Source organism: Cherax quadricarinatus, chromosome 4, assembly GCF_038502225.1.
Source record: "Cherax quadricarinatus isolate ZL_2023a chromosome 4, ASM3850222v1, whole genome shotgun sequence".
Lineage (NCBI taxonomy): Eukaryota > Metazoa > Arthropoda > Malacostraca > Decapoda > Parastacidae > Cherax > Cherax quadricarinatus.
The window spans coordinates 16,101,669-16,390,026 of NC_091295.1; the positions used below are offsets into that span (position 1 = coordinate 16,101,669).

The 288,358-nt window shown below is 41.2% G+C and overlaps 4 protein-coding genes across 11 annotated transcripts in view; 1 reads left to right on the forward strand and 3 right to left on the reverse strand.

Annotated features, from left to right (window-relative positions):
* The first annotated feature begins 38,080 nt into the window (after positions 1-38,080).
* Positions 38,081-60,189, forward strand: LOC128684250 (ficolin-1). 4 transcript variants are annotated; one of them, XM_070094814.1, is made up of 4 exons: positions 39,101-39,204; positions 54,532-54,678; positions 55,073-55,717; positions 59,569-60,189. In XM_070094814.1, exons 3-4 carry the CDS (start codon positions 55,077-55,079, stop codon positions 59,732-59,734), a joined length of 807 nt encoding a protein of 268 aa, XP_069950915.1. In that variant the 5' UTR covers positions 39,101-39,204; positions 54,532-54,678; positions 55,073-55,076; the 3' UTR covers positions 59,735-60,189. The 4 variants fall into 4 exon arrangements, with proteins under 4 accessions (XP_069950912.1, XP_069950918.1, XP_069950906.1 ...); XM_070094811.1 differs by lacking the exons at positions 39,101-39,204; positions 54,532-54,678 and adding an exon at positions 38,081-38,206; XM_070094817.1 differs by lacking the exons at positions 39,101-39,204; positions 54,532-54,678 and adding an exon at positions 38,445-38,542.
* Positions 60,190-63,313: 3,124 nt separating this feature from the next.
* Positions 63,314-186,600, reverse strand: LOC128684186 (WD repeat-containing protein 55 homolog). Of its 4 annotated transcripts, none has more exons than XM_070094788.1 (8): positions 186,428-186,600; positions 183,910-184,065; positions 174,081-174,248; positions 148,014-148,198; positions 146,231-146,648; positions 128,453-128,667; positions 85,236-85,416; positions 63,314-72,273 (listed from the first exon to the last, which is right to left on the reverse strand). In XM_070094788.1, exons 1-8 carry the CDS (start codon positions 186,449-186,451, stop codon positions 72,130-72,132), a joined length of 1,491 nt encoding a protein of 496 aa, XP_069950889.1. In that variant the 5' UTR covers positions 186,452-186,600; the 3' UTR covers positions 63,314-72,129. The 4 variants fall into 4 exon arrangements, with proteins under 4 accessions (XP_069950889.1, XP_069950890.1, XP_069950896.1 ...); XM_070094789.1 differs by having other exon boundaries at positions 183,910-184,070; positions 186,428-186,580; XM_070094795.1 differs by having other exon boundaries at positions 183,910-184,000; positions 186,428-186,572.
* A 20,587-nt stretch (positions 186,601-207,187) lies between these two features.
* LOC128684187 (ribosomal silencing factor RsfS-like protein, 312) lies at positions 207,188-251,921 on the reverse strand. 2 transcript variants are annotated; one of them, XM_053770339.2, is made up of 6 exons: positions 251,771-251,921; positions 237,481-237,977; positions 236,976-237,119; positions 234,231-234,313; positions 224,626-224,800; positions 207,188-209,132 (listed from the first exon to the last, which is right to left on the reverse strand). In XM_053770339.2, exons 2-6 carry the CDS (start codon positions 237,947-237,949, stop codon positions 208,948-208,950), a joined length of 1,056 nt encoding a protein of 351 aa, XP_053626314.2. In that variant the 5' UTR covers positions 237,950-237,977; positions 251,771-251,921; the 3' UTR covers positions 207,188-208,947. The 2 variants fall into 2 exon arrangements, with proteins under 2 accessions (XP_053626314.2, XP_053626313.2); XM_053770338.2 differs by lacking the exon at positions 251,771-251,921 and adding an exon at positions 251,220-251,361.
* Positions 251,922-285,778: 33,857 nt separating this feature from the next.
* The window catches only part of LOC128684398 (axoneme-associated protein mst101(2)), a 182,681-nt gene continuing 180,101 nt past the window's right edge, over positions 285,779-288,358 (reverse strand). Inside the window, exon 9 of the mRNA XM_070098198.1 lies at positions 285,779-287,746. Within this exon, the coding sequence (XP_069954299.1) occupies positions 287,690-287,746 (57 nt within the window). The 3' untranslated portion in view covers positions 285,779-287,689. The remainder of the gene's footprint in view (positions 287,747-288,358) is intronic.

Sequence of the window (288,358 nt, forward strand, 5' to 3'; positions counted from 1 at the left end):
TTCACTTGTTAGACGAAGAATGAGGGGAGACCTGATCGAAGTGTATAAGTGGAAGATAGGTATTAATAAAGGGGATATTAATAAGGTCTTGAGGATGTCTCTCCAAGAGAGAACGCGCAGTAATGGATTTAAATTAGATAAGTTTAGATTTAGAAAGGACATAGGAAAGTATTGGTTTGGAAATAGGGTAGTTGATGAGTGGAACAGTCTACCTAGTTGGGTTATTGAGGCTGGGACTTTGGGTAGTTTCAAATCTAGGTTGGATAAGTACATGAGTGGGATGGGTTGGATTTGATTATTATTATTATAATCAAAAAGAAGCGCTAAGCCACAAGGACTATACAGCGCTGCAGGGCAGGAAGGAAGTGAGGGCATCAGGTGGCAAAAGGGAGATGGATGAGCAACAGGTTACGGATAACAGCGGGGCAGTGGATGGTGAAAGGGTAAAGGGCAGCAAGAGACTGAACCAGAAAGGGCTGAGGGGAGTGCGAAAAGTATCATCAGAGTTTGTGGAGTAAATCGGACGTTGTCAAGAAGTCAATGAGAGAGTCAGGATTAAAGGAGGGTCCATCAGCAAGAAGGGAAGGTAAAGAGAGAGTAGTAGAACGAAGACGACGTTGGAGGTAAATTCTGCGTGCTCGTTGATAGAGAGGGCAGTCTAACAGAATGTGGCTAATCGATACTGGAACTTGACACTGCTCACAGAGAGGAACAGGGTGCCTCTCCATGAGATACCCATGAGTAAGACGAGTGTGGCCAATGCGAAGGCGGGAGAGAGTGGTCTCCCAACTTCGGCACTGATGACAAGAAGACGGCCAGTAACCTATGCTCGGTTTAATAGAATGAAGTTTGTTACCGAGCAGAGTTGACCAACGTTGTTGCCAACGGGTGCGAAGGTGGGTAGCTATTGCAGCAAAATAGTCCAGAAATGGAACACCTCGATAGGAAATTGGTAGGTCATATACTGCTGACCGCGCAGCAGTGTCTGCCTGTTCATTGCCCTGTACGTCGACATGACCAGGGACCCAACAAAAAACAATATCTTTATGTTTGGTAGAGATACGGCGTAGCCAAAGTTGGATACGGAGAACTAGGGGATGAGATGTATCAAATTTTCGTATAGCCTGTAGAGCACTAAGGGAGTCTGAGACTACTACAAATGATGACACAGGCATAGATGCAATACGAATAAGTGCTGCAAGAATGGCATACAGTTCAGCAGTAAAAATGCTAGCTGAAGATAGTAAATGCCCTCGTACGACGCTGTCCGGAAACACTGCTGCGAATCCGACGCCGTCTGAAGACTTAGAGCCATCTGTGTACACAGCGGTGGCATGAGAATGGGAGTGGAAGTGATCAAGAAAAAGAGAGCGGGAAGCCACCGTAGGCAGTTGAGCTTTCGAGCAAGGGAGTGAGAAAGAACAGACCCGAACAGCTGGAACTTCCCAGGGGGGCAGGGAAAAGTGAGATGCTACATGAACATATAAAGGTGGTAACTGAAGGGAAGACAAGAGTGAATGTAGGCGAAGAGAAAAGGGACGGAGCAAACAGGGGCGGCGAACGAATAAAGAATGTCTACTAATATCGGTGACCATTCTATAAATGGAAGGATTGTGTAGATCGTGAGAGCGTACATAGTAACGAAGGCAATGGGCATCACGGCGATCAGACAAGGATGGAACATTTGCTTCTGTATAGAGGCTCTCAACAGGGGAAGAGCGAAAAGCACCAAGGCACAAACGTAAGCCTTGGTGATGGATAGAGTTAAGGCTAGAGAGAGTAGCAGGAGAGGCCGCGGAATAAATCTGGTCACCATAATCGAGTTTCGATAAAACGAGGGCTGAATGTAGGCGAAGCAGAGTTCGACGATCAGCTCCCCAGGAAAGATGAGCAAGGGTTTTAAGAAGGTTTAGCCGGCTGTGACAAGTTGCCTTCAGAGAGGTAATGTGAGGTTTCCAGGTTAACCGACGGTCAAAGAGAAGGCCTAGAAACCTGACTGTATCACGTTCGGGGATACGGGAGCCATAGAGATACAAAGGATGATCGGAGATAACAGAGCGTCTAGTGAAAGTAATTTGGTGAGTTTTGGTACTTGAAAATTTAAACCCATGTGTGGTGGCCCAAGTGGAAACACGGTCGACCGCATGCTGGAGAGAAACTGCAATAAAGTGACAGTCAACGCCTGCACAAGCAATAGCGAAGTCATCAACATAGAGTGATGACCAAATATTGGGTGGAAGAACAGAGGCCAAATCATTTATAGCAAGGAGAAAAAGTGTTGTGCTTAGAACACATCCTTGAGGGACACCTTCAGCTTGGACGAAGTCCGGGGAAAGAACATTATTGACTCGAACACGGAAATGTCTGTCAGTTAAAAAGTTCTTAAGGAAGGATGGTAGATTGCCTCGGAGGCCTAAGGAATGGGCCTGGGCCAAAATATTATACCTCCAAGTTGTGTCATATGCCTTCTCAAGGTCAAAAAATATGGCAATAACTGAGTGATTATTCGCAAAGGCATTACGAACATACGTATCCAAGCGTAGTAAGGGGTCTATGGTAGAACGACCCTTACGAAAGCCATATTGACTAGCGGAGAGACTGTTGTGAGTCTCTAAATACCACATTAAACGTCGATTTACGAGGCGTTCCATCACTTTGCAAACTGCACTTGTAAGAGCGATGGGGCGATAGTGGGAGGCATCATGTCCTGTAGTACCCGGTTTGCGGAAAGGGAGAACAATGGCAGATTTCCACAGCTGGGGAAGAACTCCTTGTGCCCAAATAAGATTGAAGAGGTGTAAGAGGACTACAAGGGCTGACCGATGTAAATGTTGTAACATACGAATATGAATGTCATCAGGCCCAGCTGCCGATGATCGGCAGGCTGAGAGCGTTGCCTCCAGTTCTTGAAGTGTAAAAGGCACATTATACTGTTCTTCTCCGAGAGAAGAAAAGTCCAAGGGTACTAACTCTCTGGCAGACTTTGAGGAAAGAAACGAGGGGCATAGATGGAGCCCTCGGGAAATACGGACCAGATGTGTGCCAAGTTCAATGGCAACGTCGAGAGGGTTTGCTATATCAACACCAGTGACCCGTAGAACAGGAGCCGGGTCAGGAGAGTATTTACCACTCAATTTCCTCACTTTTTTCCAGACTGCACTCATAGAAGAAGCAGAGGTGATGGTGGAAACATAGTCTCGCCAACAAGTGCGTTTAGCTTCACGGATGACACGGCGAGCGATCGCACGCTTCTGCTTAAAATCAACAAGTCTCTCAGCGGTTCTATTGTACCGGTACCTGCCCCATGCAGCACGTTTCAAACGTACTGCACGAGCACAAGCAGGAGACCACCAAGGCACGCACTTCTGAGAATGCCTGCCTGAGGTTTGGGGTATAGAATGAGAAGCTGCGGTATAAACTGATGTCGAGAAGATGTGTAGGAGCTCATCAATGGAGGATGAAGAAGGAACCTCACTAAAAGCAGTGAGGTGTGAGTAAAGATCCCAATTTGCCCGATCAAATTGCCAGCGAGGGTTACGGGAAGGTGGTGAATAGGAAGGAGAAGTAAGAATGATCGGAAAATGATCGCTGTCATGTAAGTCTGGTAGAACAGACCAGGTGAAGTCTAGTGCAGTGGAGGAAGAGCAGACTGATAGATCGATGCAAGAGAGAGTATGAGTACGAGGATCAAAATGGGTGGGAGTACCCGTATTTAAAACATGGAGGGGGTGAGAGGCAAGAAAAGCCTCCAACTGAATGCCACGTGAGTCACAATGAGACCCCCCCCAGAGGAAATGGTGGGCATTAAAATCACCAAGTAACAGAAGTGGTGGTGGTAAGGATGAAACAAGAAAGGCAAAGTCTGGGATAGAAAATGCTCGAGAAGGAGAGAGATATAAAGAACATATTGTAAACCACTTATTCAAGTGGATACGGGCTGCAGTGTAATGCAGCGAGGTATGGACAAATAGTTGACAGTACGGAATATCATTGCGTAGAAGAAGGGCACTTTCATTAAAGGTCCCATCTGAGAAAGGATCCGAAGAATACAATAAATTATAGCCTGAGATAGGTTGGAAAACAGCCGAGTGTAATTTTGGTTCTTGTAAGCAAGCACCAACAGGGGAAAACCTGGAAAGCAACATCTGAAGCTCACCCCGATTACCCCTGAGGCCGCGGATATTCCACTGTAAATAGGCCATGATTGGCGATGAAGAAAATATCAGGAATCTGTAGGTAAAGGCACCTACGGACTAGAGGGGTTAGAAAAGTCAACGTGTGGTGGCATTGGAAGATGTTCAAGTAGCGAAGGAACGGAGCGTTGCGAAGAATGGGGTTGTGAAGATGGAGGAGAGGGAAGAGAAGGAACAGGAAGTGAATCAGTGTCCATTGAAGGTTTAGTCTCTGCAATATATTCTGAAATGGCTTCAAGTGTTTCTGAATTCAAAGATGTATGGGAAACCATATTGGAGATAGGAGGAGGAGGGTGAGTAAAGATTGGGACAGTAATGGACTGTACCAAAGTAGAGGGGGAGGGAAAAGTGTAAGGGACTGGAGATGAAGTGTGGGGGGGGACAGAAGAGGTAGAAACCTGGGAGGTGACAGAAGAGGGAGAAACTTGGGAGGGGACGGGGGTGGAAGGCATAGTACGAGGAGGAGGGTGAATCTCCACACTTGTAATAGAGCCAGAGAGAGGGGAAGAACTAGGTACAGAGACTGGAAAGGTAACGTGTGGAGGTGGAAGAAGGGAAGGAAGGGGCAAAGAAGATTTGAGCAATGTGGATTTTTTGGACTTCTGAGTAGAGGGGCGATTGGTATTAGGTGTCGTACGAGGTCTTGTCGATACTGGGGCTTGTGAGGAAGGACGCGAAGATGTGAGAACAGACTGAGTTGTAGTCGGGACGTCAGAGCCAAGGACAGCAAAAGGATTAGATGCCGTAGTGGCTATGGGAGGGGTAACAACAGAGGAGGCTGCAGAAGATGGGACCCCAGAAGTGGGGGGACGTTTGGAAACACGAGAATAAGAAACACGGGGTAGTCTCCCTTGGAGGCGGAGATGAGTAACTGCCATAGCATAAGGGAGACCTTCTGCCTCTTTGAGGCAACGGATTTCACGTTCATTTAAGTAGACCTGGCAACGGCGGGAGTACGAAGGGTGAGCTTCATTACAATTAAGGCAAGATGGAGGTTGACTGCAAGATGTATTAGAATGGTTGTCGGCACCACAGACTGGGCATTCGGCCATAGATCTGCAATATTTCGCTGGGTGACCAAAACGCCAGCAATTTCTACATTGTTGCGGTGTAGGTATCACCTTTCGAACTTGTAACCGATGTCCCGCGACATATACAGAGGACGGGAGTTCTCGGCTGTCAAAAGTTAAACGAGCCACATTGCAAGGGTAACGTCTCCGCCCCCGGGCAGGAAGGACATAAGTGTCTACTTTGAGGATTGGGAGATCCTGGAGTTCCAGCTGTTCAAAAATGTCATTGCCACATGACTGGAAATTCTGTTGGACTATGGTATGGGGCAGAATGACAGTACCACTACAAGAATTGAGAGAAAGATGTTTTTCAATAGTGATAGGAGTAGTATCGATATTCGAAAGGAGAGAAAGATCATGAGCTTGGGTAGCATTCTGGACAGTGACGATGCGTGTACCGCTCTTGAGAGCGTGAAATGAAATATCTCTGCCAACATGACGCAGGAGCGCTTTGGCAATACTATGGTCAGAAAGGTAGGCAGAAGAAGAAGTTGGTCTTAAAGTAAAGAATTTAGTCCATTGTGTGGTCCGAAACTGAGCGTGGAGAGGGAGTGCTTGACGTGTCGGTCGTTTCCGAGTAGAATGGGAAGGTAACGACGGAGCATCATCAGGAGATTGACGTTGGCGTTTAGGAGTAGGACCGGAGTTGGTCCGGCAGGAAATGGGTGGGCGATTCGAAAATTGCCGTACCGTAGAGGGAGAAGCCGGAAGCATAGTCAAAGGAGAGCGGAGTTCAGACAAATCGAAGGAGTCAGTCGAAGCCCCAGTACCTGAAGCGGGTGAGGAAACAGCACCAGCAAGAGGTACAGGGGCATCAGGAGTGTCCGAAGAGTGGTCTAAACACAAGGCAGGGTCAGAATGGGGTGCGGTATCAAGAAGGGGCCCGGGGGTAGTGGTTTCATGGACTAGGGCTGCCATGGTTAGGTTACTCCTTTGCTTTTTGTTTTTAAGAAAAAAAAAGAAAGAAGAAAAGAAAATAAAAATAAAAAAAAGAATAAAAAAAGGGGGGAGCGGGGAGGAATAGTTCCCAGGAGGAATGAAAGGGCCGGAAATCCCCCTCCGCGCCCAAGAGGACTCGACACCGCTAGTAGCGCAGATGCAGCATGGAACCCGTGCCATACCCTACCCTTCATGCCAGTAAACCAGCAATCTGGGATAGCAACCTCACATCTGCCGAGCTACCTCGGTGGACAAAAGAGAGGGCGGCCGGATATCCGCCACAAAGCATACCTCCTTCAGCCACCACCCCCGGAATCCGAAAGGTGGCTTCCAGAGATACACCCGTCGCCCAAAAGACACCCAAAGCTACTCCGGGATACCGGAGAGGGATCGGGACATCCCCAGGCAATCCAGATTCCACGGCAAACTACGCCACCGCCAAGAAACCTCAACGGAATGGGATGGACCCCGGTGTCCTTTCCCCTACCTAGGAACTAGTGCGCCTGTGGGAGAAATCACGAAGGCCAAGAAGAGGAAGGGCAAAAGGGAGGGGTGAGGAGGAGGAGGAGGAATGGAAAAAGGGGAGGATGGGGAGGATGGGATAGGGGAGGGGAGAATGGGGGGTAATTAGGTTCGGTCTGAGGAAGAAGACCGACAGGGCTAATTCCTCAGACCAAGAGCCTCTTCACCACGCCAAGGAGCCCCCCTTGAAGAGGGGGTTGGATTTGAGTGGGACTTTCACATCAGAGCTTATTTCTTGGGTGGCATTGAAAATTGGGTAGGGCAAATGTTTTGTTAGTGGGATGAATTGTAAAGGACCTGCCTAGTATGGGCCAGCAGGCCTCCTGCAGTGTTCCTCCTTTCTTATGTTCTTATGTAATCCTACCATCATGTAAAACAATTACAGGCTTTCGTTTTACACTCACTTGACAGGACAGCAGTACCTCCCTGGGCAGTTGCTGTCTACCAACCTACTACCTAGGATATATATATAAATATATATTCATGGGGAAGAACTTAGTTCATAAGGGTCATACAGTGTCTGGGAAATAGGAGGTACTCAGGAGAGGCTAGCATCAGTTCTTGTTATTGAGAATCTTTCAGCAGCATCAAGGTAGCCCTCATGAAGGGCTTCTACAGTATACATTACTACATTCATTTCTATCACCTTCAATGTTTCCTCTAGTTTTAACTTTAAGTTAAGTGCATATGCAACTGAGGCGTTGGGACCCCAGATTGTTAAATTCATAGGAGGGGGAGTGCTAAACCTGTAAGGGTCATACAGCATCAAGGAATGGAAGGCATTCGAGCCTGATTCAAGGAATTGGAACTCAAGTTAAGTTGTTTAGGTGAGTCCCTCACTGGCATTAAGAAACCTCCTCTGAGGTATTGACTCCACAGAACTTCCACTGTAGTGATAACCTCTGTACATTACACACTTATCCTCTTGATTTAAGGAACTGGACTTCTTCTCCCCTTCCTTGGACCAAACTTTATTACCTCCCCAAGCACTGTATAATCTTCATGGGTTTAGCACTTACCACAAATTAAAATAAAATGGACATTCTGCTGCATTCACTCTGAAACATCTTGTAAACATTACCTCTTAATTTTTATTATGAAATTAATCATTGGTGCAAGTTCTGTTTATGTGCAACTTGCATGGAAAGTGAAAGACATATATTGCTCTTTTGATAAAATGTTATATTCTAGTAAAAATTAGTTATCTAATGTGTTTTGCACACATATAAGTATATATATATATACGTATATTTTTTTCCAATAAGTCGGCCATCTCCCACCTAGGCAGGGTGACCCAAAAAGAAAGAAAATCCCCAAAAAGAAAATACTTTCATCATTCAACACGATCACTTCACTCACACATAATCACTGTCTTTGTAGAGGCACCCAGATACAACAGTTTAGAAGCATGTATAAACATATATAACATACCCTTCCAAATGTATATATAGTAATTACAGTGGACCCTCGGTTTTCGTGTTTAATCCGTTCCAGAGCCATCGGCCAAAACTGAAACCATTTTCCCCATAAGAAATAATGTAAATAGAATTAATCCGTTCCAGACACCCAGAAGTATCGACAAAAATTTTTTTTTTTACCTTAAAGATAGATTTGCATGCACAAAAGAATGAACATTACACATGACACATACCTTTATTGAAGGTTGTTGTTGCTGGAAGGAAGACAGGGAGGAGGGGAGAGGGAAGAGAGGTTAGTCTTTGGAAGGGGAATCCCTCTCCATAAGGACTCTAGGTACCAAGTCCTTATCCAGGGTCACTTCCCTCCTTTGTAGCCCTTGTGGCTTAGCACTTCTTTTTGATAATAATAATAATAATGATAATTCCCTCCTTTATTTTTTAATGCCACTAGGACCAGCTTGAGAGTCACTGGACCCCTGTTGCACAAAATATCTGTCCAGATAGGTCTGTTTCTGGCATCTCTAAGATTTCTATAAAATGGGACATGGCATTGTCATTGTAAAAGTCGCCAGTACAGATTTCAACAGCTTTCTCAGGGTGATGTTCCTCCACAAATGAATGCAATTTAGTCCACATTGCACAAATCTCCTTACTCTTTGAAGAAGGCACCTTTTTCCAACTCTCTTCCTTCTCCACTGAAACAAGTTCCTCAACTGTGGTCTGTTGCTGTTGCAGATGAAGCTCGTGCAGCTCATCAGTGGTTAGCTCTTCACTGTGGTCCTCCACCAACTCTTCCACATCGTTGCCACTCACATCTAACCCCATGGAATTCCCCAGTGCCACAGTTGATTGCACAGCAGGTGTAGGGTCGACAGGGTCAGCCTCAAACCCTTCAAAATCCTTCTTTTGGACACAATCTGGCCACAATTTTCCCTAAGCAGAGTTTGTTGTCCTGGAAGTCACTCCCTGCCAAGCCTTATCTATAAGGCTTATGCAGTGGAAGATATTGAAGTGATTATTCCAGAACTCTCTTAGGGTCAATTCAGAGTCTGAGGTTATGTCAAAGCACCTTTGAAACATTGCTTTGGTGTACAGTTTTTTGAAGTTTGCAATGATCTGCTGGTTCATGGGCTGGATGAGTGGAATGGTGTTAGGAGGCAAGAACTTCACTGTTACAAAACTGAATTCCTTAGACAATTGGTCTTCCAAGTCCGAAGGATGAGCAGGAGCATTGTCCATTAACAGGAGGCACTGGAGTGGCAATTTATTATCCAGGAGGTATTTCTTCATACTCGGGTCAAACACTTCATTGAACCATTCCAGGAAAATTTCCCACGTGACCCATGCCCTACTGTTAGCCTTCCACATCACACACAGTTTACTCTTGACAACACTGTTTTTCTTGAACACTGGGGTTTTCAGAGTGATACACCAGTAAAGGCTTCACTTTGAAATCCACACTTGCATTACCACACAACAAGAGAGTTAGCCTGTCTTTCATAGGCTTCTGTCCTGGGAGTGCCTTTTCCTTCTGCATAATGTAGGTCGTCTTTGGCATTTTCTTAAAAAACAGGCCTGTTTCGTCACAACTGAACAATTATTGGGGTTGGAATATTTCAGCCTCAACACAACATATGAATTCCCACATGAATCTTTCAGCCACTTGTTTGTCTGAACTGGCACCCTCACCGTGCCTCACAACACTGTGTACAGTGGACCCCCGCCTTACGAACGCATCGCGTTACGTTAAATCTGCCATATGAAGCATTTGAATGCAAAAATTTTGTCTCGCCTCACAATAAAAAACTCGCCTTACGTGATTCGTCCGGGACGCGTCCCACGTGTGGCCTCAGCTGTCTCGTGGGTGCCAGCGTTTACAAGCCAGCCAGTGTGGTCACATCTAAGCATACATTCGGTACATTTCATATTATCACAGTGTTTTTAGTGCTTATAACTGCAAAATAAGTCACCATGGGCCCCAAGAAAGCTTCTAGTGCCAACCCTGTGGTAAAAAGGGTGAAAATTACTATGGAAATGAAGAAAGAGATAATTGCTAAATACGAAAGTGGAGTGCATGTCTCAGAGCTGGGCAGGTTGTATACCAAACCCCAATCAACCATCGCTACTATCTTGGCCAACAAAATGACAATCAACTAAGCTGTTCTTGCAAAAGGTGCAAGTTTGTTTTCGAAACAGAGATCGCAAGTGATAGAAGATGTTGAGAGACTGTTATTGGTGTGGATAAATGAAAAACAGATAGCAGGAGATAGCATCTCTCAAGCGATCATTTGTGAAAAGGCTAGGAAGTTGCATGACGATTTAATTAGAAAAATGCCTGCAACTAGTGGTGATATGAGTGAATTTAAGGCCAGCAAAGGTTGGTTTGAGAGATTTAAGAATCATAGTGGCATACATAGTGTAATAAGGCATGGTGAGGCTGCCAGTTCGGACCAAAATGTGGCTGAAAAATATGTGAAGGAATTCAAGGAGTACATAGACAGTGAAGAATTGAAACCTGAACAAGTGTTTAATTGCGATGAAACAGGCCTGTTTTGGAAGAAAATGCCAAGCAGGACCTACATTACTCAGGAGGAAAAAGCACTCCCAGGACATAAGCCTATGAAAGACAGGCTTACTCTTTTGATGTGTGTTAATGCTAGTGGTGATTGCAAAGTGAAGCCTTTATTGGTGTATCACTCTGAAATTCCCAGAACGTTCAGGCGAAACAATGTCCGCAAGGCTAATTTGTGTGTGATGTGGAGGGCAAACAGTAAGGCATGGGTCACTAGGGACTTTTTCTATGACTGGTTACACCATGCATTTGCCCCCACTGTGAAAAATTACCTAATGGAAAAGAAATTGGATCTTAAGTGCCTCCTGGTATTAGACAATGCTCCTGGTCATCCTTCAGACTTACCAGAGCGACTTTCTGGGGACATGAGCTTCATTAAGGTCAAGTTTTTGGCTCCTAATACCACTCCTCTCCTCCAGCCCATGGACCAGCAGGTCATTTCAAACTTCAAAAAACTCTACACAAAAGCTGTTTCAAAAGTGCTTTGAAGTGACCTCAGACACTCGATTGACTCTAAGAGAGTTTTGGAAAGATCACTTTAGTATCCTCAGTTATGTAAACCTTATAGGTAAGGCTTGGGAGGGAGTGACTAAGAGGACCTTGAACTCTGCTTGGAAGAAACTGTGGCCACAATGTGTAGAAGAAAGGGATTTTGAAGGGTTTGGGGCTAACCCTGAGAAGTGTATGCCAGTTGTGGAATCCACTGTGGCATTGGCAAAGTCCTTGGGGTTGGAGGTTAGTGGGGAGGATGTGGAAGAGTTGGTGGAGGAGGACAATGAAGAGCTAACCACTGATGAGCTGCAAAATCATCTTCAACAGCAAGAGGCCAGACCTGAGGAAATGCTTCAGAGGAGGGGAGAGAGAAATTGAGTAAGTTGCCTACTACAAAGATTAAGGAAATGTGTGCAAAGTGGGTTGAGCTGCAAACCTTTACGGATGAAAATCACCCTGACACAGCTACTGCAAGCCGTGTTGGCAACCTGTACAATGACTGCTATGGCCCATTTTAGAAAAGTCTTAAAGGAACCAGAGGTACAGAGCTCTATGGAGAGATTTGTTGTGCAACAGAGGTCCAGTGACTCTCAAGCTGGTCCTAGTGGCATTAAAAGAAGAAGGGAATTAACCCTGGAAAAGGACTTGCTACCTCAAGTCCTAATGGAAGGGGATTCCCCTTCTAAACAATAACTTCCACACACTTCCCTTCTCTTATCCCATCAATCATCACCAGATCTTCAATAAAGGTAAGTGTCATGTATTCTATTCTTAGTAGAGTAGTAATTGTGCATGTCTTCTTCAGTTTATGTGTATTAAAATTAATATTTCATGTAAAAAAAATTTTTTTTCATACTTTGGGGTGTCAGGAACGGATTAATTTTATTTCCATTATTTCTTATGGGGAAAATTAATTCGGCTAACGATAATTTCAGCTTACGATGAGCTCTCAGGAACTGATTAATATCGTAAGGCGGGGGTCCACTGTATGCCACTTCACTTCTTGAATTTTTCGAACCAGTCTTTGCTGGCCTTAAATTCACCTACATCATTACTTGTTTCAGGCAATTTCTTTATGAAATCCTCATGTGACTGCCTTGCCTTTTCACAAATAATGGACTGCACAAAATTAGTATCTCCTGCTAACTCTTTCTCTCTGATCCACACCAACAACAATTTCTCCACTTCTTCAATTGTTTGGGATTTCTGTTTGGTTATCGCATTCACCCCTTTCGCAACACCAGCTTCCATGATTTCTTTTCTCTTTGCCACAATGGAGCTAATTGTTGATGGCGACTTCCCGTACATCCTGCCAAGTTCAGCAATGCGTATGCCACTATCATATTTACTTAGGATTTCTTTTTTCAGTTCTATGGTGTTCCTCACTTTCTTTATCAAAGCACTGGCACTAGGAGCTTTCTTTGGGGACATGGTCAATTATTTAGTAGTCACACACAATAAACAAGTGGCAAAAACAATGGATTATTACGAAAGTTTAGTATAACCTGGCAGGATATGTTCACTCACTGAGAAACAATGCTACACTGGCTAAGAATATGTGGGAGGTGGCTTTGTCTGCGCACTGGGCACTGGACAGGTTGCATACAATCAACAAAAACAGAACCCAAAAAAACAACGAAAAAAGTCGTCCAAAACTGAAATCATCGATAACGGAGATCGACGAAAATGGAGGGTCCACTGTGTTTGACTAAGCTGCAGTTTACTAATGTTAATATTTTTAAAGATCCTCTAAATACTGAAGGACTGGAAACCTAGACTCTTAAAAGTGCTGTGTGTGTTTAACTTCCATCATATAAATTATTAGCAAAAGACAAAATAATTTACATCTCTTTCTTTTGTGAATATAAGGTAATGTTTGCACTCAGCACGTGAGTGCGTACCATATATTGTAAGGTACTTTAATAGCACTATTCCTCATTTCTCTTATGTTAATGTTACATTTCAGAGCTCTAAAAAGTATTGCTTTTGTTGTATTGATAGTCATGCTATAGAAGAGTATTTTGGGCATCAATGCAAATTTCTAGCAAATTATTATATGCTTTCAGGGTATGGTGAGATGTGTGCCATTATTATGTTCTAGTCAGTCTAAACCACACGGATGTGGCAAAACTTGTGTTTTCACGTATAGTACATGTTATTAAGAGATATTCCAATATTTGCATTAATATTTTTTATTCTTTAACTCAGTTTACAGAGTCTAGTGAAACTTTGTTATTCCTTGGTGTCATGTTCCTAGAGCCACTTGATAGATGAAATACACAAAATACTTATTAACCCTTTCAGGGTCCAAGGCCCAAATCTGGAGTCACGCACCAGTGTCCAAGAATTTTCAAAAAAAAAAATTGTTATTTTTTCTTATGAAATCGTAGAGAATCTTTTTGTGAAGGTAATAAAACAAAAAGTACGAAATTTGGTGGAAAATTGACGAAATTATGCTCTCGCGAATTTTGATGTGTCAGCGATATTTACGAATCGGCGATTTTGCCGACTTTGACTCCCATTTTAGGCCAATTACATTATTCCAATCAACCAAATTCTTAGCTATTTCACTAGTATTACTTCTATTCTATCGATTGAGCACAAGAAATTGCCAAGTCAACTGTTTCAACTACAAAATAAAGTGATCGGAAATTGTTAATTTGGCCAATTTAACACAAAGTTCAAAATATTCCAATTTCAAAATAGGGTCCAGAATGAACAATGTAGGCATTCCTGGCACTAAACTAACATTTCCTCTGTTCATTAGTTATGTTTTGAGGCTTTACAAATAAATTCCATTTTGATTTTTTATTCACATAATGAATTTTTATTCACACCAAAAAATAGAAGATTTACTGTTATGCAATACTGTAATAATTGTATAAATATCATCACCATATTTGTGAATGTATATTAGACCCACCAGCTGGTGTGTATTAGACGTGTGAGGTCGTTTGTTTACTCTTGAATATCGGCAAAAATTTAACATTTCTGCTACTTTGAGCTCAGTTTCAAGTCATTTCCAGTGCTAAAACCAATCAAAATCATCTCTATTTCTGTAATATGTCTTCCATTCTATCAAATGAGACCAAGAAATCGCAAATACAACTATAAAAAACATACGAAAAAACACTGCAAAGTTGCTGTTTTAATCGAAAAATCATGATTTCATTTTTTTCTCTCATTATACACAGTGTGCTGCAGGATCTGTTTTATGTGGTGCACACATACCACATAGATGTATTCTCTCATATCTAGGCCCAAATGTACCACTCACAGTTTATCAGAGTGAGCTGAGCTCATGGCGTAGATCTACAGTTTGGACCCTGAACGTAAAGCCGTAGATCTACGGGACGGACCCTGAAAGGGTTAACTACCATTCCATAAATTTGAAAAAAAAAAAAAATTGGCTAAGAAATGTATTTTAAGCTATCCTGCTGCCCAGGGTCACACGTGGCCCTTCTAGGAAATGGATGCGGCCCTCGCATGAAATTATGAATTCACTTTTAGGTAGGGGGTCCACGCTGTATGATGTCAAAAATTACAAAATAGTATTGTCATTATTCATAAAATTTATAAAAATTCCAGAATGCAGCGGGTCTTCAGATTTGGCTATAAAAAATTGGCCCTTTCACACTAAAAGTTTGGGAACTATTGCCTTACACAGTAAATAACAGTAATCTGTTTAATACTCAGAGTATATTTGAGAATAATGTATGTGGTGACTTGAGAAGTAGGATGGAGGTGAACACTAGCTCTGTGTAATAATAATAATCTTTATTTCTACAAGTACATGTACAGTGGACCCCCGCATAACGATCACCTCCCAATGCGACCAATTATGTAAGTGTATTTATGTAAGTGCGTTTGTACGTGTATGTTTGGGGGTCTGAAATGGACTAATCTACTTCACAATATTCCTTATGGGAACAAATTCGGTCAGTAGTGGCACCTGAACATACTTCTGGAATGAAAAAATATCGTTAACCGGGGGTCCACTGTACAAGGTATATAGACCTAGCTGACAATGACATACTACAATACAGAAAGTCCCTTGTTATGCAGAGCATGTTGGGCAAATTAGGTCAGTTTTGTCCCCAGGATGCGACTCACACCAACTGACTACTATCCAGGTACCTATTTTACTGATAGGTTAACAGGAATAGCAGGTGTCTTAAGGAAACACATCCTAATGTTTCTTGCCGTACCGGGGATTGAATCCCGGATTCAGTGTGTGAGCTGAGTGCGCTAATGATTGATATATGGGACTGTAGGCACTGAATCCTGTAATTTAAACCATACCTTTGTTACAAATACATGGTCTATGAATAAAATATATGGGTGGCATAGAATTTTTCAAAAGGGATTACTTTTATCCTCCCCAAATATAAATATTTTGTAGAATGTTCTATAGAATATATCCATTTCATATACATACAGTGAACCTTGTGGTGTAATTATATCTACCATATGCAATGCTACATGTCTGCTTGGTCCATAATTATTATGTGAGGGTAGTGGTAAATAAAGCTACTGCTGACACTGTTCAGATATTGTATTTCTGCAATTAGGAAAACAGTCCAGTTTCATAACAAAATAAGTAAAATATATACTGATATATACAAAATAAATTTGTATATTGTGAAATAACATTGCTTTTCCTTCACACAGCCTTTTCACTCTGGATGGGATTCATGATCATTCAAGAATAGTCTTTATTGTCTACGGTACAATACAATTTTATTTCTTTTCTGCAGTATACAAAATGTAGTTTACATGTAATAAAATATTGTTAAGCACAAAAGAAAACCACTAGTATGCTGTGCATTTATGGGTTCATCCATAAGAACAGATAATAGAAAGTTGATAATAGTGTCAATTTGATAATGTTAGATATGATACATGTTTAGGCACTGAACAACCAAACAGTTAGTACACTCTGTGAATAAAACACACATCCATAGGAATGAATATACAGTGAATGCGAGAGCCATGAATAACAAAGTTACACCATTGAAAATTGCTACACTAATTATGAAGTTTAATTCATTAACCCTTTCACTTGTCTCTCCCATAAATAATAATAATATAGTATCTTTATTTCTACAAGTACATCTACAAGGTATACAGGTCTAGCTGACATTAATGACATACTACTATATAGAAAACCCCTTGTTGTGCAGAGCATTTCGGGCAAATTAGGTCAGTTTTGTCCCAGGATGCAACTCACACCAGTCAGCTAACACCCAGGTACCCATTTTATTGATGGGTGAACATAGACAACCCATGTAAAGAAACACGCCAATGTTTCTGCCCTAACCGGGAATCGAACCCAGACACTCGCCATGCGAAATGAGATCTTTAGCTCTTCCTAATAATAATAATGCCCTCCAATATGCTGTGATAAATAAATTCTGGTCTAGAAATGAATGAATGGATCTGTGTGGTGAGTGCAGTTTAAAATCCTGCCCCATGCAGTACATGGACTAAAATGGTAACCGAGGCATTTTTTGGGTATTTTGGTTTTATTGGCTCTTTCTTGGTGCAAATTAATAGATCAGAAGATGTAATATTGACGTGGAGATAATTTTAGTTGTTTTCAAACCGAGAGTAGCCTAAAAAGGCTTCATAGTGAAAATATTTGATTACTGGGATTTTTCCTGAGTGATAGGGACCCTAATCACACAGGTCTGTTTTATGGGTTTTTATTAGATCTGCTTCAATTATTGAGACAACCTAAATCATTCTTGGTTTCATTTTATTAGCCAAGATTATTATTTATTCTCACAACTAAGTGCTAAATCCACAAGGGTAATATGTCGGTTTACATGCGCCCAGCAGTAACAGCCTGGTTGATCATGCCCTGATCCACCACAAGGCCTGATAATGGACCAGGCCATGGGGCATTGACCCCCAGAACACCTTTCAAGAATAGTTATTAGCCAAGAAATTGGTAAAAAAGAATAATTTTTTGTGAGATGAAATCAAAATGGAGCACAAGTACAGTATTGTATATGAGAGGCCTGGAGATATGGTGTGTGAACAGAGTGGCTACAGTGCCTACAGTGTATGTATTTTGGACCTTGTTTTTAAATTGTAATTTGTTGAATTTTGTATAAAATTGGCCAAATTACTGATTTCTGGGTCGTTTATAGAATAGTTTTATAGTTGATTGAGCCATATCTGGTGCTCAATCAGTAGAACAGAAGACCTACAGTACTAGTGAAATAATGAGGAATTGAGCCCATTTTAGGCCACTGGAACTGGCCTCAAAGTGGGTGAAATTGTAGTTGCATAAAGTTCTCCCTGACCTCTAACTTTGCTCCTGCTTAATTCCCCAAGTTTACCAGCAACTTTTGCATTTTTGGTCATTACCTTCATAAAAAGTCTACTACTGTATTTCAAGAAAAAATTAATATTTTTTACATTTTTGGAAATCTAGACAGTCAGCACTTTTAATTTCAAGGATTGTAACAATGAAAGGGTTAAATACACATGGATTAAAATAATGTTCAGTTACACAGTTTTAAATGGTGAATGATTATAAAAAATATTATGGTTTGTTTGAAGTCTACAATTTACTTTGCTCATAACAATGTAATGTGATTTCAAGATATTGAACATATCATGATTTAATAAAATCTTACCACATGTGTATCAGTATTTCACTTACTAAACTAACATGGTAATACAGTATTTCAGTATTCTGTGGAACATTGTTTCTGCACAGCCTGGTGGTGACTTGTTTTCTGCAGTAATGTGTACAGCCAGTTATCCAAGATGGTTACTGGACAGTGTAAGTAACCCATGTGTATTCATTATTTATGCCTTCTGGATTTATGCTTCCAGCCTGGGAAGGGACGATACTTATGCTTCCCGTTGTTGCCTGGTTTAGTCTCCAGCCAGAAAACAAGGACAATTTCTGTGTTGGATATTGCCTGTGTAGAGCCTGCTGGTGGAGTTAGGCTGTACCTTTATTTTGAAGTTTGTAGATTTGCCCTTGTGTCACTTTGGATATTGCCAGTCTAATTGTTTGGGTTAATCTGTACTTGACCATAGAAGATTTCAGGCCAGAGTGGCAAGATTATTTTAAGTTATGATAATTAAATATACATTTCAAACATGTTGACTGAAACTAAGGAAAGGGGCCCTCTAAATCATCAATTCACCACATGTTAGCACCATACACAAATAATCCACACATAGAAGAGAGATTATGATGACATCCAAGTTGGACTGAAACATTATCGTAATCTCCTCTCTTCTATGTGCAGGCTATTTGTGTATTGTTCCAGTCATGGTATTGTATGTGTTTTTGTTATACTAACAGCATTTTGAAGTCGTAATCCTTCTCAACAGTCAAGTTGCCTGAATGTCTCCAAAGTACTAGCACAAGCCAACACTAAGAGTTGCCATTGCAGGCGATGCAAAATACGCCCAATTAAAAGTAGGGGCGCCATTGGTACACTAAGAGAAAACCCCATAAGTGTCTGGGGCCTAAGACTTCAACAGCCTCCCATCAAGCATTAGGGGAATTACCAATAAACCCCTGGCTGCCTGCAAGAGAGAGCTGGACAGATACCTAAAGTCAGTGCCGGATCAGCTGGGCTGTGGCTCGTACGTTGGACTGCGTGCGGCCAGCAGTAACAGCCTGGTTGATCAGGCCCTGATCCACCGGGAGGCCTGGTCATGGACCGGGCCGCGGGGGTGTTGATCCCCGGAATAACCTCCAGGTATAAGAGACCTGACCAAGGCTAAAGTGACTGAACCTTGAACTGGTCAAAGCAGGTGCTTACATAATCCATTGCAGAGGCTGTGACAAGGTATGCATGTACATCGGTGAAACAACACATACTCTACAAATACATTTTGGTGAACACATCAATGCATGCAGAAATGACAACTTGAGCAACATATGTGTACCACATAAGAACTCTTCCAACCATTTAATGAGATTCAGTGATGCCTGCAAAATTATTAAGAAGCAAATTTCCACAGGCATACAGTGGACCCCCGACATTTGATGGCATCGATATTCGATAAATCTGACATTCAATGCATTTTAACGCAAAAATTTTGCCTTGACATTCGATGGAAAACCCGACATTCGATACGATTCGTACGAGACGTGTCCACGTGTGGCCTGAACTGCCCCGTGTGTGCCAGTGTTTACAAGCCAGCCAGTGTGTGCGTATCTAAGGATACATTCGGTACATTCCATATTAACCATATTATCACTGTTTTTAGTGCTTGTTTCTGCAAAATAAGTAACCATGGGCCCCAAGAAAGCTTCTAGTGCCAACCCTTCGAGAAAAAAGGTGCTAATGACTATTGAAATGAAGGAAGAGATAATTGCAAAGTAAGAAGTGGAGTGCGTGTGTCGGAGTGCATGATGATTTGGTAAAGAAATTGCCTGCAACTAGTGGTGGTGTGAGTGAATTTAAGGCCAGCAAAGGTTGGTTTGAAAGATTTACGAATCGTAGTGGCATACACAGTGTGGTAAGGCATGGTGAGGCTGCCAGTTCAAGTTTTAATGGAAGGGGATTCCCCTTCTAAACACTAACACCATCCACACACTCCCCTCCTCCCATCCCATCAATCATCATCAGATCTTCATTAAAGGTAAGTGTCAATTATCTATTGTTATTGTAATTATTCTATTGCATTAAACTTAATATTTCATGTGGTAAAAGTTTTTTTTTTTCATACTTTTGGGTGTCTTGCACGGATTAATTTAATTTCCATTATTTCTTATGGGGAAAATTAATTCTACTTTTGATATTTTCGACATTCAATGAGCTCTCAGGAATGGATTAATATTGAATGTCGGGGGTCCACTGTAAATGCCTTAATTCATCTTTAACCATCATTTCAGCCTCTATAAAAAAAAATATAAGAACATAAAAACGAAGGAACACTGCAGAAGGCCTACTGGCCCATGCGAGGCAGGTCCAAGTCTCCTACCGGCTTAAGCCAATGCACCCAACCTAGTCAGGTCAGGTCAGGTCACATTGACTTAAGGGAGGAACACGGCAACCGACCTGGAAGCACAAGCTATCAGGTCCAACTCACACCCACCCACATCCACTCATGTATTTATCCAACCTATTTTTAAAGCTACACAACGTTCTGGCCTCTATAACTGTACTCAGGAGTTTGTTCCACTCATCCACAACTCTATTACCAAACCAGTACTTTCCTATATCCTTCCTGAATCTGAATTTTTCCAACTTAAAACCATTGCTGCGAGTCCTGTCTAGGCTAGATATTTTCAGCACACTATTTACATCCCCTTTATTTATTCCTGTCTTCCATTTATACACCTCAATCATAGGGAAGGTTTCTGATACATGGGATCAACTTTGTCATCCTCCTTTGTACATTTTCCAGAGAATTTATATCCATCCTGTAATACGGTGACCAAAACTGTGCAGCATAATCTAAATGAGGCCTAACCAAGGATGTATAGAGTTGAAGAACAACCTGAGGACTCCTATTATTTATGCTTCTTGATATGAAGCCAAGGATTCTATTAGCTTTATTGCGAACACTTATGCACTGTTGTCTTGGTTTCAGATTACTGCTAACCAGAACTCCTAAATCTTTTTCGCAATCCGTAATATTAAGATCTACATTATTTAGTTTATATGTGGCATGGTTATTGTCCTGTCCAACATTTAGAACTTTGCATTTGTCTATATTAAACTGCATCTGCCACTTCTCCGACCACTGTATCAGTCTATTCAAATCTTCCTGGAGTGCTCGAATGTCCTCGTCAGAATGAATTCGACGGCCTATTTTGGTGTCATCAGCAAACTTGCAGATGTCGCTCTTTATGCCCTCATCTATGTCGTTTATGTAGATTGTGAACAGCAGGGGGCCCAACACTGACCCCTGTGGAACACCGCTCGTAACGCTTCCCCACTCTGATTTCTCCCCATTTATGCAAACTCTCTGCTGCCTATTTGTCAACCATGCCTCTATCCAGGAAAAAATTTCTCCTCCTATTCCATGTGCTTTAATTTTCCTCAATAGTCTCTGATGTGGGACCCTGTCAAAAGCCTTACTGAAGTCCATATACACATCATATTCATTACCATGATCTACCTCCTCAAATACCTTAGTGAAAAATGTTAATAAATTCGTAAGGCAGGAATGCCCCTTTGTAAAATCATGCTGAGATTCGTTGATTAATTTATGCTTTTCAAGATGGCTACGAACTGCCTCGGCAATTATTGATAACATAAATTTTCCCACTATGGAGGTTAGGCTTATTGGTCTATAGTTCGAAGCTAAGGACCTGTCACCTATTTTGAAAATAGGTATCACATTTGCCATTTTCCACTTATCTGGCACCATGCCAGTTCGTAGTGATATGTTGAAAAGATTAGCCAAAGGTGTGCTAAGCTCCTCTTTACATTCCTTTAGAACCCTTGCATACAGTTCATCAGGGCCTGGGGATTTGTTAGGTTTTAATTTATCTATTTGCCTAAGGACCATGTCACTTGTGACCCTAATCGTGCACAGTTTATTATCGTCCTGTTCTACATAATTTATCATTACTGGAATATCGCTGGTATCCTCCTGTGTAAAAACTGAGAGGAAGTATGTGTTAAAAATTCTACACATTTCCTTATCACTGTCAGTGAGCTGACCCGAGGAACTTTTGAGTGGGCCTATCTTGTCCCTGATCTTACTTCTGTATACCTGAAAGAATCCTTTTGGGTTAGTCTTCGATTCTCTTGCAACTTTAACCTCATAATCTCTTTTTGCTTTTCTAATTCCCTTTTTTATTTCTCTCTTTAACTGAATATATCGATTTCTTAATTGCCCCTCTCCTCTTTTGATTTGCCTATATATGCCTCTCTTTTGACCAATCAGATATTTTAATCTATTGTTCATCCATTTAGAATCATTTTTGTTTGATCTGATTTCCCTATTTGGAACATAATTTGACTGAGCAGCTAGAACTATGCCCTGGAAAGCATCATATCGGCAACCATCACCACCTACCTGACCCTTAGTCAGGTCATTCCAGTTCAGCCCGCCTAAGTAATTTTTCAGTCCTATGAAATCAGCCAAGCGAAAGTCAGGGACGGAGACTTGATTGCCATTATCAGGGGAATTCCATGATATATTAAAACTGAGTGATTTGTGATCACTTTCCCCAAGCTCATTATTAGCCTCAAGATTATTAATTAGTGTTTCCCTACTGGCAAGAACCAAGTCAAGGAGGTTATTTCCCCTAGTAGGCTCTGTCACAAACTGTTTTAAAAAACAATCCTGGATCGTATCAAGAAAGTCACCTGACTCTAAATTTCCTGTCAAACTGCTCCAGTCAATCTGTCTATAGTTGAAATCTCCCATTAGCACAACATTTTCGTATGTAGATGCCTTACGAATTTCGTCCCATAGAAGTTTACTGCACTCCCTATCAAGATTTGGGGCCCCTGTAAATCACACCCAAAATTAGTTTTTCTCGGCCCTCAAGAAGCTGTAACCAAACAGATTCAGTGGCTGACGCTTCTAATTTAATATCTTGTCTAACACAACAATTTAAATTGTCTCTGACATACATCGCTACTCCACCACCTTTCCTGTTGACCCTGTTAGTGTGGAATAATTTATAGCCTTGTATGTGACATTCAGAGGGCATCTCTCTATCTTTCAGATTGAGCCAGGTCTCTGTTATAGCAATAATATCTATGTTTCCTGCACTTGCAATTAATCTTAGCTCATCTATCTTATTTCTTACACTCCTGCTATTAGTATAGTAAACCTTAAGGGAGCTAGTCCCTTGCTGCCCTTTGCTGTCCCCCTTTGTTTGCTGACCTGATTTATTGTCTTTATTTATAACTTCATGCTGAATGCCTTTTATACATTTACTGTTTCCAACCCTAGTGTTGCAACCTGCTTGTTTCCCACACACACCCATACCTCTATCTTCCATCAGTTTAAAATCATAGGCATTTCACCAATGGCCTTCTCAATCAAGTCTGCAAGTGCTACCACCCCTGCCCCAGAGAGATGTACCCCATCCCTTGCATACATATCATGTTTGCCATAAAAGTTGTTCCAGTTGTCAATGAATGGGATTGCAAGTTCCTTGCAGTATCTGTCTAGCCAGCAATTTACACCAATTGCCCTAGACAACCATTCATTTCCTACTCCCCTTCTAGGCAAGATGCTACATATGATTGGGATCCCTCCCTTAGACTTAATGAAATCTATAGCTGACCTGTACTTATCTAGCAGCTCTTCTCTCCTACCCTTCCCAATATCATTTCCACCAGCACTGAGACAGATAATGGGCTTGTTCCCATTACCTGACATGATATTATCCAGCCTGTTGACTATGTCCCCAACACCAGCTCCAGGGAAGCGCACACTATCTCTCATCTTCTTATTCCTATTACAAAAAGCACGGTCAATATATCTTACCTGAGAGTCACCAACCACAAGAATGCGCTTACCTCCATTAGCAGGGGCAGTAGTACCCTTACCTTCACTGGCCACTGAAGTACATTCATCCTGAAGAACAGAGAAGCGATTTCCTACCTTCAGATCTTCACTCTTAACTTTCCTTACTCTGATGCGCCTCCCATTACTGTGAACCACTCGCCACTTGTAGCAGGTGCTGGGCTGCACCTCACTGCTGGTAACCGTTGCTACCTCCCCAACTACAGCCTCCTCACAGCGAGAGACAGACTGCACCTCACTGCTAGAAGCCTCATTCCCCACAACTCCAGCCACCTCACACTCTCTCCCAGACCCATTGAGGTGGACCTTCAGCCTCCTAATCTCCTCCTGGAGAAGCAAGACCTCCTCCTTCAACTCCCCAACCTCAATTTTTAAAACACTGCAGAAGCAAGCCATGCTTTGTAACCGTCCATGCTAATCCCCAAAGCAGCTCAGGGTCTGTGACCTCACGTGACGACTGACCACTGACCACTGTGGTGAATGGTTTTGAAAACCGACAAGTTGAAGAATTGAGACACTTGTGCAACATATGGGAATCTTTACCGAAGAAACGTTTCGCCACACAGTGGCTTCATCAGTCCAATACAAAGTAGAAATGGGTAAGGAGAGGAGGAGTTCGAGGTAATCAGTCCCTCAACCTGGAATCGATGTGTTCAGTCCATCACTCTTGTAGGAAGTGCAGCGTAGGGCCAGAGAGGTGGCTTATATACGGCAGTCAGATGAGTTGAAGCAGGAGGAGGCGGGATCACAGTGGGACCTGCCACTTGTGTAAGTAGGTCGTCGTCCAAAGGTTGGGCAAGCGTTGAAGCCTTTGTACCAAGATCCCATGATGTTGCAGTGTCAGACAGATGTGGTGAATGGTTTTGAAAACCGACAAGTTGAAGAATTGAGACACTTGTGCAACATATGGGAATCTTTATTGAAGAAACGTTTCACCACACAGTGGCTTCATCAGTCCAATACAAAGTAGAAATGGGTAAGGAGAGGAGGAGTTCGAGGTAATCAGTCCCTCAACCTGGAATCGATGTGTTCAGTCCATCACTCTTGTAGGAAGTGCAGCATAGGGCCAGAGAGGTGGCTTATATACGGCAGTCAGATGAGTTGAAGCAGGAGGAGGCGGGATCAAAGTGGGACCTGCCACTTGTGTAAGTAGGTTGTCGTCCAAAGGTTGGGCAAGCGTTGAAGTCTTTGTACCAAGATCCCATGATGTTGCAGTGTCAGACAGATGTGGTGAATGGTTTTGAAAACCGACAAGTGTCTCAATTCTTCAACTTGTCAGTTTTCAAAACCATTCACCACATCTGTCTGACACTGCAACATCATGGGATCTTGGCACAAAGACTTCAACGCTTGCCCAACCTTTGGAAAACGACCTACTTACACAAGTGGCATGTCCCACTGTAATCCCGCCTCCTCCTGCTTCAACTCATCTGACTGCCGTATATAAGCCACCTCTCTGGCCCTATGCTGCACTTCCTACAAGAGTGATGGACTGAACACATCGATTCCAGGTTGAGGGACTGATTACCTCGAACTCCTCCTCTCCTTACCCATTTCTACTCTGTATTGGACTGATGAAGCCACTTTGTGGCGAAACGTTTATTCAATAAAGATTCCCATATGTTGCACAAGTGTCTCAATTCTTCAAAAAAAATAAAAGGTAGCTTTGTCATTTCTGAGATATCAAGAATATACTCAAAACAATAGACCTTGCCATTACATAGCACCATGAGCTACTACTACTACCTACAACATAGACCAGCTGTAGGTAGTAGATACCTATATATGCCCTCTGTGTCCTTGTACTGTTTGTAACGACTTACCAAAGCTCCTGGAGAGCAAAACATTACAACAATAAAATATTAGTTGCATCTGTGTTTTTTTACCTAACAGGTTCAGTTGTGCATACTGCAACTCAAGAGGCCTATAGAGCCAGCACTTGAAGGTAGTGGCATACCTAAGGTATGGCATGTGCCCTGGACACCATTTGAAGGTGGGCACCACTGAGCAGGTTCTATTATAGTCAGATAAGCCATCCTCAGATAGTGAAAAAAGAGTTTTCTTCAGGTGTATAGTGTCTGATTATCATGGGTGAGAAGCACTAAAAGATTAATAGGCTTCACTTGTATTTTTGGGCTGATTTTAAGGTAAAGTTATTGAAAAGATGGGTGTCAAATATTTGGACAGGGATACAATTTTAGTACTAACCATAGGCGCTATTTTCAGTTGATATGCCCCTGCTGGAAAGTACTAAAAGAATAATGTCTTATGCTCAGTCTAGAACAAAATAGAATGACTTCGAGAGTGTAGAAATCTGTAGTGGAGGGAAGGTGGGGTAGGGGTCAGCCTAGGAAAAGTTGGAGGGAGGGGGGTAAAGGAGGTTCTGTGTGCAAGGGGCTTGGACTTCCAGCAAGCATGTGTGAGCATATTTGATAGGAGTGAATGGAGACAAATGGTTTTTAGAACCTGACGTGCTGTTGGAGTGTGAGCAAGGTAACATTCATGAAGGGATTCAGGGAAACCTTCAGGCTAGACTTGAGTCCTGGAGATGGGAAGTACAGTGTCTGCACTCTGAAGGAGGGGTGTTAATGTTGCAGTTTTATAGCTGTAGTGTAAGTGCACCTCTGGCAAGACAGTGATGGACTGAATGATGAAAGTTTATCTATTTTGGGCCACCCTGCCTTGGTGGGAAACAGCCAATGTGTTAATAAAAAAAAATAATTCAGTCTACTACCCATTATAACACACCAGAGTTCAAACATGCCACCACTATTCACACAGCTGCCATTGTATTAGCCATGCACATACAGTGGACCCCTGGTTCACGTCATTAATCCGTTCCTGAGAGCTCATGGGAAAGCGAATCAATTTTCCCCATAAGAAATAACAGAAATCAAATTAATCCGTGCAAGACACCCAAAAGTAGTATGAAAAAAAAAATTTTACCACATGAAATATTAAGTTTAATGCAATAGAATAATTACAATAGCAATAATAAAAATAGAATAAACACAATAGAATAATTGACACTTACCTTTAATGAAGATCTGGTGATGATTGATGGGATGGGAGGAGGGGAGAGTGTCGAAGTTTTTAATGTTTAGAAGGGGAATCCCCCTCCATTAGGACTTGAGGTAGCAAGTCCTTTTCCGGGGTTACTTCCCTTCTTCTTTTAATGCCACTAGGACCAGCTTGAGAGTCAGTGGACTTCTGTCGCACAACATATCTGTCCATAGAGACCTGTACCTCTCGTTCCTTTATGACTTTCCTAAAGTGGTTCACAACATTGTCAGTGTACAGGTTGCCAACACGGCTTGCAGTAGCTGTGTCATGGTGATTTTCATCAAAAATGGTTTGCACTTCAAGCCACTTTGCACACATTTCCTTAATTTCAATAGTCATTAGCACCCTTGGTCTCGATGGGTTAGCACTAGAAGCTTTCTTGGGGCCCATGATGACTTATTTTGCAGAAACAAGCACCAAAAACAGTGATAATATGGATAATATAGAATGTATCCTTAGATGCACGCACACTGGCTGGCTTGTAAACATTGGACACGTCTCGTACGAATCATATCGCATAGCGGGTTTTGTAACGGGAACCGAGGCAAATTTTTTGCGATATAATGTTTCGGATACCGAATTTATCGGATACCGATGGCTTCGCGAACCAGGGGTCCACTGTATTTAGGGAAACAGGTACGATAAACCCAAGGAGCTGTACTGTTGAGACTATATATTTAATTATTATAATAAAAAAAAAGCACCAGCAGTAAAAACCTGGTTGATTAGACCCTGATCCACCGTGAGGCCTAGTCTCAGACTGGGCCGTGGGGGCGTTGATCCCCAAAACCCTCTCCAGGTAAACCCACTAGGGTCATACAGTGCTGCAAGACAGAGAGTAGCCAGGGGTGGAGAGGATAACAGAGGTAGAGCTAGAAAGGGCTGTGAAGAGTGCTAAAAGAAGTATTATCAAAGTTTGTGTTATAAATTGGTTGCTAACGAAAAAGCCAAAGAGGTAGTCAGAGTCAAAAGACGGGGCCATCAGCAAGGAGGGAAGATAAAATAAGGGAGTTAGAGCAGTGAGGATGTTGGAGGTAAATTCTGCATACTCACTGAAAGACAGGACAGTCCAATAAAATATGGCAAACTGAAATTGGAACCTGATAGTTCTCACAGAGTGGAACAGGGTGCCTTTCCATGAGATACCCATGAGTAAGATGGGTGTGCTCAATGCAAAGACGGGGCAGCATAGTCTTCCCAATCTCAGTATCGATGATGAGAAGGCCAGACACCTAACTTGGCTTCATGAAATATAATTTGTTACGAGTCATATTAGACCAATGGCGTTCCCAATGGTTGCAAAGGTGGTTTAAGATTACAGCAAAACAGTCTGAGTGTGGAATATATTTATATGAAACTGGGAGGTCACATCTCCTTGCTCGTTGCCCTGAATGTCAACATGACCAGGGACCCAGCAGAAAACGATTTCTTTGTTTTTGCTAGAAATGCGGAACACCCAAAGTTATGTACCAAGAACTAGCGGATGAGGCGAATCAAATCTTTTAATAGTTTGCAGAGCACTAAAGGAGTCTGAGACTACTACAAACACTGAGGAAGGCAGATATGAAAATCGAATAACTGCAATAAAAACTGCATGCAGTTCAGCTGTAAAAATGCAAGCCAGGTCTAATAAATGACCTCGCACACCGCTGTTTGGGTGCACTGCTGCAAGCCCGACACCATCAGAGGATTTAGAACCATAAGTGAACACTGCAATGGCATGAAAAAGTGATTGAGAAAAAGGGAGTAAGAAGCAGCTGTAGGCATTTGAGCTTTCTTGCACGGCAGTTGGAAAGAACAGTACTCACCTAATTGTAGTTGCAGGGGTTGAGACTCAGCTCCTGGCCCTGCCTCTTCACTGACTGCTACTGGGTCCTCCTTCTCCCTGCTCCATGAGCTTTATCATACCTTGTCTTAAAACTATGTATAGTTCCTGCCTTCACTACATTGCTCGCCAGACTATTCCACTTCCTAACAACTCTGTGGCTGAAGAAATACTTCCTAACATCCCTTTGACTCATCTGAGTCTTCAGCTTCCAACTGTGACCCCTTGTTTCTGTGTCCCATCTCTGGAACATCCTGTCTCTGTCCACCTTGTCTATTCCATGCAGTATTTTGTATGTCGTTATCATGTCTCCCCTGACCCTCCTGTCCTCCAGTGTTGTCAGACCGATTTCCCTTAACCTTTCTTCAGAGGACATTCCCCTTAGCTTTGGAACCAGCCTTGTTGCAAACCTTTGCACTTTCTCTAATTTCTTGACGTGTTTGACCAGGTGTGAGTTCCAAACTGGTGCTGCGTACTCCAGTATGGGCCTGACATACACAGTGTATAAAGTCTTGAACAATTCCTTACTGAGGTACCAGAATGCTATTCTCAGGTTTGCCAAGCGCCCATATGCCGCAGCAGTTATCTGGTTAATGTGTGCTTCTGGCATTGTACTCGGTATTATACTCCTAGCTCTTTCTCCTTGAGTGAGGTTTGCAGTCTTTGGCCTCCTAGCCTATACTCTGTCTGCGGCCTTCTTTGCCCTTCTCCGATCTTCATGACTTTGCATTTTGCGGGGTTAAATCCTAGGAGACAGTTGCTGGACCAGGCATCCAGCCTGTCCAGGTCTCTGTAGACCTGCCTGGTCTACATCTGATTTAATTCTCCTCATTAACTTCACATCATCTGCAAACAGGGACACTTCTGAGTCTATCCCTTCCGTCATGTCTTTCACATATACCAACAATAGCACTGGTTCCAGGACTGACCCCTGTGGGACCCTGCTTGTCACCGGCGCCCACTGTGATACCTCATCACTGACCATGACTCGCTGTTGCCTCCCTGTTAGGTATTCTCTGATCCACTGCAGTGCCATTCCTGTTATATGTGTCTGTTCCTCTAGCTTCTGTACTATTCTCTTGTGAGGAACTGTGTCGAAGGCCTTCTTGCAGTTCAAGAAGATGCAATCAACCCACCCCTCCCTCTCATTTCTTACTTCAGTTACCTTGTCATAAAACTTTAGTAAATTTGTGACAAAGGATTTGCCTTCCATGAATCCGTGCTGGCTGTTGTTTATAATCTTGTCCTTTTCCAGGTGCTCCACCACTCTCCTGATAATCTTCTCCATGACTTTGCATACTATACACATCAGTGACACTGGTCTATAATTTAGTGCTTCATATCTGTCTCCCTTCTTAAAGATGGGGACTACATTTGCCTTCTTCCATACCTCAGGTAGTTGCCCAGTTTCAAGGGAAGTGTTGAAGATTTTGGTTAGTGGCACACGTAGTGTCTCTGCACCCTCTAAGGACCCACGGAGAGATGTCCGGTCCCACCGCCTTGGAGGTATCAAGGTCACTTAGGAGCTTCTCCACCTCCTCAGTTGTGTGTAATTCATCCAACACTTGTTGGTATATCCCTTGTTGATGTATCCCACTGTTTTGTCTTCCCAGTGTCCCTTCAGCCTCCACTGTAAATACTTCCTGAAATCTCATGTTGAGCTCCTCAGGGGCCAGGAGCTTGGACTCGACCCCTGCAACCTCAACTAGGTGAGTATATACTTCTTGGTCGTTTCTTGTGAGCTCCCCACCTTCTTTCCTCAGCCTGATTACCTGATCCTTGGCTGTTGTTTTCCTCCTGATGTGGCTGTAAAACAGTTTCGGGTCAGACTTGACTTTCGATGCTATGTTGTTTTCATACTGCCACTGCACCTCCCTCCTTATTTGTGCATACTCGTTTCTGGCTTGTCAACTAATCTCTTTATTTTCCTGAGTCCTTTGCCTTCTGTACTTTTTCCACTCTCTAGAGTTAGTGTAATGCATTTATTATGCACCCGATACCCATCCTGTGGGCGGTAGTCAAAAGATTACAAAGGTACATAATGGGTCCAGGGACTGGACCCCAAAGTTATGATAGCTGAACTAGTTACAAAGATAATTCTCTAGAGCACTTAGTTTTTGCCTCCCTACACCTTCGGGTAAACCAAGGGCTCGTTCTGTCCTTCCCATTATTTCTGTTACCCTTGGGAACAAACCTTTCCTCTGCCTCCTTGCATTTTGTTGTTACGAAGTCCATCATTTCGTTTACTGATTTTCCTACCAACTCCTGTTCCCACTGAACCTCCTGCAGGAAGGTCCTCATTCCTGTGTAGTCCCCCCTTTCATAGTTTAACTTTTCCCTTTCTTCTCCTGTTACCCTCTCCACTTTTAGCTCCATGATGTATTCAAAGCTTATAATCACATGGTAACTAGCTCCAAGGGGCCTTTCATATGTGATGTGTTCAATGTCTGAGCTACTCAGGGTGAATACAAGGTCCAGTCTTACTGGTTCATCCTCCCCTCTCTCTCTGGTAGTGTCCCTAACATGTTGGTGCTTGAGGTTTGCCAGCACCACATCCATCCATCCATCATCTTGGCTCTCCATGTTTCGGGACCCCCATTTGGCTCCAGGTTTTCACAATTTCCCTGTGATTGAAGTCGCCCATGACCAGTACTTCGCTCTACTCGAGTGACCCCTTCTTGCCACCTCAGCTAGTGTGTCCACCATTGCTCTGTTGCACTCATCATATTCCTTTCTTGGCCTCCTGCAGTTCTGTGGTGTGTTATACATCACTGCAATGACTACCTTGTGTTCCCCTGACTGAACTGTACCTACTATGTAATCCCTTTATCCAATTTCGTCCATTCCTTCCATTTCTTGATAACCCTACCGGTTTTTAATTAGCAGTGCAACCCCTCCTTCCCCTCTGCTCCTTCTATCCTTCCTCAGGATCTGATATCCAGGTGGGAAGATTGCATCTGTTATTATCCCAGTGAGTTTTGTTTCTGTGTTCGTGTTCGTGTACCAAACTTTCAACTTCTTTTCTATAACAGTGGTCTGGGGAGAAAGGTGGGTTAGGGGGAGCAGGGGCCTATAGGGGGTTGCTGTGGGGGTGGGGTCTGTGGTGGGGGGTGGGGGCAGAGGGCCTATGGAGGGTTCCAGTGGGGGTGGGGGTTGTGGTGAGGGGGATGGGGAGAGGGCCTATGGGGGGTTACAGTGGGGGTAGGGGTTGTGGTGAGGGCGATGGGGGGAGAAGGTACATTGTGTGGGTTTCTGTGGGGGTGGGGTTTGAGCTGAGGGGAATGTGTGGGTTACTGTGGGGGTAGGGTTTGTGGTGAGGGTGATGTGGGGAGAGGGTACAGTGTGTGGGTTTCTGTGGGGAGGGGTTTGAGCTGAGGGGAATGTGTGGGTTACTGTGGGGGTAGGGTTTGTGCAGAGGGGGATGTGTGGGTTTTTGTGGGGGTGGGGTTTGTGCTTAGGGGGATGGGGGCAGAGGGTACACTGAATGGGTTTTGGGTTAGGTCGTTTGATTGCGTTGGGTTTGCCATGGTACTCACCTAGTTGTACTCACCTAGTTGAGGTTGCAGGGGTCGAGTCGTAGCTCCTGGCCCCACTTCTTCACTGGTCGCTACTAGGTCACTCTCCCTGAGTAGTTTATTTATTTATTTATTTATTTACAATTTGAGCACACATACAGAGGTACAAAAAAATACAGATAAGAGCAGCATGCCAAAGCCACTTACACTATGCATAGCATTACGGGCTGGCTTAAAATTAACTTAAGATTAACTAAGCAATGATGAAATCAGTGATAAAACATTAATGTAAACAGATTACTATAAAGCACAAGTGAGTATTACAAAGACAGGTCATATGGTTGCATGCATTGTTGTACATTCAGTCATATGGAGTATTCTGTTAGGTAGTGTATTTAAAAAATAATAAAGTTAGATTGGGTTTTAGGTTTAACATTTATGTGATATAATTGTGAGAAACATTTAAGATATACAATTTATAAGGTTCAGTTATTCAGTATTTATTTGGTTTTGGGTGAGTAAGTGATCTTTGAGAAGAGACTTGAATTTATAAACAGGTAGTGTTTCTTTTATATTTACAGGTAATGAATTCCAGATTTTAGGGCCTTTTATGTGCATTGAGTTTTTGCATAGTGTGAGATGGACACGAGGAACATCAAAGAGTGATCTGTGCCTTGTGTTATGGTCATGTGTTCTGTTGAGGTTGGCAAGGAGATGTTTGAGGGGAGGGTTAATATCAGAGTTAAGTGTTCTATGTATGTAATAGGTGCAGTAATAAGTATGGATGTTTTGTATGGTGAGTAGGTTTAGTGTATTGAATATTGGTGGAGTGTGCTGCCTGTAGTGAGAATTTGTTATCATTCTAACTGCAGCCTTTTGTTGGGTAATTAGTGGTCTGAGATGGTTAATTGTTGTTGAGCCCCATGCACAAATTCCATAGGTGAGATAGGGGTAAATAAGAGAGTGATATAGGGCCAGGAGGGCTGACTGTGGAGCATAGTACCGTATCTTCGATAGTATGCCTACAGTCTTGGAAATTTTCTTAGAAATTTGTTGTATATGTGTATGAAATTTGAGTCTATTATCAAGGTGGATTCCTAAGAATTTTCCCTCTGTTAGCTTTGTGATAGGTGATCCATTTATCATTATGTTAAGAGGGACATCTGTAGCTCTGTTACCAAACTGAATGAAGTAGGCTTTGTCAACGTTTAGTGTAAGTTTGTTAGTCCTCATCCAGGTAGATATTTTCTGTAATTCGGTATTTACAGTATTGGCTAGCGTGACTGGGCTCGGGTGGGAGAAGACGTATGTTGTGTCATCTGCAAATAGTGTGGGTTTGAGTAATTGCGAAGCATTTGGTAGGTCATTTATGTATAGGAGAAAGAGAAGAGGGCCAAGGACACTTCCCTGTGGGACACCAACTGTAATTGGTTGTGCAGAAGAGTTTGCCCCATTTGCGTACACATATTGGCTTCTGTTGCTGAGGTATGACTTGAGGTAGTTGAGGGAGTGCCCTCTTATACCATAGTGTGACAATTTTACGTGGAGCAAGTCATGGTCAACTGTATCAAAAGCTTTACGTAAGTCAATGAAGATCCCCAGTGGGACTTCTTTTTTCTCTATTGCAGTGTATATATGTTCTAGCATGTGTATAATAGCATCATTAGTATTTTTATTAGGCCTGAATCCAAATTGGCAGGGGTTGAGTATGTTTTGGGAGATAAGGTAGGAGTAGATTCATTTATGAATTAATTTTTCGAAGATTTTTGAGAGAGGGTGTAAGTTGGATATTGGCCTATAGTTATTCAACTCTGTTTGGTCACCTCCTTTGTGAATCGGGGTGACCCTTGCTATTTTGAGTACTGTAGGGAAGGTGGAGGATTCAATGGATTTGTTAAAGAGTGTTGCAATGATTGGTGATAGCACTTGTGACACTTTTTTGTATATAAAGGGTGGTAAGGTATTTAAATCTCCTGCCTTGTTTTTTAGTGCGTTGATAATAAGGGAGACTTCGTATGGGTTAGTCGGAGCTAGGAACAGTGTGTTCGGGTAGTTGCCGGTGAGGTAGTCATTTGGTGGGGTATCTGAGCTTGGGATTTTATTGGCAAGGTTTTGTCCTATAGTGGAGAAGAAATCATTGAGTCTGTTTGCTGTTTCTGTTGGTGGGAGTTGGGGTTCATCTGATTTTGCTAATTTTATTTCGCTATTTCGTGATATCTTTTTTGTTCCCAGAATTTCTGATAGGGTTTTCCAGGTCTTTTTTATATCACCTCGTAAGTTGGATAATCTGTTCTCATAATACAATTTTTTTGCCCTTCTTATCAGGCTGGTTAGGATTGACGAGTAACGTTTTGTTTGGTCTCTGGTTATGTGACCCATTCTGTACTGTTTTTCATATTGGTGTTTTGTATTTATGGATTTGAGAATGCTGGGTGTTAGCCAGGGACTGTTCAGTCTCTTAGCTGTCATCTGTTTAGTTTTTTTAGGGCAGTGCTTGTTATAGAGGTATTGGGTCTTTTTTATAAAATTATTAATACATTCGTCAATATCTGTATAGATTTCTAGCTCAGTGTGCCAGTCAATGTTTGCTACTGCTGTTGTGAAGTTATTAATGGCTGCCTCATTGTGAAGTCTGAAGGTGACTTTAGTAGTGTCTTGGGGTAGTTTACCAAGAGTTGTTATGAGGAAAGTAGGGTAGTGGTCTGTGGTATTATCTGTAATTATGCCTGATTTTAAAGGGGATATGGTGTTGGTCCAGATGTGGTCAAGTAGGGAAACACTAGTCTCTGTAACTCTTGTAGGTTTTGTTACTGTTGGTAGCAACATACAGTTACTCATTGTGTTTGTGAATTCAGTAACGTGTGGGTCCTGGTCTTGCAGGAGATTTATATTGAAGTCACCTGAGAGTAGTAAGTGATCTTTGTTCATGCGTGCATCAGTTATCATACTTCCTAGGTTTTGACTAAATTGGCTAATGTTTGACTGTGGAACTCTGTAGATGTTTATCAATGTGAGAGGTTTTTGTAGGTATTTGGATTTGAATTTGGCAATTATATATTCCCCATGTTCATCCCTTGTGCAAGTATTAGTGATACATTCTAGTTGGTCTGAGTAGTATATGGCTGTGCCACCCCCTTGTTGGTCTGGCCTACAGTTGTGTATGGCTGTGTAACCAGGAATGGCATAGACATCTGTACTATCAGGCTTTAGCCAGGTTTCAGTTAGTGTAATGATGGACATATTGGCATGTAAGGAATTTAGTAATGCTATGAGGTCATCGTAATGCTTGCTTAAAGATCTGATATTGTAGTTAAAGATAGTTATGTTGTTGTTGGCACTGAGAAGTGCCTTTGATTGTTCTGCAGTGTAGTAATTACAGTAACTGTTTGATTCATTTAAGTCATTAAATAAGAGGTTGGTATCAGGATCAATGCTTGTAATCATAAGATTTGTAGTGAATCTATAGTTAGAATTAAGTATAAAACAAGGTAAATAGTCTTAAGCTAAAAAATAGCACCTGAATTATTTAACAAATGTAAAATAATGAGCTAAGGTAGTTTTTTTTTTTTTTTTTTTTAAGCTAAAATAAAGGAGACAATATAAAAGGGACTAATACAAATAAAGTGATGATCAAATAATGGAGCTTGGGAATATGATAGTAGGTAGTACTATAAAGGTAATTCTTTAAAGTTAGAATTATAGTATAAAATTATAATATAAAAGGGACTAATATAAGTTGTGGTGAACAATAAAGTGGTAATCAAATAAATGAGCTTTGGAATATAATGGCAAAATTGTGAACTTATTCTACTTTAGCACCTGAGAATAGCACCTTGATTATTTTAACAATTGTGAATATATAAACTAGGGTAGTTATATAAAGCTAAAATAAAGGAGAAAATATATAAGGGACTAAAATTAAGTACGTAGTGGTAAACAAAGTTAAATGGACAGATGGTCACTATGAAATAATATTGGTTTAGGAGTAGGATTTGATTTGTAATATTAAATAAATTGAGCAGTTTATTGCACAATAAAAAGTAAAAAAAAATGAGGTAGTTGGTACTAGCTAGCAAAAGATAGTTTTGGTACTTGCAAAAAAGTAATTGGAATATATACTAATTGCATACACAATGAAAAGTGACTAAAAAACAAGTAGTGATAAACAAAATTAAATGGACAGGTAAGAATAATGAATATTATTAATTTGGAGTAAGATTTGACTTGTAATTTAAAATTATGAGCAATTAATAGCAGTAAGAAAGAAGTATAGAGTATTGGAGGTAGTTGGCATTAGCTAGTGATGAAAAATAATAAAAATAATAATGCACAATATAATAGTAACGTACACTATATGCACCACACGTATATATGTATTAAGGGCACTTATCTAATCTGTTACAGAAATGTCAGCTTTTCTAAGGAAGGTAGAGAAATCATGTTCGTTTGAGATGGTATATTGTTGTCCTGTTGATGTTTTCCTTACTAGTATTTTCCCATCTCGCGTGAAACACTGATGTATTTTGTTTTCCTGTTTAAGTTTTCTCAGCCTGAACAGAAGGTTTTGACGTTTTTTTGTTAGACACTCATTTATGTACACTCCATTTTTCATTGTAATTGCTGATTTAATTAGGTCCTTTCTTTTATCGTATGAATGAAGTCTGATCATTATACTGTGTTTACTTCCTGGTTTTCCTAGCAAACGTGTTTCTTTGATTTCATTGTTTTGCACGATGACTTGTACGTGGTTCTGTATTATCCTGATAGCAGTTTCTTTGCACTGTGCTTGTGTTATGTCACTAGGAATGTGTGGACTGTTTATTATAACTGCATCAGACAACTTATCTTGTTCAGTTTTGTCGTCTTGGAAATCAAGGTATTCATTTAGTCGAGTGTGCATGTTCTGATTCCAGTCCTTGATTGCTTCTTCAACCTTCATATTTATTGTTGTTATTTGCTCAGTGTGACTGGCTATAGCTGCTTTTAGAGTATTTTCTGTGTCAACACTTCCCGATGTAATCTTCTCTTCAAGGTTTTGGATCTTGTTCTCGAGGTTGGTTATCTTGGATTCTCGTCGCTCGAGTGTTGCTTTGATATCTTTGATTTCATTTTCTAGAGCAACGATGTAGTCCTTGATATTGTCAGGAATAATCATACCTGAGTTATCATGGGTGAATCTATACTCTATTCATTTCTGGATTTGTGGGAAATACTCAGCATAACAAGCGTGTGGGAACTTATTCAGTCTTAAGTTCCACAGGGTAAATAGGCCGTATGGAGGCCCTAAAATTCCACGGATAGACCGTCTGAGGCCCTCACATACACCCCAGAACGAACACATGGGTTTGAGGAGGTAGTTGGACTGTACATCTTAGTAGATAGATTTAGACTAAATGCTAAATACTCAGTGCACACATACTCACTTATGTTATTCCCACATCATAATTTCAACAATTACTTTGAACCTTTTATCTATTGTTGACAGGAATATAATTGAATCACTGTTTTCATAAAAGCATTTTTTAAACATACGAATATATCTTTTGTCTTATATAAATTAGATTCACTTATAATTAGTAATCTACTGTACAACTATGATATAATTAATATTCTACTGTACAGTTATGACATAATTCTTAGTGTTAAGTAGTTTGTAAGCCAATAATGTTAAGCCGGCCCATAATGCCTAAGCACAACAGAGGCTCTCTTTGCATTGCAACCCATTATTGTAAATGCAAAATCTCAGTGTACTATTTGCAAAGACATAAATAAGTAAAGGTGTAGGTAGGTTTATACTGTTAGTAACCAATATTAGGATTATTGAAGCAACTGCAGATATTAATAATGTAGACCTAAGATCTTAACATAGGTAGGAATAGGCCATAAATATAGGCAAACACTAGGTTATATTAGCAAGGGAGAACTGGCAGCCCAAGCTTGAACGACGAGGCGCGGGTCTTCGAGACGCTAGCTCTTCCTCCTATGACTAGACACCATCAGAATAAGTGCCGTGAACAGCAGGACAACGCCCCCACATGTCTACATTCTAGACCTGGGGAAATCTGATGGAGGCACCTCGAAGCACTGTAGATGCCCTCCTCCGTCAGGCCCATTACAGTAAGACAAGATCTCCCTTCTTTCTCAGTATTCTGTCCGGTTTCTGGGGAAAATTGCGAGTTGAACTGTGGGTCTTTGTGCAGTCGGGCGCCCATAGACCAGTACGTACTGGCGTCCCCTCTTTAAGTGCAAGCTTAGAAGCTAGTGTCTCTTACTGAATAATTATACTAGGGGATATACACCCCCTTGGAATCAGGAATTTCTGAGGTGCAGGCAGGTCACTAATAGCGACTGAATATTGCAGGAATTAAATCTGACTGCACGTGGTGACTAGAAGGGGAGAGGCCAGAGGGACTAAGGCTAAGGGAGGTTGGAAGACACATTCTTCTCCACTAAGTAAGTTAACCCTTTTGGTCGTGCATGCAGAAGGGAATTTCTTGCAAGTTCAGCTATATGGAAATGTGTCCTATAAGCCACTTGTGAGCTCTGAGAGGATTAGTCTCCGAGTGTCTGTGTCAACAGGACTGCCAGGGGAGCAGCTTAAAAGGAGGCAGCCCAGACAAATTTCCCAAAAGCGACTTTCTATATAGTAGATTGTCACTGATGTCAGCTAGGCCTGTATACTTTGTACATGTACTTCTGTAAATAAAGATATTATTATTATAATTACGTGCCGCAAAGTAAACTCTCATTTCAAAAGTATCTGATCTGATTTGAGTAATAAAAGAACAAAATCAGAAGAATTAAAAATAATTTTAGATTAAAGGAATGGAAGGAGGTACTCAGAAGGGGATGGGAGGGAATACCGGCAAGGTCAAAGTGAGAGATACTGGTGTACTGATACACACTTCCGGGGTGTACTGATACACACTTCCGGTGGAATTTCACGGCCATGAAAGCCTGGGGAAGGCTGGAGGGAGGCGAGGCTACGCTGGGGCATTAGGGACATGAGAACACCAGTGATGCCACTCCACATTATATCTGACCTCCGTACTTGAGCGCTCATTGGACCACCAGACTCATTCTCAGTTTGTTGAACCGCTTCTGACTCTCTCACAGTAAGTTGAACCACACCTGTCTCACTCACAGTAAGTTGAACCACACCAGTTTCACAGTAAGATGAACCACACCTGTCTCACTCACAGTAAGCTGAACCACACCTGTGTTACAGTAAGTTGAACCACACCTGTCTCACTCACAGTAAGTTGAACCAAACCTGTCTCACTCACAGTAAGTTGAACCACACCTGTCTCACTCACAGTAAGTTGAACCACACCTGTCTCACTCACAGTAAGTTGAACCACACCAGTTTCAGAGTAAGATGAACCACACCTGTCTCACTCACAGTAAGCTGAACCACACCTGTGTTACAGTAAGTTGAACCACACCTGTCTCACTCACAATAAGTTGAACCACACCTGTCTCACTCACAGTAAGTTGAACCACACCTGTCTCACTCACAATAAGTTGAACCTCACCTGTCTCACAGTAAGTTGAACCACACCTGTCTTACAGTAAGTTGGTCCACACCTGTCTCACATTAAGTTGAACCACACCTGTCTCACTCACAGTAAGCTGAACCACACCTGTTACAGTAAGTTGAACCACACCTGTCACAGTAAGTTGAACCACACCTGTCTCACAGTAAGTTGAACCACACCTGTCTCACAGTAAGTTGAACCAAACCTGTGTCACAGTAAGTTGAACCACACCTGTCACTTACAGTAAGTTGAAGCACACCTGTTTCACAGTAAGATAAACCACACCTGTCTCACTCACAGTAAGCTGAACCACACCTGTGTTACAGTAAGTTGAACCACACCTGTCTCACTCACGGTAAGTTGAACCACACCTGTCTCAGTTAAATAACACCTGTCTCACTCAGTAAGTTGAACCACACCTGTCACTCACAGTAAGTTGAACCACACCTGTCACTCACAGTAAGCTGAACCACACCTGTCTCACTCACAGTAAGTTGAACCACACCTGTCTCACTCACAGTAAGCTTAACCACACCTGTCTCACTAACAGAAAGTTGAACCACACATCTCACTCACAGTAAGTTGAACCACACCTGTCTCACTCACAGTAAGGTGAACCACACCTGTTTCAATCACAGTAAGTTGAACATATGTCTCACAGTAAGTTGAACCACACCTGTCTCACTCACAGTAAGGTGAACCACACCTGTCTCAATCACAGTAAGTTGAACCACACCTGTCTCACTCACAATAAGTTGAACCACACTTGTCTCACTCACAATAAGTTGAACCACACCTGTCTTACAGTAAGTTGAACCATACCTGTCTCACAGTAAGTTGAACCACATGTCTCACAGTACGTTGAACTACACCTGTCTCACAGTAAGTTGAACCACATCTGTCTCACAGTAAGTTGAACCACACCTGTCTCACATTAAGTTGAACCACACCTGTCTCACAGTAAGTTGAACCACACCTGTCTCACTCACAGTAAGGTGAACCACACCTGTCTCACTCAGTTGAACCACACGTCTCAATCACAGTAAGTTGAACCACATGTCTCACTCACAGTAAGTTGAACCTCCAGGTAAACACCTGTCTTACAGTAAGTTGAACCACATGTCTCACAGTACGTTGAACTACATACACCTGGAAAATCCTAGAGGGACTAGTACCGAACTTGCACACGAAAATCACTCACTATGAAAGCAAAAGACTTGGCAGACGATGCAACATCCCCCCAATGAAAAGCAGGGGTGTCACTAGCACGTTAAGAGACCATACAATAAGTGTCAGGGGCCCGAGACTGTTCAACTGCCTCCCAGCACACATAAGGGGGATTACCAACAGACCCCTGGCAGTCTTCAAGCTGGCACTGGACAAGCACCTAAAGTCAGTTCCTGATCAGCCGGGCTGTGGCTCGTACGTTGGCTTGCGTGCAGCCAGCAGCAACAGCTTGGTTGATCAGGCTCTGATCCATCAGGAGGCCTGGTCACAGACCGGGCCGCGGGGGCGTTGACCCCCGGAACTCTCTCCAGGTAAACTCCGGGTAAACACCTGTCTCACAGTAAGTTGAACCACATCTGTCTCACAGTAAGTTGAACCACACCTGTCTCACAGTGAGCTAAACACCTGTCTCACTCACAGTAAGTTGAACCACACCTGTCTCACTCACAGTAAGTTGATCTACCCTGTCTCACAGTGAGTTGAACCACACCTGTCTCACAGTGAGTTAAACAGCACCTGTCTCACTCACAGTAAGTTGAACCACACCTGTCTCAATCCCAGTAAGTTGAACCACACCTGTCTCACTCACAGTAAGTTAGTTTAATTTAATATGTTTATTATGCACCCCATACCCATCCTGTGGGCGGTAGTCAAAAGATTACAGAGGTACATAATTGGTCCAGGGACTGGACTCCAAAGTTTTGATAGCTGAACAAGTTACAGAGGTAATGAACTCACAATTTACAAAGGTAATGAAATCACAATTTACAAAGGTAATGAACTCCAGGTAGGTCTGGTCACAATCATGACAAGTTACAAAGGTATTTACAGATTACAGAGGTACGTAATGTGTGTGATGAATGGTTTGAAAAACCGACAAGTTGAAGATTGAGACACTTATGCAGCATATGGGAATCTTTATTCAGGAAACGTTTCGCCACACAGTGGCTTCATCAGTCCAATACAAAGAGGAAGGCGTAAGGAGAGGAGGAGTATGAGGTAATCAGTCCCTCAGCCTGGAGTCGATGTGTTCAGTCCATCAATCTTGTAGAATGTACAGCATAGGGCCGTAGACGTGGCTTATATACTGTAGTGAGGTGAGGTGAAGCAGGTGGAGGCGGGGTCATAGTGGTAACATCCACTAGTCGAAGTAGGTCTTCGTCCAAAGGTTGAACAAGTGTTGAAGAATTCTTTGTAACAAGATCCCATGATGCTGCAGTGTCTGACAGTTGTGATGAATGGTTTGAAAAACCGACAAGTTGAAGATTGAGACACTTATGCAGCATATTATTAATTATGCAGCATATGGGAATCTTTATTCAGGAAACGTTTCGCCACACAGTGGCTTCATCAGTCCAATACAAAGAGGAAGGCGTAAGGAGAGGAGGTACGTAATGGGTCCAAGTACTGGGCCTCCAAAGTTTTGATAGCTGAACTAGGTACAAAGGTAATGAGCTCACAAGTTACAAAGGTAATGAATTCTGTAAGAATGGTTACTTACGTTTATACATGGCTACAATCATGAACAAATTATAGTGTAATGAGCAATTCATACTTCCACACCCGGTCACAACTGTAGTGAGTTATTGGTGCAAATATTGATTGTTGAGTCACACACACACACACACACACACACACACACACACACACACACACACACACACACACACACACACACACACACACACACACACACACACACAGAGGCAGAGGAAAGTTTTGTTCCCAAGGGAAACAGAAATAATAGGAAGACCAAGACGAGTCCTTGGTTTACCCGAAGGTGTAGGGAGGCAAAAGCTAAGTGCAACAGAGAATGGAAAAGGTACAGGAGGCATAGGACCCAGGAAAACAAGGAGATTAGTAGAAGAGCCAGAAACGAGTATGCGCAGATAAGGAGGGAGGCCCAGAGACAGTATGAAAACGACATAGCATCGAAAGTCAAATCTGACCCGAAACTGCTGTATAGCCACATTAGGAAGAAGACAACAGTCAAGGACCAGGTGATAAGGCTGAGGAAAGAAGGTGGGGAACTCACAAGAAACGATCAAGAGGTATGTGAGGAGCTCAACACGAGATTTAAGGAAGTATTTACAGTAGAGACAGGAAGGACTCTGGGGGGACAGACCAGATGGGGACACCAACAAGGAATACACCAACAAGTGTTGGACGACATACATACAGATGAGGAGGAGGTGAAGAAACTGCTAAGGGACATCGATACCTCAAAGGCAATGGGACCGGACAACATCTCTCCATGGGTCCTTAGAGAGGGAGCAGATATGTTGTGCGTACCACTTACCACAATCTTCAACACATCCCTGGAAACTGGGCAACTACCTGAGGTATGGAAGACAGCAAATGTAGTTCCCATTTTCAAAAAAGGAGACAGAAAAGAGGCACTAAACTATAGACCTGTGTCATTGACGTGTATAGTATGCAAAATTATGGAGAAGATTATCAGGAGGAGAGTGGTGGAGCACCTGGAACGGAACAGGAGTATAAATGCCAACCAGCACGGATTCACGGAAGGCAAATCCTGTGTCACAAACCTTCTGGAGTTTTATGATAAAATAACAGAAGTAAGACAAGAGAGAGAGGGGTGGGTTGATTGCATCTTCTTGGACTGCAAGAAGGCCTTTGACACAGTTCCTCACAAGAGATTAGTGCAGAAGCTAGAGCATCAGGCGCATATAACAGGAAGGGCACTGCAATGGATCAGAGAATACCTGACAGGGAGGCAACAACGAGTCATGGTACGTAATGATGTATCACAGTGGGCACCTGTGACGAGCGGGGTCCCACAGGGGTCGGTCCTAGGACCAGTGCTATTTTTGGTATATGTGAACGACATGACGGAAGGGTTAGACTCAGAAGTGTCCCTGTTTGCAGATGATGTGAAGTTAATGAGGAGAATTAAATCTGATGAGGACCAGGCAGGACTTCAAAGAGACCTGGACAGACTGGACACCTGGTCCAGCAAATGGCTTCTCGAATTTAATCCTGCCAAATGCAAAGTCATGAAGATAGGGGAAGGGCACAGAAGACCACAGACAGAGTATAGGCTAGGTGGCCAAAGACTGCAAACCTCACTCAAGGAGAAAGATCTTGGGGTGAGTATAACACCGAGCATGTCTCCGGAAGCACACATCAATCAGATAACTGCTGCAGCATATGGGCGCCTGGCAAACCTGAGAACAGCATTCCGACACCTTAGTAAGGAATCATTCAAGACACTGTACACCGTGTATGTCAGGCCCATACTGGAGTATGCAGCACCTGTTTGGAACCCGCACTTGATAAAGCACGTCAAGAAACTAGAGAAAGTACAAAGGTTTGCAACAAGGTTAGTTCCAGAGCTAAGGGGAATGTCCTATGAAGAAAGATTAAGGGAAATCGGCCTGACGACACTGGAGGACAGGAGGGTCAGGGGAGACATGATAACGACATATAAAATACTGCGTGGAATAGACAAGGTGGACAAGGACAGGATGTTCCAGGGAGGGGACACAGAAACAAGAGGCCACAATTGGAAGTTGAAGACACAAATGAGTCAGAGAGATAGTAGGAAGTATTTCTTCAGTCATAGAGTTGTAAGGCAGTGGAATAGCCTAGAAAATGACGTAGTGGAGGCAGGAACCATACACAGTTTTAAGACGAGGTTTGATAAAGCTCATGGAGCGGGGAGAGAGAGGGTCTAGTAGCAACCGGTGAAGAGGCGGGGCCAGGAGCTAGGACTCGACCCCTGCAACCACAAATAGGTGAGTACACACACACACACACACACACACACACACACACACACTGACACTGAGTGTGAGTGTGTGAGTCACAGTAAGCTGAACCACACCTGTCTCACTCACAGTAAGCTGAACCACACCTGTCTCACTCACAGTAAGTTGAACCACACCTGTATCACTCACAGTAAGTTAAACCACACCTGTATCACTCACAGTAAGTTAAACCACACCTGTATCACTCACAGTAAGTTGAACCTCGCCTGTCTCAGTTCAGCCACACCTGTCTCACCCACAGTAAGCTGAACCACACCTGTGTTACAGTAAGTTGAACCACAACTGTCTCACTCAGTAAGTTGAACCTCGCCTGTCTCAGTTCAGCCACACCTGTCTCAATCACAGTAAGCTGAGCCACACCTGTGTTACAGTAAGTTGAACCACACCTGTCTCACTCACAGTAAGCTGAGCCACACCTGTGTTACAGTAAGTTGAACCACACGTGTCTCACAGTAAGGTGAACCACAACTGTCTCGCTAAGTTGAACCACACCTGTCTCACAGTAAGTTGAACCACACCTGTCTTACAGTAAGTTGAACCATACCTGTCTCACAGTAAGTTGAACCACATGTCTCACAGTACGTTGAACCACAGGTCTCACAGTAAGTTGAACCACATGTCTCACAGTAAGTTGAACCACACCTGTCTCACTCACAGTAAGCTGAACCACACCTGTGTTACAGTAAGTTGAACCACACCTGTCTCACTCAGTAAGTTGAACCACACCTGTCTCACAGTAAGTTGAACCACACCTGTCTCACAGTAAGGTGAACCACACCTGTTTCACTCAGTAAGTTGAACCACACCTGTTTCAATCACAGTAAGTTGAACCACACCTGTCTCACTCCCAGTAAGTTGAACCACACCTGTCTCACTCACAATAAGTTGAACCACACCTGTCTTACAGTAAGTTGAACCACACCTGTCTTACAGTAAGTTGAACCATACCTGTCTCACAATAAGTTGAACCACACGTCTCACTCACAGTAAGTTGAACCTCGCCTGTCTCAGTTCAACCACACCTGTCTCACTCACAGTAAGCTGAACCACACCTGTGTTACAGTAAGTTGAACCACACCTGTCTCACAGTGAGTTAAACAACACCTGTCTCACTCACAATAAGTTGAACCACACCTGTCTTACAGTAAGTTGAACCACACCTGTCTTACAGTAAGTTGAACCATACCTGTCTCACAGTAAGTTGAACCACACCTGTCTCACAGTGAGTTAAACAACACCTGTCTCACTCACAGTAAGTTGAACCACACGTCTCTCACAGTAAGTTGAACCACACCTGTCTCACAGTGAGTTAAACCTCACCTGTCTCACAGTAAGTTGAACCACACCTGTCTTACAGTAAGTTGAACCACACCTGTCTTACAGTAAGTTGAACCACACCTGTCTCACTCACAGTAAGCTGAACCACACCTGTGTTACAATAAGTTGAACGACACCTGTCTCACAGTAAGTTGAACCACACCTGTCTTACAGTAAGTTGAACCACACCTGTCTTACAGTAAGTTGAACCACACCTGTCTCACTCACAGTAAGCTGAACCACACCTGAGTTACAATAAGTTGAACGACACCTGTCTCACAGTAAGTTGAACCACACCTGTCTTACAGTAAGTTGAACGACACCTGTCTCACTCACAGTAAGCTGAACCACACCTGTGTTACACTAAGTTGAACCACACTTGTCTCACTCACAGTAAGTTGAACCACACCTGTCTCATTCACAGTAAGTTGAACCACACCTGTCTCATTCACAGTAAGTTGAACCACACCTGTCTCACAGTGAGTTAAACCTCACCTGTCTCACAGTAAGTTGAACCACACCTGTCTTACAGTAAGTTGAACCACACCTGTCTTACAGTAAGTTGAACCACACCTGTCTCACTCACAGTAAGCTGAACCACACCTGTGTTACAATAAGTTGAACGACACCTGTCTCACAGTAAGTTGAACCACACCTGTCTTACAGTAAGTTGAACCACACCTGTCTTACAGTAAGTTGAACCACACCTGTCTCACTCACAGTAAGCTGAACCACACCTGTGTTACAATAAGTTGAACGACACCTGTCTCACAGTAAGTTGAACCACACCTGTCTTACAGTAAGTTGAACCACACCTGTCTTACAGTAAGTTGAACGACACCTGTCTCACTCACAGTAAGCTGAACCACACCTGTGTTACACTAAGTTGAACCACACTTGTCTCACTCACAGTAAGTTGAACCACACCTGTCTCATTCACAGTAAGTTGAACCACACCTGTCTCATTCACAGTAAGTTGAACCACACCTGTCTCACAGTAAGTTGAACCACACCTGTCTCGCTCACAGTACGGTGAACCACACCTGTCTCAGTCAGTAAGTTGAACCACACCTGTCTCAATCACAGTAAGTTGAACTACACCTGTCTCACTAAGTTGAACCACATCTCACAGTAAGTTGAACCACACCTGTCCCACAGTCAGTTAAATAACACCTGTCTCACTCACAGTAAGTTGAACCACACCTGTCTCACAGTAAGTTGAACCACACCTGTCTCACAATAAGTTCAACCATGCCTGTCTCACTCACAGTAAATTCAACCACACCTGTCTCACTCACAGTAAGTTGAACCACACCTGTCTTACAGTAAGTTGAACCACACCTGTCTCACTCACAGTAAGCTGAACCACACCTGTGTTACAATAAGTTGAACGACACCTGTCTCACTCACAGTAAGTTGAACCTCACCTGTCTCACAGTAAGCTGAACCACACCTGTGTTACACTAAGTTGAACCACACTTGTCTCACTCACAGTAAGTTGAACCACACCTGTCTCATTCACAGTAAGTTGAACCACACCTGTCTCATTCACATTAAGTTGAACCACACCTGTCTCACAGTAAGTTGAACCACACCTGTCTCACTCACAGTAAGGTGAACTACACCTGTCTCAGTCAGTAAGTTGAACCACACCTGTCTCAATCACAGTAAGTTGAACTACACCTGTCTCACTAAGTTGAACCACATCTCACAGTAAGTTGAACCACACCTGTCCCACAGTCAGTTAAATAACACCTGTCTCACTCACAGTAAGTTGAACCACACCTGTCTCACAGTAAGTTGAACCACACCTGTCTCACAATAAGTTCAACCATGCCTGTCTCACTCACAGTAAATTCAACCACACCTGTCTCACTCACAGTAAGTTAAACCACACCTGTCTCGCTCACACTAAGTTGATCTACCCTGTCTGACTCACAGCGAGTTGAACCACACGTGTCTCACAGTGAGTTAAACAACACCTGTGTGGCATGCAAAGAGTACGTAACCTTTATTCGGCGCACGTACACACCCTCATTGAAAGGCTATCTCCCCCAACCAGTGAACCAGGTGCTAAGGGTTAACGATGGGGCCCCATCGTTGAACCAGTACCCAGGTTCCAGCCAATGAGAAGATGGTTTTGGCAATCGCAGAAGTGTTGTGGGTACCACTCACCTGTCTGCCCTTGTCATTCCCATTCTAGAGCTGGTTGAAGCACAGTCTGCTCTCTAGTGGCTTCTATTCTGCCTTGCTTACCGTGGAGTGCACTAATACCTATTGTTGTACATAGTGTATATAGTGTACATAATTCTGTTCTAAATTGGTGACAGATAATACAAGTCAAAAGTTTTTCTGCTGTGTTTATTTTGCTCCCTTTACACCCAGGATAACAGGCCTTTGGGACTCCTGGATTATAATAACCTGTCTCACTCACAGTAAGTTGAACCACACCTGTCTCAGTCACAGTAAGTTGAACCATACTTGTCTCACTCACAGTAAGCTGAACCACACCTGTCTCACTCACAGTAAGTTGAACCACACCTGTCTCACTCACAGTAAGTTGATCTACCCTGTCTCACTCACAGTAAGACAGTAAATTGAACAATTACTGTCTCACTGTGAGGAAGGCACAGTAAATTGAATAATTAGAAATCTAAACAACTATATTATGCCATCAGGTTTCAAGAAATGAAAAACGGTATAAAAAAAATTGGAAAAGATATACGTATATAAACGATATGAAGTTTTTTACTTAACATAATATTCTTAACCAGTTCTGGTTGAGGCCGGGAAAAAGTGCCAATGATGCTATTAAGGTGATACACTCTATTCAGTCTATTCAACTCTAGAAAACAAAGAATATCCAATGGACCTCTTTTTGTCGGATTAAGAAAAGCGCTTGCCACTGTAAACCACATCTTCCCTCTGAAACTAGAGCATTATGAAGATTGAGACACTTATGCAACAGAATGGACTGATGAAGCCACTGTGTGGTGAAACGTTTCTTCAATAAAGATTCCCATATGTTGCATAAGTGTCTCAATCTTCAACGTGTCAGTTTTAAACCATGTATCACACAGAGCATTATGGTATCAGAGGACATACTCCTACCTCACCAACAGGTGTCAATGTGTGACGGTGATACTAGTGCCTCATTAGCACAAACTATCAACATAGGATTGCCTCAGGGTAGCATCCTTGGCCTACTATTATTCCTCATCTATTTCTCTGACAAATCAGATGACTCCCACAAACCTAAACCAGTCCAGTTTGCAGGTAACACAACAAACGTCACATCAAATCTTGATGCTGTTGTCCTCAATAACACAGTGAACGAGGACATCGTAAAAATTTCTGCCTGGATGGCAACCAACAATATTGACTAGACCTTCCACACATTGTTTGGGAATAAAGATAAAAATACCCATTTCAACAAAAAAATAATTTGCACATAGTAAGGAAAATTATTATAAGCATGGGGACACGCTAAACCCGTAGGATTATACAGCGCATGTGGGGGGGGGGAAGGGGATGGAAGGTATTCAGGCTTAATTCAGGGAATTTGGGCATAGATCCAATTCCTTAGATCAAGAGCCCCTCACCAGTGCCAAGGAACCTCCCTTGAGGGGATAGTAAATTGCCTGCACCTCACATCCAACACATATCTAAGAAAATTTACAAAACTGTGGACATTCTATTGCAAATACAGTGGTACCTTGACTTACAGGTTTAATTCGTTTCATGATACAGCTCGTAACTCAATTTGCTCGTATATCAAATCAGTTTTCCTCACTGAAATTAATTGAAATGCCATTAATCTGTTCCAGCCCCCCAAAAAACCACCCCAGTTTTTTTTATGGATTTTTAGATAAGAAAAATGTATTTATAAATAAGAAATATTGTATAAAAACATAATAAAAGAGAATGTAAAGAAATAAATTGGTTTTATAAAGTGTATTTACCTTGGAGATTAGACAACTTGGGCTGATGGAAGATGCTGGTGGAGGTGGAGGCTGGAAAAGATAGGCACCACCATCACTGCTCCACCCACCACCTTCACTGCTCCACCCACCACCTTCACTGCTCCACCCACCACCTTCACTGCTCCACCCACCACCTTCACTGCTCCACCCACCACCATCACTGCTCCACCCACCACCTTCACTGCTCCACCCACCACCATCACTGCTCCACCCACCACCTTCACTGCTCCACCCACCACCTTCACTGCTCCACCCACCACCTTCACTGCTCCACCCACCTTCACTGCTCCACCCACCACCTTCACTGCTCCACCCACCACCTTCACTACTCCACCCACCACCTTCACTACTCCACCCACCACCTTCACTGCTCCACCCACCACCTTCACTGCTCCACCCACTACCTTCACTGCTCCACCCACCACCTTCACTGCTCCACCCACCACCTTCACTACTCCACCCACCACCTTCACTGCTCCACCCACCACCTTCACTGCTCCACCCACCACCTTCACTACTCCACCCACCACCCTCACTACACCCACCACCCTCACTACACCCACCACCATCACTACTCCACCCACCACCTTCACTACTCCACCCACCACCCTCACTACACCCACCACCATCACTTCTTCACCCACAACCATCTCTACTACACCCACCACCATCACTTCTCCACCCACAACCATCTCTACTACACCCACTACCCTCACTACTCCACCCACTATTATCACTACTCCACCCACCATTATCACTACCCACCACCATTACTACTTCACCCACCACCATCACTACTCCACCCACCACTATCACTATTCTACTCACCACCCTCGCTACTCCACCCACCATTATCACTACTCCACCCACCACCATCACTACTCCACCCACCACTATCGCTATTCCACTCACCACCATCACTATTCCACTCACCACCATCACTACTCCACCCACTGAAGGAACCTCCGCAAGGCAGGTAAATACCACAGAGGCCTTCCTTAATGTTTCTGGAAAAACTCTGAGTGTTGAAATGGAGGTTACCTCTTTCCCAGATTTACACAAGAACCAAACAAGGGACGAGGTGCCTCACTACAATCTGGGATTAGTGTGGGAGTATTATCCTTCCAGTTATGTCTTGGAAGAGCATGTGGGATGGGACAAAGTACCTGACATTCCTCTGGGTACAGAGTTGGATTTGACTTCAGATACGCCACCAACTAGTGGTGGTGTATCTCGCTCGTAACTCAGATTTTGACTTGCAATTCGAAGCAAAAACAACTGAGCGACGGCTCGTAACTCTGAAAACTCGTAAGTTGGGGCACTCGTACGTCAAGGTACCACTGTACACTACTTTGTTCTTCAAACAAAAATACTCACTTGGTACTATGTACTCTCTAATCTATCTTCACATCACTTGTGGAATTTGTGCTGGGGGATCTACTACAAGAAGTTACCTAAAATCTATTGTCACCCAACAGAAATCAGGTCTTAGAATAATCACCCATTCAAGTTCCAAACTGCCCCCCTCCCCCACTATTCAAAAATCTCAGACTTACTGAAGATACAACAAACCCACACTTACATTCTACATATACAGGACATTCAGAATGAATTTCAACTGAGCACTCCGATTCTTCCTGGAGAGCTGCAACAGAACACATACATAATACAAGAAATAAGTATCTCCTTAATGTACTGCATGTTTGACTTTCCCTATACAGGAATTTCATGTAAATAAAGGGCTCTAAAATTTGAAATTCCTAGAAGATGGGGAAAGTCACCTGCTTCAAAAATATAGTTGAAAAGTACCTCCCAAATCAGACATATCCTGCTTAGACAAATTATATTTAATCCTGATGTGTCAATAACCCTGTTAATCCAAATCATGTTAACATTCACAATAATGTTCGCACTGTCAACAATCTGTTTTAACATACGTAGGAAACAAATATATTTCACCTCAGTATTTCCTGACACAAATATTGTACTAAATTGTTACACAAGATCTTAAAATAATCAGAGAGATTACTGACAAGCAATTATTTCTCCAAGCTGCATGCAGAAAATGGCATTTCAATCACAGACTGACACACAAAGCAGGATGATTAATTTATCTTGACCTATCTTCCTTACCTAGTCTTCTGAAGTGTGTACAGAGCACATATGAGGTAAAATCGCATTACAGAGCTTATAATTGGAGAATGCCGTTCTGTTTGGTTTCCAACTTTCAGCACTGTTGTATTTTGCTCAAATGAATATTTGCATTGTTACTGGGCTGTATAAGCACCACAGTTCCATTTTTAATAAACAATTTGGCATATTGATTGCCACACAATAACTTGATAATTCCTAATATGATCAGCTAATATTATAAGCAATTTAAATGCTAATCTTTAAAGGGTCATACAGTTTCAAACTCTGAACAAGGGTATATCATACTCAGTAGAAAGTTTGGATTCATTTTGGGCTGTTGGGGTAATTTTTAAATTTCCTCTAGCAAACTGGGATATTGGCTTCAGTGTGATAACTTGAGAATTCCTTTTATATCAGTTTTGGTTTAGAAAGACATGTAAGCAAACACTATGACACATTTATTAGAAAACGTTTCGGTCCTGGGACCTTGATCACTTCTAACATACAGAGGTAGAAAGACATTATATATATAGGCGGAGAGTGAGGTGTGACGCACGTCACCTGAGGAATGTCATAAGAACATAAGAACATAAGAATGGAGGAACACTATAGAAGGCCTACTGGCCCATGCGAGGCAGGTCCTTATCAAAACAACCTCTGCCTATGATGAGGACGGGTAGACTATGAAATCATGTGACTCCTGTGTTGTTGGGTTGGTGGTGCTTAAGTATCATGTATGCCAATATTTTTTAAATTTTGTAGTTTCCAGTGTTGCGTTCTATAGTGTCGGTGACGGCGATTAGTGAGGCTTCTAGGCACCGTCAGCGTCTGAGGTCTGGTTCGGTGGGAACGAGTTGTGCCTCATTCCAGTTCGTCAAATGTCCCGTGGAGTCTCTGTGGAGGACACAGGCGTACCTTACATCATCTCTGTTAGAGGCATTTCGATGCTCATTCATAGAGGCATCGAAATGCCTCTAACAGAGACGATGTAAGGTGTCCTCCACAGAGACTCCACGGGACATTTGATGAACTGGAATGAGGCACAACTCGTTCTCACCGAACCAGACCTCAGATGCCGACGGTGCCTAGAAGCCTCACTAATCGCCGTCACCGACACTATAGAACACAACACTGGAAACTACAAAATTTCAAAAACATTGGCATACATGATACTTAAGCACCACCAACCCAACAACACAGGAGTCACATGATTTCATCGTCTACCCGTCCTCATCATAGGTAGAGGTTGTTTTGATAAGATTATTATTATTATTATAATCAAGGGGGAAGCGCTAAACCCGGAGGATTATACAGCACCTGGGGGGGGGGGATGTTGAAGGCATTCAGACTTAATTCGGGGAACTGGAGCACAGATCCAATTCCCTAAATCAAGAGCCCCTCACCAACATCAAGGAACCTTCCTTGAGGGGTGTTTTGATAAGAACCTGCCTCGCATGGGCCAGTAGGCCTTCTACAGTGTTCCTTCATTCTTATGTTCTTATGACATTCCTCAGGTCACGTGCATCACACCTCACTCTCTGCCTGTATAGTCTTTCTACCTCTGTATGTTAGAAGTGATCAAGGTCCCAGGACCGAAACGTTTTCTAATAAATATGTCATAGTGTTTGCTTACGTGTTTTTCTAAACCAACTTGTCGGTATTTATTACCAAGGTTTATACCATATCAGTTTTAAACTTTCAACCCTGGTTCACCAGGGTTGAAATTATTATTATTATAATCAAAAAGAAGCACTAAGCCACAAGGGCTATACAGCGCTGCCAGGGTTGAAAGTTCTGAATTTTATTGGGCTTTGTAGATGCCATTTTCTCAGTTGTATTAAAATAATTATGTATCCAACTTTTTTTTATTTAGCAAAATTGTATACATTAGCAGGATGCTGCTTCCCTATTCTAAATGATACAGTGGAAGTAAAAGCTAACTGTTTCCCTGTCATAGTCCATACAAAGTACTGAAATGTGTCAGTCTGAGCTGGGAAACATCAGTTAATAAGGTAATGAGAATATCATCAAGGATTCCAGCAAGGGTTCATCAGCTATGGCAACTTCAAAGTTTCCTTCTGGTATAGCTGTTATTATCACTTGCCCATCAAGGGAGGTTCTTTGATGCTAGTGAGGGGCTCTTGATCTAGGGAATTGGATCAGTGCTCCAGTTCCCTGAATTGAGCCTGAATGCCTTCCATGTCCCCCTCCACAGGCGCTGTATAATCCCTATGGGTTTAGCGGTCCCCCATAATAATAATATCCCTTGTGAATTGCATATCACAGTTAGTGAAAAATGTTGAAAATTCTATGGGATATTAAACTCCTACTTTTGTCTGATTTATCCCATATTTTAACAGTGCCTGAGTTAATATACAGCTCCTGGGTCTTGAGGACATTAAGTTTTGTGCTAGGCTTCTTATGTTGAACTAAAGCTCCTGTGCCTCTTAAAGGTGTTGGCCTCCTCTTGGGAGAACTGACCAGCTCCTACTATGCTTCTTGCATACATTGAGGGACAGGAGGCTGGTGTTATGGAATGCAGGGGATACCTCTCTATTGTGCAACAATTGAACCCCATCTGTTAGTTAAGGACTGGTTGGGTTAGTGCAAGTCTACTGTTCAACGTTCATACACTTGTTAATAACCTTACAACTGAAGGTAAAAAGTCTAAAGTAAAAATTTCAAGACACAAATTTGTTAACCATTAACCCGTAAACGGTCCAAGCAGATCTACGTTCACATGTGTAGTGCTACAAAAGTAGATCTAAGTTTTTTTTACATATTTTCAAATATAACAAAAAAAAAAAAGTAGATCAGTTTTTTACACATTTTCAAATGTAGAAAAACAAAAAGATCTACTTTTTTTGCATACTTTCAAATGTTTAAAGTTTTGACCGTTTACGGGTTAATAAATTACTTAACTATGGATATAATTTAAAAAAAAGTTTCCACAGAATGGTAACAAAATAGTAATTTTCTGATCATTAATTTTAGGTTCATGAAGTGGAAGATGGATGGGCTACAGTGGATGCTGGTGATAGTGGGTGCTTGGAGTGTGTTGCTGATGGTGGCAGCAGATGACACTCCCAATGCTGACACCACTCTGGACAGTAAATTTCTTGAGGCTCTGTGGCCAGGACTTGGCTTCCAAGACCGGAACTGCCGTGAACTGCAAGAGCATGGCCACAAAACTAGTGGTGTGTACACCATCTATCCATATGACTGCTGTCCCAAACGCCCTGTCCGTGTCTACTGTGATATGGACAATAATGGAGGAGGCTGGACTGTTATCCAGCGTCGAGAAGATGTACTCCCACATGAAGACTTTTACCGCACCTGGATGGAATATGCTTTGGGTTTTGGCAATCTTTCTGGCGAGTTCTGGCTTGGCCTTGACCACATCCATGCCCTTACTGATCAAACATTCAACCAAATACGTTTCGAGCTGGCAGACTTTGACAATGTCACTCGCTGGGCAGAGTACCAATTCTTCTATGTCCATGACAGGAGCTCCTCATTCAAGGTGGAGGTTAATGGCTATACTGGAGATGCTGGTGATGGCTTCAGTGGGGTCAACACCCAAAAGTTTTCTACTAAGGATAATGACCTTGATACTTACTCAGGAAGCTGTGCTGTAAGGTAGGAAAAATAATCTATTGTGTCTCTAGGCATTACTTCATAAATAACTGACAGAGAGACAATGTAAGATAACAAGAATATAGGTGAGGTAAAGCTGAGGAGAAAATAGAGAAAAAAATGTCAGGTGAAGAAAAGGCCAGAAGACACATCAAAAAGAGATGAGGAAAGAGCCAAGTTTGTGTCATCACATCTTCTGAAGATTTGAACATTTGACAGACATATAAAGATAGGCATCAGCAAACATATAGTCAGGTTTAAGATGCATATTAGAAATAATGTGTATAAGGGCCAGTTCAACAAAACAGCATCTGTAAAGCTAAAAGTGATGGATCATTTTGACAGTGAAGCAGCTTATAGGATACTTATTGTCTCTAACAGCAAGATGAGGACTTCTATTGTTATTTTTAATCTGTAAGAAAGGCAGCAGACACTTTCACTAATGTACTGGAGAGGGTAAGAGATACAGGAAATAGAGAAAATACCAGAAATATAATTTATTAATTTTAACTGGTAGGAAGGGTTAAACCCATAGGAGTTATACAGCACCTAAGGAATAGGAGGCAATCAAGTTTGATCCAAGGAAGGGGAGGGATAAGTTCAGTTCCTTAGATTTAGAGCCTCTCACCAGCATCCCTTCGTCTCCATTAAGGGAACCGGAAGTATCAGTGGGACGTATTTGAACCAGATTGCTACAGTGTATATGATGAATCAAAGTTGACTATCCACTGCACAGAGGCCTATTAACCCTTTCAGGGTTGAGAGACCCTCTCCTAAACTCGTTCTCGGGGTCAAAAATTTTTAGGAAAAAAAAAAAAAAATTTCTTATGAAATGATAGAGAATCTTTTGCCGATCACAATGACACCAAAAGTATGAAATTTGATGGAAAATTTATGGAATTATGCTCTCATGAAGTTAACGGTCTCGACGATGTTCACGCATCGGTGATTTTGCCCACTTTGAGCCCTATTTTCGGCCAATTCCTGTGTACTAGTCGACAAAAATCATAATTATTTGCTAGAACTCCATTTTTTCTATCGAATGAGTACAAGAAACCACCCATTTACCAATTTCAACTATCCAACAAAGTGGTTAGAAATTGGCAATTTTGCCAATTTCACACAAATTTCAGAAGATGCCAATTTCCAAATAGGGCCCAGAATAAACAAGACAGACATTCCTGGCACTAAAATAACAAGTTCTCTGTTCGTTAGTCACGTCCCCAGGCCCCTCTTACATTTCTTTTGCTTTCCGCTTTGAATTTTTATTCTCACAAAAAAACAGAAGATTTACTGTTATGCAGACTACTGCATTAATGTAGAAATGGTATAAATAATATCAGCACACTTGTGAAAGAATATTAGACTCACCAGTTGATGTGTATTGGACGCTTGACATGATCTGTTTACTTTCGAACTTTGGTAAAAATCGAACATTTCTGCTACTTTGAGCTCAATTTCAAGGTATTTTTCATTGTGAAACCAATCAAAATCATCTCAATTTCTGTAATATGTCTTCCATTTTATAAAATAAGACCAGGAAAACTAGAATACAACCATAAATACCATACAAAAATACAGTGCAGTCACTATTTTAATCTAAAAACACGGTCAAAGTTTTTTTTTCTCATTACACAGTGTGTGCTGCAGGATTTTCTTTATACTGCGCACACTGACCACACAGACCCATCCTTTCATATGTAGGCCTGCCAGCTTTCTCTCGCTAGATATGAAGGCACTAGAATTTAGGCGTTCTAGTACGTCAATAACCTTGGTGCATAAGCCCTACTAGTATGTCCAAAACCCTGAAAGGGTTAAGATGTTTGTAAATGAAAAATATAAATACTATACAGGAAAGGCAAAGTATAGTTTTGAAGAGAAGGTTCATTTAGCAGGAAAGTAGAAAGAGTTTATGTAATTAGGAGTAAGGCCAAGACGAGAGAATGAACTTCAATGAATGAAAATTTCAGAGTCGAGAAACTGATGATCACAGATACAGAGGGAGTGGAGCACAAGAGATACAATAACGTTTTTCTTGACAACTTATGCATGGTAGGGAAAGTAGTGAATGTACATAAATATTATGCAAAAATCGCAAATAAGTGATACAAGAAGCGAAACAACCACGGGAGTTGAATGATACAATCACAGGGAGTGACTTTGCAAAGGTGCTCCCTGTGATCATATTTGCTTGGACCTCCTCTTTCCTGCAACACTGCAAGCTTCTGATATGCTGATTGCAACACTAAAGGCCTAGAGCTATCATTCAACTCCCCCCTATGGTTGTTTTGCATACATAAATGTGTATTGTGTGTCACTTTCTTCTCAATTAAATTACTGTTCTTAAACATTTGGTGTTGTTGAGCTTATCCCCATCCCTCATTCTTGCTACCTTTATGTGGAATATTTTGAAACTATTATGCTTCCAACTATTGGTGTACATATTTCTGATACAAGCAACCTAACTTAACTTAGCTAAACTCATCCTTACCCAACCCAACCTAATCTAAATCCAACCGAACCTAACCCATTAATTATCATTTATAGTCACATTTACATTGCTTAGTTGTAATGCACATTTTCCTTGTCCATTAAAGACTGTGAATTATGATATAAAAGGTCAACTTGTGCTCATTCCTTTGATGAGGCATTGTTTAGGTGTTGGTAGTACTGAAGTGTTTACTTCACAGGGCTGGTGAGTTATGCATGCTGATTGGCCCAGGGTATATTTTACCAGATACATTCTGTTTCTTACAAAAATATGTTTTTTTAATACAATGGCTGTCTCCTACCAAGGTAGGATAACCCAAAAAATAAATACTTTCGCTATAATTCAATCTGTTAATATCTCGCCAGAGGCATGTATATACTACAGTTCAGATGCCCTCCAAACTGCAACAATCTCCACCCCTCCTTCAGAGTGCAGGCACTGTACTTCCCACCTCCAGGACTCTAAAAGTCCTGCTAAGATGCCCCCTAAAAAAAAATATGCACAAGAAATAACTATTTCTTCAATGCTATGGGTAAATTGCTTGTGTTACAGCAATAAAAGGAGGATTAATTCATTGGAGCCCCTAAACTCAATACTATTAGCCAATTTTTTATTTCAGAAATGCACAATTTTCTTTTCCAGCTATGAAAATACCTTCTGTAGAAAGAATTCAAAACACCTTTTAATTAATTATATGGATATTTTTTCTGAACTATTATTATAATCATAACTAAGTGCTAAACCCATAAGGGTCATACAGGGCTACTTTTCTGAACAAGATTATTATTTTTTTTTTTTTTTTTTTTCAACAAGTCGGCCGTCTCCCACCGAGGCAGGGTGACCCAAAAAAGAAAGAAAATCCCCAAAAAGAAAATACTTTCATCATCATTCAACACTTTCACCACACTCGCACATTATCACTGTTTTTGCAGAGGTGCTCAGAATACAACAGTCTAGAAGCATACACATATAAAGATACACAACATATCCCTCCAAACTGCCAATATCCCAAACCCCTCCTTTAAAGTGCAGGCATTGTACTTCCCATTTCCAGGACTCAAGTCCGACTATATGAAAATAATTATTATTATTATTATAATCAAAAAGAAGCGCTAAGCCGTTCTGAACAAGAGAGAGATGATTTCTATTCTAATTTTTTCTATCATTTATTATTATTATAATCAAAACCAAGTGCTAAACCCACTAGGGTATTTCCATCATTTAGACACCCTGAGTATACATTATTTTAAATAGAAAGTGGCATTACTCTCTGCAGAAAACAATTAGCTTTATTTTTATTATTATTTAGGTATATTACAATAGAATCATTAGAAAAATTCTCATTTTGGTCATTTAATTTCAGTTACCTTGGAGCTTGGTGGTATTCCAGTTGTCATTCCTCCAACCTGAATGGTAAATACCTGAGAGGTGCACATGAGTCTTATGCTAATGGTGTCAATTGGTATCCTTTTCGTGGCCATCATTACTCCCTCAAGAAGACAGAGATGAAGCTCAGACCAGCATACTGAGATTTAACTTGCTACTCACAGGTTAAAGTGAGAAACATATTGTATAGATAAAATCTTACTAAAAATGTGAGAAACCAAGTACAGTAATATGTAGAAAACTTTACAATTATTTGTTAATTATTCCCATATAAAAAATATGAAATAAAATATTGTAGCACCATCTGCAGATGCTTATGTAACAAGGCAACATGTGGGGAAGAGAATATATTTTAAAAATAATATTTAACTGTATTCCACCAACTTCAAAATTAGAAAGAACAAAAAGGCGCAATACAGTGATTGGAATAATACACAAATAACCAGCACACAGGAGAGAGGAACTTGTCTTTGTAAATGGTCCAAGTTGGATTGTAAGCTTCTCTGTCCTGTGTGTGGGTTATTTGTGTAATGTGTATAAAAAACTAGTTAAAAATATCAAACTTATGTAAAACCTACTTAGACTGATTGGTTGAAAAGAGATAAAGTGTAAAGGTGAAGTAGGGACTTTTGGAGACTGACATTTTTGTGAATCTTTGAGACTGTGGTGGAAGTGACAGAGGAACAGAAGAAGAAGACTGTATAGGGTGAGTGATGAAGGGTGGCAAAGGAGGCAGTCAGCTTCATAATACATACAAGGTTTAATAATGAGAAGGTATCAGAGGGTCATGTTGCTGGAAAAAATTTCCCTCCTGAGTTAGCAAAAATTATTTTTAAAAATGATGACAGTCCCCAGCCAAGTGTTCAATGCTGAGAACACAGGGTTATGTTGGAAGCATATAACATCAAGAATGTATTTTAGCATGAAAAAAAAAAGTGCAGCTGGTTTTAAGGTAGCTAAAAACTGGTCTATATTGTTTCTGTGTATAAATGCAACAGGTGACTTAAGTTCAAACTTGTTAATTTATTGCACAGAGAATCACTGTGCAATAAAAGGTCAAAACCTTTTGTCTGTTATTTAGTGGTCTAACAAGACAGAATGGATGACTTAAGTCTTGTTTTATAAACAGTTGAAGCATTATTTTAGTGATCCAGTCAAGATGTACCTTGCAAGAAAGAACCTTGTGTTCAGAATTCTCCTCACTCTTGATAATTCTAGTAGCCATCCTTCAATCTTCCAGTCTTTGGACTCGAATGTGAAGGTTGTATTTCTACCACCCAATATGATATCTTTGGTTCTGCCACTGGATCGAGAAGTTATTACAGCATTTCAGTGCCACTACACACGCAAGGTCATGAAAAAATTAATCACATCAGTAGATGACAGTTCTAAGCCTTGTGTAAATTTAATATTTTACCTACATTTATCCACATAAAGGTGCTGTGGGATGAAGTGCTCCAATCGCTTATAAATGCAGGTTGGGGTCCATTATTGCCTTCTGTGGTGACTCATTTCCCTAGATTCCCTTCAGTAAAGAATCAGGCCTGGGAAATTGTGACTGGCAAGGAGAGCGAAACATGAAGGCTTAGAAGATATGCATGAGATGGTGTAAATAAACCGTTAGATGATGATGAACAATATGCACAAGAAATGCTGGAGAATCTCAGTTTCCAGTTATGAGGAAGGTAGACAAAGGAAGATGACAAAAACTGAAGATAAATAGTTAACATTCCCACAGTAATGTGAACAGTTACATGTTATGTATTGGTAAAGAGGCAGATTTTTTAGTGTAAAGGATTCTGACACATGTAGAAACACTGCTGTGTAGCAGGGTCTGGAGGAGTTCATGATGCCTTACCATGAACTGCATGAAGTACTGCAGAGTAAGAACAGAACAGATGAATTATGGAGTACCTGAGCACTGCAGTACATCCATTAACTACTGCCAACTATGCATGCAAAACAACCACAGCCACATGAAACCTCTTCCCATATCTCCAAGTCAAGAAGCAACATCAATTAGAATGCGAAGAAAAAAAAATTATAATTTTTCACACGATATTAAAAAACAAAAAATTGTTTGGCATTTTTCAAGGTGTCTGATGCCTGAACCTATTATTTCTACATGTTCTTCATGACAATTTTTTAGGAGCATATCCTCATGTTATGTTGGATTTACTGTAGCATTCATAATACAGTGGACCCCCGCATAACGATTACCTCCGAATGCGACCAATTATGTAAGTGTATTTATGTAAGTGCGTTTGTTCGTGTATGTTTGGGGGTCTGAAATGGACTAATCTACTTCACAATATTTCTTATGGGAACAAATTCGGTCAGTACTGGCACCTGAACATACTTCTGGAGTGAAAAAATATCGTTAACCGGGGGTCCACTGTATTTAAAAGCAATTTAGTAATAAAGTATTTGATAAAAAACAGTTTTTGTTAATATACTGCATTTTGGTCATTGTATACCTGCAGAATTATTAACTTTACAAAATTGGCATACTTTTTCTGTATGCCCACTTTCTGCTTGTAGAATTTTGCACTGTAGCAGAAATGGTATGCAATACTATAAAGACATTTCAGAAACCATTGGCTTTATCAGTTCAATACAGAGATATTTGGAGGTGTTGAAATGAGACAGTAGAAAACTAAGTAATCAGTCCCTCAGCCTAGATGACAGTGCCCACCATAGTCTTGATAAACCTGAGAAGCACAGGAAGATCATCACTGACATAGGAGTTGGATGAGATGCAGCAGTTGAAGATAGTCACTGTGGGTAGACCCACTAGTGGAAGTAGGTCATGCCCAAGAGTTAGGCCAGAGAATAATATACTGAAGAAGGTATCCTTTATACCATTATTCCATGGTGTTGCTGTATAAGACAGGTATCGTAGCACAAATAGCCAGGTGTTGCACAAATAACCATCAAGATGGTTACTAAGACACATGTGCAACACCTGGGCATCTTTATTCTGATGTTTTTGTCAACCAGCGGCATCATCATTTCAACCTGTTTGCTAATCTTTGGCCCAACTCTTGGGCATGACCTATTATCACTATTGGGTCCACCCACAGTGATGATGCCTTCAACTGCTGCAACTTGCCTTACTTCTACATAAGTGACGATCTTCCTGCCTATGCTTCAGATTGGTCAAGACTACAGTGGTGGACATCATCTAAGAGGCTGAGGGACTGATTACCTCATGCCTCATCTTCTATGGTCTAAAGTTTTGACACCTTCAAATACCTTTGTACCAAACTGATATAGCCACTGGTGGTGTTACATTAACACCACCACTGGTGGTGTTAATGTAATGTAATTTGAGCTCAATTTCAAGCTATTTTCAGTCCTCAAACCAATCAAAATCATCTCTATTCCTGTAATATATCTTCCATTCTATCAAATGAGACCAATAAACTGAGAATACAACCATAAAAACCATATGAAAATAAATTGCAAAATCACTGTTTTAAACCAAAAACACGGTCACGTTTTTTTTTCCCATTATGCTCTGCTTGCTGCAGGATTTTCTTTTGTATGGTGCACACTTACCACACAGACCTATTCTCTCATCTCTAGGCCTAAATTTACCACTCACAGCTTATCTGAGCGAGCTGAGCTCATGGCTAGAACTATGGGACCAACCCTGGCTTCAAAGCCATAGTACTACAGGACCAATACCAAATGGGTTAAATGATTGAATCACTCTCCAATGCTTAAAAAAACATTTATGAAATTTATTAACACTGACACAAAGAAACTGAAATGTTGCTGCTATGTCATACCTATAATAGATGCACCAGATTAACCCTTTCAGGGTCAAGAGGCCCTCTCCTAAACTTGTTCTCAGGGTCAAAAATTTTTCGGGAAAAAAAAAAAAAAATTTTTCTTATGAAAAAATGGAGAACTTTCTCCCGAACATAACAACATCAAAAGTGTGAAATTTGATGGAAAATTTATGGAATTATGCTCTCGTGAAGTTAGCGGTCTCAAAGATGTTTACGCACTGGCGATTTTGCCCACTTTGAGCCCTATTTTCGGCCAATTCCAGTCTACTAGTTGACAAAAATCATAACTATTTCGCTAGAACTCCATTTTTCCTATCGAATGAGCACAAGAAACCACCCATTTACTGATTTCAACTACCCAATAAAGTGGTTAGAAATTAGCAATTTTGCCAATTTCAAACAAATTTCAAAAGATGCCAATTTCCAAATAGGGTCCAGAATAAACAAGACAGACATTCCTGGCACTAAAATAACATTTCCTCTGTTCATTAGTCACGTCCCCAGGCCCCTCTTACATTTCTTTTGTTTTCCACTTTGAATTTTTATTCTCACAAAAAATAGAAGATTTACTGTTGTGCAGACTACTGCATTAATGTAGAAATGGTTTAAATAATATCATCGCACTTGTGAAAGAATATTAGACTCACCAGTTGACATGTATTAGATGCGTGGCATGATTTATTTACTTTTGAACTTTGGCAAAAACTGAACATTTCTGCTACTTTGAGCTCAATTTCAAGGTAGTTTCCTTTGTGAAACCAATCAAAATCATCTCAATTTCTGTAATATGTCTTCCATTCTATAAAATGAGACCAGGAAAACTAGAATACACCCATAAATACCATACAAAAATACCGTGCAAAGTCGCTGTTTTAAACCAAAAACAAAGTTTTTTTTTTTCTCATTACGCACTGTGTGCTGCAAGATATTTTTTATACTGTGCACACTGACCACATAGACCCATTCTTTCATATGTAGGCCTACCAGCTTTCTCTCACTAGATTTGAAGGCGCTACAATTTACACGTACTAGTATGTCAATAACTGTGGTGCGTAAGCCACACTAGTATATCGGAAACCCTGAAAGGGTTAATCCAGTTAGTCCTCACAATATACAAATCAATATTTCATTCCTTAATTAGTAAAATTGTGAGAACAAATATCCAATGATTCTTGAGTTATCTTTCCCATACAAATCTCAATATTAAATCAAAACCTCAACCTAATTTAACTTCTGATTACAATCTTATTTATGGTATTAAAGCTTTTAATTTTTTTTACTTTTTAAATTTATTATAATAGGAAAAATCCTGTACAAAATGTTTCATTCAGAGTTAAAGGGAAATGTTATGTACTAAAAAATGAATATAAATAACTTGAGGAAATCATAGTACAAATATACAATTTCTGAGTACTGTACATAATTTTTCTTCAGTATATACATTTGTTCTACAAAAGAGAGAAATGTAGTTACAAAAAGTATAATGTTTAACCCTTAAATTGTCCAAACGTAGATATACGTTTATGTGCATAGTGCTCCAACCTTGATTTTTCTCCATCTGAAAGCATGTAAAAAACACAGATCTACGTTCGGAGCGCTACGCGAGCAAACGTAGATCTACATTTGGACAGTTTAAGGGTTAATAATAGTTTATCTACATAATGATTTCCAAAGACATCCTTAACCTCTTAACTGTCCAAACGTTGATCTACATTTTTACTGCTAGCGCACCAAACGTAGATCAACGTTTTATTTTTCCTGCCTTCAAATTTTGCACGATAGGTCTGAGAGGCCTTGTCAGTATAGAATGGGTCTTAACAATCAGTGTGAACAGTGTTAAAAAATTTTGGGACCACTTACTTTGTGGCAGCACCAGTTCAATTGAGCACCAGCTAGAGCAAACACCATGGCAAACCCCCAGGGATTCACTAATGCCATGTTGTATTGACACTCCTTTTAAGATGAAAGTGATGCTGACCCCAAGTTTAGTGGCTGTGAGATGGATGTAGCCACAAATGGTCAAAGAAATAAAAAACCTAGATAATAACCCATGTGCAACATTTTTGCCACATCCTTTCAATTTTGATACCACTGGTAGTCTCATTTCAGAATGTCCTATAACCTATGCCCTAAAGAGAAACGATTCTGTAACATGTAATATGTGTTTGGCAAGCTGGCTGGCTGGTTGGGTGGGTGGCTTGGTTTTTTGGTTGGTTGGTTGGTTGGGTGGGTGGCTGGGTGACTGGCTGGCTCTCTATCTCTCTGTCCCAGAGAGATAGAGCCACTGTCTCTGTCTCTGTCCCAGAGCCACTCATAAACCAGAATCAAGGACTGCATTTTTTCACACAGGTACACATAAGTACAGTTATCATATATAGCGTACATTACCTAGAATAACCCAAAAAAAGCCAGACAAAGTGCTATACTGTACTTGTTGATACGAAGCATAAGCATGACTGGCAAGTAATACTCATTTCCACTTGCTCAGACGTGATGATTCTGCAATGTTTGTAATAACTGTTGGTTCATGAGTGGCTCTCTCTGAAACAGAGACAAGCAGACAGAAAGACAGGTAAGCAGAGACAGATAAACAAAGACAGAGCTAGACAGATGGACAGATAGATAGATATGTTTATGTGTAACAGTGAGAACAATAAAAAAAAACAAATGCCAAGGTTCACTGGGAGCAGTGCAGGATCAGCAATATTGAGTGTCTGCATCATGATCAGTATACAGTGACATTCTTGTCTGACATCGTGCTTAGGAGTTTAATACTCCAGCACTTCTAAAGACATTGCTGGGACCTATAAATAATTTGTATATATTTCTAGATGATAGCATGTGACTGAGGCAGGTGAACATGTTCACCTGTGAGTATGTTTGTGACTATTTGGTTACTATTTCAGTAACTAATATTAGTGTCAGAACAAAGACTGGCTTTAAAATCACAAGAACTACTAAAAATTATAATTATCAGAACATAAAAATTATGTAAATAAAAAAAAAATGAGAAAAAGGTATATCGGCAACATTTCTGCAAGCGGCAGAACTCCATGTTGAAAATTAGACACGTGCAACATCTGGTTATCTTTATTGTAAATGTTTCGCCATCCAGTGGCTTTATCAATACAAATTCAAGAACATAATAGGAAGACAGTAGAACTATATACAAAAGATGAGGTAATCAGTCCCTCAGCCTTGGAGCTGGTGTGAAGAACACCGTAGTCATGAAGAATCTGGAGCACAGACAAGAAGGCTGGTGCTTATATACTGGTGTCAGGTGGTAAGGGATGTGTAGTAAATTAAGACATTGTTATGTTGCACATGTGTCTAATTTTCATCTTGTTGGTATTGTATACCATTCATGTACAGAACTCCATGTTGTTGTCAGATGAGCTTCCAGTGCCAACTTTGCTGCCTTATATTGATAAGTACTGGCACTAATTTTTTTCTGTCTTATTAAACACAAAATATTGCCCTCTTTGTTTTAATTTATTTTTTTTCAAAATATCCAGAGTGCTAGTAGTGAAAACATAGTTCAACATTTTGACAGTTAAGGGGTTAATGAACCTTCATATGAAAAAATGAGAAGAAAAGCAGTATTTACAAAAAATTATAATTCAAGGAAATGTTTTACCCAAGAACAAAGGTTCTCTATGTTATAAAAAAAAATCTAGTTTCATTTAAAAATTTCAACACACACTACACTTCTACTGTTATCCTATAAGGATGAAAAAACATAAGTGAAGGCACTTAGGACATCCCCACTGAATGCATTTTGGTCCTGGGATATTGGTCACTCTAAATAATAAAAGAGAATGAGAGAACACAGTATATATATATACAACACGGCCCCGCTTTTCAGCATTCCACTAATGCAGCGATCTCAAATTATGACCAAAACTTTCTATAAGGCAAGCGGTCTTTAAAAATATGCGTGTGCCACCCGGTTTGTTTACATTCTTCATGAGCACATCTCTCTATTATGTAATAATAATCACTCTTGGGCACATTAAATGTCTAATTTTACATCAATATAGATATTTTCATTAATCCATCTACGATATTTTCTTCAAAATTATATAAGAAACAAGTTACATAGCATATAAACATGCTGTTTATATGCTATGGAGGTGTGGTTGCCGGGCGGAAGGAAAACATTACGTAATACTAATAATAATCACTCTTGGGCACATTAAATGTCTTATTTTACGTCCATATAGACATTTTCATTATTTTTTTTTTATTATCACACTGGCCGATTCCCACCAAGGCAGGGTGGCCCGAAAAAGAAAAACTTTCACCATCATTCACTCCATCACTGTCTTGCCAGAAGGGTGCTTTACACTACAGTTTTTAAACTGCAACATTAACACCCCTCCTTCAGAGTGCAGGCACTGTACTTCCCATCTGCAGGACTCAAGTCCGGCCTGCCGGTTTCCCTGAACCCCTTCATAAATGTTACTTTGCTCACACTCCAACAGCACGTCAAGTATTAAAAACCATTTGTCTCCATTTACTCCTATCAAACATGCTCATGCATGTCTGCTGGAAGTCCAAGCCCCTCGCACACAAAACCTCCTTTACCCCCTCCCTCCAACCTTTCCTAGGCCGACCCCTACCCCGCCTTCCTTCCACTACAGATTGATACACTCTTGAAGTCACTCTGTTTCGCTCCATTCTCTCTACATGTCTGAACCACCTCAACAACCCTTCCTCAGCCCTCTGGACAACAGTTTTGGTAATCCTGCACCTCCTCCTAACTTCCAAACTATGAATTCTCTGCATTATATTCACACCACACATTGCCCTCAGACATGACATCTCCACTGCCTCCAGCCTTCTCCTCGCTGCAACATTCATCACCCATGCTTCACACCCATATAAGAGCGTTGGTAAAACTATACTCTCATACATTCCCCTCTTTGCCTCCAAGGACAAAGTTCTTTGTCTCCACAGACTCCTAAGTGCACCACTCATCCTTTTCCCCTCATCAATTCTATGATTCACCTCATCTTTCATAGACCCATCCGCTGACACGTCCACTCCCAAATATCTGAATACATTCACCTCCTCCATACTCTCTCCCTCCAATCTGATATCCAATCTTTCATCACCTAATCTTTTTGTTATCCTCATAACCTTACTCTTTCCTGTATTCACTTTTAATTTTCTTCTTTTGCACCCCCTACCAAATTCATCCACCAATCTCTGCAACTTCTCTTCAGAATCTCCCAAGAGCACAGTGTCATCAGCAAAGAGCAACTGTGACAACTCCCACTTTATGTGTGATTCTTTATCTTTTAACTCCACGCCTCTTGCCAAGACCCTCGCATTTACTTCTCTTGCAACCCCATCTATAAATATATTAAACAACCACGGTGACATCACACATCCTTGTCTAAGGCCTACTTTTACTGGGAAATAATTTCCCTCTTTCCTACATACTCTAACTTGAGCCTCACTATCCTCGTAAAAACTCTTCACTGCTTTCAGTAACCTACCTCCTACACCATACACCTGCAACATCTGCCACATTGCCCCCCTATCCACCCTGTCATATGCCTTTTCCAAATCCATAAATGCCACAAAGACCTCTTTAGCCTTATCTAAATACTATTCACTTATATGTTTCACTGTAAACACCTGGTCCACACACCCCCTACCTTTCCTAAAGCCTCCTTGTTCATCTGCTATCCTATTCTCTGTCTTACTCTTAATTCTTTCAATAATAACTCTACCATACACTTTACCAGGTATACTCAGCAGACTTATCCCCCTATAATTTTTGCACATTTTCATTAATCCACCTATATTATATCTTCTTCAAAATTATATAAGAAACGTTACATAACATATAAACATTTTACGTTTATATACTATGGAAGTGTGGTAGCCGGGCGGAGGGGAAACATTACGTCACTCCCCTTAATACATAATGCTTTTGTTTACAGTTCTCGGCATGAATTACTCATTACTTCTCCCTTTGTTTATGATGGCGTCTAAAGGCAGTTGTTAGATACGATTATACTCAGTGAACAAGGTATGTTGATGGTAATAATATGGCTCTGGGCCACATTAAATATCGTGTAGCTATGTAGGTAGGTGCAGGTATGTAGCCCAGGTGGACTATATACCTTCATTATTATTATAACTGATAATTATACTTATTTGTACTTGTACCTAAGTAAATTTACACACTGTGCTGGCATGCAGGTACACATTAAAATCACTAAGAGTGTCTTATTAGTTTTGAAGATGCCACATTAATAATGGTAATAATAATAATAACACAATAATAATCACTCTGAGAAGCATTAAATATCGTATAAAATGTTAATATAGACATTTTGCTTAATCCATCTAAATACACCCCACAGTAAAATAAATTAACATAAATATGAGATGTGGTAGCCAGGTGACTTGTAGGACTTGTGGTAGCCAGGCAACTTGTAAGATTTGTGGTAGCCAGGCAACTTGTAGGACTTGTGGTAGCCAGACAACTTGTACAATTTGTGATAGCCAGGCAACTTGTAGAAGTTGTGGTAGCCAGGCAACTTGTACAATTTGTGGTAGCCAGGCAACTTGTAGGACTTGTGGTAGCCAGGCGACTTGTAGGACTTGTGGTAGCCAGGCGACTTGTACAATTTGTGGTAGCCAGGCACCATGTAGGACTTGTGGTAGCAAAGTGACTTGTAGGACTTGTGGTAGCCAGGCAACTTGTAGTCCAACATCAGAGAAAATGTATCACTAAAAATGATGTTATATAAGAATGGGAGTGTTTCTCTTTATTTATTCTACTGTATCAACGTGGAGACAACTTGTACACAATGTAAAGTGATGAAAATCAGACGCATTTGTCTGGTTTGTTTACATTGTGCGAGGGTGGCCCATGCAGAGTACCCATACTTCCCAAACCTGACTTCCTACAAATAAAGCTCATCTCTCACCCTATATTAAGACTACAAATATTTTAAGGAAAGTAATGGGTGTACTGTGTGTGCATTTTACTTTTTATTGTTTTTAATGCCTAGTTCTATTACTAACGTAATGTATGTTAGTGTAAACTTGTTACCTGGCATTTATATGCATTTAGCAGTGGATAAAATGGTGTTCTGCTTTCCGGCGATGTCTACTTTCCAGTAGTGGCCTGGAACTTGACCTGCCGTATAAGTGGGGCCCTACTGTATATAGTGGAGAAAGCAGATCACTGATGAAGATCAGGTGAAGGCATCAGGACATGTCATGTGGCTGCAGAGAATCAACATAGAGTAGTATATGTAACAAAAAGGCACAATACCGTGACTGGAACGATACACAAATAACCCGCACATAAAAGAGAGAAGCTTACGACGACGTTTCGGTCCGACTTGGACCACTGACTTTGTCAATGGTCCAAGTCGGACCGAAACGTCGTCGTAAGCTTCTCTCTTTTATGTGCGGGTTATTTGTGTAGTATATGTGCAAGGGTAGTTGAGATAGTGTATTTGCCAGATCTTTGTTCTATGGTATTGATAGTAGCAATTAAGGAAGATTTGATACAGTGGCACCTATCAATATTGGGTTCTCTGTACATCAGCTATCCTTTTTCCCAGTTCATGAGATGTTTATGTAGCAAGATTCCTCTCTATTTCTCCTACACAGATCTTGTTGTACCCTCCACATGACTGTGTACATGCCTGTTTTGCCATTTGGTTTGTCAAAGAGATCCAACATTGTGGAAGAAATGAGGGAATTTTTTTTATAGAGCTGAAATACAGTGAATTCAACACTGATAGGCACCACTGTATTGAAGCATCCTTAATTGCTGCTACCAACACCAATTAACAAAGAGTCTGGCAAGTATACCATTTCAACTACTCTTGTATGTATGATACTATTCTATGCTGATTCCCTGTTGCCATGTGACACAGCTAATAGATGATTGACGCTTTCACCGTGACCTATTTTCTCTTGTATCATTTAGAGTGAAAAAGATCCCAGTACCAAAATGTATCCACTAAATATGGCTTAAGTCCTTTCACTCATGTTGTTGGTATCATTACACAGGTCTCCCTCGCTCTATGTGGATTCACTTTGTGAAAATTTGCTCTCATGTTGTGCATGATTTTTTATAATTCTGCGTATGCAATTTACAGGCACTGCATGATCAACATGGTTCGAAAAGCATGTTGAAGATTTTTGTTATGCATACTTGAGTGTTTAAGTGATTGAGATTAGTACAGATGTAAAGAGCCGGAACACATCTACAGCAAAAAACAAGGGACTCCTGTACATTCTACTTTCATCATTTTGTATTGTTTGGGAAACAAGAATTTGTCAAATACAGTAGAACCCCCATATCTACTGATTCGGTACTTGTGGTTTCAGTTATCCATGGTTTACTGTGGCTCAAAAATGCCTCTTAATTTTGCATAATAATGGCCTTAAGTACAAAAGTAAAGAAGCTGGCAGTTCTTCAAAGCCTAGGAGAAGCCATAAAGTGCTTCCCATCAGTGAAAAAATAATAATCAATTAAACTTTATAATAGGTATGTACAAGACTTATACATAGGGTCTGCTGCTATTCATGATTTTGGCATTTATGGCAGGTACTTGGAACATATCCCCCGTGGATACGGGGGTCCAACTGTACATGAACACAGGAAGTCAAATTATACTTAAAAAAAAAAAAAAAAAAAAAAAAAAAAGTTTATTATATAAGATGAAAGTGAATATTGACTGCCCCTTGAGACTGCCTATTCAGTCCATGGTGTGACTGGGGCCTGCCACTGGTCCACCTTCATCATCAGATTCAGCAACTTCAGGGAAATCGGCAAAAAATTCATGTTTGTTGCGTCGTTTTGAAGATTCTAGATTATACCCTCGGTTTCGCTTTATGCTGCCCTGTAATGGTAGTAATAAATTTAATTATTGCACAATGCTCAACAATAAAGAATTCATGATTCTCAACCTGTATATATGTTGCAAGACTTGAAAAGAAGATCAATACCAGGGTAGTAACAATTTTTTTTATTAACACATCGGTTGTTTCCCACCAAAGCAGGGAGACCCAAAAAAAAAAAAAAAAAAATCACTCCATCACTGTCTTGCCTGTAACATTAAAACCCCTCCTTCAGAGTGCAGGCACTGTACTTCCCACCTCCAGGCACAAGTCTGGCTTGCTGGTTTCTCTGAATCCTTCATAAATGTTACTCTACTCACACTCCAACAGCATGTCAAGTCATAAAAACCATTTGTCTCCATTTGCTCCTATCTAACATGCTCATGCATACTTGCTGAACGTCACTTGATTTCGTTCCATCCTCTCTAAATGTCCGAACCATCTTAAGGACTCCTCTTCAGCCCTCTGGATAATATTTTTTAGTAACCCCACACCTCCTCCTAATTTCCAAATTACAGATTCTCTGTATGATATTCACACTGCACATTGCCCTCAGACATGACATATCCACTGTCTCCAGCCTTCTCCTTGTTGCAGCATTAACCACCCATGCTTCACACCCATATAAGAGCATTAGTATAACTATACTCTCATACCTTTCCCTTTTTACTTCCATGGATAATGTTCTTTGTCTCCACAGACTCCTCAGTGCACCACTCACCTTTTTCCCCTCATCAGTTCTATGATTCACCTCGTCTCTCATAAACTCATCTGCTGACATGTCCATTCCCAAATATCTGAATACATTCATTTCCTCCATACTCCCTCCAATCTGATGTCCAGTCCTTCAGTACCTAAATTTTTTTGTTATCCTCATCACCTTACTCTTTCCTATTTTCACTGTTAATTTCCTTCATTTACATACCCTACCAAACTCGTCCACCAACCTCTGCAACCTCTCTTCAGAATCTCCCAAATGTACAGTGTCATCAGCAAAAAGCAGCTGTGACAATTTCCACTTTGTGTTAGATTCTTTATCTTTTAATCCCACACCTCTTGCCAACACCTATGCATTCACTTCTCTTACAACCCCATCTATAAATATATCAAACAACCATTCTTTATAATATAATTGACTGACATTTTGTTATAACTTACAGCATCCTCAGTATCTGTCAAATTAAAAAAGAATACAACTGATAGACACATGATCATAAAGCACATTGTTTCGTATATACCGTATAAAAGAGTAAGTTACTGATATAAGGAAAAAGTCAACAATATACAAAGTTTGAGACATTTAACCCGTAAACGGTCCAAACGTATATATACATTTTTACCGCTAGTGCCCCAAACATATATATACGTTTTATGTGTCCTACATTTAACATTGCCACGATAAACCTGAGTCGCCTAGACATGTGAGAATGGGTGTGAGCACTCACTGTGCACCATATTAAAATAATTGGGGATGCCTGGGTACCATATGCTCTTTTTTCCTATTAAAAACAACAATGTTTTTTTTTTCTCAAAAAAGTTGGGGCAGTACGGTAGTGAACGTACATATACGTTTGGACCGTTTACGGGTTAACATAGACTAAAAGCAAATCACTAATAGCAAAGTATTGTTTAAGTTAAAACAGCAGAGTATGAATTTTACAAAGAATTAACGAATAACAACTAAGTGACGAGAATGCCTAAAGAGTACAATAATGAAAATGAACAAGAACAATGTCCCTAAGTTACTTCAACAAGATATTGAAAGAATAACAAGAGAGCTAAGATAGCATCAAACATACCTAGAAGCACAACAGCTGGACAAAACTTTTATTCCCACCAATACCAGATTTCTGGCAGTGCATCAGTAGCACCTCTATAATAAAGCTGCTGTCTGACTGATCATGGGCTAAAACTGTAAACCCTGAGGTCACGTAATAAATAATCAAGGGTGTGGCAGTGTTCACTAATAGCACTGAATAGTGGCTTGGTAACTGAAAGTTTTGTTTGGCTTGATATTACTTAACCCTTTGAGGGTCGACAGGCCCTCTCCGAGACTCGTTCTCAGGATCGGCCAAATTTAAAAAAAAAAAAATAATTTTTTCTTATGAAAAGATAGAGAATCTTTTCCCGATCATAATGACACCAAAAATATGAAATTTGATGGAAAACTTACGGAATTATGCTCTCGCGAAGTTAGCGGTCTCAGCGATGTTTACGGATCGGCGATTTTGCCCACTTTGAGCCCCATTTTCAGCCAGTTCCACTGTACTAGTCGACAAAAAACATGAATATTTTGCTAGAACTCCATATTTTCTATTGAATGAGTGCAAGAAACCACCCATTTACCAATTTCAACTATCCAGTTCAGTGGTCAGAATTTAGCAATTTTGCCAATTTCACACAAATTTCGAAAGATGCCAATTTCCGAATAGGGTCCAGAACAAACAAGAAATACATTCCTGGCACTAAAATGACATTTCCTCTGTTCATTAGTCATGTCTCAAGGCCCCTCTTACATTCTTTTGCTTTCCACTTTGAATTTTTATTCTCACAAAAAATAGGAGATTTACTGTTATGCAGACTACTGCATTAGTGTAAAAAATGGTATGAATCATATTGGCGCACTTGCAAAAGAATATTAGACTCACCAGTTGACGTGTATTGGACGCTTGGCATGATTTGTTTACTTTTGAACTTTGGTAAAAATCGAACATTTCTGCTACTTTGAGCTCAATTTCAAGGTACTTTTCATTGTAAAACCAGTCAAAATCATCTCAATTTCTATGATATGCCTTCCATTCTATAAAATGAGACCAAGAAAACTAGAATACAACAATAAATACCATACGAAAATACAGTGCAAAGTCACTGTTTTATTCCAAAAAAACGGTCAAAGTTTTTTTTTTTCATTATGCACTGTGTGCTGCAGGATTTTTTTTATACCATGCACACTGACCACATAGACCCATTCTTTCATATGGAGGCCTACCAGCTTTCTCCCACTAGATTTGAGGGTGCTAGAATTTAGGCGTACTAGTACGTCAAAAACCCTGGGTCGTAAGCCGTACTAGTACGTCCGAAACCCTCAAAGGGTTAAAGTTCACAAATTCTAGTAATTAACCTTTAAACTGTCCAAACGTAGATCTACGTTCACCAGTGCAGTGCTCCAAATATTTTGAAAAATAAAAAAATCTTTTTTTTTTTTTTAAATTGAAGAGCACATTTTTATGTCATAGGAAAAAAAAATTTAGGGTCAGTACTTACCAAGATACAAGCCTGCGAAGTTGGTGCTAAATGATGAGGTGTCGGCAACATGGAGCACTGCCGCTTGCAGAAATAATAAATATTTATCTTTTTTTTTTTCAATTCTTTTCTATTTTTTGTTGTTTTCATGTTATGATAATAATGTTTTGTTGCCGATCTTTTGATTTCATAGCCAATTCTTGTTGAGACACAAATGCTTGGTACTGAATTAGTAATCATACTGTCACAAACACACATGTTCACACTGATAAATGAATTTGTACACATGGTTCAATCACATAATATTGTTTACATATATATACAAAGTATTTACAAGTCCCATTTATGTTTCTAGAAGTCCACCACTGTATGGTACTCCAAGAAGCATGGATTCATACAGAGTGTCACCCCCACATTGCTGACACATGTATCATGTGTCTTTTTGCACTCAGGGTCGCTGTTTAGTGTAAGCACACACAACACATTTTTTCTGGGAATAATTCTTCTTTGAAGTAGATGTTAGTGGTATTAGGCAGTGACAATTAGGGATTATTCAGTTGGGCACTTTTCCCTCTGGTTGTGGGGTGACAAGTCGCTGTTGTGGGGTGACAGGTCGCTGTAGAGTGACAGGTATAGGTGTGGTACCATACTTTTTTGCTATCTGCTTGTACCATACTTTTTTGCTATCTGCTTGATGACTTTATGGGTGAATTCTGCATATCATTGTCGCTTCCCAGTCTTTATTTCGTACATGTTGAAGGCACTGAGCATTGCAATGTCTACAAGGTGGAAAAACACTTTTATATACCACTTGCGACTCCTACGCACACAGTCGCACATTGTTTGTGTAGTCGATGACAGTAGCTGGCTTTACAATAGGTTCATTGTTGAACCTGGTCAGTCTGTTTGTACCATCTCATTTCTGTGGATGGTTGACAGCAACATCACGTCATGTTTGTCATGCCACATCAGTGCCATGATGTCATTGGCACGAAACGCTTCCACTAGACTTCCTCCAGTGAACCTTGGCATGTGTTTTCTATTTCTTCTCACTGTTCCACATATATCAGTATCGTTCACACGTAGGAAATCAGGGAGCACAGGGCTTGTATACCAGTTGTCTGTGTACAATGTATGACCCTTGCCAAGGTATGGTTCCATCATCCTGCGAACAACATCACCAGAAATGCCCAATATGCACCTGGTATTGTTGAGTGTGTTTTTCCCTGTGTAGATAATGACACTCAACACAAGATCAGTCTCACAGTCACACATAACAAAGAGTTTTATACCAAAGCCATTATGTATGCTTGGTATATATTGAATGACAGTCGTCCCTTGAACAGAACCAAGGACTCGTCATCAACGATGTTCTTAAATGGATAAAAGTAGGTACTGAATTTTTGCTTAAGATACATAAACAAATTCCCGGATTTTGTATAAGAGGTCATTTCGGTTTGGCATATTCCAGTCTGAGAAGTGCAACATTAGTAGCAACAGAGTGAATCTGTTGCAGGGAAGGAGGTCACAGAAGACAGGAGTACTGATGAAGTGGTTTGTGGACCAGTAGTGTGCTATATTGTTCTTAATCGTGTTTGGCATAAGCATGACAGTGCCAAGGAATAAATACATTTCAGCCACAGTTGTATCTTTCCACCTGCGCATCCGTGAAGACTGAAACATCTGTGTGGTCCATTGTATACTGGTAGTACATGTTGGTCTGGGTAACAATCAGGTTCTTGGTATGGGTAACAATCAGGTTCATTATAGGCTCATCAAAGAATAGCTGGAAATAGTCTAACTCTGTAGACTCATTTGTGATGGGGCATTCAGGCATGATGCTACTTCCACTGGCATCAAAACTGAAAAGATGTGGCACAAATGGTGTACTTTCTTTCCAGTTCCATTCACGGTCAGATGGTGCAGGGTGGACCTGTGGTATGGGGTGTGGGGGAGCAGCAGTGGAGGCAGCACATGGTTGAGAAGGTGCCTGGTGGTCCTTTGTCTGCCCACCCACCGTGCCACGAGGTCCAGGCACCATTCCACCCCCTCTTCCTCCATCCCAGCATATTCACCTTCATGATCACTATCACTATCAGTGGCTGGGGTTACGATGCCGAAAAGTATGTTTCACTGGGGAATAATGATAATCACTCTCACTCGATCTATCGGCATAAAATCGATTTCATCATCATCACTCATATCACTTTCACTATCATCATCACCAAAACGCATGGAAAATTATAATTTCCTCTTGTGAAGTTGCCTTTGGGAAGTAACACTAGCAACCCCAGAGGTGCTGGGCTGAGGGTCTGTTGTGGCCACAATGGCCACTTCAGAAGTGCTGGGCTGGGGGTCCAGTTTGGCTACACTATCCACACTGGCCACCCCAGAGGTCATGGGCTGAGGGTCCAGTTTGGCCACACTGTCCACACTGGCCACCCCAGAGGTCATGGGCTGAGGGTCTGTTGTGGCCACACGCCACCTCAGAAGTGCTGGGCTGAGGGTCTGGTATGGCCACACTGTCTACACTATCCTTACTGGCCACCCCAGAGGTCATGGCCTGAGGGTCATCTAGGTTATCATCAAAAGTATCACTAATTCCTTGATCTTTAGTAACTATATCAGAGTCAAAACCACTAAACTCGTGTTCTGTATCACTTTCCAAGAATAGTAGTGTGTTAATATGACGAGGCATCAGTAAATCACGGGGGTTTGCCATGATGTTGACCCAAGATGGAGCTGAAACTAACTAGTGTTACCACGCAGTACCCCAGCGTCCCAGATTTTTTTCATACTGCGCAGACTCATTCTCTCATGTCTAGGCAACTCAGACCTATTGCACCAATTTTGAAGGAATGAAAAATAAAAAGTTGATCTATGTTTGGAGCTCCCCACACATGAACATATAGCTGTGTGTGGACAGTTTAAGGATTAAATGCCTCTTTGCCTTACGTATATATGAGGCACTAAGCACTTACTAACATGTATACAGCTTCTCCTTATTTAACGACGGAGTTCCGTCCCAAAGACCATGTTGGTAAATGAATTCGTCACTAAGTGAGGAGCATACTACTACTACTACTACTACAATGGTAGTGGGTTTGTGTCAACAATCTTTGATATTGTTTTAATGTCACCTTTGAACCATTTATAAGATTTCAGGTATATTTTTAAATATTTATACAGACTGTAATAAACAGAATAGACAAAAATCAAGTTTAACCCTTTCAGGGTCCGTCCCGTAGATCTACGGCTTCACGTTGAGTGTCCAAACCGTAGATCTACGCCAAAATTCTAGCGCTGTCAAATTTAGCGCGAAAACGCTCATAGGCCTACATGTGAGAGAACGGGTCTGCGTGGTGGGTGTGCGTCATAAACAAAAAATCTAGGCAACCGCATAGCATTGTGGGAATGCCGGCTCAGTTACCCTTGTTCACCATGCCTCGTCGCAAGGCAGCTCTCACTCCAAGGAAAATTGGGACTCTCCTCTTCCTATCTGATAGTTCTGACAGTGATAGAAGTGCAAATGATGAATTCTTTGGCTTTGATCAGTTAGTGACCGAAAGGAATGACAAGGATATGGATAATGATGCAGAAAACCCTGACGATCCTCAACCTTCTACCTCTGGTGTGGGCACTCGTCAGTCATGGTCGGTTGTACCTCAACGAAAGAGAAAACTATTATTTTTGCATGGCCAGGCCTCTGACTTCAGTAATGATAATGATAGTGATGTGGATTGGGATTTTATTGCTCTTGATGATCATTCGAGGAGTGATAGTGAGGAATCATATTCACCAGTGAAGCGTCGGTATGTATGCCACCGCATGCGCTCGGGTAGTGTGCCCTATGCCATGCCCAGGGGACGGAGTACATCCCATGGCCCTACACCAGGTATAGATAGTGATAGTGAGGATGATGTGGCTACACTTGGCATGGATAGACCACAGGCATCACTAGATGGTGGTAGTGGTGATGGTAGTGCCACGGCCATGCGTGACTCACCAGCCCAGGCTGGGACCCACGCTGCTGACTCCGCAGTTCAAGGACAAAGTGGAGCGTTAGCCACCAGCCCACCACAACCACAACTACCCGCACAACCAGCCTATGATGTCCAGTATCCACCAGCAAACTGTATCTGGGATTGGCAGCAAAATCCCAATTTTGTTTCCAAGCCCCACCACTTTGATGACTCTGAAAGTGGAATTCTACCAACTTGTCCCCTTGGAAACACTGCAAATGAACTGGAATTCTTTGAATTATTCTTTGACCAGCCATTGACGGAAACTATTGTCAGGGAGAGTAATAAGTATTTTGAGTACACCATGGCAAATACGATCATATCACCACAGTCAAGACTACACCGGTGGAAAGAGACGACTGTTGCAGAAATGTATTTGCTTTTTGCAACAATAATGCTTATGCCTCATGTCTATAAGCATAATATAAAAGCATACTGGTCCACAGATCGGCTAATTTCTACCCCGGTCTTCAATGAAATCATCCCAGTGAACAGGTTTATCTTACTGTTATGTATGTTGCACTTCTCTGACAAAACTAGGCCTGACAGAAGTGACAGGTTATACAAGATTAGAAATGTTTTTATGTATCTCAAACAAAAGTTCAGCATATACTTTTATCCATTCAAGAATCTTGTAATTGACGAGTCTTTGATTTTGTTCAAAGGTAGGCTGTCATTCAAGCAGTATATACCGAGCAAGAGGAAACGCTTTGGTATAAAACTGTTTGTACTCCTTGACTGTGAAAGTGGCCTGGTATTGGATACTGTTGTATACACAGGAAGTAAAACATTGAAAGATACCAAGATGTTATTGGGTATCTCAGATGACGTAGTGAGAAGCATGATGGCACCTTATCTTGGCAAGGGGCATACATTATATACCGATAACTGGTACACAAGCCCATTACTCAGTGATTTCTTGTGAGTGAACAAGACAGATGTGTGTGGCACAGTGCATTCTAATCGTAAACGCATGCCCAGGCTCAACGCAGGTGCTTGTGGTGATGATGTGCAGGTGTTTACTGCCAATGACATCATGGCATTACGGTGGCATGACAAACGAGATGTCACATTGTTGACAACCATTCACCGTGATGAAATGCAAGACAGTGGCAAAGTTGATCGAGTGACTAATGAACGTATTCGAAAACCAGTGACAGTGATTGATTATACACAAAACATGTGCTTGGTTGACAAATGTGACATGCAGATTGGCTTTGTTGATTGTGTTCGTAAAAGTTACAAGTGGTACATGAAACTTTTCTTCCATCTCATGGACATTTCAATGCTCAATGCATATAATATGTACCAAATGATGACTGGCAACAGACCACCGTATGGTGAATTTTGTTTGTCTGTTGTCAGACAACTCGTAATGAAGTACCAGGTAACAACACCTGCTATACAACAAGGTCCTCGAACTCCTCAGGATATACCCAAGCGTTTGAGGAGGGAAGGTGATCATTTCATAATACAGCTTCCTTCAACTCAGAAGAGATGCATTGTCTGTGCACAAACAAAACGACGGCAACAAAGACGCAAAGACACTCGGTTTATGTGTGAGGAATGTAAGGTACCTCTGTACATGGTGCCTTGTTTCAAGGAGTTCCACAAGCTCCAGCAGTTCTGAAACCATGTCCAGTGATTGTAAATATGTAAATATATGACAGAACATTAGTATTATACAAGATTTGTGCATGTTTATTATAATAAGCAACAGTGGTAAACAATAATATGATAATAACTTTAGTGCGGTTATTGTGTTCAATACAGTGAGTTTATATATATACATTATATACAGTATTGGTCTCTCAGGTCCCAAATGTTAGTAGGAAACGAAAAAAAATTGGAAAAGAAAAGAAAAAACTACAAAAACTGCTAAATAAAGTAATGCGCATATGTGGAAATCGTTGATGTTGCCGCCACCAGGTCATTTTGGACAAATTCTCGGCACTGCATCTCGGTAAGTACTGATCAGAAAATTTTTTGTGTGTCTTATTACCTTCACAAAAATATGCTCTTTCATTCTGTAAGAAAAAAACAATTTTTTTTTTTTTCAAAATTTCTTGGACACTGGAGCACCACTTCAGACTTTGGCCTTGGACCCTGAAGGGGTTAAAGTGAAGCCTTTACTTGTGTATCACTCAGAAAACCCCAGAGTGTTCAAGAAAAGCAATGTCGTTAAGAATAGATTGTGTGTGATGTGGAAAGCTAATCAAAAGGCATGAGTCACAAGGCAAATTTTCAGAGTGTGGGTTAATGAAGTGTTCGGCCAAGTGTGAAAAAATACCTCCTGATAAAGAAATTGCCACTCAAGTGCCTCCTGATACTGGACAATGCTCCTCCATATCCTCTAGACTTGGAAGACCAAGTGTTTAGGGACTTTATTTCATAAAAGTGAAGTTCTTGCCTCCTAACACCACTCCTCTCCTCCAGCCCATGGACCAGCAGGCCATTTCTAACTTCAAAAAACTGTACACAAGAGCAGTGTTTGAAAAGTGCTCTGAAGTGACCTCTGACACTCACTTGACCCTAAGAGAGTTCTGGAAAGATCACTTCACTATTCTCAATTGCATAAGCTTTATAGGTAAGGCTTGTGAGGGAGTGACTTCCAGGACTTTGAACTCTGCTTGGAGAAAACTATGGTCAGGTTGTGTCCAAGAGAGGGATTTTTGAAGGGTTTGAGGTTGACCCTGACCCTGCCAACCCTGTGGACTCTATTGTGGCACTGGGGAAGTCCCTGGGGTTGAAGGCGAGTGGTGAAGATGTGGAAGAGTTGGTGGAGGAGAACAGGGAAAAGCTAACCACTGAAGAGCTGCAAGAGCTTCAACTTGAACAGCAACAGATTGCAGCTGAGGAACTTGCATCAGAGGAGGAGGAGGCAGAGGGAGTGAAGGAGGTGCCTTCTTTAGAGATTAAAGAGGTGTGTGCAATGTGGACTAGGGTGCAAGTTTTTGTAGAAAAAACACCACCCTGACCAAGCTGAAACAAGCTATATCTGCAACATGTTCAGTGACAAAACCCTGTCCCACTTCAGGAAAATCTTAACCCTTTCAGGGTTGACAGGCCCTCTCCTAGACTTGTTCTCAGGGTTGAAAAATATTTGGAAAAAAAAAAAAATTCTTATGAAAAGATAGTTTTTTTTTTTCTAAACTTTATAGGCTAAAAATTTTTTTGCCATCAATACTTACCGAGATATGGAGGTGTGAAAATGACAGAAATTGAACCGATACAGCTTCGAGAAAAAAGGTGCTAATGACTATTGAAATGAAGAAAGAGATAATTGCAAAGTACAAAAGTGGAGTGCGTGTGTCGGAGCTGGCCAGATTGTATAGTAAACCCCAATCAACCATCTCTACTATAGTGACCAGGAAAACGGCAATCAAGGAAGCTGTTCTTGCAAAAGGTGCAACTGCGATTACGAAACAGCGACTGCAAGTGTTAGAAAATGTTGAGAGACTGTTATTAGTGTGGATAAATGAAAAACAGATAGCAGGAGATAGCATCTCTCAAGCGATCACTTGTGAAAAGGTTAGGCAGTTGCATGATGATTTGGTAAAGAAATTGCCTGCAACTAGTGCTGATGTGAATGAATTTAAAGCCAGCAAAGGTTGGTTTGAAAGATTTAAGAATCGTAGTGGCATACATAGTGTGATTAGGCATGGTGAGGCTGCCAGTTTGGACCAAAAAGCAGCTGAAAAATATGTGAAGGAATTCAAGGATTACATAGACAGTGAAGAATTTAAACCTGAACAAGTGTTTAATTGCGACGAAACAGGCCTGTTTTGGAAGAAAATGCCAAGCAGGACCTACATTACTCAGGAGGAAAAGGCACTTCCAGGACATAAGCCTATGAAAGACAGGCTTACTCTGTTGATGTGTGTCAATGCTAGTGGTGACTGCAAAGTGAAGCCTTTATTGGTGTATCACTCTGAAACTCCCAGAGTGTTCAGGAAAAACAATGTCCTCAAGGCTAATTTGTGTGTGCTGTGGAGGGCAAATAGTAAGGCATGGGTCACTATGGACTTTTTCTATGACTGGTTACACCATGCATTTGCCCCCACTGTGAAAAATTACCTAATTGAAAAGAAATTAGACCTTAAGTGCCTCCTGGTATTAGACAATGCCCCTGGTCATCCTACAGACTTGGCAGAGCGACTCCTCTCCTGCAGCCCATGGACCAGCAGGTCATTTCCAACTTCAAGAAACTGTACACAAAAGCTGTTTCAAAAGTGCTTTGTAGTGACCACAGAAACTCAACTGACTCTAAAAGAGCTTTGGAAGGATCACTGTAATATCCTCAATTGTATAAACCTTATAGGTATGGCTTGGGAGGGAGTGACTAAGAGGACCCTGAACTCTGCTTGGAAAAAACTGTGGCCAGAATGTGTAGACAAAAGGGATTTTGAAGGGTTTGAGGATAACCCTGGGAAGCCTATGCCAGTTGAGGAATCCATTGTGCATTGGGGAAGTCCTTGGGGCTGGAGGTTAGTTAGGAGGATGTGGAAGAGTTGGTGGAGGAGGACAATGATGAACTAACCACTGATGAGCTGCTAGATCATCTTCAACAGCAAGAGGCCAGACCTGAGGAAACAGCTTTGGAGGAGGGGATAGAGAAATTGAAGAAGTTGCCTACTTCAAAGATTAAGGAAATGTGTGCAATGTGGCTTAAAGTGCAAACCTTTTTTGATGGCAATCACCCTAATGCAAACCTTTTTTGATGGCAATCACCCTAACACAGGTATTGCAAACTGTGCTGGTGACTATTACACTGACAATGTTGTGAATCACTTTAGAAAAGTCATAAAGGAACGAGAGGTACAGGCCTCTATGGACAGATATATTGTGCGACAGAAGTCCAGTGACTCTCAAGCTGATCCTAGTGGCATTAAAAGAAGAAGGGAAGTAACCCCGGAAAAGGACTTGCTACCTCAAGTCCTAATGGAAGAGGATTCTCCTTCTAAACAGTAACAACTTCGACACTCTCCTCTCCTCCCATCCCATCAATCATCACCAGATCTTCATTAAAGGTAAATGTCAATTATTCTATTGTTATTATTCTATTGTTATTGTTGTTATTGTAATTATACTATTGCATTAAACTTAATATTTCATGTGGTAAAATTTTTTTTTTCATACTTTTGGGTGTCTTGCACTGATTAATTTGATTTCCATTAATTTCTTATGGGGAAAATTGATTTGCTTTTCAATATTTTCGGTATTCGACGAGCTCTCAGGAACGGATTAATATCGAATACCGGGGGTCCACTGTAAATGTACACAAAATATGTTAACCAATCCCAATATGCCTGTGCAGGTCCATCTGCTAGCTACAAAGACACTGCCCTTGCCCTCATGTCAGATCATGAGCCATTAACATCGTAACCATAAAACTACTGGGGTAAATACAGGGCAGGGAATGTTATCCCCTTGTCAGTTCAGTAGGTGAGCAGAGTGGATCTAGTTGTACTGAGGTATGTATATATTAGTTTCTTTGCTTGGTATGTGCAAGGTTCACCATCCAGCCTGATAAGGGTAAGGTAGTGTGACAACTACCATGTAGAAGAACCAGTGTTTAGCAGATGCATACTGAAGGGTCCTATATCAGACCACTTTTAAGTAGCAATTACTTGTAATCAACATAGTAAAGGTGATGATTGTTTTACAATTAAAATATCCATATAGCTAGCAAAAATTACCTTTTTCCGATCATCTACTTCAGTATTGTAAAGATATTCGATGTTCCAAAAGCGTACAACTTCATCCATGGAGCACGAGGCTAAGAGAGATCCATCATGGGACACGGACATGTTCTCTACTCCAAAGTCTGTATGCTGACCAACAATGCCTACAAAGCGGTGAGCATACAAATGTACAGCCCTGGAAAATAAAAAGTATTTTATTTATTTGGTAAAACTTTTAAACAAATATTCTGCTTGAAGAGCAAGAGTGAAATGGTTGAATCCAGGATGCAGGGTTATAGAGTTATGAGAAAAAAATTCTCCACTGGGAGGGTGGTGAACAACACTAGGTAGGAACGTCTACAATGGGAGGGTTGTGAACAACCGAACAGCACTAGGTAGGAACTTCTCCAGTGAGGGCAGTGAACAAAACTAGTTAAGAACATCTACAATGGGAGGGTTGTGAACAACTAAACAGCACTGGGTAGGAACTTCTCCAGTGTGAGGGTGGTGAACAAGTGAACAACATTAGGTAGGAATGTCTCCAATAGGAGGGTTGTGAACAAATGAACAGCACTAGGTAAGAACATCTCCAATAGGAGAGTTGTGAATAACTGAACAGCACTAGGTAGGAATGTCTACAATGGGAAGGTGGTAAACAAGTGAGATGAGAAAGTCACAAAATTTACCAAATGAGGTCATTCAATGCTTTCAACAAGAGGAGGATAGATATAACTATACACACAAATACATGCAAAACCAAACAGCATAGACAAAAAAATACATTACACTATTGAAATAATCTAATCTGCATATACCTTAAGGGAGGATATATATATATGCAGTAGACCCCCAGTTTTCGTAATTAATCTGTTCCAGAAGGTTGCTCAAAATTTGAAATGCTCGAAAACCAAAGTAACATTTCCCATAATAAATAATGTAAATCCAATTAATCTGTTCCAGACACCCAAAAATATTCACAAAAAATTAATTTTTTAAAGAATAACTACACAGTGGAACCTCTACTTATGAGTTTAATCCGTTTCGTGACCTTGCTCGCATCTGGATTTGCTCGTTTGCAGAGTCAATTTTCCACATTTAACCCTTTGACTGTTGCAGGTCCCTTTCTGAAACTTGTCATTCTATGTTGCAAACATTTGAAAAAAAAAAAAAAAAAATTCTTACCAAAATGTTAGGATTATTTTAGTGAGTGTTTTAAGCCTAAAAAAAATTTTTGCCATCAGAATTTACCGAGATACAGAGGCACAGAGTTGGCAGAAAATGAGTGGCGTATGGCAACAGCGGCGAATGCCGCCCACCCAGTATTCTTTTATTTACTCCAATTTGAAGGTTTCTTGTATTTTCCAATATTTCTCTTTTCTAAGTAACTTATGTAGCCTGTGAGACCAAAGTAAGGTGCATTGTTCAAATATACACTCATTGTTTACAACACAATAACTGAACAAACATTATCACTATTAGACTGTACAAAACTTGTTTACACAAACAAACAATACAAAACATTGTTTAATACTATTGTTCCATAATATATATACATATGTACAGTCACTGAACACTTTCCTAGAACTGCTGCAACTTGTGGAGCTCTTTGAAACATGGGTACAGTAGGGCCCCACTTATACGGCAGGTTAGGTTCCAGGCTACCGCCGTAAAGCGGAAATTGCTGTAAAGTGGAGCACCCTTTTTTTCCACTTATAAATGAATACAAATACTAAATAACAAGTTTACACCAACATATATTAAGTTAGCAATAGAACTAGGCATCAAAAAACAATAAAAAAGTACAATACACACATAGTGCACTCATTACTTACCTTAAAATATTTGTAGTCTTAATCTAGGGTGAGACAAGTAGTATTTATTGTAAGAAATCAAGTGTGGTATGTATGGTAGTCAGCCGGGCTACCATACCAGGCCACCCCACCTACACAATATTCTATTACATTTAAGCATCCCAGAGCGATAAAATGCATATACAGTTTACTCATTACTTACCTTAAAATATTTGTAGTCTTAATCTAGGGTGAGATGAGTAGTATTTATTGTAAAAATCAAGTGTGGTATGTATGGTAGTCAGCCGGGCTACCATACCAGGCCAACCCACCCACACATACTATTCTATGATATTTAAGCATCCCACAGTGATAAAATGTATATACAGTTCACTCATTACTTACCTTAAAATATTTGTGGTCTTAATGTAGGGTCAGGAATAAGTAAATGAGATAAAACGAATAAATGAGAGAGAGAAAGAATGAGTGCATGAGAGAGGACAAGCACAGAGTTATGTAAACAAACCTGGGGAAGGTAAGTTTTGTAAACAAAGTGTACACGTCTGGTTTGTGTACAAGTTACATTGTGTACAGGTTGTCTCTACATTGATACAGTAGAATAAATAAAGAAGAACACTCCCATTCTCATGTAACATCATTTTGAGAAGAAATGACGCTCTGAGTGAAGACAATGGAAATAAGTCATTCTGTCTTGACTTTTTTATGTTATCCTAGGTTCTTTACACATATGCTGTTATGTATGATAATCTAAGTAACTGTATTTGTGTATACCTGAATAAACTTACTTACATACATACGAAAGGAATAATTTTCTACAGTTACCCCCAGTAACACATTTTCTCTTATGTGAGATTAGAGAAAATGTTATTCATGGCGTCACTTGTACAAGTTATATGGCTACCACATTTCATATTTATGTTTATTTATTCCATTGTAGGGTGTATTTATCATCTTTATATGTTATGTATCATGTTTATTATATAATTTTGAAAAAAATATCATGGATGGATTAATGAAACAACAACATAACTATCTTTAACTACAATATCAGATCTTAAAGCAAGCATTACGATGACCTCCTAGCATTACTAAATTCCTTGCATGCCAATATGTCCATCATTACACTAACTGAAACCTGGCTAAAGCCTGATACTACAGATGTCTATGCCATTCCTGGTTACACAGCCATACACAACTGTAGGCCAGACCAACAAGGGGGTGGCACAGCTATATACTACTCAGACCAACTAGAATGTATCACTAATACTTGCACAAGGGATGAACATGGGGAATATATAATAGCTAAATTCAAATCCAAATACCTACAAAAACCTCTCACAGTGATAAACCGCAGTTCCCGGATAGACCTACAGGTGGTAGGTTGTGTAGCGGGCTAGCTGCGGGATTTTCAAGGATAGCTCCTGGTGAAAGAGGCTGACCAGGTCCCTACTTAACAGAACTCAGTGTGAATGCTTTGAGAAGATACCAGAGCAGCGAACGGACATCCCAGTGCATCGTTTCAGCTTAAATAGTTGAAGTGTTGTGCAGTTTCAGAGGATTTGGTGTTGTCGAGTCAGGACCAGTCAGCGCCTCTCCCCCTCTCCGCTGGGGGGGAGGGGGAGGGCGTGTGTAGTAAACAGTGACCCTCTCATAACGCCTCACACCTGCGCGTCTCCCCGGCCTCACCCACCCAACTACCAGAGCCACCCCATCTGTAGAGGGTACTTCTCCCCTAACCCACGATGTCAGCGATGGCACTGCAGGGAGTGCCGGGCTCACAGGAACTTCCACTACAGGGACAGCATCGTGGAGTTCGACCGCGAGGCAGCTGTCAGGTGTGCCACAGGCAGTGTGTACTCAGTTCCTCAAGCTTCAACATCCGTGCACACGAGGGCCTGGGATCTTCAATCAACTTGGCGTCCACCAGGACGCTGACATGTCCCTAGGGGAGCTCTGCATCGGGCTGCTAATGGAGTCACTGGCTTCTTGGACCTCTTGGGGAGGGTCGATGGTGCTCGTATTAGCAGCAGATCCCAGGGCAAGTTGATGCTGTTTGCAATGGCTGTCTACCGAGGAGAGACAGGCACCTAGCAACATCTGTTGTTGGGGCAATGGATGAATTCCCTGCTATGTTTGTTAACTGCTCATTACTCTGTAATTTGTCTATGATTGTAATCATGTGATAACGTGTTTATCATTCATTACCTTTGAAACTTGTCATGATTTTGACCAGCTCTACCTGGAGCTCATTACCTTTGTAAATTCTCATGATTAATGTGTTTATGATTCATTACCTTTGCAATTATTCATGAGTGTGACCAGCTCTACCTGGAGCTCATTACCTTTGTAACTTGGTCATGATTATGACCAGATCTAGTTCATTACCATTGTAACTTGCTCAGCTATCAAAACTTTGGAGTCCAGTCCCTGGACCAATTATGTACCTCTGTAATCTTTTGACTACCGCCCACAGGATGGGTATGGGGTGCATAATAAACATATTAAACTAAACAGTGATAAACATCTACAGAGTTCAACAATCAAACATTAGCCAATTTAGTCAAAACCTAGGAAGTATGATAACTGATGCACGCATGAACAAAGATCACTTACTACTCTCAGGTGACTTCGATATAAATCTCCTGCAAGACCAGGACCCACACGTTACTGAATTCACAAACACAATGAGTAACTGCATGTTGCTACCAACAGTAACAAAACCTACAAGAGTTACGGAGACTAGTGTTTCCCTACTCGACCACATCTGGACCAACACCATATCCCCTTTAAAATCAGGCATAATTACAGATAATACCACAGACCACTACCCTACTTTCCTCATAACAACTCTTGGTAAAATACCCCAAGACACTACTAAAGTCACCTTCAGACTTCACAATGAGGCAGCCATTAATAACTTCACAACAGCAGTAACAAACATTGACTGGCACACTGAGCTAGAAATCTATACAGATATTGACGAATGTTTTAATAATTTTCTAAAAAAGACCCAATACCTCTATAACAAGCACTGCCCTAAAAAAACTAAACAGATGACAGCTAAGAGACTGAACAGTCCCTGGCTAACACCCAGCATTCTCAAATCCATAAATACAAAACACCGATATGAAAAACAGTACAGAATGGGTCACATAACCAGAGACCAAACAAAACGTTACTCGTCAATCCTAACCAGCCTGATAAGAAGGGCAAAAAAATTGTATTATGAGAACAGATTATCCAACTTACGAGGTGATATAAAAAAGACCTGGAAGACCCTATCAGAAATTCTGGGAACAAACAAGATATCACGAAATAGCGAAATAAAATTAGCAAAATCAGATGAAACCCAACTCCCACCAACAGAAACAGCAAACAGACTCAATGATTTCTTCTCCACTATAGGACAAAACCTTGCCAATAAAATCCCAAGCTCAGATACCCCACCAAATGACTACCTCACTGGCAACTACCCGAACACATTGTTCCTAGCTCCGACTAACCCTTACGAAGTCTCCCTTATTATCAACGCACTATAAAACAAGGCAGGAGATTTAAATACCTTACCACCCTTTATATACAAAAAAGTGTCCCAAGTACTATCACCAATCATTGCAACACTCTTTAACAAATTCATTGAATCCTCCACCTTCCCTACAGTTCTCAAAATAGCAAGGGTCACCCCGATCCATAAAGGAGGAGACCAAACAGAGTTGAATAACTATAGGCCAATATCCAATTTACACCCTCTCTCAAAAATCTTCGAAAAATTAATTCATAAACGAATCTACTCCTACCTCATCTCCCAAAACATTCTCAACCCCTGCCAATTTGGATTCAGGCCTAATAAAAATACTAATGATGCTATTATACACATGCTAGAACATATATACACTGAAATAGAGAAAAAAGAAGTCCCACTGGGGATCTTCATTGACTTACGTAAAGCTTTTGATACAGTTGACCATGACTTGCTCCATGTAAAATTGTCACACTATGGTATTAGAGGGCACTCCCTCAACTACCTCAAGTCATACCTCAGCAACAGAAGCCAATATGTGTACGCAAATGGGGCAAGCTCTTCCGCACAACCAATTACAGTTGGCGTCCCACAGGGAAGTGTCCTTGGCCCTCTTCTCTTTCTCCTATACATAAATGACCTACCAAATGCTTCGCAATTACTCAAACCCACACTTTTTGCAGATGACACTACATAAGTCTTCTCTCACCCGAGCCCAGTCATGCTAGCCAATACTGTAAACACCGAATTACAGAAAATATCTACCTGGATGAGGACTAACAAACTTACACTAAACATTGACAAAACCTACTTCATTCAGTTTGGTAACAGAGCTACAGATGTACCTCTTAACATAACGATAAACGGATCACCTATCACAAAGCTAACAGAGGGAAAATTCTTAGGAATCCACCATGATAATAGACTCAAATTTCATACACATATACAACAAATTTCTAAGAAAATTTCCAAGACTGTAGGCATACTATCGAAGATACGGTACTATGTTCCACAGTCAGCCCTCCTCGCCCTTTATCACTCTCTTATTTACCCCTATCTCACCTATGGAATTTGTGCATGGGGCTCAACAACAATTAACCATCTCAGACCACTAATTACCCAACAAAAGGCTACAGTTAGAATGATAACAAATTCTCACTACAGGCAGCACACTCCACCAATATTCAAAACACTCAACCTACTCACCATACAAAACATCCATACTTATTATTGCACCTATTACATACATAGAACACTTAACTCTGATATTAACCCTCCCCTCAAACATTTCCTTGCCAACCTCAACAGAACACATGACCATAACACAAGGCACAGATCACTCTTTGATGTTCCTCGTGTCCATCTCACGCTATGCAAAAACTCAATGCACATAAAAGGCCCTAAAATCTGGAATTCATTACCTGTAAATATAAAAGAAACACTACCTGTTTATAAATTCAAGTCTCTTCTCAAAGATCACTTACTCACTCAAAACCAAATAAATACTGAATAACTGAACCTTATAAATTGTATATCCTAAATGTTACTCACAATTATATCACACAAATGTTAAGCCTAGGACCCAATCTAACTTTGTTATTTTTTTAAATACACTACCTAACAGAATACTCCATTCGACTGAATGTACAGCAATGCATGCAACCATATGACCTGTCTTTGTAATACTCATTTGTGCTTTATAGTTATCTGTTTACAATAATGTTTTATCACTGATTTCATCATTGCCTAGTTAATCTTAAGTTAATTTTAAGCCAGCCCGTAATGCTATGCATATAAGTGGCTTTGGCATGCTGCTCTTACCTGTATTTTTTTATACCTCTGTATGTATGCTAAAATTACTAAATAAATAAATAAACGTAATATATGACATTTAATGAGATTCGGTGATTATTATTATTATCATTTCTAATATGGCATCACCTGTGCGAGTCGTCTGCTACCACATCTCATATTTATATTTATTTATTCTACTGTGGGGTGTATTTATCATATTTATATGTTATGCATCGTGTTTATTATATAATTCTGAAAAAATATCATAGATGGATTAATGAAAATGTGTATATTAACGTAATATACGACATTTAAATGAGACTCGGTGATTATCATTATCATTACTAATATGACGTCTGGAGACATAAAACACTCTTACTGATTTTAATGTGTACCTGCATGCCAGCACAGTATGTAAGTTTATTTAAGTACAGGCAATGGGCTAGTAACCCCTTCTCCTGTAGACATTTACTAAAAAAAAGAAGAAGAAAAACTTTATAAAACTGGGATGCTTAAATGTGCGTGGATGTAGTGCGGATGACAAGAAACAGATGATTGCTGATGTTATGAATAAAAAGAAGTTGGATGTCCTGGCCCTAAGCGAAACAAAGCTGAAGGGGGTAGGGGAGTTTCGGTGGGGGGAAATAAATGGGATTAAATCTGGAGTATCTGAGAGAGTTAGAGCAAAGGAAGGGGTAGCAGTAATGTTGAATGATCAGTTATGGAAGGAGAAAAGAGAATATGAATGTGTAAATTCAAGAATTATGTGGATTAAAGTAAAGGTTGGATGCGAGAAGTGGGTCATAATAAGCGTGCATGCACCTGGAGAAGAGAGGAATGCAGAGGAGAGAGAGAGATTTTGGGAGATGTTAAGTGAATGTACAGGAGCCTTTGAACCAAGTGAGAGAGTAATTGTGGTAGGGGATCTGAATGCTAAAGTAGGAGAAACTTTTAGAGAGGGTGTGGTAGGTAAGTTTGGGGTGCCAGGTGTAAATGATAATGGGAGCCCTTTGATTGAACTTTGTATGGAAAGGGGTTTAGTTATAGGTAATACATATTTTAAGAAAAAGAGGATAAATAAGTATACAAGATATGATGTAGGGCGAAATGACAGTAGTTTGTTGGATTATGTATTGGTAGATAAAAGACTGTTGAGTAGACTTCAGGATGTACATGTTTATAGAGGGGCCACAGATATATCAGATCACTTTCTAGTTGTAGCTACACTGAGAGTAAAAGGTAGATGGGATACAAGGAGAATAGAAGCATCAGGGAAGAGAGGGGTGAAGGTTTATAAACTAAAAGAGGAGGCAGTTAGGGTAAGATATAAACAGCTATTGGAGGATAGATGGGCTAATGAGAGCATAGGCAATGGGGTCGAAGAGGTATGGGGTAGGTTTAAAAATGTAGTGTTAGTGTGTTCAGCAGAAGTTTGTGGTTACAGGAAAGTGGGTGCGGGAGGGAAGAGGAGCGATTGGTGGAATGATGATGTGAAGAGAGTAGTAAGGGAGAAAAAGTTAGCATATGAGAAGTTTTTACAAAGTAGAAGTGATGAAAGGAGGGAAGAGTATATGGAGAAAAAGAGAGAGGTTAAGAGAGTGGTGAAGCAATGTAAAAAGAGAGCAAATGAGAGAGTGGGTGAGATGTTATCAACAAATTTTGTAGAAAATAAGAAAAAGTTTTGGAGTGAGATTAACAAGTTAAGAAAGCCTAGAGAACAAATGGATTTGTCAGTTAAAAATAGGAGAGGAGAGTTATTAAATGGAGAGTTAGAGGTATTGGGAAGATGGAGGGAATATTTTGAGGAATTGTTAAATGTTGATGAAGATAGGGAAGCTGTGATTTCGTGTATAGGGCAAGGAGGAACAACATCTTGTAGGAGTGAGGAAGAGCCAGTTGTGAGTGTGGGGGAAGTTCGTGAGGCAGTAGGTAAAATGAAAGGGGGTAAGGCAGCCGGGATTGATGGGATAAAGATAGAAATATTAAAAGCAGGTGGGGATATAGTTTTGGAGTGGTTGGTGCAATTATTTAATAAATGTATGGAAGAGGGTAAGGTACCTAGGGATTGGCAGAGAGCATGCATAGTTCCTTTGTATAAAGGCAAAGGGGATAAAAGAGAGTGCAAAAATTATAGGGGGATAAGTCTGTTGAGTATACCTGGCAAAGTGTATGGTAGAGTTATTATTGAAAGAATTAAGAGTAAGACGGAGAATAGGATAGCAGATGAACAAGGAGGCTTTAGGAAAGGTAGGGGGTGTGTGGACAAGGTGTTTACAGTGAAACATATAAGTGAACAGTATTTAGATAAGGCTAAAGAGGTCTTTGTGGCATTTATGGATTTGGAAAAGGTGTATGACAGGGTGGATAGGGGGGTAATGTGGCAGATGTTGCAGGTGTATGGTGTAGGAGGTAGGTTACTGAAAGCAGTGAAGAGTTTTTACGAGGATAGTGAGGCTCAAGTTAGAGTATGTAGGAAAGAGGGAAATTATTTCCCAGTAAAAGTAGGCCTTAGACAAGGATGTGTGATGTCACCGTGGTTGTTTAATATATTTATAGATGGGGTTGCAAGAGAAGTAAATGCGAGGGTCTTGGCAAGAGGGGTGGAGTTAAAAGATAAAGAATCACACATAAAGTGGGAGTTGTCACAGTTGCTCTTTGCTGATGACACTGTGCTCTTGGGAGATTCTGAAGAGAAGTTGCAGAGATTGGTGGATGAATTTGGTAGGGTGTGCAAAAGAAGAAAATTGAAAGTGAATACAGGAAAGAGTAAGGTTATGAGGATAACAAAAAGATTAGGTGATGAAAGATTGGATATCAGATTGGAGGGAGAGAGTATGGAGGAGGTGAATGTATTCAGATATTTGGGAGTGGACGTGTCAGCGGATGGGTCTATGAAAGATGAGGTGAATCATAGAATTGATGAGGGGAAAAGGGTGAGTGGTGCACTTAGGAGTCTGTGGAGACAAAGAACTTTGGCCTTGGAGGCAAAGAGGGGAATGTATGAGAGTATAGTTTTACCAACGCTCTTATATGGGTGTGAAGCATGGGTGATGAATGTTGCAGCGAGGAGAAGGCTGGAGGCAGTGGAGATGTCATGTCTGAGAGCAATGTGTGGTGTGAATATAATGCAGAGAATTCGTAGTTTGGAAGTTAGGAGGAGGTGCGGGATTACCAAAACTGTTGTCCAGAGGGCTGAGGAAGGGTTGTTGAGGTGGTTCGGACATGTGGAGAGAATGGAGCGAAACAGAATAACTTCAAGAGTGTATCAGTCTGTAGTGGAAGGAAGGCGGGGTAGGGGTCGGCCTAGGAAAGGTTGGAGGGAGGGGGTAAAGGAGGTTTTGTGTGCGAGGGGCTTGGACTTCCAGCAGGCATGCGTGAGCGTGTTTGATAGGAGTGAATGGAGACAAATGGTTTTTAACCCTTTCAGGGTCCGTCCCGTAGATCTACGGCTTTTCGGTGAGTGTCCAAACCGTAGATCTATGCCAAAATTCTAGCGCCGTCAAATTTAGCGCGAAAGCGCTCATAGGCCTACATGTGAGAGAATGGGTCTGCGCTGTGGGTGTGCGCCATAAACAAAAAATCTAGGCGCCTGCATAGCATTGTGGGAACGCCGGCTCAGTCACCCTTGTTCACCATGCCTCGTCGCAAGTCAGCTCTCACTCCCCGGAAAATTGGGACTCTCCTCTTCCTGTCTGATAGTTCTGACACTGATGGAAGTGGAAATGAAGACGAATTCTACGGCTTTGATAAGTTAGTGACCGAAAATAATGACCAGGATATCGATAATAGTGCAGAAAACCCCGACGATCCTCGACCTTCTACCTCTGGTGTGGGCACTCGTGACTCACGGTCGGGTGTTCCTAAACCTAAGAGAAAACTAATATTTTCCCGTGGCCAGGCCTCTGACTTCAGTAATGACGATGATTCTGACGTGGATTGTGATTTTATTGCGCTCGACGATCATTCGAGTAGTGATAGTGAGGAAACATATTCACCAGTGAAGCGTCGGTATGTTCGCCGCCGCATGCACTTGGGTAGTGCTGTGCCCAGGGGATGGAGTACATCCCGGAGTACATCCCGTGGCCCTACACCCGTTTTAGGTAGTGATAGTGAAGATGATGTGGCTACACTTGGCATGGATGGGCCACAGGCATCAGTGGATGGTGTTAGTGGTGCTGGTGGTGGTAGTGGCACCGCCATGCGTGACTCACTGTGCCACACGGGGACCCACGCTGCTGACTCGTCAGTTCAAGGACAAAGCGGAGCATCACCCACCAGCTCGCCACAACCACCCATACAACCAGCCTATGATGTCCAGTATCCACCAGCAAACCGTATCTGGGATTGGCAGCAAAATCCAAATTTTGTTCCCAGCCCTCACCACTTTGATGACTCTCAAAGTGGAATTCTACCTACCTGTCCCCTTGGAACCACGACCAATGAACTGGAATTCTTTGAATTATTCTTTGACAAGCCATTGATGGAAATTATTGTCAGGGAAAGTAATAAGTATTTTCAGTACACCATGGCAAATACGATCTTATCACCACAGTCAAGACTACACAGGTGGAAAGAGACGACTGTTGCAGAAATGTATTTGCTTTTTGCAACAATAATGCTTATGCCTCATGTCTATAAGCATAATATAAAAGCATACTGGTCCACAGATCGGCTAATTTGTACCCCATCCTTCAGTGAAATAATACCAGTGAACAGGTTTATCTTACTGTTACGTATGTTGCACTTCTCTGACAAAACCAGGCCTGACAGAAGTGACAGGTTATACAAGGTTAGAAATGTTTTCATGTATCTCAAACAAAAGTTCAGCATATACTTTTATCCATTCAAGAATCTTGTAATTGACGAGTCTTTGATTTTGTTCAAAGGTAGACTGTCATTCAAGCAGTATATACCGAGCAAGAGGAACCGCTTTGGTATAAAATTGTTTGTACTCTGTGATTGTGACAGTGGCCTGGTGTTGGATATTGTTGTATACACGGGTAGTAAAACATTGAAAGATACCAAGATGTTATTGGGTATCTCAGGTGACGTAGTGAGAAACATGATGGCACCTTATCTTGGTAAGGGCCATACATTATATACCGATAACTGGTACACAAGCCCATTACTCAGTGATTTCATGCGAGTGAACAAGACAGATGTGTGTGGCACAGTGCGTTCTAATCGTAAACATATGCCCAGGCTCAACGCAGGTGTTCGTGGTGATGACGTGCAGGTGTTTACTGCCAATGACATCATGGCATTACGGTGGCATGACAAACGAGATGTCACATTGTTGACAACCATTCACCGTAATGAAATGCAAGTCAGTGGCAAAGTTGATCGAGTGACTAATGAACGTATTCGAAAACCAGTGTCAGTGATTGATTATACACAAAACATGCGCTTGGTTGACAAGTGTGACATGCAGATTGGTTTTGTTGACTGTGTTCGTAAGAGTTACAAGTGGTACATGAAACTTTTCTTCCATCTCATGGACATTTCAATGCTGAATGCATATAATATGTACCAAATAAAGACTGGTAACAGACCACCGTATGGTGAATTTTGTTTGTCTGTTGTCAGACAACTCATAATGAAGTACCAGGTAACAACACCTGCAATACAACATGGTCCTCGAATTCATCACAATATACCCAAGCGTTTGAGGAGAGAAGGTGATCATTTCATAATACAGCTTCCTTCAACTCAAAAGAAATTTGCTCAGAAGAGATGCATTGTCTGTGCACAAACAAAATGACGGCAACAAAGACGCAAAGACACTCGGTTTATGTGTGAGGAATGTAAGGTGCCTCTGTGCATGGTGCCTTGTTTCAAGGAGTTCCACAAGCTCCAGCAGTTCTAAAACCATGTCCAGTGATTGTAAATATGTAAATATATGATAGAACATTAGTATTATACAATATTTGTGCATGTTTATTGTAATAAACAACAGTGGTAAACAATAATATGATAATAACTTTAGTGCGGTTATTGTGTTCAATACAGTGAGTATATATATATCAATTATATACAGTATTGGTCTCTCAGGCCCCAAATGTTAGTAGGAATAGAAAAAAATTGGAAAAGAAAAGAAAAAACAACTAAAACAACAAAATAATATAATACGCGTATGTGGAATTCGTCGATGTTGCCGCCACCACATCATTTTCTATAAACTTCTTGGCACTGTATCTCGGTAAGTAATGATCAGATTCTAATTTTTTTTGTTTTATTACCTTCACAAAAATATGCTCTTTAATTCTGTAAGAAAAAATAATTTTTTTTTTTTTCAAAATTTCTTGGACACTGGTGCGTGACTTCAGATTTTGGCCTTGGACCCTGAAAGGGTTAATACTTGACGTGCTGTTGGAGTGTGAGCAAAGTAACATTTATAAAGGGGTTCAGGGAAACCGGCAGGCCGGACTTGAGTCCTGGAGATGGGAAGTACAGTGCCTGCACTCTGAAGGAGGGGTGTTAATGTTGCAGTTTAAAAACTGTAGTGTAAAGCACCCTTCTGGTAAGACAGTGATGGAGTGAATGATGGTGAAAGTTTTTCTTTTTCGGGCCACCCTGCCTTGGTGGGAATCGGCCAGTGTGATAAAAAAAAAAAAAAAAGGTATACATAAGTATAATTATCAGAGTATATATAAAATATGAAATAACTTTTAAAAACACTTAAAATTTTGGAGTTTCCAGACATAATGGAGAGACTTAGTACTTACAGATTTCACAGAGAATGTAAACAAACCGGGTGGGGCGCGGTGACCGTATTAGAAAGTCAGGTGGAGGGAGCCGTATAGCGAGTTTTGGTCATAATTTGAAATGAGCATATTAGCGGAATGCCGTATAGCGGGGCCCTACTGTATATGCAGAGTGGTACTTGACACTCCTCACACATAAAACGAGTGTCTCTGCATGATTATGGGCATTTTGTGGTATGTCCAAATACAAACCACCTCTTCTGAGCACTTTTCTTGAAAGCTGTAGGAGGCAGTTGTATGGGGTAGTGATCACCAGCCATCAAACGAGATGGCGTGTTGGTAATTTCGTGGGCGCTGGTCTATTGCAGGTGTTGCTCTTGGTACTTGGCAATTATTTGTCTGATGACTGACAAACAAAATTCACCATATTTTGGTTTGTTGTTGGTCCTCAACTTGTATATGTTATAAGCATTTAGCATGGAAATATCAAGAAGATGGAAAAAAAGTTTCATATACCACTTATAACTCTTGCATACACAATCAGCAAACCCAATCTGCATGTCACATTTGTCCACTAATGCATAGTGAGGTTGTAGTCCATGACAGCTGCAGGTTTTAGAATGGGTTCATTGGTCTCTCTATTGTGTCTGCCAGTGTGTGCCATTTCATTTCAGTGAACTGATGTCAACAATGTTACATCACGTTTGTCATCCCACCGAAATGCCACGATGTCACTGGCAGCAAAGGCCTGCACCTCACCTCTGCGAGTGCCAGTGTCGAACCTTGGCATATGTTTACGATTACCACGCACTGTGCCACACACGTCTGTCAGGTTCACTCGCAAGAAATCACTGAGTATGGGGCTTGTGTACCAGTTATCAGTATATAATATATACCCCTTACCAAGATATGGTTCCACCATTGTTCGAACCACATCACCAGAGATACCCAATAACTTCCTGGTATCTCTCAATGTATTACTGCCAGTGTATACAATGATATGCAAAACGAGACCACTTTTGCAATTATTTTTTTTTTTTTATTATCACACCGGCCGATTCCCACCAAGGCAGGGTGGCCCGAAAAAGAAAAACTTTCACCATCATTCACTCCATCACTGTCTTGCCAGAAGGGTGCTTTACACTACAGTTTTTAAACTGCAACATTAACACCCCTCCTTCAGAGTGCAGGCACTGTACTTCCCATCTCCAGGACTCAAGTCCGGCCTGCCGGTTTCCCTGAATCCCTTCATAAATGTTACTTTGCTCACACTCCAACAGCACGTCAAGTATTAAAAACCATTTGTCTCCATTCACTCCTATCAAACACGCTCACGCATGCCTGCTGGAAGTCCAAGCCCCTCACACACAAAACCTCCTTTACCCCCTCCCTCCAACCCTTCCTAGGCCGACCCCTACCCCGCCTTCCTTCCACTACAGACTGATACACTCTTGAAGTCATTCTGTTTCGCTCCATTCTCTCTACATGTCCGAACCACCTCAACAACCCTTCCTCAGCCCTCTGGACAACAGTTTTGGTAATCCCGCACCTCCTCCTAACTTCCAAACTACGAATTCTCTGCATTATATTCACACCACACATTGCCCTCAGACATGACATCTCCACTGCCTCCAGCCTTCTCCTCGCTGCAACATTCATCACCCACGCTTCACACCCATATAAGAGCGTTGGTAAAACTATACTCTCATACATTCCCCTCTTTGCCTCCAAGGACAAAGTTCTTTGTCTCCACAGACTCCTAAGTGCACCACTCACTCTTTTTCCCTCATCAATTCTATGATTCACCTCATCTTTCATAGACCCATCCGCTGACACGTCCACTCCCAAATATCTGAATACGTTCACCTCCTCCATACTCTCTCCCTCCAATCTGATATTCAATCTTTCATCACCTAATCTTTTTGTTATCCTCATAACCTTACTCTTTCCTGTATTCACCTTTAATTTTCTTCTTTTGCACACCCTACCAAATTCATCCACCAATCTCTGCAACTTCTCTTCAGAATCTCCCAAGAGCACAGTGTCATCAGCAAAGAGCAGCTGTGACAACTCCCACTTTGTGTGTGATTCTTTATCTTTTAACTCCACGCCTCTTGCCAAGACCCTCGCATTTACTTCTCTTACAACCCCATCTATAAATATATTAAACAACCACGGTGACATCACACATCCTTGTCTAAGGCCTACTTTTACTGGGAAAAAAAATTCCCTCTTTCCTACATACTCTAACTTGAACCTCACTATCCTTGTAAAAACTCTTCACTGCTTTCAGTAACCTACCTCCTACACCATACACTTGCAACATCTGCCACATTGCCCCCCTATCCACCCTGTCATATGCCTTTTCCAAATCCATAAATGCCACAAAGACCTCTTTAGCCTTATCTAAATACTGTTCACTTATATGTTTCACTGTAAACACCTGGTCCACACACCCCCTACCTTTCCTAAAGCCTCCTTGTTCATCTGCTATCCTATTCTCCGTCTTACTCTTAATTCTTTCAATAATAACTCTACCATACACTTTACCAGGTACACTCAACAGACTTATCCCCCTATAATTTTTGCACTCTCTTTTATCCCCTTTGCCTTTATACAAAGGAACTATGCATGCTCTCTGCCAATCCCTAGGTACCTTACCCTCTTCCATACATTTGCATTTTGCAATTACACAGTACAAATAACGTTATACCAACGTGTTTCCTCTTGCTTGGTATATATTGCTTGAATGAGAGTCTTCCTTTGAATAAAATCAAGGACTCGTCAATAACAAGCTTCCTGAAGGGATAAAAATACATGCAACACTTTTGCTTTAGGTACATAATCACATTTCTGATCTTATATAACCTGTCGCTTCTGTCAGGCCTTGTTTTGTCTGAAAAGTGTAACATATGTAACAATATCAAAAAATTATTCACACCTATAATGTCACTAAAACCTGGGGTTGAAATCAGGCATTCTGTTGCCCAGTATGTGGTGACACTGTGCTTATACACATGTGGCATAAGCATTATTGTGGCAAAAAACCAGGTACATCTCTGCCACAGTTGTGTCCTTCCACTGGTGTAGCCGTGATCTTGGCGAGAGAATTGTATTTGCCATGGTGTACTCATAGTATGTGTTGGTTTCCCTGACAATAATGTCCATCAGGGGTTCATCGAAGAATAACTGAAAGCATTCCAGTTCAGTAGCATTGTTCCCAAGTGTACACGATGGCTGTATTGTGTTTCATCAAAGTCATGGGGACTGGGAACAAACTCATCACCTTCCTGCCAATCCCAGATGCAGTCTGCTGGTGGGTTCTGGATATTGAAACATGGTTGTGGTTGTGCAGGTTGTGGGAGTGTGGGGTTGGTTGTAGTTGTGCAGAGTCAGCAGCGTCGGTAGTAGCGTGGCCCACTGCTGGTGCCACATGACTCATGCCACCATCACTATCACCACCACCACCTGCTGCCTCACTCACATCATTCATACTCATCGTAAGAATATCGTCATCTTCACTATCAGGTCGTGGTGTAGGGCCACGGGATGTGCTCCGAGATTTACTCCTTCCCTTTGGAACAGCATATGACACACTACCAGACCGCATGCTACGTCGTATATACTGCCGCTTCACTGGGGAATATTCGCCCTCACTGTCGCAACTAGAACTGCTTTCAGTAGCTTTGAAATCACTATCACTATCACTTTCACTGCTCACATCTGAGTCTTGTACACGGGCAAATAGTTTCCTCTTTCGTCCTGGTACAGGTGAACATGAACGAGCCGGCCCAGCACCAGAGGTGGAAGGTTGTGGGTCATCTGGGTTTTCATCACTAATTACGTTATCCTGGGCACTGTTTTCGGTCACACCTGCATGAAAACCATGGAATTCACTTTCACTGACACTTTCATCGCTGTTAGAGCTATCACTTGGGAGCAAGAGACCTCCAATCTGTCGAGGAGTGAGGTACTTCTTACTGCGAGGCATGGTGAAAATGGACTACCAAGATGACATTCCCACAATGCACCAATGAATCCCCGATTTTTTTCACAGGGTGCACACCCACCACTCAGACCCATTCTCTCTCATGTAGGCCTACCAGCCTTCTCCCACTTGATTTGAAGCCGCTAGAATTTACACGTATAAATACATCAGAAACAGTGGCGTGTAAGACGTATATATGCGACCGAAACAGTCAAAGGGTTAAATTAACTGAAATGGAATTGATTCGTTCCAGTGGAATCCCAGGAACCACAAAATACTTCAATAATTTCCCTAATATCAACTCTATGCCTTATTTATCTATCACAATTCATCATATGACATAATAAACAATATAAATAGCAAAGAAACTTGATATATACTCAAGAATGAATAAAATATGTCATTATATATGTGGCGGTGTCAACGGTCGAAGAGAGTTTATCTGGAGACAGGACAAAAATACTCCTTGAATATTTCGTTATCATCAATTCTATGGCTTATTTATCTATCAAAATTCATTTAATATGACATAATAAACAATATAAATAACATACAAACCTGATATATACTCTAGAATGAATAAAATATGTCATTATGTGACAAGTGGAGGCGGCCATAACCTCTCCAGCATTGTTGTGGTAAACAGTGCCATCTAGTGATAGCCTTTTGAAGCCATCTATTATTGTACTTATTATTATATAGTACATTATTATTATACATATTATACAGGTCTGCCATCACAAATCCGGCAATCAGTTATTCAGCACTAATTTTGGCTAGCATAATCTCAAATTTCCAGGGTCGCCACACCAACCTGCTGCTACTGTTTGATGGTGCTACTTGCTGCATAAGTCATTCTAATTTCTTTTTCTCCATTTGTTATAACCTGCTTACTTTTAGCCCTAGGCATGGTTCCAATGAATAAAAGAAATGCTTCTCATTATGTAAAGCACCTACACAGGACATTGTCCATTCAAGATAAGGTGGCTTTGAAGCCACTGTCGGTTGCCATGAGCTCAGTCTTGTGATGCAGGAAAATATGCTTTATTATTATGCTAATATCAACACTACAGCTTATTGCCTATCACAATTGATCTAATGTGACATAATAAACAATATAAATAGCATAAAACATGTTAAATATTCCAGAATGAATAATATTTGGCATAATACTGAGCAGTTCGACGGAGGTATGAAGAGGATATGGTATACAAATACCATTCTCCTATCCCTATCCCTATCCTATCCTATCCCTCTTAGCTGGAGACTTCAATATCAACCTTGGCCTACTAGATGATCAGCCTGTAACTGATTTCATCAACAATATGAACACACTTCTCATACCAACAATAACTAGACCAACCAGGCTCACTGAGACATGTGCAACCATAATAGACCACATATGGACCAATATACTAGCCCCCCTTAAATCAGGGATAATCACAGACAGCACTACTGACCACTACCCAACCTTCCTCTTAACAAACATTAGTAAGCCACCACTCGAATACAACAAAGTTTCATTTAGACTCCATGACGAGGCCTCAATAAGGAATTTCACAGCAGACCCAGAGACTGTTGACTGGCCTACAGAATTCTCCAATGCCAATGGTACTGACGATTGGACAGACATTTTTCTTAACAAAATACTTAGACTATACAACAAACATTGTCCTATAAAAACGAAACAGATCACGAATAAGCGGCTTGGTTGCCCCTGGCTACCCAGCAGCATTCTGAAATCCATTGATAAGAAACACCAATATGAAAAGCAATAAAGACAGAGCTTAATACACAAAGATATTCTTAAATAATATTCAACAGTTATCACCAAATTAATAAAGAAAGCCAAACAACTGTACTACTCCAGCAGATTCACTGACACAAAAGGAGATATAAAAAAGATCTGGAAAACACTTTCCCAGATTCTGGGGGCCCACAAACTGAAAAAAAAAAACAAGAATACTGTTCTAACTAAACCTCATGAAACACCACTGCATCCCATTGATACAGCTAACAAGATAAACGACTTCTTCTCAAACATAGGATCTAATCTCGCCAGTAAAATCCCACGAATCAATGCCTGTGCCGGGGACTTCCTAGATGGGAATTTCCCAAATTCCTTCTATCTTGTACCAACTGAGCCCACGGAAGTCACCATGATCATAAAGTCACTTAAAAATAACTCAGGGAATCTGTCTCACGTCCCACCATTATTGTACAAGCGAGCGGCCGATGTCCTTTCGCATGCTATTACATTACTTTTTAACAAGTCACTAGAAACTAGCACTTTCCCGACACTACTCAAGACAGCAAGGGTTACACCAATACATAAAGGTGGTGACCCTACAGATGTAAACAACTATAGGCGAATATCAAACTTACCATTGCTATCCAAAATCTTCGAGAAACTCGTGCACAGGAGACTATATTCATTTGTAACGTCACAAAACATACTCAACCTCTGCCAATTTGAATTCAGGAAAAATAAAAGCACTAATGATGCAATTATAAAAATACTAGACCTGCTTTACACAGCACTGGAAAATAAGGAATATCCGCTAGGAATTTTTATTGACCTAAGAAAAGCGTTTGACACAGTAGACCACGGCATCCTACTCCACAAACTTGACCACTATGGTATAAGAGGCCATGCGCTTGCATATTTTAAATCCTACCTTTCTAATAGGTATGTCACCATTAAAGACACAGCCTCATCAATACGGCCACTTGATACTGGAGTTCCGCAGGGAAGTGTCCTTGGACCCCTGCTCTTCCTCATTTACATCAATGATCTTCCAAACATATCCCAACACCTGAAACCCGTTCTCTTTGCTGACGACACGACTTATGTCATCTCCCACCCTAATCTTGCCACCCTCAACACCATTGTTAATGAGGAGCTGCTCAAAATATTGACTTGGATGACAGCCAATAAACTTACACTTAACACTGGCAAAACCTACTATACAGTGGACCCCCGGTTAACAATATTTTTTCACTCCAGAAGTATGTTCAGGTGCCAGTACTGACTGAATTTGTTCCCATAAGAAATATTGTGAAGTAGATTAGTCCATTTCAGACCCCCAAACATACACGTACAAACGCACTTACATAAATACACTTACATAATTGGTCGCATTCGGAGGTAATCGTTATGCAGGGGTCCACTGTATTATGTTTGGTAGCAGAGCAGGTGTTGTGCAACTTAACATAAAGATCGACAACACTCTAATTGCCAGACATAATGAGGGCAAATTCCTTGGCCTATACCTCGACAACAACCTAAATTTCAGCACCCATATCCAACACATAACAAAAAAAGTATCCAAAACGGTGGGGATCCTCTCCAAGATACGATACCACGTACCACAAACTGCCCTTCTCACACTATACCATTCACTTATATATCCATACCTCACCTATGCTATCTGTGCTTGGAGTTCAACTGCAGCAACACACCTAAAGCCAATAATAACCCAACAAAAAGCCGCAGTAAGAATAATCACTAAATCCCATCCCTGGCAACACACCCCCCCACTCTTCATAGATCTAAACTTACTCCCTGTTCAGAACATCCACACTTACTACTATGCAATCTATATCTACAGGACCTTAAATTCCAATATTAACCTTGACCTAAAACGCTTTCTTGATAGTTGTGACAGGATCCACAGGCATAACACCAGACACAAACATCTCTACGACATTCCCTGTGTCCGACTAAACCTTTACAAAAATTCAATGTATTTCAAAGGACCTAAAATCTGGAACACCCTACCTGAAAACTCTAGAACTGCAGACACATTCATCATTTTCAAAACTACAGTTAGAAAACATCTTATCTCCCTGATCCACCCCCAACAACTAACTACATAACCACCTGGTGGTTCACAATTACACTCACTCACCCACTGACTATAAACCCAGAAATACTTATCTTAATCTTAAAATAATAAATCCTAACTAGTCATAAGTTTGCCTATGATACTCCAATATAGACACTTTGTATTGTGCCAAAACAAAAGCATTCACATTGCTAAACTCACAAATTATGATGTAGTCACTTAGCCTTAATACCATAATCTGTAAGAATTTAATGTTAAGAATTAATCTAAGTCTGCTCGAAATGCCTAGCCATGCTAGGTGTCCTAGTGGCCCCCTCTGTAATTAGTATTTTATAACATGTAAACCACACAATACCCAAAACCTGTAAACCCCACATTGTAACCCTTATAGAGAATAAACTTGAATTGAATTGAATTGAATTTATACGCATAAATTCTAGCGACTTCAAATCAAGCAAGAGAAAGCTGGTAGACCTACATGAGAGAGAATGGGTCTGAGTGGTGGGTGTGCACCCTGTGGAAAAAAATCGGGGACTCAGTGGTGCATTGTGGGAGCACAATCTTCGTAGTCCATTTTCACCATGCCTTGAGGTAAGAAGTACCTCACTCCTCGGTGGATTGGAGGTCTTTTTTTCCCAAGTGATAGCTCTAACAGTGATGGAAGTGCCAGTGAAAGTGAACCTCATGGTTTTGGAGTGAGTGTGACTGAGAGCAGGGCCCAGGATAACGTAATTAGTGATGAAAATCCAGACGACCCACAAGCATCCACATCTGGTGCTGGGCCTTCTCATTCAAGTTCATCTGTACAAGGACGAAAGAGGAAACTATTTGCCCATGTACAAGACTCAGATGTGAGCAGTGAAAGTGATAGTGATTTCAAAGTTATTGAAAGCAGTTCTAGTTGCGACAGGGAGGGTGAATATTCTCCAGTTAAGCGGCAGTATATACGATATAACATACGTTCTGGTAGTGTGTCATATGTTGTTCCAAGGGGAAGGAGTAAATCTCGGAGTACATCCCATGGCCCTACACCACGAACTGATAGTGAAGATGATGATATTGTTACAATGGGTATGAATGATGTGAGTGAGGCAGCAGATGGTGGTGGTGATAGTGGTGGCATGAGTCATGTGGCACCAGCAGCGGGCCACGCTATTACCGACGCTGCTAACTCAGCACAACTACAACCAGCCTCAACCAACCCCACATTCCCACAACATCCACAACCACAACCACCTTTCAATAAACCATACCCCCGGCTGGGATTGAACCCGCGGTCATAGAGTCTCAAAACTCCAGCCCGTCGCGTTAGCCACTAGACCAGCTAGCCACTATAAGATTCATCCAACTAGGTATATTTCTACACCATAGGAAGGTTAGCACAGGCACCTCTGTGACCACAAATGCAAGTTTTTTACAGACGAATCTCCAGCTAGCGTGGCCGTGACGAACTCTAGCTCAACAAATGCAAGTTTTTACAGACGAATCTCCAGCTAGCGTGGCCTTGACGAGCTAGAGTTCGTCACGGCCACGCTAGCTGGAGATTCGTCTGTAAAAACTTGCATTTGTGGTCACAGAGGTGCCTGTGCTAACCTTCCTATGGTGTAGAAATATACCTAGTTGGATGAATCTTATAGTGGCTAGCTGGTCTAGTGGCTAACGCGACGGGCTGGAGTTTTGAGACTCTATGACCGCGGGTTCAATCCCGGCCGGGGGTATGGTTTATTTGCAATCGTGTCATTACGATTTCTTAAGTCAAGTCACCTTTCAATATCCAGAACCCACCAGCAGACTGCATCTGGGATTGGCAGGAGGTGACAATTTTGTTCCCAATCCACACGACTTTGATGAAACACAAAGTGGAATAGTGCCATCATGTACACTTGGGAACAATGCTACTGAACTGGAATGCTTTCAGTTATTCTTCGATGAACCCCTGATGGACATTATTGTCAGGGAAAGCAATACATGCTTTGAGTACACTATGGCAAACACAATTCTTTCACCAAGATCACGCCTACACCAGTGGAAGGACACAACTGTGGCAGAGATGTATCTGTTCTTTGCCACAATAATGCTTATGACACATGTGTATAAGCACAGTGTCAACGCATACTGGCCGACAGACAGCCTGATTTCAACCCCAGCTTTCGGTGACATTATACCAGTGAATAGATTTGTGCTGCTGTTACGTATGCAACACTTTTCAGACAAAACAAGGCCTGACAGAAGCGACAGGTTATTTAAGATCAGAAATGTGTTTATGTGCCTGAAACAAAAGTGCTGTATGTATTTTTATCCCTTCAGGAAGCTTGTTATTGATGAGTTTTTGATTTTGTTCAAAGGCGGACTCTCATTCAAGCAGTATATACCAAGCAAGAGGAAATGCTTTGGTATAAAGTTATTTGTACTGTGTGACTGCAAAAGTGGTCTGGTTTTGGATATAATTGTGTACACTGGCAGTAAAACATTACAAGATACACCTACCATCCGACTTACAACCCGCTCGACTTATGCCCACTCGACTTACGACCGTGTTTTTTATGCCAAATTTCTGGGAAATAAACAACTATTTGTGTTGTACACAGTGTTTATCCTAAACCTTACAGTATAAAATACAGTACTAACAACAAAAAGTAAAGTAAAACATGAAATACCAAAATAAAACAATAAAATAAAGTCATTACAAAAATGTTTTATTGATATTCAGTAGTAAAGTTCGACTTATGACCGGTTTCTCGGAACCGAACTCGGTCGTAAGTCGGATGGTAGGTGTACCAGGAAGTTACTGGGTATCTCTGGTGATGTGGTTAGAACAATGATGGAACCATATCTTGGTAAGGGGCATATTTTATATACTACTGACAACTGATACATAAGCCCTTTACTCAGTGATTTCTTGCAAGTGAACACGACAGATGTGTGTGGCGCAGTGCGTGGAAATCGTAAACATGTGCCCAGGTTCGACGCTGGCACTTGTAGAGGTGATGTTCAGGTGTTTGCTGCCAATGACATCATGTCATTTCGGTGGCATGACAAATGTGATGTCACACTGTTGACATCAGTTCACCAATACGAAATGGTAGACAGTGGCAAGCAGAATAGAGAGACCAATGAACCCATTGTAAAACCTGCAGCTGTGATGCATTACAACCTCAATATGCGGTTAGTGGACAAACGTGACATGCAGATTGGGTTTGCTGACTGTGTTCGCAAGAGTTATAAGTGGTACATAAAACTCTTTTTCCATCTTCTTGACATTTCCATGCTGAATGCTTATAATATGTGTAAGTTGAAGACCAAGACCAAACCCAAATATGGTGAATTTTGTTTATCAGTTATCAGACAAATAAGATTCAAGTCCCAAGGAACAACACTTGCAATAGACCAGCGCCCATGAAATTATCAACACATGCCCTCTCATCTGAGGCCTGGTGATCACTACCCCATACCACTGCCTGCTACTGCTTTTAAGAAAAATGCTCAGAAGAGGTGTTATGTCTGTGCACATACCACAAAATGCCCACAAAATGCAGAGATGCTCGTTTTATGTGTGAGGAGTGTAAAACACCATTGTGCATACACCCATATTTCAAAGAATTCCACAAGCTGCAGCAGTTCTAGAAAAAGTGTCCAGTGATTGTACATATGTATATATATTATAGAACAGTCTTAATAAACAATTTTTTATATTGTTTATGTAAACAAGTTTTGTAAACAATATGATGATACTAGTGTTTTTGCTATAACTGTGTTACATTCAACTAATGTATATATGAACACTGCACTATACTTTGGTCTCACAGGCCACATAAGTTATGTGAAAAAATAAAATAGTCAAAAAAAAAAAAAACAAGAAACCTTCGAATACAAGTAAACCAAAATTTACCGGGTGAGCGGCAGTCGCCGCTGTTGCCATATGCAGCTCATTTTCTGTCAATTTTATGCCTCCATATCTCAGTAAGTACTGATGGCAAAAAAAAAATTTTTTGGACTAAAACAATCGGAAAAAATCTTAACATTTTCGTAAGAAAAAATAATTTTTTTTTTAAATATTTTTCGACATCAGGAGACACTTCAGGATTAGCGGTTTCGACAGTCAAGGGGTTAAGACAGGTATGACCACACCTGACCACTGACCTCAGCGTACATGTACATGTGCATGTTTATTTATACACACTCATCCGAGTTTTCTTTGATTTTATCTTAATAGTTCTTGTTCTTATTAATTTTCCTTTTATATCCATGGGGAAGTGGAATAAGAATCTTTCCTCCGTAAGCCATGCGTGTTGTAAAAGTCAGCTAAAATGCCGGGAACAATGGGCTAGTAACCCCTTTTCCTGTAATGATTACTAAAAAGAAGAACAAGAAAATTGTCAAAGTGAGATGTCTGAATGTGAGTGGATGTTGTGTGAATGATAAGAAAGAGATGATTGTGGATGTTATGAATGAGAAGAAGCTGGATGTCCTGGTTTTCAGTGAAGCAAAGCTGAAGGGGGTGGGAGAGTTTCAGTGGAGAGAAGTAAATGGGATTAGGTCAGGGGTTTCAAATAGAGTTAGAGCTAAAGAAGGAGTAGCAATAATGTTGAAAGATAAGCTATGGCAGGAAAAGAGGGAGTATAAATGTATTAATTCAAGGATTATGTGGAGTAAAATAAAGGTTGGAAGTGAAAAGTGGGTTATAGTAAGTGTATATGCACCTAGAGAAGAGAGAAGAAGAGAGAAGAAGAAGAAGAAAGAGAGAGAGAGAGAGAGAGAGAGAGAGAGAGAGAGAGAGAGAGAGAGAGAGAGAGAGAGAGAGAGAGAGAGAGAGAGAGAGAGAGAGAGAGAGTTGAGAGAGAGAGAGAGAGAGAGAGAGAGAGAGAGAGAGAGAGAGAGAGAGAGAGAGAGGAGAGAGAGAGAGAGAGAGAGAGAGAGAGAGAGAGAGAGAGAGAGAGAGAGAGAGAGAGAGAGAGAGAGAGAGAGAGAGAGAGAGAGAGAGAGAGAGAGAGAGAGAGAGAGAGAGAGAGAGAGAGAGAGAGAGAGAGAGATTATCATTAGATAATCTACAAGCTATTGTAGAAGGCCAGTGCAAGCCTGCATCAAGTGACGTAAGCTGCTCAGCTGATGGCGACACTATTGACAAAGACTGGAAGTCCCACACTGAGCTTAACTCAGGGTAAAGCGACTGGTGGAATTCTGTCATCGCTAAGGTCCCACAGTCTGACAGAGTTCAAAACACTACCTTTGGGATTTCTAACACAATTCCTCTGACCACCACAGAGGAACAAATCCTCTTCCCAAGCAAGCGTGGGAAGCCTTGGATCTGTTAATTCTCCTACACCTGACATCTCTGCTTCAGCCACTGCCAGTCTACTTGACAGTGCACATACCATCTCTGATCCTACACCTGTCAGCACACCTGCCGATACTATTCTAGAATCTGGTAGTAGTGTTTCGACAGCAAGTTCTGAGCCAGGAGCTTCTCCACCAGAGAACGGTGCAGTTAGTGATCACTGCACCTGATCACCTACTGCGCCGAAGTACGAACAGCAGGGACACATCTGTCAGAACTGGTAGAGGGCGGGGTAGAGGACGTGGAGGAGGACGTGGAGGAGGAAGACATTTACAGCCGTCTCACCCTCCACTAACACAGTTCCAGCGGCAGAATCTGAGGACAAATCTGCGAAACACAGGAGGTGCAACAAACCCTAGTCCACCCTCCCAGGCACCTAGGCTGTGCTCTCGCTGTCACCGGAAGGGGCACTCTGCCAACAACTGCCTGCGAGATACCAGGTGTAACTACTGCTACAAGAAAGGACATACGGAGGACCAGTGTCGGAAGAAAAAGGAACTTGACAGACAGGGCCACCTGTTTAGAGACCTGTTCTCAGAACAAACCAGCAGGATCTCTGAATTGGTGAACACTCTCACACGTCACGCACTTAGCTACTCCTATCCCAGCCCAGCAGGTGGGATTGGGCTTATACACGACCACAGACCTACATCCCTGCAGCTGCCTCAGTACCCTACCCTCTCTCAAGGGCAGGCACCTTACATTCCCTACACACCCACCACCTCAAGCTGACCACTTCATCATGAGGAGCCAGTCTATCAGCATCCTGTCGGGCCAACATTAGAGGTTTCATTACTAATGTTGGAGAGCTCACACATAGCTTTGTGAACACTCGACGTCCCGACATGATAGCTGTTGTTGAAACATTTTTGGATGACAGGACTCCAGAAAATTTTGCAAGAATTGCTGGCTACACCTCATGGATGAGAAGAGACAGGCAAGGGCAAGGAGGTGGTGTTTGCTGTGTGCTTCTCTAAAAGTGTTCATGCCCAGCACATAGATGTTGCCACCCCTACACATCTTGAAATGATGTTCTTCAAGCTCTGTATAAACACTAGTACCTCTGTACTAGCATGTGCAATGTACAGACCTCAGTGGCAACACGCAGACCCTATCAACTTCCTAATGGAAAATATTGACTCCCTTCTGCTACAACACAACTGTCAACATATTATAATTGTTGGTGACCTCAACCAGCACCTTATACAGAGGGACTTTGATGACCTTCTTGCAGTGTTTGACATGAGAAACTTTGTTGATTTCCCTACTCATATCTCTGGCTCCTCCCTTGACCCAGTAGTGAGTGATCTGGCAGAAGGCATAGTCACTTGTCAACCCCTCGGCTACGTTGGATCGTCTGACCACAAGGCTGTTTTTACCACACTTAAGATCCCAACAGAACGAGGTGAGGAGTCCACACGCACAACCTGGCTATGGGAAAGAGGTAATTGGCCAGCCCTTTGCTCTGAGCTCGCCACCACCGACTGGAATGCTCTTCTCCAGGGGGATGTTGACAACCAAGTGAAAGCCTTCACTGGACACATCCTTAATCTGCAACAAGAACACATTCCTCACCGGCAATATGTGACAAAGCCTACAGATCAGCCTTGGTTTGGCTTTCGTTGTAGAGAGGCTGCTACTGCTAAGTACAAAGCATGGCGAAGGTATAAGAGACATCCTACCACCTATAACAGGAACTTGCACATGCAAGCCTGTAGGCATATGGGTGATGTTCAAAAGTGGGCCATTGCTAAATGGGAGGTGGACACTAAAAGAAAGTTAGCATCAGGTAGGGTAGGCTCCAAAACCTGGTGGTCCCTGGTCAAGGACAGACAAGGTTATCTACCTGATGAACTTATTCCACCTCTAAATCGACAGGATGGGACCACCTCTACTAGTAGTCAAGAGAAGGCGGACCTCTTTGCTGAACACTTTGCTACCAAAATGCAAGTTCCTGATCCAGCAAGGGACCCTCCTTGGCTAGCTGCAAGAACTGTGTCAAAACTGTCAGTGGTGACAATAAGGCAGGAGGAGGTGCATTTCCTTCTTAAATCACTTGACCAAGAAAAGGCTGTGGGCCCAGACAAGTTGAGCCCAAGATTGTTGAGAAGATGTGCAGACCAGCTAGCAGCACCTCTAACTCGCATCTTTCAGCACTGCCTAGTACAGTGTAAATGGCCCTCTTCATGGAAAGAGGCAAATGTAGTCCCTGTTCACAAAAAGAAGAGCAGAGCAGAAATCAGCAACTACAGACCAGTGTCACTCCTGTCAATCACTGGTAAGATCCTTGAAACAATTATCTCAAGACAAATGACAGATTTTTTTGACTACCACTCACTACTTTGTGATCGTCAATATGGCTTCAGGAAAGGTTACTCTGCTGCTGATCTGTTGCTAAACCTCTCCACTAAGTGGCACCAGTCACTGGATGAATCCAAAGTCAGCTGTGTGGTGGCACTGGACATTGCTGGCGCTTTCGACCGGGTGTGGCACCAGGGCCTCTTAGCAAAACTTCAAGCACTGGGAATTGCAGGCTCTACGCTATGTCTCCTCAGTGATTACCTTCATGGTAGATCTCTAAGTGTAGTCCTCAATGGAACGGAATCAGCAAGGCATCCTATTGGGGCAAGCGTTCCACAAGGAAGCGTGCTGGGTCCACTGTTATGGAATGTCTACTTCAACGACCTTCTTCATCTCATCCCAGAATCACATGCATATACAGACGTACACTGACATTCACTTATCCAAGAGAAGAAATGCCAGCTGCTCTAAGCTACATCAATCACCAGCTGAGAGCTATATCAGCTTGGGGAAATAGATGGCAAGTAACATTTGCACCTGAGAAAACGCAAATGATGATCGTCTCTAGGCACCATGATGGTAATGCTGGCGCAGTAGTAAGGATGAATGGGAGGATGTTGGCACCTGGAGAAGAAGTTGATATCCTTGGGGTGAAATTTGACTCCAAACTAACCATGAAGAACCATGTTGTAAATCTTGCAAACAAGGCAGCCAGGAAGCTTACAGCACTTCGCCGTATCTCGCATCTGCTTGACAGTAGGGGTTGCAAGATCCTGTACGAGGCACAAGTACGCTCACACCTTGAGTATGCTCCACTTTCTTGGTTTGCCTGCCCCCCCTCTCATCTGCGACTGCTGGACAGAGTAGAGAACAGAGCAAGACGTCTCATCTCTCGCCTGGACCCATCCTGGATAGATCTGTCATTTCAGCAGAGCCTTCAACATAGGAGGGATGTGGGTGGCCTTACTGTTATGTACAAGGCCAATATTGTCAAAATACCACACTTGGATCCACTTCGAGGACAGCGTGAAACAAGCTTTTATGCCACAAGACGGGCAGAAAGCAGCAACTTCACTCTGGCTGTACCCTTCTCCAGAACATCACTCCATCTGAGATCATACATACCCAGGATGACTCGAGTATGGAACACATTCGTACAGCATAATGATATCAACGAGATAAAGTCAGTTGATCAAATGAAAATGCTGGCCCACAGATGGCTCCAACTTCATCCTGTCCCGTACTTGTATGTCTCATAACAATAAAAATGCTTTCAAATGAGCTGATGTAGGTAACAGCTCTTAGCTTGCCAATAAAGTTAGGAATCCTTAACCTGCAATATAGCTGTCAATAAAGCTAGGGATCCTTAACCTTGTCAAACCCTGTGTGTGTGTGTGTGTGTGTGTGTGTGTGTGTGTGTGTGTGAGAGAGAGAGAGAGAGAGAGAGAGAGAGAGAGAGAGAGAGAGAGAGAGAGAGAGAGAGAGACAGAGACAGAGAGAGAGACAGAGACAGAGACAGAGACAGAGACAGAGACAGAGACAGAGACAGAGACAGAGACAGAGAGAGAGAGAGAGAGAGAGAGAGAGAGAGAGAGAGAGAGAGAGAGAGAGAGAGAGAGAGAGAGAGAGAGAGAGAGAGAGAGAGAGAGAGAGAGAGAGAGGGGGGGGGGGTAGGTTTTGGGAAATGTTGAGTGAGTGTGCGGGAAGTTTTGAACCACGTGTAAGAGTACTTGTGGTTGAGGATTTCAGTGCTAAAGTGGGTAAAAATGTTGAGGTAGTAGTAAGTAAATCTGGGGTGCCAGGGGTAAACAAAAATGGGAAGCCTTTAATTCAGCTATGTGTAGAAAGAGGTTTGGTAATAACTTAAGTTTCTCTTTTTAAATTTAGTAATTTATATAGGAGAAGGGGTTACAAGCCCCTTGCTCCTGGCATTTTAGTCGCCTCCTACAACACGCATGGCTTACGGAGGAAGAATTCTGTTCCACTTCTTACACTTAGTAAGTAGAAGAAGCAAGATGTACCTGAAATCATGCATGTTTATGAGACAGGAAAAAGACACCAGCAATCCTACCATCATGTAAAACAAGTACAGGCTTTCATTTTACACTCACTTGGCAGGATGGTTAGTACCTCCCTGGGTGGTTGCTGTCTACCAACCTACTATCTACACACACACACACATATATATATTATTATTATAGGTAGTAGGTTGGTAAACAGCAACCGCCCAGGGAGGTACTACCATCCTGCCAAGTGAGTGTACAACGAAAGCCTGTAGTAATTGTTTTACATGATGGTAGGATTGCTGGTGTCTTTTGTCTGTCTCATAAACATGCAAGATTTCAGGTATGTCTTTCTACTTCTACTTGCACTTAGGTCACACTACACATACATGTACAAGCATATACAGTGGACCCTCAACCAGCGATATTAATCCGTTCCTGAGAGCTCATCGTTAATCAAAATAATTGTTAGTCAAGTTAATTTTCCCCATAAGAAATAATGGAAATCAAATTAATCCGTGCAAGACACCCCAAAGTATTGAAAAAAAAAATTTTTTACCACATGAAATATTAATTTTAATACACACAAACTGAAGAAGACATGCACAGTTACATGACACTTACCTTTATTGAAGATCTGGTGATGATTGATGGGATGGGAGGAGGGGAGACCGTTGATCTTAAGTGTTTAGAAGGGGAATCCCCTTCCATTAGCACTTGAGGCAGCAAGTCTTTTTCTGGGGTTACTTCCCTTGTTCTTTTAATGCCACTAGGACCAGCTTCAGAGTCACTGGACTTCTGTCGCACAACATATCTGTCCATAGATGCCTGTACCTCTCGTTCCTTTATCCTAAAGTGTTTCACAACACTGCCAGTGTAATAGTCACCAGCATGGCTTGCAATAGCTGTGTGAGGGTGATTTTCATCAAAAAAGGTTTGCACTTTAAGCCACATTGCACACATTTCCTTAATCTTTGAAGTAGGCAACTTCTTCAATTTCTCTCTCCCCTCCTCTGAAGCAGTTTCCTCAGGTGTGGCCTCTTACTGTTGAAGATGATCTAGCAGCTCATCAGTGGTTAGTTCTTCATTGTCCTCCTCCACCAACTCTTCCACATCATCCCCACTAACCTCACCAATATGAGCACTAGTTCCAGGCATTTTTTCCTGTTCACCTGGGTGTTAGTCAACTGTTGTGGGTCGCATCCTGGGAGACAAGATTAAGGACCCCCAATGGAAATAAGTTAGACAGTCCTCGATGATGCACTGACTTTCTTGGGTTATCCTGGGTGGCTAACCCTCTGGGGTTAATCGTTTCTCGGTAATTGTTTCATGTTAAGCCACACCAACAACACTCTCTCCACATCTTCGAGTAATACAGCTGATTGTGGTGCAGCAACAACAACAGCTGACTGTGGTGCAGCAGCAGCTGCACCTTTGGCAAGAACAGCTTCCTTGATTGCCGTTTTCTTACCCACAATAGTAGCGATGGTTGATTGGGGTTTATTATACAACCTGACCAGCTCAGAGACACGCACTCCACTTTCATACTTAGCAATGATCTCTTTCTTCATCTCCATAGTAATTCTCACCCTTTTTGCTGTAGGGTTGGCACTAGAAGCTTTCTTGGGGCCCATGGTGACTTATTTTGCAGGTGCAATCACTACAAAGGCTGTGATAATATGAAATATTCCAGTTGTTGTATGTTTGGAAGCGACCTCGATGGCTGGCTGGCTTGTAAACACTGACACCCAAGCGACAAGTGAGGCGCGCTCAGGCCAAAGTGGACGCGTATGGTACGGAACGAATAGCGCTGGTCGGGTTTTTCAGCGCTAGTTGAGGCAAAATTTTTGCGTTTAAATGTATCGCTAGTCAGATTTATCGTTAATCGATGCCATCGCTGGTTAAGGGTCCACTGTATATACACACACTCCTCTGGGTTTTCTTCTATTTTCTTTCTAGTTCATGTTCTTGTTTATTTCCTCTTACCTCCATGGGGAAGTGGAACAGAATTCTTCCTCCGTAAGCCATGCATGTTGTAAGAGGCGACTAAAATGCCGGGAGCAAGGGGCTAGTAACCCCTTCTCCTGTATATATTACTAAATGTAAAAGGAAAAACTTTCGTTTTTCCTTTTGGGCCACCCTGCCTTGGTGAGATATGGCCGGTGTGTTGAAAGAAAGAAAGATATGGAGCAAACTCTTCTACACAGCCAATTACAGTTGGTGTCCCACAGGGAAGTGTCCTTGGCCCTCTTCTCTTTCTCATTTACATAAACGACCTACCAAATGCATTGCAACTACTCAAACCCACACTATTTGCAGATGACACTACATACGTCTTCTCACACCCAAGCCCAGTCATAATAACCAATACGTACTGTAAATACTGAATTACGGAAAATATCTACCTGGATGATGATCAACACACTTACTCTCAATATTGACAAAACCTACTTCATTCAGTTTGGGAACAGAACTACAGATATTCCTCTTAACATAATGATAAACGGATCACCTATCACAAAGCTCACAGAGGGAAAATTCTTAGGAATCCACCTTGATAATAGACTCAAATTTCAAACACATGTGCAACAAATTTCCAAGAAAATCTCCAAGACCATAGACATACTATCAAAGATAGAGTACTCTAATCCACAATCAGCCCTCCTGGCCCTATATCACTCACTTATTTACCACTATCTCACCTATGGAATTTGTGCATGGGGCTCAACAACAATAAATCATCTCAGACCATTAATTACCCAACAAAAGGCTGCAGTCAGAATGATAACAATTTCCCACTCCAGGCAGCACACTCCACCAATATTCAAAACTCTAAACTTACTCAGCATACACAACATCCATACTTATTATTGTGCCTACTACATACATAGAATGCTAAACTCGGATATAAACCCTCCCCTCAAATTTCTTACCAACCTCAAAAGAACACATGACCATAACACAAGGCACAGATCACTCTTTGATGTTCCTCGTGTCCATCTCACACTATGTAAAAACTCAATGCACACAAAAGGCCGAAAATTCTAGAATTCATTACCTGTGAATATACAAGAAACACTGTCTGTTTATCAATTCAAGATTCTTCTTAAAAACCACTTACTCACCCACAACTAAATAAATACTGAATACAGTGGAACCTCTACTTGCGAGCGTGTCCACATGCGAGTTTTTCCAAATACGAGTAGTTGATGGGTCTATTTTTTGCTTCCATAAGCGAGCAAACCTCAAGGCAGGTTCCTTGACACTGGTGAGGGGCTCTTGCTCTTGATCTCGGGAATTGTATCTCATTTGTTTGTTGGACTATCTTATTGAAACTTGGGCAATGTATGATTGAAAGAAGTTTCTTAATGTAAACCAAAAATGAAAGAAATCTAAGCATAAGCAATGGAGTTCACTTCTCAGCAATTTGCCACCCCTTAACGGTAACTTGGAATGGTTTTTATGGTTTTATTCTCATTTTTTGGGTCTCATTTGATAGAATGGAAGATATATTACAGAAATAGATATGATTTTGATTGCTTTCACGATGAAAAGTGCCTTGAAATTGAGCTCAACCTAGGAGAAATGGTCCATTGCTTGGCTGTTTCAGAGTAAACAAATGACGTCACTGTCCATTCCAATATGCAGTAGTGAATGGGTTGACATTACTTATACAATTATTGCAATAAGGAAAAACAGTAAATCTTATATTTTTTGTGTGAATAAAAATTACAAATTATTTATATACATAATAATAATAACAATAATAATATGTATAATAATAATATGTATAATAATAATACGTATAATAATAATAGTACAGTGGACCCCACCTTACGATATTAATCCGTTCCTGAGAGCTCATTGTATGCTGAAATTATTGTAAGGTGAATTAATTTTCCCCATAAGAAATAATGGAAATCAAATTAATCCGTGCAAGACACCACAAAGTATGAAAAAAAAAAAATTTACCACATGAAATATTAATTTTAATACACACAAAATGACACTTACCTTTATTGAAGATCTGGTGATGACAGGAATATAATTGAATCATTGTTTTCACAAAAAACATTTTCGAATAAAAATATATCTTTGTATTATACAAATTTTGATTCATTTATAATTAATATTCTACTGTACAACTATGAAATAATTACTATCCTACTGTACAACTATGATATACTCCTTAGTGTTAAGTAGACTGTAAGCCAATAATGTTAAGTTGGCCCATAATGCCTAGGCATAATAGAGGCTCTCTTTGCACTGCAACCCACTATTGTAAATACAAAATCTCAATGTACTGTTTGCAAAGACATAAAATAAATAAATAAATAAATAAATAAAATAAATTGATGGGATGGGAGGAGGGGAGAGTATGGAAGTTGTTAATGTTTAGAAGGGGAATCCCCTTCCATTAGGACTTTAGGTAGCACGTCCATTCCCGGGGTTACTTCCCTTCTTCTTTTAATGCCACTAGGACCAGATGACCATGATGCAGCAACAGCTGACCGTGATGCAGCAACAGCTGACTTTGGTGCAGCAGCAGCAGACCGTGGTGCAGCAACAGATGATGGTGGTATAGCAGCAGCTGACTGTTGTGCAGCAGCAGCTGACCGTGGTGCAACAGCAGCTCACTGTGGTTCAGCAACAGCTGACTGGTGCAGCAACAGCTGACTGTGGTGCATGAACAGCTGACAGTGGTGTAGCAGCAGCTGACCATGGTGCAACAGCAGCTGACTGTGGTTCAGCAACAGCTGACTGGTGCAGCAACAGCTGACAGTGGTGCAGCAACAGCCGACTGTGGTGCAGCAACAGCTGACGGTGGTGCAGCAGCAGCTGACCGTGGTACGATAGTACACATTTCTCACCCTTTTTACCACAGGGTTGGCACAATACAAAATGTATCGAATGTATGGATGCAAGCGGCCACCCTGGCTTGTAAACAATGATGGCAGTCCAGCTGAGGCGCTCAGGCTAGACGGACAGGTTCGGGACGAGTCATGTTGGTCAGAAACAGCTGATGGTAGTGCAGCAGGAGCTGACTGTGGTGCAGCAGCAGCTGACCGTGGTGCAACAGCAGCTGACCATGGTTCAGCAACTGCTGACTGGTGCAGCAACAGCTCACCATGGAGCAGCAACAGCTGATGGTGGTGTAGCAGCAGCTGACTGTGGTGCAGCAGCAGCTGACCGTGGTGTAGCAGCAGCTGACTGTGGTGCAACAGCAGCTGACCATGGTTCAGCAACAGCTGACTGGTGCAGCAACAGCTGACCGTGGTTCAGCAACAGCTGACCGTGGTTCAGCAACAAGTGACTGTGGTGCAGCAGCAGCTGACCGTGGTGCAGCAGCAGCTGACGGTGGTGCAGCAGCAGCTATGATGCAGCAGCAGCTGACGGTGGTGCAGCAGCAGCTATGATGCAGCAGCAGCTGACTATGGTGCAGCAGCAGCTGACTGTGGTGCAGCAGCAGCTGACTGTGGTGCAGCAGCAGCTGACCGTGGTGCAGCAGCAGCTGACCGTGGTTCAGCAACAGCTGACTGTGGTGCAGCAGCAGCTGACTGTGGTGCAGCAACAGCTGATGGTGGTGCAGCAACAGCTAACCGTGGTGCAGCAGCAGCTGACCGTGGTACAATAGTATGTATTTCCCACCCTTTTTACATATGATCGCTTGAGAGATGGTATCTCCTGCTATCTGTTTTTCGTTTATCCACACCAATAACAGTCTCTCAACATCTTTGAGTACTTGCGATCTCTGTTTCGAAAACAAACTTGCACCTTTTGCAAGAACAGCTTCCTTGATTGCAGTTTTGTTGGCCACAATAGTAGTGATGGCTGATTGGGGTTTAGTATACAACCTGGCCAGCTCTGAGACATGCACTCCACTTTCATACTTAGCAATTATCTCTTTCTTCATTTCTAAAGTAATTTTCACCTTTTTTACCACATGGTTGGCACTAGAAGCTTTCTTGGGGCCCATGGTCACTTATTTTTCAGGTACAATCACTAAAAATGCTGTGATAATATAAAATGTTCCAATTGTACGCGTGGATGCGACCGCACTGGCTGGCTTGTAAACACTGGCACCCACGGGGCAGCTGAGGCGCGCTCAGGCCACACAGGACGTGTCTCAGACGAATCGCGTGAGGCGAGTTTTTTAGCGTGAGGTGAGGCAAAATTTTTGCGTTAAAATGTATCATATGGTGGATTTAACGTAAGGTGATGCCATCGTATGGTGGGGGTATACTGTATAATAATATAATACAATAATAATAATAATAGTATAATAATACACAGTGGACCCTCGACCAATGTTGGCATCGTCTAATATTAAATCCGACTAGTGATACATTTTAATGCAAAAATTTTGCTTCGACTAGCGCTAAAAAACCCGACCAACGCTATTCGTTCCGTTCGAGACGAGTCCACTTGTGGCCTGAGCGCGCCTCACTTGTCCCGTGGGTGCCAGTGTTTACAAGCCAGCCAGCCACCGTGGTTCCATCCAAACATACAATCGGAACATTTCAAATTATCACAGCGTTTGTAGTGATTGCACCTGCAAAATAAGTCACCATGGGCCCCAAAAAAAGCTTCTAGTGCCAACCCTACAGCAAAAAGGGTGAGAATTACTATGGATACGAAGAAAGAGATCATTGCTAAGTATGACAGTGGAGTGCGTGTCTCCGAGCTGGCCAGGTTGTACACAAAACCCCAATCAACCATCGCTACAATTGTGGGCAAGAACACGGCAATCAAGGATGCTGTTCTTGCCAAAGGTGCAACTATGTTTTCAAAACTGAGATCACAAGTGATAGAAGATGTTGAGAGACTGTTATTGGTGTGGATAAACAAAAAACAGATAGCAGGAGATAGCATTTCTCAAGCAATCATATGTGAAAAGGCTAGGAAGTTGCATGGCGATTTAATTAAAAAATGCCAGCAACTAGTGATGTGAGTGAATTTAAGGCCAGCAAAGGTTGGTTTGAGAGATTTAAGCATCGTAGTGGCATACATAGTGTGATTAGGCATGGTGAGGCTGCCAGTTCGGACCACAAAGCGGCTGAAAAATATGTGCAGGAATTCAAGGAGTACATAGACAGTGAAGGACTGAAACCTGAACAAGTGTTTGTGACGAAACAGGCCTGTTTTGGAAGAAAATGCCAAGCAGGACATACATTACTCAGGAGGAAAAGGCACTTCCAGGACATAAGCCTATGAAAGACAGGCTTACTCTGTTGATGTGTGCCAATGCTAGTGGTGATTGCAAAGTGAAGCCTTTATTGGTGTATAACTCTGAAACTCCTAGAGTGTTCAGGAAAAACAATGTCCTCAAAGCTAATTTGTGTGTGCTGTGGAGGGCAAACAATAAGGCATGGGTCACTAGGGACTTTTTCTATGGTATTAGACAATGCTCCTGGTCATCCTTCAGACTTGGCAGAACGACTTTCTGCAGACATGAGCTTCATTAAGGTGAAGTTTTTGCCTCCTAATACCACTCCTCTCCTGCAGCCCATGGACCAGCAGGTCATTGCAAACTTCAAGAAACTGTACACAAAAGCTATGTTTGAAAGGTGCTTTGTAGTGACCTCAGAAACTCAACTGACTCTAAGAGAGTTTTGGAGAGATCACACTAGCATCCTCAATTGTGTAAACATTATAGGTAAGGCTTGGGAGGAAGTGACTAAGAGGACCTTGAACTCTGCTTGGAAAAAACTGTGGCCAGAATGTGTAGACAAAAGGGATTTTGAAGGGTTTGAGGCTAACCCTGAGAATCCTATGCCAGCTGAGGAATCCATTGTGGCATTGGGGAAATCCTTGGGGTTGGAGGTTAGTGGGGAGGATGTGGAAGAGTTGGTGGAGGAGGACAATGAAGAACTAACCACTTATGAGCTGCTAGATCATCTTCAACAGCAAGAGGCCACACCTGAGGAAACTGCTTCGGAGGAGGGGATAGAAAAATTGAAGAAGTTGCCTACTTCAAAGATTAAGGAAATGTGTGCAATGTGGCTTAAAATGCAAACCGTTTTTGATGAAAATCACCCTGACAGCTACTGCAAGCCATGTTGGCAACCTGTACACTGACAATGTTGTGAAACACTAGGAATGTCATAAAGGAACGGGAGGTACAGGCCTCTATGAACAGATATGTTGTGCGACAGAAGTCCAGTGACTCTCAAGCTGGTCCTAGTGACATTAAAAGAAGAAGGGAAGTAACCCCGGAAAAGGACTTGCCACCTCACATCCTAATGGAAGGGGATTCCCCTTCTAAACACTAACACCATCAACACTCTCCCCTCCTCCCATCCCATCAATCATCACCAGATCTTCAATAAAGGTAAGTGTTATGTAACTGTGCATGTCTTCTTCAGTTTGTATGTATTAAAATTAATATTTCATGTGGTAAAAATTTTTTTTTTTCAATACTTCGGGGTGTCAGGAACGGATTAATTTGATTTCCATTATTTCTTATGGGGAAAATTAACTCGACTAACGATAATTTCGAGTAACGATGAGCTCTCAGGAACGGATTAATATCGTTGGTCGAGGGTCCACTGTAATATAATAGTAATAATAATAATAATATGTATAATAATAATACATTTTTTTTTTCAAGAAGTCGGCCGTCTCCCACCGAGGCATATAATAATTACAGTGGTCCCCCGCTTTTCGTAGTTCCCGGCAATCGTAAAATTCGCCAATCATGGGGGTATTTTCGTATAAACATGGACTCGCTTTTCATAGGTTGACTCGCGAGTCGTAGTTCATCCTGGACGCGTACCCATGGCGTGAGCCGGGGCGGCAGCCAGTCTGGCATTGTTTACCAGTGAGCGAAGGTCCCCACACGTGCTCCAGCAAAATATTTCATAATATTCCATTTACATGTATTTTAGTGCTTGCAAGTACTAAATAAGCTACCATGGCTCCAAAGAAAGCTCCTAGTGCCAAGCCTGTGGTAAAGAAGGTGAGAAATACGATTGAATTTAAGAAAACCATCATTGAACAATATGAAAGTGGTACAAGTGTGGCCGAACTGTCCAGGATGTATAAGAAACCCTACACAACCTTATGTTCCATAGTGGCCAAGAAAAAGGAAATAAAGGATGCTGTTGTTGCAAAGAGAGTAACTATGCTGACAAAAATGAGATCACCAGTACTCGAAGAGGCTGAGAAGTTATTATTGGTGTGGATAAATGAGAAACAATTAGCAGGAGATACTCTTATGACTTCGATTATTTGTGAAAAGGCTAGGCAGTTGCATGAAGATTTGGTAAAGAAATTGCCTGCAAATAGTGGTGAAGTGAGTGAATTTAAGGCCAGCAAAGGCTGGTTTGAGAGATTTAAGAACCGTACTGGCATACACAGTGTGGTAAGGCATGGTGAGGCTGCCAGTTCGGACCACAAGGTGGCTGAAAAATATGTGCATGAATTCCAGGAGTACATAGAGGCTGAAGGACTGAAACCTGAACAAGTGTTCAATTGTGACGAAACAGGCCTCTTTTGGAAGAAAGTGCCAAAGAGGACCTTCATTACACAAGAGGAAAAGGCAATGCCAGGACACAAGCCTATGAAAGACAGGCTGATGCTAATGTTCTGTGGTAATGCTAGTGGGGATTTCAAAGTGAAGCCATTACTAGTGTACCATTCTGAAAATCCCAGAGTGTTCAGGAAAAACAATGTTATGAAGAGTAAATTGTGTGTGCTTTGGAAATCTAATAGTAAGGCATGGGTCACGAGGGAAATTTTCGTAGAGTGGTTCAATGAAGTGTTTGGCCCTAGTGTGAAGGAGTATCTCCTGGAAAAGAAATTGGATCTCAAGTGCCTGCTAGTAATGGACAATGCACCTGCTCATCCTCCAAACTTGGATGACCTAATTTTCGAGGAGTTTGGGTTCATCACAGTAAAGTTCTTGCCCCCGAATACCACTCCTCTCCTCCAACCCATGGACCAGCAGGTTATTGCAAACTTTAAAAAACTTTACACAAAAGCAATGTTTCACAGGTGCTTGACTGTGACCACAGACACTCACTTGGCCCTAAGGGAATTTTGGAGAGAACACTTCAGCATCCTCCACTGCATAACCCTTATAGGTATGGCTTGGGAGGGAGTGACTACCAGGACTTTGAACTCTGCCTGGAGAAAACTGTGGCCAGATTGTGTCGACAAGAGGGATTTTGAAGGATTTGGGACTGACCCTAATGAGCCTATGTCTGTTGTAAAATCAATTGTGGCACTGGGGAGTTCCATGGGGTTGGATGTGAGTTTGGAGGATGTGGAAGAATTGGTGGAAGACCACAATGAAGAGCTCACCACTGAGGAGCTGCAAGAGCTTCAGAAGGAAGAGCAACACATTGCAGCTCAGAATCTTGCTGCAGAGGAGGAGGGAGAGAGATGGAAGAAGGTGCCTTCTTCAGAAATTAAAGAGATTTTTACTATGTGGGGTAAGATGGAAAGCTTTATGGAGAAACATCACCCTTACAAGGTTGTTGCAAGCCAGGTTGGCAACATGTACAGTGACAAAGTCTTGGGCCATTTTAGGGAAGTGTTAAAGAGATGCCAGAAACAGAGCTCTCTCCACAGTTATTTTGTGAGACAGGACTCCAGTGACTCTCAAGGTGGTCCTAGTGGCATTAAGAAACAGAGAAGAGAAGCAACCCCAGAAAAGCAAATGGTACCTGAGGTGTTGACGGAAGGGGATTCCCCTTCCAAACTATAAACAATCCACTCTCTCTCCTCCTCCAGTCTCCCATACACTAAGAAGAATCTCCAATAAAGGTAAGTGTTATGCTGTTAATGTTTCATTCATCATTTCCCATTGTATTGTTTATGTACTACATGTATATTTCATGTTAAAATTTTTTTTGTTTTAATACTTCTGGGTGTCAGGAATGGATTAATTGTATTTACATTATTTCTTATGGGGAAAATTGATTCGTAAATCGTAAATTTCATTTATAGTAAGGGCTCCAGGAACGGATTAATTACGAAAAACGAGGGACCACTGTATAATAAGAGACGGCTTCAAAAGACCATCACTAGATGGCAGTGTTTACCACAACAAAGAGGGAGCGGTTGTGGCCGCCTCCACCAGTTACATAATGAGATATTCATTCTAAAGTATATATCATGTTTCTATGTTATTTATATTGTTATGTCATATTAGATGAACTGTGATAGATAAATAAACCGTATAGATGATATTAGTGAAATTATTCATGAAGTATTTTGCCGTCTCCAGACAGACTCTCGTCCACCACCAACACTGCCTATGCTACTACATGAATGACATATTTGGATCAACGGTTTGGACCCTGAACGTAAAGCCGTAGATCTATGGGACGGACCCTGAAAGGGTTACAAATTAAACATATTGAAAAAAAAAAAAAAAGTATAAAGTAAGTGAAAATTTTAAACCTTGTAACCTACTGCCAAAATTAAAATAATTTTTTTATTCAAGGTTATTTTATAATAATTTATAATATAAGAAAAATATGAAAAATTCTCCAAAATGTTCTTCCGGGGTAAGTACTCTACAATGTTTATATGATGAAGATTATTACAAGCAAGGGAGAAGCACTAAACCCACAGGAGTCATATAATGCCAGTGGGGAGAATGGGAGGCAATCAGGTTCAGTCTCAGGGGAAGGGAATAAGTCCAATTCCCTGGATCAGGAGCCCATCAATGGTACAAAAGCACTTCCCTCAAGGGGGACATTAGAGGAAGGGAGGACAACTAGGTTCTGAAACATTCAAGAAGCCCCAGGTGATACTGATATTAACAAGCAAACAATACCTGGCAACTGGGGGAGATCATTACTGAGCAGAAAATTCACATATGGATCTTGAAGGGACCTACACAAATAAGTATTGGTGTGAATAAGGTGTAGCATATTCCAAATAACTTTTCCTAGCATTCCAACAGTAGACAATTACCTGATATTGCCATCTTCACAGCCAGTCAGCATCATTCGGTCTGTGATGGGGACAATGCAATGTATCTGGTCTGGATGACCAGGAAACTGGTCAATATGATAGCCAAATTCTCCCCATTTGAAGATAAACATTGTTCCTTCCCCAGATCCTACAACCAAACGCGAGTCATTTCGTACCAAGGAAAGAGACGTCATTTCACTTCCATACAATTCTGACTGAAAAAAGCATCAGAAAAAAGTACATAAATTTCCATAATGTACTTAATTATATTTCTGTGCAGCTATGAACACAGTATTTCAAATGTCAAAATATTTATATTTATTTAAAACTATGTAACTCCAAGCATTTCCTTTTGAAGGAGCCACTTCACTAATAAATATTTTTGTATTATGAAGACATTGCACTATGCCTCTAAGTCATCTCTGCACATTTTAAATAAATTCTTACCCATCCTAGACTCAAAGACTAATAATACATTTCAAAACATTATGCTACATGCTAGCTTATCAAAACAATCATGGTAAAAAGTATATAAAATAAAGTGACTATCACAATTCTGCATCTGGAATGGTGACATGCAAGGAAATAATTTGAGCTACTTGGTGTACTCTAATACTGTATAACACAAAAATCTACTTTATTATAAGCATAATGGGAAAAAACAGAGACTATATAATGTTTTAACCCGTAAACGGTCCAAACGTATATATACGTTTTTTCAACATTTGAAAGTATGTAAAAAAAGTAGATCTTTTTGTTTTTTTACATTTGAAAATGTGTAAAAAACTCTGATCTACTTTTTTTTTGTTATATTTGAAAATATGTAAAAAAAACGTAGATCTACTTTTGTAGCACTACACACGTGAACGTAGATCTGCTTGGACCATTTACGGGTTAAATTATGAAAAACTACTTACTGTAGTGGGTGTACAGACCCAAGGTAGAACTCACAATTTCTCTGATTATACATTATTACCAGCATTATATACAGCTTCCCTGACACTTCTAACTCAACACTATTCTGCCTCTTATTTTCTCTTGTGAAAGCCTCTTTCCATTTGTTATGGTAGGGCACACGTTGTCTGCCAACCTCGTTCAAAACATTAACATGAACGGCCAACATGGAGGAGGAGGTAAAGGAGGTTGTGAGTGCTATGGGCTTCGACATCCAAGGTAATTTACACATGTCACTATGTATCATAATTATACTTATGTGTACCTGCACTTAAATAACCTTACTGATCAGATGTATGAGTGGTAAATAGGAGTGGAAACAAATTGTTTTTAGGTTTTGATGTGTTGTTAGTGTTCTAGCAAGGTAACATTTATGAAGGGATTCAGGAAAACTGGTTAGGAGGTAGGAGGTACAATGCCTGGGCTCTGAAGGAAGGGTGGATGGGTGAGGATGTTGCAATTTAAAGGGTCATCTGAACTGTAATGCTGATGCCTTTCCAGCAAGACAGTGATTGAATGAGTGACAGCAAAAGTGTTTTTCTCTATGGGTCATCCTACCTTGGTGGGAGATGGCAGGAGTGTTAAAAAAAAATAGGGAGGTGACAGTCACTATGGTTCATCAAACCCGACACAAAGTTTTTCTTCATACTTCAAAAAGTTTTATTCTGTATTTGGGTTATAAACTACATAGGCATCATACCACCAGCACTAAATTACATAGAATGAAACCTCATCTGGAGAGTACAGAACTAAGCACTTAACACTAAGACTGGAAAGTCACAACCTGTTTTCTAGGTGCTTTAAAAACCAAACTGTTAGAAAGCTATCAGCCAGGATGTATGGACAGAGAATCTCTTATAACAGACCCTAAGCAAAACAATACATCCTGATAAGGGCTGGCTTAAGCTCACCTCCTGCTAGGCAGAAAGATCCTTCTCATTACATACATACCCAGTTAAACTAAAATTCAAAATGCAACAGACAAAGCAACCTTATATTAATTATATACAGTATAAGCAAACACATGCAGTACAGATTCATCAGTGTCAGGGCTTAACCTTACACTGGTTCACTCTTGGATAGCACACAACTAAAAAAAAAAAAAGAGCACTGAAAGAGTAGATATACTTTCCAACCTCAGCTATTATTTTCCTCGAGCAAATTGACACATGAAAATAACCAAGGTAGACAAGCATGAGGCAGATAAGCATTTACTGTAACATCAACATATGATGCCAAACCTGTAAGACTGATACACAGTGGACCCTCGGGTAACAGTGGCATCGGCTAATGCCAAAATCAGATAGCGGCACATTTTTGCAGCAAAATATTGGCTCGGCTAACACCCAAGAACTCGATTAAGGCCATTAGTCCCAACATGTCCGCGCAGCATGAGCGGGCACGGCCACTCCATGACTCAGTGTACAGCCAGTGTGCCACTGTTTGCAAGCCAGGGAGGGCGATACATTTAGTACGGTGGACCCTCAACCAATAATGACATTGATTAACAATAAAAATCGGGTAATGATGCATTTTTGTGAAAAAATAATGGCTAGAGCAATGATGAAAAACTTGGGTATGGACATCTGTCCCGAATGCGTCCGCCTGTCCATCCAGCCTGAGCACCTCAGCTGCCCTGTCTTCAGCTAGTTTATAAGCCAGTGTGGACAGTTCCATGCATACATTTGATACATTTTGTTTTCCACTGTTTTTAGTGCTTGTAACTGCTAAATAAGCCACCATGGGCCCAAAGAAAGTTTCTAGTGCTTCTAGTGGTAAAAAGGGCGAGGTCTACTATTGAATTGAAAAAAAAAAAGATGATTGCAAAGCACAAAAGTGGAGTGCATGCCTCCGAGCTGGCCAGGTTGTATAACAAAGCCTAACAGAAAGGCAATCAAGGAAGCTGTTGTTGCGAAAGGTGCAAGTATGTTTTCAAAACAGAAATCGCAAATACTCGAAGATGTGGAGAGACTGTTGTTGGTGTGGATAAACGACAAATAATTACAGTGGTCCCTCAATTATCGTCCTTAATCCATTCCTGGAAGTGGGACTATTATCGAAATCGGCGATTTTCGAATCAATTTTCCCCATAAGAAATAATGTAAATCCAATTAATTCGTTCCAGACACCCAGAAGTATCAACAACAGTTTTTTTTTTACCTAAAAGATAGATTTACATGCACAAAAGAATGAACATTCAACATGACAGTTACCTTTATTGAAGGCTGTTGTTGATGAATGGAAGACAGGGAGGAGGAGAGAGGGAAGAGAGGTTATTGTTTGGAAGGGGAATCCCCCTCCATAAGGACTCTAGGTCACTTCAGGGGTCACTTCCCTAGCATAAATATAGATTTACATGCAGAAAAGAATGCCGAATAAATGTAAAGCACTAATAAAATGTATAAATGAACATTGGTAATAGGGATAGTTGATGAGTGGAACGGTCTGCCTAGTAGGGTGATCAAAGCTAAAACATTGGGTAGTTTCAAATTTAGGTTGGATAAATACAAGAGTGAGAGGGGTTGGATTTGAGTCCGACTTGCACCTGAGTTTATTGCTTGGGTAGCATTTGTTCTGTTAGTGGGTTGAATTTGTGAAGGACCAGCCTAGTATGGGCCAGCAGGCCTACTGCAGTGCTCCTCCTTTCTTATGTTCTTATTGAAGACTTGTTTGTGTGAGGGAGGGATGGTAAGTTTATTGTTGGAGAATATCAACTCTACGGCTTATTTATCTATCACAATTCAACTAATATGACATAATAAACAATATTAATAACATAGAAACATGGAATATACTCTAGAATGAATAAAATAAGTCATTACGTATGTCACAAGAGGTGTTTTGTGTTGTGTTGTTGTTGGGTATATAAGGGCCACTGAGAGTAAGCCATCCATAATGGTGGTGAAGCAGCAGCTGAGGCAGAGGTGTTTTCTGTAGCCCTATATAACTCCAACAACATTGGAGGAGTTGGTAGAATCGCTGAATCACTAAAGAAGGAACCCTCTACCACCATCACTACGACCTTCTACCCTATTACAACTGTTACCACCATCACTACTACCTTCTACCACCATCACTACCACCATCCACTATTGCAACTGCTTCCACTCTACCACCACCACTTTTGTATTTTTCTACAAACTTTTCCATAAATTATATGTGTTTTTCACATTCTTTACCAAAGGGCTGGCACTAGAAGCTTTCTTTGGAGCCAAGGTAGCTTATTTAGCACTTGCAAGCACTAAAATCAATGGAATATTATGAAATATTTCATAGGAGTAAGTGAGGGAACCGTCACTCACTGTTAAACAATGGCACACTGGCTGGGAAGACAGGTCCAGGCGGCTCAGAGCATGAGTACGCGTCCCAGACGCAGGACGATTAGTGAGTTAACAGACCATTTGCGAGCCAATGTTTAGACAAAATAATGGGACTATTTCCGAAATGGACGACTTTCAGGCCGGATGATTATTGAGGGACCACTGTATCAGGATATATTGTTTCTCAGTCAATAATATGTGAAAAGGCAAGGCAGTTGCATGCGAATCTCACTAAGAAAATGCCTGGAACTAGTGGTGCTGTTAGTGAATTTAAGGCCAGCAAGGGTTGGTTTGAGAGATTTAACCCCTTCAGGGTCCAAGGCCAAAATCTGAAGTGGTGCCCCAGTGTCCAAGAATTTAAAAAAAAAAAAAAAAATTATTTTTTCTTATGAAATGGTAGAGAATCTTTTTGTGAAGGTAATAAAATAAAAAAGTACTAAATTTGATGGAAAATTGATGAAATTATGCTCTCGCGAATTTTGATGTGTCAGCAATATTTACGAATCGGCGATTTTGCCGACTTTGACTCCCATTTTAGGCCAATTACATTATTCCAGTCAACCAAATTCTTAGCTATTTCACTAGTATTACTTCTATTCTATCGATTGAGCACAAGAAATCGCCAAGTCAACTGTTTCAACCACAAAATAAAGTGATCGGAAATTGGTAATTTGGCCAATTTAACACAAAGTTCAAAATATGGTCCAGAATAAACAATGTAGGTATTCCTGGCACTAAACTAACATTTTCTCTGTTCATTAGTTACGTTTTGAGGCTTTACAAATAAATTCCATTTTGATTTTTTATTCACATAATGAATTTTTATTCACACCAAAAAATAGAAGATTTACTGTTATGCAATATTGTAATAATTGTATAAATATCACCACCACATTTGTGAATGTGTATTAGACCCACCATCTGATGTGTATTAGATGTGTGAGGTCGTTTGTTTACTCTTGAACATCGGCAAAAATTTAACATTTCTGCTACTTGGAGCTCAGTTTCAAGCCATTTCCAGTGCTAAAACAAATCAAAATCATCTCTATTTCTATAATATGTCTTCCATTCTATAAAATGAGACCAAGAAATCGCAAATACAACTATAAAAAACATACAAAAAAGCACTGCTAAGTTGCTGTTTTAATCGAAAATCACAGTCTCGGTTCTTTTTCTCTCATTATACACAGTGTGCTGCAGGATTTGTTTTATGTGGTGCACACATACCACATAGATGTATTCTCTCATATCTAGGCCCAAATGTACCACTCACAGTTTATCAGAGTGAGCTGAGCTCATGGCGTAGATCTACGGTTTGGACCCTGAACATAAAGCCGTAGATCTACGGGACAGACCCTGAAAGGGTTAAGAATTGTAGTGGCATATACACAGTGTGACAAGGCATGGTGAGGCTGCCAGTTGTGACAAAAAGCGGCTGAAAAATATGTGCAGGAATTCAAGGAGTACATAGACACTGAAAAATTAAAACTCCAACAAGTGTTCAATTGTGGCAAAACAGGCCTGTTTTGGAAGAAAAGGCCAAACAGGACCTACATTACTCAGGAGGAAAAAGCACTCCCAGGACACAAGCCTATGAAAAATAGGCTAACTCTAATGTTTTCTAGCAATGCTAGTAGGGATTGCAAAGTGAAACCTCTAATTGTGTATCACTGTGAAACTCCCGAAGTGTTCAAGAAAAACAGTGTCGTCAAGGCTAATTTGTGTGTGATGTGGAGGGTAAACAGTAAGGCATGGGTCACTAGGGACATTTTCCATGACTGGTTCTATCGTGTGTTTGGCCCCACTGTGAGAAAATACCTCCTGGAAAATAAATTGGACCTCAAGTGCCTCCTGGTATTAGACAATGCTCCTGCTCATCCTCCAGACTTGCCAGAGTGAATTGTGGGGGAGTTGAGCTTCATCAAAATTTAGTTTTTGCCTCCTAATACCACTCCTCTCCTCCAGTTCATGGACCAGCAGGTCATTTCAAATTTCAAAAAACTATACACCAAAGCAGTGTTTCAAAAGTGCTTTGAAGTGACCTCAGACACAGAACTGACCCTAAGAGACTTTTGGAAAGATCACTTTAGTATCCTCAGCTGCATAAACCTTACAGGTAAGGCTTGGGAGGGAGTGACTTGCAGGACTTGAAACTCTGCTTGGAGGAAATTGTGGCCACAAGGTGTACAAGAGAGGGATTTTGAAGGGTTTGGGGCAGACTCTCAGGAGCCTATTCCAGTTGTGGACTCTATTGTGTCACTGGGGAAGTCCATGGGGTTGAAGGTTAGTGGGGAGGATGTGGAAGAGTTGGTGGAGGACAACAATGAAGAACTAACCACTGATGAGCTGCAAGAGCATCTGCAACAGCAAGAGACCACAACTGAGGAAATTGCTTCAGAGGAGGGGAGAGAGAGATGGAGGAAGTTGCCTTCTTCAATGTTAGTTAGTTTAATATCTTTCTTATGCACCCCATACCCATCCTGTGGGCGGTAGTCAAAAGATTACAAAGGTACATAATGGGTCCAGGGACTGGACCCCAAAGTTATGATAACTGAACTAGTTACAAAGGTAATGAACTCCAGGTAGATCTGGTCACAATCATGGCAAGTTATAAAGGTAATGAATCAGCCTCATTCCTATACATGGTTACAGTCATGAACAAATTACAAAGTAATGAACCACTGATACGTCCACACCTGGTCACAATTGTAATGAGTTATAAATACAAATATTAAGTGGGTCACACACCTACACGAGCACGCGCGCACACAGACATATGCACACAAGCATACAAATACAGTGGACCCTCAACCAGCGATATTAATCCGTTCCTGAGAGCTCATCGTTAATCAAAATAATCGTTAGTCAAGTTAATTTTCCCCATAAGAAATAATGGAAATCAAATTAATAAGTGCAAGACACCCCAAAGTATTGAAAAAAAAAAATTTTACCACATGAAATATTAATTTTAATATACACAAACTGAAGAAGACATGCACAGTTACATGACACTTACCTTTATTGAAGATCTGGTGATGATTGATGGGATGGGAGGAGGGGAGACCGTTGATCTTGTTAGTGAACATCAAAATGGTATACAATACCGACAGGTATTGTATACCATTGTTAGTGTTTAGAAGGGGAATACCTTGTTAGTGTTTAGAAGGGGAATCCCCTTCCATTAGCACTTGAGGTAGCAAGTCTTTTTCTGGGGTTACTTCCCTTGTTCTTTTAATGCCACTAGGACCAGCTTCAGAGTCACTGGACTTCTGTCGCACAACACAGCTGTGGATAGAGGCCTGTACCTCTCGTTCCTTTATCCTAAAGTGTTTCACAACATTGTCAGTGTAATAGTCACCAGCACGGCTTGCAATAGCTGTGTTAGGGTGATTTTCATCAAAAAAGGTTTGCACTTTAAGCCACATTGCACACATTTCCTTAATCTTCGAAGTAGGCAACTTCTTCAATTTCTCTCTCCCCTCCTCCGAAGCAGTTTCCTCAGGTGTGGCCTCTTACTGTTGAAGATGATCTAGCAGCTCATCAGTGGTTTGTTCTTCATTGTCCTCCTCCACCAACTCTTCCACATCCTCCCCACTAACCTCACCAATATGAGCACTAGTTCCAGGCATTTTTTCCTGTTCACCTGGGTGTTAGTCAACTGTTGTGGGTCGCATCCTGGGGGACAAGATTAAGGACCCCCAATGGAAATAAGTTAGACAGTCCTTGATGATGCACTGACTTTCTTGGGTTATCCTGGGTGGCTAACCCTCCGGGGTTAATCGTTTCTCGGTAATTGTTTCACGTTAAGCCACACCAACAACACTCTCTCCACATCTTCGAGTAATACAGCTGATGGTGGTGTAGCAACAACAACAGCTGACTGTGGTGCAGCAGCAGCTGCACCTTTGGCAAGAACAGCTTCCTTGATTGCCGTTTTCTTACCCACAATAGTAGCGATGGTTGATTGGGGTTTATTATACAACCTGACCAGCTCAGAGACACGCACTCCACTTTCATACTTAGCAATGATCTCTTTCTTCATCTCCATAGTAATTCTCACCCTTTTTGCTGTAGGGTTGGCACTAGAAGCTTTCTTGGGGCCCATGGTGACTTATTTTACAGGTGCAATCACTACAAAGGCTGTGATAATATGAAATGTTCCAGTTGTTGTATGTTTGGAAGTGACCACGGTGGCTGGCTGGCTTGTAAACACTGACACCCAAGGGACAAGTGAGGCGCGCTCAGGCCAAAGTGGACGCGTATGGTACGGAACGAATAGCGCTGGTCGGGTTTTTAAGCGCTAGTTGAGGCAAAATTTTTGCGTTTAAATGTATCGCTAGTCAGATTTATCGTTAATCGATGCCATCGCTGGTTAAGGGTCCACTGTATATGCATACACACAAGCACTCACACCCACACACGCACACACACACACATGCACACACACACACACACACACACACACACACACACACACACACACACACACACACACACACACACACACACACACACACACACACACACACTCCCACACACACACTCCCACACACACACCCCAACACCCACCCACCCACGCACATGCACACGCACACGCGCACACACACACACACACACATGGTAATGCATTATTTACAGCTAGCAAAGTCAGGGTATTTCTCCAGAATGGTCTGTAATATACCACTGTGAATAAAATACTTTGCCATTTCTTGAACATTTCTGAGTGAGTTGTTTCTAAATTCATTAATCTGATCACACTCCAGTACATAATGATGCAAGGTGTGACAATAGTCCATCTGGCAAGGTTTACATTTTGTTTGGTCTACATCTGGTGGTGGTGATTTAACCTGCCAAAGATACTTGTAACCCAGCCGGAGCCGGGCGGTAGTGACATCCAAGAGTCTGCTTATCTTGTTGGATGCACCATAGAATTTGTGCATGGGGCTCAACAACAGTTAACCATCTCAGACCACTAATTACCCAACAAAAGGCTGCAGTTAGAATGATAACAAATTCTCACTACAGGCAGCACACTCCACCAATATTCAATACACTAAACCTACTCACCATACAAAACATCCATACTTATTACTGCACCTATTACATACATAGAACACTTAACTCTGATATTAACCCTCCCCTCAAACATCTCCTTGCCAACCTCAACAGAACACATGACCATAACACAAGACACAGATCACTCTTTGATGTTCCTCGTGTTCATCTCACAATATGCAAAAACTCAATGCACATAAAAGGCCCTAAAATCTGGAATTCATTACCTGTAAATATAAAAGAAACACTACCTGTTTATAAGTTCAAGTCTCTACTCAAAGATCACTTACTCACCCAAAACCAAATAAATACTGAATAACTGAACCTTATAAATTGTATATCTTAAATGTTTCTCACAATTATATCACATAAATGTTAAACCTAAAACCCAATCTAACTTTATTATTTTTTAAATACACTACCTAACAGAATCCTTCATATGACCTGTCTTTGTAATACTCACTTGTGCTTTATAGTAATCTGTTTACATTAATGTTTTATCACTGACTTCATCATTGCTTAGTTAATCTTAAGTTAATTTTAAGCCAGCCCGTAATGCTATGCATAGTATAAGTGGCTTTGGCATACTGCTCTTATCTGTATTTTTTTGTACCTCTGTATGTGTGCACAAATTTATAATAAATAAAAAATAAATAAATAGATATGTGGCTCCTCCTGCATGATGGAATGATGATAGATGGACTGACTTGTGTCAGTCTCCCTAAGTCTTAAGTCAATAAAGTTCATTTGAAGTTCTTTTCGTATTATTGTTCTCAAACTGCTAACTGACAACCCAAGATTGTAATCTACCCCCTCTTTAAAAGCATACAGCTTAGCCAATTTATCAGTTCCATCATGCATCTGAAGACCAATGTGAGATGGAATCCACAGCTTATCCGTATTGCATCTATGCCTGTCATTATTTGTGGTTGTCTCAGACTCCCTTAGTGCTTTACAAGCTATACAGAAATTTGATACACCTCACCCCTTAGTCCTCCGTATCCAACTTTGGCTACACTGCATCTTTACCAAGCATAAAGATATTGTTTTATGTTGGGTCCCTGGTCATGTTGACGTACAGGGGAATGAACAGGCAGACACTGCTGCGCGGTCAGCAGTACATGACCTACCAGTTTCATATAGAGGTATTCCATTTACAGACTATTTTGCTGCAATAGCTACCCACCTTCACATCCGTTGGCAACAATGTTGGTCTACTCTGCTCGGTAACAAACTTCAATCTATTAAACCGAGTATAGGTTACTGGCCGTCTTCTTGTCGCCAGTGTCGAGGTTGGGAGACTACTCTCTCCCGTCTTCGCATTGGCCATACTCGTCTTACTCTTGGATATCTCATGGAGAGGCACCCTGCTCCTCTCTGTGAGAACTGTCAGGTTCCATTATCAGTCAGCCACATTCTGTTAGACTGCCCACTATCAACGAGCACGCAGAATTTACCTCCGTCGTCGTCTTCGCTCCGCTGCTCTCTCTTTACCTTCCCTTCTCGCTGATGGACCCACCTTTCATCCGGACTCTCTTATTGACTTTTTGACAACAGCTGACTTACTTCACAAACTCTGATACCTTCAGCCATTTCTACCTCAATCTCTTGCTACCCTCTACCCCCGCACTATCCCCTGCCCCGCTGTTTTCTATAACCTACTGATCATCCCTCCCCCCTTCTGCCGCCCAATACACTCGCTTCCTTCCCTACCCTGCAGCGCTGTATAGCCCTTGTGGCTTAGCGTTTCTTTTTTATTATAATAATAACAATAATCTTGTTTATTCTGGACCCTATTTGGAAATTGGCATCTTTTGAAATTTGTGTGAAATTGGCAAAATTGCTAAATTCTGACCACTGTATTGGATAGCTGAAATCGGTAAATGGGTGGTTTCTTGCACTCATTCGATAGAAAAAATGGAGTTCTAGCGAAATATTCATGATTTTTGTCGACAAGTACAGTGGAATTGGCCGAAAATAGGGCTCAAAGTGGGCAAAATCGCCAATGTGTAAACATCATCGAGACCGCTAACTTCGCGAGAGCATAATTCCGTAAGTTTTCCATCAAATTTCATACTTTTGGTGTCATTATGATCGGGAAAAGATTCTCTATCTTTTCATAAGAAAAAATAATTTTTTTTTTTTTGAAATTTGGGCAACCCTGAGAACAAGTTTCTGAGAGAGCCTGTCGACCCTGAGAGGGTTAAGTAAGTTTATTCAGGTATACACAAATACATCTACATAGATTATCATAAATAGCAGCATATGTGTAAATTACCTAGGATAACCCAAGTCAGAGTGACTTATTTCCATTGGGCTCCTTTTATATTAACTGTATATACTGTATTTACTTTTATACTTACACTTTTATATTTACACTTACCTTGGAGGAGATGTTAGTTTAAGTAGTTAGTTTGATGGAGGAGAGGTTTAGGGTGGTGCAAGACAGCAGGCCAGCGTATGGTCATTGGCCCTATACACATCCAACAACATTGGAGAGTTACTTTCCTGTCGTTTTTCTATTGCTTACTTGCTTAACTTACTTGCTACACTGTTAATTCTACACTTTATTGCTGGCTGGCACTATAGCCTTTATCGATACCTGCTGCTTTAGTATCATACATATCGTAGAATCACTGAATCACTGCAGAAGGCACATTCTCCCCTCTCTCTTCCTCCTCCACTTTCGTACTTTGCTGTGAGTTTTTTCTTGAGTTTTATTGTGTTTCTTTCATTCTTTACCACAGGGCTGGCACTAGAAGCTTTCTTTGGGCCCATGGTGGCTTATTTAGCAGTTACAAGCACTAAAAACAATGGAATAATCCAGTGGACCATCGACCAACGATTTTAATCCATTCCAGAGAGTTTGTCCTTAGCCGAATTTATTGTTAGCCGAATTAATTTTCCCCATAAGAAATAATGGAAGTCCAATTAATCTGTTCCAGACACCCAAAAGTATGAATTTTTTTTTTTCACATGAAATATACATTTTCCTACACAGAAAACAATGATACATGCACATATACTACATGAAGAATAAATGACACTTACCTTTATTGAAGATTTATTGATGAGTGATGAGATGGGAGGAGGGCAGAGGATGGAGGAGTTTACAATTGTTTGGAAGGGGAATCCCCTTCCATAAGGACTTTAGGTACCAAGTCCTTTTCTGGGGTTACTTCCCTTCTTTTTTTAATGCTACTGGGAACAACTTGACAGTCACTGGACCTCTGTTGCACCAAAAATCTGTCCATAGAGCTCTGTATCTGGCATTCCTTAAATGATTTTCCTAAAATGGGCCACAACATTGTCTTTGTAAAAGTCACCAGCACAGCTTGCAATAGCTGTGTCAGGGTGATTTTCTTCCATAAAGGCTTGCACCTTTGTCCACATTGTAAAATTTCCTTAATCATTGAAGTAGTAGTCTTCATAACAGTAAATCTTTTATTTTTTTGTGAGAATAAAAATTCAAAGTGGAAAGCAAAAGAAATGTAAGAGGGGCCTGGAGACGTGACTAATGAACAGAGAAAATGTTATTTTAGTGTCAGGAATGTCTGTCTTGTTTATTCTGGACCCTGTTTGGAAATTGGCATCTTTTGAAATTTGTGTGAAATTGGCAAAATAGCTAATTTCTGACCACTTTATTGGATAGTTGAAATCAGTAAATGTGTGGTTTCTTGTACTCATTCGATAGGAAAAATGGAGTTCTAGTGAAATAGTTATAATTTTTGTCGATTAGTACACTGGAATTGGCCGAAAATAGGGCTCAAATTGGGCGTAAACATCGTCGAGACCACTAACTTCGTGAGAGCATAATTCCGTAAGTTTTCCATCAAATTTCATACTTTTGGTGTCATTATGATCAAGAAAAGATTTTCTATATTTTCATAAAAAAAAAAATTTCCCCAAAAATTTTCGACCCTGAGAATAAGTTTAGGAGAGAGCCTCTCGACCCTGAAAGGGTTAATGCCACTAGGACCAGCTTGAGAGTCACTGGACCCTGTCTCACAAAATAACTGTCCAAAGTGCTCCAATTCTGGCGTCTCTTTAAGATTTCCCTGAAGTGGGACAGGATTTTGTCACTAAACATGTTGCAGATATGGCTCGTTTCAGTTTTGTCAGGGTGGTACTTCTCGACAAAACTTTGCACTTCATTCCACTTTGCACAAATGATCATAATCAATGAAGAAGGCACTCCTTCACTCCCTCTTCCTCCTCTTCTGAAGCAAATTCCTCAGCTGCAGTCTGTTGCTGTTCAAGTTGAAGTTATTGCAGCTCTTCAGTGGTAAGCTCTTCCCTGTGGTCCTTGCCACTCACCTCCAACCCCAGTGACTTCCCCAGTGCCACAATAGAATCCACAGGGTTGGCAGGGTCAGGATCAGCCTCAAACCCTTCAAAATCATTCTCTAGGACACAATCTGGCCACAGTTTTCTCCAAACAGAGTTTGAAGTCCTGGAAGTCATTCCCTCCCAAGCCTTATCTATAAGGCTTATCAGTGGAGGATAGTGAAGTTATTCCTCCATAACTAGCCTTAGGGTCAACTGAGTGTCTGAGGTCACTTCAAAGCACTTTTGAAACACTGCTTTTGTGTAGAGTTTTTTGAAGTTAGAAATGACCTGCTGGTCCATGGGCTGGAGGAGAGGAGTGATGTTAGGAGGCAAAAACTTCACTGTGATGAAACTTAAGTCCCTAAACACTTGGTCTTGCAAGTCTGGAGGATGTGCAGGAGCACTGTCCAGTAACAGGAGGCACTAGAGTGGCAATTTCTTTTCCAGGAGGTATTTTTTCACATTTGGGCCAAACACATCATTAAACCAATCATTGAAAATTTGCCTTGTGACCCATGCCTTATGATTAGCTTTCCACATCACACACAATCTATTCTTCATGACTATTTTTCTTGAACACTCTGGGATTTTCTGAGTGATACACTAGTAAAGGCTTCACTTTGAAATCTCCACTAGCATTACCACACAACAAAAGAGTAAGCCTGTCTTTCATAGGCTTGTCTCCTGGCAGTGCCTTTTCCTCCTGGGTATTGTAGGTCCTGTTTGGCATTTTCTTCCAAAATAGGCCTGTTTCGTCACAACTGAACATTTGTTGGGGTTCAAATCCTTCAGCCTTTACATAGTCCTGGAATTCGTTAACATACTTTTCAGCCGCACATTTGTCAGAACGTGCAGCCTCACCATGCCTTACAACACTGCGTATGCCACTACACTTCTTAAATCTATCAAACCACAAATACCACCTGGTGGTTCACACTTACACTCGCTCACCCATTTGACCATAAACAGAAATATCAATCTCAATCTCAAAATAATGAATCTTAACTAGTCATACGTTGGCCTGTGATACTCCAATACTGAAACTATGTATAGTGCCAAAACAAAAGCATTCACATTGCTAAACTCACAAACTAGTATTTAGTCACTTAGCCATAATACCAACTTACCTCATAATTTTGTAATATTTTAAACTTAAGATTTAATCTAAGTCTGCCCAAAATGCCTAGCCATGCTAGGTGTTCTAGTGGTACACTCTGTAATTATTATTTTACTACATGTAAACCACACAATAACCAAATTCTGTAAACTCAGCATTGTAATCCTTATAGAGAATAAACTTCGAATTTGAATTTGAATTTGAATTTGCTGGCCCAAAATTCACAAACTGCAGCACTTGTTCCAGGCATTTTCTTTGCAAGATCCTCATGCAATTGCCTTGCCTTCTCACAAATATTCGACTCCACAACACCGTCTCCCATTAATTCTTTTTCCTTAATCCACAATAATAATAACTTTTCCATCTCTTCCAATATTGGTGGCCTTTGTTTATTTAGAAAAGTTACTCCTTTTGCAACATTAGCATCATTGATTTGTTCTTTCTTTGCCTGGATGGAGGTAATTGTTGATTTATTCTTGCTGTACATCCTGGCAAGTTCCAGCACCCTCATACCACTCTCATATTTTTCAATCACTTCACGCCTAAATTCCATGGTGTTTCTTATTTTCTTTATCACAGGAATTTTCTTTGGAGCCATGGTTATTTATTTCACAATTGCACTGAAAAATAACACAAACTACAATGGTAAATAAGCGAAATGTTTGGATGTATGAGCAGAAGCTTCCTCAGCCACCGAGAGACACAGCCAAACTGACGAGCAAGCGGCCCCAGCTGGAGGACGGATGCATCCCAAACGGCTGATCACCGAATTAATGACCAATAACCAGGTGCCGAAAAAATGGCCGATGACCGAGTTGGCCAATAACAGAAGCGGCCGATAACCAGGGGTCCAGTGTACTTCCTTTCTTTGATGTACATGTCCACTGCTCAGATATAGGTTCTGCTTTTACTGTGTATTGCAAACCTATGCAGAGTGGCATGTACATTCACTACTTTTCTTATCATGCTTCCTCTGCCAAGAAAAGTTTTCTTATTTCTTTCTTTCTCCATTCTCTCTGTAGTTGTAACCCTCAGTTTCTCTGCAGTTGTGACCCTCAGTTCCTTGAATTGGAAATTTTCACTTTCCATAATTCATTCTCTCGTCTTGGCTACCGTTCCCATTTCATAAACTCTACCTTCTCACATGCTAAATGGACTTTCTTCTCTCCCAAACTCTCTACTCCTGGGAAATCTCCTGTTTTCTGCCTTCCCTATATTTCCAGTCTTTCTAATCTCAACAACTCTCTCTGTTCCCTAGAGATCAAACTTACTTTGCACCAGACTAACACTCTTCGCACCAATGTAATTCATATCTCTCCTTCTGCTATAGATGCTCCTGGTGTCTACTTTATTTCATGTTCCTCTTGTCCTCTTCAGTACTTTGGAGAAACTGGCCACTCTTTTACTGATAGACTCTATGATCACAAAATAGTGTTAGGCTTGCCAACACCAACAATGCTCTTTTCTGTCTTGTCAGAGATCACAGTCATCTTATTGACTGGTTTTCTGCTAAAACTGTCCACCCTACTTCTAACTCTCACAGTTGCTGTCTGGTTGAATCCTCCCTTATACACAATTTTCCTTGTATGAATCTTAATTCTGGCTTGGTCTCTGTAGATGCCTTCCTTTCCCATTACATTGTAAAATGCTCCAGACTTCAGAACACCCGTGACCTAACCTGATTCTTTTCTCTCCTCTTTCTACCTCTTCCCCTTTCTTTTTCTCCTTTTTCTTGTTTAGGTTTTTTCTTCTGCCTTGGGTGTTTGTGTTTGGTCCTTTATTCTCCCCCCCCCCCAGCTGTGTTTTTGGTCTTACCCCTGGTGGACCCTTAGCTCTCCTGCAGTGCTCCTCTTTCTCAGCCTTTGACTGACTCCACTATTACTACCTCTCTCTCTACTTCCTTTACTACTACCTCTTTTGTCCCGTCCCTGTCAGCTGGTCTATACGTATGTACTGCCTCCTCTTCTGTTAGTGTGACTTTGTCAGTGGTCCAAGTTGGAATGAAACATTGTCATAAGCTCCTCTCTCCTATGTGTGGGTTATTAGTGCATTGTTCCAGTCACAGTATTGTGCCTTTTTGTTCTTCATGATACTCTTTAAGTAACTTGTTCTCTTGAGGCTAAGAAATACTGTGCTCTAACAGCTCCATTCAAAGCATGCAAAACTGCAAACCTGGAGAATGTGCAAAGAACCTTCACTGCTCACATAAATTATGTGCAAAGAACCTTCACTGCTCACATAAATTATGTGCAAAGAACCTTCACTGCTCACATAAATTATGTGCAAAGAACCTTCACTGCTCACATAAATTATGTGCAAAGAACCTTCACTGCTCACATAAATTATGTGCAAAGAACCTTCACTGCTCACATAAATTCAACTAAGCACCTAAATTACATGGAATGTTTGAAGCCCCTTGATCTGTACTCCTTGGAAGGCAGGCAAGAGATGTACAATATAATCTACAAGTGGAAAATTCTAGAGGGACTGGCTCAAAATCTGCTCACACAAATTGGCAGATGATACAAAATACTCCCAATGAAACAAAAGGGTGCAATGAGAACACTAAGGGAAAACTTGATAAGTAAAGAAACCAAGACTTTTCAACATCCTCCCTTCATACATAAGGGGGATTACCAAGAGAACCCTGGCTGTCTTCAAGGAACTGGATAAATTTTTAAATCAGCAACTGATCAGCTGTGCTGTGATACTTATGTTAGACTTTGTGTAGTTAGCACCAACAACCTGGTTGATCAGGATATCCAGTGGGAGGCCTGGTCTAGGACTGGACCACAAAGGTGTTGACCCTTGGAATACATTCCAGGTATTCTACAGTTAGAGCCTAATCCAACATATTTCTCAGTTTACAGTACTAGTTCTTTATAACCCAAGATACTGAATAAGTTCATCTCCTATGCATCTAAGCATCCTAAATGTTTTTGTAAATCTTTAGCTGTATGTAATACAAATACATTATATAAAACACAGTACAGTATTAAGTACCTGAGTCTCTAATGCCTTTCCACGGATATTGAATCCTGCAATGGATCCATCATTCACTGATGCAACTAGAAACTTATTCTGTTCGTCTGTAATTAGTGATGTCACTGTTTGTTCTCCACACTTAAAATCAAATATAGGTTTCTTCTTGCGCAAATCCCAAATTTTTACTGTCCCATCGTCATCCCCAGATGCACACATAAATTCATCTATTGGGAGGAAACTGAATACAGAGGATTCATGGGCATCTTTTATGTGCTGTCTGATAGCAGAATTTTGGGTGTCGATGACAGCCAGAGATTTATCTTTACTGATGGTATAGAGAACAGTGCCATCATCATTGTAGCAAACAGCCCGACAAGCCTTCTTGTGATGGGACAATCGAGCCACTTCTTCAACACTATCTTGGCTATACCGATATCTGTGTGGAATAAGAAAATGAGGTGAGACAAGATAACTGAACGTTTGAGGACTGGAGAACCAATGCAATGTACAAATTAAAATAGAGTTTTCATTTGTTTCTCTTGCAGTGTCATATACAGTAGAGATGCAGAACTCCATTAAATACTTTTCCTAATACAGTGGTATCCCGAGTTCCGAACAGCTCCCAACTCGAACAATTATGTAAGTGTATTATTGCAAGTGCTTTTGTAAGTATATTTTTGAGGGCCTGAAATGGACTAATCTAATTTACATTATTCCTCATGGGAATAAATTCGTTCGGTAATGGCACTCAAACAGCCTTCTGGAACGAAATATGGCCAAAACTTGGGGTACCACTGTAAAACAATATTCGTTACTTTATTTAATTCACAATAAACATTGATTTTTGTCAATCTAACCCCAAAGTGAAGAGGGTTATGTCATGAGCCAAGAGAAAGCCCTGCCTGATATTATATGAGTTCACATTATTACAGAGCTATAATTCAAGTATCCTCAACTTTTGATCTAAATTTTTTAACTTAAATCAATAATTTTTTTTTTTAACAAGTCGGCTGTCTCCCACCGAGGCAGGGTGACCCAAAAAGAAAGAAAATCCCCAAAAAGAAAATACTTTCATCATCATTCAACACTTTCACCTCACTCACACATAATCACTGTTTTTGCAGAGGTGCTCAGAATACAACAGTTTAGAAGTACAGTGGACCCCCGCATAACGATCACCTCCGAATGCGACCAATTATGTAAGTGTATTTATGTAAGTGCGTTTGTACGTGTATGTTTGGGGGTCTGAAATGGACTAATCTACTTCACAATATTCCTTATGGGAACAAATTCGGTCAGTACTGGCACCTGAACATACTTCTGGAGTGAAAAAATATCGTTAACCGGGGGTCCACTGTATATATGTATCAAGATACATAACATATCCCTCCAAACTGTCAATATCCCAAACCCCTCCTTTAAAGCGCAGGCATTGTACTTCCCACAATTAAATGTGTAAAACAGTACAATTACGATAAAATACTGACATCACCTGTAAAAATCACTAATGGTCTTCCTGCCAATTTATTTTTATATTTTTAAGTATGGTTTGTGCCAGAATCCCATTCATGATCTACTGGGCTGTAGCACCTAACATGGATTGTGCTGCAAGCACCAACAACTTGATTGATCAGGCCAGCAACCAAGAAGCCTAGTCTAAGACCAGACCAAGGAGGCAATACCCATCAGATCAAACAACTGGTAGAATCCATTTATGCATAGAGATTTCATTACTATGCTTGCCTGAAGTTCTACACCGAGAAACAAATTAAAAAAAAAAAAAAAGATGCAAGATGCTTACATCATGACCTCTCCATCCATGGTTGCGGTAGACAGTAATTCAACACTTGGATGAAAACAGATGTCCACAATTCCTGAGTCAGCTTCTAGATCAGGAGGATGTTCTCTTTGTGCTTCAATTGAGGGTTTGACTCCAAATATTTCCTCTATAGTGGCTTCTACTTCAGAACTTAAAGAACTGTCACTCTGGTTTAAAGAATAACAAAAAAAAAAAGTCAAACTTCTAAAGCTAAAAAAGAAATGAGATATTATTTGTTAATTAAATTAAGTGTACCTTTGACTCTCTTCAAACAGCATTCAACAAAAGCCCTCCTGTACTGTTATTCCCCAACATCAAGAAAATCTGTACTTATTTTTTCTTAGAGTAGCATATACGGTTAATCTCTTTGAATGTCTGTGGAGTATTAAGATTTCCTTTAGATATTTATTTCTTGTAGCTCTGGTGGATGTCTCTCTACAAAGACTTTTCTTTGACATGCAGGCACCTCAGTGGCTGCTACTACTGTACATTATTTAATTTTCACTCAGTATGAACACCTTACACTTATAATGTTCACATTCTTATTAAAACAGGTTTGAAAGTTTTCTTTTATAAAGCTGAATGCTATATTCTAAGCATGTCATTTTATTTTATATAAACATTCACACACCTAATCTTAGCAACAGCACAACATCACACATAAGTTTACTATGAACATATATGTATAATTTTATGAATTTGTATCTTACATTTTCACATTAATAAATATCCTGCTTATTATAATTACTGTCCCTCTGTTCCATCCCCTCAAAACCTGAACTTTATGGGATTTATTCAAAAATGCTAATGCACTCTACAATACAGCCTCTTCTCATTTAACGATGGAGTTCCATTCCTAAGACTACGTTGGTAAATGAATTTGTCGCTAAGTGAGGAGCACACTATAATGGCAGTGGGTTTGAGTCAACTATCTTTGATATTGTTTTATTGTCGCCTCTGCACCATTTATAACATTTGTAGTATATTTTTAAATGTTTATATAGTAGTGTAAAGTGGACCCCCTAGTTTCTTGATTAATCTATTCCAGAGAGTCTGCTGAATGGCAAAATTCATGAATGGCAGAACCATTTTTCCCATAAGAAATAATGAAAATCCAATTACAGTGGACCCTCTGTTTTTGTCAATCTCCATTATTGCCAATTTCGGTTTTGGTAGACTTTTTTTGGTACATTTTTTTGTTCCGTTTTTGTCGATTACCTCCGTTTTTGTCAATCATATGGAACGTGTCCAGTCTCCAGGGCGCAGACAAAGCCGCCTCCCATACGTATTCTCAGCTAGTGTAGCGTTGTTTCTCGGTGAGTGAACATATCCTGCCAGGTCAAACGAAACATTTCGTAATAATCCATTGTTTCTGCCACTTATTTATTGAGTGTGACTGCTAAATAACTGACCATGGCCCCAAAGAAAGCTCCTAGTGCCAGTGCTTTGGTAAAGAAAGTGAGGAACACCATAGAAATGAAAAAAGAAATCCTAAGAAAATATTATAGTGGCATACGCACTGCTGAACTTGGAAGGATGTACGAGAAGTCGCCATCAACAATCAGCTCCACTGTGACGAAGAGAAAAGAAATCATGGAAGCTGATGTTGCGAAAGGGGTGAATGCTATAACCAAACAGATCCTAAACAAGTGAAGAAGTGGAGAAATTGTTGCTGGTGTGGATCAGAGAGAAAGAGATGGCAGGAGATAGTGTTGTGCAGTCTATAATTTGTGAAAAGGCAAGGCAGTTGCATGATGATCTCATAAAGAAACTGCCTGAAACAAGTGCTGAAGTAGGTGAATTTAAGGCCAGCAAAGGCTGGTTCGAAAAATTCAAGAAGCAAAGTGGCATACACAGTGTTGTAAGGCAAGGTGAGGGCGCTAGTTCAGAAAAACAAGCGGTTGAAAAACTTGTGCGGGAATTCAAGTGTTATGTAGAGGCTGAAAAATTCCAACCCCAACAAATGTTCAACTGTTATGAAACAGGCCTCTTTTGGAAGAAAATGCCAAAGAGGACTTATATTACGCAGGAGGAAAAGGCACTCCCAGGACACAAGCCTATGAAAGACAGGCTAACTCTCTTGTTGTGTGGTAATGCTAGTGGGGCTTTCAAAGTGAAGCCTTTACTGGTGTATCACTCTGAAAACCCCAGTGTGTTCAAGAAAAACAGTGTTGTCAAGAGTAAATTCTGTGTGATGTGGAAAGCTAAAAGTAGAGTATGGGTTACTAGAGAAATTTTCCTGGAATGGTTCAATGAAGTGTCTGGCCCAAGTGTGAAGAAATACCTCCTGGATAAGAAATTGCCACTCCAGTGCCTCCTGTTAATGGACAATGCTCCTGCTCATCCTCCAGACTTAGAAGACCAACTGTCTAAGGAATTCAGTTTCGTAACAGTGAATGAAGTTCTTACCTCCTAACACCATGTATAGCTTTTTAAAGCTATGATAAAGGTATGATAAAGCTCATGGAGCAGGGAGTGATTAGGATCAGCCAGTGAAGAGGGAGGGCCAGGAGCATACACAGTGTGGTACGGCATGGTGAGGCCGGCAGTTCGGACCACAAAGCGGCTGAAAAATATGTGCATGAATTCAAGGAGTACATAGAGGCTGAAGGACTGAAACCTGAACAAGTGTTCAATTGTGATGAAACAAGCCTCTTTTGGAAGAAAATGCCAAAGAGGACCTACATTACACAGGAAGAAAAGGCACTGCCAAGACACAAGCCTATGAAAGACAGGCTGACATTCATGTTCTGTGCTAATGCTAGTGGGGATTTCAAAGTGAAGCCATTACTAGTGTACCATTCTGAAAATCCCAGTGTGTTCAGGAAAAACAATGTTATGACGAGTAAATTGTGTGAGGTTTGGAAATTTTTGTCGAGTGGTTCAAGTGTTTGGCCCTAGTGTGAAGAATTACCTCCTGGAAAAGAAATTGGATCTCAAGTGCCTCCTAGTAATGGACAATGCACCTGCTCATCCTCCAAACTTGGATGACCAAATTTTCGAGGAGTTTGGGTTCATCACAGTAAAGTTCTTGCCCCCGAATACCACTCCTCTCCTCCAGCCCATGAGCCAACAGGTCATTGCAAACTTTAAAAAGCTCTACACCAAAGCAATGTTTCAAAGGTGCTTGAATGTGACCTCAAACACTCACTTGACCCTAAGAGATTTTTGGAGAGAACACTTCAGCATCCTCCATTGCATAACCCTTATAGGTATGGCTTGGGAGGGAGTGACTACCAGGACTTTGAACTCTGCTTGGAGAAAACTGTGGCCAGATTGTGTCAACAACAGGGATTTTGAAGGGTTTGGGGCTGACCCTGATGAGCCTATGTCTGTTGTTAAATCTATTGTGGCACTGGGGAGTTCCATGGGGTTGGATGTGAGTTTGGAGGATGTGGAAGAATTGGTGAAAGACCACAATGAAGAGCTCACCACTGAGGAGCTGCAAGAGCTTCAGCAGGAAGAGCAACAGATCGCAGCTCAGAATCTTGCTGCAGAGGAAGAAGACAGATGGAAGAAGGTGCCTTCGTCAGAAATTAAGGAGATTTTGGAAATGTGGGGTAAGATGGAAAGATTTATGGAGAAACATCACCCTGACAAGGCTGTTGCAAGCCATGTTGGCAACATGTACAGTGACAAAGTCTTGGCCCATTTTAGGGAAGTGTTAAAGAGACGCCAGAAACAGAGCTCTCTGGACAGTTATTTTGCGAGACAGGACTCCAGTGACTCTCAAGCTGGTCCTAGTGGCATTAAGAAACAGAGAAGAGAAGTAACCCCAGAAAAGCAATTGGTACCTGAGGTTGTTAGGTAAGACACATATGCAACAGTTAGGTATCTTTATTTCGAAACGTTTCGCCTACACAGTAGGCTTCTTCAGTCGAGTACAGAAAAGTTGATAGAAGCAGAAGATACTTGAAGACGATGTAATCAGTCCATCACCCTTAAAGTTTTGAGGTGGTCAGTCCCTCAGTCTGGAGAAGAGCATTGTTCCATAGAATGAAACAATATGGAGATGAAGTGACAGGATGGAGCCTTATATAGCGCCAAGAGGTGAGACGTAGGTCACTAGAAGAGGTAAGAACTCAGATGTTGGGAGGTCAGGTCCCTCTCAAATCCAGCCGTTCTCACTAGTAGAGGTTGTCGAAGTTGATTGTAGGTCTGTACCAAGATACCCTTGTGTTGCTGTGTCTGACAGATTGAACATTAAAATGGTATAAAATACCGACAGGTTGTTAGGTAAGACACATATGCAACAGTTAGGTATCTTTATTTCGAAATGTTTCGCCTACACAGTAGCCTACTGTGTAGGCGAAACGTTTCGAAATAAAGATACCTAACTGTTGCATATGTGTCTTACCTAACAACCTGTCGGTATTTTATACCATTTTAATGGTACCTGAGGTGTTGATGGAAGGGGATTCCCCTTCCAAACTGTAAATAATCCAATCTCTCTCCTCCTCCAGTCTTCCATACACTAAGAAGAATCACCAATAAAGGTAAGTGTTATGCTGTTAATGTTTCATTCATGTCCCATTGTATTGTTTATGTACTACATCTATATTTCATGTAAAAAAATTTTTTGTTTTAATACTTCTGGGTGTCAGAAATGGATTAATTGTATTTACATTATTTATTATGGGGAAAATTGATTCGAAAATCATAGATTTCGATAATAGTAGCACCTCCAGGAACAGATTAAATACGATAAACGAGGGACCACTGTACATGGTCAGAAAAGTGGCAGATGCAGTTCAATGTAGATAAATGCAAGGTTCTGAAGCTCGGGAGTGTCCATAACCCTAGCACTTATAAGTTAAATGATGTAGAACTTAGCCATACAGATTGCGAATAGGACTTGGGGGTTATGGTGAGCAGCAACCTTAAACCAAGACAGCAATGCCTAAGCATACGAAATAAGGCAAATAGATTATTGGAATTTATATCAAGAAGTGTAAGCAACAGAAGTCCAGAGGTTATACTGCAGCTTTATACATCATTAGTAAGGCCTCACCTAGATTATGCAGCTCAGTTCTGGTCTCCATATTACAGAATGGACATAAATTCGTTAGAAAACATTCAGCGTAGAATGACTAAATTAATACATAGCATTAGAAATCTTCCTTATGAAGAAAGATTGAAGACTCTTAAATTACATTCACTTGTTAGATGAAGAATGAGGGGAGACATGATAGAAGTGTATAAGTGGAAGATGGGTATTAACCCTTTGACTGTTTCAGGCCCCTTTCTGAAACTGTCATTCTATGTCACTCAATTTTTGAAAAAAAAATTATTTTTTCTTATGAAATGATAGAGAATCTTTTCCCGATGGTAATGGCACCAAAAGTTCAAAATTTGGTCGAAAACTCATGGAATTATGCTCCCACAAAGTTAGCGGTCTCGGCGACATATGCGTATCGGCGATTTCGCCGACTTTGAGCCCTATTTTCAGCCAATTCCATTGTTCCAGTTGACCAAACTCATAGCTATTTCTTTAGAACTCCATTTTATCTATCAGCTGAGTACAAGAAACCTCCCATTTACTAATTTGGACTACCCAATATGGTGGTCAGAATTTGGCAATTTGGCCAATTTCACGCAAACTAAAAAAGATGCCAATTTCAAAATAGGGTCCAGAATAAACAAAGTAGACATTCGTGGCACTAAAATAACATATGCTCTGTTCATTAGTCACATCTCTAGGCCCCTCTTATATTATTATTGCTTTCTATTTTGATTTTTTATTCATACAAAAAAATACAAAATTTACTGTTATGCAGACTACTACATTATTGTAAAAATGGTATAAATAATATCAGTGCACTAGTGAAAGAATATTAGACTCCCCAGTTGACGTGTATTGGACGTGTGGTGTGATTTATTTACTCCTGAACATTGGTAAAAATCGAACATTTCCGCTACTTTGAGCTCAGTTTCAAGGTCGTTTTCATCGTCAAAGTAATGAAAATCATCTCTATTTCTGAAACATGTTTTCTATTTTATCACCTAAGACCATGAAAACGCGAATACAACAATAAATACTATACGAAAATACACCTCAAAGTCAGCGTTTTATTCCAAAAAAACGATGTTTTTTTTTTCTCATTACGCAATGTGTGCTGCAGGATTTTTTTTATGTGGTGCACACTGACCACACAGACCCATTCTCTCACATGTGGGTCTACCAGCTTTCTCCCGCTTGATTTGAAGCCGCTAGAATTATTGAGTATATATACGTCAGAAACATTGGCTCGTAAGACGTATTTATACGTCGAAAACAGTCAAAGGGTTAATAAAGGAGATATTAACCCTTTGACTGTCGAAGGGCCCAATCCTGAAGTTGCTCCTGGTGTCGCAAAATATTCGAAAAAAAAAAATTATTTTTTCTTATGAAATGATAGAGAATCTTTTCCCGATTGTAAAGACACCAAAAAAACGAAATTTGATGGAAAACTGACGGAATTATGCTCTCGCGAAGTTAGCGACTTCGGCGATATTTAAAAATCGGCAATTTCGCCCACTTTGAGCCCTATTTTCGGCTAATTCCGTTATTCCAGTCAACCAAACTCATAACTATTTCTTCAGAACTCTATTTTTTCTATCGATTGAGCACAAGAAACTGCCCATTTACCGATTTCAACTACCCAATAACATGGTCAGAAATTTGCAATTTGGCCAATTTCACGAAAATTAAAAAATACAACAATTTCAAAATAAGGTCCAGAATGAACAATGCAGACATTCCTGGCTCTAAAATAAGATTTTCTTTGTTCATCAGTCATGTCTCCAGGTCCCTGTGATATTACTCTTGCTTTTTATTTTGAAATTTTATTCAAACAAAAAATAGAAGATTTACTGTTATGCAGACTACTGCAATACTGTAATAATTGTAAAAATTACATCAACCCATTCATGACTGCGTATTAGAATGGCTATTTGGACATTTATTGGACAATGACATCATTTGTTTACTTTTGAACATCGGCAAAAATCAAACATTTCCTGTACTTTGTGCTCCATTTCCAGGTTCTTTTTATAGTAAAATTAATCAAAATCACCTCCATTTCTATAATATAGTTTCCATTCTATCAAATGAGACCATGAAAACGAGAATACAACCACAAATACTATACGAAAATAGACCACAAAGTCGGCATTTTAATTTAAAAAAACGGTCGGAGTTTTTTTTTTCTCATTATGCACTGCGTGCTCCAGGATTTTTTTTATGTGGTGCACACTGACCACACAGACCCATTCTCTCACATGTGGGCCTACTAGCTTTCTCCTGCCTGATTTGAAGCCGCTAGAATTTATGAGTATATATACGTCAAACACGGTACCTCACAAACGTATATATACGGCCACGACAGTCAAAGGGTTAATAAGGTCTTGAGGATATCTCTCCTAGAGAGAACCCGCAGTAATGGATTTAAATTAGACAAGTTTAGATTTAGAAAGGACATAGGAAAGTATTGGTTTGGAAATAGGGTAGTTGATGAGTGGAACTGTCTACCTAGTTGGGTTATTGAGGCTAGGACTTTGGGTAGTTTCAAATTTAGGTTGGATAAATATATGAGTAAGAGAGATTGGATTTGAGTGGGACTTGCAAATGAGTGGATAGAGTTACCAGACCTTATTTCGTGGGTAGCAATGAAAACTGGGCTGGGCAAATGTTTTGTTAGTGGGATGGATTGTAAAGGACCTGCATAGTATGGGCCAACAGGCCTGCTGCAGTGTTCCTCCTTGGAAATAAATGGTATAAAATACCATGTTAAAAGCAGGTGGGGATATAGTTTTGGAGTGGTTGGTGCAATTATTTAATAAATGTATGGAAGAGGGTAAGGTACCTAGGGATTGGCAGAGAGCATGCATAGTTCCTTTGTATAAAGGCAAAGGGGACAAAAGAGAGTGCAAAAATTATAGGGGGATAAGTCTGTTGAGTATACCTGGTAAAGTGTATGGTAGAGTCATTATTGAAAGTATTAAGAGTAAGACGGAGAATAGGATAGCAGATGAACAAGGAGGCTTTAGGAAAGGTAGGGGGTGTGTGGACCAGGCATTTACAGTGAAATATGTAAGTGAACAGTATTTAGATAAGGCTAAAGAGGTCTTTGTGGCATTTATGGATTTGGAAAAGGCGTATGACAGAGTGGATAGGGGGGTAATGTGGCAGATGTTGCAGGTGTATGGTGTAGGAGGTAGGTTACAGAAAGCAGTGAAGAGTTTTTACGAGGATAGTGAGGCTCAAGTTAGAGTATGTAGGAAAGAGGGAAATTATTTCCCAGTAAAAGTAGGCCTTAGACAAGGATGTGTGATGTCACCGTGGTTGTTTAATATATTTATAGATGGGGTTGTAAGAGAAGTAAATGCGAGGGTCTTGGCAAGAGGCGTGGAGTTAAAAGATAAAGAATCACACATAAAGTGGGAGTTGTCACAGTTGCTCTTTGCTGATGACACTGTGCTCTTGGGAGATTCTGAAGAGAAGTTGCAGAGATTGGTGGATGAATTTGGTAGGGTGTGCAAAAGAAGAAAATTAAAAGTGAATACAGGAAAGAGTAAGGTTATGAGGATAACAAAAAGATTAGGTGATGAAAGATTGGATATCAGATTGGAGGGAGAGAGTATGGAGGAGGTGAATGTATTCAGATATTTGGGAGTGGACCTGTCAGCGGATGGGTCTATGAAAGATGAGGTGAATCATAGAATTGATGTGGGGGAAAAGGGTGAGTGGTGCACTTAGGAGTCTGTGGAGACAAAGAACTTTGTCCTTGGAGGCAAAGAGGGCAATGTATGAGAGTATAGTTTTACCAACGCTCTTATATGGGTGTGAAGCATGGGTGATGAATGTTGCAGCGAGGAGAAGGCTGGAGACAGTGGAGATGTCATGTCTGAGGGCAATGTGTGGTGTGAATATAATGCAGAGAATTCGTAGTTTGGAAGTTAGGAGGAGGTGCGGGATTACCAAAACTGTTGTCCAGAGGGCTGAGGAAAGGTTGTTGAGGTGGTTCAGACATGTAGAGAGAATGGAGTGAAACAGAGTGACTTCAAGAATGTATCAGTCTGTAGAGGAAGGAAGGCGGGGTAGGGGTCGGCCTAGGAAAGGTTGGAGGGAGGGGGTAAAGGAGGTTTTGTGTGCGAGGGGCTTGGACTTCCAGCAGGCATGCGTGAGCGTGTTTGATAGGAGTGAATGGAGACAAATGGTTTTTAATACTTGACGTGCAGTTGGAGTGTGAGCAAAGTAACATTTATGAAGGGGTTCAGAGAAATCGGCAGGCCGGACTTGAGTCCTGGAGATGGGAAGTACAGTGTCTGCACTCTGAAGGAGGGGTGTTAATGTTGCAGTTTAAAAACTGTAGTGTAAAGAACCCTTCTGGCAAGACAGTGATGGAGTGAATGATGGTGAAAGTTTTTCTTTTTCGGGCCACCCTGCCTTGGTGGGAATCGGCCAGTGTGATAAAAAAAAAAAAAATACCAACACAATGGAAATATAAACACATATGCAGTATAATGTGATCCTTTATTGACAATGTTTCACCCACACAGTGGGCTTTTTCAAGTCACAAACAGATCTACCTGGGGTGTATGTATGTATAATGTTCGCCATGACCGTAGTCCTGGCACGGGTCTCAATCTTGCGATGACCCGTCTCTGGCTCCCGAGGGAGAAAGGTAATTCCATAAGTTTTCCATCAAATTTCCTTCTTTTGGTGTCATTACCACCAGGAAAAGATTCTCTATCATTTCATAAGAAAATTTTTTTTTTTTTTCCAAAATTTTTCAACACTGGGAGACACCTCAGGATTTGGGGTTGCAACAGTCAAAGGGTTAATACTCCTCCTTCAGAGTGCAGGCACTGTACTTTCCATCTCCAGAACTCAAGTTCAACCTCCCGGTTGCCTTGAATCCCTTCATAAATGTTACCTTGCTCACACTCCAACAGCACATCAAATCCTAAAAACTATTTGTCTCCATTCGCTTCTAACATGCTCACACATGCTTGCTGGACACCCAAGCCCCTCGCGCACAAAACTTCCTTTACCCCCTCCCTCCAACCTTTCCTAGGCTGACCTCTACCCTGCCTTCCCTTCACTACAGAGGTATACACTCTAGAAGTCATTCTATTTTGTTCCATCCTCTCTCCATGTCCAAACCACCTCAACAGCCCCACCTCAGCCCTTTGGATAATAGTTTCAGAAATCCCAGACCTCCTAATTTCTAAAGTATGAATTCTCTGCATTATATTCACGCCACACATTGCCCTCAGACACGATATCTCCACTGCCTCCAGCCTTCTCCTTGTTGCAAAGTTCACCACCCATGCTTCACACCCATATAAGAGCATTGGTATAACTATACTCTCATACATTCCCCTCTTTGCTTTCATGGACAAAGTTCTTTGCCTCCACAGACTCCTCAGTGTACCACTCACCTCCTCCATACTCTCTCCCACCAATCTGATATCCAGTCTTCTGTTACCTAATTTTTTTTATCCTCATCACCTTACTCTTTCCTATATTCACTTTTAACCCTTTCAGGTCAGCAGGCCCTCTCCTAAACTTGTTCTCAGGGTCAAAAATTTTTCGAAAAAAAAAAAAAAAACAATTATTTTTCTTGCGAAATGATAGAAAATATTTTCCTGATCATAATGACACCAAAAGTATGAAATTTGATGGAAAACTTATGGAATTATGCTCTCGTGAAGTTAGCGGTCTCAACGATGTTTATGCATCGGCAATTTTGCCCACTTTGAGCCGTATTATCGGCCAATTCCAATGTACCAGTCGACAAAAATCATACCTATTTTGCTAGAACTCCATTTTGTCTATCAAATGAGCACAAGAAACCACCCATTTATCGATTTCAACTAACTAATAATGTGGTCAGAAATTGGCAATTTTGCCAATTTCATACAAATTTCAAAAGATGCCAATTTCCAAATAGCATCCAGAATAAACAAGAAAGACATTCCTAGCACTAAAATAACACTTCCTCTGTCCATTACTCACGTCCCCACGCCTCTCTTACATTTCTTTTACTTTCCACCTTGAATTTTTATTCTCACAAAAAATAGAAGATTTATGTTATGCAGACTACTGCATTAGTGTGGAAATGGTATAAATAATATCAGTGCAATTGTGAAAGAATATTAGAATAACCAGTTGATGTGTATTGGACGCATGGCATGATTTGTTTACCTTAGAACTTTGGCAAAAATCGAACATTTCTGCTACTTTGAGCTCAATTTCAACGTACTTTTCATTGTGAAACCAATCAAAATCATCTCAATTTCCATAATATGTCTTCCATTCTATAAAATGAAACCAGGAAAACTAAAATACAACCATAAATAGAATACGAAAATACACTGCAAAGTCGCTGTTTTAAACCAAAAACACGGTTGGAGTTTTTTTTCTCATTATGCACTGTAAGCTGCAGGATTTTTTTTACATTGCGCACACTGACTACATAGACTGCTTCTTTCATATGTAGGCCTACCAGCTTTCTCTCGCTAGATTTGAAGGCGCTAGAATTTATGTGTACTAGTACGGCACCAACCCTGGCGTGCAAGCCATACTAGTATGGCACCAACCGTGAAAGGGTTAATTTTCTTCTTTTACTTACCCCACCAAATTCATCTACCAACTTCTGCAACTTCTCTTCAGAATCTCCCAAAAGCACAGTGTCATCAGCAAAGAGCAATTGTGACAATTCCCACTTTATGTTAAATTCTTTATCTTTTAACCCCACACATCTTGCCAACACCTGAGCATTCACTTCTCTTACAACCCCATCTGTAAATATAATGAGCAACCATGGTGACATCACACATCCTTGTATAAGGCCTACTTTTACTGGGAAATAATCTCCCTCTCTCCTACATACTCTAACCTGAGCCTCATTATCCTCATAAAAACTCTTCACTGTTTTCAATAACCTACCTCCTATTTCATACATCTGCCACATTGCTCCCTATCCACCCTGTCACATGCCTTTTCCAAATCCACCACTCATATACAAAAAAGCAGCTCATGTGCTGTCACCCATTTAACAAATCAGTCGAATCTTTAACCTTCCAATCAATACTCAAGATAGCAAAGGTTACCCCAATCCTCAAAGGAGGCAATCCAAATGAACTGAATAATTATAGGCCTATATCAAACTTGACCTTACTATCTAAAATCTTCAAAATAATAATACATAAGCAATTTACTCCTATCTAATATCTCATAACAAGCTTAACCCCTGCCAGTCTGTGTTTAGGATTAAAAAAGAGTACGAATTATGCAATTATACAAGTGCTCACTCTGATATATGCAGTGCTGGAAAAAAATGAATATCTTCTGGGGCTCTTCATAGCCTGGATAAAGCATTTGATACAGTGGACCACAATCTCTTGCACCTTAACCCTTTGACTGTCGCAAGCCCATTTATGAAATTGTCATTCTAGGATTATTTTGCTGAGTGTTTTAAGCCTAAATTTTTGTTTTTGTGATCAGTACTTACCAAGATATAGAGCAGCATAAAGTTGGCAGAAAATGACCCGCATATGGCAACAGTGGCGGATGCCGCTCACCCAGTAAACTTTTTTTTACTCCCATTTGAAGGTTTCTTGTTTTCTCCAGTACAGTGGACCCTCAACCAATGGCATTAATCCGTTCCAGAGGGCTTACCATTGGTCGAAATTGCCGTTCGTCGAGTTAATTTTCCCATAAGAAATAATGGAAATAGAATTAATCCGTTCCTAACACCCCAAAGTCTGGAAAAAAAATTTTTTACATGAAATATACATTTCCTTATATGGAAAGGAATGGGACATGCAAAATAAACAATAATTAAATATTACATACTTTTATTGTGGAGTTGTTGATGAGTGAGTGCCAGCAGCAGGGGAAATTCATAATTGTCTATTGCTTGGAAGGAGAATCCCCTTCCAGAAGGACTTCAGGTACCAAGTCCTTTGGTGGGGTTACCTCCCTCCTTGGTTTTTTAATGCCACAAGGACCAGCTTGAGAGTCACTTGAACCCTGTTGCACAAAATAGCTGTCCAGAGAGCTCTGTTTCTCACGAGCCCTTAGGATTTCCCTAAAATGGGACTCAAGAGTGTCACTGTACATGTACATTTCCATCGTAATTCTCACCCTTTTTAACACAGGCTTGGCACTAGAAGCTTTCTTGGGACCCATGGTGGCTTATTTAGCAGTTACAAGCACTAGAAATAGTGGAATAATCCAAAATATATGGGAGGCAGGTAACTTATGTGGCCTATGAGACCAAAGTAAGGTGCAATATATGTATATACTATACACTCATTGTATACAACACAATAAGTGCACAAACATAATTATCAATATATTGTTTACAAAACTTGTTTGCACAAATACAAGAGTATGTACAAGATTGTTTATTACTACTGTTCTATAATGTATACAAATGTACAGTCACTGGACATGTTCCTAAAAGTTTTGCAGCTTGTGGAACTCTTTGAAAAATGGTGTCACACAAAATGGTGTTTTACACTCCTCACACATAAAACGAGTGTCTCTGCATTTTTGTGGGCATTTTTTGTATGTGCACAGGCAAAACCCCTTGTCTGAGCAGTTTTCTTCAAAGTAGTAGCAGGTAGTTATCCTAGGTATATGGTCATGTGTCATCATTCCTCCCTACCTACCTGTCTTTCTTCATTCTTTCCTTCCTTCCTTCCGGTTTCTATAATACAGTGGACCGACGACCAGCGATGGCATCGATTAACGATAAATCTGACTAGCGATACATTTTAACGCAAAAATTTTGCCTCAACTAGCACTTAAAAACCCGACCAGCGCTATTCGTTCCGTACCATACGCATCCACTTTGGCCTGAGCAAGCCTCACTTGTCCCTTGGGTGCCAGTGTTTACAAGCCAGCCAGCCACCGCGGTCGCTTCCAAACATACAACAACTGGAACATTTCATATTATCACAGCCTTTGTAGTGATTGCACCTGCAAAATAAGTCACCATGGGCCCCAAGAAAGCTTCTAGTGCCAACCCTACAGCAAAAAGGGTGAGAATTAGTATGGAGATGAAGAAAGAGATCATTGCTAAGTATGAAAGTGGAGTGCGTGTCTCTGAGCTGGTCAGGTTGTATAATAAACCCCAATCAACCACAGCTACTATTGTGGGCAAGAAAACGGCAATCAAGGAAGCTGTTCTTGCCAAAGGTGCAACTATGTTTTCGAAACTGAGATCGCAAGTGACAGAAGATGTTGAGAGACTGTTATTGGTGTGGATAAACGAGAAACAGATAGCAGGAGACAGCATCTCTCAAGCGATCATATGTGAAAAGGCTAGGAAGTTGCATGAGGATTTAATTACAAAAATGCCAGCAACTAGTGATGTGAGTGAATTTAAGGCCAGCAAAGGTTGGCTTGAGAGATTTAAGAAGCGTAGTGGCATTCATAGTGTGATAAGGCATGGTGAGGCTGCCAGTTCGGACCACAAATCGGCTGAAAAATATGTGCAGGACTTCAAGGAGTACATAGACAGTGAAGGACTGAAACCTGAACAAGTGTTTAATTGTGACGAAACAGGCCTGTTTTGGAAGAAAATGCCAAGCAGGACATACATTACTCAGGAGGAAAAGGCACTCCCAGGACATAAGCCTATGAAAGACAGGCTTACTCTGTTGATGTGTGCCAATGCTAGTGGTGATTGCAAAGTGAAGCCTTTATTGGTGTATCACTCTGAAACTCCCAGAGTGTTCAGGAAAAACAATGTCCTCAAGGCTAATTTGTGTGTGCTGTGGAGGGCAAACAGTAAGGCATGGGTCACTAGGGACTTTTTCTATGACTGGTTACACCATGCATTTGCCCCCAATGTGAAAATTTACCTAATTGAAAAAAAATTAGACCTTAAGTGCCTCCTGGTATTAGACAATGCTCCTGGTCATCCTTCAGACTTGGCAGAGTGACTTTCTAGGGACATGAGCTTCATTAAGGTGAAGTTTTTGCCCCCTAATACCACTCCTCTCCTGCAGCCCATGGACCAGCAGGTTATTTCCAACTTCAAGAAACTGTACACAAAAGCTATGTTTGAAAGGTGCTTTGTAGTGACCTCAGAAACTCAACTGACTCTAAGAGAGTTTTGGAAAGATCATTTTACCATCCTCAATTGTGTAAACATTATAGGTAAGGCTTGGGAGGAAGTGACTAAGAGGACATTGAACTCTGCTTGGAAAAAACTGTGGCCAGAATGTGTAGACAAAAGGGATTTTGAAGGGTTTGAGGCTAACCCTGAGAATCCTATGCAGTTGAGGAATCCATTGTGGCATTGGGGAAGTCCTTGGGGTTGGAGGTTAGTGGGGAGGATGTGGAAGAGTTGGTGGTGGAGGACAGTGAAGAACTAACCACTGATGAGCTGCTAGATCATCTTGAACAGCAAGAGGGCAGACCTGAGGAAACTGCTTCGGAGGAGGGGAGAGAGAAATTGAAGAAGTTGCCTACTTCTAAGATAAAGGAAATGTGTGCAAAGTGGCTTGAAGTGCAAACCTTTTTTGATGAAAATCACCCTGACACAGCTACTGCAAGCCGTGTTGGCAACCTGTACACTGACAATGTTGTGAACCACTTTAGGAAAGTCATAAAGGAACGAGAGGTACAGGCCTCTATGGACAGATATGTTGTGCGACAGAAGTCCAGTGACTCTGAAGCTGGTCCTAGTGGCATTAAAAGAACAAGGGAAGTAACCCCAGAAAAAGACTTGCTGCCTCAAGTGCTAATGGAAGGGGATTTCCCTTCTAAACACTAAGAAGATCAACGCTCTCCCCTCCTCCCATCCCATCAATCATCACCAGATCTTCAATAAAGGTAAGTGTCATGTAACTGTGCATGTAATCTTCAGTTTGTGTGTATTAAAATTAATATTTCATGTGGTAAAAAAAATTTTTTTTCAATACTTTTGGGTGTCTTGCACGGATTAATTTGATTTCCATTATTTCTTATGGGAAAAATTAACTTGACTAACGATAATTTTGACTAACGATGAGCTCTCAGGAACGGATTAATATCGCTGGTTGAGGGTCCACTGTATATATACACATATAGTGGACCCTCGCCTAACGATATTAATCCGTTCCTGAGAGCTCGTTGTTAGCCGAAATTATCGTTAGCCGAGTTAATTTTCCCCATAAGAAATAATGGAAACCCAATTAATCTGTTCCTGACAGCCAAAAGTGTTAAATTTTTTTTTCATGAAATATACATTTCCCTACAAAGAAAACAATAAGACATGCACAATAACTACATAAATAAATGTTAAAATGACACCTTTATTGAAGAGTATTGATGAGTGATGAGACACTGTTTTTCTTGAACACTGGGATTTTCAGAGTGATACACCAGTAAAGACTTCACTTTGCAATCCCCACTAGCATTACAACAAAACATGAAAGTCAGCCTGTCTTTCATAGGCTTGTGTCCTGGGAGTGCCTTTTCCTCCTGAGTAATGTAGGTCCTGTTTGGCATTTTCTTCCAGAACAGGCCTGTTTCGTCACAATTGAACACTTGTTGGGGGATGAATTTTTCAGCTTCACCATGCCTTATCACACTGTGTATGCAACTACAATTCTTAAATCTCTCAAACCAACCTTTGCTGGTCTTAAATTCACCAATATGAGCACTAGTTCCAGGCATTTTTTCCTGTTCACCTGGGTGTTAGTTGACTGTTGTGGGTTGCATCCTGGGGGACAAGATTAAGGACCCCAATGGAAATAAGTTACAGTCCTCGATGATGCACTGCCTTTCTTGGGTTATCCTGGGTGGCTAACCCTCTGGGGTTAATCGTTTCTCAGTAATTGTTTTACGTTAAGCCACACCAACAACACTCTCTCCACATCTTTGAGTAGTACAGCTCATGGTGGTGCAGCAACAGCGGACTGTGGTGGAGCAACAGCTGACTGTGGTGCAGCAGCAGCTGACTGATCTAGCAACAGCTGACTGGTCCAGCAACAGCTGACCATGGTGCAGCAACAGCTGACTGATCCAGCAACAGCTGACTGGTCCAGCAACAGCTGACTGTGGTGCAGCAACAGCTGACTGATCCAGCAACAGCTGACTGGTCCAGCAACAGCTGACTGTGGTGCAGCAACAGCTGACTGATGCAGCAACAGCTGACTGGTCCAGCAACAGCTGACCATGGTGCAGCAACAGCTGACTGTTCCAACAACAGCTGACTGGTCCAGCAACAGCTGACCGTGGTGCAGCAACAGCCGACTGATCCAGCAGCAGCTGACTGGTCCAGCAACAGCTGACCATGGTGCAGCAACAGCTGACTGATCCAGCAACAGCTGACTGGTCCAGCAACAGCTGACCATGATGCAGCAACAGCTGACTGATCCAGCAACAGCTGACTGGTCCAGCAACAGCTGACTGTGGTGCAGCAACAGCTGACTGGTCCAGCAACAGCTGACTGTGGTGCAGCAACAGCTGACTGGTCCAGCAACAGCTGACCATGGTGCAGCAACAGCTGACCATGGTGCAGCAACAGCTGACCATGGTGCAGCAACAGCTGACTGGTTCAGCAACAGCTGACTGGTCCAGCAACAGCTGACGGTGGTGCAGCAGCAGCTGACTGTGGTATGATAGTATTTCTCACCCTTTTTACCACAGGGTTGGCACTAGACGCTTTCTTTGGGTCCATGGTGGCTTATTTAGCAGTTACAAGCACTATAAACAATGGAATAATACAAAATGTATCGAATGTATGCATGCAACCGGCCACCCTGGCTTGTAAACAATGACGGCAGTGCTGGATGGACAGGTTCGGGACGAGTCATGTTGGTCAGAAACAGCTGATGGTGGTGCAGCAGCAGCTGACTGTGGTGCAGCAGCAGCTGACTGGTGCAGCAGCAGCTGACTGTGGTGCAGTAGCAGCTGACTGTGGTGCAGCAGCAGCTGACCATGGTGCAGGAGCAGCTCACCGTGGTTCAGCAACAGCTGACTGTGGTGCAGCAGCAGTTCACCATGGTGCAGCAGCAGCTGACTGTGGTGCAGCAGCAGCTGATCATGGTGCAGCAACAGCTGACTGTGGTGCAGCAGCAGCTGACCATGGTGCAGCAACAGCTGACAGTGGTGCAGCAGACTGGTACAGCAACATTATAATTATTATTATTATTATAATCAAAAAGAAGCGCTAAGCCACAAGGACTATACAGCTGGTACAGCAACAGCTGACCATGGTGCACCAACACCTGACTGCGGTATGATAATATTTCTCACCCTTTTTACCACAGGGCTGGCACTAGAAGCTTTCTTTGGGCCCATGGTGGCTTATTTAGCAGTTACAAGCACTATAAACAATGGAATAATACAAAATGTATTGAATGTATGCATGCAACCGGCCACCCTGGCTTGTAAACAATGACGACAGTGCTGGATGGACAGGTTTGGGACGAGTCATGCTGGTCAGAAACAGCTGACGGTGGTGCAGCATCAGCTGACTGTGGCGCAGCAGCAGCTGACCGTGGTGCAGCAGCAGCTGACCGTGGTTCAGGAGCAGCTCACCGTGGTTCACCAACAGCTGATGGTGGTGCAGCATCAGCTGACTGTGGCGCAGCAGCAGCTGACCGTGGTGCAGCAGCAGCTGACCATGGTTCAGGAGCAGCTCACTGTGGTTCAGCAACAGCTGACTGTGGTGCAGCAGCAGTTCACCATGGTGCAGCAACAGCTGAAGGTGGTGCAGCAGACTGGTGCAGCAACAGATGACCGTGGTGCACCAACACCTGAGTGCGGTATGATAGTATTTCTCACCCTTTTTACCACAGGGCTGGCACTAGAAGCTTTCTTTGGGCCCATGGTGGCTTATTTAGCAGTTACAAGCACTATAAACAATGGAATAATACAAAATGTATCGAATGTATGCATGCAACCAGCCACCCTCGCTTGTAAACATTGACAGCAAGGCAGCTGAGGCGCTCAGGCTGGACGGACAGGTTTGGGAGGAATCACGTTGGGCGAGTTTTTTATCATTAAGCGGGCCAAAATTTTTACACTCAAATGCTTCGTTAGGTGGATTTAACATTATGCGATGCGTTCGTTAGGCGAGGATCCACTGTACAGTCACCGGACACTTTCATAGAACTGCTATTATTATCTTCTGGAAGCTTTTGTGTGTGTGTGTGTGTGTGTGTGTGTGTGTGTGTGTGTGTGCACGCACTTCTAAATGTGCTGAGTCAGGGTGCAGCAGCTTTCAAAATGACATTATACCATCACTCACTATCCTTACTGCCTGTCAACACCCATGGGGTCCCATGCATTCTTCTTCCACACTTATTCCTACCTACCTACCTACCTACCTTTCTTTCTCTTTCTTTCTCCTCCTTCCTCCTTCTTCTTTCACCTTTCTTCTCCTTTCTCCTTCTTTCTCTTTCTTTCTCCTCTTTCTTTCTTTCTTTCTTCTGGTACCCTGGGCATTGCTTTCAGTGACAAACTCCTCAAAACTATGAAATTCATCTTCACTGACACTTCCATCTGTGTTAGATCTATCATTTGAGAAGAGAAGAGGCCAAGATTTGCCTGGGAGTCAGATATTTCTTACTGCTAGGCATGCTGAACAAGGACTACTGAAATGGCATTCCCACAATGCACCACTGGCTTCCCGATTTTTTTTATACTGCGCACACTGACCATGGACAGGGCCGGATTAAGAAGTCTCCAGGCCCTAGGCTATTCAGATTGGTGGGGCCCCTTTGAGTTACGGGTAAGCGAAGCGACCCCTTCCAGCTTGGGGGTGGGGGGTGGTCGGTGTGAGCCTGTTTAAGGTCTAATTAAATACATTCTGGCTATTTAGATTAAATTTAATAGGGAACGTACATCAAGACAACCAAAACCATTTACCAACAGCCATTATAACTATCTTGTTAAATCATGCATTTTAAAGAGAATAAACTCAAGACAGCATAGTATTACTAGATTAGGCTATTAAAGTAGTGACATCATGTACCTATTATATTCAGCATAACCACTACAGCACTATTATTCCCTTTATAAATCACAGACCATTATTGTTATCATTGCATCATGCATAAGACTATCAAATCATATAAACTCAAGAAAGTAAAGAATTGTTTATATTCACAGGCACTTCTTAAATAAACTTTTTTCTGGATTTCATATTGGCAAAATCATCAATTATATTCTGAAAATCAATATTTCTTGTTAGATCAGACTCAATGGTCAACAAGGCTAGGTTACACAATTTGTCTTGGCTCATTGTTGAACGGAGCTGGTTTTTCACTCTTTTCAAAACAGAAAATGAACGTTCTCCTTCACAGTTAGTAGCTGGAAGTGTTAGGCAAAGGCGATACACTATGTCAACATTAGGGAAGCTTTCTGAGATACCTGCATTTCTTAAATGTTTCAAAGCAGCTGAGGGCACACACTTTTCAGGTGGAGCTTTAATCTGATTCATATTCCCAGAAAAATGAACTATTTCTTCAACAAATGTGTCCTGAACATCTGCTGAAAGGTGTTGTTGCAACTTTAATGCAGCTTCTCTCAATTCTGCATCTGGCATAGTAGTAATTTTGAACAGAAATCCAAACTTGTCATTGAGATTCTGGTAGATTTCTTTTCTTTTCACCAATTCTGTAATCATTGTTTTCCGAACCAAAAACCTCATTTTCTCCATGGAAAGCAAGTCCTCTTAGACGACTTAGAGCTAAGAATTTTACAACAGCAACAACTCTTTCTAGAACTTTTCTCCAATAAGTGCGCTCTTTTTCAGTTTGATTTTCCAAATGAGAATCCAATTAGCTTTTTTTCTGTGCACGAAATACACCTTCAAAACTAGGGAGGCCAAGCCCATGATGACACTCTTCAGGTCACTTGTTCTATCTAGGCTGGAATATTGCTGCACACTAACAGCACCTTTCAAGGCAGGTGAAATTGCCGACCTAGAAAATGTACAGAGAACTTTCACGGCGCGCATAACGGAGATAAAACACCTCAATTACTGGGAGCGCTTGAGGTTCCTAAACCTGTATTCCCTGGAACGCAGGAGGGAGAGATACATGATTATATACACCTGGAAAATCCTAGAGGGACTAGTACCGAACTTGCAGACGATGCACCATCCCCTCAATGAAAAGCAGGGGTGTCACTAGCACGTTAAGAGACCATACAATAAGTGTCAGGGGCCCGAGACTGTTCAACTGCCTCCCAGCACACATAAGGGGGATTACCAACAGACCCTTGGCAGTCTTCAAGCTGGCACTGCACAAGCACCTAAAGTCAGTTCCTGATCAGCCGGGCTGTGGCTCGTACGTTGGTTTGCGTGAAGCCAGCAGCAACAGCCTGGTTGATCAGGCTCTGATCCACCAGGAGGCCTGGTCACAGACCGAGCCGCGGGGGCGTTGACCCCCGGAACTCTCTCCAGGTAAACTCCAGGCTAAAATGCAGCTCCTGTGAGTGGTGCTGTTTTCATGTTCCTCGAAACGCTTGGAATTTTTCCAGTCATTGAACCCCTGTGTGAAGGTATTTTCTTTGGTAGAAAATAGCTTGCATGCTGAACAGTACACTTTTCCTGAGCTTTCAGAGTATACCATCCATGATCTTTTCAGTTTCTGAATTTGCAAGCTTCCTATAGAACATAAATGACTTTAAACAACGACGACTTCCATCATCATAAATCCTTGCTGATTTCCTAAAGTCAATGTTCAGAGTTTGACTGAAGTTTTCTGCAATGAAAGCATTACGTAGAGAATCTGGGATTACATTTGGCCATGAGGCAGGATCTTTTAAGACAAATCCTGTGGATGAAATGTCCGTTGAGACATTGAGAGGAGACACAAAAGAAGTAGATGCTGGCTGAGAAATAATGGAGGGGGGGCTTCCTGTATGATCTGACGTATCTGCAGATTCAACTGTACTGGTAACATCAGAAACTGTTTTCCTGAGCATGTCTGTGATCTTTCTGCAGCTTCCTACATCTTTCTTTTTCTGTTCTTCTTCTTGAATTTTCTTCTTTCTTTTCTGTGACCCACTCGCATAAGAACGTCCAACATCACGTTCACGAGATGCCATAATGAGGATGTATCACTACTCTGTAATCATGCAAATACAAATTTTTCATTATCAATTATAATTAATTTTTTAATTATTATTAATTTTTTTTTTCTGTCAATTGGGGGGATATGGCCCTTGTAGCCCCCTTTCCTCTGGCTGCGCATCTAAAAATTCAAAACGTTACCAGAAAGGAGTCATATACAGAACTTTTACCATAGATTAGGTTAGTGATTTGGGCTACGAATATTTTACTAATTCATCCTCCTTGATCTCCAATTTACTTAAAGAGAAATCATACTGAGTCCAAGAACAATGCACAATGGTATTTATATTACCATTTTCATAACTAAACTAATCATTATGTTTTGCATGATATATGGCCTACCACCATAGATAAGGACATGAGAATTAAAGAATGCAGGGACAATTTTCAGTTTCACCCAACCAACGATTTTCTGATGTGGCTTATGTGTTTCTGGGGAAATATGTAGTAAATTAATTGATGTTCTACATCACTTCCGTCGCAACTTGAAAACTAAGCATTTGCGACGGAAGTGATGTAGAACATCAATCAATTGAGATCTGTTATTGAAATGATAAAGACTTAAAGACAGGACAAAGTGCTTTTAAAACCTACAAACGGAAGTCAGTTTGCGTTTTTAGGTTTTTCTTTATAGTATTTTTACCAAAAATGCGTCTTTACTGGTCCATGTGTCTTTAATGGTCAAGTAACCCTATCAGGTACCTCCCTTAACATTTAAAGGTGAAAACAAACATTTATCCATACACATCAATGTCTATCAACAACACTTCAGTTACTTTGTCACAGTACAAGTCTAGATAACGTGTAATTACTACAGAAAATTGGAGAGGAATCTCCCATACTAACCCATTAGCGGGAAAACACAGCTGTTCTGATGTAAACAAGGGCGTGTTGAGTGTTGCCATATATGGTTAGGTTTATTTATTTTTATTTTATTTCATTATTTATTTTTGTTTTGATTAATTTTTAAAAATCAATTTTACTCTCCAAACACTTGAACTTTTTAGGTAGGGACCCCTTTGCACTTGCACCATGTGCGCAGTCTTGGATGAGCCCCTGAACCCCTTGGACCGCGGGGCCCCCAAATGCGCGGGGCCCTAGGCAAATGCCTAGTTTGCCTATGCGGTAATCCGGCCCTGACCATGGAGACCCATTCTCTCACATGTCCGCCTACCAGCTTTCTCCCGTTTGATTTGAAGCTGCTAGAGTATACGTGTATTAATACGTTGGAAACACTGGCTTATAAGACGTATATACATGGCCGAAACAGTCAAAGGGTTAAACGAGAACATTACAGGATCAGAGGACAAACCCTTGAATACTTAAAATCTCATCTTAGCAATAGACACCAATATGTCTCCACAAATGGTGTAAACTTAACTACTCAGCCTGTAATCAATGGAGTGCCACAGTGCAGCGTCCCACAGGACTCCAACGACTACATCAATGACCTCCCCAGTGCATCTCATCTCCTTGAACCAGTTCTATTTGCAGATGACACCACTTATATCTTTTCCCACTCAAACCCGACTGTACTTACCTTTGGTATACCTTTGAAGAGTTTTAAGTTTCTCTGAGCCCGGCCATAGGCCAGGCTCATCTGGTGCTTGCCTGGTCAGCCAGGCTGTTGCTGCTGGAGGTCCACTGCCCCACATATCCATCACAGCCTGGTTGATCTGGCACCTGGTGAAGATACTTGTCCAGTTTCCTCTTGAAGGCTTCTACACTTGTTCCAACAGTTTCTGTTATATTCTGGTAAGATGATGAATGGTCTGGGACCCCAGGTGTTGATACAGTGTTTCCTTATTGTCCCCACCACACCCCTGCTCCTCACTGGGTTTATTTTACACTTCCTCCCATATCTCTCATCCAGTACGTATGTTGTTATGGCAGTGTAGATTTGGGACCAGGCCCTCGAGTACTTTCCGGGTATATATTATCATGTATCTCTCACTCCTCTGCTCCAATGAGTACATGTTCAAGACTTGAAGGCATTCCCAGTAGTTTAGGCTCTTTACTGGCTCAATGTGATCCATAAACGATCTCTGTATTTGTTCCAGCTCCGATATTTCTCCTGCTTAGTGACACTGTTAACAAAAAGGTACCAAAAATATCCACATGGATGATGACCAACAAACTCGCTCTTAATATAGACAAAACCTACTTCATGCTGTTCGGAAACAGAGCTTTAAATAATCAGTTTAACATATTGATGAATGGTTCCCACATTACAAGACACATTGAGGGTGAACTTTTAGGCCTTCACCTTGACTGCAACCCTAAATTTCAGATCCAAAACAGTAGGCATCCTTTCCAAGATACAGTACTATATACCCCAAATGGCACTACTTACACTATACCACTCTCTAATCTGCCCTTAACTCACCTATGGTATTCATGCTAGGGGATCAACCACGATCAGTCGCCTTAAACCATTAATAACTCAACAAAAATCTGTTGTGCAGATGATCACTAATTCCTGCACCAGAAAACACACCCCTTCACTCTTCAAGAGTTTGAACTTAATATACAAAATATGCACTCATATTATTGTGCCTATTATATATATATATAGAACATTAAACTCCAATATAAACCCTCCTCTCAAACTTCTCCTTGATAACAACAGAACACACAGGCACAAAACTCTGTTCAACATCCCTTGTGTCCATTTCACTCTATGAAAAATGCAATGCACATAAAGGGCACTAAGATCTGGAATTCATTGCCTGAACCAGCAAAAGGTCCCCTGCCTGCCAATCAATTTAGGGTTATAATTAAAAATAATGTCAATCTCTCAATTTAACTATACCAACACTATACTAAATCACTCAACAAGTTTGAAACTACTCAAGAAATTCCACTTAAAACCACTAAATCAATCTAAAATATTAATACACACTTAAAATTGTACTGCTGTAATATTAACTGTACTAACTGTAATACTTTTATTTGTTTTGCTACCTCTCTACTATAAATCTTATTAATTATAAAAATTTTGACTCTCATTTGTAGTAATGTAAAATAATAATTAAAATTTACCACTCTATAACCTATGTTTGATTTTAAGCAGTGTGTAAGCATTAGGATTAGTCTGCCTGAAATGATCAGGCATGCTAATAGCTTTCTTTGTGTTTAACAATATTTTATAACATGTAAATCATACACTGTATACTATGCAAAAAAAAAAAAAAAAATGGCATTTGAATTTTGAATTTGATTGTTACCAGTACAGCCTCTCCTCACTTAGCGATGTATTTGTTTACTGACGCCTCGGACTTACGATGGGCTCTCTGACCATTATTCATACCTCAATAATGCATATTAGAACTGATTTCCTCTATTCTGTTTATTTCAACATACAGTACAGGTCAGCCATCACTAATCCGACATCATTGGGACCTGTAGTATGCCGGATCAATGAGTATGCCAGATTACAGAGTGGTTAGGTTAGAATACACTTAATTAACCTATCACTAGAGATTCTTTCTGTTACAACTTCTTCATTTTCAACACTGCTTTCTTCTCCACTGGTTTGCTGCTGTGGATTTACAACCATCTGCACAATTTCTGAGTCAGGATAATAAATGAAATTTGAGTCAGTATAATGATGAAATTTGAAATTATGCTAGCTGAAATTAGTGCCAGATTACTGATGGAACCGGATAACTGATTGCCGGATTAGTGATGGCCGACCTGTACACTACTGTATAAATATTTAAAAATATACCAGAAATGTTACAAATGGTGCAAAGGTGACATTAAACCAATATCAAAGAGGGTTGAGACTCACTACCATTATAGTATGCTTCTCACTTAGCAATGAATTCATTACTGATGAGATCTTAGGAACGGAACTCCGTTGTTAAGTGAGGAGAGGCTGTACTAATTCATCAATAAAAAGATATTGTTAATCTGTTCATACAGTCTATTAAATTACTTTGGAAAAGAGTAGATTAACTAAATATAATACCTCATTATCCTCATCATCATGACTGCCAGTAGAACTGTCTCCATTCGAATCTGCAGCCACATTGTCGTCTTCACTGGTCTCATCATTCTCATCCTCCACAGCCACTATCTGGAAAACTCCCCCTGGAGGTATCTCATCACTTGAATCATCTGACTCTGGAGGATCCTCCTATAAGTCAGACAAGAGACATATTCATAATGTAAAAGAGAATTGGTAAACTAAATTTACTATACAGTGGACCCCCGGTTAACGATATTTGTTCACTCCAGAAGTATGTTCAGGTGCCAGTAGTGACCGAATTTGTTCCCATAAGGAATATTGTGAAGTAGATTAGTCCATTTCAGACCCCCAAACATACACGTACAAACGCACTTACATAAATACACTTACATAATTGGTCGCATTCGGAGGTGATCGTTATGCGGGGGTCCACTGTACAGTGCTGCATTTTGTGACATACAATATCACAGTACATATGCACAATGTGCTCCATAAATGGATGTCTGTCTCATGCTGAGATGGAGGATTGAGCCTCCACCATGTCTTGCATTAAATGGCTAACACAGGTTTAGTTTCACATAAATACAATATCTACAAATATACAGGAGGGCCCCACTTCATGGGAGGCCCCACTTATACAGTAGGTTAAGTTCTAGGCTACTAGTGTAAAGTGAAACATAGCTTTTTTTTCACTTTCAAATGCATATAAAAGCCTGATAATGTGTTTACATTATCACATATTAACCCTTTCAGGGTCGAAAGGCCCTCTCCTAAACTTGTTCTCAGGGTCAAAAATTTTTCAGAAAAAAAAAATGATTTTTTGCTGATCATAATGACACCAAAAGTATGAAATTTGATGGAAAACTTACAGAATTATGCTCTTGTGAAGTTAGTGGTCTCAACGATGTTTATGCATCAGTGATTTTGCCCACTTTGAGCTCTATTTTCAGCCAATTCCAGTGTACTAGTCAAAAATCATAACTATTTTGCTAGAACTCCATTTTTTCTATCGAAATGAGTACAAAAAACCACCCATTTACCGATGTCAACTACCCAATAAAGTGGTCAGAAATCAGCAATTTTGCCAATTTCACACAAATTTCAAAAGATGCCAATTTCCAAATAGGGTCCAGAATAAACAAGACAGACACTCCTTGCACTAAAATAACATTTCCTCTGTTCATTAGTCAAGTCCCCAGGCCCCTCTTACATTTCTTTTGCTTTCCACTTCAAATTTTTTTTCTCACAAAATATAGAAGCTTTACTGTTATTCAGACTACTGCATTAGTGTAGATATGGTATAAATAATATCAGCGCACTTGTGAAAGAATATTAGACTCACCAGTTGATGTGTATTGGATGCTTAACATGATTTGTTTACTTTTGAACTTTGGTAAAAATTGAACATTTCTTCTACTTTGAGCTCAACTTCAAGATACTTTTCATTGTAAAACCAGTCAAAATCATCGCAATTTCTGTAATATGTCTTCCATTCTATAAAATGAGACCAGTAAAACTAGAATACAACAATAAATACCATACGAAAATACAGTGCAAAGTCGCTGTTTTAATCCAAAAACACGGTCAAAGTTTTTTTTTTCTCATTATGCACTGTGTGTTGCAGGATTTTTTTATACTGCGCACACTGACTACACAGACCCATTCTTTCATATGTAGGCCTACCAGCTTTCTCTCACTAGATTTGAGGGCACTAGAATTTAGGTGTACTAGTACGTCAAAAACCCTGGTGCGTAAGCCGTACTAGTACGTCCGAAACCCTGAAAGGGTTAAACTGTCCAAACAGATCTATGTTCACATGCGTAGTGCTCCAAAAGTAGATCTACGTTTTTTACATATTTTCAAATATAACAAAAAAAAACATAGATCACAGTTTTTTTTACACGTTTTCAAATGTAAAAAAACAAAAAGAAGATCTACGTTTTTTTACATACTTTCAAATGTTGAAAAAATGTAGATCTACGTTTGGACAGTTTAAGGGTTAATGCGTCCATCCTTACTGGTGTTGTGCCAGAGTTGTGGAAGATGGCTAATGTGGTTCCTATATTCAAATCAGGGGATAAGTCCACTCCTTCAAATTACCGTCCAATAAGCCTGACATCTATAGTGGGCAAGTTAATAGATTCAATTATAGGTGACATTATTAGAAGTCACCTTGAAGAGCGTAATTTGATTAATGAATCTCAGCATGGGTTCACGAGAGGTCGTTCCTGCCTGACAAATTTACTGGTGTTCTTCAATAGAACATTTGAGGCAGTGAACAGTGATAAAGAATATGATATTGTTTATTTGGATTTTAGTAAAGCCTTCGATAGAGTACCTCACAAGAGACTCTTAAGGAAAGTGGCAGCTCATGGTATAGGAGGTAAAGCTCTAGCATGGATAGAGGCATGGCTTACCAATAGAAAGCAGAGAGTTTCCATTAATGGGGTCAAATCTGAATGGGGACTAGTCACTGGTGGCATTCCACAGGGATCAGTTTTGGGCCCTCTCTTGTTCATAATTTACATTAATGACCTTAATGAAGGGATTACAAGTGACATGAATAAATTTGCTGATGATAAAAAGATAGGCCACATAATTCATTCTGAGGAGGATAGCAATGAACTTCAGGAGGATTTGGACAAATTAATGTCTTGGTCTGAAAAATGGCAGATGAAGTTCACTGTGGATAAGTGAAAGGTACTAGTCCTTGGTAGTGAAAATAACCCTTGAAGCTATAAACTAGGTGAAGTAGAGCTTGATCATACAGAATGTGAAAAAGACTTGGGAGTCATGGTAAGCAGAAATCTAAAGTCAAGACAGCAGTGCCTTAGTGTGCACAACAAGGCTAACAGATTACTAGGATTTATCTCTAGAAGTATAAGTAACAGAAGTCCAAAAGTTATTTTACAGCTCTATACCTCACTAGTGAGGCCTCATTTGGATTATGCCGCTTAGTTTTGGTCTCCTTACTACAGGATGGATATAGACTCATTGGAGAACACACAGAGAAGAATGACTAAAATGATTTACTGTGTAAGGAATCTCCCGTATAACGATAGACTTAAAGCTTTAAATCTCCACTCTCTGGAGAGACATAGAATGAAGGGAGATGTCACTGAAATTTAGAAGTGGATGACGGGCATAAACAAAGGAGATATTAATAAAGTACTGAGGGTGTCAAACCAGGTAAGAACCAGAAATAATGGATTTAAGTTGGAAAAATTTAGATTTAGAAAGGACATAAGGTAGGTACTGGTTTTCTAACAGAGTTGTGGATGCATGGAACAATCTTCCCAGTAGGGTGATTGAGGCTAGGACCTTGGGTAGCTTTAAAAAGAGTTTGGACAAATATATGGGGGGGGAGGGGCTGGGTTTGATTGGTGTCATTGGGTATGGGTGTAAATTCTTGGGTAGCTTTGGGTAGAGGTAGTTTTGACAAGGACCTGCCTTGCATGGGCTAGTAGGCTTTCTGCAGTGTTCCTCCATTCTTATGTTCTATGTATTAATTTAATCATTCTACGCTGAATGTTTTCTAAAGAATTTATGTCTATTCTGTAGTATGGAGACCAGACCTGAGCTGAATAATTTAGGTGAGGCCTAATTCTTCATCTTGTTGGCAGTGAATACCATACATATAGTGGTCACCTGCGGACATACCTGCCTAAGGGAGTTAGCGTGGGCTATTACCAAGCACCATGCCTTGTAGTGTTTGAGAATCTCGGGTTCAAGTGTTGAAGGAGATTCTACTTCTTCAGGAGGAAAATAGGAGGCTGAAGCTTCGCATAGACGAGTTTGGGAGCGAGTGTGAGAAGGATTTAGCTGGTAAGGAGGAAATGGTCACCAGCAGTGATAGTGGCAGCTGCTTTAAGTGGCAAGTGGTTCACAGTTCAGGAAGAAGGAAGATGAGGAGAGTTAATAGAGAAGATGTGAAGGTAGGAAATCGATTCTCTGTTCTCCAAGACGAGTGTACTTCAGTGGTTAGTGAGGTTGAAGGTACCACTGATTCCTCTGCTAATCAAAGTAAGAATGTTTTAATAGTAGGCAATTCTCAGGTGAGATATATGGACCATGCATTTTGTAACAGAGACAGAAAGGTCAGACAGAGAGTGTACCTTCCTGGAGCTGGTGTTGGTGACATAGTCAGCAGGCTGGAAAATATTATGGCAGGTAATGGGAACAAGTGCATTATCTGTCTTAGTGCTGGGGGTAATGACATTGGGAAGGGCAGGAGAGGGGAGCTGCTGGATAAGTACAGGTCAGCCATAGAAGTAGTCAGGTCTAAGGGAGGGATCCCAGTCATATGTAGCATCTTGCCTAGAAAGGGAGTGAGCAATGAATGGATGTCTAGGGCAATTGGTATAAATTGCTGGCTAGACAGATACTGCAAGGAACTTGCAATCCCATTCATTGATAACTGGGACCTATTCTTTGGCAAACATGATATGTATGCAAGGGATGGGGTTCATCTCTCTGGGGATGGAGTGGTTGCATTAGCCAGTTCAATTGAGAGGGTAAATGATGACTTGTCTGGGAATTTAAACTGATAGATTATAGAGGTATGGGTGTTTGTGGGAAACAATCAGGCTGCAGCATTAGGGTTAAAAACAGCAGTTATTACTGGGATACCTCAGGGATATGTTTAAAAGACAATATTCAAAATAAAGTTGCTAGTAATGGCAAATCAATTGATCAACAAAGATACTAGAGGGCAACGAGTGACTAGCTCCCTTAAGGTTTACTATACAAATAGTAGGAGCCTAAGAAATAAGATAGATGAGCTAAGATTACTTGCAAGTGCAGGTAATATAGATATTATTGCTATAACAGAGACCTGGTTCAACCTGAAAGATAGAGAAATGCCTTCTGAATGCAACATACAAAGTTATAAATTATTCCACACTGATAGGGTCAACAGGAAGGGTGGTGGAGTGGCGATGTATGTTAGAGAAAATTTAAATTGTTGTCTTAGACATGATATAAGAGTAGAAACACCTAACACAGAATCTGTTTGGCTACAGTTTCTCGAGGGACGTGACAAATTAATTTTGGGCGTGATTTATAGGCCCCCAAACCTTGACAGGGAGTGCAGTAAGTTTTTATGGGACGAAATTCATAAGGCATCTAGATATGAAAATGTTGTGATAATGGGAGATTTTAACTTTAGACAAATTGATTGGAACAATCTGACAGGAAATCTTGAGTCTAGTGACTTTCTTGATACGGTTCAGGATTGCTTTTTAGAACAGGTTGTGAAAGAACCAACTAGAGGAAACAATCTGCTTGACTTGGTTCTTGCCAACAAAGATTCACTAATTAATAATCATGAGGTTAATGATGAGCTTGGGGAAAGTGATCACAAATCACTTAGTTTCAATATATATTGGAATTACCCAGGTAACTGCAATCAAATCTCTGTCCCAGATTTTCGCTTGGCCGACTTCATGGGACTGAAAAATTACCTGGGTGGGCTAAATTGGGATGTCCTGACTATGGGTCAGGTAGGTGATCCTGGTTGCCAATATGACGTTTTTCACAGCATAGTTCTAGCTGCCCAGACAACTTTTGTTCCGAGTAGGGAAATTAGATCTAACAAAAATGATCCCAAATGGATGAACAATAGATTAAAACATCTCATTGGTGAAAAGAGAGGCATATATAGGCGTATCAAAAGAGGGGATGGGCAGTTAAGAAATCAATATATTCAATTAAAGAGAGAAATAAAGAAAGGAATAAGAAAAGCAAAAAGGGATTATAAGGCTAAGGTTGCAAGGGATTCAAAGACTAACTCAAAAGGGTTCTTTCAGGTATACAGAAGTAAGATTAGGGACAAGATTGGCCCACTTAAGAGTAACTCTGGTCAGATCACTGACAGTGATAAGGATATGTGTGAAATTCTCAATACCTACTTCCTCTCAGTTTTCACCCAGGAAAATACTAGCAATATTCCTGAAATAATATATTATGTAGAACAGGATAATAAACTATGTACAATTACGGTAACTAGTGACATGGTCCTCAGACAAATAGAGAAACTAAAACCTAACAAATCCCCAGGCCCTGATGAACTGTTTGCAAGGGTGTTAAAGGAATGTAAAGAGGAACTTAACATACCTTTGGCTAATCTTTTTAACATATCACTACAAATTGGCATAGTGCCTGATAAGTGGAAAATGGCAAATGTAATACCTATTTATAAGGCAGGTGACAGGTCCTTGGCTCCAAACTATAGACCAATAAGCCTTACCTCCATAGTGGGAAAATTTATGGAATCAATAATTGCCGAAGCAATTCATAGCCATCTTGATAGGCACAGATTGATTAATGAATCTCAACACGGTTTTACAAAGGGGCATTCCTGTCTAACAAATTTACTAACTTTTATCACTGTTTGAGGTAGATCATGGTAATGAATATGATGTTCTGTATATGGACTTCAATAAGGCTTTCGATAGAGTTCCACACCAGAGGCTATTGAGGAAACTTAAGGCACACGGAATAGGAGGAGAAATTTTTTCCTGGGTAGTAGAGGCATGGCTGACAAACAGGCAGCAAAGAGTTTGCATAAATGGGGAGAAATCAGAATGGAGGCACGTCACAAGCAGTGTTCCTCAGGGGTCAGTGTTAGGCCCGTTGTTGTTCACAATTTACATAAACGACATAGATGAGGGAATAAATAGTGACATAAGTAAATTTGCTGATGACACCAAAGTAGGCCATCCAATTCATTCTAATGAGGACACTAGAGCACTCCAGGATGATTTTAATAGACTGATGCAATGGTCGGAGAAGTGGCAGATGCAGTTTAACATTGACAAATGCAAAGTTCTAAATGTTGGACAGTTAAATAACCATGCCACATATAAACTAAATAATGTAGATCTTAATACTACCGATTGCAAAAAGGATTTAGGAGTTCTGGTTAGCAGTAATCTAAAACCTAAACAACAGTGCATTAGTGTTCGCAATAAAGCTAACAGAATTCTTGGCTTCATATCTAGAAGTATAAATAATAGAAGTCCTCAGGTTGTTCTTCAACTCTATATATCCTTGGCTAGGCCTCATTTAGACTATGCTGCTCAGTTCTGGTCACCGTATTACAGAATGGATATAAATGCTCTGGAAAACGTACAGAGGAGGATGACAAAGATGATCCCATGTATCAGATATCTTCCCTATGAGGATAGACTGAGGGCCCTGAATCTGCACTCTCTCGAATGGCGTAGAATTAGGGGGGATATGATCGAGGTGTATAAATGGAGAACAGGAATAAATAAAGGGGATGTAAATAGCGTGCTGAAAATTTCCAGCCAAGACAGGACTTGCAGCAATGGTTTCAAGTTGGAAAAATTCAGATTCAGGAAGGATATAGGAAAGCACTGGGTTGGTAATAAGAGTCGTGGATGAGTGGAACAAAGTCCCGAGTACAGTTATTCAGGCTAAAACGTTGTTTTTTTTTTTATTTTATTTTTTTTTTTATTATCACACTGGCCGATTCCCACCAAGGCAGGGTGGCCCGAAAAAGAAAAACTAAAACGTTGTGTAGTTTTAAAAATAGGTTAGATAAATACATGAGTGGGTGTGGGTGGGTGTGAGTTGGACCTGACTAGCTTGTGCTGCCGAGTCTGGTGTCGTGCTCCATAGTTGAGTGGAGGTGACCAGACTGGGTGTGTCACTGGGCTAATCTAGGGGGGGGTGTCATTGGGCTAATCTGGGGGGGGGGGTCATGGACCTGCTCTGCATGGGTCAGTAGGCCTGTTGCAGTGTTCCTTCTTTCTTATGTTCTTATATACGACCCACTGTATTTGTTGATCTTCTGGGTCTCTTTGAAACTGGCAGCACCCCCCTCCCCTTCAGCTTCAGAGTATGGTAAGTAGATGTCAGTCAACCCTGACTCACAGGTGTAGTCCCATGCAAGTTCCTAAGCTCCTAAAAGATGGTGCTTCTGAACTGTCAATCCCTATTGCTCACATAATAAATCTATCAATCACCACTAATACCGTACCGGATGGGTTCAAGGAGGCCAGAGTTACTCCTGTCTTCAAGAAAAATAGTAGGTCTGATGTAAGCAACTATAGGCCTGTTAGTATACTCAGTATAATATCCAAAATTCTAGAGAGGGCAGTGTACTCTCAAGTAGTTAAATACCTTAAATGACAACAACATTCTCCATAGCTATCAATCGGGCTTTAGAAGATCTTACTCAACCGACACCTCCCTAATTAAACTGATGGATTACCTGAGAACTGAAATGTCAAAGGGGAACCTCATAGGTATGGTAACCTTAGACCTGCAAAAGGACTTCGATACTGTCAACCACAATATATTATGTAAGAAACTTCAAGCTATCAGTATAGGTTCTGTAGACTGGTTTAAGTCCTACCTTAGCAACAGGAGACAAATTGTCAAAATCAACAAAACGGAATCAGAACCCCTGCCGATAGCATGTGCAGTTCCCGAAGGTAGTATTCTGGGTCCCTTATTATTCTTATGTTATGTCAATGACATGCCTATCAGTGTCAAGTGCAAACTTCTACTGTATGCAGATGACAGTGCTCTGTTAGTGTCAGGTAAAGACCCACAAGATATAGCTAATGTTTTAACACTGGAACTGGAGTCCTGCAGCAAATGGCTAGTAGACAACAAACTATCATTACACCTCGGGAAAACTAAAGCCATTCTCTTTGGCATGAAACATAAACTGAGAAGGATAAATAATTTTTATGTCCAGTGTAATGGGGAGTCCATTACTTTAGTTTCATCAATAAAATATCTGGGAATCCCCTTTGACCCATGCATGTCAGGAGAATTGATAGGGAACAGTGTAGTAAAGAAAGCGAATGCCAGACTGAAGTTCCTGCATAGACAAGCACAGTGTCTACCTACTGAGGCTCGCAGGACCCTATGTCTAGCCCTTATACAATGCCATATGGATTATGCTTGCTCTTCATGGTACTCTGCCTTGACAAAAAACTGAAAGACTGCAAATCACCCAGAACAAAATCGTAAGATTCATCCTTGGGTTGGGACCAAGAGAGCATGTAGGCCAGAATGAATTACAGCAGTTGGATATGCTGAATGTTGAAGACAGAGTAAAACAACTGAAGCTAAATCATGTTTATAAAATTGCTCACAAACAGTGTCCAGAATATCTTGCTGTCAATTTTGTCAAGGTTGGGAACCAAAGCAATCATAGTACAAGGGGGAGAGAGCACAACTTTGTAGTACCCACAGTCATTGGCCATCCTTCTAACACCTTTTATTGTACAGCAATAAAGGAATGGAACAGACTGCCAGCACATGTCAAAGCCAGTCATAGCATGAACCAGTTCAAGAAGAGTGCCAAAAGGTGTCTGATGAATGTAGCTACAGCCAGCAGCCAGCAGCAACAGCCTGGTTGATCAGGCGCTGATCCACCAGGAGGCCTGGTCACAGACCGGGCCGCGGGGGCGTTGACCCCCGAAACTCTCTCCAGGTAAACTCCAGGTAAACAGAAAGGGAGGGGAATGATTTTCTATTTTTTAGCTAGCATACATGTAAATTTTTTACCTTATTCTTAGTAATGATCCTCGTATTGTAGACAGTCTTAATGACCCTCGTGTAGTAGATAGTCTTTTTAGTATGATAATAAGATGTTATCTTCATTATAGAATAATAAGAAAATATTATAACCATTATATTATAATAATAAGGTAAAAGGACCCCAATGGAAATAAGTCACTCTGTCTGACTTTTTTGGGTTATCCTAGGTTCTCTACACATATGCTGCTATGTATGATAATTCTATGTAACTGTATTTGTGTATACCTGAATAAACTTACTTACTTACTTGCTTACCATCCTTCCAGGGTAGCATGATGACTCCATCTGGATGCTTTTGGCTTTCCTCAGGCCTCAGTACACTACTTGAGGTTCTCATTCTGCTGGGGAACAGACTGTGGAGGAGACTTTGCTTGATGTCACTGACCTCTTTGTGTCTGGCAAACTTCCCTTTCGAGATACGACAGATAAGACCACACAGCCCAAATTGATTAACTGATGTACAACCACAAATACACCTGTGCTCAATGAGTATGGGGGCAGCTAGGCAAAGAGCTACACCAATCTGAATGGACTTTTATGTGATGTTATATTAAATACAGTGCCAGTAAACAAGTGAATGAGCTATGTACTTAAATAAGTAATTCACAACAATGTAAAAAATTATTATTATTATTATTAGTATTATTATTATTATATAATAAACCATAAGTTGTAACTTCCCCACAAACTGTAAGAGATATTGCACAGTAATTATAAGATGTTACTCCCATCAATTATGGGACCTTAAGATAAGATTTGTTTGAATTTTTAACCAGGGGTAGGGAGGGCCAGCCACCCAGGATAAACCAAGAAAGTCAGTGAGTCATTGAGGACTGTCTGTCTTATTTCCATTCAGGTTCTTCAATCTTGTCCCCCAGGATGTGACCCACACCAGTCAACTAACACCCAGGTACCTACTTACTGCTAGGTGAACATGGGCAACAGGTGTAAGGAAATATGCCCAACATTTCCTTCATGCCAGGGACTGAACCATGAACACTGTCTGTGAGGCAAGTGCATTGCCAACCGAGGCCATGGGACACATACTGGGCATTAATGATCTGTATACCACAGCTGCCTGCTGACCAGGAGTGGCTTGTCGACTATGGGATGGTGTGATCTGTGGACCAAGAGATCCTGCCACCTGTGAATGAGGGTAACCTGTGAGCCAAGGGATCCTGTGGCCTGTGAACCAGGGTAACCTGTGAACCAAGGGATCCTGTGGCCTGTGAACAAGGATAACCTAGAGCTAATGGATCCTGTGGCCTGTGAACTAGGGTAACCTGTGAACCAAGGGATCCTGTGGCCTGTGAACCAGGGTAACCTGAGAGCCAAGGGAACCTATGGCCTGTGAGCCAAGGGATCCTGTGGCCTGTGAGCCAAGGGATCCTGTGGCCTGTGAGTCAAGGGATCCCATGGCCTGTGAGTCAAGGGATCCCGTGGCCTGTGAGCCAAGGGATCCTGTGGCCTGTGAGTCAAGGTAATCTGTAAACCAAGGGATCCTGTAGCCTGTGAACCAGGGTAATCTGTGAACCAGGATCCTGTGGCCTGTGAGCCAAGGGATCCTGTGGCCTGTGAGCCAAGGTAATCTGTAAACCAAGGGATCCTGTAGCCTGTGAACCAGGGTAATCTGTGAACCAGGATCCTGTGGCCTGTGAGTCAAGGGATTCTGTGGCCTGTGAACCAGGGTAACCTGTGAGCCAAGGGATCCTGTGGCCTGTGAGCCAAGGGATCCTGTGGCCTGTGAACCAGGGTAACCTGTGAGCCAAGGGATCCTGTGGCCTGTGAGCCTAGGGATCCTGTGGCCTGTGAGCCTAGGGATCCTGTGGCCTGTGAGCCAAGGGATCCTGTGGCCTGTGAGCCAAGGTAATCTGTAAACCAAGGGATCCTGTAGCCTGTGAACCAGGGTAATCTGTGAACCAGGATCCTGTGGCCTGTGAGTCAAGGGATTCTGTGGCCTGTGAACCAGGGTAACCTGTGAGCCAAGGGATCCTGTGGCCTGTGAGCCAAGGGATCCTGTGGCCTGTGAGCCTAGGGATCCTGTGGCCTGTGAGCCTAGGGATCCTGTGGCCTGTGAGCCAAGGGATCCTGTGGCCTGTGAGCCAAGGGATCCTGTGGCCTGTGAGCCTAGGGATCCTGTGGCCTGTGAGCCTAGGGATCCTGTGGCCTGTGAGCCAAGGGATCCTGTGGCCTGTGAGCCTAGGGATCCTGTGGCCTGTGAGCCTAGGGATCCTGTGGCCTGTGAGCCAAGGGATCCTGTGGCCTGTGAGCCAAGGGATCCTGTGGCCTGTGAGCCAAGGGATCCTGTGGCCTGTGAGCCAAGGGATCCTGTGGCCTGTGAGCCAAGGGATCCTGTGAGCCAAGGGACCCTGTGGCTTGTGAACCAGAGGTTGCCTATGGACCAGAAATAACCTGTAGACCAGGAGTGACCTGTGAACTAAATAAGGACTGTGGGTCAAGAGTGGCTTGTGTACCAGAAATGACCAGGAGACCACGAGACCTGTAGACCAGAAGTGTGAACTACAAGTAGCCTCTGGACCAAGAGCAACCTTGGACCAGAAGCGACCTGTGGACCACAGTCTATGCTTATAAACCTGACATTACATAATAATCAGTCACTCGTGTGCCAGGGGTGGCCCAAGAGTGGCCCAGGGCCCAGGGCCCAGAAGCAACCTATAGAAAAAGTTAAATCTCAGATCGGTCTACAAGGAACTTCAACAGACATAATTAACAGTTTGCTACGAATAATAACAAGACATACTTACAAAATTTGGAATGAATGACTTCATATTAACCGATATTTGAAGTAAAGTGACAAAAAATAAATAAAAATGCAAGTTGGCAGAAGAATCACGTGGTGATGCTGCCCTGAAGAGCAGGTGTAGATGCTGTTCTTGTTGTTGTTGGGTTGAAGGACTGTGACGGTCTGGTGACCGTGTGAACCCTACCACAGTTGTTGGGTTGAAGGACTGTGACGGTCTGGAGACCTTGTGAACCCTTGCATAGTTGTTGGGTTGAAGGACTGTGACGGTCTGGAGACCTTGTGAACCCTACCACAGTTGTTGGGTTGAAGGACTGTGACGGTCTGGAGACCTTGTGAACCCTACCACAGTTGTTGGGTTGAAGGACTGTGACGGTCTGGAGACCTTGTGAACCCTACCACAGTTGTTGGGTTGAAGGACTGTGACGGTCTGGAGACCTTGTGAACCCTACCACAGTTGTTGGGTTGAAGGACTGTGACGGTCTGGAGACCTTGTGAACCCTACCACAGTTGTTGGGTTGAAGGATTGTGACGCTCTGGTGACCGTGTGAACCCTACCGCAGTTGTTGGGTTGAAGAACTGTGACGGTCTGGAGACCTTGTGAACCCTACCACAGTTGTTGGGTTGAAGGACTGTGACGGTCTGGAGACCTTGTGAACCCTACCACAGTTGTTGGGTTGAAGGACTGTGACGGTCTGGAGACCTTGTGAACCCTACCACAGTTGTTGGGTTGAAGGACTGTGACGGTCTGGAGACCTTGTGAACCCTACCACAGTTGTTGGGTTGAAGGACTGTGACGGTCTGGAGACCATGTGAACCCTATTTATTTATTTAATGTCTATGCAAACAGTACATTAAGATTGTGTATATACAATAGTGGGATGCAATGCAAAGAGAGCCTCTATTATGCCTTGGCATTATGGGCCAACTTAACATTATTGGCTTACATACTACTTAATACTAAGAAATAGTATATTCAATTCAAGTTTATTCTCTATATGGGTTACAATGTGGGGTTTACAGGTTTGGGGTATTGTGTGGTTTACATGTTATAAAATACTAATTACAGAGGGGGCCACTAGGACACCTAGCATGGCTGGGCATTTCGGGCAGACTTAGATTAATTCTTAACATTAAATCCTTACAGATTATGGTATTAAGGCTAAGTGACTACATCATAATTTGTGAGTTTAGCAATGTGAATGCTTTTGTTTTGGCACAATACAAGGTGTCTATATTGGAGTATCATAGGCAAACTTATGACTAGTTAGGATTTATTATTTTAAGATTAAGATTAGTATTTCTGGGTTTATAGTCAGTGGGTGAGTGAGCGTAAATGTGAACCACCAGGTTGTTATCATGTAGTTAGTTGTCGGGGTGTAATCAGGGAGATAAGATGTTTTCTAACTGTAGTTTTGAAAGTGATGAAAGTGTCTGCAGTTCTAGAGTTTTCAGGCAGGGTGTTCCAGATTTTAGGTCCTTTGAAACACATCGAATTTTTGTAAAGGTTTAGTCGAACATGGGGAAGGTCATAGAGATGTTTGTGTCTGGTGTTGTGCCTGTGGATCCTGTCACAACTATCAAGAAAGCGTTTTAGGTTGAGGTTAATATTGGAATTTAAGGTCCTGTAGATATGGATTGCACAGTAGTAAGTGTGGATGTTCTGAACGGGGAGTAAGTTTAGATCTATGAAGAGTGGGGGGGGGGGGTGTTGCCGGGGATCAATGTGACTGTTTCAGTTATGATGTGGGAGTACATAGGTGAGTAAATGTATACTGAGTATTTAGCATTTAGTCTAGGGTGATTAAGTGGCTTTTGAGAAGAGCCTTAAATTGATTTTCAGACTGGGTTACTTTAATAACTTCTGGTAATGAATTCCGTATTTTGATGCCCTTTATGTGCATAGAGTTTTTACACAGTGTGATATGAACACGAGGTATATCAAAAAGAGATCTGTGTCTTGTGTTGTGGTCATGTGTCCTGTTTAGGTTGGTGAGGAAAAGTTTGAGTGGGGGGTTTATATTTGTGTGTATTGTTCTGTGTATATAGTAGGCACATGAATAAGTATGGATGCTCTTAATGGTAAGCAGATTCAGACTTTTGAAAATTGGTGGAGTATGCTGGCGGGAGTGGGAATTTATCATTCTTACTGCTGCCTTTTGCTGGGTTATTAGGGGTTTTAGGTGATTGGATGTTGTTGATCCCCATGCATAAATTCCGTATGTAAGATAAGGGTATATGAGTGAAAGGTACAGTGCGAGGAGAGCTGACTGTGGAACGTAGTACTTGATCTTTGATAGTATGCCTACAGTCTTCGAGATTTTCTTGGTGATTTGTTGTATGTGTGTCCGGAACTTAAGGCTACTGTCAAGGTGGATACCTAGGAATTTTCCCTCTGTGAGTCTTGTGACTGATGATCCATTTAGCGTAATGTTAATTGGATCATTTGCAGGTTTGTTTCCAAACTGAATGAAATAGGTTTTATCAGTGTTCAAGGTAAGTTTGTTAGTCATCATCCAGGCAGATATTTTCTGTAATTCAGCATTGACTGTGTTTGCTAGTATGACTGCGTTTGGGTGGGAAAAGATATATGTAGTGTCATCTGCAAATAATATGGGTTTGAGTAGCTGTGATGCATTCGGTAGATCATTGATGTAGATGAGAAAGAGGAGTGGTCCAAGGACGCTTCCTTGTGGGACTCCTACTGTGATTGGTTGGGTGGAGGAGTTTGCATCATTTGCATACACATATTGAGTTCTGTTACTAAGGTATGACTTTAGGTAGTTGAGGGAGTGGCCTCTGATACCATAGTGCATTAATTTGGAGTACAGAAGTTCATGGTCGACTGTATCGAAAGCTTTACGTAAATCAATGAAAATGCCCAGCGGGACTTCTTTCTTTACAAGTGCGGTATATATTAGTTCTAGTATGTGTATGATAGCGTCATTTGTGCTTTTATTATTTCTGAATCCAAACTGACAAGGATTTAATATGTTGCGTGAAACGAGGTAGGAATAGATCCGTCTATGAATTAATTTTTCAAAGATTTTAGAGAGCAGTGGTAAGTTAGATATTGGTCTATAGTTATTCAAGTCAGCTTGGTCACCTCCTTTATGGTCACAGTTGTTGAGTTGAAGGACTGTGACGGTATGGAGACCATGTGAACCCTACGATAGTTGTTGAGTTGGACTGTGATGGTCTGGAGACCTTGTGAACCCTACCGTAGTTCTTGAGTTGAAGGACTGTGACGGTCTGGAGACCTTGTGAACCCTACCACAGTTGTTGGGTTGAAGGACTGTGACGGTCTGGATACCGTGTGAACCCTATGACAGTTGGGTTGAAGGACTGTGACGGTCTGGACACCTTGTGAACCCTACCACAGTTGTTGTGTTGAAGGACTGTGACGGTCTGGAGACCTTGTGAACCCTACCATAGTTGTTGAGTTGAAGGACTGTGACGGTCTGGAGGTGATGGACTGATTACATCGTCTTCAAGTCTCTTCTGCTTCTATCAACTTTTCTGTACGCGACTGAAGAAGCCTACTGTGTAGGCGAAACGTTTCGAAATATAGATACCTAACTGTTGCATATGTGTCTTACCCTACCATAGTTGTTGAGTTGAAGGACTGTGGCGGTCTGGAGACCGTGTGAACCCTATGGCAGTTGTTGGGTTGAAGGACTGTGACGGTCTGGAGACCTTGTGAACCCTACCACAGTTGTTGGGTTGAAGGACTGTGACGGTCTGGAGACCTTGTGAACCCTACCATAGTTGAACATTAAAATGGTATAAAATACCGACAGGTTGTTAGGTAAGACACATATGCAACAGTTAGGTATCTATATTTCGAAACGTTTCGCCTACACAGTAGGCTTCTTCAGTCGAGTACAGAAAAGTTGATAGAAGCAGAAGAGACTTGAAGACGATGTAATCAGTCCATCACCCTTTTAAGGGTGATGGACTGTGACGGTCTGGAGACCTTGTGAACCCTGTCATAGTTGTTGAGTTGAAGGCCTGTGACGGTCTGGAGACCGTGTGAACCCTACCACAGTTGTTGGATTGAAGGACTGTGACGGTCTGGAGACCGTGTGAACCCTATGACAGTTGTTGGGTTGAAGGACTGTGACGGTCTGGAGACCTTGTGAACCCTACCACAGTTGAGTTGAAGGACTGTGATGGTCTGGAGACCGTGTGAACCCTACCACAGTTGCTGGGTTGAAGGACTGTGATGGTCTGGAGACCGTGTGAATCCTACCACAGTTGTTGGGCTGAAGGACTGTGACGGTCTGGAGACCTTGTGAACCCTACCACAGTTGTTGGGTTGAAGGACTGTGACGGTCTGGAGACCTTGTGAACCCTAGCATAGTTGAGTTGAAGGAATGTGACGGTCTGGAGACCTTGTGAACCCTACCACAGTTGAGTTGAAGGACTGTGATGGTCTGGAGACCTTGTGAACCCTACCACAGTTGTTGGGTTGAAGGACTGTGACGGTCTGGTGACCGTGTGAACCCTACCACAGTTGTTGGGTTGAAGGACTGTGACGGTCTGGAGACCGTGTGAACCCTACCACAGTTGTTGGGTTGAAGGACTGTGACGGTCTGGAGACCTTGTGAACCCTACCACAGTTGTTGGGTTGAAGGACTGTGACGGTCTGGAGACCTTGTGAACCCTACCACAGTTGTTGGGTTGAAGGACTGTGACGGTCTGGAGACCTTGTGAACCCTACCACAGTTGTTGGGTTGAAGGACTGTGACGGTCTGGAGACCTTGTGAACCCTACCACAGTTGTTGGGTTGAAGAACTGTGACGGTCTGGAGACCTTGTGAACCCTACCACAGTTGTTGGGTTGAAGGACTGTGACGGTCTGGAGACCTTGTGAACCCTACCACAGTTGTTGGGTTGAAGGATTGTGACGGTCTGGATACCTTGTGAACCCTACCACAGTTGTTGGGTTAAAGGACTGTGACGCTCTGGTGACCGTGTGAACCCTACCACAGTTGTTGGGTTGAAGGACTGTGACGCTCTGGTGACCGTGTGAACCCTACCACAGTTGTTGGGTTGAAGGACTGTGACGGTCTGGTGACCGTGTGAACCCTACCACAGTTGTTGGGTTGAAGGACTGTGACGCTCTGGTGACCGTGTGAACCCTACCACAGTTGTTGGGTTGAAGAACTGTGACGGTCTGGAGACCTTGTGAACCCTACGACAGTTGTTGGGTTGAAGGACTGTGACGGTCTGGAGACCTTGTGAACCCTACCACAGTTGTTGGGTTGAAGGATTGTGACGGTCTGGAGACCTTGTGAACCCTACCACAGTTGTTGGGTTGAAGGATTGTGACGGTCTGGATACCTTGTGAACCCTACCACAGTTGTTGGGTTGAAGGACTGTGACGCTCTGGTGACCGTGTGAACCCTACCACAGTTGTTGGGTTGAAGAACTGTGACGGTCTGGAGACCTTGTGAACCCTACCACAGTTGTTGGGTTGAAGGACTGTGACGCTCTGGTGACCGTGTGAACCCTACCGCAGTTGTTGGGTTGAAGAACTGTGACGGTCTTGAGACCTTGTGAACCCTACCACAGTTGTTGGGTTGAAGGACTGTGACGGTCTGGAGACCTTGTGAACCCTACCACAGTTGTTGGGTTGAAGGACTGTGACGGTCTGGAGACCTTGTGAATCCTACCACAGTTGTTGGGTTGAAGGATTGTGACGGTCTGGAGACCTTGTGAACCGTACCACAGTTGTTGGGTTGAAGGACTGTGACGGTCTGGAGACCATGTAAACCCTATTTATTTATTTATTTAGTTATTTAATGTCTATGCAAACAGTACATTAAGATTGTGTATATACAATAGTGGGATGCAATGCAAAGAGAGCCTCTATTATGCCTTGGCATTATGTGCCAACTTAACATTATTGGCTTACATACTACTTAATACTAAGAAATAGTATATTCAATTCAAGTTTATTCTCTATATGGGTTACAATGTGGGGTTTACAGGTTTGGGGTATTGTGTGGTTTACATGTTATAAAATACTAATTACAGAGGGGGCCACTAGGACACCTAGCATGGCTGGGCATTTCGGGCAGACTTAGATTAATTCTTAACATTAAATCCTTACAGATTATGGTATTAAGGCTAAGTGGCTACATCATAATTTGTGAGTTTAGCAATTTGAATGCTTTTGTTTTGGCACAATACAAGGTGTCTATATTGGAGTATCATAGGCAAACTTATGACTAGTTAGGATTTATTATTTTAAGATTAAGATTAGTATTTCTGGGTTTATAGTCAGTGGGTGAGTGAGCGTAAATGTGAACCACCAGGTTGTTATCATGTAGTTAGTTGTCGGGGTGTAATCAGGGAGATAAGATGTTTTCTAACTGTAGTTTTGAAAGTGATGAATGTGTCTGCAGTTCTAGAGTTTTCAGGCAGGGTGTTCCAGATTTTAGGTCCTTTGAAACACATTGAATTTTTGTAAAGGTTTAGTCGAACATGGGGAAGGTCATAGAGATGTTTGTGTCTGGTGTTGTGCCTGTGGATCCTGTCACAACTATCAAGAAAGCGTTTTAGGTTGAAGTTAATATTGGAATTTAAGGTCCTGTAGATATGGATTGCACAGTAGTAAGTGTGGATGTTCTGAACGGGGAGTAAGTTTAGATCTATGAAGAGTGGGGGGGGTGGTGTTGCCGGGGATCAATGTGACTGTTTCAGTTATGATGTGGGAGTACATAGGTGAGTAAATGTATACTGAGTATTTAGCATTTAGTCTAGGGTGATTAAGTGGCTTTTGAGAAGAGCCTTAAATTGATTTTCAGACTGGGTTACTTTAATAACTTCTGGTAATGAATTCCGTATTTTGATGCCCTTTATGTGCATAGAGTTTTTACACAGTGTGATATGGACACGAGGTATATCAAAAAGAGATCTGTGTCTTGTGTTGTGGTCATGTGTCCTGTTTAGGTTGGTGAGGAAAAGTTTGAGTGGGGGGTTTATATTTGTGTGTATTGTTCTGTGTATATAGTAGGCACATGAATAAGTATGGATGCTCTTAATGGTAAGCAGATTCAGACTTTTGAAAATTGGTGGAGTATGCTGGTGGGAGTGGGAATTTATCATTCTTACTGCTGCCTTTTGCTGGGTTATTAGGGGTTTTAGGTGATTGGATGTTGTTGATCCCCATGCATAAATTCCGTATGTAAGATAAGAGTATATGAGTGAAAGGTACAGTGCGAGGAGAGCTGACTGTGGAACGTAGTACTTGATCTTTGATAGTATGCCTACAGTCTTCGAGATTTTCTTGGTGATTTGTTGTATGTGTGTCCGGAACTTAAGGCTACTGTCAAGGTGGATACCTAGGATTTTTCCCTCTGTGAGTCTTGTGACTGATGACCCATTTAGCGTAATGTTAATTGGATCATTTGCAGGTTTGTTTCCAAACTGAATGAAATAGGTTTTATCAGTGTTCAAGGTAAGTTTGTTAGTCATCATCCAGGCAGATATTTTCTGTAATTCAGCATTGACTGTGTTTGCTAGTATGACTGCGTTTGGGTGGGAAAAGATATATGTAGTGTCATCTGCAAATAATATGGGTTTGAGTAGCTGTGATGCATTCGGTAGATCATTGATGTAGATGAGAAAGAGGAGTGGTCCAAGGACGCTTCCTTGTGGGACTCCTACTGTGATTGGTTGGGTGGAGGAGTTTGCATCATTTGCATACACATATTGAGTTCTGTTACTAAGGTATGACTTTAGGTAGTTGAGGGAGTGGCCTCTGATACCATAGTGCATTAATTTGGAGTACAGAAGTTCATGGTCGACTGTATCGAAAGCTTTACGTAAATCAATGAAAATGCCCAGCGGGACTTCTTTCTTTACAAGTGCGGTATATATTAGTTCTAGTATGTGTATGATAGCGTCATTTGTGCTTTTATTATTTCTGAATCCAAACTGACAAGGATTTAATATGTTGCGTGAAACGAGGTAGGAATAGATCCGTCTATGAATTAATTTTTCAAAGATTTTAGAGAGCAGTGGTAAGTTAGATATTGGTCTATAGTTATTCAAGTCAGCTTGGTCACCTCCTTTATGGTCACAGTTGTTGAGTTGAAGGACTGTGACGGTATGGAGACCATGTGAACCCTACGATAGTTGTTGAGTTGGACTGTGATGGTCTGGAGACCTTGTGAACCCTACCGTAGTTCTTGAGTTGAAGGACTGTGACGGTCTGGAGACCTTGTGAACCCTACCACAGTTGTTGGGTTGAAGGACTGTGACGGTCTGGAGACCGTGTGAACCCTATGACAGTTGGGTTGAAGGACTGTGACGGTCTGGAGACCTTGTGAACCCTACCACAGTTGTTGGGTTGAAGGACTGTGACGGTCTGGAGACCTTGTGAACCCTACCATAGTTATTGAGTTGAAGGACTGTGACGGTCTGGAGGTGATGGACTGATTACATCGTCTTCAAGTCTCTTCTGCTTCTATCAACTTTTCTGTACTCGACTGAAGAAGCCTACTGTTTAGGCGAAACGTTTCGAATATAGATACCTAACTGTTGCATATGTGTCTTACCCTACCATAGTTGTTGAGTTGAAGGACTGTGGCGGTCTGGAGACCGTGTGAACCCTATGGCAGTTGTTGGGTTGAAGGACTGTGACGGTCTGGAGACCTTGTGAACCCTACCACAGTTGTTGGGTTGAAGGACTGTGACGGTCTGGAGACGTTGTGAACCCTACCATAGTTGAACATTAAAATGGTATAAAATACCGACAGGTTGTTAGGTAAGACACATATGCAACAGTTAGGTATCTATATTTCGAAACGTTTCGCCTACACAGTAGGCTTCTTCAGTCGAGTACAGAAAAGTTGATAGAAGCAGAAGAGACTTGAAGACGATGTAATCAGTCCATCACCCTTTTAAGGGTGATGGACTGTGACGGTCTGGAGACCTTGTGAACCCTGTCATAGTTGTTGAGTTGAAGGCCTGTGACGGTCTGGAGACCTTGTGAACCCTATGACAGTTGTTGGGTTGAAGGACTGTGACGGTCTGGAGACCTTGTGAACCCTACCACAGTTGAGTTGAAGGACTGTGATGGTCTGGAGACCGTGTGAACCCTACCACAGTTGCTGGGTTGAAGGACTGTGACGGTCTGGAGACCGTGTGAATCCTACCACAGTTGTTGGGCTGAAGGACTGTGACGGTCTGGAGACCTTGTGAACCCTACCACAGTTGTTGGGTTGAAGGACTGTGACGGTCTGGAGACCTTGTGAACCCTAGCATAGTTGAGTTGAAGGACTGTGACGATCTGGAGACCTTGTGAACCCTACCACAGTTGAGTTGAAGGACTGTGATGGTCTGGAGACCTTGTGAACCCTACCACAGTTGTTGGGTTGAAGGACTGTGACGGTCTGGAGACCGTGTGAACCCTACCACAGTTGTTGGGTTGAAGGACTGTGACGGTCTGGAGACCGTGTGAACACTACCACAGTTGTTGGGTTGAAGGACTGTGACGGTCTGGAGACCTTGTGAACCCTTGCATAGTTGAGTTGAAGGACTATGACGGTCTGAAGACCGTGTGAACCCTACAATAGATGTTAAGTTGAAGGACTGTGACGGTCTGGAGACTGTGTGAACCCTACCACAGTTGGGTTGAAGGACTGTGACGGTCTGGAGACCTTATGAACCCTACCACAGTTGTTGGGATGAAGGACTGTGACGGTCTGAAGACCGTGTGAACCCTACCACAGTTGTTGGGTTGAAGGACTGTGACGTTCTGAAGACCGTGTGAACCCCATCACAGTTGTTGGGTTGAAGGACTGTGACGGTCTGGAGACCGTGTGAACCCTACCACAGTTGTTGAGTTGAAGGACTGTGATGGTGACTGGAGATTCTATGGTTTGAAATGTTGCTTCCCAAGACCAAACCCATTTTAGTAGGAACTAGTCAGGGGCGTCGTAATTGGGGCGCGGGGGGGGGCCTCCCCGGGTGACACCATTTAGGGGTGACACCATAGATGTTGATCCAGCACAAAACAGTGCTGCATCATCATAAGAGAAGAATCCTTCGTTTCTAAATAGCCTATTATATGTTACCAAACTACAAATAAACCTATATAGGGAAAAATCATCGATTTTTGATGATGTGATAGATGATTTTGCGTAAATGAAGGCAAGAAAATATAAGATCAGATACACTGAGATGTTACCTGTACTCAAGGTCAAATTTGAAATAGTGTTTCTCTGATAAAACACCTCAATTACTGGGAACGCTTGAAGTTCCTGAACCTGTACTCCCCGGAATGCAGGCAGGAGAGATACATGATTATACCTGGAGTTTACCTGGAGAGAGTTCCGGGGGTCAACGCCCCCACGACCCGGTCTGTGACCAGGCCTCCTGGTGGATCAGAGCCTGATCAACCAAGCTGTTACTGATGGCTGAACACAATCCAACGTATGAGCCACAGCCCGGCTGGTCAGGTACCGACTTTAGGTGCTTGTCCAGTGCCTGCTTGAAGACAGCCAGGGGTCTATTGGTAATCCCCCTTATGTATGCTGGGAAGCAGTTGAACAGTCTCGGGCCCCTGACACTTATTGTATTGTCTCTTAACGTGCTAGTGACACCCCTGCTTTTCATTGGGGGAATGTTGCAGTCTTTTGCTTTCGATGTGAGTGATTTTCGTGTGCAAGTTCAGTACTAGTCCCTCTAGGATTTTCCAGGTGTATATAATCATGTATCTCTCTCGCCTGCATTCCAGGGAGTACAGGTTCACAAACTTCAAGTGCTCCCAGTAATTGAGGTGTTTTATCTCCGTTATGCGCGCCGTGAAGGTTCTCTGAACGTTTTCTAGGTCAGCAATTTCACCTGCCTTGAAAGGTGCTGTTAGTGTGCAGCAATATTCCAGTCTAGATAGAACAAGCGACCTGAACAGTGTCATCATGGGCTTGGCATCCCTAGTTTTGAAGGTTCTCATTATCCATCCTGTCATTTTTCTAGCAGATGCGATTGATACAATGTTATGGTCCTTGAAGGTGAGATCCTCCGACATGATCACTCCCAAATTCAAATTCAAATTCAAGGTTTATTCTCTATAAGGATTAGAACATAAGAACGAAGGAGCACTGCAGAAGGCCTACTGGCCCATGCGAGGCAGGTCCAAGTCTCCTACCGGCTTAAGCCAATGCACCCAACCTAGTGAGGTCAGGTCACATTGACTTAAGGGAGGAACACGGCAACCGACCTGGTAGCACAAGCTATCAGGTCCAACTCACACCCACCCACATCCACTTATGTATTTATCCAACCTATTTTTAAAGCTACACAACGTTCTGGCCTCTATAATTGTACTCGGGAGTTTGTTCCACTCATCCACAACTCTATTACCAAACCAGTACTTTCCTATATCCTTCCTGAATCTCAATTTTTCCAACTTAAAACCATTGCTGCGAGTCCTGTCTAGGCTAGATATTTTCAGCACACTATTTACATCCCCTTTATTTATTCCTGTCTTCCATTTATACACCTCAATCATATCCCCCCTAATTCTACGTCTTTCTAGAGAGTGCAGATTCAGGGCCCTTAGTCTATCCTCATAGGGAAGGTTTCTGATACATGGGATCAACTTTGTCATCCTCCTTTGTACATTTTCCAGAGAATTTATATCCATCCTGTAATACGGTGACCAAAACTGTGCAGCATAATCTAAATGAGGCCTAACCAAGGATGTATAGAGTTGAAGAACAACCTGAGGACTCCTATTATTTATGCTTCTTGATATGAAGCCAAGGATTCTATTAGCTTTATTGCGAACACTTATGCACTGTTGTCTTGGTTTCAGATTACTAACCAGAACTCCTAAATCTTTTTCGCAATCCGTAATATTAAGATCTACAGACACATGCTTACAATGCTGAGTTTACAGAATTTGGTTTGTGTGGTTTACATGTAGTAAAATACTAATTACAGAGGGGGCCACTAGAACACCTAGCATGGCTAGGCATTTCGGGCAGACTCAGATTAATTCTTAACTTTAAAATATTACAAATTATGAGGTAAGTTGGTATTATGGCTAAGTGACTAAATACTAGTTTGTGAGTTCAGCAATGTGAATGCTTTTGTTTTGGCACAATACATAGTTTCAGTGTTGGAGTATCACAGGATTCATTATTTTAAGATTGAGATTAATATTTCTGTTTATGGTCAAATGGGTGAGTGAGTGTAAGTATGGACCACCAGGTGGTATTCGTGTGATTAGTTGACAAGGTGCATCAGGGAAATAAGATGTTTTCTAATGGTAGTTTTGAAGGTGATGAATGTGTCTGCAGTTCTAGAGTTTTCAGGTAGGGTGTTCCAGATTTTAGGGCCTTTGACATACTTTGAATTTTTGTAAAGGTTTAGTCGGACACGGGGAATGTCATAGAGATGTTTGTGTCTGGTGTTATGCCTGTGGGTTCTGTCACAACTATCAAGAAAGCGTTTTAGGTCAAGGTTAATATTGACGTTGGTTTTTCGCTCTATTTTGTGGCTGGAATTTGTTTTGTACTCTGATGAAGTTTTAATTTCCTCATGTTTACCATATCGGAGTAATTGAAATTTCTCTTCGTTGAACTTCATATTGTTTTCTGCAGCCCATTGAAAGATTTGGTTGATGTCTGCCTGGAGCCTTGCAGTGTCTGCAATGGAAGACACTGTCTTCTGCAAAGGAAGACATGGTGCTGTGGCTCATATCCTTGTCTATGTCAGATACGAGGATGAGAAACAAGATGGGAGCGAGTACTGTGCCTTGTGCAACAGAGCTTTTCACCGTAGCTGCCTCAGACTTTACTCTGTTGACTACTACTCTTTGTCTTCTGTTTGTGAGGAAATTATAGATCCATCTACCAACTTTTCCTGTTATTCCTTTAGCATGCATTTTGTGCACTATTACGCCATGGTCACACTTGCCGAAGGCTTTTGCAAGGTCTGTATATATTACATCTGCATTCTTTTTGTCTTCTAGTGCATCTAGGACCTTGTAGTGATCCAGTAGTTGGGACAGACAGGAGCAACTTGCTCTAAACCCATGTTGCCCTGGGTTGTGTAATTGATGGGTATCTAGATGGGTAGCGATCTTGCTTCTTAGGACCCTTTCAAAGATTTTTATGATATGGGATGTTAGTGCTATTGGTCTGTAGTTCTTTGCTGTTGCTTTACTGCCCCCTTTGTGGAGTGGGGCTATGTCTGTTTTTTTAGTACTGTGGGACGACCCCCGTGTCCATGCTCCTTCTCCATAGGATGGTAAAAGCACATGATAGGGGCTTCTTGCAGTTCTTGATGAACACAGAGTTCCATGATGTCTGGTCCTGGGGCAGAGTGCATGGGCATGTCATTTATCGCCTGTTCAAAGTCATTTGGCGTCAGGATAACATCAGATAGGCTTGTGTTTACCAAATTCTGTAACTCTCTCATAAAAAATTCATTTAGATCTTCAACTCTCAGTGTGGTTAGCGGCTTGCTAAAAACTGAGTCATAATGGGACTTAAGTAGCTCACTCATTTCCTTGCTGTCATCTGTGTAGGACCCATCTTGTTTAAGTAGAGGCCCAATACTGGATGTTGTTCTCGACTTTGATTTGGCATAAGAAAAGAAATACTTTGGGTTTCTTTCAATTTCATTTATGGCTTTTAGTTCTTCCCGCGATTCCTGACTCCTATAAGATTCCTTTAGCTTAAGTTCGATGTTTGCTATTTCTCTGACCAGTGTCTCCCTATGCATTTCAGATATATTGTCCTCTTTTAGCCGCTCTGTTTATTCTTTTCCATCGCCTGTAAAGGGAGCGCCTGTATCTTTCTATTTTACATCTACTACTCCTTTTTCTTAAAGGAATAAGCCTTGTGTATACATCGAGTGCCACCGAGTTAATCTGTTCTAGGCATAAGTTGGGGTCTGTGTTGCTTAGTCTATCTTCCCAGCTTATATCGTTTAGGACTTGGTTTACTTGGTCCCACTTTATGCTCTTGTTATTAAAGTTGAATTTGGTGAAGGCTCCCTCGTGACTGATCTCATTTTGTCGGTCTGGGGCTCCGCGCATACATGTCTGAACCTCGATTATGTTGTGATCTGAGTATATTGTTTTTGATATGGTGACATTTCGTATCAGATCATTATTTTTAGTGAAGATGAGGTCTAGTGTATTCTCCAGTCAAGTAGGCTCTATTATTTGCTGGTTTAAGTTGAATTTTGAGCAGAGATTTAAAAGCTCGTGTGTGTGAGAGTTCTCGTCAGAGCTGCCTCCTGGTGTTATTATTGCAACATTATTTGCTATATTCCTCCATTTTAGGTGCCTCAAGTTGAAATATCCCAGGAGCAAGATGTTGGGGGCAGAAGGTGGAAGATTTTCCAGACAGTGGTCAATTTTTAACAGTTGTTCCTGGAATTGCTGGGACGTTGCATCCGGAGGCTTGTAGACTACCCCAATGACTAGGTTTTGGTTCTCGATCTTTACTGCTAAAACTTCACTACATCATTTGAGGCATTAAGTAGTTCTGTGCAAATAAGTGACTCTGCGATATACAGGCCAACCCCCCCCCCCCCCCTTTTGCCTGTTCACTCTGTCGCATCTGTATAGGTTGTAACCTGCGATCCATATTTCGTTGTCCAAGTGATCCTTTATGTCGGTCTTTGTGAAAGCCATGAACATTGCATTTGCCTCTGCAAGCAGTCCACAGATGAAAGGAATTTTGTTGTTCATTGCTGGCTTTAGACCCTGTATATTTGCAAAGAAGAATGTCATCTGCTGGTGGTATTGTTGGTACTGGGGGGATACTTTTTTTCCGGCATTAGTATCTGTATCTGTTGGTTTGGAGTGGAGGCCATCGACTGTGGTTCCACTCCAGGAATGAATGGATTTGGTGTTCAATTTCTGCCATTTCCTGCCAGTTTTTTTTCCTTCCTGGCACTAAAAAACCTCTCCCTCTTGAGTGGCTGTGGCTACCCAGGTTTTCCCATGGCCTGGATGTTTTGTATCTTTTTGTCCCCTTTAGACGGTGTGCCTGGCAATTTAAGTTATAGCACAGTCTTTCCTGTACTGAAGAGGTACACATTTCAGGGTGAAAAAGCTTACATGGCCAGTATCAAGGGCAGTACCATTCAGCCCAGACTTTTTATGTTCCCATCTGTTGTAGAAAGCTTCCAGGTTGTCTATGAAAGCAGCTTTGATGTCATCCTCTTTTAATACCCTTGTGATTTTAGTTCACAGATTTATCTCATTTGGGCATACCCAAAAACACTTCCCTGTTTCAATACTGCTTGTAGCTAGTTCTTGGATATCTGCACAAGAGGCGTGACACCAATTTCCACAAAAATGACAATTTATCCATGTGGAAGCCCGTTTGTTTGATTGACTGCAGACTACACAGAGCTTCATAATGATTTGAATGGTTGATTTACTGTAATTCTACTAGCAACCTCTTGAATACTCTATTAATAACCTCCTTAAATGAAGCTCTAGCTATTTGTATTTCTATTTCTAACTGTACTTGTATATTGGACAGCTTACCGTGTACGTTCCTGATTTATATTTATTGTTTGTGTTTGATAAGGGCACCTACAACCCCATCTGTTTACAGTCTGCTTTATTGTCCAACGAAACCGTTTGTAACCAGTCAAGGGTTCGGACCATCAAGGGTTCGGACCAGTCGAGGGTTCGGACCAGTCGATCTGATCTGATCAGTGGGTCACTTATTTAAAACATACTGGTCGGTGATTTGGGCTAACACATGAAGGATCTACTTGAAATTATCTACCCGAGTAATATGTGATTTGATTGATACAAAAGTATAACTTGCGTGTTGAAGAACCGGTGATTTCTGGCAGCTCCTACAATGACGAACGCTCGAGCCTCAACCCTTGTTTATCAATCACTGTATCTAGCTTTTCTAGTTTTTTCGTCTCCACCACAATAAATGCTATATTATCACTATAGTTGACTGGTGGAAATTTTGGAGGAAGGACACTTTTTCTGTAGTAATAATTGCTTCTCGTTGTGTATATTGCGACAGATGGTAACTACAGGTTATATGAAATTCACAGTATACGTCTGGTATTTCAAGAAAAAAGAAACTAATGAAAGTCACTCCACTCCACTAAGTACCATTATAATACTTGTTAGTTGCTACTACAACACTGTATTCTGCTATTCACTGGTATCACTAGATTATATGTGAGTACACCAGCAAGCCAGGAAGATTATTAAAACAGCTGACCACTATGGTAAGATTCTGGCGACTTCTGGCACCTGCCTCTATAGGCTTATCACTTCATTTACAAATTCACCTGTTTTCAAATGACACTTTAGCCTTTATCATCATATACTAGGGAGCCACTGTAGTATACACTATACACTATGTATACACAATGTTATCAGGGAGACTTTCTTTCCTCTGACAAAGAAAAGTTCTATTATTATTATTTTGCACACGGAACACAGGCCTATGATTCCCCTCTGGCAGTAAACTCTGCTAGGTAGTGCACACTAATTCTCCTTTTTTGACTCAGTATATAATGTTTTCCGCCCAAGATTGGATCCAGGCGCTAGAGGGATGTATCGTATAGGATTGATGGCACAAATTAAAGTTCTAGCACGTAAGAGCGACCGTGTAAACACGAGAAAACCCGGAGCACAATGAGGCACGCTGACACGCTGAGAACCGATCGGGAACTATCTCTTCTACTAGAGGGGCAAGTACCGAACTTGCACACAAAAATCACTCACAACGAAAGCAAAAAACTCGGCAGACGATGCAACATCCCTCAATGAAAAGCAGGGGTGTCACTAGCACGTTAAGAGACAATACAATAAGTGTCAGGGGCCCAAGACTGCTTAACTGCCTCCCAGCATACATAAGGGGGATTACCAATAGACCCCTGGCTGTATGAGGCCTGGTCACAGACCGGGCCGCGGGGGCATTGACCCCCGGAACTCTCTCCAGGTAAACTCCTCAGCTGCTGGTTCATCCCAGGAAATCTCAACGAGCAAAATTATTTCAACTGTCAACCCATCCTTCAAAGTAAATGAGCTTGTATTTGTAACTATAGTAGTATTTATATAATAATAATAATAATAATAATAATAATAATAATAATAATAATAATAATAATAATAATAATAATAATAATAATAATAGGATTGCTGATGTCTTTTGTCTGTCTCATAAATATGCAAGATTACAGGCATGTCTTGCTACTTCTACTTACACTTAGGTCACACTACACATACATGTACACATTTATTTATACACACTCATCTGAGTTTTCTTTGATTTTATCTTAATAGTTCTTGGTCTTATTAATTTTCCTTTTATATCCATGGGGAAGTGGAATAAGAATCTTTCCTCCGTAAGCCATGCGTGTTGTAAAAGTCAACTAAAATGCCGGGAACAATGGGCTAGTAACCCCTTTTCCTGTAAAGATTACTAAAAAGAATAAGAAGAAGAAAATTGTCAAAGTGGGAAGTCTGAATGTGCGTGGATGTTGTGCAGATGATAAGAAAGAGATGATTGTGGATGTTATGAATGAGAAGAAGCTGGATGTCCTGGCTTTAAGTGAAACAAAGCTGAAGGGGGTGGGAGAGTTTCAGTGGAGAGGAATAAATGGGATTAGGTCAGGGGTTTCAAATAGAGTTAGAGCTAAAGAAGGAGTAGCAATAATGTTGAAGGATAAGCTATGGCAGGAAAAGAGGGACTATAAATGTATTAATTCAAGGATTATGTGGAGTAAAATAAAGATTGGATGTGAAAAGTGGGTTATAATAAGCGTGTATGCACCTGGAGAAGAGAGAAGTGTAGAGGAGAGAGAGAGATTTTGGGAAATGTTGAGTGAATGCGTGGGGAGTTTTGAATCAAGTGTGAGAGTAATGGTGGTTGGGGATTTTAATGCTAAAGTGGGTAAAAATGTTATGGAGGGAGTAGTAGGTAAATTTGGGGTGCCAGGGGTAAATGTAAATGGGGAGCCTTTAATTGAGCTATGTGTAGAAAGAAATTTGGTAATAAGTAATACATATTTTATGAAAAAGAGGATAAATAAATATACAAGGTATGATGTAGCACGTAATGAAAGTAGTTTATTAGATTATGTATTGGTGGATAAAAGGTTGATGGGTAGGCTCCAGGATGTACATGTTTATAGAGGGGCAACTGATATATCGGATCATTATTTAGTTGTAGCTACAGTTAGAGTAAGAGGTAGATGGGAAAAGAGGAAGGTGGCAACAACAAGTAAGAGGGAAGTGAAAGTGTATAAACTAAGGGAGGAGGAAGTTCGGGTGAGATATAAGCGACTATTGGCAGAAAGGTGGGCTAGTGCAAAGATGAGTAGTGGGGGGGTTGAAGAGGGTTGGAATAGTTTTAAAAATGCAGTATTAGAATGTGGGGCAGAAGTTTGTGGTTATAGGAGGGTGGGGGCAGGAGGAAAGAGGAGTGATTGGTGGAATGATGAAGTAAAGGGTGTGATAAAAGAGAAAAAGGTAGCTTATGAGAGGTTTTTACAAAGCAGAAGTGTTATAAGAAGAGCAGAGTATATGGAGAGTAAAAGAAAGGTAAAGAGAGTGGTGAGAGAGTGCAAAAGGAGAGCAGATGATAGAGTGGGAGAGGCACTGTCAAGAAATTTTAATGAAAATAAGAAAAAATTTTGGAGTGAGTTAAACAAGTTAAGAAAGCCTAGGGAAAATATGGATTTGTCAGTTAAAAACAGAGTAGGGGAGTTAGTAGATGGGGAGATGGAGGTATTGGGTAGATGGCGAGAATATTTTGAGGAACTTTTAAATGTTAAGGAAGAAAGGGAGGCAGTAATTTCATGCACTGGTCAGGGAGGTATACCATCTTTTAGGAGTGAAGAAGAGCAGAATGTAAGTGTGGGGGAGGTACGTGAGGCATTACGTAAAATGAAAGGGGGTAAAGCAGCTGGAACTGATGGGATCATGACAGAAATGTTAAAAGCAGGGGGGGATATAGTGTTGGAGTGGTTGGTACTTTTGTTTAATAAATGTATGAAAGAGGGGAAGGTACCTAGGGATTGGCAGAGAGCATGTATAGTCCCTTTATATAAAGGGAAAGGGGACAAAAGAGACTGTAAAAATTATAGAGGAATAAGCTTACTGAGTATACCAGGAAAAGTGTACGGTAGGGTTATAATTGAAAGAATTAGAGGTAAGACAGAATGTAGGATTGCGGATGAGCAAGGAGGTTTTAGAGTGGGTAGGGGATGTGTAGATCAGGTGTTTACATTGAAGCATATATGTGAACAGTATTTAGATAAAGATAGGGAAGTTTTTATTGCATTTATGGATTTAGAAAAGGCATATGATAGAGTGGATAGAGGAGCAATGTGGCAGATGTTGCAAGTATATGGAATAGGTGGTAAGTTATTAAATGCTGTAAAGAGTTTTTATGAGGATAGTGAGGCTCAGGTTAGGGTGTGTAGAAGAGAGGGAGACTACTTCCCGGTAAAAGTAGGTCTTAGACAGGGATGTGTAATGTCACCATGGTTGTTTAATATATTTATAGATGGGGTTGTAAAGGAAGTAAATGCTAGGGTGTTTGGGAGAGGGGTGGGATTAAATTATGGGGAATCAAATTCAAAATGGGAATTGACACAGTTACTTTTTGCTGATGATACTGTGCTTATGGGAGATTCTAAAGAAAAATTGCAAAGGTTAGTGGATGAGTTTGGGAATGTGTGTAAAGGTAGAAAGTTGAAAGTGAACATAGAAAAGAGTAAGGTGATGAGGGTGTCAAATGATTTAGATAAAGAAAAATTGGATATCAAATTGGGGAGGAGGAGTATGGAAGAAGTGAATGTTTTCAGATACTTGGGAGTTGACGTGTCGGCGGATGGATTTATGAAGGATGAGGTTAATCATAGAATTGATGAGGGAAAAAAGGTGAGTGGTGCGTTGAGGTATATGTGGAGTCAAAAAACGTTATCTATGGAGGCAAAGAAGGGAATGTATGAAAGTATAGTAGTACCAACACTCTTATATGGGTGTGAAGCTTGGGTGGTAAATGCAGCAGCGAGGAGACGGTTGGAGGCAGCGGAGATGTCCTGTTTAAGGGCAATGTGTGGTGTAAATATTATGCAGAAAATTCGGAGTGTGGAAATTAGGAGAAGGTGTGGAGTTAATAAAAGTATTAGTCAGAGGGCAGAAGAGGGGTTGTTGAGGTGGTTTGGTCATTTAGAGAGAATGGATCACAGTAGAATGACATGGAAAGCATATAAATCTATAGGGGAAGGAAGGCGGGGTAGGGGTCGTCCTCGAAAGGGTTGGAGAGAGGGGGTAAAGGAGGTTTTGTGGGTAAGGGGCTTGGACTTCCAGCAAGCGTGCGTGAGCGTGTTAGATAGGAGTGAATGGAGACGAATGGTACTTGGGACCTGACGATCTGTTGGAGTGTGAGCAGGGTAATATTTAGTGAAGGGATTCAGGGAAACCGGTTATTTTCATATAGTCGGACTTGAGTCCTGGAAATGGGAAGTACAATGCCTGCACTTTAAAGGAGGGGTTTGGGATATTGGCAGTTTGGAGGGATATGTTGTGTATCTTTATATGTTTATGCTTCTAGACTGTTGTATTCTGAGCACCTCTGCAAAAACAGTGATAATGTGCGAGTGTGGTGAAAGTGTTGAATGATGATGAAAGTATTTTCTTTTTGGGGATTTTCTTTCTTTTTTGGGTCACCCTGCCTCGGTGGGAGACGGCCGACTTGTTTAAAAAAAAAAAAAAAAAAAAAAAATAATAATAATAATGTAATAATCTTTATTTCCACAAGTACATGTACAAGGTATACAGTCCTAGCTGACATCAATGTCATACTACTAAAAATCCACCTGGAGTTCATTATCTTTGTAACTTGTTCAGCTATCAAAACTTTGGAGTCCAGTCCCTGGACCAATTATGTACCTCTGTAATCTTTTGACTACCACCCACAGGATGGGTATGGGGTGCATAATAAACATATTAAACTAATATAAAAACTGATAATAAAACTAATATATAAAACTATATATATAAAAAAAACCTTGTTATGCAGAGCATTTCTGGCAAATTAGGTCAATTTTGTCTCAGGATGCGACCCACACTAGTCGACTAACACCCAGGTACCCACTTTATTGATGGGTGAACTGGGACAACTGGTGTAAGGAAACACACCCAATGTCTCTACCCTTGGCGGGAATCGAATCCAGACCCTCACCGTGCGAAGCGAGAGCTTTTGTGCCTAGTGGCAAAATCAGACAACCATACAATTATTGCAATTTGTTTATTAAAACAAGGACACGTGTGCAAACACTTGGCTCATTTCATTAAGAAATGTGCCAGTCCTGAGACCATGTTCTCTCCTATCATAGGAATGAACAAAGTCCCAGGACCAAGATGTTTCCTAACAAAATGTCTTAAGTGTTTACACAGGTGTTATTTTCCTCATCGTGTCAGTATCAAATACAGTACCTGGTTTCACAGTTTGGTTATTGGTGGATACAGGTATAGAAAATTATAAGGGAAAAATGGTTACGGTTGAGCTGCGTTACTCCCACTCTAACCTCACAAAGAACTTGATTTTTTTCAGTCACTTTGCAGTCCTTGAGTTACCCCCAATGTTGCTGTACACATGACCAATATGGCTTGAAAGCCATATGGGCCATAAAGCACTAAAAGGCTGAGGATAACTAGCGGGAAAAGTAATGGAATAAATAAATTTACGTACTGCAATTGTTTATAAATTCAATTGAAAGTGCATCCAAAATCAAATTGCACATACTGTGAAGTCCTTTTCACATGCTATTTGATTTTGAATGCATTTTTTCAAATGAATTTATAATAAAAAATCCACTATATAGGCAAGCTTGGACAAAAATAGTAACTAGTCTTTTCAATGAGGTAAAATCAAATTTCTGAAATTAAAATTTCTGCTTAACACTCAAGTTCACACACTTCTTGGCAACACTGTTAATAACACTGTACACTATACTTTAATGACAATAAACACTAAGTCCACATAAAAATTGGAGACCAAATGATGATAGTATGCAAGTGTGTATGCTTGTTGTTCCTGGGCAGAGCCACTTGTCCAGGAATAATGAAAATGGAAAGATTGTGGATGAAGTGCTGATCGGATATACCTGTGATGAAATGGATCAAGTCCGCTTCATGTATTATTCTATGGTTCTATTAAAATGAATCTACTTATCAACCAAGTCTAACTTTATACGTGTTAAATAAAATTATATACTGTATTATTCTATGATCTAACTAATGCAAATCTAGTTATCAAACCAAGTCTAACTTTTATACATTGAATAAGTACTGGAGTGTTATCTCTCGCTTACTCAATAATGGTAGTCACAAACATTCCAGTATAGTTCACTGAACAAATTAAAACTAAACTGAACTTTTTATTAAAGCTGGAAAATAGAAAGTGAAGAGTCAAAACATTTGAAGCCTAAATTAATAATGCATAACAGAAAATAAAATTAATGTCATAGAAAAAGCAACATTTAGCATTTACACTGATTTATTTTCAGAAGGAAGGGTTGATGCTGTGAATCCAGCCAAAGGATCAGACATGTCCATGAGACTCTCTTCTTTCTCCTGACATTGCTCATCATACTGTGGACCAACTGTCCACAGAGTCTCCAGGTTATAGATTTCTCTCTGCTGAGGTTTCATGATATGCAAAGCAATGTTACCTGTGATGACAGACACAACTGTATTACATCATTTGTATCGGTGGTTCAGTACTTATTAAACATTATGTAAAGTTGGCAGAAAAGTTATAATTGACAATGATCAGTCACAATAACTAAATTTTTTTTTTTTAACAAGTCAGCCGTTTCCCACAGAGGCAGGGTGACCCAAAAAGAAAATACTTTCATCATCATTCAACACTTTCACCTCACTCACACATAATCACTGTTTTTGGAGAGGTGCTCAGAATACAACAGTTTAGAAGCATATACATATAAAGATACACAACATATCCCTCCAAACTGCCAATATCCCAAACCCCTCCTTTAAAGTGCAGGCATTGTACTTCCCATTTCCAGGACTCAAGTCCAACTATATAAAATAACTGGTTTCCCTGAATCCCTTCACTAAATATTACCCTGCCCACACTCCAACAGCTCGTCAGGTCCCAAATACCATTCATCTCCATTAACTCCTATTTAACACGCTCACGCACGCTTGCTGGAAGTCCAAGCCCCTCACCCACAAAACCTCCTTTACCCCCTCCCTCCAACCCTTTCGAGGACGACCCCTACCCTGCCTTCCTTCCCCTACAGATTTATACACTCTCCATGTCATTCTACTTTGATCCATTCTCTCTAAATGACCAAACTACCTTAACAACCCCTCTTCAGCCCTCTGACTAATACTTTTATTAACTCCACGCCTCCTAATTTCCACACTCCAAATTTTCTGCATAATATTTACACCACACATTGCCCTTAGACAGGACATCTCCACTACCTCCAACTACCTCCTCGCTGCAGCATTTACAACCCAAGCTTCACATCCATATAAGAGGGTTGGTACCACTATATGTACTTTCATACATTCCCTTCTTTGCCTCCATAGATAACATTCCTTGTCTCCACATATACCTCAATGCACCACTCACCTTTTTTCCCTCATCAATTCTATGATTAACCTCATCCTTCATAAATCCATCCGCTGATACGTCAACTCCCAAATATCTGAAAACATTCACTTCTTCCATACTCCTCCTCCCCAATTGATATCCAATTTTTCTTTATCTACATCATTTGATACCCTCATCACCTTACTCTTTTCTATGTTCACTTTCAACTTTCTACCTTTACACACACTCCCAAATTCGTCCACTAACCTCTGCAATTTTTCTTTAGACTCACCCATAAGCACAGTATCATCAGCAAAAAGTAACTGTGTCACTTCCCATTTTGTATTTGATTCCCCATAATTTAATCCCACCCCTCTCCCGAGCACCCTAGCATTTACTTCTTTTACAACTCCATCTATAAATATATTAAACAACCATGATGACATTACACATCCCTGTCTAAGACCTACTTTTACCAGGAAGTAGTCCCCCTCTCTTCTACACACCCTAACCTGAGCCTCACTGTCCTCATAAAAACTCTTTACAGCATTTAGTAACTTACCACCTATTCCATATACTTGCAACATCTGCCACATTGCTCCCCTATCCACTCTATCATATGCCTTTTCTAAATCCATAAATGCAATAAAAACTTCCCAACCTTTATATAAATACTGTTCACATATATGCTTCAATGTAAATACCTGATCTACACATCCCCTACCCACTCTAAAACCTCCTTGCTCATCCGCAATCCTACATTCTGTCTTACCTCTAATTTTTTCAATAATAACTCTACTGTACACTTTTCCTGGTATACTCAGTAAACTAATTTCTCTATAATTTTTACAATCTCTTTTGTTCCCCTTCCCTTTATATAAAGGGACTATACATGCTCTCTGCCAATCCTTAGGTACCTTCCCCCCTTTCATATATTTACTAGACAAAAATACCAACCACTCCAACACTATATCCCCCCCTGCTTTTAACTTTTCTGTCATGATCCTGTCAGTTCCAGTTGCTTTACCCCCTTTCATTCTAAGTAATGCCTCACGCACCTCCCCCACACATACATCCTGCTCTTCTTCACTCCTAAAAGATGGCATACCTTCCTGGCCAGTGCATGGAATTACCGCCTCCCATTCTTCGTCGACATTTAAAAGTTCCTTAAAGTATTCTCGCCATCTACTCAATACCTCCATCTCCCCATCTACTAACTCTCCTACTCTGTTTTTAACTGACAAATCCATTTGTTCCCTAGGCTTTCTTAACTTGTTTAACTCACTCCAAAATTGTTTCTTATTTTCATTAAAATTTCTTGACAGTGCCTCTCCCACTCTATCATCTGCTCTCCTTTTGCACTCTCTCACCACTCTTTTTACCTTTCTTTTACTCTCCATATACTCTGCTCTTCTTGTAACACTTCTGCTTTGTAAAAACCTCTCATAAGCTACCTTTCTCTCTTTTATCACACCCTTTACTTCATCATTCCACCAATCACTCCTCTTTCCTCCTGCACCCACCCTCCTATAGCTACAAACTTCTGCCCCACATTCTACTACTGCATTTTTAAAACTCTTCACCCCCCCCCCCACTACTCATACTTGCACCAGCCCACCTTTCTGCCAATAGTTGCTTATGTCTCACCTGAACTTCCGCCTCCCTTAGTTTATACACTTTCACCTCCCTCTTAATTGTTGTTGCCATTTTCCTCTTGTCCCATCTACCTCTTACTCTAACTGTAGATACAAATAGATAATGATCCGATATATCAGTTCAAATCACAACGAGTTCACCAAATTTTAATATTAAGGCATCCCACTACCAATTTCTCTATTCTGCTCTGAAATGCATATCTAACAGTATTTTGCCAGGCTTCAGTCCTGGAGGTGGGAAATACAATGCCTGCACTTTAAAGGAAGGGTTAAGAATATTGACTGTTTGGAGTCACATCTAAACTGTCACATCTGGGCACTTCTGCAAAGACAGTGATTATGTATGAATGATGGTGAAAGTGTTGAACGACGATAAAAGTTTTTTCTTTCTTTGTGGGTCACCTTGTCTTGGTGGGAAAAGGCTGATGTGTAAAAAAAAAAAGACATTTATTTACTAAACTTTAATTAAACTGTAAAATGCAAAAAAGTGTAGCCTCAGAAGTATAAGTACATACTTTAGAATATGCTCAATTTTAACCAGAAAATGGCTTGAAATGAACCTAGACTTCATGGAAAAATTATACTCTTAAATTTCCATCTGTACTCATTCCTTGGATCAAAGTATTTTATCCACAGTGGTATATTACAGACCATTCTGGAGAAATACCCTGACTTTGCTAGATGTAAATAATGCATTACCATGTATGTATGTATGTATGTATGTATGTGTATATATATGTATATACAGTGGACCCCCGCTTAACGATCACCTCCAAATGTGACCAATTATGTAAGTGTATTTATGTAAGTGCGTTTGTACGTGTATGTTTGGGGGTCTGAAATTGACTAATCTACTTCACAATATTCCTTATGGGAAAAAATTCGGTCAGTACTGGCACCTGAACATACTACTGGAATGAAAAAAGTTCGTTAACCGGGGGTCCTCTGTATGTATATATATATATGTATGTATGTATATATATATATATATATATATATATATATATATATATATATATATATATATATATATATATATATATATATATATATATATATACATATATATATACATATATATATATATATATATATATATATATATATATATATATATATATATATATATATATATATATATATATATATATATATATATATATATATATATATATATATGTGTGTGTGTGTGTGTGTGTGTGTGTGTGTGTGAACAGTATTTAGATAAAGATAGGGAAGTTTTTATTGCATTTATGGATTTAGAAAAGGCATATGATAGAGTGGATAGAGGAGCAATGTGGCAGATGTTGCAAGTATATGGAATAGGTGGTAAGTTATTAAATGCTGTAAAGAGTTTTTATGAGGATAGTGAGGCTCAGGTTAGGGTGTGTAGAAGAGAGGGAGACTACTTCCCGGTAAAAGTAGGTCTTAGACAGGGATGTGTAATGTCACCATGGTTGTTTAATATATTTATTGATGGGGTTGTTAAGGAAGTAAATGCTAGGGTGTTTGGGAGAGGGGTGGGATTAAATTATGGGGAATCAAATTCAAAATGGGAATTGACACAGTTACTTTTTGCTGATGATACTGTGCTTATGGGAGATTCTAAAGAAAAATTGCAAAGGTTAGTGGATGAGTTTGGGAATGTGTGTAAAGGTAGAAAGTTGAAAGTGAACATAGAAAAGAGTAAGGTGATGAGGGTATCAAATGATTTAGATAAAGAAAAATTGGATATCAAATTGGGGAGGAGGAGTATGGAAGAAGTGAATGTTTTCAGATACTTGGGAGTTGACGTGTCAGCGGATGGATTTATGAAGGATGAGGTTAATCATAGAATTGATGAGGGAAAAAAGGTGAGTGGTGCACTGAGGTATATGTGGAGTCAAAAAATGTTATCTATGGAGGCAAAGAAGGGAATGTATGAAAGTATAGTAGTACCAACACTCTTATATGGATGTGAAGCTTGGGTGGTAAATGCAGCAGCGAGGAGACGGTTGGAGGCAGTGGAGATGTCCTGTCTAAGGGCAATGTGTGGTGTAAATATTATGCAGAAAATTCGGAGTGTGGAAATTAGGAGAAGGTGTGGAGTTAATAAAAGCATTAGTCAGAGGGCAGAAGAGGGGTTGTTTAGGTGGTTTGGTCATTTAGAGAGAATGGATCAAAGTAGAATGACATGGAAAGCATATAAATCTATAGGGGAAGGAAAGAGGGGTAGGGGTCGTCCTCGAACGGGTTGGAAAGAGGGGGTAAAGGAGGTTTTGTGGGTGAGGGGCTTGGACTTCCAGCAAGCGTGCATGAGCGTGTTAGATAGGAGTGAATGGAGACGAATGATACTTGGGACCTGACGATCTGTTGGAATGTGAGCAGGGTAATATTTAGTGAAGGGATTCAGGGAAACCGGTTATTTTCATATAGTCGGACTTGAGTCCTGGAAATGGGAAGTACAATGCCTGCACTTTAAAGGAGGGGTTTGGGATATTGGCAGTTTGGAGGGATATGTTGTGTATCTTTATACGTATATGCTTCTAAACTGTTGTATTCTGAGCACCTCTGCAAAAGCAGTGATAATGTGTGAGTGTGGTGAAAGTGTTGAATGATGATGAAAGTATTTTCTTTTTGGGGATTTTCTTTCTTTTTTTTGGGTCACCCTGCCTCGGTGGGAGACGACCAACTTGTTGAAAAAAAAAATATATATATATATTTGTGTGTGTGTGTGGGGGGTGTGGGGGGTGTGTGTGTGTGTGTGTGTGGGGGTGTGTGTGTGTGGGGGGGGTGTATGTGGGGGGGTGTGGGTGTGTGGGGGTGTGGGTGTGTGGGTGTGTGGGTGTGGGTGTGAACAGTATTTAGATAAAGATAGGGAAGTTTTTATTGCATTTATGGATTTAGAAAAGGCATATGATAGAGTGGATAGAGGAGCAATGTGGCAGATGTTGCAAGTATATGGAATAGGTGGTAAGTTATTAAATGCTGTAAAGAGTTTTTATGAGGATAGTGAGGCTCAGGTTAGGGTGTGTAGAAGAGAGGGAGACTACTTCCCGGTAAAAGTAGGTCTTAGACAGGGATGTGTAATGTCACCATGGTTGTTTAATATATTTATTGATGGGGTTGTTAAGGAAGTAAATGCTAGGGTGTTTGGGAGAGGGGTGGGATTAAATTATGGGGAATCAAATTCAAAATGGGAATTGACACAGTTACTTTTTGCTGATGATACTGTGCTTATGGGAGATTCTAAAGAAAAATTGCAAAGGTTAGTGGATGAGTTTGGGAATGTGTGTAAAGGTAGAAAGTTGAAAGTGAACATAGAAAAGAGTAAGGTGATGAGGGTATCAAATGATTTAGATAAAGAAAAATTGGATATCAAATTGGGGAGGAGGAGTATGGAAGAAGTGAATGTTTTCAGATACTTGGGAGTTGACGTGTCAGCGGATGGATTTATGAAGGATGAGGTTAATCATAGAATTGATGAGGGAAAAAAGGTGAGTGGTGCACTGAGGTATATGTGGAGTCAAAAAATGTTATCTATGGAGGCAAAGAAGGGAATGTATGAAAGTATAGTAGTACCAACACTCTTATATGGATGTGAAGCTTGGGTGGTAAATGCAGCAGCGAGGAGACGGTTGGAGGCAGTGGAGATGTCCTGTCTAAGGGCAATGTGTGGTGTAAATATTATGCAGAAAATTCGGAGTGTGGAAATTAGGAGAAGGTGTGGAGTTAATAAAAGCATTAGTCAGAGGGCAGAAGAGGGGTTGTTTAGGTGGTTTGGTCATTTAGAGAGAATGGATCAAAGTAGAATGACATGGAAAGCATATAAATCTATAGGGGAAGGAAAGAGGGGTAGGGGTCGTCCTCGAACGGGTTGGAAAGAGGGGGTAAAGGAGGTTTTGTGGGTGAGGGGCTTGGACTTCCAGCAAGCGTGCATGAGCGTGTTAGATAGGAGTGAATGGAGACGAATGATACTTGGGACCTGACGATCTGTTGGAATGTGAGCAGGGTAATATTTAGTGAAGGGATTCAGGGAAACCGGTTATTTTCATATAGTCGGACTTGAGTCCTGGAAATGGGAAGTACAATGCCTGCACTTTAAAGGAGGGGTTTGGGATATTGGCAGTTTGGAGGGATATGTTGTGTATCTTTATACGTATATGCTTCTAAACTGTTGTATTCTGAGCACCTCTGCAAAAGCAGTGATAATGTGTGAGTGTGGTGAAAGTGTTGAATGATGATGAAAGTATTTTCTTTTTGGGGATTTTCTTTCTTTTTTTTGGGTCACCCTGCCTCGGTGGGAGACGACCAACTTGTTGAAAAAAAAAATATATATATATATTTGTGTGTGTGTTGGGGGGGTGTGGGGGGTGTGTGTGTGTGTGTGTGTGGGGGTGTGTGTGTGTGGGGGGGGTGTATGTGGGGGGGTGTGGGTGTGTGGATGTGTGGGTGTGTGGGTGTGTGGGTGTGGGTGTGTGGGTGTGGGTGTGTGGGTGTGGGTGTGTGGGTGTGTGGGTGTGTGGGTGTGTGGGTGTGGGTGTGTGGGTGTGGGTGTGTGGGTGTGGGTGTGTGTGGGTGTGGGTGTGTGGGTGTGGGTGTGTGTGGGTGGGTGTATGCATATAGTATTTGTATGCTCGTGTGTGTGTGGGTGTGTGGGTGTGCGTGCTTGTGTGTATGCATATAGTATTTGTATGCTCGTGTGTACTCACCTAATTGTGGTTGCAGGGGTCGAGACTCAGCTCCTGGCCCCGCCTCTTCACTGATCGCTACTAGGTCCTCTCTCTCTCTGCTTCCTGAGCTGTATCATACCTCTTCTTAAAACTATGTATGGTTCCTGCCTCCACTACTTCACTTGCTAGGCTATTCCACTTCCTGACAACTCTATGACTGAAGAAATACTTCCTAACGTCCCTGTGACTCGTCTGAGTCTTCAGCTTCCAGTTGTGACCCCTTGTCCCTGTGTCCCCTCTCTGGAACATCCTATCTCTGTCCACCTTGTCTATTCCCCGCAGTATCTTGTATGTCGTTATCATGTCTCCCCTGACCCTTCTGTCCTCCAGTGTCGTCAGTCCGATCTCCCTCAACCTTTCCTCGTACGACATTCCCCTGAGCTCTGGGACTAGCCTTGTTGCAAACCTTTGTACTTTCTCTAACTTCTTGACGTGCTTGACCAGGTGTGGGTTCCAGACTGGTGCTGCATACTCCAGTATGGGCCTAACATACACAGTGTACAGTGTCTTGAACGATTCCTTATTAAGGTATCGGAACGCTATTCTCAGGTTTGCCAGGCGCCCGTATGCTGCAGCAGTTATTTGGTTGATGTGTGCCTCCGGTGATGTGCTCGGTGTTATGGTCACCCCAAGGTCTTTCTCCCTGAGTGAGGTCTGTAGTCTTTGTCCACCTAGCCTATACTCTGTCTGCGGTCTTCTTTGCCCCTCCCCAATCTTCATGACTTTGCATTTGGCTGGATTGAATTCGAAAAGCCAGTTACTGGACCACATGTCCAGCCTGTCCAGGTCTCTTTGCAGTCCTGCCTCATCCTCATCCGATTTAATTCTTCTCATCAACTTCACATCATCTGCGAATAGGGACACTTCAGAGTCTATTCCTTCCATCATGTCGTTCACATATATCAAAAATAGCACTGGTCCTAGAACTGACCCCTGTGGGACCCCGCTCGTCACAGGCACCCACTGTGATACCTCTTCACGTACCATGACTTGTTGCTGCCTCCCTGTCAGGTATTCCCTGATCCATTGCAGTGCCCTCCCTGTTACATGCGCCTGATCCTCCAGCTTCTGCACTAATCTCTTGTGGGGAACTGTGTCAAAGGCCTTCCTGCAGTCTAGGAAAACGCAATCTACCCACCCCTCTCTCTCGTGTCTTACTTCTGTTACCTTGTCATAAAACTCCAGGAGGTTTGTGATACAAGATTTGCCTTCCATGAACCCATGCTGGTTTTCATTTATAATCTTGTTCCATTCCAGGTGTTCGACCACTCTCCTCCTGATAATCTTCTCCATGTCTTTGCACACAATACATGTCAGAGACACAGGTCTGTAGTTTAGCGCCTCGTTTCTGTTTCCTTTCTTAAATATGGGGACTACATTAGCTGTCTTCCATTTCTCAGGTAGTTGCCCAGTTTCAAGGGATGTGTTGAAGATTGTGGTTAGAGGCACGCACAGCATCTCTGCTCCTTCTCTAAGGACCCATGGGGAGATGTTGTCCGGTCCCATCGCCTTTGAGGTGTCAAGGTCACTTAGGAGCTTCTTCACCTCCTCCTCAGTTGTTCGTATGTCATCCAACACTTGTTGGTATATTCCCTCTTGATGTTCCCTTCCGTGCTGTCTTCCCACAACCCTTCCTGTCTCTACTGTAAAAACTTCCTTATATCTCCTGTTCAGCTCCTCACATACCTCCTGATCATTTCTTGTGAGTTCTCCACCTTCTGTCCTTAATCTGATCACCTGGTCTTTGACTGTTGTCTTCCTCCTGATGTGGCTATACAACAGTTTCGGGTCAGTCTTGATTCTCGATGCTATGTCATTTTCATACTGTGCGTGCTTGTGTGTATGCATGTATTTGTACGCTCGTGTGCATGTGTCTGTGCGTGCGCCCTCGTGTGTGTATGTGTATGCGTGCGCGCTAGTGTGGATGTATGACCCACTTAATACTTGTATTTATAACTCATTACAATTGTGACCAGGTGTGGACGTATCAGTGGTTCATTACTTTGTAATTTGTTCATGACTGTAACCATGTATAAGAGTGAGGCTGATTCATTACCTCTGTAACTTGCCATGATTGTGACCAGATCTACCTGGAGTTCATTACCTTTGTAACTAGTTCAGCTATCATAACTTTGGGGTCCAGTTACTGGACCCATTATGTACCTTTGTAATCTTTTGACTACCACCCACAGGATGGGTATGGGGTGCATAATAAACATATTAAACTAAACTAACTTGGATCCCCACAGGTGCAACTCAAAACTCATGCAACTTGACCCTATCACTGTTCAGACCCCCAAAATTAAAAAAACATTCTTTTGAAATTGTAGAGAATCTTTTTCTGAAGGCAATAACGCCTAAAGTACAAAATTTGATGGAAAACTAACAGAATTATGCAGGCGCAATGCTAGCAGTCTTGGCACAATTTACACTGGCATTTTTACCACGTTTGAGCTCTATTTAAAGCCAATTCCTTTGCTCCATTTGACCAAATTCTTAGCTATTTCACTATTACACCTTCTGTTTTATTGACTGAGCACAAGAAACTGCCCATTCAACTATTTCAACTACCCTATAAAATGCAATGAAGTCAATAACTTGGCCAATTTTATGAAAAAAAAAAAAAAAAAATTAAAACAGTCCAAAATAATGCAGATATTCTTGGCACTAAAACATTTCCTCTGTTCATTAGTCACATCCCCAGACCTCTCCTATATTACACTCACTTTCCATTTTGAATTCTAAAATAGATTTACTCTATGTCTTGGATAATAAAACATAACTACGAATGATTGGTCATGGTTTATGGTGTCCCAATAATTAAATCAGATTTATTAAAACCCATAAAACAGAGTGTTCTAAGGAATATTGGCACCAATCAAATATTTCCACTACTTTGAGCTCAACTTCAAGCTACTGCTGGTTTTGAAATGCACAAAGTATGTCTTCCATTGTATCAAATGATATCAAGAAACAGCCAATAACACCATAAAAGCCATCCAAGAAAACACCTCCAATTTGCTATTTTAAACCATACACAAAGTCACAGTTTTGTTTTTCTCATCATGAACCATGTGTGGCAGGATTTTATTTATAATGTGCATATATACCATACAGACCCATTCTCCGATATCTAGGCCAAAATTTACCACTCACAGAACTAGAACTACATAAAGGATCCCAGCCTCAATGACACAGTTCTATGTAATAGCCACTGAAAGGGTTAATATGCCAATCAAATCTACAAATGCTATCTTAACCTTATACGTATAGAGACGGAAATTTAATGATACCTTAAAAGTAAAAAATAACCTAAATAAATAAATAAATAAAGGGTCCCCTCCATGTCAATGTCTACCACTTATATAGACTTTTTTGTTTTTTTCAGCACATTAGCCTTCTTTCCCTGAGGTAGGTCAACCCAAAAAAGAAGTAATACTTTCACCATCATTCACTCTATCTTTGTCTTGCCAGACATGTAGATACTACAGTTCAGATGCCTCATCCAAGAAGGTACTACTGTCCTTCCAAACAAGTGTGAAACAGAAACCTATAATCATTTTACACAATGATAGGACTGCTGGTGTCTTTTCTTTATCTCATAAACATGTAAGATAACAGGTACATCTTGTTACTTCTACTTACATTTAGGTCACACTATACATACATTATTTTTTTTATTTTTTTTATTATCACACTGGCCAATTCCCACCAAGGCAGGGTGGCCCGAAAAAGAAAAACTTTCACCATCATTCACTCCATCACTGTCTTGCCAGAAGGGTGCTTTACACTACAGTTTTTAAACTGCAACATTAACACCCCTCCTTCAGAGTGCAGGCACCGTACTTCCCATCTCCAGGACTCAAGTCCGGCCTGCTGGTTTCCCTGAATCCCTTCATAAATGTTACTTTGCTCACACTCCAACAGCACGTCAAGTATTAAAAACCATTCGTCTCCATTCACTCCTATCAAACACGCTCACGTACGCCTGCTGGAAGTCCAAGCCTCTCGCACACAAAACCTCCTTTACCCCCTCCCTCCAACCTTTCCTAGGCCGACCTCTACCCCGCCTTCCTTCCACTACAGACTGATACACTCTTGAAGTCATTCTGTTTCTCTCCATTCTCTCTACATGTCCGAACCACCTCAACAACCCTTCCTCAGCCCTCTGGACAACAGTTTTGGTAATCCCGCACCTCCTCCTAACTTCCAAACTACAAATTCTCTGCATTATGTTCACACCACACATTGCCCTCAGACATGACATCTCCACTGCCTCCAGCCTTCTCCTCGCTGCAACATTCATCACCCATGCTTCACACCCATATAAGAGCGTTGGTAAAACTATACTCTCATACATGTCCACATATATGTATATACACCCATCTGAGTTTCTTTTATTTTCTTAATAGTTTCTTGTTCTTATTTCTTTTCATCTCCATGGGAAGTGAAAAAAATAATCTTTTCTCCATAAGCCATATGTCATAAAAGCTGACTAAAATGCCAGGAGGAATGGGCTAGTCACCCTTCTGCATAAATTACTAAAACAAATAAGAAGTCTGGCTTTATTTATTTTATTATTATCACACTGGCCGATTCCCACCAAGGCAGGGTGGCCCGAAAAAGAAAAACTTTCACCATCATTCACTCCATCACTGTCTTGCCAGAAGGGTGCTTTACACTACAGTTTTTAAACTGCAACATTAACACCCCTCCTTCAGAGTGCAGGCACTGTACTTCCCATCTCCAGGACTCAAGTCCAGCCTGCCGGTTTCCCTGAACCCCTTCATAAATGTTACTTTGCTCACACTCCAACAGCACGTCAAGTATTAAAAACCATTTGTCTCCATTCACTCCTAACAAACACGCTCATGCATGCCTGCTGGAAGTCCAAGCCCCTCGCACACAAAACCTCCTTTACCCCCTCCCTCCAACCTTTCCTAGGCCGACCCCTACCCCGCCTTCCTTCCACTACAGACTGATACACTCTTGAAGTCATTCTGTTTCTCTCCATTCTCTCTACATGTCCGAACCACCTCAACAACCCTTCCTCAGCCCTCTGGACAACAGTTTTGGTAACCCCGCACCTCCTCCTAACTTCCAAACTACGAATTCTCTGCATTTATTCACACCACACATTGCCCTCAGACATGACATCTCCACTGCCTCCAGCCTTCTCCTCGCTGCAACATTCATCACCCATGCTTCACACCCATATAGGAGCGTTGGTAAAACTATACTCTCATACATTACCCTCTTTGCCTCCAAGGACAAAGTTCTTTGTCTCCAGACTCCTAAGTGCACCACTCACCCTTTTTCCCTCATCAATTCTATGATTCACCTCATCTTTCATAGACCCATCCGCTGACACGTCCACTCCCAAATATCTGAATACATTCACCTCCTCCATACTCTCTCCCTCCAATCTGATATCCAATCTTTCATCACCTAATCTTTTTGTTATCCTCATAACCTTACTCTTTCCTGTATTCACTTTTAATTTTCTTCTTTTACATACCCTACCAAATTCATCCACCAATCTCTGCAACTTCTCTTCAGAATCTCCCAAGAGCACAGTGTCATCAGCAAAGAGCAACTGTGACAACTCCCACTTTATGTGTGATTCTTTATCTTTTAACTCCACGCCTCTTGCCAAGACCCTCGCATTTACTTCTCTTACAACCCCATCTATAAATATATTAAACAACCACGGTGACATCACACATCCTTGTCTAAGGCCTACTTTTACTGGGAAATAATTTCCCTCTTTCCTACATACTCTAACTTGAGCCTCACTATCCTCGTAAAAACTTCACTGCTTTCAGTAACCTACCTCCTATACCATACACCTGCAACATCTGCCACATTGCCCCCCTATCCACCCTGTCATACGCCTTTTCCAAATCCATAAATTCCACAAAGACCTCTTTAGCCTTATCTAAATACTGTTCACTTATATGTTTCACTGTAAACACCTGGTCCACACACCCCCTACCTTTCCTAAAGCCTCCTTGTTCATCTGCTATCCTATTCTCCATCTTACTCTTAATTCTTTCAATAATAACTCTACCAAACACTTTACCAGGTATACTCAACAGACTTATCCCCCTATAATTTTTGCACTCTCTTTTGTCCCCTTTGCCTTTATACAAAGGAACTATGCATGCTCTCTGCCAATCCCTAGGTACCTTACCCTCATCCATACATTTATTAAATAATTGCACCAACCACTCCAAAACTATATCCCCACCTGCTTTTAACATTTCTATCTTTATCTCATCAATCCCGGCTGCCTTACCCCCTTTCATTTTACCTACTGCCTCACGAACTTCCCCCACACTCACAACTGGCTCTTCCTCACTCCTACAAGATGTTATTCCTCCTTGCCCTATACACGAAATCACAGCTTCCCTATCTTCATCAACATTTAACAATTCCTCAAAATATTCCCTCCATCTTCCCAATACCTCTAACTCTCCATTTAATAACTCTCCTCTCCTATTTTTAACTGACAAATCCATTTGTTCTCTAGGCTTCCTTAACTTGTTAATCTCACTCCAAAACTTTTTCTTATTTTCAACAAAATTTGTTGATAACATCTCACCCACTCTCTCATTTGCTCTCTTTTTACATTGCTTCACCACTCTCTTAACCTCTCTCTTTTTCTCCATATACTCTTCCCTCCTTGCATCACTTCTACTTTGTAAAAACTTCTCATATGCTAACTTTTTCTCCCTTACTACTCTCTTTACATCATCATTCCACCAATCGCTCCTCTTCCCTCCCGCACCCACCTTCCTGTAACCACAAACTTCTGCTGAACACTCCAACACTACATTTTTAAACCTATCCCATACCTCTTCGACCCCATTGCCTATGCTCTCATTAGCCCATCTATCCTCCAATAGCTGTTTATATCTTACCCTAACTGCCTCCTCTTTTAGTTTATAAACCTTCACCTCTCTCTTCCCTGATGCTTCTATTCTCCTTGTATCCCATCTACCTTTTACTCTCAGTGTAGCTACAACTAGAAAGTGATCTGATATATCTGTGGCCCCTCTATAAACATGTACATCCTGAAGTCTACTCAACAGTCTTTATCTGCCAGTACATAATCCAACAAACTACTGTCATTTCGCCCTACATCATATCTTGTATACTTATTTATCCTCTTTTTCTTAAAATATGTATTACCTATAACTAAACCCCTTTCTAAAGTAATTTCAATCAAAGGGCTCCCATTATCATTTACACCTGGCACCCCAAACTCACCTACCACACCCTCTCTAAAAGTTTCTCCTACTTTAGCATTCAGGTCCCCTACCACAATTACTCTCTCACTTGGTTCAAAGGCTCCTATACATTCACTTAACATCTCTCAAAATCTCTCTCTCTCCTCTACATTCCTCTCTTCTCCAGGTGCATACACGCTTATTATGACCCACTTTTCGCATCCAACCTTTACTTTAATCCACATAATTCTTGAATTTACACATCCATATTCTCTTTTCTCCTTCCATAACTGATCTTTCAACATTACTGCTACCCCTTCCTTTGCTCTAACTCTCTCAGATACTCCAGATTTAATCCCATTTATTTCCCCCCACCGAAACTCCCCTACCCCCTTCAGCTTTGTTTCGCTTAGGGCCAGGACATCCAACTTCTTTTCATTCATAACATCAGCAATCATCTGTTTCTTGTCATCCGCACTACATCCACGCACATTCAAGCATCCCAGTTTTATAAAGTTTTTCTTCTTCTCTTTTTTAATAAATGTCTACAGGAGAAGGGGGTTACTAGCCCATTGCTCCCGGCATTTTAGTCGCCTCATACGACACGCATGGCTTACGGAGGAAAGATTCTTTTCCACTTCCCCATGGACAATAGAAGAAATAAAGAAGAACAAGAGCTATTTAGAAAAAGGAGAAAAACCTAGATGTACGTATATATATATGCATGTGCGTGTCTGTGAAGTGTGACCAAAGTGTAAGTAGGAGTAGCAAGATATGCCTGTTATCTAGCATGTTTATGAGACAGAAAAAGAAACCAGCAATCCTACCATCATGCAAAATAGTTACAGGTTTCTGTTTCACAGTCATCTGGCAGGATGGTAGTACTTCCCTGGGTGGTTGCTGTCTACCAACCTACTGGCTTATCTCCACCAAATATGTTACCAAAGAAAACAGTGTCAAAGATATAGGCAGTTTTATAGAAAAATATAATGAAAATTTACCCATATCCATTGCTATCCAATCTGATCCTTTTCCTTCTACAATCACTGGTGGATCTTGAGGATGCTTTTTCCGCTTGTAAACTTTACGAAGAAGCTGAGCCAAGGCACTGGTGTGTCTTTTAGAATGACTTGAAACAATAACCAGATACTGAACATACTTTATATCTGGAGGAACCTGCAAAATACCATTCCATATAAGAGATTGCCATTACTATATTTTGATGCATAAATGATTAAGAAAGACCTTTAAGAGATTAAGGGGTAACAAAAATTATTATTACACTGATGGGGAGTGCTAAACATGTAGGGGTCAAACAGAACCTTGGGAATGAGGTATTAAGATTCATCCCAAAGAAATGAAAGTCAGGTCCAATTCCTTGGATCAAGAGCCCCTCATTGGCTTCACTTAAGAGGAGAGGAAAAATATAGTAAAGAACATAGGCTCCCCAACTTATGAAGGAGTTGCATTTCTAGTGTTTCATCTTGCACATCTTTCAGAAAAATATAAATTATAATTGTGTGTCACACAACTGTAGACTGGAATTCACAAAACAATTATTTTCTCGATACATCTTTTAGATGTGCAAGAAAGGCATAAAATACCGACAATATGAAAGATAAGACACATGTGCAACATGTATCTTATCTTTCATATTGTCGGTATTTTATACCTTTCTTGCACAACTTGTCAGACACTGCGACATCATGGAATCTTGGTTCTCCTATTATGTCCAAGAATCTGTATTGATAAAGCCACTGGATGGCGAAACGTCTACAATAAAGATATCCAGATGTTGCACATGTGTCTTATCTTTCACATCTTTTAGACCTGGTTTGTAAGTGCAGATTATCATAACTTAAGACATTTATAAATCTATAGGTTTTCCCTAGCTTTATGTAGTCTCACTTTATATGATTTATCATATTATGTCTTAGTTCTACCAGTAATTTCATATGCATGATACACATTTACAGTGCATTAGGTACAATTTGCAAAACTTGCTGAAGATTCTTCTTATGCAGAATTAGGTGGTGATGGCCATGAGTCTGGAACACATCTACAGTATATAGCAAGGGACACCTGCTTTTCTAACATTAGTTTACAAAATTTTTAATTTTTAAAATAATGTAAGGAAGCAAAATATTTGGAGCTGATTCTTTGTAGGGTAACCCAATTTAGTTAGAGAAATGTATATTTTATTAACCCTTAAACGGTCCAAACGTATATATACGTTTTTTCAACATTTGAAAGTATGTAAAAAAAGTAGATTTTTTTTTTTTTTTACATTTGAAAATGTGTAAAAAAAAACTTTGATCTACTTTTTTTTTGTTATATTTGAAAATATGTAAAAAAACATAGATCTACTTTTGGAGCACTACACATGTGAACGTAGATCTGCTTGGACCGTTTACGGGTTAAGATTAGGAGAAATAAAAGGGAAAATATTTTAAATTAAACAACAATTTAAGAAAGTGCAAAGATATAAATACAAGAGATGCAAGTATGCAATAGAGATGTTTAAACCATTCAAAATCTAACAGGTGCATTGCATACTAGTGGCTTTCTTTTGTGCCTAAGAATGTTTTAAATACATGTAAACTACATGATCTTTGTACCATATAGAAAGAAATTAAAATTTGAATTTTCTGAATGAGAACAAAACTGGTAACTGGGGCATGGAGCCTCTAACATCAATCATAACTGGTAAAATTTCTTAGTAAGCTGCAACAGACTGCATAGGCATGATACAGGAAACAAATGCCTCTTCAATGTCCCATGTGTTCCAGTCAACCTGAGTCAAAACTCAATGCTAATAAAAGGCCCCAAAATCTGGAACACTATCATATTCTAAAAGTTCCTCAACTTCCAAAGGTTTTAAAAATATTGTTTAAAAGCACTTGAACATGACATGCTTAATGATAAACACATACAGTATAAATGTAAACCATATCTATTGCAACCTGCCTATCAAATTTCTGTCCAGAATTTATATTCATGCACTACCTGTATTTTTCTACACTCAAAAATTTTCTTCTATTTGATATTACTCTCCCTTTATTATGATAATACTATTTTAATAATCAAAGTTTTGTTACTTAATGTGATCACTGTACTTAAATATCTTATCTTCATATAGTATTACATTCAGCATTTATATAAACTAACCTTAACTATTTTAGCATATAATTATAAGGTGTGTATAAACTTAAGTCTACTGAAATGCACTGAATAACCATGGGCTTTTCCATATATGACACAACCTATATTATTCTGATATACTACATTTATATCATCTTGGGAAATAAACTTATTTGTCTGTCTGTTTAGTGAGGAGTGAGAAGGGGACCCCCATAGGTAGAGAGTGGAAGACATGAGATGGACCTTCCCGGGAACTGAGAGGCAAGTAGCAGTGTAAATAATGTGCAACTTACTCTAGACAGACTCCCCACCCCAGACACTTTCAGCAGAAAAAAATATGAATCTCTGTGTAAACAATGTAAAAATCTTTTGCAAAATAAGTAATAAAAAATTACTGCAAATCCTAAAAGGAAACCTGTATAAATTGAACAGAGTGAGGGATTGATGACAAAATTTAATACAATAGAGAAATACCTTGTAATGGAAATGGAAGACAACATTAAAAAGCCACACACATAAAAAAAATGGATTTTGTGACATTATTATTATTATTGGACAGAAAGATCAAGAGATCATCACTGACATTTGTCACAGGAAGATCATAATGCAGTAAATGAAGAAATGAAGCCTAGAGAAACTTTTAAACTACACTGGCAAAATTTAAAAAAAAATCCACATATGTGGATGGAAGAATGCTGAAGAGGCTGTTCATAACATAATTTGAATCAAAATTTAAATGTACAGCAGTGTGTGGCACCCGCACCTTAAAAGAAAATATGTGGGCAATATTACAAAAAAAAAAACATCCAGTGTAGAACTACAAAATGGTTCCCAGAAGTGAAAAAAAAGTATTACAAAGGAAAGCTGAAAACACTGAAAATACCCTTGTTGACCAAAGGAAGATAACAATTGATATAATAACCAAATGTAAGGTAACAAAGGGTTACAAAAGTGATAAAGATTAATTAGCACTATCAACAGAGAGAACAAGAGGCCAGAGCAGTAAACTGAGAAAAAAGCAATACCAAAAGGATACTAAATAGTTTTTCATAAACAGAGTGGTAAAACAATGGAATGAACTGCAAGTACAGTTGATAATCCTTTAGTATTTGAAATGCTTGGGACCAGATGTGTTTCAGATTTTGTAATATTTGTATAATTGCATCTATAAAATGGGACAGCTTGGGGATGGAACCCAAGTCTAAACATGGTGCTGTACGGATTTTTTTTTTCTTTTTAACATGTCGGCTGTTTCCCACCAAGGCAGGGTGGCCCAAAAAGAAAGAAAAATGCTTTCATCATCATTCAATACTTTCACCATCACTCATACATAATCAGTGTCTTTGCAGAGGTGCTCAGATACGACAGTTTAGAAGTCCCTCCGAACTGCCGATATCATTGTACCAAAAAGCATGATCACTGTTTACAAAAAGAAGATAAATGCAGATTCAAACACTACAACTACTCCAGGCCTGAGACACATTAGGGAGAGGGTACATCATCGATGACATCACTGAGGAAGAACATCAAAAACAGTTGAGGGACCTGCAAGCGGATGCTCTGGAGGAACATCAGAAGCAGTTGAGGGACCTGGAAGTGGATACTCTAGGAATGAGGAAGCACTGTGCTGGATGACATTTTTTAATCATTCTTCCAGTGCCATCTGCGTCAAAAACAATGGTTTTTATCGTAGTAGTCTCTCATCAGCCGTAGTCAGTGTTTTTCTGGGGCAATAACACCAGGACAGCAATGTCTCATCAGCATTGTAGACTTCTTCTGCTGTTAGATTTTTATCAGAAACAATCATAGCAAACACACCAATGAATTTCTCTGCTACTTCGTAATCAGCAGATACTTTAAAGATAAAGATAAAAATATTTATTTTGACAAATTACATGATTGTACAGAGGAATATAACAGTTGGGTGTACATGCCAAAAGCCCCTTTATATGCAGAGCATTTCGGGCAAACTTAGAGATTAACTTAAGAATAGTAAGGCAATAATACATAGTTCATTTGGTCATTAGACGAATTACAATGAGTACAGTAGAATTGTATATTCTATCAGGTAATGATACATGGTTTTTATAAGTCTAGTAGAGACTTATTACACTATTGAATTAGTTGATAAAGATTACAGAATTACAATGTAACAATTTAAAACAATTTACAATATGATGTACATGTATTACAGTTGAGAACTATATTTAAAACAATGAAATTTGGTATTACAATGGAACAATTTACATTATGATGTACTGTATTACAATCCACTACTATTTAAAACAATAGAAAAATAAACATCCTAATTTCGAAGTAGTAAGTGGTTGAGCATTGATAGCACAATATGAGTAGCTTTTGAGAAACTGGTAGTGGTTAGGTACGGTTTGTCTGGTTAATTTTAGGCGACGAGGTGATTTCTTATTAGGCCCTTAAACTGATTTGCAAACAGGGGTCCTTTAGTGTGTTTTGGTAATGAATTCCAGATCTTTGGGCCTTTTACGTGCATAGCATTTTTGCATAGGGAGAGATGAACATGAGGGATATCGAAGAGTGATCTGTGTCTCGTATTATGGTTGTGTGTTCTGTTATAGTTATCTAGATATTTAATGCTGTGCCTTTTCTTAATTTTTTTTTGTGACTAGCCTGCTGAATATTCATAGTTACCTTCAACATTCAGTTTGTCATGATAGATTTTTGCTTGTTTTATGATCAGCATTCCATTAAGCGGCATATGCTCACTCCATTGCTGACGAATCAACTCCATCAATAAACAATCGAGATTTTCACCACTTTCAGCATAAAACTTCAACAATTTGCCCTTCTGTTTCAATAGGTGGTAGACAGTGGTTTTGATAAATGGTTTCAAAAAAAATGACAAGTTGAAGATTGAGACACTTATGCAACATATGAGAATTTTTAATTAGGAAACATTTCACCCCACAGTGGCTTCATCAGTCCAATACAAAGATGAAAGGTGTAAGGAGAAGAGGAGTTTGAGGTAATCAGTCCCTCAACCTGGAGTCAATGTGTTCAGTCCATCAATCTTGTAGAATGTACAGCATAGGGCGAAGACGTGGCTTATATAATGTAGTCAGGTGAGGCGAAGCAGGAGGAGGCGGGATCATAGTGGAACCATCCACTAGTCTAAGGTCTTCGTCCAAAGGTTGGACAAGTTTTGAAGAATTCTTTGTATCAAGATCCCATGATGCTGCTGTGTCTGACAGACATGATAAATGGTTTAAAAAACCGACAAGTTGAAGACCTTTGGATGAAGACCTACTTAGACTAGTGGATGGTTCCACTATGACCCCCACAGTACAAAACACGTGGCAGTCAGCAAATAGGTAACTGCTGGTGACAACAAACTGGCTCTAACACAAAGATGAAGCTGGTCTGTCTTGGCTCAACAGACAGAGGATCGAGCCTGCACCACATCTTGCAATGAATGATCCATTTGTGGCGTGTCATGTCAACACTAAAAACTTTTGGATTTTGGAGGTTTTTTAGATTTTGGAATTTCAGATAAAGGATACTATACTGTACTAAGAAACAAGGAACATAAAAAATCGCAAAAAATAAACACTGAAAAGTAGAAACAATGAGTATACTTCTGCTTTTTTATACAGTGGATCCCCACCTTACGATGGCATCGCGTTACATTAAATCCGCCATACTATACATTTGAATGCAAAAATTTTGCCTCGCCTCATGCGATTCGTCCGGGATGCGTCCCACGTGTGGCCTCGGCGCCAGTGTTTACAAGCCAGCCAGTGAGGTCGCATCCACGCAAACATTCGGTACATTTCACCTTATCCCAGTGTTTTTTGTGCTTGTAACTGCAAAATAAGTCACCATGGGCCCCAAGAAAGCTTCTAGTGCCAACCCTGTGGTAAAAAGGGTGAGAATTAGTATGGAAATTAAGAAAGATTTTGAAGGGTTTGGGGCTAACCCTGAAAAGCCTATGCCAGTTGTGGAATCCATTGTGCCTACTTCAAAGATTAAGGAAATGTGTGCAAAGTGGGTTGAACTGCAAACCTTTATGGATGAAAAGCACCCTAACACAGCTATTGCAAGCCGTGCTGGTGACTATTACAATGACAATGTTGTGCCCCATTTTAGGGAAATCTTAAAGGAACAGGAGGTACAGACCTCTATGGACAGATTTGTTGTGTGACAGAGGTCCAGTGACTCTCAAGCTGGTCCTAGTGGCATTAAAAGAAGGGAAGCAACCCCGGAAAAGGACTTGCTACCTCAAGTCCTAATGGAAGGGGATTCCCCTTCTAAACATTAACTTTCACACTCTCCCCTCCCACTCCGTCTGCAGTCTCCTTTGCCCCTCCCCAATCTTCATGACTTTGCACTTGGTCGGGTTGAACTCCAGGAGCCAATTGCTGGACCACGTCTGCAGCCTTCCCAAATTCCTTTGAAGTTCTGCCTGGTCTTCGATCGAATGAATTCTTCTCATCAACTTCACGTCATCTGCAAACAGGGACACTTCAGAGTCTATTCCTTCCGTCATGTCGTTCACAAATGCCAGAAACAGTACTGGTCCTAGGACTGACCATGGGACCCTGCTGGTCACAGGCGCCCACTCTGACACCTCGCCACGTACCATGACTTGCTGCTGCCTTCCTGACAAGTATTCCCTGATCCATTGTAGTGCCTTCCCTGTTATCCCTGCTTGGTCCTCCAGTTTTTGCACTAATCTCTTGTGTGGAACTGTGTCAAATGCCTTCTTGCAGTCCAAGAAAATGCAATCCACCCACCCCTCTCTCTCTTGTCTTACTGCTGTCACCCTGTCATAGAACTCCAGTAGGTTTGTGACAGGATTTCCCGTCCCTGAAAACATGTTGGCTGCTGTTGATGAGATCATTCCTTTCTAGGTGTTCCACCACTTTTCTCCTGATAATCTTCTCCATGACTTTGCATACTATACATGTCAGTGACACTGGTCTGTAGTTTAGTGCTTCATGTCTGTCTCCTTTTTTTAAAGAATGGGACTACATCTGCTGTCTTCCATGCCTCAGGCAATCTCCCTGTTTCGATAGATGTATTGAATATTGTTGTTAGGGGTACACATAGTGCCTCTGCTTCCTCTCTCAGGACCCATGGAGAGATGTTATCCGGCCCCATTGCCTTTGAGATATCTAGCTCACTCAGAAGCCTCTTCACTTCTTCCTTGGTTGTGTGTACTGTGTCAAGCACCTGGTGGTGTACCCCACCTCTCCGTCTTTCTGGAGCCCCTTCTGTCTCCTCTGTGAACACTTCTTTGAATCTCTTGAGTTCCTCACATACTTCACGGTCATTTCTTGTTGTCTCTCCTCCTTTCTTCCTTAGCCTGATTACCTGGTCCTTGATTGTTGTTTTCCTCTTGATGTGGCTGTATAACAGCTTTGGGTCAGATTTGGCTTTCGCTGCTATGTTGTTTTCATACTGTCGCTGGGCCTCCCTTCTTATCTGTGCATATTCATTTCTGGCTCTACGACTGCTCTCCTTATTCTCCTGGATCCTTTGCCTTCTGTACTTCTTCCATTCCCTAGCACACTTGGTTTTTGCCTCCCTGCACCTTTGGGTGAACCATGGGCTCATCCTGGCTTTTTCATTATTCCTGTTACCCTTGGGTACAAACCTCTCCTCAGCCTCCTTGAACATTGTTGTTACATATTCCATCATTTCATTTACTGGCTTCCCTGCCAGTTCTCTGTCCCGCTGAACCCCGTTCAGGAAGTTCCTCATTCCAGTGTAGTCCTCTTTCTTGTAGTTTGGCTTCATTCGCCCTGGCCTTCCTGCTTCCCCCTCCACTTGTAGCTCTACTGTGTATTCGAAGCTTAAAACCACATGATCGCTGGCCCCAAGGGGTCTTTCATATGTGATGTCCTCAATATCTGCACTACTCAAGGTGAATACTAGGTCCAGTCTTGCTGGTTCATCCTCTCCTCTCACTCTTGTAGTGTCCCTTACGTGTTGGTACATGAAGTTTTCCAGTACCACCTCCATCATCTTAGCCCTCCATGTATCTTGGCCTCCATGTGGCTCCAAGTTCTCCCAATTGATTTCCTTGTGGTTAAAGTCACCCATGATCAGGAGCTTTGCACTGCATGCATGAGCCCTTCTGGCCACTGTAGCCAGTCAACCATCACTCTATTGCTCTCATCATACTCTTGCCTTGGCCTCCTGCTGTTCTGTGGTGGGTTATACATCACTGCAATTACCACCTTGGAACCTCCATAGTGAACCGTTCCCGCTATGTAATCGCTTGCTTCTCAGCTGTCTCCTCTCTCCAGCTCATCAAAATTCCATCGGTTTTTGATCAGCAGTGCCACTCCTCCACCCCCCCTGTTCCCTCTGTCTTCCCTCAGGATCTGGTATCCTGTTGGAAAGATGGCATCTGTTATCATACCTGTAAGCTTGGTTTCTGTGATTGCTATGATGTCTGGTGATGCCTCTTTGACTCTGTGTGTGTGTTTGTGTGTGTGCACATACTTCTAAATGTGCTGAGTCAGGGTCTGGCAGCTGTCAAAATGACATATTATATCATTACTCACTCCCCCTACTGCCTGTCAACACAATGGGGTCTGATGCTTGCTTCCCCACCTCCTTCCTTACCTAATTATCTTTCTTTCTTTCCTTCTTTTTAATTTCTCCTTTCTTCTTTCTCCTTCTTTCTCTTTCTCTTTATTTCTCCTTCTTTCTTTTTTCTTTCTATTTCTTTCCTTTTCTTTCTCTTTTTTCTCTTTTTCTCTTTATTTCTCCTTCTTTCTATTTCTTTCTCATTCTTTCTTTTTCTTTCTCTTTCTTTCTCCTTTCTCTTTTTTTTCTTTTTTTCTTTCTTTCTCTCTTTCTTTCTTTCTTTCTTTCTTCTGGTATACTGGGCATTGCTTTCCATCACAAATTCCTCAAAACCATGAAATTCATCTTCATCGACACTTCCATCTGTGTTAGAGCTATCACTTGGGAAGAGAAGAGGCCCAGATTCGCTGGGGAGTCACATATTTCTTACCACTAGGCATGCTGAACAAGGGCTACTGAAATGGCATTCTCACAATGCATCACTGGCTCCCCGATATTTTTTAGAGTACACACACTGACCATGGAGACCCATTCTCTCACATATGGGCCTACCAGCTTTCTTCTGCTTGATTTAAAGCCGCTAGAATTTATGCGTATTAATACTTCAGAAACATTGGGTATTAAGACGTATATAGCCGAAACAGTCGAAGGGTTAAGTAGACTATAGATTGGCAGTTGCTATAGCAGGCCACCTTCAGCAAGAATTCAGCATCCCATTGTTCCCATCATAGGAACTACTAATATACAAAACACACACTTTATGTAGATGAAGAAATACTACTGTCTTACTTTAAAGAATAGGTCATATTATTCTTACTCACAAATCATACACTAAAATGAATTTTAATCCTATTATTTTCAATATAATTATAAATACAATATAAGGGCTCACGTGAATGACTGCAATATCCTTAGCATTTTCTTCTCTGAGGAAATCTACCAGTTCTTCTACATCAAATACTCCAGTTTTGCCACCTGAAAAAAAAAGAGTAATAAAAAATATACAGTACTATTTTGCAGTTTATAAGACACACTTTTTTTTTCCATAAAATGTCTCCAAAAAACACCCTACATCCCATAAACTGAAGTTCAGTGACAGGAGCTGTAAGTTTGGGGTGTGGGGTGGGCTGTAGCTCTCCCTGTTATGTCCGATGCCAAGCCATTGAAACTAAAACAAGTCTTATAAGCCGCATCTTATAAGCCACGAAATACGGTACCTTATGGATGTGGTGGCTCTGGTGGCCTGGTGGTTAACGCTCTTGCTTCACATGGCGAGGGCCTGGGTTCGATTCCCAGCCAGAGTAGAAACATTGGGCGTGTTTCTTTCCACCTGTTGTCTATGTTCCCCATCAGTAAAATGTACCTGGGTGTTAGTCGACTGGTGTGGGTCGCATCCTGAGACACTGACATAATTTTCCCGAGATGCTCAGCATAACAAGTGGCTTTCTATGTAGTAGTATGTCATTGTTGTCAGCTAGGACTGTATACCATGTACATGTACTTGTAGTAAATAAAGATTATTATTATTATTATAAGTAAGCATATTCACATAATTTATAAACATATTAAACTTTGGAGCTACAGTGCATATTTTTGTGTATCAGTGGTTATTAACAATATTTTAGGTACAACCTAAATCATGGTGGTGGGGTCAATTATACAACTCGCTCCTTCAAACATATCACATGCTATACATAAAATAAATGCTAAATGAGAAAATTAATAAACTTGCTTCCTGAACAACAATGATCAAAGCTACATATGCCATCTTATTAATTAGAACCCTGACTTTGAACTACCACATATTTTAGAATGATTTTGAAAATGTTGAGTTTAAGATAAATTGCATTGCTAGTCACAATCTAGCTGCAGACAGTTTTTAAACACTCTTCTTGACAGTAAGCAATGAAAATCTTGCCTCATAGCAGTGGGTTACAGTACAGGGCATGATTACACAGAGCTTTTAATTCAGTGAACTGGTTCTTCCTTATACACAGATTCAGAATGCATTCACTCCTTATGCTTTTTAATCTAAGTGAAATGTCATGTCATACTGGATTTCAATGTGCTTTCTTGTCACTTGTTTGTTCTGGAGATTTCTTCTGCATTTCTACACTAAGCTGTATTCAATAATATTCTATGGATCCAGCCATCAAATTCTATGATAGTTCACCCAGATGTTTCACAAAAGAAATTGAAACTACTTGGTCTTTAATTAAGAAAGTAACTCAGGACTGAGAAAGTAGTAGCCATCCCTTCCACTGTTACCTCTTCCACAGCTTCAACTTGCTCAAACTTGAAATGAAGCAGTCAACTCAATGACCCCAGAAAAAGTATTCATGAGGTAATTACGATATTCACTTCAAATTTGAGAATCTTGGGGCCAGGGTATGATTCTTCATCAACATGTTATCCTCACTGCACAATGCTAATGCTCACTGTGGCAACTGTGCTTGCAAAGGCCACCTGACCTAAAAGTGATTCATTAATTAAAATATATATTAAAGATTCTAGAAATGAAATTTACTACTTGAATGACAACCTATTAGAGGAAAGATTTTCTTGATGGACGAGACAATGAAATATTATGCTATCTGCACTAAGTACCTTTGCAGATACTGCAGTACATACTATACCAACAGTTGTTGTGTTCTATTTTGCAACTCACCATGCCATAAAATAGAAACCCAATGTAATATATTAAATCTAGTGGACCATAGACCACCTTGTAGGCTGAGGCATTATCTACCATCACTTCATTTGTTACATCTTTCTTTCAAAGAAATTTCAGTTATCCATGAAATCATTTTGGTATCTTTTGAGGTGTCTGAACTTGTTCTCATAGGACTCATTACTCAGGCCTCTTCCAAAGAACATATACTGAGGGTTGACTACTAAATGATTAATGATATGCTTGAATCCAAGACTGAAGAACTTATTTTAGTAAAGTTGTTTTGCTGCTGTTTTTCCAGACATTACCATTCAAACGACTCTCTGACCTGCAACATTGTTCACCTCTCCTTCAGAGTGCAGGCACTGTACTTCTCACCTCCACCTACAGTAGGAATTTATATGATATACCTGTGATCCTGTAAGCCTATGAGGTAGAAACAAGACCAACAATCCTGCCAGAGTGCAAAACATTCAACAAGTTTCCATTGCACACAAATGAAAATCTGTTTATATTCAATGTTGTAACTCATCTTGGATAGTAACTGCCTGATTCTTACAGGACATATAACATCATCTTATTGACTTGTTCATTCAATTTTTAAACGTTTTCTCATGTTTTGTTAATGTTTTATTGTATTTTCCATGACCTATAGTTTGTACATCATTATGTCATATTCCAGAAATGAGTCCTGGTGATGGTGATTTGATTTATCTACCAAAACATTGATATGCACTTCACTAAATATCCAGAAAATATTTCAATTCTTTCCCACCTACTATTATTCCACCTTCACAAAGATTTATGAGATATTTCTTCAAATTTTTATTCTCATTACTTCATTAAGTTTCAACACAGAAGAAAAACTAATTAAAATTTTTAACAACCTTTATATAAAAGCAATAATATAAAAATATCCCACCTACCAGCAATAATACTACATACTATACTGGAGTTGTAACTTACGTTCTAAAGCAGTTTCTTTTTCTTTTATTTCTTCTTTAAATAATCCTTCCTCTCTTCGTAATCGTTCTTCATCATAATCGTATATAATTTCAAATGAACTTCCATCAAACTTCTTGTATTTCTGATAAATGTGCTGGGTCCATTCTGCAATACCAAAGAATTATTTAGCTTATTAATAAATACATGTACAGTATCATATAATCTTCTAGAATACAACTGATACAATGGGCTAAATTTATAAATATCATATTGAAGAATTAGATACTTTTGCAACCTTTGGGAATCTTTATTGTGGAAATATTTCGCTAACAAGTGGTTTCCTGTACCGGACTGAGGAAGTCACTTGTTGGCTAAATATTTCCACAATAAAGATTCCCAAATGTTGCAAGTGTCTAATTTTTCAACTTGGAGAATTTTCAAACCATTTACAAAGTATTGTGTTATAGAGTCATACCTACCATGTATGTACTATAAGAAAAGCATGAGGAATACATATTAATCTTACTATTTGTTGATTGCTTGGCTTCTAAATGTTCTCCAGTCTCTCCAGAAGCACCAACGGTCTTTATGGTTGATTCACTTTCCATTTCTTCTAAATCACTATCATTACTTAGAGTCCCTTTGTATATACAAGTTTCACTCTTAATATCATGATCTCTATATTTGTTAAATTCACTCTGAGTTCCTTCTTTTGCAATATCACTTTGCACCTCCTTTAACCACTCTTGGACCTTGGGATCTTGTGAAAAATCCACATTCACTGTCTTGTCCCTGTCCCGCAGCCAACAATGTGTGTTTAAACTGCGATGTGAAGACACTCCTGAAAGTTGAACTGGGAGATCACTCTGTACAGGAAATGACCCATAGAGTATTTGAGGATATTGGTGAATATTTCTTGGTTTGCACCTAACAGCAAACAGCAATGATGCTTTGGTACACAATTCACACGTCCTTGATGACAGAACACGGTACATGATGGTAACTTGTTGTTCTTCAACTCATCTGAAAAATTAACAAATGTTATATACATATACTATGTAGACTAGAGCAGAGTTTTATTGGCTATGTGGGTACACCAGGCAGACATGAGTAGGGTAGCCTACAGCCAAGTTAACCAGGAAAGAGCTCTGATGTTGTCTGGTAGACCTCTGAGCAGTAAGTGTGGACGAGTGTTTGAGGCGAGGACAGACCTAGGTACCTGCCCTCTGCCAGGATGCTGAAACTAGGCCATAAGTCAGCAATTTTCCCTACTGGGAGGTATATGAAACGGATGGAGTAGGCATACTGTCTACATATATACTAAGCCTAGGGACAGAGCCTCCAAGAGAAATTTTGCAAGGTGGAACAAGAGTGCTTTGGGGCAGCCTCAGCCTGCCCATAGGGGCAGGGTGATTCTTTTCTCAAAACTGACAATTTGAAGTCCAATAAAACCACTGGTGAACTTTCATAAATGCTTTATTTCCTGCAAAGCAGAACGACCAGATCACATTTACTTTATACATATGCTTCATAGATTTTGAAAATTTTTGTTGACCTATAACTATACCTATAACCTATAACTACATATAGGTAGTAGGTTGGTACACAGCAACCACCCAGGGGAGTACTACTGTCCTGCCAGATGACTGTGAAACAGAAACCTGTAACTGTTTTGCATGATGGTAGGATTGCTGGTTTCTTTTTCTGTCTTATAAACACGCTAGATAACAGGGATATCTTGCTACTCCTACTTACACTTTGGTCACACTTCACAGACACGCACATGCATATATATATACATACATCTAGGTTTTTCTCCTTTTTCTAAATAGCTCTTGTTCTTCTTTATTTCTTCTATTGTCCATGGGGAAGTGGAAAAGAATCTTTCCTCCGTAAGCCATGCGTGTCGTATGAGGCGACTAAAATGCTGGGAGCAATGGGCTAGTAACCCCTTCTCCTGTAGACATTTACTATAAAAGAGAAGAAGAAAAACTTTATAAAACTGGGATGCTTGAATGTGCGTGGATGTAGTGCGGATGACAAGAAACAGATGATTGCTGATGTTATGAATGAAAAGAAGTTGGATGTCCTGGCCCTAAGCGAAACAAAGCTGAATGGGGTAGGGGAGTTTCGGTGGGGGGAAATAAATGGGATTAAATCTGGAGTATCTGAGAGAGTTAGAGCAAAGGAAGGGGTAGCAGTAATGTTGAAGGATCAGTTATGGAAGGAGAAAAGAGAATATGAATGTGTAAATTCAAGAATTATGTGGATTAAACATAAGAACATAAGAACATAAGAACGAAGGAACACTGCAGAAGGCCTACTGGCCCATGCGAGGCAGGTCAAAGTCTCCTACCGGCTTAAGCCAATGCACCCAACCTAGTCAGGTCAGGTCACATTGACTTAAGGGAGGAACACGGCAACCGACCTGGTAGCACAAGCTATCAGGTCCAACTCACACTCACCCACATCCACTCATGTATTTATCCAACCTATTTTTAAAGCTACACAACATTCTGGCCTCTATAACTGTACTCGGGAGTTTGTTCCACTCATCCACAACTCTATTACCAAACCAGTACTTTCCTATATCCTTCCTGAATCTGAATTTTTCCAACTTAAAACCATTGCTGCGAGTCCTGTCTAGGCTAGATATTTTCAGCACACTATTTACATCCCCTTTATTAATTCCTGTCTTCCATTTATACACCTCAATCATATCCCCCCTAATTCTACGTCTTTCTAGAGAGTGCAGATTCAGGGCCCTCAGTCTATCCTCATAGGGAAGGTTTCTGATACATGGGATCAACTTTGTCATCCTCCTTTGTACATTTTCCAGAGAATTTATATCCATTCTGTAATACGGTGACCAAAACTGTGCAGCATAATCTAAATGAGGCCTAACCAAGGATGTATAGAGTTGAAGAACAACCTGAGGACTCCTATTATTTATGCTTCTTGATATGAAGCCAAGGATTCTATTCGCTTTATTGCGAACACTTATGCACTGTTGTCTTGGTTTCAGATTACTGCTAACCAGAACTCCTAAATCTTTTTCGCAATCCGTAATATTAAGATCTACATTATTTAGTTTATATGTGGCATGGTTATTGTCCTGTCCAACATTTAGAACTTTGCATTTGTCTATATTAAACTGCATCTGCCACTTCTCCGACCACTGCATCAGTCTATTCAAATCTTCCTGGAGTGCTCGAATGTCCTCGTCAGAATGGATTCGACGGCCTATTTTGGTGTCATCGGCAAACTTGCCGATGTCGCTCTTTATGCCCTCATCTATGTCGTTTATGTAGATTGTGAACAGCAGGGGGCCCAACACTGACCCCTGTGGAACACCGCTCGTGACGCTTCCCCACTCTGATTTCTCCCCATTTATGCAAACTCTCTGCTGCCTATTTGTCAACCATGCCTCTATCCAGGAAAAAATTTCTCCTCCTATTCCATGTGCTTTAATTTTCCTCAATAGTCTCTGATGTGGGACCCTGTCAAAAGCCTTACTGAAGTCCATATACACAATATCATATTCATTACCATGATCTACCTCCTCAAATACCTTAGTGAAAAAAGTTAATAAATTCGTAAGGCAGGAACGCCCCTTTGTAAAACCATGCTGAGATTCGTTGATTAATTTATGCTTTTCAAGGTGGCTACGAACTGCCTCGGCAATTATTGATTCCATAAATTTTCCCACTATGGAGGTTAGGCTTATTGGTCTATAGTTCGAAGCTAAGGACCTGTCACCTGTTTTGAAAATAGGTATCACATTTGCCATTTTCCACTTATCTGGCACCATGCCAGTTTGTAGTGATATGTTGAAAAGATTAGCCAAAGGTGTGCTAAGCTCCTCTTTACATTCCTTTAGAACCCTTGCATACAGTTCATCAGGGCCTGGGGATTTGTTAGGTTTTAATTTATCTATTTGCCTAAGGACCATGTCACTTGTGACCCTAATCATGCACAGTTTATTATCATCCTGTTCTACATAATTTATCATTACTGGAATATCGCTGGTATCCTCCTGTGTAAAAACTGAGAGGAAGTATGTGTTAAAAATTCTACACATTTCCTTATCACTGTCAGTGAGCTGACCCGAGGAACTTTTGAGTGGGCCTATCTTGTCCCTGATCTTACTTCTGTATACCTGAAAGAATCCTTTTGGGTTAGTCTTCGATTCTCTTGCAACTTTAACCTCATAATCTCTTTTTGCTTTTCTAATTCCCTTTTTTATTTCTCTCTTTAACTGAATATATCGATTTCTTAATTGCCCCTCTCCTCTTTTGATTTGCCTATATATGCCTCTCTTTTGACCAATCAGATATTTTAATCTATTGTTCATCCATTTAGGATCATTTTTGTTTGATCTGATTTCCCTATTTGGAACATAATTTGACTGAGCAGCTAGAACTATGCCCTGGAAAGCATCATATCGGCAACCATCACCACCTACCTGACCCTTAGTCAGGTAATTCCAGTTCAGCCCACCTAAGTAATTTTTAAGTCCTATGAAATCAGCCAAGCGAAAGTCAGGGATGGAGACTTGATTGCCATTATTAGGGGAATTCCATGATATATTAAAACTGAGTGATTTGTGATCACTTTCCCCAAGCTCATCATCAACCTCAAGATTATTAATTAGTGTTTCCCTACTGGCAAGAACCAAGTCAAGGAGGTTATTTCCCCTAGTTGGCTCTGTCACAAACTGTTTTAAAAAACAATCCTGGATCGTATCAAGAAAGTCACCTGACTCTAAATTTCCTGTCAAATTGCTCCAGTCAATCTGTCTATAGTTGAAATCTCCCATTAGCACAACATTTTCGTATGTAGATGCCTTACGAATTTCGTCCCATAGAAGTTTACTGCACTCCCTATCAAGATTTGGGGCCCTGTAAATCACACCCAAAATTAGTTTTTCTCGGCCCTCGAGAAGCTGTAACCAAACAGATTCAGTGGCTGACGCTTCTAATTTAATATCTTGTTGGATGCGAAAAGTGGGTCATAATAAGCGTGTATGCACCTGGAGAAGAGAGGAATGTAGAGGAGAGAGAGAGATTTTAGGAGATGTTAAGTGAATGTATAGGAGCCTTTGAACCAAGTGAGAGAGTAATTATGGAAGAGGATCTGAATGCTAAAGTAGGAGAAACTTTTAGAGAGGGTGTGGTGGGTAAGTTTGGGGTGCCAGGTGTAAATGAAAATGGGAGCCCTTTGATTGAACTTTGTATAGAAAGGGGTTTAGTTATAGGTAATACATATTTTAAGAAAAAGAGGATAAATAAGTATACAAGACATGATGTAGGGCAAAATGACAGTAGTTTGTTGGATTATGTATTGGTAGATAAAAGACTGTTGAGTAGACTTCAGGATGTACATGTTTATAGAGGGGCCACAGATATATCAGATCACTTTCTAGTTGTAGCTACACTGAGAGTAAAAGGTAGATAGGATACAAGGAGAATAGAAGCATCAGGGAAGAGAGAGGTGAAGGTTTATAAACTAAAAGAGGAGGCAGTTAGGGTAAGATATAAACAGCTATTGCAGGATAGATGGGCTAATGAGAGCATAGGCAATGGGGTCGAAGAGGTATGGGATAGGTTTAAAAATGTAGTGTTAGAGTGTTCAGCAGAAGTTTGTGGTTACAGGAAGGTGGGTGCGGGAGGGAAGAGGAGCGATTGGTGGAATGATGATGTAAAGAGAGTAGTAAGGGAGAAAAAGTTAGCATATGAGAAGTTTTTACAAAGTAGAAGTGATGCAAGGAGGGAAGAGTATATGGAGAAAAACAGAGAGGTTATGAGAGTGGTGAAGCAATGTAAAAAGAGAGCAAATGAGAGAGTGGGTGAGATGTTATCAACAAATTTTGTTGAAAATAAGAAAAAGTTTTGGAGTGAGATTAACAAGTTAAGGAAGCCTAGAGAACAAATGGATTTGTCAGTTAAAAATAGGAGAGGAGAGTTATCAAATGGAGAGTTAGAGGTATTGGGAAGATGGAGGGAATATTTCGAGGAATTGTTAAATATTGATGAAGATAGGGAAGCTGTGATTTCGTGTATAGGGCAAGGAGGAATAACATCTTGTAGGAGTGAGGAAGAGCCAGTTGTGAGTGTGGGGGAAATTCGTGAGGCAGTAGGTAAAATGAAAGGGGGTAAGGCAGCCGGGATTGATGGGATAAAGATAGAAATGTTAAAAGCAGGTGGGGATATAGTTTTGGAGTGGTTGGTGCAATTATTTAATAAATGTATGGAAGAAGGTAAGGTACCTAGGGATTGGCAGAGAGCATGCATAGTTCCTTTGTATAAAGGCAAAGGGGACAAAAGAGAGTGCAAAAATTATAGGGGGATAAGTTTGTTGAGTATACCTGGTAAAGTGTATGGTAGAGTTATTATTGAAAGAATTAAGAGTAAGACAGAGAATAGGATAGCAGATGAACAAGGAGGCTTTAGGAAAGGTAGGGGGTGTGTGGACCAGGTGTTTACAGTGAAACACATAAGTGAACAGTATTTAGATAAGGCTAAAGAGGTCTTTGTGGCATTTATGGATTTGGAAAAGGTGTATGACAGGGTGGATCAGGGGGCAATGTGGCAGATGTTGCAGGTGTATGGTGTAGGAGGTAGGTTACTGAAAGCAGTGAAGAGTTTTTACGAGGATAGTGAGGCTCAAGTTAGAGTATGTAGGAAAGAGGGAAATTATTTCCCAGTAAAAGTAGGCCTTAGACAAGGATGTGTGATGTCACCATGGTTGCTTAATATATTTATAGATTGGGTTGTAAGAGAAGTAAATGCGAGGGTCTTGGCAAGAGGCGTGGAGTTAAAAGATAATCACACATAAAGTGAGAGTTGTCACAGTTGCTCTTTGCTGATGACACTGTGCTCTTGGAAGATTCTGAAGAGAAGTTGCAGAGATTGGTGGATGAATTTGGTAGGGTATGCAAAAGAAAATTAAAAGTGAATACAGGAAAGAGTAAGGCTATGAGGATAACAAAAATATTAGGTGATGAAAGACTGGATATCAGATTGGAGGGAGAGAGTATGGAGGAGGTGAATGTATTCAGATATTTGGGAGTGGACGTGTCAGCGGATGGGTCTATGAAAGATGAGGTGAATCATAGAATTGATGAGGGAAAAAGGGTGAGTGGTGCACTTAGGAGTCTGTGGAGACAAAGAACTTTGTCCTTGGAGGCAAAGAGGGGAATGTATGAGAGTATAGTTTTACCAACGCTCTTATATGGGTGTGAAGCATGGGTGATGAATGTTGCAGCGAGGAGAAGGCTTGAGGCAGTGGAGATGTCATGTCTGAGGGCAATGTGTGGTGTGAATATAATGCAGAGAATTCGTAGTTTGGAAGTTAGAAGGAGGTGCGGGATTACCAAAACTGTTGCCCAGAGGGCTGAGGAAGGGTTGTTGAGGTGGTTCAGACATGTAGAGAGAATGGAGCAAAACAGAATGACTTCAAGATTGTAACAGTCTGTAGTGGAAGGAAGGCGGGGTAGGGGTCGGCCTAGGAAAGGTTGGAGGGAGGGGGTAAAGGAGGTTTTGTGTGCGAGGGGTTTGGACTTCCAGCAGGCATGCTTGAGCGTGTTTGATAGGAGTGAATGGAGACAAATGGTTTTTAATACTTGATGTGCTGTTGGAGTGTGAGGAAAGTAACATTAATGAAGGGGTTCAGGGAAACCGGCAGGCCGGACTTGAGTCCTGGAGATGGGAAGTACAGTGCCTGCACTCTGAAGGAGGGGTGTTAATGTTGCAGTTTAAAAACTGTAGTGTAAAGCACCCTTCTGGCAAGACAGTGATGGAGTGAATGATGGTGAAAATTTTTCTTTTTCGGGCCACCCTGCCTTGGTGGGAATCGGCCAGTGTGATAATAAAAAAAAAAATAAAAATAATAACTATACAAGTGCCTAAATTTTTTAATGCTTAATAAGTTCTTTCAAAGTAAAATAAATTCCTAAAAGTTTAATATTTACCTAGACTATCTGGTGAAATGAACTTTTTTCTGCAAAATTTCTAATAACACTATCACAATCAATTTCTCTGGCATTGCTTGATTCAATACTCAGTCTTACTAAATCAACAAGTCAGGTTTGACACATAGTAGACCTTAAAACATTTTTGATATCTTTGAGAGTGCTAAAAGAACTTTCTGCTAAGACTACTGTAGCTGGAATTGTCAACAATATTCTCAAACTAACACAAACATTTGGAAATATTTCACAAAGTTTGTAGTCTGTTAATAAATTTAGCAATTCTAAAGGTTTCAGTTCAGGTTTTCCAAAATTTGTTTTATGTACTATAGGTCCTGCCTAGGTACACTTCATCTGAAGATGATTTTCAAAAATAATGCACAGGAGAGTATTCTAAATCTCTTGAAACTTGTCAAATAACCTGCTCAAGGATTAGACAATGCTGTATAGGGTTAATAACCCCCAGATAACCCAATAAAACCATGTTATTATATTGTCTGACTTATATTCAATGAGGTTCATTAATCTTCTCCCTGAGATTGTGACCCACTCCAGGCAGTTAACACCCAGATACATACTGCTAAGTGAACAGGGGCAGCGGGTAAAAGGTAACCAGCCCAACATTTCTACTTGGCCCGTTGCCTGGAAGGCAAAGCTCTTGCTTTATAGGTACAATGAGGGTGGAAACACTGGGCGTATTTCCTTACACCGGTTGTCCATGTTCACCCATCAATAAAATAGGTACCTGGATGTTAGTCAGCTGGTTGAGTCGCATCCTGGAACAAAACTGATATAATTTGTGGGAAATGCTCAGCATAACAAGGCTCTCTAGTAGTACAGTGGACCCTCTGTTATTGGCTGTTCATGTGATCGGCCAACTTGGTGATCGGCTGGTTTTCGGCTCCCGGTGATCAGCCGCTATTTCGGTGATCAGCCGTTTCAGACATGTCCGTATGACAGCTGGGGCCGTTTGTGCGTCAGTTTGGCTGTGTCTTTCGGTGCGTGAGGAAACTTCTCATACATCCAAACATTTTGCTTGTTTTCCATTGTTTTTTGTGGGTATTTTGCAGTGTAACTGTAAAATAAGTAACCATTGGTTACACCAATACATAAAGGTGGTGACCCTACAGATGTAAACAACTATAGGCCAATATCAAACTTACCATTGCTATCCAAAATCTTTGAGAAACTCGTGCATAGGAGACCGTATTCATTCATAACGGCACAAAACATACTCAACCCCTGCCAATTTGGATTCAGGAAAAATAAAAGTACTAATGATGCAATTGTAAAAATGCTAGATCTGCTTTACTCAGCATTGGAAAATAAGGAATATCCACTAGGAATTTTTATTGACCTAAGAAAAGCTTTTGACACAGTAGACCACAGCATCCTACTCCACAAACTTGACCACTATGGTATAAGAGGCCATGCGCTTGCATATTTCAAACCCTACCTTACTAATAGGTATCAGTATGTCACCATTAAAGACACAGCATCATCAACACGGCCACTTGATACTGGAGTTCCGCAGGGAAGTGTCCTTGGTCCCCTGCTCTTCCTCATTTACATCAATGATCTTCCAATCGTATCCCAACACCTGAAACCCATTCTCTTTGCTGACGACACGACTTATGTCATCTCTCACCCTAATCTTGCCACCCTCAACACCAGTGTTAATGAGCTGCTCAAAATATCAACTTGGATGACAGCCAATAAACCTACACTTAACACTGACAAAATCTACTATATTATGTTCGGTAGCAGAGCAGGTGCTGCGCAACTTAACATTAAGATTGACAGCACTCTAATTGCCAGACATAATGAGGGCAAATTTCTAGGCCTATACCTCGACAACAATCTGAATTTCAAGACCCATATCCAACACATATCAAAAAAAGTCTCCAAAACAGTTGGGATCCTCTCCAAGATACGATACTACATGCCGCAAAATGCCCTTCTCACACTATACCATTCACTCATTTATCCATACCTCACCTATGCTATTTGTGCTTGGGGATCAACTGCAGCAATACACCTAAAGCCAATAATAACTCAACAAAAAGCTGCAATAAGAATAATCATTAATTCCCATCCCTGGCAACACCCCCCCCCCCCTCTTCATAGGTCTAAACTTGCTCCCTGTTCAGAACATCCACACTTACTACTGTGCAATCTACATATACAGGACCTTAAATTCCAATATTAACCTTGACCTAAAATGTTTTCTTGATAGTTGTGACAGGATCCACAGGCATAACACCAGACACAAACATCTCTACGACATTCCCCGTGTCCGATTAAACCTTCACAAAAACTCAATGTATGTCAAAGGCCCTAAAATCTGGAACACTCTACCTGAAAACTCTAGAACAGCAAACACATTCATCACCTTCAAAACTACTGTTAGAAAACATCTTATCTCCCTGATACACCCCATCAACTAACTACATAAAAACCACCTGGTGGTCCACATTTACACTCACTCACCCATTTGACTATAAGCACAGAAATACGTATCCTAATCTTAAAATAATGATTCCAAACTAGTCATAAGTTTGCCTGTGATACTCCAATATAGAAACTATGTATTGTGCCAAAACAAAAGCATTTACATTGTTAAACTCACAAACTAGTATTTGTCACTTAGTATTTAGTCAACTTACTCCACAATTTGTTATAGTTTAGGGTTAAAAATTTATCTAAGTTTGCCCGAAATGCCTAGCCATGCTAAGTGTTCTAGTGGCCCCTCTGTAGTTATTATTTTACTACATGTAAACCTCACAATAACCAAAATCTGTAAACCCTGCATTGTAATCCTTATAGAGAATAAACTTTGATTTGATTTGATTTGAAGAAAGTTCCTAGAAAAACTCCTGTGGTAAAGAAAGTGAGAAACACCATGGAATTTAAGTGTGAAGTGGAGCAGGCATGCAGAGAGTGTAGCAGGCATGCAGGGAGTATAGCAGGCATGCAGGGAGTAGAGCAGGCATGCAGGGAGTGTAACAGGCATGCAAGGAGTGTAGCAGGCATGCAAGGAGTGTAGCAGCATGCAGGGAGTGTAACAGGCATGCAAGTAGTGTAACAGGCATGCAGGGAGTGTAGCAGTCATGCAGGGAGTGTAGCAGTCATGCAGGGAGTGTAGCAGTCATGCAGGAAGTGTAGCAGTCATGCAGGGAGTGTATCAGTCATGCAGGGAGTGTAGCAGTCATGCAGGGAGTGTAGCAGTCATGCAGGGAGTGTAGCAGTCATGCAGGGAGTGTAGCAGTCATGCAGGGAGTGTAGCAGGCATACAGGAAGTGTAGTAGGCATGCAGGGAGTGTAGCAGTCATGCAGGGAGTGTAGCAGTCATGCAGGGAGTGTAGCAGTCATGCAGGGAGTGTAGCAGTCATGCAGGAAGTGTAGCAGTCATGCAGGGAGTGTAGCAGTCATGCAGGGAGTGTAGCAGTCATTCAGGGAGTGTAGCAGTCATGCAGGGAGTGTAGCAGTCATGCAGGGAGTGTAGGAAGGATAAATCCAGTTTCATGAATCAAGAGCCCCTTACCATTATCAAGGCAAATTTTGTGTTGAAACTGCATACTGAATTTTATTAAGTTTCTAGATGTAGACTCAGGAATTTACTGCCATTCTTTTTTCTACGAGTGTTTCTGTATGTAATTTATTGGAAATAAGCCATTTTGTCTGACTTTACTGGGTTATCCTAGGTAATTTACACTATCATAATTGTACTTATGTGTACCTGTACCTATATAAAATTACTAATTATAGCAGGTGCATAAAATCATTACTGCAATATTTTTTTTGTCTGGCCGGCTGGCAGTAAGGACCCCAATGTCACTTTGACTTTATTGGGTTATCCTAGGTAACTAACATATACATGTACATGTATGTTACTAAGTAAAGCAGTTATAATCATCTAAAATTGTGCAATTACACTTATATAAACATATCTGTTGTTGTTCTTGGGGTTAATTATGGCCATCAAAGCAGCCTCACCACCCAGGAGTCTGGGTAAAAAATATTGTCCAAATCTGGTAAAAAAATGAGAAAGGAAACAAAGATTCCTCTGGAACAAGAGACAGGAAACATGAAATTACAAATTTAGATCAGTTGAAGCTCAGGTGTCAACCTGGGCAGTCTGGAGTCTGAAATCTGAAATACGAAGGGAGGCACTAGTCAATGAAATTGACTAGTGAAGGAATCCTACAGGAGACAAGAATCACAAGAAGAACTAAAAGCCATAAAGGAAACTGAAAGAAAAAAAAATACTTCTTCTCTTATGCCAAATCTAAGGAAAAAACAACATCCAGTATTGGGCCCCTGCTTAGGCGGGACGGGACATACACAGATGACAGCCAAGAAATGAGTGAGATACTAAAGTCCCAATATGACTCGGTGTTCAGCGAGCCACTGCCCAGACTAAGGGTCGATAATCCAAATGAATTATTTATCTGGTCATCTCAAAAATCTCGGTTATTATCCTAACTCCACAAGACTTTGAAGAGGCAATAAATGACAGGCCCATGCACTGTGCCCCAGGCCCAGACTCATGGAACTCTGTGTTCATCAAGAATTGCAAGAAGCCCCTATTACTTGCCTTCAGCATTTTATGGAGAGGGAGCGTGGACACGGGTCATCCCACACACACTAAAAACAACAGACATAGCCCCATTCCACAACGGTGGCAGTAGAGCAACTGCAAACAACTACAGACCGAAAGCGTTAACATACCATATCATAAAAATCTTTGAGAGGGTTCTAAGAAGCAAGATAGCCGACCACCTAGATATCCATCAATTACACAACCCAGGGCAACACAGGTTTAGAGCAGGTTGTTCCTGCCTGTTCCAGCAAAAGCTTTCAACAAATGTGACCATGGTGTAATAGCACACAAAATGCGTGATAAAGGAATAACAGGAAAAGCTGGAAGATGGATCTATAACTTCCTGACAAATAGAACACAAAGAGTAATAGTAAACAGAATAAACTCTGAGGCAGCCATGGTAAAAAGCTCTGTTCCACAAGGCACAGTACTCGCTCCCATTCTATTCCTCATCCTCATTTCTGACATAGACAGAGATGTAAGCCATAGCTCCGTGTCTTCCTTTGCGGATGACACCCGGATTACCATGGCAGTAACCTCCATCGAAGACACCGAAGACTTTAAGCAGACATCAACCAAATCTTTGAATGGGCCGCTCAAAACAATATGAAGTTCAACGAGGAGAAATTTCAACTACTAAGATATGGGAAACTTGAGGAATTAAAAATGTATCAAGGTATACGACAAATTCTAACCATACAATAGAGCGGAAAAGTAATATGAATGACCTGGGAGTGATAATGTCAGAGAATCTTGCCTTCAAAGACCACAACAATGTATCTACCTCATCTGCTAGGAAAATGATAGGATGGATAATGAGAACCTTCAAAACTAGGGATGCCAAGCCAATGATGATTCTTTTCAAATCGCTTGTGCTCTCTAGGCTGGAATACTGTTGTACACTAACGGCCCCCTTCAAGGCTGGCGACATTGCAGACCTGGAGAGTGTACAAAGAACTTTCACGGCACACATAAGTGTGATAAGGCACCTAAACTACTGGGAATGGTTGAATGTCCTTGATCTGTATTCCCTCAAACACAGGCGAGAGAGATACATGATAATATACACTTGGAAGGTCCTGGAGGGATTGGTACCAAACCTCCACACGAAAATCACTCCATATGAAAGCAAAAGACTCAGCAGGAGATGCAACATTCCCCCGTTGAAAAGCAGGGGCTCCACGAGTACACTGAGAGACAACACAATAAGTGTTCAGGGCCCAAGACTGTTCAGTTGCCTCCCAGCACACATAAGGGGGATTACCAGTAGACCCCTGGCTGTCTTCAAGAAGGCACTGGACAGACACCTAAAGTCAGTACCTGACCAACCGGGTTGTGGTTCGTACGTCAGCTTGCGTGCGGCCAGCAGTAACAGCCTGGTTGATCAGACCCTGATCCACCATGAAGCCTGGTCTCAGACCGGGCTGCGGGGGCGTTGACCCCCGAAACCCTCTCCAGGTAAACTAGAGGCTAAGTCCTTTAAGATTAAAAAAGATTAAAGATTTTATTTCTCTGCAAAGGTTACAATGTGAATTACAATTTTGATTTGTTAAGTACAAAAGAAAACTACTAACATGGTGGGTTATCCTATGTAATTTACACTTGTTACAACATAAGACAACTATAATTTATTACAGTTACACAAGTTTTAAGCAATAAAAAATTTTGTAATTGAAAACATTTGTAAATGTACCTAAATAAACTTAATCCACCAAAGGAAATGAGTCACTGTGTTGTTGTTGTTGTTGTTTGTTGGGTTTATGAGGGCCACTGACAGCTTACACTGTGTCCAGCCAGACTTCTTGATGGTACCAGGAATATTGTTGCCCAAGGCTGGACGATGAGAGAAAAGGAACAAAAGTTCCTTTGTAAATAAAGATAGAAACTTGAAGTTTCCAATTAAATCCGGTGGACGCCCTTGCCAACCTCTAGCAGAGAAGGACGCCTAGACTCCCACCTGAGTTCAGTAACCGGCTCCCCACCAACGACCGTTAAAGAATTTTCCGCAAAGCGAAAAAAAAAATGGAGGTGGCTACAGCAAGCCGATGTACAGGTGCCCCTCCTGTAGAGTGCCAGGCGGGCAAAATAGATAAGGACAAGCGTCCCAGAGAGAACGGTGGAAATTTGTCACTAATACACAGGCGAGAGAGAGACGTCCACACCTGACGAAGGCTGACGCAGAAGCCCGGCTGTCCTGGGTAATTTACACATGTGTTAAACTATGTGTTATAATTATTTACTTACTAACTCCGGCTGCTTCTTCTTCTTGAAGCTTATAGTGTCACAGACACGTTACACAGTATCGAGTTCGGCTTCCCGGTGTCCCAGGAACAAACCTCCAGCAAATTGCGAGGAACGTACCCTACTGAAGTCTCCCTTATTATCAACACACTAAAAAACAAGACAGGAGATTTAAATACCTTACCACCCTTTATATACAAAAAAGCGTCACAAGTACTATCACCAATCATTGCAACACTCTTTAACAAATCCATAGAATCCTCTTCCTTCCCTACAGTTCTCAAAATAGCAAGGGTCACCCCGATCCATAAAAGAGGAGACCAAACAGACTTGAATAACTATAGGCCAATATCCAACTTACACCCTCTCTCTAAAATCTTCGAATCTATTCCTACCTCATCTCCCGCAACATACTCAACCCCTGTCAGTTTGGGTTCAGGCCTAATAAAAACACTAATGATGCTATTATACACATGCTAGAACAAATATACACTGCACTAGAGAAAAAAGAAGTCCCATTGGAGATTACATTGATTTACGTAAAGCTTTTGATACAGTTGACCATGATTTGCTCCATATAAAATTGTCGCACTGTGGTATAAGAGGGCGCTCCCTCAACTACCTAAAGTCATACCTCAGCAACAGAAGCCAATACGTGTACACAACTGCACCAGTGTTTAACGGGAAGACAACATGGCAGAAAACCTGATCAACTAAATCTCCAAGGAAATGACAGGTCTGGAGGACTTTTTTCTTCAGTGCCAACCCCTCAAGGAAGGTTCCTTGATGTTGGTGAGGGGCTCTTGATTTAGGGAATTGGATCTGTGCTCCAGTTACCCGAATTAAGCCTGAATGCCTTCCACATCCCCCCCCCAGGCGCTGTATAATCCTCCGGGTTTAGCGCTTCCCCCTTGATTATAATAATAATAATAATCTTCAGTGCCAAACGAGGGAAAGAACTGAGCTGACCGGCATCCAAACAGCCGCTACTGCCAGACGTACAACTAACGAAGTGAAATTCTCATCTTTACTGACGTTCATCTGTTGACAGTAGCATCATATCTGCACCACCATCATATCACCTGTACCAGTGCTAACGAGAGGGAAACACAGGAGACATCGTCAAATCAACAGTACAAAACTCCAAGGTTATAGGTCGGATATCCCTCAGTGCCAGTCGTGAGAAAGAAGTGAATAGTTAAACAGTCAAGGTTAATGTTTTAGTAGCTGACCTATATTCAGCTGACCAGTGTACAGTGAGAGAATCATAGCAGAAAACGCCAAATATATCTATAAACTCAAGGAAAGTCAGGTTGTAGGTGGCGTTACTCCCCTCAGTGTTTTAAAAATGGCTGAGTCAGCAGAACAGGTCAGGCAGTCAACAACACCACACAACCCCCGATAAATGGAATTGAGGGGGATTTGGAAGGATAAAACCATGGATTAAACCTTTCTGATCTACCAGAATGGAAAGGAGTTAGAAGTTAATTGGGGAAGCCAGACTGTGAAGTGAGATGGGAAGGGGAGTGTGTAATAAGGGGTTAACTGTAAGGGTTTTGTGAAGTTAAGGGAAAAGTGAGCAGTGAAGAGGGTTTTGAAGAGGAAATTTTACTAGTAATTCAGTGGTGATTGCTAAAGCAGATACTAAGTGTACTAGAGACTGGAAAAGATAAATAAATATTATTGTATATGAGTAAAAGAGCGAAGAGTGAAAATGGCAGGCATTAGGGGGGTACAGGCTGCCATAATTATATTTATATTTCTTCTTCAATTCCATGAAGAAAGAAATCAGTCATGGGGGCTGGAAAAGGTGAATGGAGTAACAGCACCCTGGACAGTAAAAGTCCAACAGTTGCCATCCTACCAGAAAAGTAAATCTCACTATCGCCGCAAGGTATGGCAACACCGCATACCCAAACAAAAACAGTGGCACACAGCTCTTATTGTAGCGCTCTTAAGTGGTGATATCCAAATTAATCCAGAACCTCAAACTATTGTGCAGAGGCAAAACAGACAGATAAATGACGGTGATAATGACGGTCTAGTAGCTAGGAATGATAACCTTAACTCCATATGTAATGCATACATAGGTCAATGTGAGACAATACAGCCATTATTATCTCAAACACTACCAAACAGGTGCATACACTGTACTAAAGTACGCATGAAAAACAGAAAAGGCACCTTATGTAAAATGTGTAAGGGGTGGGTGCATGATGGATGGATGTACAATTATAGCAACGGTGCCAGAATTCATTTTGTGTGTAACAAATGCACTTTGGCACAGTGATGACATTGATTTACCTAATTTTAATACAAATGACCCATTGCCATATATTGATGATTATGATTGTTTTATGAAAACAGACCTTCACTTTATTCATGTCAATGCAAGGTCACTTCTTCCTAAATTGGCAGAGATTAGGATTCTAGCTAACAAAATTAGGGCGGCAGTTATAACCATCTCTGAATCTTGGTTGGATGATACGGTGACTGACGACGAGGTCAAAATAGATGGTTACAATATAAAACGCTTAGATAGGAACAGAAAGGGTGGTGGAGTATGTGCCTACATTAGCAATGACTTAGCTTACAACCCAAGACCTGATTTAAATAACAATAAACTGGAGATTCTATGGTTTGAAGTGCTGCTTCCTAAGACCAAACCCATCTTAGTAGGAACTAGTTACCGCCCTCCTACCCAGGACCAGTTCTTAGAAGACTTTTCCAGAGTCTTGTCCGGAGTTGAAAACAATTGCGAGACAATAATACTGGGCGACTTCAATATCTGTTTCAGCAGCAAAATAACGGGCTATGCAAAAGGTATAAGCAAATTCTAGGATTAAATAGTTACACTCAACTAATTAATACTCCAACCCGGATCACACAGTTCTCAGCCACCCTAATTGACCACATACTTTGCAACCGCTCTGAGAACATTAGTCAGTCAGGCGTCATTACCACAGGTCTTAGTGATCATTTCATCATTTACTGCACCAGGAAAATCACTAGGGATAGGATAGGCCTACACAGGACAATAAAAATGAGGTCAACTAGAAACTACAGTAAAGAAACACTGGTAAATAGGCTACACAATTGTGACTGGACAGAGATAACAAGTTGCACGGACGTAAACGATGCCTGGGAAAAATTCAAAACAATGTTCACTACCATCCTTTTTTTTTTATTTATTTATTTATTATAAATTTGTGCACACATACAGAGGTACAAAAAAATACAGATAAGAGCAGTATGCCAAAGCCACTTATACTATGCATAGCATTACGGGCTGGCTTAAAATTAACTTAAGATTAATTAAGCAATGATGAAGTCAGTGATAAAACATTAATGTAAACAGATTACTATAAAGCACAAGTGAGTATTACAAAGACAGGTCATATGAAGGATTCTGTTAGGTAGTGTATTTAAAAAATAATAAAGTTAGATTGGGTTTTAGGTTTAACATTTATGTGATATAATTGTGAGAAACATTTAAGATATACAATTTATAAGGTTCAGTTATTCAGTATTTATTTGGTTTTGGGTGAGTAAGTGATCTTTGAGTAGAGACTTGAATTTATAAACAGGAAGTGTTTCTTTTATATTTACAGGTAATGAATTCCAGATTTTAGGGCCTTTTATGTGCATAGAGTTTTTGCATAGTGTGAGATAATATTGCACCAGTTAAAGAGGTTAGGATTAAACGAAGAACTGAACCCTGGATGAATACTGAGATATTAGATAATATGAAATTCAGAGACCAGCTGCTAAAAAGATTTAAAGCAAACAGACAGGACATTGCAGCACTAAATGAATTCCAAAGGGTGAGGAACAGAGTACAGAGACTTATAAAAGGAGCAAAGGCAAAGCACTACTGCTCAAAAATTGAAGAGTATAAGCATAATCCCAGAAAGCTCTGGCAACAACTAAAACAGTTGGGGTATAGCCATAAGCCAGTAGATAGGTCTAACATAGTACTCACTATCGATAATGAGGTATGCCACGAAACCTCTAAGGTGGCAAATTGCTTTAATTCCTACTACACATCTGTTGCATCAACACTAGTAAGTAAACTACCAGCTGCATCAAATACCTTTAACACAGACTCTGATAAGTTTCAAACATACTATACCAATAAAGGGGTAACCCCAAACAGTTGTCAACTAGTAAGTGTATCTCATGACTTTATTCACAAAGAACTAAGCAGGTTAAACCCAACTAAGAGCACAGGCCCTGATAACATCCCGTCTAAGTTCCTAAAAGATGGTGCTTCTGAATTGTCAATCCCTATTGCTCACATAATAAATCTATCAATCACCACTAATACCGTACCGGAGGGGTTCAAAGAGGCCAGAGTTACTCCTATCTTCAAGAAAAATAATAGGTCTGATGTAAGCAACTATAGGCCTGTTAGTATACTCAGTATAATATCTAAAATTCTAGAGAGGGCGGTGTATTCTCAAGTAGTTAAGTACCTTAATGACAACAACATTCTCCATAGCTATCAATCGGGCTTTAGAAGATCCTACTCAACCGACACCTCCCTTATTAATCTGATGGATTACCTGAGAACTGAAATGTCAAAGGGGAACCTCATAGGTATGGTAACCTTAGACCTGCAAAAGGCCTTTGATACTGTCAACCACAATATATTATGTAATAAACTTCAAGCTATCGGTATAGGTTCTGTAGACTGGTTTAAGTCCTACCTTAGCAACAGGAGACAAATAGTCAAAATCAACAAAACAGAATCAGAACCCCTGCCGATAACATGTGACGTAAATGACTAAATAAATAAAAATAAATAAATAAATCTTATCTTAACGGTTTTTGGTGGGAAGCTGGTTACTGAACTCAGGTGGGGGTCCCACTCTGCTAGGGCTTGGCAAGGTGTTCCACCCGATCTAATTGGAAACTTCAAATTTCTATTTCTAATTACAAAGGAACTTCTGTTCCTTTTCTTTCTACTAAGTCTCATGTTGAAGATGCCTTCTTTACTTTCCGTCAGCGTCAATGTGCTCTCTTTGCGGCTCTACCACAAGATCTCTGTAACCTTCTCTCTACCATTTGACACTGCTCGCCTGAATTCACAAATTCATTCTTCTAAACTACAGAATAAACTTCAACGTCTCATCTTAGCTAGCCCTTGGTCTAAATTCTCCCTCACTGACTGTGTTACTAACTTGTCTGTCTCACTCTCTCAATATGAGCTTGAACTTCTTGGTTTTGGTCTTTCCTTTGTCACTTCACCTGCCCCTCGCGCTGGTATTGCCCTGATTAGTTCTTTTGATTCTTTTCGTCAGTCTCGCTCCCGTAATCTTCCCGACTTGTCCACTTTTCGTGGCGCTCTCATTCCTGCTCTTGTTAGTCTGTTTTCTATGAATCACCACCTTCCGCGCCGTTACCAACTTGCACTTTCTTCTCTTAAGTCTAACACTAACATTGTCATACTATCTTCTGACTAGGAATTTTTATTGACCTAAGAAAAGCTTTTGACACAGTAGACCACGGCATCCTACTCCACAAACTTGACCATTACGGTATAAGAGGCCATGCGCTTGCTTATTTCAAATCTTACCTTACTAATAGGTATCAGTATGTCACCATTAAAGACACAGCATCAACAACACGGCCACTTGATACTGGAGTTCCGCAGGGAAGTGTCCTTGGTCCCCTGCTCTTTCTCATATACATCAATGATCTTCCAAACGTATCCCAACACCTGAAACCCATTCTCTTTGCTGACGACACGACTTACGTCATCTCTCACCCTAATCTTGCCACCCTCAACACCATTGTTAACGAGGAGCTGATCAAAATATCGACTTGGATGACAGCCAATAAACTTATGCTTAACACTGACAAAACCTACTATATATTATGTTTGGTAGCAGAGCAGGAGATGCACAAATTAACATTAAGATCGACAACACTCTAATTAGCAGACATAATGAGGGCAAATTCCTAGGCCTATACCTTGACAACAACCTGAATTTCAGCACCCATATCCAACGCATAACCAAAAAAGTATTCAAAACGGTTGGGATCCTCTCCAAGATACGATACTACGTGCCGCACTCCACTCCACAAAGGGGGCAGTAAAGCAACAGCAAAGAACTACAGACCAATAGCACTAACATCCCATATCATAAAAATCTTTGAAAGGGTCCTAAGAAGCAAGATCACCACCCATCTAGAAACCCATCAGTTACACAACCCAGGGCAACATGGGTTTAGAACAGGTCGCTCCTGTTTGTCTCAACTACTGGATCACTACGACAAGGTCCTAAATGCACTAGAAGACAAAAAGAATGCAGATGTAATATATACAGACTTTGCAAAAGCCTTCGATAAGTGTGACCATGGCGTAATAGCGCACAAAATGTGCGCTAAAGGAATAACAGGAAAAGTCGGTCGATGGATCTATAATTTCCTCACTAACAGAACACAGAGAGTAGTCGTCAACAGAGTAAAGTCCGAGGCAGCTACGGTGAAAAGCTCTGTTCCACAAGGCACAGTACTAGCTCCCATCTTGTTCCTCATCCTCATATCCGACATAGACAAGGATGTCAGCCACAGCACCGTGTCTTCCTTTGCAGATGACACCCGAATCTGCATGACAGTGTCTTCCATTGCAGACACTGCAAGGCTCCAGGCGGACATCAACCAAATCTTTCAGTGGGCTGCAGAAAACAATATGAAGTTCAACGATGAGAAATTTCAATTACTCAGATATGGTAAACATGAGGAAATTAAATCTTCATCAGAGTACAAAACAAATTCTGGCCACAAAATAGAGCGAAACACCAACGTCAAAGACCTGGGAGTGATTATGTCGGAGGATCTCACCTTCAAGGACCATAACATTGTATCAATCGCATCTGCTAGAAAAATGACAGGATGGATAATGAGAACCTTCAAAACTAGGGAGGCCAAGCCCATGATGACACTCTTCAGGTCACTTGTTCTATCTAGGCTGGAATATTGCTGCACACTAACAGCACCTTTCAAGGCAGGTGAAATTGCCGACCTAGAAAATGTACAGAGAACTTTCACGGCGCGCATAACGGAGATAAAACACCTCAATTACTGGGAGCGCTTGAGGTTTCTAAACCTGTATTCCCTGGAACGCAGGAGGGAGAGATACATGATTATATACACCTGGAAAATCCTAGAGGGACTAGTACCGAACTTGCACACGAAAATCACTCACTACGAAAGCAAAAGACTTGGCAGACGATGCACCATCCCCCCAATGAAAAGCAGGGGTGTCACTAGCACGTTAAGAGACCATACAATAAGTGTCAGGGGCCCGAGACTGTTCAACTGCCTCCCAGCACACATAAGGGGGATTACCAACAGACCCCTGGCAGTCTTCAAGCTGGCACTGGACAAGCACCTAAAGTCAGTTCCTGATCAGCCGGGCTGTGGCTCGTACGTTGGTTTGCGTGCAGCCAGCAGCAACAGCCTGGTTGATCAGGCGCTGATCCACCAGGAGGCCTGGTAACAGACCGGGCCGCGGGGGCGTTGACCCCCGAAACTCTCTCCAGGTAAACTCTCCAGGCCGCAAAATGCCCTTCTCACACTATATCACTCACTTATTTATCCATACCTCACCTATGCTATTTGTGCTTGGGGATCAACTGCAGCAACACACCTAAAGCCAATAATAACCCAACAAAAAGCCGCAGTAAGAATAATCATTAATTCCCATCCATGGCAACACACCCTTCACTCTTCATAGATCTAAACTTACTCCCTGTTCAGTACATCCACACTTACTACTGTGCAATCTACATCTACAGGACCTTAAACTCCAATATCAACCTTGACCTAAAACGCTTTCTTGATAGTTGTGACAGAACCCACAGGCATAACACCAGACACAAACATCTCTACGACATTCCCCGTGTCCAACTAAACCTTTACAAAAATTCAATGTATGTCAAAGGCCTTAAAATCTGGAACACCCTACCTGAGAACTCTAGAACTGCAGACACATTCATCACCTTCAAAACTACCATTAGAAAACATCTTATCTCCCTGATACACCCGTCAACTAACTGCAGGAATACCACCTGGTGGTTCACACACTCACTCACCCATTTGACCATAAACAGAAATATTAATCTCAATCTTAAAATAATGAATCCTGTGATACTCCAATACTGAAACTATGTACTGTGCCAAAACAAAAGCATTCACATTGCTAAACTCACAAACTAGTATTTAGTCACTTAGCCATAATACCAACTTACCTCATAATTTGTAATATTTTAAAATTAAGAATTAAACTAAGTCTGCCCGAGATGCCTAGCCATGCTAGGTGTTCTAGTGGTACACTCTGTAATCATTATTTTACTACATGTAAACCACACAATAACCAAATTTTGTAAACTCAGCATTGTAATCCTTATAGAGAATAAACTTTGAATTTGAATTTGAATTTGAATTTGAAAGGTAATTCGGTAGTTATCCTTGATCGCGAGGATTCCCACCATAAAGCTGATGTCTTGCTCTCTGACTCACGTACCTACACTCCTCTCGTTTCCAACCCTCTTGATCACATCAAGAGAACTTTCAACAAGAAACTAAGGACTCTCTCCGACCTCTGTCCTCCTGACTTTGACCTTGTTCAACGTTTTCGTGTCTATCTGCCCCTCTCTGCCCTATTTCTATGGCCTTCCCAAAACTCATAAACCCGATATTCCTCTACGTCCTATCACATTCTCTAGAGGTTCTGTCTCTTATTCTCTTGCTTCTTGGTTGGCCAAAAACCTCACTCCATTTCTTGGTACCTTTTCTCCTGCCCACCTCCGTCACTCTCAAGACTTCACTGAACTGGTTTGCTCTCTCCCGACCTGTAAGATGCTGAGTCTTGACGTTGAGTCCCTCTTCACCAATGTCCCTCTTGATGATGTCCTTGATTTTCTTAGAGAGAAGGCCAATGAAGGGTTTCTTCACGTCCCTATACCTACTGATGTCTTTCTTGATCTTATCCACCTCTGTGTGGACTCTAGTTCCTTTTCCTTCCAATGGAAATATTCTCGCACCTTCGGTGTCGCTATGGGCTCTCCTCTATCTCCTGTTCTCGTTAATCTTTACATGGAATACTTCGAGACTGTTCTTCTTCATACTATTGATGTGCAACCTTCGCTCTGGCTCCGCTATGTTGATGACATCTTTGCACTGTGACCTTATGACTCTAGTCTCTTTAACCATTTCTTGATGCTCTTAATAATCTTGCCCCTTCCATTAAGTTTAAAGATGAATGGGAATCTAATTCTTTACTTCCTTTCCTCGAGGTTCATGTCTACCGCTCAGATACAGGCTTTGCCTTTTCTGTTTACCGCAAGCCTATGCACTGTGGCATGTACATTCACTACTTATCATGATTCCTCTGTTAAGAAAAGTGTTCTTATCTCCCTCTTTCTCCATGCCCTCCGCATTTGTGATCCTTAGTTCCTTCAATCAGAAATTTCCACTCTCCGTAATTCATTTTCCCGTCTTGGCTACCCATCCCTTTTAATAGACTCTACTCTCTCACGTGCTAAACGTAATTTCTTCTCTCCCAAACTCTCTACTCCTGTGAACTCTTCTGTCCTCTGCCTTCCCTACATTTCCGGTCTTTCTAGTCTCAACAACTCTCTCCGTTCCTTAGACATCAAACTTACTTTCTGCCAGACTAACACTCTTCGCACTAATCTCGTTCATACCTCTCCTCCTTCTACAGATGCTCCTGGTGTCTACTCTATTTCTTGTTCCTCCTGTCCTCTTCAGTACTTTGGAGAAACTGGCTGATCTCTTTCTGACAGACTCAGGGAGCACAAAAGTAGTGTTAGGCTTGCCGACACCAACAATGCTCTTTTCTGTCATGTCAGAGATCACAGCCATCCTATTGACTGGTCTTCTGCTAAAACTGTCTACCCTACTTCTAACTTTAACAGTCGCCGTCTGGTTGAATCCTCCCTTATACACAACTTTCCTTGTGTGAATCTTAGTCCTGGCTTTGTCTCTGTAGATGCCTTCCTCTCCCACTACATTGTAAAATGCTACAAACTTCAGAACACCCGTGACTTAACCTGATTCCTTCTTCTTTCTTCTTCTCCCTCTTCCCTTTTTCGTCAACTCAATTTATACAATTTTTTTTTCAAAGTAGTTTTCTTTACAATCTGTGGTTGGGTGTAAGAGGTTGTCTTCAGCATTCATTGTGATGTCTGGAGTTTACCTGGAGAGAGTTCCGGGGGTCAACGCCCCCGCGGCCCGGTCTGTGACCAGGCCTCCTGGTGGATCAGAGCCTGATCAACCAGGCTGTTGCTGCTGGCTGCACGCAAACCAACGTACGAGCCACAGCCCGGCTGATCAGGAACTAACTTTAGGTGCTTGTCCAGTGCCAGCTTGAAGACTGCCAGGGGTCTGTTTGTAATCCCCCTTATGTGTGCTGGGAGGCAGTTGAACAGTCTCGGGCCCCTGACACTTATTGTATGGTATCTTAACGTGCTAGTGACACCCCTGCTTTTCATTGGGGGATGGTGCATCGTCTGCCAAGTCTTTTGCTTTCGTAGTGAGTGATTTTCGTGTGCAAGTTCGGTACTAGTCCCTCTAGGATTTTCCAGGTGTATATAATCATGTATCTCTCCCTCCTGCGTTCCAGGGAATACAGGTTTAGGAACCTCAAGCGCTCCCAATAATTGAGGTGTTTTATCTCCGTTATGCGCGCCGTGAAAGTTCTCTGTACATTTTCTAGGTCGGCAATTTCACCTGCCTTGAAAGGTGCTGTTAGTGTGCAGCAATATTCCAGCCTAGATAGAACAAGTGACCTGAAGAGTGTCATCATGGGCTTGGCCTCCCTAGTTTTGAAGGTTCTCATTATCCATCCTGTCATTTTTCTAGCAGATGCGATTGATACAATGTTATGGTCCTTGAAGGTGAGATCCTCCGACATAATCACTCCCAGGTCTTTGACGTTGGTGTTTCGCTCTATTTTGTGGCCAGAATTTGTTTTGTACTCTGATGAAGATTTAATTTCCTCATGTTTACCATATCTGAGTAATTGAAATTTCTCGTCGTTGAACTTCATATTGTTTTCTGCAGCCCACTGAAAGATTTGGTTGATGTCCGCCTGGAGCCTTGCAGTGTCTGCAATGGAAGACACTGTCATGCAGATTCGGGTGTCATATGCAAAGGAAGACACGGTGCTATGGCTGACATCCTTGTCTATGTCGGATATGAGGATGAGGAACAAGATGGGAGCGAGTACTGTGCCTTGTGGAACAGAGCTTTTCACCGTAGCTGCCTCGGACTTTACTCTGTTGACGACTACTCTCTGTGTTCTGTTAGTGAGGAAATTATAGATCCATCGACCGACTTTTCCTGTTATTCCTTTAGCACGCATTTTGTGCGCTATTACGCCATGGTCACACTTGTCGAAGGCTTTTGCAAAGTCTGTATATATTACATCTGCATTCTTTTTGTCTTCTAGTGCATTTAGGACCTTGTCGTAGTGATCCAATAGTTGAGACAGACAGGAGCGACCTGTTCTAAACCCATGTTGCCCTGGGTTGTGTAACTGATGGGTTTCTAGATGGGTGGTGATATTTCTTCTTAGGACCCTTTCAAAGATTTTTATGATATGGGATGTTAGTGCTATTGGTCTGTAGTTCTTTGCTGTTGCTTTACTGCCCCCCTTTGTGGAGTGGGGCTATGTCTGTTGTTTTTAGTAACTGTGGGACGACCCCCGTGTCCATGCTCCCTCTCCATAGGATGGAAAAGGCTCGTGATAGGGGCTTCTTGCAGTTCTTGATGAACACAGAGTTCCATGAGTCTGGCCCTGGGGCAGAGCGCATGGGCATGTCATTTATCGCCTGTTCGAAGTCATTTGGCGTCAGGATAACATCGGATAGGCTTGTGTTAATCAAATTTTGTGGCTCTCTCATAAAAAATTCATTTTGATCTTCGACTCTCAGTCTGGTTAGCGGCTTGCTAAAAACTGAGTCATATTGGGACTTGAGTAGCTCACTCATTTCCTTGCTGTCATCTGTGTAGGACCCATCTTGTTTAAGTAGGGGCCCAATACTGGACGTTGTTCTCGATTTTGATTTGGCATAGGAGAAGAAATACTTTGGGTTTCTTTCGATTTCATTTATGGCTTTTAGTTCTTCCCGCGATTCCTGACTCCTAAAGGATTCTTTTAGCTTAAGTTCGATGCTTGCTATTTCTCTGACCAGTGTCTCCCTACGCATTTCAGATATATTGACCTCTTTTAGCCGCTCTGTTATTCTTTTCCGTCGCCTGTAAAGGGAGCGCCTGTCTCTTTCTATTTTACATCTACTCCTCCTTTTTCTTAGAGGAATAAGCCTTGTGCATACATCGAGTGCCACCGAGTTAATCTGTTCTAGGCATAAGTTGGGGTCTGTGTTGCTTAGTATATCTTCCCAGCTTATATCGGTTAGGACTTGGTTTACTTGGTCCCACTTTATGTTTTTGTTATTGAAGTTGGAACGCAGGAGGGAGAGATACATGATTATATACACCTGGAAAATCCTAGAGGGACTAGTACCGAACTTGCACACGAAAATCACTCACTACGAAAGCAAAAGACTTGGCAGACGATGCACCATCCCCCCAATGAAAAGCAGGGGTGTCACTAGCACGTTAAGAGACCATACAATAAGTGTCAGGGGCCCGAGACTGTTCAACTGCCTCCCAGCACACATAAGGGGGATTACCAACAGACCCCTGGCAGTCTTCAAGCTGGCACTGGACAAGCACCTAAAGTCAGTTCCTGATCAGCCGGGCTGTGGCTCGTACGTTGGTTTGCGTGCAGCCAGCAGCAACAGCCTGGTTGATCAGGCGCTGATCCACCAGGAGGCCTGGTCACAGACCGGGCCGCGGGGGCGTTGACCCCCGAAACTCTCTCCAGGTAAACTCCAGGTAAACTCCAGGTGAATGCTCCCTCGTGACTAGTCTCATTATGTCGGTCTGGGGCTCCGCGCATACATGTCTGAACCTCAATTATGTTGTGATCTGAGTACATATATTGTTTTTGATATGGTGACATTTCTTATCAGATCATCATTGTTAGTGAAGATGAGGTCTAGTGTATTCTCCAGTCTAGTAGGCTCTATTATTTGCTGGTTTAAATTGAATTTTGTGCAGAGATTTAAAAGCTCGTGTGAGTGTGAGTTTTCATCAGAGCTGCCTCCTGGTGTTATTACTGCAACAATATTATTTGCTATATTCCTCCATTTTAGGTGCCTTAAGTGAGGTTTGTATCGTATTAATTAGTAGTAACCTGAGTTAAGTATAATTGGAAGTGTTTACCTGGAGTTTACCTGGAGAGAGTTCCGGGGGTGAACGCCCCCGCGGCCCGGTCTGTGACCAGGCCTCCTGGTGGATCAGAGTCTGATCAACTAGGCTGTTACTGCTGGCTGCACGCAAACCAACGTACGAGCCACAGCCCGGCTGGTCAGGTACCGACTTTAAGTGCTTGTCCAGTGCCAGCTTGAAGACTGCCAAGGGTCTATTGGTAATCCCCCTTATGTATGCTGGGAGGCAGTTGAACAGTCTCGGGCCCCTGACACTTATTGTATGGTCTCTTAACGTGCTAGTGACACCCCTGCTTTTCATTGGGGGGATGTTGCGTCGTCTGCCAAGTCTTTTGCTTTTGTAGTGAGTGATTTTCGTGTGCAAGTTCGGTACTAGTCCCTCTAGGATTTTCCAGGTGTATATAATCATGCATTTCTCCCACCTGCGTTCCAGGGAATACAAGTTCAGGAACCTCAAGCACTCCCAGTAATTGAGGTGTTTTATCTCCATTATGCGTGCCGTGAAGGTTCTCTGTACATTTTCTAGGTCAGCAATTTCACCTGCCTTGAAAAGTGCTGTTAGTGTGCAGCAATATTCCAGCCTAGATAGAACAAGTGACCTGAAGAGTGTCATCATGGGCTTGGCATCCCTAGTTTTGAAGATTCTCATTATCCATCCTGTCATTTTTCTAGCAGCTGCGATTGATACAATGTTATGGTCCTTGAAGGTGAGATCCTCCGACATGATCACTCCCAGGTCTTTGACGTTGCTGTTTCGCTCTATTTTGTGGCCAGAATTTGTCTTGTACTCTGATGAAGATTTAATTTCCTCGTGTTTACCATATCTGAGTAATTGAAATTTCTCATCGTTGAACTTCATATTGTTTTCTGCAGCCCACTGAAAGATTCGGTTGATGTCCGCCTGGAGCTTTGCAGAGTCTGCAATGGAAGACACTGTCATGCAGATTCGGGTGTCATCTGCAAAGGAAGACACGGTGCTGTGGCTGACATCCTTGTCTATGTCAGATATGAGGATGAGAAACAAGATGGGAGCGAGTACTGAGTTTTGTGGAACAGAGCTTTTCACCGTAGCTGCCTCGGACTTTACTCTGTTGACTACTACTCTTTGTGTTCTGTTTGTGAGGAAATTATAGATCCATCGACCAACTTTTCCTGTTATTCCTTTAGCACGCATTTTGTGCGCTATTACGCCATGGTCACACTTGTCGAAGGCTTTTGCAAAGTCTGTATATATTACATCTGCATTCCTTTTGTCTTCTAGTGCATCTAGGACCTTGTCGTAGTTATCCGTCGTAGTGTTCATTGAACTTGAACCCTTGTGTCATATGATCTATTTTAGACTTCTGACTTTATAGTAAATATTTCCTCTTGCATAAGCTATAAAAATTCTTGCGTTGTGAGTCTTACTTAAGATATCATCACTTGCAAACATGGCAACTGTCATAGAGGAACATATTTCTGCAGTTGATTTAATTGATGATAGCTTCCAGACGGAAATATAAACACATATGCAGTATAATGTGATTCTTTATTGACAACGTTTCGCCCACACAGTGGGCTTTATCAAGTCACAAACAGATCTACTTGGGGTGGAAGGTACGCGAGTATTTATAGTCAGGTTCAGAATGCTGGGTCAGGTGGAGAATGCTGCATCTGATGATCTACCGAGTGGGGTTATAGAGTCTAAAATCTTGGGTAGCTTGGAAGGGAGTTTGGATAAGGATGTGAGTGGACCTTCTGCAGTGTTCCTCCGTTCTTATGTTCTTATGTGGGATAGCGATGAAGAAGTTTCTTGGCAAGTGGTTCAGCTATGTTATAGAAGCCATTATTTGGTTGAAATGGTATTTTATACCATTTATTTCCATAGCTTCCAGACCTTTAAAAGTAAACAAAGGAGAAAAAGTGAGAAAGGACTAGAGCGCCGACGTAGTCAGACTCACTTGACTCGTAGGTAATGTGAAACTAGACGTCCTTGGTGCACACAGGGTGCAAGAAGTCTTTCTTCAAAGGAAGAATGTGCTCAGTTGAACTTCCCTGACAACATCCTGCTGCCTGCTAAGTGTGTATGGCTACAGGAAGCAGTAAAGAAACATCCTAAGTCAAGGATCCAATTTAGGAAAAACCCACACAACTTTGTGTTTGTGGAACAGAGTGAAGAACTAATCAATGATCTACTTAATACACCTTATGGGGGTATTAAGCTGCTCCGCCCTCCATCAGACACTCACCACTTTAAAAAATAGGTCAGTATCATAATCTTTGGATACCCTCTCTTCATGGATTCATCCCATCTGACTCTAAGTGAGCATATTATCAAGCCTGAAAGACTTCAAGGAAGATCCCAAATTATTGCCAGTTGGGTAGGCCCTGTGCCTCTCCCCCGAAATATCTGGGTGCCTGACTTACGTTTCCTAAACATCGAAGTGTACCTACCTCCTCAACGTAGGGTTACAAATGCCAGCACTATGGCCATGTTGCAGTAGACTGTGAAATACTACATTCTTGGTGTGGTAAGTGTGCTGGGAAACATTCTACTAGAGAATGCACAGTAGGCCCTGACAGCCAAAAATTTAAATGTATTAACTGTAAAGAAGTTGGGGTTACAGTTTCCCACAAGGACTGCAGCCGGAACCCAAACAACCTTCGACGTAAACCTGATAACAGTCATTTAATGGTAACTGAGGATGAGGCCATCCAGTCTACCACAGCCAGATCTGAGACTGAACCTCTGCACAGTGTGGAAGAACCCAACCTTCCTGCAAAGGATTTTAGTGATGCCAGAATGCCATCACACACACTAGTCCTGGAGGAGCTAGCCATCCCTGCTAGCACATGTGGAACTACTGATCTCCCACTATTGATACCGATGCCTACACCTGAATATGGGGATGAGCATGTTAGAATTCCAAATACACACAACTACAACAGTCAGACGGAATCAAGTAACTCCCCTGGAAACTGGAGATGAGTCAGATGCACAGGAGCTACCTACACACAGACCCCAACTTATGCCTAGAACAGATTAACTCGGTGGCACTCGATGTATGCTTATTCCTTAGGCTTATTCCTTTAAGAAAAATGAAGAGTAGATGTAAAATAGAAAGAGACAGGCGCTCCCTTTACAGGCGACGGAAAAGAATAACAGAGCGGCTAATAGAGGCCAATATATCTGAAATGCGTAGGGAGTCACTGGTCAGAGAAATAGCAAATATCGAACTTAAGTTAAAGGAATCTTATAGGAGTCAGGAATCGCGGGAAGAACTAAAAGCCATAAATGAAATCGAAAGAAACCCAAAGTATTTCTTTTCCTATGCCAAATCAAAGTCAAGAACAACGTCCAGTAATGGGCCCCTACTTAAACAAGATGGGTCCTACACAGATGACAGAAAGGAAATGAGTGAGCTACTCAAGTCCCAATATGACTCAGTTTTTAGCGAGCCTCTAACCAGACTGAGAGTCGAAGATCAAAATGAATTTTTTATGAGAGAGCCACAGAATTTGGTTAACACAAGTCTATCCAATGTTATCCTGACGCCAAATGACTTCGAACAGGCGATAAATGACATGCCCATGCACTCTGCTCCAGGGCCAGACTCGTGGAACTCCTTGTTCATCAAGAACTGCAAGCCCCTATCACGAGCTTTTACCATCCTATGGAGAGGGAGCATGGACACGGGGGGCGTCCCACAGCTACTAAAAACAACAGACATAGCCCCACTCCACAAAGGGGGAAGTTGAAGATTGAGACACTTATGCAACATTTGGGAATCTTTATTCAGGAAACGTTTCGCCAAACAGTGGCTTCATCAGTCCAATACAAAGTAGAAAGGCATAAGGAGAGGAGGAGTTTGAGGTAATCAGTCCCTCAGCCTGGAGTCGATGTGTTCAGTCCATCAATCTTGTGGAATGTACAGTATAGGGCCGTAGACGTGGCTTATATACTGTAGTGAGGTGAGGTGAAGCAGGTGGAGGTGGGGTCATAGTGGTACCATCCACTAGTTGAAGTAGGTCTTCGTCCAAAGGTTGGACAAGTGTTGAAGAATTCTTTGTAACAAGATCCCATGATGTTGGAGTGTCTGACAGTTGTAATGAATGGTTTGAATAACGACAAGTTGAAGATTGAGACACTTATGCAACATATGGGAATCTTTATTCAGGAAACGTTTCACCACACAGTGGCTTCATCAGTCCAATACAAAGTAGAATGGTTTTTCAAACCATTCATCACAACTGTCTACCTGAGAAATACGGACGAATCTCCCATCATGCGTGAGTTGGTGTTCCAGACCTTACTGTGCCGCTTGTACAAAATGTGTTATATCTCTAACTGAGGAAGATGACCTGTTATTCTTCTATGCACTGAGTGTTTCTGGGAGGAATGCTGCATAGTTGGAACACAACAAGAGTGGTTAAGAACAATTTAACGAGCATTGCAGTACCTGGTAACTCCTTTGGAGATGGCTTTTTAACTGTTACATGCCAGAGGTTCATCTATAAACATAGTAAGTTTGTGCTGATTTGCTTCTGCACAGAGTGAAAATTTGTCCGTCATTCCAATACACGTGTGCTAGCTGTGTTAAATGCTGCAGGTTTGGAGTAGACTTGCGTAGTGTAGTGTTTTGTAGAGTTGTGCAGTACAGTGCTGCTTCGAGTAGTGTTGTGCTCATATGTGTTCTGTACTCCTCCACAATCCCCTCCACACTCCTCCACAGACTCGGCTGAGTGGTTGAGGGGAGTAGACGTGTGCTGGGGGGGGATCTGGACCTACTAATTTGGAGGCCTACCCATTTCTCTCGACTGATAAGTCATCATTAAAACTCATACTGTTGGAAGACAGCTTCAGTGTTGTGAGAACTCCTGTGTGTGAGTTGCGACTAGGGATATACCTAGTGAAACACTGGAAATAGTTTTCCATTTTGAAAAGGCCCTCACAGGCCCCTGCTTCCCCTCTTCCTTTCATTTTACCTCAGCCTTTCGCCTCTATCAACATAGAGTGTAGAGGTGAATTTTGCTAGTCCACTGTTACTCGTGCCTCTGAAAATGCGCACAACTCATCCCTTTACCAACCTGAGGGATAACGACGAGTGTGCAGTCCTACATGAGTTGGTAACCCAGGTGTGCACACACTGAAAATTCGTCTTTCATTCCAAGACACGTGTGCTAGAAGTTCTGCAAGTTTGGAGTGAGTAACTGTTTGTACGAGGATTGCAGTGTTTGGTAGCTCTTGAGAAGTCTGCCTCAGTCAATGACCTTGAGTGAGGCACTGCATCACCTGCCTGAGACTTTCGCCCATACTGACTATGTGAAGAGAGGCGAATGTGCGTGCTCAGTTACCCCTGCTATTCTCCTGTATCCCCAACTCTCCGCATTAACCAAAGGTCGATCAACTGCTCCTGGAGAGGATGGTATAACCTATGATATTCTCAGAACTCTAAGGCACGTGCCTGATAACCCTTTGTTGGCACTGTATAATCTCAGTTACATTGAGGGCGTTCTTCCTACTTCCTGGACCAATAGTCTCATTGTGCCTATTCCTAAGCCCCAACAGCCTGATACATTTAGGCCGATCTCCTTAACTAGTTGTCTTTGTAAAACTTTTGAAAGAATGATGCTTAACAGACTGTACTACAGAATCAGACACCAACTTTCCCCCTACCTCTATGGGTTCATGAAAGGTAAAAGTGTGCAGAACTGTATTTCCACCTTTCTCACTGCACACACCTCTACTAGTTTTACCACTTTTCTTGATCTAAAATCTGCATTTGATATTGCGAACAGAACCGTTATACTACATGAACTAGCCAAAATGAATATTGGTGGTAGCTTACTCTGCTGGATAATAGGATACCTGTCAAACAGAGTATCCTCTGTCCTTTACCAAGGCTTCAGAAGTGATTCTAAAGAAATGTCTTTAGGTACACCGCAGGGAGGAGTTCTTAGTCCCATGCTATTTAATATTCTGATTAATGCTCTCCTAAATGCTCTACCTGCCTCACCTAAACATATAGCTATAAGCTATGCTGATGATATCATGATCCATACAACAGGGCATAAGAAGATGAATACCATTCTTAATGAAGTTCAAGCAATTTGTAATCGACTAGGCCTCATAATATCTTCCTCTAAAACTAAGATATTAACAAGCAAACGACATCCCCCACCCATCTATTTGCAGGATGAAATCATTAGCTACGTTAAAACTTACAGATATCTTGGTGTAGATGTACCCTTTAACAAATCCACTATACCACAACTAAACAAGAAATGTAAAGCTAGGCTAAATGCTCTCAAAGCTGTTGCTGGCTACAATCCCAACTATGGTGCAAATGTGAGAATCGTGAGAATGATGTACATAGCCTATGTTAGGTCCTTAATTGATTATGCTGCTCCCATGTTGATATTAGCTAGAGAAAGTTCTCTCCGACCCTTGGAGTTAATGCAAAATGAAGCTCTCAGGATTATTCTTGGCTGTCCCAGATCTACAAAAGTTCTTAACATGAGGAAGGAGCTTGGTATTTCTAGTATCAGTGATAGGATTGTTGAAATTAACACTGTACTCGGTATTAGAATGTTGAGAAACGAACCAGACACTGTCACAGTGAATCTTACCAAGTGTCTAGAGGTAAATACACACAGATCTAAATGGATTGTGAAAACGTGCAATTGCATTAAGTTTTATAACCTGCATGAACTGTATCACTGTAGGCAACAAGAGCATTTCACCCCTCCATGGAAGATGTGTTCATTTAATATCACATACCTACAAGTCCCTCCCAAGAAGCTCATTGCTAGTAATCCCTTCCTTAAATCTCTTGTTAGAGCAACTGCTCAAGAAGAAATTTCTCACCTAGCTGGTAGTAACAAGTTATCACAAGTTATATACACTGATGGATCTAAACAGGAGTCTTCTGGCAGGGCTGCATCTGCTCTTGTTGCCACCTCCCTAGTTAAGAACGATAATAAATTTGTTGAGTTAGGCATAAGAATTAACAACTGGGCGTCTACACTGCAAACTGAATTGTTTGCAATCCTAATGGCGCTAAAGCTAACCTATGACACTGAGCTTGATTCTATCATCATTACTGATTCTATGTCATCATTGAAGGCTCTTGACTCATGTAATGACTCCAACAACATGCTCATTGGGGAAGCCAGGTATAGATACTCAAAAATTAGGGACAAAGGAATTAATGTACAATTGCTATGGATCCCATCACACATTGGATTACTCCTTCATGATAAAGTTGATATGTTAGCCAAGAAGAGTATCGAGAAGGAGAATGTAGAATATAACTTTGGTATAACTGTGTCTAGCATTAGGAATAATATTAGGAGAGAAGTAAATAATGAAAATGATTGTTATAGGAATGCAGTTAGAAGCCTGAGTAGATCTATAACCCACTATGATAACATGAACGTAGATAAGTATGTTTATGGAGCAACTTGCAATGTGAACAGACTGACTGATGTTGTAGTGGCCAGGCTTAGGCTTGGTTACAAGTACTTCTGGCAGTTTGGGAGACACACAGATGATGATCAAACTAAATGTAAATTATGTGATCAGGCATATGGTCACTCTCTTGAACACTATGTGCTTAATTGTCCACTTATTGAGGAATACAGAGACAGACAGTATAATAACCTATGTGACATGTCAAGATATCTTATTAATGAAAATAAGATACCAGATATACTAAGCAAATTTCCTAAATTTGCTTGTAACAGATAAGTGAACTATAGATATGTAGATATAAATCCATATGTATTCCTGTTAACCCTTTGGGGCCTAGTTCTTAGGCCTTTTGTGTATCCATATGCTCTCGCGCTACCGTCCACAGGATGGATATGGGGTGCACAATAAACTAGCCACTTCGGTGGCAAAATCTAAAAATCTAAATCCGCCTTTAAACTCAGCCGTTCGCCTCTATCAACGTGCAGTGTAGAGGCATATTTTGCTGCTCCGCTGGTACTCGAATATCTGAGTTCCACACAGCTAGTCACCTCTGCCTACCTGAGAAATACGAATGAATCTCCCATCCTGCGTGAGTTGGAGTTCCAGACCTTACTGTGCCGCTTGTACAAAATGTGTTATATCTCTAACTGAGGAAGATGACCTGTTATTCTTCTATGCACTGAGTGTTTTTGGGAGGAATGCTGCATAGTTGGAACACAACAAGAGTGGTTAAGAACAATTTAACGAGCATTGCAGTACCTGGTAACTCCTTTGGAGACGGCTTTTTAACTGTTACATGCCAGAGGTTCATCTATAAACATAGTAAGTTTGTGCTGATTTGTTTCTCCACAGAGTGAAAATTTGTCCGTCATTCCAAGACACGTGTGCTAGCTGTGTTAAGTGCTGCAGGTTTGGAGGAGACTTGCGTAGTGTAGTGTTTTGTAGAGTTGTGCAGTACAGTGCTGCTTCGAGTAGTGTTGTGCTCATATGTGTTCTGTACTCCTCCACAATCCCCTCCACACTCCTCCACTATCCCCTCCATTTTCCTACACTATCCCCTCCATACTCCTCGATAACCACTCCACACTATGCTCTCCACCCTCCACTATGCCCTCCACACTCCACTATGCGCTCCACACTCCTCCACTATCCCCTCCACACTCTGCCACCACCCCTCTACACTCCTTCACAATCCCCTCCACACTCCTTCACTGTCCCCTCCACACTCCTCCACTATCACCTCCACACTACTCCACCACCCCTCCACTATCCCCTAAACACACTTTCACCACCCTTCCACACACCTTCACTATCCTCTCCACACTCCTCCACCACCCCTCCACACTCCTCCACTTATCTCCACACTCCTCCACAGTCCCCTCCAAACTAATCCACAATCCCCTCCACACTCCTCGCTATCCCTTCCACACTCAACCACCCTTACACACTCCTCCACTATCCCCTCCACACTCCTCCTCATTCCCCTCATACTACTCCACTATTCAACTGCCTCCCAGCACACATAAGGGGGATTACCAACAGACCCCTGGCATTCTTCAAGCTGGCACTGGACAAGCACCTAAAGTCAGTTCCTGATCAGCCGGGCTGTGGCTCGTACGTTGGTTTGAGTGCAGCCAGCAGCAACAGCCTGGTTGATCAGGGGCTGATCCACCAGGAGGCCTGGTCACAGACCGGGCCGCGGGGGCGTTGACCCCCGAAACTCTCTCCAGGTAAACTCCAGGTATACCCTCCACCCTCTTTCGTCACCCCTCCACACTACTCTACTATCCCCTCCACTGCAGACACTGCAAGGCTCCAGGCGGACATCAACCGAATCTTTCAGTGGGCTGCAGAAAACAATATGAAATTTCAATTACTCAGATATGGTAAACACGAGGAAATTAAATATTCGTCAGAGTACAAAACAAATTCTGGCCACAAAATAGAGCGAAACACCAACGTCAAAGACCTGGGAGTGATCATGTCGGAGGATCTCACCTTCAAGGACCATAACATTGTATCAATCGCATCTGCTAGAAAAATGACAGGATGGATAATGAGAACCTTCAAAACTAGGGATGCCAAGCCCATGATGACACTCTTACCTGGAGTTTACCTGGAGAGAGTTTCGGGGGTCAACGCCCCCGCGGCCCGGTCTGTGACCAGGCCTCCTGGTGGATCAGCGCCTGATCAACCAGGCTGTTGCTGCTGGCTGCACGCAAACCAACGTACGAGCCACAGCCCGGCTGATCAGGAACTGACTTTAGGTGCTTGTCCAGTGCCAGCTTGAAGACTGCCAGGGGTCTGTTGGTAATCCCCCTTATGTGTGCTGGGAGGCAGTTGAACAGTCTCGGGCCCCTGACACTTATTGTATGGTCTCTTAACGTGCTAGTGACACCCCTGCTTTTCATTGGGGGGATGGTGCATCGTCTGCCAAGTCTTTTGCTTTCGTAGTGGGTGATTTTCGTGTGCAAGTTCGGTACTAGTCCCTCTAGGATTTTCCAGGTGTATATAATCATGTATCTCTCCCTCCTGCGTTCCAGGGAATACAGGTTTAGAAACCTCAAGCGCTCCCATTAATTGAGGTGTTTTATCTCCGTTATGCGCGCCGTGAAAGTTCTCTGTACATTTTCTAGGTCGGCAATTTCACCTGCCTTGAAAGGTGCTGTTAGAGTGCAGCAATATTCCAGCCTAGATAGAACAAGTGACCTGAAGAGTGTCATCATGGGCTTGGCCTCCCTAGTTTTGAAGGTTTTCATTATCCATCCTGTCATTTTTCTAGCAGGTCATTTGTTCTATCTAGGCTCGAATATTGCTGTACACTAACAGCACCTTTCAAGGCAGGTGAAATTGCTGACCTAGAAAATGTACAGAGAACCTTCACGGCGTGCATAACGGAGATAAAACACCTCAATTACTGGGAGCGCTTGAGGTTCCTGAACCTGTATTCCCTGGAACGCAGGCGGGAGAGATACATGATTATATACACCTGGAAAATCCTAGAGGGACTAGTACCGAACTTGCACACGAAAATCACTCACTACGAAAGCAAAAGACTTGGCAGACGATGCAACATCCCCCCAATGAAAAGCAGGGGTGTCACTAGCACGTTAAGATACCATACAATAAGTGTCAGGGGCCCGAGACTGTTCAACTGCCTCCCAGCATACATAAGGGGGATTACCAACAGACCCCTGGCAGTCTTCAAGCTGGCACTGGACAAGCACCTAAAGTCGGTTCCTGACCAGCCAGGCTGTGGCTCGTACGTTGGTTTGCGTGCAGCCAGCAGCAACAGCCTGGTTGATCAGGCTCTGATCCACCAGGAGGCCTGGTCACGGACCGGGCCGCGGGGGCGTTGACCCCCGGAACTCTCTCCAGGTAAACTCCAGGTATCCCCTCCACACTCCTCCACTACCCCCTCCACACTCCTCCAAGATCCGCTCCACACTCCTCTACTATCCCTTCCACACTCCTCCACTATCCCCTCCACACTTTTCTACAATCCCCTCCACACTCCTCTACTATCCCCTCCACACTCCTCCACCACTCCTTCACACTCCTCCACCACTCCTTTACACTCCTCCACTATCCCCCCTCCACACTCCTCCACCATCCCTCCACACTCCTCCACCACTCCTTCACACTCTTCCACTATCCCCTTCACACTTCTCCACCACTCCTTCACACTCCTCCACTATCCCCTCCACACTCCTCCACCACTCCTTCACACTCTTCCACTATCCCCTCCACACTTCTCCACCACTCCTTCACACTCCTCCCCTATCCCCTCCACACTCCACCACTCCTTCACACTCCTCCACTATCCCCTCCACACTCCTCCACCACCCCTCCACACTTCTCCACCACTCCTTCACACTCCTCCACTATCCCCTCCACACTCCTCCACACTTCTCCACCACTCCTTCACACTCCTCCACTATCCCCTTCACACTCCTCCACCACTCCTTCACACTCCTGCACTATCCCCTCCACACTTCTCCACCACCCCTCCACACTCCAGTACTCCTTCACACTCCTCCTCCACCCCTCCACACTCCTCCACCACTCCTTCACACTCCTCCACTATCCACTCCACACTCCTCCACCACCCCTCCACACTCCTCCACCACTCCTTCCCACTCCTCCATTATCCCCTCCACACTCCTCCATTTTCCCCTCCACACTCCTCCATTTTCCCATCTACACTCCTCCACCACTCCTTCACACTCCTCCACGATCCCCTCCACACTCTTCCCCTATCCCCTCCACACTCCTCCACTATCCCATACACACTCCTCCACTATCCCCTCCACACTCCTCCATAACTACTCCAAACTTCTCCACCACCCCTCCACACTCCTCCAATATCCCCTCCACTCTCCTCCAGTAACCTGTTCACACTCTGCTATCACCTCTACTATTCCCTCCACACTCCTCCACTATCCCCTCCACACTCCTGCACTATCCCCTCCACTATTCTCTCCACACTCCTCCAAGATCCCCTCCACACTCCTCCACTACCCCCTCCAATATTCTCTCCACACTCCTCTAAGATCCTCTCGATACTCCTCCAAGATCCCCTCCACACTCGTCCACTATCCCCTCCACACTCCTCCAATATCCTCTTCACACTCGTCCACTATCCCCTCCACTTTCCTTCACTATCCCCTCCACTCTCCTCAACTATCCCCTCCACTCTCCTCAACTATCCCCTCCATGCTCCACCACTATCCCCTCCACTTTCCCCTCCACTCTCCTCAACTATCCCCTCCACTCTCCTCAACTATCCCCTCCATGCTCCACCACTATCCCCTCCACACTCCACCACTATCCCCTCCACACTCCTCCTTACCCACTCCAAACTCCTCCACCACCCCTTCACAGTTCTCTACTATCCCCTCCACTTTCCTCCACTCTCCTCAACTATCCCCTCCACACTCCTGCATAACCACTCCACACTTCATCACCCCTCCACACTCCTCAACTATCTGCTCCACACTCCTCCATTTCCACTCCACACTCCTCCACTATCCTCTCTACACTTCACCATCACCAATCCACAATCTAGCACCACCCCTCTACACACCTCCTTTATCCCCTTCACACTCCTCCACCTCCCCTCCACACTGAAGTTATCCTGGAGTTTACCTGTAAAAAGTTCAACTCCCCCTCAACATCCTAACCTAATCTAACCTAACCTAACTTAATATTCCGTCACCGAACCTAACCCAGCTTAACATTGCCTTAGCAAAGCTAACTTAATCTAACATTGCCTCAATAAACCTTTAACTCCTCTAAGATAAGGCTTTATTCCTGTGTTGATCATTCAGTTCAGGTTTTTCAGAGACTACATCCATTCCCAGAGGAGGGTATTGTTTACAAGTGTAAGCGCATCCTGGTTGAGTATTTTACAGCTGTAAATGCTCACCCAGTTGATGTGCTGACCACTTTCCTCTTAAACACCACTGAAAGTGTGTTTATATTCAGAGTCCCAGATTACCTTCACAGATTTTTGTCTCTCATTGCATCCCAGGAGCTAGATACCTATTCTGCACTGATGGCAGTGTTCCTTCTGTCTCTTGCTTTGGATGCCCAGGTGGACATCTCTGTAGTCAAATGGAAATTATTTTAGTGGTGCAGCCATGGGGGATGGGGGGAGGAAATGAGGCTAAAACACCTCCATGTAAAAACTTTATATGTTTTAAATTAATGACTAATTTTCATTTTATATTAACTACAAAATCACATTAGTTTAATAAATTTCATATACATACTGAAAATGTGTTTTTAATGATGATTTCTTTGATTTCTTTCACTAAGTCTAACTTTTCCTAAGATTGATATCCTTGTTCAAGTCTTTCCCCAGATTGAAATACTGCTGCATCACTGAATTATTAAGTTGATTTACTGGTTCAATGATTGGGATGAATTGTTTGTTAGGTTTATTAACTATGTAAAATTTCTTCAGGTTTATCAACCTTATTAAGAGCCCAGTATATGGGATTATGTTATACACGTTTTTTTTTTATTTCTCCCATTGTTTTGTTAAGCCTGTTTCTACCTCTACTACTACCTCCTCTTGTTTTCCTGGCTTCTCCCCTCTCTTGTATATATACAAGAAGGGATACATGTACTTCTTTGCAACTAGTTAATGGCTAAGATGGACCAAAATGTCATCATAAGTTACTTTCTCTTATGAGCAGGTTATTTGTGTATTGTTCCAGTCATGGTATCATGGTGAATATATTTTAGTAGTTTCTTTTGATGTTTAACTCAATCTATACAGTTTTTGGTACATATATGTAATATTTTATTAATTGTAGTTATGCTTTTTGTCAACTTGAAGAATCTGCATTGTTTGTGGTTATTCATCATGTTTCTCCCTTCTAGAGGTCTGAACTACATTTTAAAGAAACTCTCACACTCGGAATTTTGAAAGCATTTTTGAGATTTGTGTGTCCCAACCAAGGCTAACAGACAGCAGACATATTGATTAGGAAGGGGCTTGATTCATCCTTGATGCTTCTGCTACTGTTCAGTCTTAGCCATACACATATTAAAACATGGTCGACAATCATCTGACAGTTTCTGCTCTTAGTTGTGACTTTCAGTTCTTTAACTGCCCAACGATGACCCTCACCTCTGAAACTTGGAAGGAAGTAACAGTTGCTATGATTAACAATGCCTGGAAGAAAGTGTGGCCCAAAACCATTGATGATTTTCATGGATTCGAGCCATTATTTCCAGATATTTATGGGGTGATTATTGCTCTAGCTAGGACTGCAGGGTTTAATGAGGTTAGTGAAGTTGGTGTGGCATAGTTTGAAATTTCAGCATTGAAATAAATGGAATGTGATATGGAATATCATTTTTCCATTCCAAATCTAGATGTATATCATGGGTGCTCATGGGAAAATTGCAAATTAAGCAAATTTTCTTTTTTGCTTAATGTGACATTCTCCCAGTCCCTGTCTGGGTTGTTAAGTGGGAGTTGACTGTATTCAGTTTATGATTATATTTACTTCTCTCTGTGTATCTGAATACTTCATAATACTGTACTTCCTTTCCAATCCCAGTAGGAAAATGTGTGGAATTCTTTTCATATATTAGTGTGTTGTAAGTGGTGATGGTACAGTAGTGTTGCTTGAATATACATGGATGTAGCATAGATGTTAAAAATTCATTGTCATATTTATGAATGGAAACTGGATGTCCTACTGTTGAATGAAACAAAGGTAATTATCATTACGATTTTCACAAACATGGAGGAGGGAAGCCAGTGGCAGAGGCAAGAAAATGACACATGGAGGAGTGAAGCCAGTGGCAGAGGTAAGAAGCATGACACATGGAGGGAAGCCAGTGGCAGAGGTAAGAAGCATGACACATGGAGGGAAGCCAGTGGCAGAGGTAAGAAGCATGACACATGGAGGGAAGCCAGTGGTAGAGGTAAGAAGCATGACACATGGAGGGAAGCCAGTGGCAGAGGTAAGAAGCATGACACATGGAGGAGTGAAGCCAGTGGCAGAGGTAAGAAGCATGACACATGGAGGGAAGCCAGTGGCAGAGGTAAGAAGCATGACACATGGAGGGAAGCCAGTGGCAGAGGTAAGAAGCATGACACATGGAGGGAAGCCAGTGGTAGAGGTAAGAAGCATGACACATGGAGGGAAGCCAGTGGCAGAGGTAAGAAGCATGACACATGGAGGAGGGAAGCCAGTGGCAGAGGTAAGAAGCATGACACATGGAGGGAAGCCAGTGGCAGAGGTAAGAAGCATGACACATGGAGGAGGGAAGCCAGTGGCAGAGGTAAGAAGCATGACACATGGAGGGAAGCCAGTGGCAGAGGTAAGAAGCATGACACATGGAGGAGGGAAGCCAGTGGTAGAGGTAAGAAGCATGACACATGGAGGGAAGCCAGTGGCAGAGGTAAGAAGCATGACACATGGAGGAGGGAAGCCAGTGGCAGAGGTAAGAAGCATGACACATGGAGGGAAGCCAGTGGCAGAGGTAAGAAGCATGACACATGGAGGAGGGAAGCCAGTGGCAGAGGTAAGAAGCATGACACATGGAGGGAAGCCAGTGGCAGAGGTAAGAAGCATGACACATGGAGGAGGGAAGCCAGTGGCAGAGGCAAGAAGCATCAAACAAAAGTTAATGGTGGTATGAGAATTTGAATGGGAAGGATTTATCATAAAATGAAAGATGAAGTATTTTTCTGTACTGAATGAACAATTATGGAAAGAAAGGGGCAATTTTTTAAATTCAGAAATAGTGTTATTTAGATTATTATTCTGGTGAAGCACTAAACCCATTGGGGTCATATACTACCTGGATAATGGATCCAAGAGGAATTTTGAGGGAGTAGTAGTATATAGTACAGTAGTAGTAATGGGGATAAATTACATCTTAAGGGTATGTAGTTTAAAACAGATCGAACAAGTACCCTAGTAGGTGTGGTTAGGTGTGAGTTTGACCTGCCTAGCAAGAGCCAGTAAGCCTATTACAATGTTCTAATATTCTTATATGATGGGAGGGCAGAAATGAGTGGGAGGCAGGGCATGAGAAGGAAGCGGGGTAGAGGGAGAGAAGGGAAGAGGGTACTCATTTAGGTACTACACATTTTTAATTTCATCATTGAAAACATTATTTAATTATATATGAAATATTATATTTTAGGAACACATCTCTGATTATACTGGCAGCAAGAAAGTTTTCAGTTCATGTTTTAAAAAAAACTTTCTGAATAAATTCATATTTTAATTTAGTTTTGCTTCAGTATGTAGTTTGTGAAAAAAAACCTGACAGTGAAAGGTTTCACCAAACATACCCATCATGGAGATCTCAGGAAAATGTGGCAGTAAGTGTGATGGCCAACTACTGCTGGACACTGGTGTAGGGAAGCAGTATTGAACATAAGCAGAAAAAAAAATTAAAACTATGATGTAATGTTTGTATGACTGTATGGAAATTTATTTTTATGCATATATATACATACCGTACATAATGAATTTATGTTAAGATTAATTTTTTCACTGCATGAAGTACATTTAATAGCTATATACGTATATAATACCTATGATTGTTAGGTTCATCAGACTTAAATAGCCAAAATATTAATCATGATTTCAAAAAACCTTACTTGATAAAGACTAAACTCAGATTCATGATCAGTGCATCAAAGTTAGTTAAAACAACCACTTTAGTAAAAAAAACCAATTTAGTTAAAACAACCAATAAAAGTTAAATTTTGTTGGCTTGTGTTATAACATGTCACCTTTTTCCAATATATACCCAAGTTCTGAACATCTGAGTTACAAATGTTTTTCAGAAACACATCCCTTACATAAGTTGGATCCCTCTTCTTCTGTTGTTTGAAGGTTGGCAAAACTTATTGGTTAAGCGTACTGTTGTGAAATAAATTCGTGAGGGTGGCCACATGTAGCTTTGTTTTGGTAGGTGCAGTAAGGGGTAGGTTAGTCTTAGCATGCTTAGTTCCTTTGTATAAAGGCAAAGGGGACAAAAAAGAGTGGAAAATTATAGGATAATAAGCCTGTTGAGTGTACCTGGTAAAGTGTATGGTAGACTTATTTTATTTATTTATTTATTTATTAACACATTGGCCGATTCCCACCAAGGCAGGGTGGCCCGAAAAAGAAAAACTTTCATCATCATTCACTCCATCAGTCTTGCCAGAGGGGTGCTTTACATTGCAGTTATAAAACTGCAACATTAACACCCCTCCTTCAGAGTGCAGACACTGTACTTCCCATCTCCAGGATTCAAGTCTGGCCTGCCGGTTTCCCTGAATCCCTTCATAAATGTTACTTTGCTCAAACTCCAACAGCACGTCAAGTATTAAAAACCATTCGTCTCCATTCACTCCTATCAAATACACTCATGCATGCTTGCTGGAAGTCCAAGCCCCTTGCACACAAAACCTCCTTTACCCACCCTCCCTCCAACCCTTCCTAGGCCGACTCCTACTCTGCCTTCCTTCTACTACAGATTTATACACTCTTAAAGTCATTCTGTTTTGTTCCATTCTCTCTACATGTCTGAATCACCTCAACAACCCCTCCTCAGCCCTCCAGACAATAGTTTTGGTAATCCCACACCTTCTCCTAATTTCCAAACTATGAATTCTCTGCATTATATTCACACCACACATTGGCCTCAGACATGACATCTCCACAGCCTCCAGCCTTCTCCTCGTTGCAACATTTATCACCCATGCTTCACACCCATACAAGAGTGTTGGGACAACTATACTCTCATACATTCCCCTCTTTGCTTTCACGGAAAAAGTTTTTTGTCTCCACAGACTCCTAAGTGCACCACTCACCCTGTTCTCCTCATCAATTCTGTGATTCACCTCATCCTTCATAGACCCATCTGCTGACACGTCCACTCCTAAATATCTGAATACATTCACCTCCTCCCTCCAATTTGATATCCAATCTTTCATTACCTAATCTTTTTGTTATCCTCATAACCTTACTCTTTCCTATTATAGAAAGAATTAAAAGTAAGACGGAGAGCATGATCACAGATTATCAAGGAGACTTTAAGAAGGGGATGGGGTGTGTTGACCAAGTGTTGACAGTGAAGCATATAAGTGAACAGTATTTAGATAAGGGTAAAGCAGTTTTTGTTGCATTTATGAATTTGGAAAAGGCATATCAATGGATGGATAGGGGTGCAATGTGGCAGATGTTGCAAGTGTATGGATAGGTAGAGTTAAGAATCTTATATGAGGATAGTGAGACTCAGGTTGGAGTATGTAGGAAAGGGAGATTATTTCCCAGTAAAAGTAGGCCTTAGAAATGCATGATGTCACCATGGCTGTTCAATATATTTATAGATGAGGTTGTAAGAGAAGTGGGATTAAAAGATAAAGAATCTAACAAAAAAGTGGGAATTGTCATAGTTGCTTTTTGCTGAAGACACTGTGCTTCTGGGAGATTCCGAAGAGAAGTTGCAAAGGTTGGTGGATGAGTTTGGGAGGCAATGTAAAAGGAGGAAATTAAAAGTGAACACAGGAAAGCAAGGTGATGAGGATAAAAATTTAGGTAATGAAAGATTGGATATCAAATTGGAGGGAGTATGGAGGAAGTGAATGTACAGTGGAACCTTGGTACTCACTTAATTCATTCTAGAAGGCTGTATGAGTGCTGATCCAATAGAGCATCAAATGAATTCTTCCCAACCAGTTTTGTTTTTGGTTGGCTGTTATCACTAATCTTTGTAAGCCCCATGGTGACTTATTTATACAGATATAAAAAAAAAAACATCAAAAAATGAGAAGAAACATGAAATAGTTTATAGCAAAGTTCTGGCAGGTCGTGTTTGTTTGGTTGAGTGCCAAGCTTTGTTCGAGTAAGGAGCTGTGTGCGTACCGAGATTCCACAGTATTCAGATATTTCATAGTGGACTTGTCAGTAGATGGGTCTTTGAAAGACGAAGCAAGTCTGTGGAGAAAAAGCATGTTATCCATGGAAGCAAAGAGGGGAAATGTATGAAAATATAGTGGTTCCAATGCTCTTATATGGATGTGAAGCATGGGTGGCAAATGTTGCAACAAGAAGGCTACAGGCATTGTGTGGTGTGAATATTATGCAGAGAATTTGTAGTTTGGAGATTAGGTGGTGTGGGTTTTTTAAATTATTATCCAGAGGGCTGAGGAGGGGTTGTTGAGGTGGTTTTGACATTTAGAGAGGAGTGAACAAAATAGAATGACTTGAAGGGCATATAAATCTGTGGTGGAAGATGGGGTAGGGGTCGCCCTAACGTGCTCATACACTCCTAACCTGCATGTGTGAGCATGTAAGGAGTGGAGGCAAATGGATTTTATGATTTGACATGCTATTGGTGTGTGAGCAAAGTAACATTTATGAAGGGATTCAGTGAAACTGGTTAGCCAGACTTGAGTCCTGGAGATGGGAAGTACAATGCCTGTGCTCTGAAGGAGGGGTGGCGATATATTGCAGTTTTTGAACTGCTGTGTAGGCAAACCTCTGGCAAGATAGTGATGGAGTCAATGATGATGAAAACGTTTCTTCTATTTTGGGTCACCCTGCCTTGCTGGAAAATGGCTGATGTGTTAGTAAAATAAAAAATATTTAATATAATTATGCACCATATCATTATATTGATGCTTAAAGCACTAGGTCTGTAAGGGTCATACGTTGACTTAGCAATGACTACTGTTGTACTGTTATGGACCAACTGTAACTGGCAGTACTTGGAAAAAATATAGTTTGTTATTAAACTTGTGGAGAAATACTAAACTCATAGTTGTAAAATGCCTGGAGAATGGGAGGCAATAAGGTTTGATCAGTGGATAGGGATACTAGCTTCAAATCCTTGGATCAAGAGACATTCATGAATATCCATGCACCTCACTTGCAATATTCTATTAAAAACCAATCATGGTATTTTAAAATGACAGGATTTGCAAACTTGCTGATACTGGTTAAGGGCTTTTGATCAAAGGATTTGGAACTAGCCTCACTTTTCTCAGATCAAACATTATTGCCTCCCATTCTCCAGGCATTTTACAACTCCTACAGGTTTAGTGCTTTGCTATGAATAACTTTTTTTTTTTCAATTATTATGATCATGGGGGAGTGCTAAACCCGTAGGATTATACAGCACATGTGGAGGAAAGATGGAAGGTATTCAGACTCAATTCAGGGAACCGGAGCAGATCCAATTCCCTAGATCAAGAGCCCCTCACTAGCATCAAGGAACTCCCTTGAGGGGTTTGACTTTCAAATATGATTATTTATGATACCATATTGCCCTTGGTAGTTGCCAGTACTATTATGGAGGAACTAGGTCTCTGTATGACCCAAAATGCTTATGCATGTTAGTGGTTTTCTTTGTGCTTAACGATATTTTACTACAGTGGACCCCCGCTTAACGATCACCTCCAAATGCGACCAATTATGTAAGTGTATTTATGTAAGTGCGTTTGTACGTGTATGTTTGGGGGTCTGAAATGGACTAATCTACTTCACAATATTCCTTATGGGAAAAAATTCGGTCAGTACTGGCACCTGAACATACTACTGGAATGAAAAAAGTTCGTTAACCGGGGGTCCACTGTATACGTAAACTACACATCGTATACTAAGCAAAGAAGTAAATTTTGACTTTGACATGTTTAGCGAGGAACGATGCCTTCAGTTTCAAAATGGAAAAATTGTGCTAGGAATAATAATACTGCTCTTTCATTTTATTTACTATTTCATTATAATGACACAGAATACTTGATGTCTGATGCAAAACACAGTGAAGGGAAGTGACAACAGCTTCATAGACCTGAACCCTAAAGCAATACACAAGGTCAAATTAAAATTGGGTAATTTAATATTAACACAGTACATCAGAGCTGTCAAGACATTGTTTCTATGTCCATGATAAAGCAATATTCAAATGGTACTAATGTAGATTTGATCCTCACAGTTTCAAAAAAATGATACCTTGTTTCTACATCCATAGTACCATACCTATGTAACTTCTGTCTCCTTAATCACTTCACTCTTAAATTACCTTTGATAAAAGTTACTACTGTATTTCTACATTCATGTCTAAAATGTAGTTATTAAAAAAAATTAAAATTCAATGCTGTCTCAGACATTTACATCACAGAATGTACCTTGACTAAGGAAAGCAGAAGTCATACAGATACTGAAAGAACATGGCACCAGAGGAACCTTCATTCAAGATCTTTAAGCAATTAAAAAAAATTACTCTATAATCATCAAAATCAATACTCGTTAGTAAAAGAATCACTATCCACTCCATCAAGAAGGCAGTTCATTGCTATATTTCTTGCCCCAAAGTAATACGATGAATTTTAAGTTGGAATCTTCTCAGTTGCTTCTTAAAATATCAAGTGAGGTGTTCAGTTCATTGAGGCACAGCTTCAATAAGTGCCACCAAACACACAAGTAACTAGAGGCACCTTTCCTCAGTGTTATAGACACAAGTGGAGTGGTGTGAAGGAATGAAGCATTTTCATGAAACTTGCATATGTATATCAACACATTCAAGCCTTTGATATTGTGTATGGAAGATTCAAGGAATAGTTAAAGCCTAAAACTATTTCCACAAGTACCCTAAATTTACGACTCATTACTACTTTTGAAAAGTAACAAAACTTGGAATAATAACTTTTGCTTAGCTTGTCCACTGCAACAGTAGAAGCAATTTTATACATGAATGTTAAATCAATAAATGTATATCGAGACCAGTTTAGCTGTCTACAGCACAAATTTGTTAAGCGTGCCACAAATCAATAGCTATGCTTTAATATTTTCAAAAACTTTTTAAAGAGGCTCATCATGAAGAGCCAAATGCAGCTCTAAACATTGTACACTCTTTCATCAACATGGATACTTTCCCTTCAAGGTAACTTTGTGGATTATTGCTTTTTCAGACATACTGATTAGAAAGAAAGGTATCTGTATATTGTAAACAAAATTTTCCACTGGATTAAGCTAGGTTCTCAGGGAAATGGTCAGCTGTGCATACTGCTGCTGTAGAAACTGTACCTTGAACATTGAGTATTGATGGTGGATTATAAATGTTCTTCAAATAAAAAATATTACACAGATCTTCTACTGTAGGAGGAAAAAGCAAACATGTTCAATATTACCTATGTACACAAACTATTTGCTAGGTTTACCATGTATCAAAAGCAGTTGCAGTTTCACTTGTTCACATGCATCCCATAAGTGAATTAACATAACTATTTGGACTGACATGGAATGCATATAAACAGACTGTAGTGGACAGAAACATCCTTTATCAAGCTTTTTCAGTTACATTAATTATTCCAATATTTTTTCTTTTTTTTTTTTGAGAAAATTCCAGTGTATTTCTGTCAAAGTTTTCTACTGTGGATTCTATATGCACCACAGAGAAAATCCAGTCATTATTTGCAGTAACAGCATACTTAACTACGATAAGTCTGCATATTGAAGATCAAGCATCTCCACAAAGCACTTTATCACTTAAAGAATTTCCCTGTACTGACTGCTACAGTTTCCTCTCACTATCAAATCAGCATGTGAACCCTGACTTAAAGGAGGGGACTTTGGTCACCATGGTTCACAAGTATTACTAGAGGGAAGCTCACTGTGTAGGAGTGACTTCTTCAGTGGCTGCTGCAGGCACAACTTCCTCTTCATCCTAGAAAAACAATATGCATTATTGGTTGCAACATTACATGCAGTATATTTTCATTCGGTCTACTGCATAACACATTTGGAATTAGCGCTTGTTTAATATACGGTATTAACAATTATTGGGACATTTAAAATCTGGGAAACATGAGGTAATCATGTATGATTCAATTCCTTGGATCAAGAGTGCATTCGCAGATAATGGTTCTATTATATCCTTCAAGGTAAGTTCCTTGATGTTGGCAAGGGTCTTGATATATTCTCTTCCTGGATCATACTTGATTGCCTCCCATTCCTCAAGCATTGTATGACCCCCTACAGATTTAGCACTTTCGCTAGGTACAATAACAACAGCAATTTCTTACGTACACTGTGTACTAGTGTGTGTGAATGGCCATCAAAACCTAAAAATATCCACTAATAATGAATACATAATACTCCAAAATATTTCAAAAAAGAGACGTATTTTTTATAGGTTCCTTTCTATCAAGTTTGGCCATTAATATTCTTTTTCATTGTTGCTTGAATTAGTTTTTAAAAAGAAATCTATCAGCATCACAAGTTCCTATGTGAAAAACACTTGTTATATACAGTATTGTTTTATGCCTAAATAATTCAG

What these genes read in the sequence shown, in the direction of transcription:
- LOC128684250 (XM_070094811.1), top strand. Translation starts at nt 55,077, where the DNA reads ATGAAGTGGAAGATGGATGGGCTACAGTGGATGCTGGTGATAGTGGGT. An exon ending in TCAGGAAGCTGTGCTGTAAG is followed by an intron (nt 55,718 to 59,568) that starts GTAGGAAAAATA and finishes ATTTAATTTCAG; the next exon opens with TTACCTTGGAGCTTGGTGGT.
- LOC128684186 (XM_070094788.1), bottom strand. Translation starts at nt 186,451, where the DNA reads ATGAAGTCATTCATTCCAAATTTT. An exon ending in CCTGGAAGGATGGTAAGCAA is followed by an intron (nt 174,249 to 183,909) that starts GTAAGTAAGTAA and finishes TCTGACTTATAG; the next exon opens with GAGGATCCTCCAGAGTCAGA. An exon ending in GAAAGGCATTAGAGACTCAG is followed by an intron (nt 128,668 to 146,230) that starts GTACTTAATACT and finishes TGCTTTTTTCAG; the next exon opens with TCAGAATTGTATGGAAGTGA.
- LOC128684187 (XM_053770339.2), bottom strand. Translation starts at nt 237,949, where the DNA reads ATGTACCGTGTTCTGTCATCAAGGACGTGTGAATTGTGTACCAAAGCA. An exon ending in AGCCAAGCAATCAACAAATA is followed by an intron (nt 237,120 to 237,480) that starts GTAAGATTAATA and finishes TTGGTATTGCAG; the next exon opens with AATGGACCCAGCACATTTAT. An exon ending in TTGGATAGCAATGGATATGG is followed by an intron (nt 209,133 to 224,625) that starts GTAAATTTTCAT and finishes CTGTCATCACAG; the next exon opens with GTAACATTGCTTTGCATATC.